General features: G+C 44.2%; 3 protein-coding genes and 1 non-coding gene across 9 annotated transcripts in view; 3 read left to right on the top strand and 1 right to left on the bottom strand.

Annotated features, from left to right (window-relative positions):
* The window catches only part of ITK (IL2 inducible T cell kinase), a 58,071-nt gene extending 1,841 nt beyond the window's left edge, over nt 1-56,230 (top strand). The window contains exons 2-17 of the mRNA XM_049647902.1: nt 18,105-18,209; nt 19,810-19,891; nt 21,683-21,811; nt 25,080-25,120; nt 27,426-27,577; nt 32,034-32,099; nt 36,608-36,662; nt 43,924-44,006; nt 44,843-44,976; nt 45,386-45,460; nt 47,559-47,730; nt 48,111-48,327; nt 49,241-49,305; nt 49,396-49,514; nt 52,741-52,898; nt 55,446-56,230. Of these exons, the coding sequence (XP_049503859.1) occupies nt 18,105-18,209; nt 19,810-19,891; nt 21,683-21,811; nt 25,080-25,120; nt 27,426-27,577; nt 32,034-32,099; nt 36,608-36,662; nt 43,924-44,006; nt 44,843-44,976; nt 45,386-45,460; nt 47,559-47,730; nt 48,111-48,327; nt 49,241-49,305; nt 49,396-49,514; nt 52,741-52,898; nt 55,446-55,517 (1,725 nt within the window). The 3' untranslated portion in view covers nt 55,518-56,230. The remainder of the gene's footprint in view (nt 1-18,104; nt 18,210-19,809; nt 19,892-21,682; nt 21,812-25,079; nt 25,121-27,425; nt 27,578-32,033; nt 32,100-36,607; nt 36,663-43,923; nt 44,007-44,842; nt 44,977-45,385; nt 45,461-47,558; nt 47,731-48,110; nt 48,328-49,240; nt 49,306-49,395; nt 49,515-52,740; nt 52,899-55,445) is intronic.
* Nucleotides 56,231-66,206: 9,976 nt separating this feature from the next.
* Nucleotides 66,207-195,137, top strand: CYFIP2 (cytoplasmic FMR1 interacting protein 2). Of its 6 annotated transcripts, none has more exons than XM_049647895.1 (31): nt 66,207-66,310; nt 87,069-87,208; nt 88,714-88,803; nt 94,301-94,378; nt 96,069-96,170; nt 99,786-99,967; nt 101,772-101,868; nt 103,183-103,311; nt 105,786-105,890; nt 108,055-108,146; nt 109,963-110,080; nt 112,395-112,514; nt 113,057-113,182; nt 116,821-116,987; nt 117,660-117,807; nt 120,975-121,128; nt 122,091-122,247; nt 122,783-122,879; nt 126,749-126,825; nt 130,120-130,228; nt 132,430-132,549; nt 138,451-138,650; nt 140,464-140,551; nt 155,523-155,666; nt 157,134-157,224; nt 158,583-158,713; nt 180,901-180,973; nt 181,438-181,532; nt 187,204-187,442; nt 188,984-189,131; nt 192,219-195,137. In XM_049647895.1, the coding sequence occupies exons 2-31, from the start codon at nt 87,092-87,094 to the stop codon at nt 192,384-192,386; spliced, it is 3,762 nt and encodes a 1,253-aa protein (XP_049503852.1). In that variant the 5' UTR covers nt 66,207-66,310; nt 87,069-87,091; the 3' UTR covers nt 192,387-195,137. The 6 variants fall into 6 exon arrangements, with proteins under 6 accessions (XP_049503852.1, XP_049503853.1, XP_049503851.1 ...); XM_049647896.1 differs by having other exon boundaries at nt 66,210-66,310; nt 87,074-87,208; XM_049647894.1 differs by lacking the exon at nt 66,207-66,310 and adding an exon at nt 76,217-78,111.
* Nucleotides 114,133-114,234, top strand: LOC125935877 (U6 spliceosomal RNA). The gene has a single exon (XR_007461856.1). It is a non-coding gene; the product is annotated as a U6 spliceosomal RNA (small nuclear RNA).
* Nucleotides 141,796-143,311, bottom strand: FNDC9 (fibronectin type III domain containing 9). The gene has a single exon (XM_049647901.1). The coding sequence runs from the start codon at nt 143,276-143,278 to the stop codon at nt 142,565-142,567; it is 714 nt and encodes a 237-aa protein (XP_049503858.1). The 5' UTR covers nt 143,279-143,311; the 3' UTR covers nt 141,796-142,564.
* Nucleotides 195,138-220,399: the final 25,262 nt, after the last annotated feature.

Genomic DNA, 220,399 nt, shown 5'->3' with positions numbered 1-220,399 from the left:
TCTCTCTCTCTCTCTCTCTCTCTCTCTCTCTCTCTCTCTCTCTCACTGTTTTTCAAAAATAAATAAATAAATATTAAAAAAATTAAAGCCTCAGTCTTACCATCTGTAAAGCGGGTATGTTAACAGTACCCATGTCATGAGAACGTGGTAAAGACTAACAGAGAGAATGTATTTAGACTGAACTATTTGAAATTACCACTCAGTGGATCAAGACAGGCCAGACAGTGGCGATTTCAAATAGTTCAACTTAATACGTAAAGTACTTAGCATAAGTTCTGTCACCTAGTAAACGCCTAGTAAAAATTAGCCTTTTTTTTGTATCATCATCACGTCTCGGAAGGAGCTAGCAGGGTGGCATAACATATTCATTTTCAAATGAAGGAAAATGTTCAAAGTCAAGCTAACATCAGGTTCCTGGATTCCTTCTCTTCTGTGACTAAATACAAGCCTGTGGAGAGAGACATACATTCATGCATTACGAAATGTGTGATGCTGAGGCAACCATTGCCCCTCTCGAGGTCACAGCTTCTTTTTCTCTTTTCTCATTTGGAAAATTATGTTTCTTGCCCTGTCTTAAAATACTGTGGACTTATGACATCATACAGAAAGTAATCCTTCTACCTACTCAGAAAAACATTCCATAATTTTGCAAATTAAGTATGTTTTTTTTTCTAACTTTAAAATATCCATTTTATAATTTTAAATATCCATGTCTAAATATCCATCCTGATTGAGCCTGTTATTTTGACACCGATTTCGCTCTGGTGTCTAGTGTTGAAATGTGTGAGTGTTTTCAAGGGAGCCGGGAAGCGCCTCAGCCTGCCGGAGCAGTGGCCCAGAAAGAAGCATAATGTTGGCAGGTGGTGGGTCGCTGGCAGGCATGCTTTCAGACACCACCCTGTGCCTGCCAAATTCGTTGCAAAGTGGTCCCTGATGCCTGGCATTCATTAACAGAGGACAATGAGATTAGGGCCCCCAGTGTGCTGATAAATGTTGAACTAGCCTACAGTGGTAGTGGCAGTGGAGAGCATCAGGCAGCTCTAATCCATAGTGTTTGCTGATTTCTCTGGTGTAAATACTCCCATCATGGCCAATTTCAAACTACTGGTGTGATGTCTACTGGCTCACAAAATTCCTCCAGATTTAGCAGTCAGCCCTCATGGCCCACAGCAAGCCAACTCCAACATACCAATGACAGCTTTGAATACAAATAGTCTCCGGAGAGGGAGTCACCAACCAAGCCACATGCTTAGTTTGCACATGACTGAAATTAGATTATTTCCAGGGGCAAAAGAGAAATGGAGGGAGGGCCTTGGGTAGTTCAAGTGAGCATGGCATGGAAGGGACAGCACAGACGGACACAAGCATCACTGATTGGTGAGGCCAGTATAGCTAGGTAGAGCTGGATTCAACTTCTGGCTTTATTACTTTCTGGATGTGGGGTCTCAGGAAAGGTCTTTGAACCTTTTTAAGCCTCTGTTTGCTATTTGTAAAGTGAGGGCCCCAATGCCTCCAGGCGATGTTGAGTATTTCATAAGGAAGGCATGTCATAAGCTCGGTACTAATGATCTTCTGAAGGACCCTCAGGAGAACTGGAAAGGTTTCCTGGTTTTAATGTCTCTGCACCTTAGGGATCAAGCGTGTTCTTTTCACCATAGTGTGGGAGCCATTACCTGTATGTGGGACAGTCAAGACCACCATTCTACTCAGGGTCTGGTTATGGGTCTCCACTTCACATGGGCTCTCCCCATTAGCCTGCAGTCGAATCTAGCAGCAGAAACATCTCTTGGAGCATGCATCCTTCTTGAATTAAAGATGACAGGTCAGGAGATGGTCCCTCTTTCCTTGCTTTTCCTTGCACAGCAATCAAAAACACAGCGTCTGGTGTCAGACACATCTGGGTCAAAGACCAGCTCCTCACTTAAAAGCTATGTAGCTTTGTGTAAGTTGCTTAAGGCTGTGTGACTCTACATTTTTTGTAATGATTAAACATTCCTGGGGCACTTGGGTGGCTCAGTCAGTGAAGCATCTGACTTCGGCTCAGATCATGATCTCGCGGTTTGTGAGTTCGAGCCCCGCGTCAGGCTCTGCGCTGACAGCTCAGAGCCCGGGGCCTGCTTCAGATTCTGCGTCTCTCCATCTCTGGGCCCCTCCCCTGCTCATGCTCTGCGTCTCTCTGTCTCTCAATAATAAAGAAACATTAAAAAAATTTTTTTTTGTAAAAATGATTAAACATTCCTTCTTGATCCTGCTTCCTTTTAATGAGAGGGAGGTTACCATTATTCTAATAATAATAGGAACTAATACTGCTGTCTACTTCTCCCCATTTTCTATGGTCACTTTCCTCGGGAAAGCCACCAGCAGCTCTCACCTGGGACTGCTACCACCTCCTAATGGTCTCCCTGCACCCACTCTGCCCCAGTCGCCCCCCAACCTATTCCCTACACAGCAGCCAGCGTGACACATGGTGACTGTGATTGCTTCCTGACGATCCGGACATGTCCCTGCAGAGGTTCTCCCCTTAGATCTAGAGAGGACACCAGAGTCTGTCACATGCCGTCTTCCCTCTCAGTTCGTGTCCCTTTTTCTCCCATCTCTCTGGGATCCAGCTACATAAGATTTGCTGTGACTTTAAGTCCCTCATTTTGAATGTCGCTTGCCCCGGGAAGCCTTCCTTGATTTCTCCAGACTAGGCCATCTACTCCTGTTATGCTCTGCCTTAGCAATGCCTACCCTCTCTTTGGAGCACATCCCAGACTCGTAATTACCCACTTGTTAACGTGATTGCTGTGCTAATGTCACTCCCCCAGCCCACCCTCCATTAGATTATAAGCTTTATGAGAGCCAGCACCCAATTTGGTAAAGATGGCAGCGTCAGTGTTTATAACAGCGCCTAGCACATACTACTCACTCATGCATTATTTGTGGAAGGAAGAAAAGGAGGGAAAGAGCAAGGACATGAGGGATAGACATACCTTTGGAGAGGTTAGAGTTTCACAAATGAACTCCTGATAGAACAAGGCTCAATTCCAAGAGTAGAGAACAAAGCAATTTATATAGGACTTCAAAAGGAAGAGTTCTGGCTGTAAGAGTCAGCAAATAAGACTCCCCGGAGTTAGAAATTCATGTCCCAGCCTTAAAAGAGGAAGAGGAGGATTCAGGAGGTTGGAATTTTAAGAGGTGGGTCAGAGAGGCACATGCAAGAACCAGCAGGTGGGCCAGCCCTCCACCCAGACCCCACTACTCTGTTCTCTTTTTTCTTCCTTCTTTCCTTCTTTCCTTCCTTCTTTCCTTCCTTCTTTCCTTCCTTCTTTCCTTTCTTTCATGAACTTTTAAAATGATCTTACAATAAATGATAAATCAGATCTTACTCTCTACTTTTAAGCCTTCCATGGCTGCTTAGAGTATTTAAGGAAATTCTCAGCTATGGCCTACAAGACTCTTCATCCGGGGGTCCTTATCTGCATTTCCTATTTCATTTCACACCACATTTCCGTTACTCACCAGGCTTCTACCACATCTGCCTTCTTCCTGAACCTTGAGCACTCCAAGCTCATGCTCACTCTAGGGACTTTGGACAGGCCAGGACTAGGGGGAGGCAACTGAGGGATACACTTAGGGGGTGCTTGCTCTCAGAGCCTGCAAATGCAGGGTCTTTGCATTAGCTGTTCCCACTGCCAGGAACACCTCAGGTGTTTGCAGGACTGATTCTTTATTGTTTCCATCTCTTTAAATATTTTCCCAGGATCCTGTTTCTTTCCTTTTCTTCTTCTTTCTTTTCATTTCTTTAGCACACAGATACTTCAATATATCAGTATCTGCATGTACCTATTGGGTTTACTGATGTGCTTCCCTGTTTGTTTTCTATCTGTGCAGCCCCTGGGATGAGAGCAGGAGGACCTTGCTCATCACTGCATCACCAATACCTAGAACAGTGCAGGGTGCATAGTACGTGGTCGATAAATACCCAATAAATGAACAAAGATCACAAAACTCAAATTGAATTCCAAAGAGCATCTGGGAGCTAAAAATGTGGGCCTTGTCTAGCTAGGCAAAGAGAAGTAAGGATCTGAGGCAAAGTATTTTGCAATTCAGGCCACTCAAGGCCAAAAACATGCGGTTTCAATGTCTACCTTAATAGATTTTCTTTGTGAACTGATTTTTGCCTTTATGATGTGATGTTGATGTTTTATGGAGAAAGCTAGTGGATGGAGAGTTTCTATTTTGGAGGCAAATACTCCCACATTAAAATTAAATTTGATTCCGACTGCTCAGGGGCTGGTGCATCCATCAACCAGCATTTCAGTAAAAATAGGCCACGGAGCAACACTATAAATGTAAGGGCTCGGTTTTTGACTCAGTCTGGGAGAAAGGTTTAATTGTAAAACACAAGAGCTCGGTTTCTTGAACTACGAGGTCTATGTAAAACAAGACATCTTCATAACAAACTCAGAAATGGGCCCCACAGAAAACTGTTTTAAAGCTCTTCTCAAGTTTTCATAGGTCAAATAGGTAAATCCTTATCTCTCCATTTTCTTACCCAACTAGTAATAAGTTATTCCACTTCATAAGTTATTAGGCCTACTGAAGAAAATAAATCTTCCAGGACCCAATTTTCATCCAGAGGTCCGTCTGGGTTTGACTTCATGACACTATGGGGCTTCACTTAAAGTGATCCAGGGACGGAAACAGAAGCTCTGAAATGGCTTTCCATGTATCTAAAATTCCCTTTTTAGATCCGATGTCTGCTCAGTTCCTTGAAATTTCAGTAAATTTGTCAGGATTTTAATTAAATAAGAACCTGATCGAAAGTCTCGTTTGTCATATAATTCCCATTAATGTTAAGGTATTCATAAGCAAGCTCTTTGCTACATATTCCTATTTTAATATTTACAAAGTCATAGAAATTACACTTACTTGTTATAAAAATTGAAATATAGGACTTTCCCCCCCCCAACTACATATATTTGTGCTAAAGTTTTATTATTATCATCATCATCATCATTATTTTACCATAACAGAAATTCTAATTAAAAAAAATAGTAACAATAAGTAGAAAATATACACACAAATAGTAGTCTCAAGGCAGTGGCAGTATGGAGAATCAAATCACAGAGCACATCTTTCCACTAATACTGTGGTGCTAGATATAGTTGTTTGATAATCAAAGAAACAACATTAGAGAAGCCACTCTCAGCAGCATCCCATTATTTTAAACCTAACACTGTATCAAGGAAATGTTTCTTTTTTGGTATGTAAAGTTTCATTCATTTGTTCAGCAAGCATGTCTTGACATCTACTATGTGCCATGCTTCAGGCTACATGCCAAGAATATGGTGATAAATAACAGAGGAAAGGTGTCTGCCCTCACAAGCTTAGCTAGTAGAGAAGGCAGACAACCACAAGTACATAAATATATGGGGCAGATACAGACGGTGGTAGGTTCTGTGGAAAGACTAAGCAGGAGCTGGCGCTGAGTTGGGAAGAAGGGTAGCCAGAGAAGGAATTTATAGCCAGGCTAGGGCCTGGAGGATGAGAAAGATCTAGTGACCTGAAGAAATGAAGAAAAGCATTTCAGGCACAGGGCACGGCCAGTGTGAAGCTTGTGAAGTAGGAAAAGGCTTGGCCTGTGTACAGAACAGAGAAGTGAACATACTGAGTTCAAGAGAGGGGTTCTTGCTGACATCCTATAACCTCCCTCTTCTGGGGATACTTTGTCTGGAATCCTCCTCCTGCATGTCTTGGTGGAAAGGTGCTCAGGGCCAACCTGGAGCTCAGCCAGCCATTAGCAAGCAGCAAAGACGAAAAACCAATTAGAATCAGGTTGAACCCACTTTGATTAATCACAAGAGACAGAGCAGCAAATGTTCATATACTCACACTATTTTAAAAAATTAATGAAATAGTTATGCAGAAGTATTCTCTGTAACTCTTTTGTCTACAGGCATCAATTTACAGTCTCTGTGAGAATGACCTGTGCTCTTACGTACACATAAATTTCATGTAGTTCTAATCATAATGCATGATAATTTTATATTCTACTTTTTTCATTTGTTCTTTTATAGATACATTTCTACTTATCTACATGGTCCCAAAGTAATCATTTTTTCATACATATGATTTTTTTCATGATTGAACTAGTTCACTTCAGAGAGATACTTATCTGTTCTACATACTTGAAAAAAATGATAACTTGTCATCAATTCTTTGTCATCTATTCTTTGACATTCAGGTTGTTTCTGGGTATGAACATGTTTCAGTCAGAACACTGAAAAATGCTAATATACCTAACATAAACCTGTCTCCTTTTAAAAATCATGTCCTTAGGATAGAATACTACATTTGTCATAAAATAAGATTATTTTATGGCCTCTATCATTTGCTGCTACATCATCTTACAGAGATTGAAGCAATGCATGCAGCCACCAGAAGTGACCAGAACCATTAGGGAAGACTGTGTTTCTAAGAAGGAACTTAGGAAAACCAAAGAATCCCATTGTTGTGGTGATTTTTCAAGTGCACTATTTTTATAGACTTTGAATGTTACGGTGAGAAAGGGGGAAGATACATAATTTTTTATACTATACATGGATCAAATGATTTGATATAAAGTCAGTCATATATATGTACATGAACCCACCATACATGTAGTAGGATTTAACAAGTGCCAAAAAGCTTCCTACTTTGCAAAAGATCCCCATTTTGTTGATGAGAAAGGAGAGGCTTAGAGTAGCTAAGTGTCTTTTCCTAGGCCACACATCTGGGACAAACATTAAAAGTTAGATTAAATGTATTTTCAGATCTAAGCTTGTTTGGGTTCGAGGAGTCTTAGCAGCCATGGTGGCTGAGAAGAGAGAGTTGGGCCAAGGGTTCATTGGTGAGTTTCAATGAACAACACTGTATAATAGAGGTCTGGAGCAGGGCCCCCCAAGTTTACCTGAATGACAGCACAACAATATCATTGACAACAATAACTAGCATCACTGCAAGAAGACTGAACACATTCCTATGAATTTTCTCATGTAACCCTCACAGTTCTCTGCAGAAGCTAAAAGTAATATTCTGTTTTAGAGAGGAAGCAATTGAGACATGGAGAAGTTCAGAAATTTGCCCAGGGTCACAGTAGTGGTAGTACATGTTAAAAACAGCATCTTTCCTTGGGCTTTGGTAATTCCCTATACGTTGATCCCACTAACATATGCTTTTCTTTTTTTTTTTTTTAATTTTTTTTTAATGTTTATTTATTTTTGAGACATAGAGAGACAGAGCATGAACGGGGGAGGGGCAGAGAGAGAGGGAGACACAGAATCGGAAGCAGGCTCCAGGCTCTGAACCATCAGCCCAGAGCCCAACGCGGGGCTCGAACTCACGGACCGCGAGATCGTGACCCGGGCTGAAGTCGGACGCTTAACCGACTGAGCCACCCAGGCGCCCCTAACATATGCTTTTCTGATATCATTTTGGTTTCCCTAGTAGTATCTCCAAGAATTCTCTGCAAAACTGATACAAGCATCTTGGCCAGTCTGTTTCTCACTGCAAGGTTGCGAATTCGCCAGTCACTTGTGATTTTGCAGAGTGTGTTCCTGTCCACCGGACTCTGTGAGCTGACAAAAATGAGTTCCTGACCTTATAAACCTGAGGCTCTGCTCCTGGGGTGACCTTTGCCAAGGAAAGATGCTGTATGAACCTCAGCTCTGTTTAGTTTACTGGACTAGCCATTCATAAGTACCCCTCATTGGGCACTTTCTGAGAATAACATCCTGGGAATGTTATACCCAGAGTGATAATACAGGAAAAAGACCACCAAACAGGGCTATAAGCCAGGACCAAGGGCCCAAAAAGTGAGATCGAGGGCACTAATACCAAATGTAGCCACTTTCGCAGTCCATGCTATGGCCAATTTCATGTATAGTGACCCAATTAAGTGTTTCCCAAAGTGGGGTACCACTAGGTGCACTCTAGATGGTACATGGACAGATCTGGTTCTGACATTTTTTAATTTAATACTTATATATGTATGTTTATTATAATTTACTTCAGAAAAAAAGTATTTTTAAACATATGGTAGTGATTTAAAACTTCCCTTTAGAGTAAATTTGTTGAGGTGAAAAATCAATCCATTTAAATAATAACATTAAGTCCATGGTACCAGTTGGTGGAACTACACAATGGTGGAGAGCGCGCGGGTGGGTTGCAAATGGAAGATTGGAAACACAGAATCCATGGAATAGCAACATGAATCACCATTCATGATTCTTTGCTTTAAAATAGCAGACACTTAGTCTGTTCAGAGAGTGAAATGTAATAATCCCCCTGGACATTTAGAGGCACAGGTGCATCCACAAAGACCAGAGCACTTGGAAAGGTGAACATAGAAGAGACAGGCAAAAGAGATCCTCTCAGACCCCCTGCTCTACCTAGAAAGCTGTGAGTCAGGGGCAAGTGAGCCTGCAATCACAAGCTGTCTGACCTCCAAATTTCTCTGAACTCCAGAGAAAGTTATTCTAATTCTTTATAAATCTCAATGACATTAGGTTAGTGCTGTTCACTTTGCTCTCATCTGTGTTGCAAATTAATATTAATGCACAAAACAGAACTGCTGGTGGAATGAACTCTTGCCCCCTTGCCTGTGTGCCTGTTGGACTTCAGGTCTCTTTATTAGTAGCCACTTTTTCAGGTCATCTTCTGCAAAATATAGACTAACTTTTAAAAAAAATTCATGAATAGATAATACATTCACATACATTTTTTAAAAAAAACAGTTACAAAATGTTATGAAATGGCCATCTCCCACCTTTATCCTAAGCCACAGCGCTTCAGTGCCTGAAAGCAACCAATATAATCAATTTCCTATCAGTTCTTCCAATGATACTTTATGCATACATATGTAAACACAAATCAGTATTCTTCTTGTCCTCCTTTTTATGCAACAGTAGCATACTCTATGTGACATACTTCTTAGCTTTTCTTTTGGTTGGTTAGCAATACTTCTTGAAGATCAAACCATACCTATATGCAAAGAGCTTCTTCATTCTTTTTTGTGGATGCATAATATTTCACTGAATGGATAAAAAGTTACCTTAATGATGGACATTCAGTCTGTTTCCAATTTTTTTTTTTTGTCATTGCAAATGACAAGGAATGAATAACCTCATCTTTATGTCACTTTCAGTATGTCTGTAACAGGTGATTTTGCCCATCTTTGGCAATGCCTGGAAATTTTTTCATTTTCATAACTAAGGAGGGGAGTGCTACTGACATTTTTGGGTAGAGTCCAGCATGCTGCTAAGCCTTCTACAAGGCACAGGACAAACTCACAACAAAGGATTATCCAGCCTATGTTGTTAATAGTGCCAAGGTTGGGAAACCTTGGTCTATAGATAACATTTCCAGAAGTAGAATTGCTATGTCAAAGGATATTTGCATCTGTTATCTCATTGAACATGACCAAATTATTCTCCGTAGAGGTTGTGCCAATGAACATTCTCCAGGGCCACATGTGAGATGCTTGCTTTATCAAAACCTCACCAACACCATTACCATACGTTTTGATCTTTGCAAGTCTGACAGGTTTAAGAAATGGTATCTCGGTATCAATTATTTGCATTTCTGTTTTCATAGTAAGTTTGAGCCTTTTTTCCTATATTTAAGAACAATTTATATTCCTTTTCCCATTTCTTCATAATGTTGTTAATATTTTCCTTAATAATTTGTAGGAGCTCTTTATTAGCTCAGCCCTTTGTGCAGACTGGTTTTGACCTATCTTTTCATTGTCAAGAGATTTGCATCCACCTGCCAATCATTCTGGAAATCTTATTCAAATCAATCCTATCAAGAGTTTTGTCATAGGGTTCACACACAACACTTTCTGCTGCACACTTAGTCTAACCTGCTGTTCCTTCAATCAACCAATTAACAAATATTCGTTGATCATCACCTCTGTGCTAGGGTTATTTTCTGAAACGTAGTGAGGTTGTTATTAATTTATATGCTTTGGCTACTGACTCTCCAATGTTTGAAAGGCATATAAAAAAATATAGTTTCAAATTCATTAGAAATCTCAAATGGCCTATTCTGGAAAGAAGGAGGGTTTTGAAAAAGCATTCACAGAACAGAGACAAAATGTGCAGAGAACCTTGAAGATTTACTTCAGCACCCACTTCTTGCTCTTGGTTTCTATATAAGTCCTTTTCTCTGCTCACTTTTGAAAACAAATTTAAACAAAAATGCTTTTGAAAGACTAGGACCATTATATATTTATCTAACATAAACGAGACCTAGAAATTATTCCTGAAGTATTGCTTTACTTCTAAAATAAATATACCCACATAAAAGCATATGGAATCTATGAAGAAAATGGTTATCACCCAAGAAGAAGATGAGAGGGGCGCCTGGGTGGCTTAGTCAGTTGGGCGGCCGACTTCGGCTCAGGTCATGATCTCGCGGTCCGTGAGTTCGAGCCCTGCGTCGGGCTCTGTGCTGGCAGCTCAGAGCCTGGAGCCTGTTTCAGATTCTGTGTCTCCCTCTCTCTGACCCTCCCCCGTTCATGCTTTGTCTCTCTCTGTCTCAAAAATAAACAAACGTTAAAAAAAAATTAAAAAAAAAAAAAGAAGAAGATAAGAGGACCCGTCGTGAACTTGAACCTCCATGGGTAAAGAAGAAAGAAGAGCAGGTGACAGGGGCTGCCTGGCTGCCACTGACTGCTAATGGGGTCAGGAGGCTACAAGGGCAAAAAGCTGCATCATTTTGCACACCCAGCATTCGATGTGTACCCCTCAGCCCTCTCCCACAGAAATCTGCAAAGTTGTAGTACAGGGTGGTGTTTTTAAATTTCTGACTGCTTTAAAATATTATTTTCACTTTTCTGCTTAGTAAATTTACATGCTCCCTGCAACAACTTCAAATATTACCGAAACATCACACTTACCCTGTCAAAGTCGGCTACAGTGCCACCCACGAGGGAGAGCCAGTGTTAGCAGGGTTCCTTCTTGTATTATTTGAGTTTTGCATTTACTATTATGCATTTTATTATTTCTCTTTCCAAAAATGCAGTGAGGCTCCATCTTTTGCTCTGCACCTGCTTTTTTCAGTTAATGTATACATTTTTGTTCCTCCATGTAGACCTCTTTGTTAACGGCTACAGAATGGATGAACCATAACTAATTTAACCATTTGTCTATGGATGAATATTTAAGGTTCTCTAGGTTTTTTTTATTGAAATAAATAAGGCCGTTATGAATTCCTTCTCCCTACACCTTGATATATTTTGAACAAATGTTCCTATTGGATAAATCCTATAAGGAAAACACATTTGTTTATATTTCAATTAACTGTTTTTAAATATTATAAATACAAGTTCATGGTACAAAAGTGAAAGAGTATAGAAAGATATGAGGTTGAAAGAAAGCTCTCTTCCTACTGCCAAACACCAGAACTGTTCCCACAAGTATTTGCTCTTAACAGTCTCTTGTGAGAAAGTCCACTCATACTTTTAAGAAAGATCCCAAATTTCCCTCTGGAAATTGTACAAGAGTATAGTCCATTTTCTTTCTTTCTTTCTCTTTCTTTCTTTCTTTCTTTCTTTCTTTCTTTCTTCTCTCTTCTTGCTTTTTCTTCCCTTTTAGGGTAAAAGCCTCACTTTTGTTTTTCTCTTGGAGAGTCAGGGTGATATACTACGAACAAGATGGACGACTTTAAAGGTAGCTAGAGTGTTTTCCCCACAGCACAACCAGCCTCATTAAAAACCACACTGTGAAAAGCTGAGGTGAGGAAAGCCAGTTGACTCTGGTTTAGCTATGACTAAAAGGTGTTACAGAAAAGAGGAAAGGAAAGAAGGCTGGTGTGGGATGGATCAGAGTTTCCTAACTTTAAGTCAGCCCAGGAGCCTCAAAATATGCTCCCTTAATTTCAGATTCTCCCAGAATTGCAAAGATTCATGGAGGTAGGTCCAGATGAAGACAGGTTGGGATGGGGGTGGGGAGGGGAGCGGAGCCAGCAACAGCGAATCACAAATTGCACTAGTGTTTTAGAAGAAACTGGTGTTTTCCATTGAGATACTAATGATCACATCTTTATTGGGTATTAGGCAACGTGCTGGGTACCTTTCCACAGCTCAGGTCACAGTAACCCTGAGAGGCAGCTGTCAACAATCTCATTACACCTTAAGAACTAAAAGAACTAAGCCCAAAGAACTAAGCCAAGTTTGCCCTATGTTACTTGTCACCGCAGAGATTTCAAACCGTGGCGTTTGTGAGTTCTGAATCTCTGCTCTTCTCCCCTGCAGAGACAAGGTACCCTTTGTCATAAAAGACAGAAAGCTGAGCTGGGAAACTGGGAGCAAATTCAGGGGTTACCTTGAGCATGTGTTGCAGAGAGGATGAAACTAAAACTCAGGAAGACCCCTCAAGTCAAGTTTAGAACTGGCATTCTGCTGTGGGGGAGGCACAGGGGAATAACCCTCAAATCAGTGACTTAAGTTTCATCTCACATGACACAATTTTAATTTCAATGATGTCATTGCGCCATTTCACATTTGTACAATATACTACACTCTGGAAGAGGCATTGAGCAAAATATTTGAAATGCCTTGTTCAAATCATCACCAGTAAGACTTTCTAATCATAAAGAAACTCTGATAAAGGCAGTATGTGGCTACTTTTACAGTGTGATCCGGGAAAGTCTTAGATGTCTCACTCCCCCCTTTGAAAAATATTCTCTCCCCTAATGCCCAAAATTCAATTATCAAAGCTCCTTCCTGGCCTCAGTTTCTAATATCTGTCCTAATCCAAACTCCTCTGAAACAAGCCAACCTTTAATCTATCAGTGAGTTAAACCTTTGGAGAATGACCATTTGAGGAAGGTTTTGACAGGCGAGTTTGAAGAAAAGCAGAAAGCAAAAGCCCTGGAAGAGGAAATGCAACACGGTCGGGAGACCAGGAAACAGGCCCCTTTTCATTTTGCAAGTAATTTGATTTTACAGATAATTTGCAAAGTAAATGACTCCAAAATGTCAAAATCACCAGTGTCGTCAGTTAAAAATTAATGTTGCCCTTCCAAAATGGTGGCTCCTGGTTCCATATTTGCCCAAAAGAAAATCACTCCCAAAATGTAGACACAAGAGAACAAGGTCTTATTTTGGGGGGAAGCAAAGGAAAGGAAAGCGGGTAACTTAACTTGAGTGATTGGTTTGTTATGTGAATGAAGTTTATTTTGCTAGTAGGTTTATATGGCTTTTTTATAAGTCCTCTAAGTTAGCTCAATGATTCAGGGACGATTATTATTCTCACTTTAAAAACAACAAGGCAATTGAGAAGTTGAGATACTTGCCTCAGATTGCACAGCTGGTCAGGCAGATGCAGGTCTACCGGACCTGAAAGTTCCAGTCGTCGCCCATTCTGCCTCTCCAAAGCAGAAAGCTGAAGTTCTGCTGTTTTTCAGATACCTTTCTTAGGTATCAGACACATCGCATCTCACAGTCGTACCTGCTGGACTAGCCAAACAGCCAAGGAGCCACTGTTATAGGAGTGAAGTGGAGGGAATTATTCTGAGGAAGCAGAGAATGTGTTCTCCCTCTCAAATCCAGCATAAGCATTGCACAACCAAATAGGGCACAGACAAATGTCTGCTGGGTCACAGCTTGGTGCATCGATCGTGCAATTGATTGTTCCCTGTGGGGAGTTTGGAGAATGAAAATCTCCTGTGGGAAGTTGGGGGAAGAGCAAGAGCCATGAAACACATTAGTTAAGCACTCAGGCTCTGGGGTCCTAGGCTTGGGCTTGTATCCTGCCCTCCTGCTTAGTAAGAGACTTGGCCTCTCTGAACCTCAATTTCCTCACATGCAAGGTGGGGCAATGATACTTTGCAGGATCATGGGATTAAATTGGCTCTGGCCCGTTGAGTGCCCGAGGTATAAGAAGTGCTCAAAAATGTTAATTGACCTTTCTTTTGGTTTTGTTCCCTGCCTCTCTCTTTGAAACTCACAATCTAAAATTCTATTTTATACAATATATTAACATAAAAAGAAAGGGGATATAAAAGCTGCTGGCACAAGCTTGCCTTTGTGCAAATATGTGGGCACCAGCATCTTGTTGGATTCTGTTTGACACACGTCAGGTGTCCAGGGAGAAGCTTTGGAATATGAGGACACTGTAGCTTTGAACATGGCTGAGAAAAAAGACCAAGCCAAGTGAGGTCCTGCGACTTTCACCCCAAGTGATATAGATGGAATGACAAGAATGAGGGCAGGTTTTACTTGGTGTCTTTCTTTTCCTGATGGCTCTTATGTGGTTTCCTTGGAAGGGTTACCCTGGAATTTTTTCAGAAATAGCACAGTTGTTTGGGATGATTACAGGCAATCACCATTTCTCAGAGATGAAACTGTGTTTAGCTCATGGACCAGCTACTCCCCAGGACCCAGCTGGGGGGGATGCACAGCCGGTCTCTTGTTTTTCACATATCCGATCTTGAGAGATTTGAGGACAACTGACCTCAGGGCAGCCATTTAGGATGAAGAGTGAGTTTTGATGGTGAAATGTGAAATCCATTCCTACTGAAGAATAAACCTAACCTGACGGTCAGCTTACCTGACAGGCTGTTAAAACACAATGCGTCTTAAAATCCTTGTTTAAAGTCAATGAATATTAAGAGATCAAAGGATATAATGTAAGGTTAGAGGAGAACACTTTCTTGGGTATCTTGAAGCTGCACTGTCCGATAATGGGGCCAGAGCTGTGTGTGGCCACTGAGCACTTGAAATGTGGCGAGTCCAAATTGAGATGTCTTGTATAATACACGATTTCAAGGACTTAGCAAAAAAGTAATGTAGCTCATTAATTTTTTTTATGTTGATTACACATCGAACGAATATTTTAGATATAATGAGGCAAAAAAAATATGTTCTTAAAATTAATTTCATGGTTTCTTTTTTTGCTTTCTTTTAATGTGCTACTAGAAAACTTTAAGTTACACGTATGGTTCACATTCTGCTATTATTAGGCAACACTGCTTTAGTACTCGCACACAGAACTTTTATCCCTACTCACAACTCTGGTTAATACTTACCTCCACTTTATACCCCGGTTATGATGATCCCAGGCTAGCAACAACCCTTACATATCCAAAACTTTGCTACCCTGGGACTTTTGCTCTTGTTGTGAACTTTACAAAGGGTACTTACCACCACCCTCCCCACCAGACTTCATGTCTGGATCCTTTTTCAACTGTTTGATCTTTTCTCAAATGTCCTCTCTCCAGACAGGCCTCCCCTGTCCACAAGTTGGTCACCTCAACCTGTTCCATTCTCTTTATAGCACTTGTTTCATTGCCTGCCTTCTCAACAAGACTGGGAGCTCCTTTACATAGTCTACCAAGTTCATCTATTTCCTGCTCTCAGAACAGCACCTAGTTTGTAGCTGGCTCCCCCGTAAATATTTCCTGAGTAGATAAATGCATTAGCCTTATACCTGACTGAGATTGTTTAAATTGTGTTTCAAAGTGGTGCCCTTTGTTCGTATCATTCTGACTGAGCATCTGTTGTAGGCTTGTCGCTATGCCTTAAAGATTCGGTGATAGATGTCCTGGTTTCTCTCAGGGAGCACAGGACTTAGTGGGTTCCAAGGACAAACATGTCTGCAAACAGAGTTGTCATATTACTGCCATGAGCTTTTTGTTGCATTTTATTATATATACTACTAAGGAAACAATGCAATAAAGGTCAAAAAACAAGATAACCTCAAAACTGAGCCTCCCTGTTTACCCATAGCAACAGAAGGTTGTTGAAAAGGTAACTCCCTTGTGCTCTTCTGTTTTTGAAAAACAGATTAACCATCGCCAACAACTATGATTATGGGCAGGACCAAGGCATGTATTTCTGGCTGTGGAAGACTCTAAATGAGAAGATATTTTGAGCCCAAAGGACACATGTTTTCAGAGGTTTTTAAGGGAAAACTGAACTTTTAATACATCCTTAGGTTACAAAAGCAAGCTGTAGACCACTATGTGAATCAGATGCTTGTTTTTGTTTGTATATATCCTATAAATGTGTGTGGGAAAGACAAATGCATTCCAAATGGTTAAACTTGGGTACCTCAAGGTTGTGGAGAAGAGTGGAATAATATGAGACTATAAATACTTTCTTAACATACTTCCATACTATTTTACACAGATAAGTTTTATACTTGAAGAATTAAGTATTTTTTAGAAAGAAAATTTAAAAAGAAGCACCACAAAGCCTCCTTGTATTTGATAAAGGATACTTTTCACCTCTTGACTTTTTTTTTAATCTCACTTCTGTGCCTTAGCTGCTAAAGCAAAGGCCAGCAAACAGGCTGGGTATCAAAAATTAGGAAGTACAGACTGAGCTCTCTTCTGGAGAATTTTACGATGTCATGACTCTCTTACCATAGTTACGATTTCCTTAACCTCTTTAGTTGGGAGAGTACCCTTTATCGAGGGCACCTATTATAAGCCAAACAATTTGTTTACATACACCCATTTTATTCCCCAAATAATCTTTACAAGGTAGGCATTACTATCCTCACTTAGTAGATGTAAAAATTGAAGTACAGGAAGGTGAGATGTGTTGTCCAAGGTCACATTGCTAGTTAGAGGCTGAGCCAACTTTGCAGAGAAGGACTACAAAAACAACTAGAAAACAAGTAACAAGATGGCAATAAGTACATACCTATCAATAATAACTTAAATATAAATGGTCTAAATGCTCCAATCAAGACATAGGGGGACAGAATGGATAAAAAAATAAAACTCATCTGTACGCTGCCTACAACACTCACTTCAAAACCAAAGACACATAAAGACTGAAGGTGAAGGAATGAAAAAAGATATTCTATGCAAATGGACATGCACATACACAAAATTCCGGGGTAGCAATACTTACATTAGTCAAAATAAGACTTTAAAACAAAAATGGTAACAAGAGACAAAGCAGGACATTACACAATGATAAAGGAACCAACAATGAGTGAATATAACAACTGTAAATATCTATGTATTCAACATTGGAGCACCTAAATACATAAAGCAGTTGTTAATAGACATAAAGAGAGAAATTGACAGTAATACAATAATAGTTGGGGACCTTAGCATCCGACTTACATCAATGGATAGATCATCCAGACAGAAAATAAAGAAGAAAACAGAACTTAACTTTGAACCTAGCCCTTTCCAACTTTTGCCCAATTCACCATCATTTTTTACCTTTTTCTAAAAGATAAGGTATAACAAAGTATTTTGCAACAGTTCCATATCTGAATTAAATTCTATTCTCAATGGAAGCCTAATTCCAGGCACTTGAGAAAAGCTTCTGCTCCACAAAAACTTTTCCCTAACTAGCCTTCCTTGGAGCCTGATAGTTCACAATAGAATCTCTCCCATTGGGTAACATCCCCTGGAAACCACTTTCCAAGTACAAGGACCCTTATAATTGAGTAACATGTTTATAGCATCATTATAAGTCATGACTGTCGCATGACCATAATGTAAATTAATTACCAAGGAAAGAAATCTAGCAAACTTCCAAGGAAATGAGACATGGGACCAGATGATGGGGCTGTGAAGAAGAGGTAGTTATAGAGCAGAGTCAGAAATGTCCTACAGAAATGTCATTGTGGGATTGTGAATAAATAAAAGGGACCTGGAGAATCCATACATAGAAAAGAAAGGTGCCACTGAAAGTATACATCACCATGCAGGACATGCCTGAATTCAACTACTGTGCTAATAAGGCACAAAACAGAGAAAACAGGCACATGTATAGTTGGTTTCCTATACTGCACTACCCACCCCAGCTACAAGTTCTACAAATGCCGCTGTTTGTCACAAGGTCACTGAGATATAAGGTGCCTTTGCTAAATGAGTTAAAATCAGTGACCCCACTAGAGACAATTAACAGGGCAGTTTCTCCCAGGAGTTGGCTCAGAGTGTCTCTCTTAGGCACTAAGGGCCAAGAAGTAACTTCTGGATACATGGGGGATTAGTTTACAAAGCTAACGGATCTTATCTATAGAGTAGTGGATTTCTACAACCAACCTGGACAAAAATATGGTCTTCTCTCTTCTTTAAATGGAATGTGCTTTTTTTCCCCACAGAAAAAGCGCACATTGAAGGGCTCCATTGAACTCTCCCGAATCAAATGTGTTGAGATTGTGAAAAGTGACATTAGTATCCCATGCCACTATAAATATCCATTTCAGGTAAGTCCACTATGCCTGAGATTGCTAGTTTCCCATTCCTTGCATGATGGTTGAAAGTCTCAGTCATTGTAATAGAAGGTAGACCAGGGATGACTCTGATCTATAGTTAGGTCTTAGACTAAACCAGAAGAAAGCTACTGTGTTCCTTCAATTATTGATTCACTCATTCCTCAAATCACAAAATTTTGAAAATGTGTAATTCCTCATTTCTCTTTCTCTCATGTCTTCCCTGCCTCAACAAAAGTCCCAATTCTCTGCCCCTAGAGCAAAGAAAAAAATATCAAAGGCCCCAAGCCTAATACTCTTAAGCCTAATACCATTTACTTACAGTAGCCACTAGCTACAGGTGTATGTTTAATATTTAGATGTAAATTAAATTAACCAATATTGAAAATTCAGTTCCTGAGTCACACTAAGCCCACTGAATGGATGAACATTTCACATGTTCAATAGCTATGTGCTGGATAGCACAGATTATAGAATGTTTTCATCATTGCAAGCAGTTCTACTGGACAGAGTTGGTAAAGGTTATCTCTGGTCTTTAGGTCATGACATTGTCCAAATTTGGCATCACTCTTGGCATCTATGACTCTGAAGGAGTGGATATCTCTTTGTACATTCTAGGGTACGGTTCCTCTTTGCCAATTTGAGGGGTAAATATCGCATTTTTAATGTGATATAGAAAAGGATTCTTTTCCTACTAGAAAGTTGACCTCTGTGAATTGAAATATTTAGTAATTAAAGTGAATAACATGTATTTTCCTGTCATTAAAATTCCAATTAAAAATGAGTTCATGAGAAAAAGCTGGTGAATTTCAAAGAAGATCTATAGTTTAGTTAATCATTTTGGACCAATGTCAACTTCCTGGTTTGGAAACTGCGCTATGGTTCTATAATCATTAGGGAGAGGTGGGTGAAAAGAACACAGGGATCCTGTACTATTTTTGGAACTTCTTGGGTGTCTTATATTATTTCAAAATAAGAAGCTTTTAAAGTCTCAATTGTAATTTTTTTCATCTAATATCTTACTCTTTCATATGACAGAAAGATTTTGTTAATCACTTAAAAATTAATATGAGAGGGGCTCCTGGGTGGCTGAGTGGGTTAAGCATCTGACATTGACTCAGATCATGATCTCACAGTTTGTGGTTTCCAGTCCTGTGTTGGGCTCTGAACTGACAGCTTGGAGCCTGGGGCCTGCTTCAGACTCTGTGTCTCCTTCTCGTTCTCTGTCTCTGCCTGTCCCCTTCTTGTGTTCTCTCTCTTTCTCAAAAATAAATAAATAAACATTTTTTTAAAAATTAGTATGATAAATAAATATGCTGTCACATGGAGAGCTTTTTCTCCAGCTATTTTAATTTAGCAATTGCTTACCGGCAACATGGAATCTCAGACAAGTAGTCTGAGCTGTGGAGATTCACCCTGTGTGAATTCAAATATTTGGATAAAAAGGACACCAGTCCCCTAATTGCCCAGATGTTTGCCTTTATGATGACAAACACCTGAGGGCCCGCTCTTGACCCAGTAAGCTAGATGGGCCTGCTATCAATCATCCTGCTCTCTGGGCACACTGCTCATCTTGGACTCTGTGTACCTCCAGGTTGTGCATGACAATTACCTCCTGTATGTGTTTGCTCCAGACCGTGAGAGCCGGCAACGCTGGGTTCTGGCCCTTAAAGAAGGTAATAACTCCCCTATGCAAATCGGTCCCTGAGATCCCTTGATCCTCTAGCAGGCTTGGACTCCGTAGTAAGATCAAGGACAGCTGACGGTCAAATATTTCTCACTTTTGGTGTTGGTGTTGGATCCCAACTTTTCACCCTGGGCCCAAGAGGCAACAATCAGTACCATGTAGGGTCGAACAAATCCAGTCTACCACCTGTTTTTATAAAGCTCCAAGCTAAAGAAGTTTTTTGTATTTTTAAATGGTCGTATGTTAAAGGATTATAGAAGTACCTCCATAATATATCGATTTTGCCTGCTGCTGAACAAAACCTAAAATATTGACCATCTGGCCCTTTAAGAAAAAGTTTGCCAACTCCTGGTCTAGTGGGAATAATAAGAGGATGGGCCCTTGAGTTAGATGACCTGAGTTTGAATCCTGGCTCTGCCACTTACTAGCCATGTGTGCGTAGGCAACTGCCTCAGCTGCTCTGTGCTTCAGTTTCCCCATCTATAAAAAAGGAAAGGAGGAGGGAATGATAATAATAGTACCTGCCTCCAGAACTGCTGTGAGTAAAGCCCTCGGAACTAGCCTGGCCCATCGCTGGCACCCCATAAATGTTAGCTAACTTTAAAAGCTTTCAGATCATCAGGAAAGGTATTTCTTAAGGCTCACCTTGCTGGCAGCATAATTAGAACCAGCACAGCGTTTGGGTATACGTGACATGTGCAGCCAGTCTGCTAAGGTGAAAATCCCAGCTCTGCCAATTATTAGTATGTGACCTTGGGCAAGTTCCCCGACCTTCCAGTGTCTTCATTTCTACATCTACAAATTCTGACTTGTAATAATCAGACACAGGGTTATTGTAAGAAATAAATGAGTTAAGGCATGGCAGCACTTAGAATGAAACGCAAAGAAAGAACTCAATTAGTAGTCCTGTTACTTAGCCTGAAGCCCTGGGTTTGCAGGAGAAGTGGGTTCAGATATTAATCTGTCTCTAAGTAGCTATTAGGACTAAGAATAAGCAAGCCATTTGGAATCTTGAGAGCCGTGATGCCTCTATCTGAAAATGAGAATAAAAATACAATTCTTATCTTCTTCCAAGTTTGTTGTCTCAAATAGGATATGAACAGACAAGCGCTGCGTAAGCTGGAGAATATTCTCAAGTCATGAGGCTCAGAATAAACACTGAGTAAAAAGTTATCAAAAGGACCCCAACTATGTTCATTGGCCATTCTCCCTCTGCGTAGGGGTTTACTCACAGGATATTAAAGCTGGAAGGAGCATTTGAGATGGTCTATCGAGTTCTCCACTTTTTATATTTCTTTTTTCTTTCAGCAGGAGAACCTCTTTTTTTTTTTTAATCTTGCCAAAATCTAACTTTAAAGCCACAAATCTAGAAGGGATAAAAGCAAAATTCCTGTGGTTGAAGGGGGGAGAGATGAAGGGGCAGGAATCCCTCCCGCTCAGTCTTCCCATTGCCCCTTGGGCACTTCTGTGGGGCCCACTGATCCAGTCTAAGAATCTCATTGCACCGTGGGGAAAATGAGGCTCAGATGAGGGTGTTGCCCAATCTAGGGACACACAATTAACCCCAGGTCAGACAAGAACCCAGACGTGATGATGACCACATCCAACACATACTCTTCCATAAATGTACATGCTTGGGCAAAAGGCTATTTTTGTGACTATTCCAGGTACTATTCACTCAGGCTCACACAGCAGGGTCCAGTCTCAAGGAGTTGAGAAGTTGGTTGTCCTTGATAGAATAACCTGAAATAACTCTTCTGCTGGTGCCAATCTCTTTCAGAAACAAGGAACAATAACAGTTTGGTACCCATGTATCATCCTAACTTCTGGATGGATGGGAGGTGGAGGTGCTGTGCTCAGCTGGAGAAGCTCGCAGTGGGCTGTGCCCAGTACGATCCAACCAAGAATGGTAAGAGACTGGGAATTCCCTTTCTTCTTGTAAAATGACCGACCTCTCTAGTAGGAGGAAGTAAAAGCTCTCAGCTTCCCATCATCACGGGTGTCGAGGATTGAATACAAAATTCTGCATCTTCAGAACTGTTGGAGGGAAATCATCCGCCTCTAACACTAGTCTGTTGATCTGTTTCCACTTCAAACCTTATGTCTTTATAGCTCCTTGCTACTAAAAGTGTGGTCCTTGGACCAGTAGTGTCAACATCATCTGGAAGCTAGTTAGAAATGTAAATTCTCTGGCCCCATCCCAGGTGCCAGATCAAAATTTGTGTTTTAACAAGATACCCTGGAGATTTGTGTGCAAAGTAAGTTTAGGAAGCACTACTATATAACCCGCAAGTTAGAAAATGTGAATGGCGTGGTCTACTTAAATCTCAAGTTGTAGAGAAAGCCTCAAACGTATAGAATATTATTTATTTGTTACAGTAGCACCACATCACAGACATGCTTAATTATACCAGCTCAACTTTATACACTTGGAGGGGAAGAAAGTAAAATCAAAAGCTGTCTATTGTACTCTGTGGCTTTTCACTGCATCCCCTTCAAATTTGCCGTTTATCTCCATAACCTCAGAGAAAAGGAGGCCACGGCCTAAATACAAAATGAAAACAAAAGACATTGTTTCTGGTCCTTGGAGGTCCAAGGCTCTGGAACTCACGGTTGGTGTGTAACTCGGTTTTCTCTTCTGTGATGGCTCTGGGACCTGACCTTTCAATGAAGTGCAACTTCACTTGCAAGCACTTTTACACATGATGTGCTCGCATTCCTCACAGTCATCTGGGGTAGATGTGTGAGGTCACAGAAACAGAACGCCTTGAGCAGTTTGGAATGCTCAAGGTCACACAGGGAGAAGTGCTCTGTAAAGGCGTTGTTGAATAGGAATGATGGATTGTGTGAATTGTTTTGCTTCCATTCCCCCCTCTTCTCAACCTCTCTTACCCTAGCCACCTTTTCTCATCTGTCAGTTTCTTTTTTGCACTAAAACCTACTACCTCGGATTGACAACCCAAGGCGGATGTGCTAAATGTAACCCATGGCTGGGTTTTCCGTGGCTTCCTGAGTCACAGCCCCTCTTAGTACCACTTTAAAAACCACCACCTCTCACCCTCCACCTTGGGAGAGAAAGTTTAAAGTTACCAATCCCATGGCCCCAAGGAACAATATATACCTAGTTTTAGAAGTCAGTGATCTTTGGCATTACCCTATGGTCTGTACTCTTAAAGAGTATTTCATAAAAAAGAAACAGAAGGGTTTATATGGGTGGAATCCATCATAATAACAAGATGGCATGGGCTTTCCCCAGTGAGTGAAAGCCATTTCGAGAGCCAGAGATCTGGTCTCCAGATTCCTGCCAGCACTTTGCTGTGGGCTGTTGGATCAGTCACTCAGCCCCCAAGGGCCCTAATGTCCTCATCTCTCAAATGTTAGGGGAAGCTTTAGGGCTCCTAAGATGAAATAATCTCTAAGTCCCTTGTTAATTCTGAAATTCTTTGAATCTGTGTTTCCATTTTTCCATCTTCACCGTGCATTTTGCAGCTGTCCCTCTTCAGGGTACACAGCACTCCCCTCCACTGAGTGGTAGACATATGATTGAGGTGTGAGGAACATCTGAATGATGCACCAAGATGACAGTTGGAGAGAGCTGGTCATGCTGAACTCCTCCCACATGAACTCAGGCCTAACTGCCATACAGTCACTCTGCTAGTGGTCCTGCATTTGTGTTGCAACAATGGGGTCGTGGAAAGCTCTTAGCACATTTGCTGGCACTTTCTTATCTCTCAATAAATGGCAATTGCACCTACTCATCTTTTTTATTTGTGGACAGAAGAATATGAAGCTGAAATATAGCAGCATGTATGTGTACGTCTGGAAAACAGCAGAGGTGGTTGGGTAAAAAAATGGACCCTGCTATACCCCATTCATTTCTGCAACCAGAACTGGCCCTGATGTCACTACATACCAACTTCACACAGAGGAAGAGGAAAGAAGGGGAGAGCAAGGCTGGAGGAAGAGATACCCTTGCAGAATGTTCAGGGCTGGAAGGAGACCAAGGCCACACAGCTCCTTCCCAGTGGAGCTACGGTTAGAACATCAGTCTCTCGGTGCCCTGAGTTGAGTGTTGAATAGGAACCATGCTTCCTGTTACGCTTGTTTTCTTCTTCTCAGTTAATCACAAAGCCAAGTCAATACCCCACCCTGCCCGTGCTTAAAGTGTTAGCACAGGGGGTGGGTTCCCATGTCACTGTGTGGGTCTCCTCTACTCGCAATCCTGACAGTTACTGTCCAACTCAGGCAGGGATCAACTTCATGCAATGAGTCAATCTCATGCAGAGATGAGGATCTCACCACCTACTTATGGAGCCTATTCCTGTCTTATCTGTAATTATTAAATAATCCTTGAACTGAGCACAAGCCTATGTGCTGCCTCCCATGCCACACATACTCCCAGATATTTGACCTTGGTCTATTGATTCTAGGCCTGACCTTTTCAGTGCCTCAAAGGAAAAATACTGAAGGACAGAGAGGAAGAGATGAAAGGAAGGCGAGAAGAAAAGAGAGATAAAGAAGATAGGACAAAGGAGAAAAGAAGGCATAGAGGAGAGGTAAAGCGACGGAGACATGGAGACACAAACAGAGAGAGAGAGAGAGAGAGGTGCTGAGTGTGTGTTGTTTGGAGAAGGCAGCAAGAACACATGCTCAGAAGTGTAAATGTAACTAAAAGTAGATTCCAGCCCTCCCAAAAAATAACTCAATGACCCCTCACCTCACCCACCCTCTCCCCAAGCCCACGGCTGCCTCAAGAAGCCAGTGACTCACTGTTACCCTGAGTCACCAATTCCCACTCCGGGGTTTAGCAGGTGGTAGGTGCCTTTGTGGAGGTCTCCTGGCCCACAGAGAAGGACACAAGCCTAATGCCTCTGTAGCAACCTTTGGATTAGGCTTTTCCTGGGAATACTAAATATGAACTTCTAGAAGTTTCTGGAATCTTCTAGAAAATGAAATGGGGAACCAAGAGGCCAAAAAGAGATTAAAAAAAAAAAAAAACTGGCTCTATAAGGCCGGTTTTCGTTTCTCTGTGTCTTATCATCTCCTTCTTTCTTGGCTCTTTTCTTCTGTTGTTCTCCTAAGGGCTGCTTTTCTCTGAAAAGCCCCCTGACTTTTCACCTCCGGTTGGGCACATTCGGTTTCATACTCATTTTCTTTTTATGTTTTTCTCATTTCAGCTTCAAAGAAGCCTCTTCCTCCTACTCCTGAAGACAACAGGGTGAGTGAGGATTCAAGCTCTGGGCATGATGGGCGCCCAGTGCTGCAACTGCCTGAATGCCATGTCCCCTTTGCATTTCCCCCCACCCCCAGATTTCTCATATCCTGGGCAAATACAGCAGGTTGTAGTAATTCAGCCGAAATGAACACCCTGGGTTTCTTGGACCTGTCTCATGGGTCAGTTTATGCAAAAGGACCACTCAGTTACTAAATCCTGAGTTCACTTTATTCACTCAACAAAAATTTATTGTACCAAACTGTGCATCCCCCCACCTGACCACTTTGGGGTACAATAACAGCTATCTATGAAAAATGATGTGTTCACTCCATACCTTAATTTTGATAATACTTTATATTTTTCTAAGTACTTCCATACTTTTACTATCTATTTCAAAGATATATATCTATATCTATATCTTTATGTGTGTGTGTGAGTGTACTTATATATACAGAGAAGGCCTCCTTCCCTCACTCTCCATTCTAGCCACTTCAGAGGGTTATAGTTTTATTCTCATTTTAAACCTTGGGACATCAAGTCCCAAGGGAGGTTTTGAGGCTTTTCCAAGGCCATTCAGCAACTTAATAGGTAAGTTACTAGGCAGCAGAGCTTCTGAGATGGTGGGCTTTAACTCACATGGTGGTTCTCAAAGTGTGGTCCCTGGACCAGCAGAATCAGCCTCACCTGGGAGCTTATTAGAAATGCACTGTAGATTCTCAGGCCCCACCCCACACCTACTATATTTATAACTCTGGGAGAGGGGCCCAGCCACCTGCAATTTAATAAACCTCCAGGTGATTCTGTGGCACACTGAAGTGGGAGAAACACTCCTCTAATCTACTGATTTACAAGACTTAGGTGATACCAAGCCCACTCTAGGGAAGCCAGCTCTGGTTTGCAGATGGTTTCGCCCATAGTCCCACCTATGGGGTGGAGGTAGGATCTAGGCTCAGAGTACTATTGTCCATTATTATTATAAGCAGGTTTCTTACCACATGAATGTCTAACGGGACATTCAAAAGTTTTACAGTATATGGGATACTGCAGAGATTTTTGCATTCTTGGCCCTCTGCCACTAAATGTTAGCAGCACTCCTAAACCTTTGTGACATTCAAATCGCCCCCAAAGCTGTCCAAGATGCCTCCTATAGAAACGTACCTCCATGGTTTTTGAACCCTGCTCTGACCTTTCTTTTCATAGTGATTGATCAATCATTTGGTCCTATAATGGGATGAATACCGTGTCATATCCCTCCTTTATCTTCAGGTGCCCTTCAATTTAACTCCTTCCTCCATTAGCTTTTCAGGTGAAAGCCTCAGTCCCAATGATTCTTATCTTCAGTACTGCAATACACCACCTCGTGAGCTCCACAGATATTGAGATTTCAAATCCTAATCTGGGCTCAGCTGGGGTGACATACAACATCACCATGACAAGCTTTTCTTTCCAAATCTCCAGGATTTTTATACCATCAAAGGCTTCGATATGAAAATAGAAACTTTGGCTTCCCAACGCCAAATCTCATCCTAGCCAGTAACCTCAATCTCTTCCATATTTACTGTCTCCCAAGACCTGCCAACCTGTAGCAAGTGTGCCCATCCTGAACTCTCACAACTGTTTGCTTTATAGTCTCTTCTTCACATCTTCACTATGTCGTCTTTAAAAAGGTACTGAGAAGTAGAGACTTAGGCAAGAGAGCCCCTAAATGGAAGAAGGGAGCCCATGTGCTATAGTAGAGAGAGCCTTAAGGCTAATTCATGTGGTAACCTGGCCATATCCATTTCTTCATGTGGGCTTCAGTTTCTGCATTCTTAACAAAAGAATGGATTGAGTGATCTCTCAGAGGCATTTCAGCTCTGATAGTCTATGATCCTCCGGATCTGGACAAACCCACAAATCAAATCAGAAAGGCATGGACTGAATAACCTAGTGTTCACTGCATCACTTTCACCAAGAATATGATGCTTCCGGCAGAGAGTCTGCAACGTGCAACCAGCAGACTTGTGTGAAAAGCATGTGACTGCTTGGAATTCACTGTGGTCAGAATTCACCACACAGAATGAGAGGGCAATGAATTCCAGGTACTGAGTGTCTTTGTGTCACATTCAGCACCATAACCCTAACTCATAAAAGAAAGCCAACTAGAGAAGGCAGGTGGTTTCAGCGAATACCCAGTGGATTATAGGAATTCATGTGTTGACCTGGCCTAGATCCAGGAGCAAGTTACCATTTCAGGACTTATTGACCTGGTTCCACAATTGACCTCCTTTCTATGTCATCACTCAATTTTGTTTTCTCCTACCTTCAGCGATCACTCCAGGAACCTGAAGAAACCCTTGTCATTGCCTTGTATGACTACCAAACGAACGACCCACAGGAACTTACGTTACAACGCAATGAGGAATACTACCTGCTGGACAGTTCCGAGATTCACTGGTGGAGAGTGCAGGACAGGAATGGGTAAGGCATCTTTGTGGTTGTTGTCCCAGTGCTTGGGGTGAGGTGGGGATACAGAAAACACTGGGACAATTTGTCCTGCTTCTGTCAGCAGGCCTGCTGCACTGAGTTAGGAGAGGAAAGCAGAGGTAGAAGGAAGGGGAAGGAAGAAGTGGTTGAGAGAGGTTTTTCTACTTCTCAGAAGTGCCAGAGACAGTCACTTGCTATGCTCCCTTATTAAGCACCCCCAGCCCCCAAGCCCATCTAAAAATTCCCCGGGTTTTTTCACTGACATCCACAAAGTAGGAGATTGGCAGCTTGTTCCACATGGAAGCACTATTGTTCTTGAGTGTTCAGATGAGACTGAAGGTACATCCCATTGTGAAGTGTCTGTTTTCGGTGAAAAGAAAAGGCGTGTAGAGATGGTACAGATTGGTGGTTATATTAAAAGGCATCAGGGGGCGCCTGGGTGGGGCAGTCGGTTGGGCGTCCGACTTCAGCCAGGTCACGATCTCGCGGTCCGTGGGTTCGAGCCCCGCGTCGGGCTCTGGGCTGATGGCTCGGAGCCTGGAGCCTGTTTCCGATTCTGTGTCTCCCTCTCTCTCTGCCCCTCCCCCGTTCATGCTCTGTCTCTCTCTGTCCCAAAAATAAATAAAAAACGTTGGGAAAAAAAAAAAAGGCATCAGGAAGAAGATACTAAAGAGTTAGCTACACCAACTGTCTCAACTAGCCATATAAATGATCCATGGAGAAAGTTAAGTTGTGCAAAGACCAAATGCCCACTATGAGACTTTTGAAGGGAAAAAAAACTTATGAGCCCTTCTCTGATCCGAAATACAACAAAATTGCTGTTTTAACCTTCAGAATGCTCTGAGATGTACATGACTTAGATACTAGTGCTTAGTTTTAAGGCATCAGATCCATGCTGCTTTATGAAGGCTTTAGGTTTTCCTTTTAATATGTCAGAGGTACTTACCCAAGCCCTGGAATATTCTCCAGAATATGATTTCAATGATTGCACAAATCCAATACAAAAGTGTACCATAATTTAGCAAATTCCCTTGTTAGGCACTCAGATTGTTTCCAATATTTTGCAAATATTAACTACCCTGCAATGAACATCCTTGCATATTAATATCAGGGGTTTATATATTTTTAAAGTATGAGGTTATTACTGACAAAAAATATAGAAAAAGAAAAAGAAAACACTCCATCACTGCAATATTTGGATGGCCTAAATTTATGTTTTATTTTTTTAAATAAAAGTAGAGAGAAATATAGATGAAAAATAAGCCACCCCTCCATTTGTCCCCATGTCAATTCCAAAAGTAACACTATCAACAGTTTCTTGTATATCCCAGACAAAAAAGTTATACATACACAAATGCATCCTTTTTTCATTTGCACTAAGGTGATTGATTCTGCTCTTCACCTTGCTTTTAACCTTCAGTAATATATCTTGGAGATCGTTTCATTTCAGCAGATAGAAATCTACCCTATTTTTAAAATAATCGCATGGTTTTGGAAGGTATGCTTATATGGTAAGTACTTGAATAATCTGTAATGGTGGGACATCTAGTTTCTGGGTATTTGTTTTCTTTGTTATATTTTTTTAAGTTTATTTATTTTTGAGAGAGAGAGAGAGAGAAACAAAGAAAGAGAGAGGGAGAGAAAGAGAGAATCAGAAGCAGGCTCCATGCTGACAGCGCGGAGCCTGATGTGGGACTCGATCCCACCACTGTGAGATCATGACCTGAGCCAAAACCAAGAGTTGGATGCTCAACCGACTGAGCCACCCAGGTGCCCATCTTTGTTTGTTATCTTAAACAAGTCCTCAGTGAAGAACTCGTATTGCTCATACTCATGTTTCTGGGCAATATTTTGAAAAAAAAATGCAAATATATGTATTTTTTGAAAATATATTTTTCTTTTGAAAAAATATGTATTTCATATTTCTAATTATGGAACTGTTGACTCAGAGTAGGTATCAATTTTGATAGATAATTCCCTCAGAAGGTTGCCACACTTACATTGCCACTACCCACCAATAGGGTGTGGGAGTGTCAACACTAGGTATCGCTAACCTTAAAAAAAAAAAAAAAAGCTAATCTGATGAGTTCAAAAAGAGGCACACAAATATCTTTAGGGTTAAGGCTTTACTGTTTACATGCACCAAAACTTTCTTTGTCAAAGCACCTTCTCTTTAAGTATCCTTTTTGATGCCACTGCAGGGGGAGTGAGGAAGGGGTGTCAAATATAGTTAGCTCAAGAACTGCGATGTGCCCTGGGAGACAGTGTTGCTTGCTAGCTGGGAAGAGACCCCAAAGCACTTCATGTGGAACCTCCCTCTCTAGCTGACTTGTGTAGGCAAGTGAGGCCCGGCCACAACACCTTCTCTTTGCCTATTATAAGGAGGCTCATATCAGAAACAGGTTTAAGACAGTCCGTTTCTACAGACATTAGAGGAATTTACTCAGAAATTCACTCCCTCAATCAACTGGCATTTATTTAGCACACCTGATGTGCCAGGAAATTTCTTCTCCTAGGTTGCATTTCCCCAAATGACAGCTTACCCTTTGCTCAGTGGCCTTTGGAAATGCTCAGCTCTGCACTTCAAAGACCATCAAAGAGGACACCCTAGAGTCTAACTGGTGTTTTGGGAATTTCCCCAGTGTGCTTTGTAATAGTGCAGTATAGTGGAAAGTACACAAGATCGGGAGACAGAAGACTTGGACCTCAGCATCAGCTGGTCTTGCTGTATGTCTTTGGAAAAGGCGCTTAACCTCTGTGGATCCATTTCCTTCTGTGTAAAATGCAGACGATAATGTCAGCTCTGTCTATCTCACATTGTTGAGGAAATTAATGAGATGATAAACGCGAAAGGTGCTTTGCAAATTCTACATCCACATCCACGTGAAGAGAATTATCATTTGGGATACTATTAGCACATAATATTATGTGGCTGGCATATTAGAACACAGTTATTCTATTTCAAAGCAAAAATGGTATTTGACCTATTCATATAATTGTAAACATATGGTGTGGCAAAACCAGACATAATTAAGAGGGATTTGAAAAGATAGATAGAAGAGAAATAGCGAATTTTAGAATGACTTGACTTCCATCAATTGGCCCAGACTGCCTTGAGCACCACATTAAGGATGATTCTGAAGCTGGATGTTCAATTCTCCGAAGGAAGCATGCCACGATTGACTAGCAGTGTCAGCCATGGGCACAAGATATGAGATAATCATCCCATATTTGACATCCCTGTTCTTGATATCTTCACTCCCCAAAACGATTCTGTGAAATAGATTACACATTCCCCAGTAAACATAATCACTAAATTGAAAAATGCCTTTGTTATACAAAAATTAAAATACTTTGTGAAGTAAAGAGCAAGAAACTCTTAGGCATCTTTTTATAGACTGTCAGACTCTAGAGGAATTTTATGTGCAATCTAGGTCCCTCATTGTACACTTAGAGAGCCAGAGGCCCAGAGAGTGGAAGAAACATTGTTTTCACCTTGTAGCATTAAATGCAATAATATATGTGAAATTATTTTGAAAAATACAAAGTTATGCACAAACGTAAAGTATTTTGAGGTGCCGATTGGTCTCTTTATCCACCATGTCTTTGTTTATGCACAAATATGTATTCCTGCTCAAAAGAAAGTCCCACCTCCAAATCCAGCGTGACTTTATTCTTTTTTCTCGTGTTTTACCATTTGTGTCTGAAGGAGTTGAATTAACAAAAAAACATTAGGGAGTCCTTGAATTAAAGGCTTATGATGCTGAGTGGCAGTATCTTTTGGGACCTGTGGTTGGAAAATGATTTTTTATATTTTAATTATTTTGGTTTCCTGACTATATAAAATTGAAGCACTAAAGTGGAAAAAATACTATCACACCCCCCCCCAAAAAAAAAAACTGTTTCCTTAGAGAAAATAGAGACCTTTTTCCATCAGAGGAAATTTCACAATGAGGAGAGCAACAAACATTTTTTTAAGTAAAATAGCCACTTTTTATTTACTATTGTTCAGGGGAGCCTGTGTGGCTCAGTCCATGAAGCATCTGACTTTGGCTTAGGTCATGATTTTGAGGTTTGTGAGTTCGAGTCCCACATCAGTCTCTGTGCTGACAGCTCAGAGCCTGGAGCTTGCTTCGTATTCTGTGTCTCCCTCTCTCTCTCTGCCTCTCTCCTGCTCATGCTCTCTCTCTCTCCTTCAAAAATAAACATAAAAAAATTTTTATTTATTATGATTCATATTTTAATGGTGAAATTTATTGCCTTTAACAGATAGCAAATTGTTGGGTTTTTTAGCCATTCTTTTATTCTAAAACTTTAAATTGTCTTATGAATGCCAAATAATGCAAGAATCCCCTACCTTAAAAGACTTTTAGTGGATTGAATAACCTATAAAACGGAGAAGTGAAAATTAGTCCTATAATGGTCTAAACACTAATTTCCCTCTTAACAGGCATGAAGGATATGTACCAAGCAGTTATCTGGTGGAAAAGTCTCCAAATAGCCTGGAAACCTATGAGTAAGATATTTTATTTGTTTTCTAAAAACATGGTACTAAAGTCCTCCTTAGATTAGGAGTAAATTACTAGTTGATTGTAAAAGTACCAGGATTTTTTTCCTTCTTGTACTTTGATCCCTAAATACACAGTAGAGGAACACTCTAAATAGGAGAAGGGGAAGATATATGCACTCACCTCCCCTTTTATCAAAAAGATGATTCTAAGATACCTATGAAGATTGTGGTGAAAGGAAAAGATTCTTCCAGGAATCTTGGTCTTACTTAAGGAGAAAAAAAATACTATGAAGACTGGATCAAATACAAACTTACTTAAAACATGCTCTAAGACAATACTTCCAATACCAAAATAACAGACAAATGGGTATTAAATATCTGCTTAGCTTGTATTGTTTATTTCAAGCCGTTGTTTATAGAAGGGTTCACATGGATATAATTTTAACAGAACTACTTGACATTTAATAAAACCCAATTGTAGTGGATACCACATATGTATATTCCCTTGCTCAGCTGCTGAAAGGCCCAGAAGCAACAGCACTACAGCAACATTGTGTTCACAGATCCTCCTTTCTAAATAACACTGCCCACTAAAATGGAGTTCTTGGAAAAATGGCTGGGGATTCAGAGTTGATGCAGGGAAAGAACAGGATGAACTTGGAACACCTTGCACCCAAAAGTAAAGAATTATTGCCCCCCCAAATATTTTAATCGTGTGGATGTGTCAAGTGGGCACAGAAGTCAGCTTAAAATTGTTCCTTCTGCACAAATCTGAGACAATTTGAGTATCAAAATAAATAATGACAGTAATAGATTATAATCCATCGATAAAATAAGAATCAACAGATAGCTTGATAGGTAAATAAATAAACAAATAAATAAATAGAATGCCAGCTAATGAATGTTCAAGGTAAGATCACGTTTAAAAATCACCATTTGTAACTCAAAGTATCAACTAATTCAGGCAAGAATCATCAATGAATATCACAACTAGGGAGGCGAAAGTTTGATATTTACATAGTTTCAAAGTATGTTCTCACAAATCACTCATCAGCAATAAAGTGGGAATAGCTGGTAGGCCCTCATTTTAACCAAGTGATCAAAGTTCACATCAACAACAGGGCAAACAGACATCCCGGGTCTCCTGATGTGACGCACTGAGAAGGACACAACATCACTTCTGTGATATTCCCACCCAAACATGCCTAATTTGAATTTCATCATGAAGAAATAAGAGACAACTCCAAATTGCAAGATATTCTACAAAATAACTGGCCTGTGCTTTTCAAAAATGTTAATATCATAAAAGACACAAAAGGCTGAGAAATTGGTTCATATTGAAGGAGCCTAAGGAGATGAGTACTGACTAATGCACTAGTAATCCTGGATTGGATCTTGAGTAATTAAAAAAAAAAATGATAGAGACAAAATGTATCATTGGAACATCCAGTGAGATTTGAATAGAGTCTGAAATGAGGTAACAGTAGTGTGCCAATGTTAAATTTCCTGATTTAGGCAATTGTACTATGTTCATATACGCATATATTCCACATCTTAGAAATAAATACATACTGAAGTCTTTGTAAAGTTTATTCTCAAGTGGCTCAGAAAAAAATATATATCTATTCACAGGGAATGGTAAAGCAAATATGGAAAATGTCAATATTAGTTCATCTGGGTCAAATGTATAGGGAGTTCTTTTATAGTATTTTTATAGCTTTTCTATACATTTGAAATCATGTAAAAATAAAAAAAAAAATGGTGAAGTCCTCACTAAATGTATGATACCAGGGTTGAAGAACATTAGCTAATGAAGACTTCTATTAACACATTTGGGCTCTTATTAGTTCATATGTGGTCAAGTTATGTGTTGCTCAAATTCTAATAGACTCTGCAATGAAGAGCGATCATTTTCTGAAGAGTCTCTCAACCTGAGACTGGTTTTGATCAAGTATGTGTTAGTAGCCCCTCTCTCAGCCAACAGAAGAGTCATCAGTTCCAAGAACACTTGAGCTGCAATGAAGCATATATGAAATATGCCTAAATAAAATTCTTTCAATTTTTTTATAGTCAATGCCTTTCGGACAAAATAGGTATTCATTTCAAATGATCACTGGGCTGGGAAGTTTTGTTTGTTTTTTGCTTTTAATCAGAATCTCATCCTTTATGATAGAGGGGGCAAACTCAAAATTCCAACAGAGTATAAAGCCTTAGGGAATGGTGGAACCCAGGGGAAATAAAAAGGTGTATTCCCCCTCCTGAAGGTATTTTAAGTCATTAAAAAAAAAAAAAAAAAAAAAACACTATACTATACAAACAAAACAGTCTGTGAGCCCTATTTATTCTACATACTATCAGTTTGCATTTTCAGATTATGGAATTACAGCTAGGGAATAAAATGACTCCCAAACATCCAGTCATTTAGAAGTATATATCTGTGTATATTTAAAATACCCAGTATGAGGGTGTTGTATGGAAACTAATTTGACAATAAATTTCATATTAGAAAATAAATAAATAAATAAATAAATATTCTGTCTTCCTGAAAAAAAAAGTTCAAATGATCTCAAAAAAATAAAAATAAAATACCCAGTATGATAATTTTTTATCCTTGCACTTAATATTGTCTACTTTCAGGGGATATCTGCGTAAGAACTCAAAAATGTACCATCTGGGAACATAATCATGGGCTGTGAAATCCATTGATTGGCTTCAGGTTTCCTGCCCTGACTTGAGGGCATGACCTTGGGCAAGTTTCCCCACCAGGCTGGATCTCAGATCCCTTTTTCTTAAAATGAAGGGTCAGACAGATGAAGGAGGCACTCTTGCTGCCCTTCCCTCCCGGTGCCTGAACTCAGGGTAGAAATCCCTTTTAGATAGTGACGCACTTACCTACTGAGCTCAGGTGCACATCTTTAGGCAGCTGTGATGAACTGATCAGAGCTTGCACATGAGATGAAGCCTATTTGCCATCCCTCAACTAGTTAAGTTACAAGAGCTGATGTATAAAATCAGCTGATGTATAAAATACCATTCTGTTGTATGATATTCAAAAGCTCAAGTAGGGGACCCTGGGTGTCTCAGTGGGTTAAGCATCCCACTCTTCATTTCAGCTCAGGTCATGATCTCACAGTCATGAGATGGAACCTTGTGTCAAGCCCCACATCAAGCCCCACATCCATGCTGGGCATGGACCCTGCTCAAGATTCTCTCTCTCCCTCTTCCTCTGCCCCTCCCCCGTTTGCTCACATGCACATGTGCACACATGTGCTCTCTCTCACTTACTGTATTTTATTTTATTTTTTTTAAACTTTTTTTTTTTAACGTTTATTTATGAGACCGAGAGAGACAGAGCATGAACAGGGGAGGGTCAGAGAGAGGGAGACACAGAATCTGAAACAGGCTCCAGGCTCTGAGCTGTCAGCACAGAGCCCGACGCGGGGCTCGAACTCACGGACCACGAGATCATGACCTGAGCCGAAGTTGGCCGCTTAACCAACTGAGCCACCCAGGCGCCCCTCACTTACTGTATTTTTTTTAAAAAAAGGCTCAGATGGGTCCACTAATTCCCATATTCTGACTACTTTTTATGTTTTAAATTTTTTAAATGTTTATTTATTTATTTTGAGAGAGAGAGAGAGAGCAGAGGAGGAGGGGAGAGAGAGGGAGAGAGAAAATCCCAAGCAGGCTCCATGCTATCGGCACAGAGTCCAATGTAGGGTTAGATCTCACAAATGGTGAGATCATGACCTGAGCTGAAATCACCAACTGAGCCACTCAGGTGCCCCTGTGGCTACTTTCTAGTAGACAAGAAGTTTGGTGAGTAGTGTTCCTTCCCATCTAAAAGTTCTCTCCTCTGAAATTTATACTATTCAAAATTGATTGTTAACTGATGACCATTCTATTTCCTCTTATCTCATAAATGGCCAGAGAGGCCAGGATGTGGCTCAAGTATTAACAGCAAAATACAAAAACTTCATCCCTAAAAATCATTCATATTCTTTTTACCACTTTTCAGTTTTTTTCACCAGACTCCAAAATTATACAAGTAATTACTTTGCAGAAGATTTTGAAAATAGGTCTAAAAGAGGAAAATATTACAATTATTTTACAAGGCTAAACTTTCAAATTTGTACTCAATTGTTATAGTTGTCCTAGTATCATCCTACTTATAACCATCCACTAACTTATGAAATAGAGAAGATAAAGTTTTTATAAAACTTTCTTATGGAAAATTTCCAACATGCATAAAAATAGAATAATATAATGGACCTCCATTATACCCAAAACCCAGCTTCAAAAATTATCTCTATTTTACCAATTCTAATTCATTTGTTCCCTTCCAGTTAAACATTTTATTACCCAGATATGGTGCATACCTTTGTTTTTAAGTTTGAATGCAGTAGTACAAATAGAAAATGACCAAATCATTTTCTAGAATTAATTATCTTTTACAAGCAAATAATTTTTAAACATTTAAGTGTCATTGACATATGACTTTTTCCTGCTTTCAGGTGGTACAATAAGAGTATCAGCCGAGACAAAGCTGAAAAACTTCTTTTGGACACAGTAAGTCTCCTTGACCTGCCTTTGACTTAAAATAAAATGAATTGTGCTTTTTTTTTCAGCCATACTATAGTTTATGCCAATGTAGTAAGTTGATATATTAGATTAACAGTGATTTTCATGTTCAGTGAAAATATTCTGGGGATTTATAGAAACTAGCATACAACAGGATAAGAAACCTATGGAGGGTCTCATGTCTTGGTATTGACATGCAACTGTCATGACAAATATAGTGGCCTTTCTGTCTGTGATGGGGAGCCATGGGGCTAGTTTTCCTTGCCTGCTTCTCTGGCTAGGTCAGGGGTGGCAGTGACTTACATGCTACTTGGTTGGGCTGTAGCCCAGGAGAAATACATCACTTCTTTTAATTTATTTTTATGCATCAGTTCTTAAGAGCCATGCAGTGTGGATAGCAGGACTGATCTTGCCCAAGGATGTCAGGAGCAAGGGAGCAAGAGATGAGAAGAGAGAAAGCATGGTGTGGTGGGAAAAGTAAATGTCCTAATCGCTGTTCTGTCACCAACACAGTCTATGGCTTTGGGAATGTTTCTTCCTCCTGGGTCTTAGTTTCTCAATGAGTACAAGACAAGAGTTGGACTAAATCAGCAATGACTTAGCCAGGATTCATACTGTCACCCTTTGCTCCTGATCTTATGTGACACTGTTGATCACAGTCCATGGCTTTGAGATCCTTCTCAACACAGTGCTCTAGGCAGCTGCCATCAGTTGATTGGCACTCAAGGTGAACCCTCTCTTCCTGGACCAGGAGGTCATTTGTTACTCTGTGCCAGTGCCTCTCAAATACCTGTGTTGATGGATCACTTTTTGCGGTTGTTTTTCAATTTCCAATTTGTCACAGGCTTACATTGTGTAAAATAAATAAAAATGAACTACTAGAAAAAAATAAAGAAGCAAGGACACAAAACCTGCAAGTTTAATTTTTTATTAGTCTTTGATTTATTAGACACAAAATTAGTCTGAGTGCTGTAAAAAATGTCTAACCGCTTTCTCTCAATTTCCCTTTCTGTCTGGTGGTGGGGCAGCAAAAATCTGCCAACTGGCACCCAACTGCAGACCACACTTTGAGTAGCACTTAAAACTGCACATTTATAGCTCTTTCAGAGAAACCAAATGTATGGAAGTATTGAGAAAAAAAGTCTTCCACAGAGCAATCAATTAATTTACCAGCATATATGCCTAAAGCAGTGGTTCTTGGGCCTGTCTGCACATTAGAATCACGTGGGAAACATTTTTTTAAAATACCAATGCCCAAGCCCCACACCAGATGGATTAAATCAGAATATCTAGTTGGTAGGATCTAAGCATTAATAATTCAGAGAAAAATCTCTCCAGAAGAGTCTAATATTCAGACATTAATGACCCGTGCCCAACACTAGTCTTACCGATGAGACCAGTAAACTGTAGGTATGTGTTGTTGGAAGCACTAGTCTCCCTGTGCCAAAATGTCAACCCTATCCCTGCCATTGCACCTTATTTTCTAGTTTGTGTTTGAAGGTTTTCCTATCTGTAAGAAATTTAAATTAAACTGCAAATCTTTCCTGCATGGGATGAAGGTGGGGTGACCAACTCATCCTGGTTGGTCCTGGGACTGTCCCAGTTTTAAAAATGAGAGTCCTGTGCCCAGAAATCCCAGCCTGCCCTCAGTCCTGGACAAATTGGGACAGCTGGTTACCCAAACTGGCAGCCACTATTTGCCCAGTTAGTGATGAGACTTAGAGAAGGAGACCTGGGAAGGTGCCAGGAAGGGAATGAAAGTCTGTGATGGGAAGGCGGAGGGTTAATAAATATTGTTAAAGATTAGTTTAAAGGCATGCAGTTTATTATTGGCATGCAATTTACTTTTGTAGAAGGGGAAACTGGTGACAGATTGATTCATTCCATCAAAGGCAAAAATAGAATTTCTGTAAGAGGAAAAGGGGCGGGGAGAAGGAAAAACCCATCGTCATACTGGGGAGCAGTGAACTTCATCTTCTTCGGGTAAGTTGCCGATTAGCAAGCTGCTAGCAAAGAGGACAAGGTGAGATGTTCTGCCCTTGGGCAGCTTGCTCTCATCAAAGAGAGCAAGTTCAGTTGTTTACGGATTTCTCAAAAGACTCTGTGTGCTTACCAGTGAGGGACACAACAGACAGCCTGCACTATGTCATCTGTCTCCGTTAGCAGCCCTCTCAGCTTCGGCGTGTGTGCACCATTTCCTTCATTAGGATATCTGGCTATAAACTCAAGTACCTTACCATTTTGCTGAGCACAGGACTAAGCACTTAGGGGTGTTTGAGATAGGATCTTTGACCTCGACAAGCTTTAGGCTGTACTGAAAAAGAAGACAAACTGAAGAGTCAGAGGACAAACCAAGATAAACTATGAGCATGAGGCAGGCTGGCAGTGGCCTCAGAGTTCAGAGACGACTCTGAAGAGTCAGATCTCATGGGGGGAAAGAGGAATCGATCTGAGTCATTACTGGACCCTGCTTTCTCCTTGGTTCCACATCAACTCTGCACTTCATGATTTCCTGTGGTCCCCAGTAGACCACGCATTAGAACCACTGGGAAACTTAAAAATCCAGAATCCCAGGCCCCCACCCAGACCTACAGAATCAGAATCACCAGAGTCAGTTCCTGGGAATCCATATTGTTTTCTAGCCAAACTTATGATGCGTATGCAGCGGGCTCAGCTCCTACTTCAGCCAAGCTATGTTATTGGATAACATAGCAAAACCTGACCGATAAGAACTAATTGAAAGGATTGCAAAATTAATTAAAAACCTGAATTATATGGAGTTTAAACAAGTGCAGTTTTGTTATTTTCAATCACACATTGGTTAATGAAGTGTTACCCATGGAGCCCTTGAAACAGCCCACATTTAATGACAAGCTGAAGAGGTTTCCTGCTCGACAGCAGTTCCTTGGAGACACTTAAATACATTTTGCTTTCTGGGGCAGTTGAAACATTCCTGCGTGCTAATATTCTGAACTACTTTACCAAATCCTCTTTGCCTTCTTAGGTAATATAAGGGCAAACATCAGTGGGTCCCTGTATTGTCGGCTGCTTGAAACAATAGCAGAATTGTTTCGTGGGTGTGTTTAGTATCTCTGTTATCTGAACAAGTGTAGGACACTTAAGAGATGGATTGATAGATTTTTATCAGCTAGAGCTCCTAATGTACTGCCCCATCCACAGTTATCCACTAGAATAGAAAGGCTTTATCTTGTTCCCGCTGCACCTAGAAACCCAAACTGTATTTATGACAAAGTAGTTACTCAACAAATATGTGTTGAATAAATAAATACATTAAATGCTTAAAAAATGTTTTTAAATTAACAACTATGCTTAAAGAGAAACTGGCTGATCAAGAGCATCACTGGGGGTTCTTTATAGAAATACAGATTCCAAACTCTAGGTCTCACCAACCAGAACCTCCGGAGGTGGCACCCAGGTGATTCTGGAAGTTACCCAAGTTTAGGAACTACAGAAAAGCATTTCCTACACCGTCCTATCCATTCATCAGATAACACCTCCTCTAAGAAGCTTCTCATGCTTTCCATCTCCCTGGCCATGGAACATGGTTGTCTGTCCTTTGAACCTTTCTGGTGCAATATCATTACTTCTCCAGTGGCACTGTTCTTACTCTCTCTTGGGCCTCAGCAGTTTATCTTCTGTCTTAACCCATTTAGTTAGAGAGTAAATTCCTCACAAGCAGGGATTTCATGGCTTACAGCATCACACACGTGTGTTGGAGGAATTAATACCTCCAACAGACAGAATACCATAGCATATGACAACAATGGCTAATGATAGCCCTAATAGTCATTGTTCTGGTATATTCCACGAACAGCTCTATACACTTTAATTCTTTCAACAACCTTACAAAGGGAATCTTACAGATGAGGAAACTGAAGCTCATACATATAAACAGGAAACAGCTGGAATTCACAGAATTATAGACTGGTAGAGTAAGAATTCCCTTTGAAGAACATCTGTGTTACAAAAGAGTAAACTGAGGCCACGTTCAGAGTGTGAATCAGTGGCATAGTTCTGGACTAGAGGAGGGGTGCGTCTTCACACATATACATGCACACACACACACACACACAGTTAACAAGAGAATATATGAGCTAAGTTCTATTCTCCCATCCCATAATTCCCATCCATATATTTCACCATCTCCATGGCTTTTTCCCCTATTGTTGCCTCTTTGAAAATTAGTAAAAGGTAAACTGAAACCTTAAAAATGTCCCAAGGGAACAAGGGCCCCTCTTCTGGCTAAACTGTACAAGTCAGTGCCCCCTTTGCATGATGGTGATATGAACAAAGACCCTTTACAGTGTTCTTAGTGGTTGTGACTTCCTCTGAGCCCTTTGCAGGAAGTAAGTGGTAAGGCACATGCTGGATGCCTCATTTTCCTCAGAACTCTAGACTGCCTCAGCCCCAGATGAGAGTTTCCTGTCGCCCTCACTGAATGCCACCTAGAGCAAGTATGATGGGGGAAGAGCTCTGAACCTCCCCTGCTTAGCCGAGCTGCCTGCAAACATTACCTCCCCTTTTTCTCACGTCTGTGGATTACTCTTGTTCACAGCTGGACCCCACTCTGATTACAGTTTTGTTTTGTTTTAAAAAAATAATGGCTTCTTTGGGAAAATAAGAACAACAACAAAACATTACTAATTAAGTAGAAGAGACGTTCACGTTCCCCTCTTCACAGACATTTGATAAACGTCTGGGGGTTTTTTGGTCTGTTTCTTCCCCTTTTAGAATAAGATATGCAGATAAAATCTTCCTCTGCTGAAGTTTTGTTCCTTCCTGCCTTGAGTTTAACCCATCCCATTCTAATGAGGCAAGAGCGAAAGCTTCATTATTTGATAAAGGGGGAAATCTCTGAAGATAAGCTATGCTACATGTAATGCGTGGACGAATATCACAAACGTGATATTGATCAAAAGAAGCCAGACACGGGTGCACCATTCACAGTAGCCGTAAGGTGGACACAGCCCAAATGTCCATCCATTGATGAACAGGTAAACAAAATGTGATACATCCGTACGATGGAATATTATTCAGCCATAAAAAGGAATGGAGGACTGATACATGCTACAACTTGGATAAATCTTGGAAAACAATATGCTACCTGTAAGGAGCCAGGCACAAAAGACCACATATTATATTATTTTATTTACATGAAAGGCCTAGAGCAGGCAAATCTATGGAAACAGAAAGCATATTAGTGTGGCCAGGGTGCAAATAGAAGTATATTTTGAGAGTAATGAAAATGTTCTAAAATTGGATTGTAGTGATGGTGACACAACTCTGTAAATTTACTAAATATCATTGGATTGTACACTTGAAACGGGAGAATGTCATGGTATGTAAATTATGCCTCAAAAGCTAGTTTTATTTATTTATTTATTTATTTATTTATAAAAGATCTTTTATTTATTTTATCTTATTTTTTATTTTAGAGAGAGAGAGAGAGCAGGAGAGAGAGGCTGAGGGAAAGAGAGAGAATCTTAAGCAGGCTCCACACTCAGTTTTACTACTGTTTAAAGATAGAGACTACTCATCAGGATATTACAAATAGGAGCTACATGTTCAGCTAAGTCAGTGGAGCCCAAACCTGCAAGTCGGTAAGAATTGCACAGCAGGGGCCTTTGGGTGGCTCAGTCATGTAAATGTCTGACTCTTGATTTTAGCTCAAGTCATGATCTCCTGGTTCATGGGATCGATCCCTGCATCAGGCTTGGTGCTGACAGTGTGGAGCCTGCCTGGGATTCTCTCACTCCCTCTCTCTGCCCTTCCCACCCTCCTTCAAAATAAATAAACCTTTTTTTTTTTTTTTTTTTTTTTTTTTTTTAAGAAACACAAGGCAAACTTCTAAAAAGTTCACAAACCAGGTTGCCAGTCCTGGTGATTCAAAGATCATATGCATGGGGTGAAGCACGGTTAGGTGTTTGTTGTTTTGTTTTGTCTTGTTCTGTGCTTCAGATTCTTCAGGTGATTGTGATAATCGACAAAGTTTGGGACACAGGAGTATAGGGAGTGAGGCCAGATCAGTAGTTCTCAACCGGGGTGATTTTGTCCCCCAGGGACAACTTGGCAGTGTCTGACATCCAGTTGATAGAAGCCAGGGATGCTGCTAAACATCCTACAATGCTGAGATTCTAGGGTTCAAACAGTTAGCATGGCCATCTGTGTGTATTGCTTTCACGGTGTGTAGACAATCCACTTTGGGGATGGAGGGGATTTGGGGATGGAGGGGCTTGCATCATTCTAAATCGTACATACTGTGCTCCATATGCTACCAGTCTATGTGGCTCACACATGAGGCTCATGTGTTTCTCTGGCCTTCACTTGTGGCCCTCCCTATGTTGAAGTTAAGTAACTCATAGTAATAGCTTTTGCAAATATTACCAGCACGCATTTACAGCTGGGCAGGAACACAGCATTAGACGTGATGTACTCAAAACAGAGTTCAGATTGTAATGTTTCCACCAGGAACGAATAAATTGGCATATCCATTTGCTTGTGCTTGATTCATTAGCACCGGCAAAACTGTCAAGGGGAGTGAAGAGCACAGTCTTGGGGCTTTTCCTTCTCTCTACTTCCCTCATGCAACCAGGAACTTCATGTTTTTTTCTCCTTTGCCCTGCAGCAAAATCAGCACTCTAGAAAGGGCCTGATAAATACGTTCCCATGAAGAAACTGACAAAGCTTCCAGGTCAGAAAGCTTTGTGCCCTTGGAGGGGAATGGAGAAGTGGTTTCTAACATTTGTTGCGCAGAGGTACCCTGGAGCAGCAGAATGAGCATGGCCTTTGCTCACATGCCATGTGCAAGGTTCAAATCCCAGGTCTACCGCGTACTAGTTGCGTATGGTGGGAAAGTCACGGAAGCTCTGTGGCACTCAGTGTCCTCGTCAGTAAATTGAGGATGTGACGTCTAGACTGCAGTGTTGTGGTGAGGGTTGGACAATATCTGTAATGAGCCTGGTACATGGTGAGCTCCAAAAGGGCAGCCTTGCATTTATCTGTCTTCATGCACTGCTTATGTCATCACCAGAAGTCTCTGATCCATGGTAGGACCTTAAGAAACACCTGTTGCTTGAGCAGGTGAAATGCTAGCCATTATTGCTGAAATTCTGCTCTGTGCAAAGCTGTCCTATAGTATTTTCTCCTTTCACAGACAAGAAAGTAGAGCTGGACGCAGGAGCCGGGTTTCCTGGGATCACTAACCTTCTGTATTTTCTAACCATTCCAGGCCAAAGAAGGAGCCTTCATGGTACGAGATTCCAGGACTCCAGGAACTTACACCGTGTCTGTTTTCACTAAAGCCGCTGTAAGGTACGGTGCTAACTCAGCTCAGCAAAGTGGGGAGAGATAGTCCTGAGGTGGGTGAGCAATAGGCCACACACAGCACCGTCAGACAGGGCAAGAGCTAGAGGGGTGGCTCGAAACAGTGTGCTTTTGCTGATCCCTCTGAGAAAATCAAGGCCAGGGAGATTAAGGACATCGCTGAAGTCATTTTCCTGGAGAGTGACAGAGCTGGGTCCAGACGCCACTGTCTCTCCTAAATTAACATCCCTGCGTGCAGAGCTCTAAAGAAATAAAATACTTGACTCTGCATTTGATGCGTTTATCATTTAACCCACAGCTAACAAAGAAGATACTTTCAGCCAAAAGCGAGAAGATACGTATTTAGTTCTGGCTCTGCTAACAAAGCTACCTACCATTTACTGAGTCCTTACCATGTGTCTGAACCCTACAGACTGTTTCTGATCCTAATCAGCTCTGAAGGCAGGTATTACTTTGCTCCTTTCCATCGAAGAAACCGAGGCTCAGACAGCTGATGGTGCCTCTCTGAGACAATGGAGCTCAAGTGGCCATGTTCCAGCCGGCTGACTGCAAGACCCTCATGCTGTCTGTCCTGCTCCATACCTCTGTTTCCTCCTCTGTAAAAAAATATCTAAGAGCCAATCCAGGTCTCAAATTCTATTGTAATTAAAAAATAAGTAACAACAAAGCAGTTTGGCAATAAGCAAAGTCCAGTAAGAATTAATGTCTGCCATCCTTCTGAGAGGGTAAAAAACAAAGCTCATACGAAGCTGATACCAGTAGACATTTTTGTGTCTACACATTGCTTCTTAATAATCACTGCATTTATGCTTCTTTTGTTTAAGTGAGAACAACCCCTGTATCAAGCATTATCACATCAAGGAAACTAATGATAACCCCAAGCGATATTATGTGGCTGAAAAGTATGTGTTTGATTCCATCCCTCTCCTCATCAATTACCACCAGCACAATGGAGGAGGTAAGTTCTAAAGGACAAGGCCGGGGCGGGGGCGGTGGGGGGGGGGGCACTCACTGGGGAACTTGGGGAAAAAAATGACAAATTCCCAGCCGGGTTTCTTCATCGCAGGCAAACTGACCGTAAATAATAACTAAATCTACAAATAGAAAAGAATGCCGAATATTTGATCATATTGCATGTTTTCCACTAGCAAATTCTGTGGTTAGACTCATGGGATTTCACCACCTGCCCATCTGTTTTTATGACTCTTGTTGGAGGGAGTGTGATATCAGTGATTGGGCGTTGGGATTTGTTTTCCAGAATAAAAATAGCTTTTGCACTGGGTTATTTTTTTTTTCCTGGTGGTTTAATTTGAACAGTTGCTATAGTAAAGCTCTAACTGCCACCTTTCACTTTTTAATCAACCCAGGTCTGGTCACTCGACTCCGGTATCCAGTTTGTTCCTGGAGGCAGAAAGCCCCAGTCACAGCAGGACTGAGATATGGTGAGCAGTGCATTCAGAACGGTCATATCACATCCCTAAAGGTCTGGGGCAAATTCTGAATGGGCTTTCCATGTACGTAATTCTTCCCCAGACTTAAAAATGACCATTTGGGGCGCCTGGGTGGCTCAGACAGTTGAGCGGCCAACTTTGGCTCACGTCATGATCTCACAGTTTGTGAGTTCAAGCCCTGCAGAGGGCTCTCTGCTGACAGCTCAGAGCCTAGAGCCTGCTTCAGATTCTGTGTCTCCTTCTCCTCTCTCTGCTCCTCCCCTGCTCATGCTCTCTGTCCCTCTCTCTTGAAAACAAATAAAACATTTTTTAAAAATGACCATTAAAACAGGTATACCATATATCTGGAGACAGTGTACACAAAGGAATATTTGCAAAATGTGTAAGAGAGATGTATATATGAGCACATTTATCCAGGCCAAATCAATGTCCATTGGTTTTGCTGAAGAGTTCATCATTAAAGTGTTTATTAAGCATCTACTTTGTACAGAGAACTCTACTATTAGAGTGCTATTAGAAAAAAATAATAGGAAATAATGCCTTAGGACCACGTTCCCACCTGTCTTCTAGAACTTCTGTATCATCTAGTTTGCTGGGTACGGTCCATTGCAAGGGCTAGAAGATGGAAGCATTCAGAAGTGTTTGTCTTCATAACATGGTAATAATTTTTTTCGATGCCATTAGGAAAGGCTTGCATCTCCAGTGCCATAAGCCCTATTATTCCTTCTTGCCCTTTGGAACTGCTTCTGTCCCTTTTGATTATCTACCTGGAATCTAAAGGTATTTGAGTTTGCATCCCCTGGTCTAAACTGGCTGGTCAAGGAGAAGGCTGGAGTGATTTTTATTTTGTATCTCTTAGATGGGAGGTTCTCAAACTTCAGTATGCATCTAAGCCACCTGGGATGCTTATTAAGAATGTTGGCTCCTGGACCCTACCCAACACTTACCAAAACACAATCTCTGATAATGGAGTCCTGGAGTCTGCATTTTAAACAAATGCTCTAGTTGATTTTGACACACGTGGTTAGAGGGTAATACTTTGAGAAACACTGCCGTGGACTCTTCATTCCTAACTAGCACCATATCTGGCACACAGAAGGAACTCAGTACTATTTTCCACTGAGTCTCTGCCTCAAAGAGGTAGAAATTGAGCTGTTAATGGTACTAGACCAAGTGCCAGGAAAGGGTAATGCCTCTTTAGCCTCCTTATGAAAATAAGGTCATTCTAATAACTGTAGAATCCTAATGTGGTCCATGCTGGATGGGATCTCAGAGATTATTTTATGGACCCGCTCATTTTGTCAGTGTGAAAATTGAGAATCAGATTCCTTTCATTCATTTACTGAACATTTCTTGAGAGCCTACCATGTGCCAGACTGTGCTGGCTGGTACCTCTGTACCAGACCTCTTAGAATCCACCTCCTTACTCCTAAGCCCGGCTAAGGTTGAGCAGAGTGTATAGTGGAAGCTTTGATGGATGAATGACTGAATGAATGATCATCTCAAATGAAATTTGTTCTATGTGAAAAATGACAATAAAACATATTTTTTAATGGTTATTTTTGAGAGAGAGAGAGAGAGAGCAAGCACACTAGTGGGGGAGGGGACAGACAAGGAGGGAGATGCAGGACCAAGAGGGCTCTGCACTGAGAGCTCAATATGGGGCTTAAATTCAGGAGCCATGAGATCATGACCTGAGGCGAAGTCGGACGCTTAACCAACTGAGCCACTCAGGTGCCCCAACAGTAAAACATTTTCAATCAGGTAGAGAAAAATAGTTGAGGCGTTGCAAGAACCCTTTCATTTACTTTCTTTGAGATCTTGATTAATGCCATTTTCCTTCCTCTTTCCATGTAATCTCTCCCCACAAACATTTGTCATGGTTTTAAATGCATATCCTATGTTATTATTAGCGGGGTGGAAATAACTTTAAGATCTAAGTTCTAAGTCTAAAGCTTATACTATTTGCCATCTTTAGGTTATATTATCAAGAAGATAACATTCTATCTAGGGCTATTAGTCTCCTTGTAGCCCTATACTTCATATCTACTCCTTGCCGACCCTGGAAAACTCTCTTTCTCTCTTCTAGGGAAATGGGTGATTGATCCCTCAGAGCTCACTTTTGTACAGGAAATTGGCAGTGGGCAGTTTGGGTTGGTGCATCTCGGCTACTGGCTCAACAAGGACAAGGTGGCCATCAAAACCATTCAAGAAGGGGCTATGTCGGAAGAGGACTTCATAGAGGAGGCTGAAGTCATGATGTGAGTGGCCAAAACAAGAGTACACAAAGATGTCTTCGGGATGATGTTCTGTGCTGTGTTCTTTAAATACCATTTTGCCGCCATGTTATGCCATTTTGCTGCTCAAATCTAGCAATGGTTTCCAATGGCATGGAGACTAAAATCAAACTCTTCACCATGGTCTATATGGCCTGTCATGGTCTTCCTCTGTCCACTGCCCAGTCTCATCTCCTACCCATCTCTCCTCTGGTCCATGATGTGCCAGCCACACTGACCACCATTTGTCCTCACACACACCATTTGACTGCTCACCATCCTTCAGGTCATTTTTGTTTAGGGGACAGAGTGTGTTTGGGGGAGACTGACTTTAGACCATCTCACCCCTTGCCTTTTTCCTCCAGGAAACTCTCTCACCCCAAACTGGTGCAGCTGTATGGGGTATGCCTAGAGCAGGCCCCCATCTGCCTGGTGTTTGAGTTCATGGAGCACGGCTGCCTGTCGGATTACCTGCGCAACCAGCGAGGACTCTTTGCTGCAGAAACCCTGCTGGGCATGTGCCTGGACGTGTGTGAGGGCATGGCCTACCTGGAAGAGGCATGTGTCATCCACAGAGACCTGGTAAGAGGATGCGGGGCAAACAACTATAGGTTCAGGATGAAGGGGTGTGTCCCCCTGAAATGTACAGCTACCCAGACTGGGAATAAATTGATAAATAACAAGTCACAGACCATCTTCCTTCCCCTCTCAATTTCTACCCACTTGGGGATGCCCTAGTAGGACTCAGATCTAGGCTCTAATCCCAGCCCTGCTTCTAACTTGTACCCTGAGTCTGAGTTTACATTCTTCCAAAATGAAACATATAGCCTCTCCTTCGTAACCTCTCTGTGCCTCAGTTTCCTCTCGGTAAAATTCTCAAACTATTATCTAAGGATCTACCACAATCACATTGGGGTGATGCTGAAACCATCCTCAGAATCTCTGGGGGTTGGAGCTCAGAAATACTCATTTTAACATATCCCCCTTGGGATTTGTAGGCACATTTAAAATTTGAAAAAAAGAAAAATAATAAAATAAAATTTGTAAAGAGAATGGAGTCTTTTATCACTAAGTGCACAATTCTGTGATACTAATTAGAGACTAGGTGCTCTCCTTATTGAGGAATAGTTTAAAGAGGATTAGCAACCTCAAAACATTCTTATTTTAGTCAAATGGGTGACAGTTTCTTCATTACCGTCCCTAATGTTAACATTTCCTATTGCATCAGGTTGCATTAGAACACATAATAAAACCAACACATATCGTTGGTTAAACACCACCATGGGTTTCTCTTCTAATTAGAATCCCAGGAATAAAACTAAAAGACCAAACTTACTCATCCTGATAAGGGATCTTACACATTTAACTTTTTAGCTAACTCCTGTCAGGTGCTAGTGAAGCTTAATTAGCATCTGTAAAGCTCCTGAGTGCCCTTGTATACTGCTTATCCACCAACCGTTTTCCTTTCTCTTTTGTTTGCCTGTCTCCATTCCAGGCTGCCAGAAATTGTTTAGTGGGAGAAAACCAAGTCATCAAGGTGTCCGACTTTGGGATGACAAGGTAATATGGGGACGTGGTGCCAGCAAAGTCTCAGGAACGAGACCCAGGCCCCCAGAACATTCAGACATTCTTTCTCCACTCTCTACCCAGGTTCGTTCTTGATGACCAATACACCAGTTCCACAGGCACCAAGTTCCCAGTGAAGTGGGCATCCCCGGAAGTCTTCTCCTTCAGTCGCTATAGCAGCAAGTCAGATGTGTGGTCATTTGGTGAGTGTCACTCTGTCCCCACACCCACAGGATCCAGGACTGCCAGCCAGCTGTTTTACTTGTCAGATCCAGGCAACTGTACTTGCCCAGGACTCTGGGTGATGAGGGCATCCCACTGATAGTCTGTGTGTGATAACAGCTCTGAAAAGTATGAAGGAGCCTCATTATTGCCTTTGGTCTTAGAGATCTTTGAAATGGGGGGTAAAATGAGAACGGAAATGTGAGTTCCGGTGACAGCTTCTGTGAGATCAAAAGCTGGAGGAGTGAGGAGACTAGAATATGAGTTCTTTGAAGACCAGGACCATATTTTGTTCAAAATTATATTTTCACACTTAACCCTCAATAAATATTTTACTCATTTATTCAACAACAATTTATTGAACATCTACTATAAGCCGGGGCTAATCTAGGTACTCACGATGCAGTGGTGCCTGTATACGAAAGGCTCCTATTCTCTTGGAGGTAAATTTTAGAGAGAGACAGATAACAATCATGTAAACAAGCTAATAGTTATGTATGTAAGACAAAGTCACATAGTAATAAATGCTATGAATAAAACAAAACAGTAATGGGATAGAAACTGACTAGGATGGAGGGTCTGTTTTAAACTTTTTTTTAATGTTTACTTATTTTTGAGAGAGAAAGCACAAGCAGGAGAGGGGCAGAGAGAGAGGAAGACAGAATCCCAAGCAGGCTCTGCACTGTCAGCACAAAGCCCAACATGGGGCTCAAACCCATGAACTGCGAGATTATGAGCCGAGCCAAAGTCGGATGCTCACCCTCCTGAGCCACCCAGGCAAGAGGGTGGGTTTAAATACCATAGTCTGGGAAGGCCTCTCCAAGGAAGTGACCCTTGAGCACAGATCTGAATGTTGAGAGAGAACCATCTCCATTTGGAGATCCAGGGATCTTCATTGCTTTACAAAAAAACAGCAATTATAGAAATGTGGTGTGTCCAAAGGAAAGAGAGGTGCTGTCTTACTGAGAGAAGAGTAGACAATGAACTTGGCAGTCCATGATAAGGGATCAGAATTCCTGGTAAGTGTAAATGGGCATGAATGAAAGGCCAGAATGAATGATGTCGGTATGGCAGAAAGTACTAAATATTCTTGCTGGTTTTGTCATATCCTAAGCCATAGTTTATGTGTACTAAACTATGCACAACTGTACACAAACTATACACAAACTACTAAACTATACGCAAAAACATACCAGACAATCTCTTTGATTTGGATTATAAGGGTTATAGTTTGGAAAGAAATGAGTTGGAGTTTGATTTTGCCATTGTGCATGAAGGGAATGTTTGCCAAGTGTATTGACCTAGAGTACCAGGGAGAAACTGACTAATTAAATCTCTTAAGAGAACTAGTTTTGAAGTCTTCCCAGCATTTTAGAATATCCAGTTCCAACAATCAAGTGGTTTGTTAATTTTTGGTTCTTCTGTTCCTTAAAACAGCTTCCCTGTTCAACAGCCTAGCTAAGACTTTGTTATTCAAATTTAAGTTATAGAATGAACTTGGAAGAAATAAAACTGCACCAGAGCCATCGCAGAAGATTCTTTTTTCCCCAAGTACCTCTACAATGGGGAAAGGTATGGCCGATGTGTAGCCACTATGAGGGATGCAGCTGGTCACGCCGCACCGAGCCACACGTTTGTAGCCATGGCCGCTTTGTCACATCCACCAGCCAACTCTGCATGAGGCCTTTTCTGCCATAGGTTGTCAGTTGTGAATTTTCTGTTGCATCTTATAACTAGAAGGTTGCGCTTCAGTCCATGCCTGCCTGAGATGTGCCCCCTTAGTGTCCAAAACTGAGCCTGCTTGATAGAAGCAGGGTGGAGAGGGTAGATCACAGGAGCAGCAAGCCTGAGAGACAGAAACCTGGGTGGACTGAGAACTTGATGCCTGCCTCAAGACCATTGAGATTTGTTATGCGTTTTAATGCTTTTGCCCTAATTAGCTGTGCTATTTTAAGCAAGTCAAGTAAGCTCTTTGGGCCTTCCTCAGTTTCCAATCAACGCATTGCAAGGTTGGCATGAAAGCAATTGTTTTCAAATGAGCTTCCAGCAGCAGGCCTCAATTTTCCAAAGAAATCTCACTAGAAATTCTGGTATCTTAAGGAGCTACACAGTCTTATTCACAGTCAGGTTCCAAATTTCCAGAACCCCTGAGATGCCTCTTTAGACCCCTTAGAAATCCTGATCCAGAGGTCTGGGCTGGGGGCCGAGGATCTGCCATTTGAACAAACTTCTGAGGTGATTTTTATTCAGACGTCTTGGGAATCATACTTGGGAAAACTCTGCCCTAAGAATCTCTGAAATATGCTCTGAAAACCAAGGAAAGTGGTTATCTGCAAGCTCTCTTCCCACTCTGACATCCTATGAATATATTGGTACATAATAAAACTGGGTGGGACATTTCTTCTGAAGACAGAAGAGGAAAGGGTTTAAATCAGAGGTCAAAAATGGACAACTTGGAGATATTTTTTGTTCTGTCTACACAGTATTTTACTTTTTTTTTTTTTTTTTTTTTTGGTGTTTATTTTGCGAGAGAAAGAGAGAGCATGAGCAGGGGAGGAGCAGAGACAGACAGGGAGAGAGAGAGAATCCCAAGAAGGCTACATGCTGTCAGTGCATGCCCTGATGTGGGGCTTGACCCCACAAACTGTGAGATCATGACCTGAGCCTAAATCAAGAGTTGGATGCTTAACCGTCTAAGTAACCAGGCACCCTCACAGTATTTTAAAAAATCAAATTGTGTTTCTATTTTAAAACTCTCAATTTATGAGTTCTTTTTAAAAAGACAGAAAATGCTGCAATACTGAACCCTCATCCCCATGTGCCCTATGTTGACTGGAGCTAAAGCACAACTGTCCTCTGAAGACAGAATTTGACCCTCAGTTCTCTACAGTCTGTCCTAGTCCCCATTCCAGCACATCTCACCCACTCCATTCATTTACATGATGTGTAACATTTCAGTTTGCATCCCCTGCAACTTTTAGTAGTAACATTTGAGTTAGCTATAACAAAGGGCTGAGCTTGAAAGTTCTTCATCACTAGAAAGACCGGGAAATCTCCGTTGTTTAGAAATACAGCTCAGGTGGCTTGCTATTATACTTCCTGAAGGTAGGGACTTGAACCTTAATGTCAAGGAAATTGCAATTTCTAGATGTACATTTGGTTGCTGTTTGTGAACTGTAGCTGTACTGCACTCCCCGTTTCTTGTAGGTGTGCTGATGTGGGAAGTCTTCAGTGAAGGCAAAATCCCGTATGAAAACAGAAGCAACTCAGAGGTGGTGGAAGATATCTCTACTGGATTTCGCTTATACAAGCCCCGGCTGGCCTCCTCAAATATCTACCAGATCATGAATCATTGCTGGAAAGAGGTCAGTAAAGGAAGCGGTTTCCCCCTGCCTCACCATCAACAACGTTAGGGTCTGTCACATTCTCTAGAGAAAGGGAGCCTCTTAGAGGATAAGAAGCAGGTAAAGCTGAAGTAGAGTAGCAAGAAAGTGGGTTGGAGTGTCTACTAACTAAAGAGGTTGCCCATCCCTCAAAGAGCTGGCAGTGACCTGAAATATTATTTGATCTGCAGTATAATTTCACAAGCCAAAACACTGTTAGAGAGGAAGAGGGGGTCAGACCTGTGCCAATATGCCAATTTTCCGAGAAAAGACGTCCATGACATCATAAAACCATCAAGTACACATGAAGTTAGCTCGTAAATTGGTGAGCAGAAGTTCACATGTGCTGTGCAAATATTAAAATGACTTAATTAGGGGGCCCCTGGGTGACTCAGTTGGTTGAGTGTCCGACTTCAACTCAGGTTATGATCTCGTGGTCCATGAGTTCAAGCCCCACGTGGGCTCGTTGCTGTCAGCACAGACCCCACTTCAGGTCCTCTGCCCCCCTCTCTCTACCCCTCCCCCACTTGTGCTCTCTCTCTCCCTCTCTCAAAAATAAATAAAACATGTAAAATAAAATAAAATAAAGTGACTTAATTCAAGTTCATTTTATTTGTTCAACAATTTAGACTGAAAAACCAATTACTCTGCACCCTCCCAGATGCCTCAGTTATCCCATGCTTGGGTTGCAGGCTATATCTTAAGCCACATCAGCATGAGTCTTAGATGTCCTTTGGATGAGTTAGAAAGTTTTAAAGTTCAATGACAATTAAAAGCTGCTGAACAAAGAATTAACACAAATTCAGATTGTTGAAGGGTAATAAGGTGGAATTAAGAAAGACAAACAATGAAGACATAAAGAAAGGCGCAAAACAAATTCAGTCCAACTTCACGAGAATTAAATGCTGTCATAATTATGATAGCTGAAATTTACTTAGCACTTCTTTCTTTTTTTTAACTCTTTTATTGATTTTTAAGCTAATAGACTTTATTGTTTAGAAGTTTTCGATTTACAGGAAAAAATGAGCAAATAGTACAGAGAGTTCCCATATACCTCCCCCCTCCATTAGTAACATTTTGCATTAGTGTGGTACATTTGTTACGATGAATCAACCACTATTTATACATTAACTAAAGATCATGGTTTGCATTAAGATTCATTCTTTGTGCTGTACAGTTCTAGGAGTTTTGACAAATATACAATATTATATATCTACCATTATAGTATCATACAGAATAGTTTCACTGCCTTCAAATCCACTGGCCTTTCATCTATTTATCCATTCCTTTCTTCTGTCCAAACCCTTGGCAACTATTGATCTTACTGACCAAGTTTCACCTTTCCCAGAATGTCATATAGTTGAAGTCATATAATGTGTAGCCTTTTCAGACTGGTTTCATTCACTTAGCAATATGCATTTGTTGATTATTCCATGTCTTTTCTTGGCTTGATAGCTCACTTCCTTTTGTCACTGAATAATATTCCATTGGATGGATGTACCACAGTTTGGCTATCCATTCACCTATTGAAGGATATCTTGATTGCTTGCAGTTTGGGCAATTGTGAATAAAGCTACTATAAATATCTGTGTGCAGGTTTTTGTATGAACATAAATTTTCAGCTCCATTGGGTAACTATCTAGGAGTATAATCGCTGGATCATATGATACCACTACATTTAGCCTTGTAAGAAACTGCCAGACTCTCTTCCAAAGTGGTTGTACCATTGTGAAATCCCACCAGCAATGAGAATTCCTTTTGTTCCATATCCTCACCAGGATTTAATATTATCAGGTGTTTTTGATTTTAACCATTCTAATAGCTATATAGTGGTATATCATTGTTTCGGTTTGCAGTTTCCTGATGATATACGATGTTGAGCATCTTTTCACATGCTTCTTTGCCATCTGTATCTCTTCTTTAATGAGATGTCTGTTGACATCTTTTGTCCATTTTTAAAATTTTTTTAATGTTTATTAATTTTTGAGAGACAGAGCATGAGCAGGGGAGGAGCAGAGAGAGAGGGAGACACAGAATGTGAAGCAGGCTCCAGGCTCTGAGCTGTCAGCACAGAGCCCAATGCGGGGCTCGAACTCACAAGCTGTGAGATCATGAGAGTGGAAGTCGGACGTTTAACTGACTAAGACACCCAGGTGCCCCAATGGTGCATTTTTAATACATGATTTTATTTAATTCTCACAACAGTCTTAAGAGATAGATACTATTATTATCCCCCTTTTACAGACAACAAAACTGAAGTTCAAACAAATTAAGTAACTTGCTCAATGTCACACAGCTAATGAAAGGAACAGTTTAGATTCAAAAGCAGGCCATATGATTCCTGAATACCTGCTGTTAACAACTGAGACACGATAGCTTCAAATACAATAAATATGGAAACACATTTGAAAATCAGCACATTTTCAAATTCACATTTGAATTCTGGTTTGCTTTGGAATTAACTATGACACACAAGTACAATTAACTATGACACACAACTCACAGAGTTCTTTTTTTTTCCCCTTCTAGAAACCAGAAGACCGGCCACCTTTCTGCAGACTCTTGAGTCAACTGGCTGAAATTGCAGAATCAGGACTTTAGCAGAGACTCAGCGCCAGGCCACGGGCTGCAGATCCTGAATGGGGGAAGCAGATTCTCCATTCATAGAGCATTAAAAGCTGCCACCAGCCCAGGACTCCCCAGAGGCAGCCGGCCTGTGGCGCCAGTCACTGAGCTGCCGCGGAGGCAGCACCCTGGCAGGGGCTGGCACCCAGCCGCAGGCAGGAGGCTCAGCCGCTGAACTGGGAGTGAAGCCAGAGCAGCCGCGATGTCTCTACCCTCCTTCCAGCCTCTTGTGTGTGGTGCACGAACCTCAATCTGACAGCTTTCAGGCAACGTTTCTTGCACTTCTTAGAGAAAAGGAGAGATGGGGTAGGACTGTGGATTATTATTTTTGTTATTATTTCAAACATGAAATATAAAGTTTATGGTCAAGGGTTTATGAGATCTAAAGCTTATGGTCAAGGGATTTTTACTTGACCTGACAACACAGAATCCCAGGATACGGGGCAAGATAAATGAGGAATAGGACTCTTTTTCAAGGAGAACCGGCGAACTAATTAAGGTCAGGAGGTGTAAACTCAGCCGCTGTGATGTCGTCAGCCGCAGCTTCCTGCCGTAGAGGGTGATGGAACTAATGCTCACATCTGAGGCCGGATAATCTAGAAGCAGCTTAATGCATGTTACTCATCCAGCACAGTGCCACTTTCCTCCTTGAAGGGACACAATGGACTGGGGTGAACGATTTCTATCTCATGGCTGGGGCTGGCATCTGGACAGAAAGAGGGCATCAAACGATGGAGAACCAAATGGTACAGAGAAAGGCCTTGGGCTGTTAGTACTCCAACACCCACCTTTAGTACCAAGCTGGGCAGGTCACTGTGCCTTCCCTTCTGCACAGAATGCTTCTGCAGGCATCTTGGGAGAAGATATTTCTTCTGAACCCTGACTCCCACTGAGGACTCCACCACCAATTTTTCTGGCCTCTAGGATTAGTCCCCTCTGCACTGTTCCACCCTCATCAGCAGAGGGCAGCATTGTGTCGGGCAGTGTGGTCTTGCAGAGAAATCCAAGCTTGTTTAGGCCCTAGAGGTTTGCAACTTCAAGGTTGAGGCTTCACGCCTCCTGAAAGTCTCTGAGAGGAACGAGGGGGTCTATTCTTGCTCAAACCATCTGGATAGAAACAGGCACTGAGTAGGGTGCTTTCAAGGCGCACAAGGCAGCCTACTGTTGATTGAGCACTGAAATCTGCACAGTGAACATGTACTGAGCTACAAGCCTTATCTGCAGAATTTCATTTCATCCTGAGTTCACACCAACCCCATGAGAAACTATTCTTATTCCCATTTTACAGATAATCGAACTGAGGCTTTAAAAAGCCAATACACCTCCCCAAAGTGACAGAGCTAGGAAGTGTAGAGGCTACATCTGTCTGACACCAGTGCAGTTTCTTTATTTCTATTCAGCACTGTCTCCTACTGATGATGAAAGGGGTTGCAGAGAAGGAGATAAATATAGCTGGGGGAAAGACCTAGAAAGCCATTAAAGAAGTCAACACAGAATGATGTTTCTCCCACGTAGACCACTATGGTTGGCCATGTAAACCTCCAAGTTGGAATAGGATCTTCTTTTTCCTCATCTGTAGCTTCACCTTTGTTAGAATTAATGACTTTGGAGTTGCTCAATTAATTAACCCTTTGATTCACCCACCCCTCCAGAGTCATGTTGCAGGAAGCCATTTATAGATGAGCTTCAAAACAGCTTTGAAAGATCCTCCTGCGGGTATATAAATGCTTCCTTTAATCATCATCTCAACTTTGAGTCAGCTGCACTCTTCTTGGACATTTTGTGTTCACTGATGTAAGAGAGAGTTCGTTTTCCTACAGCATTCAGATGAAACTTGTAGAGAGATTATTGGGTAGTGTAGTCATTCACTCTTCTGTGTGATATTTTGACCAGCTAGAGATGCAGATGCATAGCTTTTAACTGTAACTATTGGTTTTTTTTTTAATTTTTTTATGTTTATTTTTGAGAGAGAGACAGAGTGTGAGCAGGGAAGGGGCAGAAAGAGAAGGAGATGCAGAATCTGAAGCAGGCTTCAGGCTCTGAGCTGTCAGCACAGAGCCCGATGTGGGGCTCGAACTCATGGACTGTGAGATCGTGACCTGAGCCAAAGTCGGACACTCAACCGACTGAGCCACCCAGGCGCCCCTCAACTATAATTATTGTGAAACTGGTTGCCTCAAGATAAAACTCTATCATTCAGAAGATGACCTTACTCAACATATCCAAAATCATCTCTGTTTACTTTTTGGCCTTTTGTACATTCTCTTGTGGAACCCTTAATTAGAGATGATTTCTGGAACATCCAGCCTAGAAGGAAAACATCAAAATTGACTGATTTCTGTGGTCTGGTTTCAAAAATTACCCCTTGCATGGTATTATCTTGTTCACGCTCAGATTTGCTGGGGCCTTAACTGAACATTTGTCAATAGTTCACTCCCCAGTGTCCTATCCTGCAAAAGGGGCTTCCTGTCTGTTTCTCTTTTCCCCTCTCACAGGTTGAAAATTGTACCATGTGTTCACAAAAAATTCCCTTATACAAGGTTTTGGTTCTAGACGCATTTTATAGATTTTGCATTTTGTACCTTTTGAGACTATTTATATTTAGATGTATTGAATATTTATTAGTGTACAGTCCCTGCTAGTATCCATGATAAAAATGTTACAAATATCTCTAACCATTTATAAAGCACACATAGTTGAAGGTTGGGTCTAGCAAATAAAGCTATATGTTTTAATAAATACAGTATATATGGCCTGGGTTCCATTTGCCCAAATGTCAAACAACCACAAATTTTCCTCAAATAAAAACGATTACATGGCTGTATGTTCCACAAGCAAGTAAAGACTATATATCATTCAACATTTGATATAAATATCAAAGGCTTCTTGTGTTCCTATCATATACTCTACCGAGAGCTACAGAAACAAAGATGACAAAGGCAGTCTTTGGTTTTCAGAAACTTCAGGTACAGTTAAGAAGGCAGACATATAAACAAGTAAAATCATCCAGCAATTAGAGCAACAACAGAAATATGGTCTAAGAGGAGAGGAGAGGAGAAAAAAAGTTATGGAATCTATCAGGGGAAGGGTGACCTCAGGAAAACTTCCTGGAACCTTGCTACTCAAAGTGTGGTCCCTAGACCAGCAATAGCAGCAAGACCAACTGGTGACAAGTGTGAATTCTCTGGCTTCACCCCGAAACTCACTGAACGAGAATCTGCATTTTCACAAAATCCACAGGTGCTCCTAAGCACATTAAAGTTTGAGACATACCGTCATAGAGGATGTAATGTCCGACTCAGTTTGGAGGATGAATTATGTTTTTTTCTAGCAAGCAAGTGGGCAGAAGCAAGAGAGATAGTTAACAGGTAGAACAATAAAGGAAATAGAATGTATGAGGAAGCTATTATCAGCTTATCCTTGCTGGAGTGGAAGCTGTGGGTATGGCCACGAGGTGTTGGCAAGGGTGAGGATGATTAAGGGGGGAGGCAAATTGAAACTGAATCTGTAAATCTAGATAAGGACCATATTTGAAAAGACAAGAAATGTTGGAACTCTACCTATAGATAGAAAAGATGTCAGCGTGCAAAGAGAGAAGGTCAAATTTCTGTTTAAAAATATATTCTGGCAGCAACACAGTGAGTTTATTTGAGAGAGGTAAAGCCGATAGAAGAGAAGCCAATATGAAGATGAATTTCGCCGTGTTCCAAGAACCAGATTATTGTTCATACCCATTCGCTGTCATCTGCTGTGTGGGTGACACGGAGAAATTGTAATTCGGAGTTCTTCAGTCACAGTTGGACAGCAATGAATAGCTTAGCTATTCCCCTGCCTCTTAAAGTCCCAGCGAAAAACAGGCTGGCTTATGTTTTTGGTGTGTTGAGCTCCCCTGTTGACCAAATGCCCATGTCCACTGCAGGAGCTGGTTCACACACCAGAGGACCACTGGGCACAAGTGAAAAAGCCTGCAACTTCTACTCAGACCTTTGTGGGACTCACCTTTGGGCTTGACTCCCACCAGGAAATGACCCAGATAGCAAACTCCTAAAGCGACTGGATGAACAGATCTGCTTCTCAGCGTATTTATCCTGTAGACCCTATTCTCCCTGGAGTCTCCCACCACAAAAGTCCACTGCCTTGAGGAAGAGGCAGAACGTAACCCATTCAGCAAGATGGGCTGTGTGTATTTGTGTGTGTGTCTTCAATGACTGTGAGATTCTCTACAAGTCATGACGTGTAGTAGGCTTATGGGATCACAGAATCACACAGTGACTATTAGAAGGAGTTTTAGAGATCATTTACTTACTTTATAAATAATAGTTCCCATTCACCTGACATTGCTTGGCACTGTGTCAGGTGTATAAGATGAATATGATATCTTATCGGTTAGAGACCAAACACTTCACACTCAAATTAAGATAATTCAAGGAGGACTTATTTACAAAAGGATTATGTAGAACAGTGTGGGTCAAGTTTAGGAGAACCACAGGGTAGTACAGAGGAAAATAACAGCCAAGGAGCAGTTATCACCTTAAGGCCTGAAGAGACAGGAGGGAGAGTAGTCATTTGAATGTGACAGCAGAGAGTCACTTGGAGAAGGTTGCCTTGAGAGGAGAGGACCTTTAGTAAGGAAGCCCGAGGCAACATCACAAGGAGAAAACAGGGGAATAAATACAATGGCCCTACTCTCCTCCCTTACCCCATCAACTGCTGGGGTTACTTGTTGGCCAAACCCAACTGAAAGACAGAGGAGGAGGAAAGTGTAGCAGGGTCATCCGTAGAGGTAAGTCCCCAAGGGAAAGAGCAGGGTGCAAAGAGTGGAGTGGATTTGGAGAAGGAGAAGATATCTAGTATGGACACCAGCCTTCCTATAAGAAGCCCTTCGGCTACTAAAAAAGTCCAACACGTAAACAAACACAGTTGATGTTTATTACTTGCAGATTCTATACTTGCAAATTTGCCTACTCACTGAAATTTATTTGTAACTCCCAAACCAGTCCTTCCATAGCCGTCCATGGCATGCCCATGCCAGAGCATCAAAAAATGTGAGTTGCCCTCTGTGCATATTCCCAGCCCAGGTCAAACAAGGTAGTGCTCTGCCTTCTCATTTCAGCTCTCACACAGTAAACAAGTATCCTTTTCAAGGCTTAGTGCCATGTTTGCACTTGTGTACTTTTTGTTGGTCATTTTGCTGGTTAAAATGGCCCTCGAGCAAAGAGCTGAAATGTTTGTAGTGTTCCTAAGAGCAAGAAGGCTGTGACATCCCTTTCAAAGAAAATACGTGTGTTGGATAAGTTTCATTCAGTCATGAGTTTTAATGCTGTTGACTGTGACTTTAACGTTAATGAATCCACAAAGTATATTAAATAAGGTGCTTTCTAACAAACATGCATAACGTGAGGTTATGTATAGATCAGTTGATGAAAATATTGTGACCAGAAGCTCACAAGAACCTAACCCCATTATTCCTCTAGGAGCCATGGTTCAGTATTCATTCATTCGGTGCCCACAGCAACTTTATGAAACATAAGTACCAAATAATGAGCATCAACTCTGATTGCAAAGGGTTGTTGTGGGCTAACCAATGGAGCAGTGGTCACAATACAGTGAAAACCCTTCAGGGATCAAGGAGGGCTTCACAGAGGAGGTGATATTTGAGCTGTCTTGAAGGGTAAATAGGAGCTCCTAAGGGAGAGGATCTGGAAGAACATTTCAGGAAGAAAAGCCCGAATAAAACAAAAAAATATATCTTATTCCACCTTCTTCCCTTGCATTACTTTTAAATTAGGACTGGGAACCTTGAGGACAAGGTTAGTAGGTGCTAGCCACGGTCAGAGGAGAATCAGTTGAAAAGGTTGAGTGGATTGTGATTTTCTCACCATCCAGGATCACCTCTACCCATACTATCTACATGCATCTACAGCTATGAAGACATTTCTGGCCCCTTTCCATTTTCTCAGATTGATTTTGAGGACAAGTGTCTGTAAGCTGAGACAAACTATGCAAACATTCATTTGTGTTTCTCTTTTGTATATTTCACAGCAGTTTCCCATCTAAGATAATGTTTGCTCTCTCAGCAGCTTTGGGATAGAAGCAGGAGTACAAGGGTCTTACCAGACAGAAAAGGAAAGTGATACCCAGAGAGCATGCCTGAGGTTGTAGACTTACTTAACAAAGGTGAGGTTAGAACACAGATCTTATTCCAAGTCCTACATTCTTCCTAGAGATCACACCAAAATTCAAACCACATTAATAATCATGATAATAATATAAGCTTCCATTCTTGACCACTTATGATGACTATGCTTAGCATGTTACATTTATTATTTCATTTAATCTTCTAAGAACCCAAGGGATAGGTACAATGACGATTGTTTCAATTTTACAGATGAGAACAAGGCTTAGTAAATTAGGGAAGCCATTCACGGTCACACAATTAGTGAGTGACAGAATGGGGGCTTGAAGCCAGACCTGTCTGTCCCCAAATTCCATGTTCCCAACCATTCTGTGGGGCTGATTATAGGGCCACCTATGCTAACTTCTGAGAACACAGCAGCACTGACCCCATTGTGCCTTTGGCTATACTGCTGCATTTCAAATCCTGTTCAGTGTATGCTCAGCCCCTCCTTATCAGCTCTTATCTAAAATTATTATAAACAGAATTTGTGTAAGTAAAAATGAAATGTTCTTTGCTATGAAGTTATGTGTGAAAGATCTGACCTTCAAGGGAACCAGTTCCATAGAAGTTGTGAGAAATGAGCAAAGTAAGAGAAAGACAGCGTGATGAGGGGACATGTGTTTCCAAATGGACCAAGATGGAGTCACAATCTTTCAGCAACAAAACAGTCCTCAATATTTCGTTTATAAAGTAACAGGGCTACTTCTTAGGATTTCATGAGGATGAAATTAGCCCATCCATATATAGTACTTAGCACAGAGGCTGGCCCCAAATAAACATTTAACAAATGTTAGTTTAAAACATATCTTTAAAATATAAGATAACAGAGAGGGAAGCAAACCATAAGAGATTCTGAAATATAGAGAACAAACTGAGGGTTGCTGGAGGGGTGTTGGGTGGGAGGATAGACTAGATGGGCGATGGGCATTAAGGAGGACACTTGTTGGGATGAGCACTGGGTATTATATGTAAGTGATAGATCACTAAATTCTACTCCTGAAATAATTATTACATTATATGTTAACTAACTTGGATTTAAATTTAAAAAATATTTAAAAAATAAGCATAAAACATCTATTTTAACAAACTATTCCAGATTCAAAGAAGGAAATAGGCAACCCAGTGTCCTGTGGAAAGACCTGAGTCTGGGTCCAGCTGACCTTGGGCAACCCTTCCCCTTTCTGGGCCCCAGTTCTTTCATCTGTAAAATGAGGCAATTTTGAGCAAGTGCTCAGGTTTTATCTAATGGACAACATAAACTGCATAATTGACCATTAAGTTTTTCTTTTCCTGCTAACTACCCAAATGTTAACTACAAGCACCAAGTGGGTGAGCCTACTCTGTGTAGCAGTCCCATGGCAGTTAAAGACTTTTTTTTTTGTATTATTCACAGTTTCTCTCCACCTCATATTCCTTTCCTACATAAAATAGTATTTCTGTTTTCTGTCTCCAGAACCAATTCTTATGCCCATTCCAAATACCCCACTATTGGTTTCTGTGAAGCAATTTTAAATGGAGACCTAGATGTCCTAAGTGACCTGAGACTTTTCTAAAAACAAGGCAAGGTTGCCACACTTGGAACCACATTGTGTGGGCCCCAGCTTGCAGGTGGCAATGCAATTCTCATCTGATAGCTTCAACCCACTCATTGCTGATGGTGCAGCCAGGGATTGAACGTGAGGCATATCTGAAGGTAGTAGACAGAAGGCTATGCATGTCACTGGCAACATATGAGCTATGAGTTCACTTTTGATTATTCATTCAACTCATTTTTATTGAACTCCTATTAAGGACGAATCTCTGAGAATGTGATGAGAGGCAAGAAAGACACATCCCTTCTCTTAGATTTTATGCTCTAATAATGCTAGGCAACGACGTCAGCAATCACAACACAGCACGACAAGGGGTGTGATAGAGGAAGCCAAGGGGGCTCTGGGAGCATAGATGACTAACCCTAGCCTAACCCAGACACGGAGGGAGCTAGAAGAAACAGACAGGTAAGTGGACACCAGAGGGATGCACAGAAGTTAGGCAGCAAACTAGGGGAAAGTGCGGAAGCGGGAGGGAAAGGAGGGTAGTAAGCAAAGGATCATTCTAAGCAAAAAGCCCAACTTGCACAAAGGCCAAACTCAAGAGAGAATACAGCAGATTAGGGAAACTAAAAGATTGCTTTTGGCTAAAACCAAAGAGAGCTTGCTCACAGCAGAGGAGACTGGAGAGGCAGACGCCAGATGGAATACCCTTTGTGGGCCTTGCTAAGGAGTTTGGGCTCCATGCTGAGGACAATGAGAAGCTAGTGAGGTGCTGTAAGCATGGCAGGGGCATGTCCTTTGTTTTAACTCATGTAATTTTCTACATGTAGAAGGCTCTTGGAATGAATCCACCTTACCTCACTGTCTGGAGGGGGAAACAAGTGCAGTGACTTGTCTAGGATCATTTACTTGCAAAGCTGGGACCAAAAGACAAGCCTCTAGATTGCCAACACAATGCTTTCAACAAGACCATATTGCTTCCCCTTATAAGCAAATGAAATTCAGGGGGCCAGGGAATTATTTTTGCCTAGGATCCAACCAAATATATATCTAATAGTCTTTTTGTTTCTTTTAAACAACTTGATCTTAGAAGGTGAAAAGACAAGGAAGGAACAACAGGGAGAAATACATCTTCCAGAAATCTACGACATCCAACAAAACATGCCCTTTAGAGTGAAAATTAAATCTCTCTTGTTTTTTTAATTCTTTTTTTAAATGTTTATTTATTTTTGAGAGAGAGAGAGAGAGAGAGAGAGAGAACGAGCAGGGGAGAGGCAGAAAAAGAGGGAGACAGAATCCGAAGCAGGCTCCAGGCTCTGAGCTGTCAGCACAGAGTCTGATGCAGGGCTAGAACTCCCCAACCACGAGATCATGCCCTGAGCCAAAGTCAGCCACTTAACCAACTGAGCCACCCAGATGCCCCCAATTTCTCTTGTTAAGTATTTGTAATCACTGACACTCAAAATCCTAAGGATCACAGTGGAAGATGAAAAATTACAGAAAAAAGAAGGGAAGAAAGAAAGAAACAAAGAAAAAGAAAGAAAGGGAAAGAAAGAAAGAGAAAGAAAGAAAGAAAGAAAGAAAGAAAGAAAGAGAAAGAAAGAAAGAAAGAAAGAGAAAGAAAGAAAGAAACTTTGGTGTTTAAAGCCATCCTCCACAAACACCTCCACAAGCTTTCTCACAGGGACAGAAATGTATGTGTGTACATATATATAAGTCATCCTTTCTGAAATAGCAATTTAAATTCGAATGAGTGATGTAACATCAAACCATAAAGGATCATGAATTCTGAGTGCTTGGGAAATAAGAAATGGTGTGAGATCAGTGAGGGTGTAGATCCCCAAGTTCTTTGCCAGAGACTCTGTGGCTCCTCTATAAATAGCCCCTAATAGGAATAGCTGAGTAATTAAGTATACATTTGTGGGCCATAGACAAACTTTTGAGAAAGCTTCCCTTGTGACAAGTACTTTATCCTTTACATTTTAAAATGTTTCAAATGCTTTCAAGTGTTTACCTTGTGAGGTAGGAAGGGCAATTATTATCCCTCACATTATAGATATGGTGGCTTCTCAAGAACAGAGTGTTGAAGTGACTTGAGTAGGGGGTCTCCAGGTTGGATCTGAAGCCCCACCAGACTGCTGCTAGGGTGAGGACCATTTCTTTGGGCAGCCTTAAATGGCAGATAAGCCTTGAAGAGAAAGGTGCCCGTCCTCTCAGGTCCTTCCTGGCAAAGCCAGGTGACTTCCTGTCACCATGTATTTTCCTTTTTGTCCATTAGGCAATTCTTCTTCAATGAAGTTGAGGCAGGTCCCTGCTTAAGAGATGGCAGCTTCAGGGATTGGCTCCAAGCGACTGAGAAGATACTCCTGAGCAGAGGAGCACTGGTGACCAGACTCAACTGGTGGAAGTTCCCTCTCCCCAAACCCCTGGTTTATCTTCCATCACTTCGCCCTGTTTCTTTCCTTCACAGAACTTCTTCTAGCTGTAACTGGACGTTAGCTAGGTTAATTTATGCCCTATCTATCCAGGTAGATAACAAGCTCCAAAAGGGTAGTACACCAGTGCGTACTCAGCTCCTGGCACGAGGCTCGGAACAAAATAGGTGCTCAATAAATATTAGGTAGATAAATGAGCACTTAGAAATAACGTGAGATCGATGAGATCGCAATGGATCCCAAAGCTTCCGTCCTCCCACTGCTGCAGGTGTGGCTCTCCGGCACGCGGGATCTGGGGGCAAGTCCTCCCTTCCTTCTCCATCCTGAGGGCAAGGCGGCTGGCTGTCCTGGGGCCGGCGCCGGGGTGCAGGTCTGGGATGCGCCCGCCGCGTTGAGGGGCGCACCGAGCGCCCCTCGCCGCAGCCATTTCCTGCTCTTTGTGTGACAGCGGCGGCGGCGAAGGGGCTGGCACCCCGGGCGGGGGAGGAGCCGCGAAGGGCGCGGGGGCGGGGCCGAGGGCGGGGCCGAGCGCGGCGGCCCTCCAGCGGAGCTAAGCGGGGCAGAGCATCCTGCGCCCCGGCGCGGGGCCCCGCGGTAGCTCCCCCGAACCTGCCGCAGACCCAGGTAAGCAGCGTTCGCAGGCCTTGGGGCCGGCGTGGGGACCGGGATGCTGCGGGGGGACGTCGATGCGGCCGTGAGGATGCGCGAGGCGCCGGCGCCCCTTCTCCCCGCCCGAGGGGGGCGCTCGGCCCGGCGCCCCGGCTAGCGCGGCCTGGGGGCCTCCGAAGCCCCTGCACGCCGGGTTCCAGGCCCCGCGCGGCCCCCTTCCCCCTCCGGCCCACCCTGGGCCTCGTTGCGCCGACCCCCCTGCGGGAAAGCGCCGGCACACAACGCAGCTCGGGCGCGGCGGCGGCAGCAGCAGCAGGTGCGCGGCCTGGGCCGGAGCCGCGGGCGGGTGAAGGAGCGGCGCTAACCCCGAGAACCGGAGACACCTGCAGCGGCGACATCCCCGAGCCCAGGTATTGCAGAGCGCCGGCCGCCGCCTCTGCCGCCTCGGCCACCATCACCTCCTCCGGGGCAAGCGAGAGCCGCGTGGGCCCGCCTGGCAGCCGCCTGGGGCACCCGACGCCCTGCAGTGAACGTGAGATGGGTGGGGCGAGGGGCGAAGCGCCAGTGTTTGAAGGTGGGGGTTTTAACGAGGGAGGAGGCAAGTCTGACCCGCTTTGAAGCCTTCTGGCCTACACTAGCATCACTCTCCCTCCTGGCTGCCAGGCAGCGGGGGAGGACATGGGGGAAGGGGGATGAGTGGGCTGACTCCTGGGGAGGAGGTTGGATTTTCTTGAGCTCCGAAGAATTGGGAAGAGTGCCTACCTGTCTGTTGTGGTTTCTGCTTTTCAGGACACCCTCCCCCTCGATGGATGGGTGAAAAGGAAGAGAAGGGGTTGCTCTGTGTTTAGGGGTGGGGGTGGGGGCAGGAAACGTGATCGGACAGGAGTGTGGTTCTCTGTACTAAGGAGAACCTGGAAGGAAAGGACGCTGGGACTGCCCAGGCCCTCCCCAGCTCAGGGAATCTGACTTTGACCTCTGGTTGCCTAGTTTCTCCAGCACGGCGATGGAGCATTGTGGGCTGATGGGCCATGGGCTTCTCTACCAGTCAGGACAAGAAGGTAGCAAGGATCTTTTCCTGCTAGCTCTCAGGTGCCTTCCTGGCATGGGCGAGGAGACTGGGGCAGTCCTGCGGGCATGAGGGGCAACTCAGGAGAGTGCTGGCTCTCATACTCTTGTTTTCTACCTCGTACCTGTGTCCCGTTTAGGGCAGTGGGTCTCACCTTACTTATTCTTGGACACAGGCCCCGTTGGAAGCAGTGCTGGTAACCTTGGAGATCACAGATATTGGGAGGCAAAATTCTAGGTCCATATCCCTGGGCAGGATTGCAAAGGCCTTGAAGGTGGTTTTCTGCACAGTTAGGCACCTCCTCTGTGACTCTCCCTGAGGCCTCCCACCTCCACCTCCGTGCAGTGCTCTGTGCTTCCCCCATTCTCCTATGTCAAAAATTATTTTCAAGATAGGAGCCAGTGAACATGTTTATCCTTAAGAGCTAAATACAAAAGAATTTCCCATTCAGTGCAGAGCAGGTCCTTTAGAAGTCATTTGACTGGAAAGGAAACGGGCCGAAAGGCATTTTAATGGAAAACAAATCTTTAAGTCAACATATTTGATATCACTAAAGGTGGCATTTCAGGCACTGAGCTGGAAGTGGGAACAGGGAACTAGGTAGCAGTTTTGGGGAACAGCTCACTGAAATGACAGTGTCTAGCAGTTGTCAGCTCTGTTTGCTTCAAGAGCAGAAATAATGGAGTAGTGTGTGTGTGTGTGTGTGTGTGTGTGTGTGTGTGTGTGTGTAACTGGTCAGGGGTTGGTTACTGTCACTGGAAGGTATTTGTTGAGCACTCAGTATCCACTTGGGGGAGGTGAAACTTTCCTATAGAGAGTTACTCATTGCCCCTGGATGCCATCTGCCCAGGCAGTTAGTAGGCCACAAGAAGAGCGTGTTGTTGCTTACAAAGCCAGTGCTTCTGCCTGTTTCTGTATGCTGAGCCTCTGACTGGGGGCATTAGCTCTCTGCTCACTAAGCTTCTTTATTATATTTCCTGGCCAGTTCTGACCAGTTCTGTAGCCACCCAAGCCTGCCTTGTTCAGTCCCTGCTGAAGGAAAAACTTGCTTTAGGCATTAGGCCAAGAATGGGGTATCCAATCCAGTAGGGTTGGTGAGTTTTTCTTAAATCAAATCAGAGGCTGGCCCAGAGAAGGAAGTAAACATGAATTTAAAATCTGGAAGAGGACCCCAGGAGAACACTACCTGTCCCCTCTGATAAATTGTTCCCTGTTGGGCGTTCAGTGGGCCTCCGCTGCTGTCATTGACCAGCAAGCTGAATTAGGTGATGAATAGGCAACAAGCTAATTAGCATTAGAAACGACACTCCTGGAAAACAGTACAGGGCTCGGGTCCCCACATTTGAGGATTGGCCTACACTCTCAAAGAGGTTTCTTTTGGCCGCTGTTGGCCCCAGGGTTCTACCAAGAGCTTCACAAAATGGGCTTTTGTAGCCTCCATGTGGCCACCATAACAATGAGTCTATTTCTTTAGTGGCAAGTATTAATTATTATTCACTTGTAGTTGACGAAACCAGACATCAGTCACCTCATTGGAGTCTTTGTAAAAGGCCTTTGGTCTTGTCATTTGGGGGAGCAAAACCATGTCTAGGGTCTAAAGGATGGACCCTGCTGTGGTAGCAGAAGTGGGGGAGGACGGTGGGGCATGCCGCCGGGCAGTGACTGGGGGGCCAGCGTTGGTGGGGAAGGAGCTGGTTCTTCATGGGATGCTCTTATTAAGTGAGGGATGCATGAAAGTGCCAAGTACAGCGACTGGCACACATAGTTAAGTGCTATTATATCTATGTATTTATTGTTTTAATGTATTAGTTACATAATCAATAAGAATGTAGCTCACGTGTGTAGTCAACCCATGGCTGCCCCCAGACCCTCCCTGGATTTTGCTCTTCCCAGGAGAGTTGGCTCTGTGACCAAGAAACCTAGCCCCAGGTTTACCTGCAAAAGGTAGCCTGTGTTAAGACAGGGCATCAGTAAGGCTTCAGGTAAGAAGTGCTCTTGAGTAGCTCACTGAAGGTAGGTATAACGAGTAGGCAGAAAGGAGAGGGAGTACACTGAGCAGAAACCTGGAGGTAATTCTCACATTTCAACACACAAACAGAGGCCAGGAAGGAACTTTCCCTCTGTGTGCATTTAGCATTTTGCAATCAACCAAAAATGTTAAGGGCATGCTTCACTTCCTGGGCAGACAGAGCAGTGCAGTGGTCTTAGGACACAGGATTTATCCTTGACTTGCTGTGTGCCTTTAAATTCACCACCACCTCTCCAACTTTAACAATTGGGCAAAGGAAAGCAGCTTGCCCAGCTCGTTACCTACCTGTTGCCACAGGAACCTGCAGATGAGATAATGTCTGTACATCCCAGTCTTAGAAGAAAAGGCCATGGAAACAGAGAAGAGAATGAGGTTTCTGAATGTGTGGCTCTTTTGGACAGCTGCCCTTCATTCCTAAAGGAACAATTTATTAATTATATATTGTGTTTCAATTTAAGAAGACAAATCTGTGGCCTCTCTGTAACATTGAGCCAAAGGGAAACTGAAAGGCACTTTGTAATTCACAGATTCTGTCAAGGCCCCTGGATGGCCTTGTCTGTACAAAGACACTTCAGATTTCAGTCAGTGGGTGTGGGACGCCTCCCAGGATGCAGGGTTTGGATATTGGCTTCCTAGCCATGGCCATTATGCCAAGGGCTGTGTGCGATGTGCCTCAAAGGATGACCATTCAAGCCATACTTCTTGGGCCCTGGCAGCAGAGGAGGAAACCATTTGAGTGCAAATTCTTGAAGGAAATTGTTTTGAGAAGGCAGAGCTTGGGTTCAGGCAGAATTCCTTGCAGGGACCATTCTGGCTGAATGGCATTTTAATAGACATGCAGCAACTCAGAAATTAGTGCAAGGAGAGAGGAAAGCAAACATGACCTTCTGGAGAGATACCCAAGAAGGACCCAGTGATGACTTCATCAATAGGCCTTTTGATTGTGCATTTGCATCATTGTTAGGTCACCTTGAAGCAGTGGTTCTCCGACTTGAATCACTTCGTGGGACAGAGGGATGTTTAGTATGTCCATGTTGTATGGTCTCTGTCTTCTAAATAAGGCAGGAGACAAGGTCCTCTGCAGAAAGTAAAGGTGGTGGACTGGTTAGGAAAGTTCAGGAGACTTCTGGAGGTTTGGAACAGCTGCCTCTGTGGGTGGAATAAGAAATCAACTGGGGGATGAAAGAGAGGATTGTCTGACTTTACTGATGGCCCAGCTGAGACCAAAGAATCTGCAGGGCTGGCCCTCAATAACTCAGTGTTAAGGGAAGGGATACCTGAGAAAGGTATTCAGTTTGTGATTTTATATTGTGATGCCTTAAGACTGCTTTTGACAAGGTATGAATGGTGAGAAGAGAAATCAGAACTAGGGGTGAGCCATCAACCTCCAAGTATGTTACACCTTTGTGGGAAAGAGAAATAAAGACCTGCCTCTTATGAGTTGAGGTGGAAGCTGTGACAGGATTTTCTTCAAAAGTCTCCTCAAATCCTTATGGTAATAAGGCTGACTTATGTGGTGCCTCGGATCAGAATGTTTTAAATGAAAAAAAATTTTTTTTACCAGATAACGTGCATTTGGGCCATTGGCTTGTGCCTTCAACAAGTTGTTCATGAAGTGCTAATTAGGTAAATAATGCCTAGCATGTGCCCACATCTGTACTAGGGCTATGGATCAAGCTAAAAAAAGATGATTATTCCTGTCATTTCTGGGTGATCCAAAGAATTAGTGAAATATAAAGCAATTTATAATGCAGAAGGAAACTGTGGACTCTTAGACTGTGAGCACTGTCAGAATCCAGAGAAATGAAGGTTTGGTGGAGTTTGGCTGGTCAGACCTTCGTGGAGGAGGCCTATCTTGACTTGGGGCTTGCCAGTGGTCAAGGGTGGGTGGGATTGGAGAAGAGAAGAGGACAGTCTGCTGGGAAGTGCAGAGAGTTGGAGCAAAGGCAAGAATGTCCATGGGCAGGGTAATGGCACCCCATACATCCTGGCCAGAGTGGGTTTGCTTGTTAAGGAATGGTGGTCTTCAAGGAAGCCCTTTGCACGGTGTGTCCGTCTGCTGTCAGTGTCGTTTTCTTTCAAGTTGGAAGGGCCCTGAGAGAGTCCAGTGATTCTTAACTGCTTGTTTTTGGTTTTGCTCTTTTTTTTTTTTTTTTGTACATATTATGGACAATATTGACGTGCTCAACACACCACACCCACAGCCAGTCCCCTCCCCACTCTACCCCTGTTTTCTCCCTCTCAGGGGAGAAGATGTATAGGCAAGCAGTGATAGCATGGGAGCGCTTGGAACCTTCCCAAACACATAATAAAAATACCTTGTTTGCAAACCTCACTACTTACGCCATTACTGGTAAAAGTTGCCCACAAGAACCTTCACAACCATGTGACATCATGGTTGAGAACCACTGCCTGGCCAGCCTCCATATTTTATAGACTGGGAAATGGCCTTTTTAGAGTGAGTGGAAATGTGACTCCAGGGCCTAAGTGAGTCTTCAGACCCAGCCACATTCGAGTTGTAACGTCACATTGATGGTCTGCGTGCTCTGATCTGGTGGCCGAACCTGAAGTCTCGCTCTTTGTTTCCACAGCATATGCGGTGTGGCTGGCTTCTCTTTCTCAGTTTTAGCAGGTGCTTCTGAGAGCTGGCTCCTGTCCCCGGATATAGGTCACATTGGTGCCCCTCACATGGTGACTTGTCACAGGCTGCAGTGGGAACAAATCCGGAAGTCGCCCTTGGTGGCAGGACTCCCCCACCCCCCACAAGAGGATGGGCTCTGCCTGGTTGGGTTATCAACGGAAAGGTCCCCTCAACCCTGACAACACAGGAAGCAGCTGAGTAAAACGGCAGGCGGGCACCGTGGCCAGGTTTCTAACCCTGCCAGGATCTTTTTCTTTGCTGTAAACAAAGAGGAGGGTAGGCCTTCTCCGGAGGCCCAGGTCATGGACTTCTGTGCTCTGACCTCACGTCCCTTGTGTGGAGAGAAGCTGCTGGTCTGGGGCCTCTCATCCCAGAAGACCCACAGTGAGGGACTTGGGTAGGGAAGACTGCCTGAAGACGGTGCTGGGGACGGGTCAGATGTCGGAAATCCTAGGAAGGAGGCCTTGGGTTGTTTCTTTTTTTTTTTTTTTTAATAATTTTTTTAATGTTTATTTATTTTTGTGAGAGGGAGAGAGAGACAGTGTGAGCAGGGGAGGGACAGAGAGAAAAGGAGACACAGAATCTTCTGCAGGCTCCAGGCTCCGAGCTGTCAGCACAAAGCCCAACACGGGGCTCCAACCCACGAACTGTGAGATCATGACCTGAGCCAAAGTCAGATGCTTAACTGACTGAGCCATCCAGGTGCCCCTGGCTTGTTGTTTCTTAAAGTAAGTTTAAAAATTTCGATCAAAGCAGTACATGCTTTAAAAAAGATCAAATAGTATTGAAAGACTCGTAGTGAAAACAACCATCCAGTGCCCACCTCCCCATAGAAGCTGTCACCTCTAACTGACTGTTTCTTCCAGCACTTGCCTCCAGATCTCTAAACGATATGCTTACACTGCTGTTTCTTGATTTATCTGTTCTATGCATTATCTATTTACTTCCTGCTGTGATGGATGAAGATTTCACTTTCTTGCACCATCCACCTCCCTCCCCTGCCCCCATCTCCCAATATAGTGACAGCTCTGCTTTAACCTATGTTTAAATTTTTTTTTAAGTTTAATTTTTTAGAGAGAAGGAGAGCAAGCAAGCAGGGGGTGGGGAGGAACAGAGAGAGAGAGAGAGACAGAGAGAGAGAATCTTAAGCAGGCTCCACACTCAGCGCAAAGCCCTATGCAGGGCTTGATCCCACAACCCTGGGATCATGACCTGAGCCAAAATCAAAAGTTGGACACTCAACCAGCTGAGCCACCCAGGCTCCCCTAACGTAAGTCATGTTTAAAGCATCTACATCATTATTTTTAAATGTTTACTTATTTATTTTCAGAGAGCACAAGCGGAGGAGGGGCAGAGAGAATCTCAAGTAGGATCCCCTGTCAGCACAGAACCCAACCCAGGGCTTGATCTCACAAACCCTGTGCTGAAATCAAGAGTCAGAAACTTAACCAGCTGAAACACCCAGGTGCCTCAAAAGCATCTATGCTATTAAAATCTGTAAATGTGAAATGTGTGTAAATCACAAGAGAGCTAAGTAATGTCCTTTCATTTATCTCCTTTCTTATATGGCTTTTTGTTTTATTGCAAAATTAGAATTTTCTCCCTTCCTTCCTTTCTATTTAATATTCCTCCTTTTTAATTTTTTTTTTTTTAACAGCTCTATCGTATCTATTACTGTATTAGATCCTCTTGTCTGCCCAGGAAGTTACAGAGTTAGCCCCAGCTCTATCCCTAACTAGCCAAGTGACCTTGTATAGGTCCATCTTGTCTCTCAGCCTCAGTGTCCTCAGGGAGGAGAACTACAAACCTGGCTTGTTCTCATTCTAAACCTCAAAGCCCATCCCCCCAGCTCAGAGGTGGTTCCTGTCTGAGCAGTCTCTCCTCCGGGGTGTGGCAGCCAGGACCTGACAGATATCTGGCAGTGTAACAGAAACAGGGTTGGGGTGGAAGGCTTGGGAGCAGGTGCTGGTTTGGGTGGTCCAGCTCATCCTGCGGTCTAGGGGCTGCTCCGTGGGGTACTGTGGCTGTGTCCATTGCTTTCTGTTTCTCTCCCACCTCTTCTGGTGATTTCTATTCAACACAGTCTCTGCTTGTCAGGCGCACCATAGTTCCCAGACTCCCCAAGCTCCTACCCCGCCTCCCTCTCTCTTTGTACCACTCCTGCTTATGTTACAGCCAATGTTTCCCCAAGCACTCATGCAAATACTAACACTTTTTTTGTAACGGCTTGAATTATTCACATGTTCTGCAGTTCACCCATGTGAAACATACAGTTCAGTAATTTTTAGTATATTCACAGAGTTATGCAACCATCATCCTGATCAATTTTATAACATTTTCATCACCCCAGAAAGAAGAGACCTCATGGCCATCAGCAGCACCACCTACTTCCTCCAGTCTCCACCCTAAGCCCAGGCAACCGCTAATTACTTAGTGTCTCTGTTGATTTGCCTACCCTGGACATTTCCTTAAAAAGCATATTATGCTTCTTTCACTTAGCAGATTTTCAAAATCCATCCATGTTGTAGCCCATGCCTTTAGACCCCATTCCTTTTTGCAGCTGAATAATATTCCATAGGGTGGATATACCATATTTTATTTATCTACTCATCGGTTGATGGACATCTGAGTTTTTTCCACTCTGGGGCTGTTACAAATAATGGTGCAGTGAACATTCATATACAGGTTTTTGTGTGGATGTATGTTTTCAATTCTTGGGCTTATACCTAGGCATGGGATTGCTTAATCTTATGGTAACTCTATATTTATAACTTGTAGGGACTGCCAGACTATTTCCCAAAGTTACTGCACTATTTTATATTCCTAGCAGCAAAATAGGGGGGTTCCAATTTCACATCCTCAGCAATATTTGTTATTATCTGTCTTCTTGATTGTAGCTATTCCAGTGGATGTGAAGTGATAATTCACTGTGATTATGATTTGAATTTCCTCAATGGCTAAAGATATTAATAAATTTTTATGTGCTTTTTGTCCATTTGTATGTCTTTTTTCGAGTCTATCCTTTGCCCATTTGGGTTGCTTTTCTATTATTGAATTTTAAAAGTTCTTTATATCCTCTACACATATAACAGGTATATGACTTCCAGATAGTCTCTCCCATCCTGTGGGTTGTCTTTTACTTTCTTGATGCTGTTTTTTGAAGTAACAAAAGTTTTACATTTAATTTTGATAGTGTCTATTAATAGCTAATAAAATCAAATATATGTTTATCTATTTTTTCTTTCACTGCTTGTCCTTTTGATGTCATTATGTATTCCAAAGTCACAAAGATTTACTCTTGTGTTTTCTTCTAAGAGTTTTATTGTTGTAGCTGTTGCATTTAGGTCTTTGGTCCATTTTGAGTTAATTTGTTGTGTGGTATGAGGTCAAAGTCTACCTTCGTTCTTTTGCATGTGGATACCCAGTTGTCCAGCACCATTTGTTGGAAAGCGTATCCTTTCCCCCTTGAATTGTCTTGGTGCCCTTATCAAAAATCAATTGACCGGGGCGCCTGGGTAGCTCAGTCGGTTAAGCGTCCAACTTCAGCTCAGGTCATGATCTCACGGTCCATGAGTTCGAGCCCCGAGTCGGGCTCTGTGCTGACAGCTCAGAGCCTGGAGCCCGTTTCAGATTCTGTGTCTCCCTCCCTCTCTGCCCCTCCCCTGTTCATGCTGTGTCTCTCTCTGTGTCACAAATAAATAAACGTTAAAAAAAAATTTAAAAAAATCAATTGACCATAAATGTGAGTTTATTTTTAGATTTTCAATTCTGTTCCATATCTTGATACCACTACCATACTGTTTTAATTATTACTGTAGCTTTGTAGTAAGTTTTGAAATTGGGAGATGTGTGTCCCTGGTTTTGTTCTTTTTTAGGGATGTTTTGAATTTCTGTATGAATTTTAGAATCAGCTTGTCAGTTTCTTCCCAGACACCAGCTGGGATTTTGATCGGGATTACATTAGATCTGTATCAATTCAGGGAAGATTGCCATCTTAACAATATTAAGTCTTTCAATCTGTGAAGATGAGAGATCTTTCCATTTATTTGGGTCTTTAATTTTTGTGACAATGTTTTACAGTTTTTGGAGTATACATTTTACACTTCTATTTTGCTAAAGTTATTCCTAAATATTATATTATTTTTGATGCTGTTGTAAATAGAATTATTTTTTATTTCATTTTTTTGATTGTGCATTGCTAATGTATAGAGATATAATTGATGTTTGTGTGTTGATCCTATATCTCGCAACCTTGCTGAACATGTTTATTCATTGTAATCGTTTTTTAGTGGATTTTGTATGTAGAATTTGCCAAATTACCCTGGCTAGGACCTCTAGTACAATGTTGAATAGAAATGGAGAGAGTAGACATCCTTGTCTTCTTCCTAATTTTCGGGGGGAAAGTATTCAGTCTTTTACCATTAAGTCTGATATTAGCCATGGGATTTTTTGAGCTGTCCATTATCTCGTTGAGGAAGTTCCCTTCTGTTCCTAGTCTGTTGAATGTTTTTGTTGTGAAAGAGTATGAGATTTTTGTCAAATGCTTTTTCTGCATGTACTGAGGTGATCCTGTGGGACTTGTCCTTTATTCCATGATATGGCTTATCACATTAATTTATTTTTTAAATGTTTATTCATTTTTGAGAGAGAGTGACACACACACACACAGCGTGAGCGGGGGAGGGGCAGAGAGAGACACAGAATCTGAAGCAGGTTCCAGGTTTTGAGCTGACAGCACAGAGCCCAATGGAGGGCTGGAACCCACGGACTGTGAGATCATGACCTGAGCCGAAGTCCGACATTTAACCGACGGAGCCACCCAGGTGCCCCACATTAATTGATTTGGGGATGTTGGTGTTAAACCAGTCTTCCATTCCTGGGATAAGTCTCACTTTGTCATGATACATAATCTTTTTTCTATGTTGCTGGATTTGGTTTTGTTGGGAAACTTTTATTGAGTACTCTCTACCTTACCAAGCTGTTTACATGGATTATTGTGCTTTTGTTTTTCAAAGTCTATGAGGTAGGAACTGTTATTATTCCTCGTATCAGAGGTGAAGAAGATGAGGCTCAGAAATGTGCTGTCATCTTCCCAAAATCACACAGCCAATAGTGGCAGACAGGATTCTAACCAGTTCACCATCCCACTCTCACGTGATAAACCACCTCTCACGAACGTTATCGATGCTGGACATGAGATGATTTCCAGATGACATCCGTTGTTTTCATTGTTTTTAGTTTCCCTCTGTTTATGGCAAGTGATACTGGTTCTCTATTAGTGGTTGTAATATGAGCTTCCTTCTAATATATAGAGTAAAAGTGAAAAGTCTTTTTAAAAAAATATTAAGTAAATAATTGTACAGGCTTATATAGGGCATGACTGCATATTCCATTTAAATTATCTGTGTTATCAGTAGGGAAGGAGAAGGAATGGGAAAACTAGAAATGAAGATATGGCCAATTCAGGTCATGTCATTTTGCCAATGTTGTCAGGGGATTCAGGTATGCTCATGCATTCTCTCATCCCATAATTCCTCAGTGCTTAATCTGTCTTCAGCACTCTGCTAAGGTCTCTGAGGTTTTCAGAGATGGGTGAGAAATGGTCTCTAACCTCATGAAGCTTACACATGCATGCATCATTCCACCCTAGGGAGGGCATATATGTTTTCTCTCATGGGTGAACACAGATTGGTTGCTACTGGCCCCCTGGAGTTCTGTATTTCATGAGAAGGATTCTGAGGCTGCCTGTGAACTCTGAGAAATAAAGACATTATCAATTAGTAACAGTTGCCCTGACATGGGAAGAGGAAGTATCTGTACTCGTGACCCTTCTCAGGCAGAAAGCATCACAAGGGAGGTACTGCTGATGTACCTAGGAGTGGAATTGTTGGGTCACATGGCTACTCTAGGTTTTAAAATTTGAGGAACTGCCACACTCTTTCCCAAGTGCTGCACTAGTTTATATTCCTACCAGCAATGTATGAGGGTTCGGATTTCACCGCCTCACCAACGCTTAAGAAGTCCTGGGAGTTCCAGGGAAGGAAGGAACAATCATGTGGTAGAGGGAGAGACCTTGAAGGGTGAGTGAAATCAAGGTCATATGGTGATAGAAGGAAGAGAGTTAATTTCATAGATAAGTGTTTACAAAATATTGAAGCTTTTCACTTTAAGTGCTCAAATGTTAAATATTTGAACCATCAAAATGGAGTTCTTTCTAAAATATAAACAGGTTTTTTTTTCCTATTTATATTCCTTTTTCTGCTCCCCCACTTTTAAAATCCTGGTATCTTGGACATAGCAATGCAATTCTTGATGTTTTGGGCTCAATGGCCAATCTACTCATTGAATAAATCTTTATGTAGCTGCAAGGGTGTGCTTCATACTGTACTGGGAAGCTGGGTGTGAGTTAGACACAGCTCCTGCCCTCGGGGAATTTTTCATTTAGGGCAAGGAGAGAAAATGTGATAAAATGTGTAATAAAGCATTATGGATGCCCTGAAAGTAGGGACACGCTGGGTTTAATGAGGGCCAAAGGAGAAAGTGAATTCCGATAGGGGGTAGGAGAGTCAGAAAGGCCCCTTAAGGAGGTAACCATTCCTTTCAGTCTCCTCCAGCACTAGGATCATTCTGGCAGTGTATGAGGTATTTGGTGACTTCTGTGTACTGTGATATTGATGATGCTTCTATAGGCTATTGAAATATATAGAGTTCTGGGGCGCCTGGGTGACTCAGTCGGTTCAGTGACCAACTTCCGCTCAGGTCATGATCTCACAGCTCGTGAGTTCCAGCCCCGCATCAGGCTCTGTGCTGACAGCTCAGAGCTTGGAGCCTGCTTTGGATTCTGTCTGTCTCTCTCTCTCTCTCTCTCTCTCTCTGCCCCTAACCCACTTGCATTCTGTCTCTGTCTCTGTCAAAAATAAACATTTAAAAAAATTTAAAAAGTATATAGAGAGAGTTTTGCTTCTGTATGTGGCCCAGATTCCCACACCTGTGTGGTCCCTCCTCATCCTGCATAGCTCTGCCTCTCCCTTCCCTCTACCACTGTGAGGCTTCTTGCTCTCAGCATTGTGGCCTCGCTCATGGCTTTATTTTATCCACAGGCAATACACTAAAAGTGCTGTGATGGGGGTTGGAGCCACAAGGTTTGACCACTGGATAAGTGCAGTGTTCTTCTAAAACTCTTCCCTTCCAGCCTCTTCAGGATAAGCCACACAGTCCATTTTGGTGCCATCTATGGAAATCCTGTAAAGTGTGCACAGGTGATTGTGTCCCTGCTTGGCCCCCACACCTGTGAAGAAGCTGACTCTGGCCTGTGAAAGGGTCTCAGCCGCAGGGGAAATACTGACCTGTGGAGCCACATCCTGTCACAGCAAACTTGGGTGCCCCACACAGTCCCCAACACACTTAGCATACACTCATGATGGAAGAGCAGGCTACACTCCAGATTCCTTCTTTGAATTTTCCTTGCTCCGTGAAATGCTGCTCAAGAATATATTTTTTAAGGGGGACAGTCTAAGCCTCCTTTTTATATTTTTATATTTATTTACATATTTACTTATATAATATCTAAATATAAATATACATATATTTATAATTCTTTGAAATTATGTATTGTTTGCTTTCTTTTTTTAAAAATTTTTTTAATGTTTATTTATTTTTGAGAGAGGGAGAGAGACAGAGCGTGAGTGGGGGAAGGGCAGAGAGAGAGGGAGACACAGAATCCAGAGCAGGCTCCAGGCTCTGAGCTGTCAGTGCAGAGCCCGATGTGGGGCTGGAACTCACAGACTGCGAGATCATGACCTGAGCTGAAGTCGGACACTCAACTGACTGAGCCACCCAGGCACCCCTGTGTTGTTTGCTTTCTAACTGGATAGATTTTCAGGGAAAATATTTCCTGGCCTTTTGATATTTATGAGACCCAAAGGTGACAGTTCCCTAATCTTTCTGGGTTGGCAGAATCTTGTTCTTCTTGAGCAGAGAAAAAGCAGCCAAACTGCAGCCAAAGGAAAGTCCTTGGTATGCCTTTTATAAAGGCACAAAAGTAGGTGTGGTCTAGAAGAAAGGGCACAGAACTGGGAGTCAAGATATCCCCTTTCTGCTCTAGCTCAGCCACCAGCTGACCACATGACCTTGAAAGACCGTTTTCACTTCTCAGTAACACCGGGCCCTCCTTAGAAAAACAGCAAAAGCAACACCTGTCCTCTCGAAACTGCAGGGTAGTTGTGACTGAGGAAATCAGTATGAAAGACCTATAGAGTTGCGATGTTGGGAGTGGAGATAATAATAATGCCCTCTTTTCTTACAGAATTGTTGCAAAATTTGATCCATCCATTCACTCTGTTTAAAAAGAGGCCACCCACCTGCTGACATTTACTCTGTGCCTGCTTTGGGCAGCATTCCACATCCTGTAATGTTATATAACCCTCAGAGTAAGTCACTGAGGGCAGGGACTGTTGTTAAGTATCACCCTTTTACAGGTAAGGAAACCGAGGCTTGAGAGGTTAAGTAATATGCTTATGGTCATATAGCTAGTAAATGGCAGATGATGGATTTGAACCCGCAGCTCAAGCGCAACTGCTATACTTAGCCTGGTATTCCGCTTCAGTAAAAATATCTTCCTATGTTTTCCTTTCCCTTCCAGAAAGTCAAATAGAAAATGACAGTGCAACTCTTTCGCTTACAGAGTAGCAGGGTTTAGGGTGTGGTTAGTCAGAACCTGCATTCCCAAAGCCAGGTTCTCCTGGCACCCACTCGGCCTTCGCCCACCCCTCCTGCCCGGCGTCCATCGGTCATCCCAGCCCTGGTGCCCCCAAAGCCCTTCTCAGAAGCAGATGGCCCGTGAGACCAGTGTTCTTACTTCTCGGTGAAACCAGGCCACTGTGTTTGAGCTTGTTAGAAAGATGCTGAGTTTAAATCTGCCATGAATACCTCACCCTGGGAGGTGGTAGCTGTGTGTGGTAAGTGATGCTCCCAGAACGCAGTTAATTTTTAAGTATTTTTATTAATTTCTCTTCCAAAGTAGCAAAAGAGTCACATGTTCATTGACTGACTATGAAGAATTATTCTCACTTAGAAGATTGCATAATAGGACACTTGAGCCAGAAAACAAGTACTTATTTTCACGTATACATGTTAAAATTTCCAGAATGTTTCCTCTTTCTTTTTTTTTTTTTTAATGTTTATTTATTTTTGAGAGAAAGAGTCAGGGCATGAGCCGGGGAGGGGAAGAGAGAGAGAGAGAGAGGGAGACACAGAATCTGAAGCAAGCTTAAGCTCCTGGCTGTCAGCACAGACCCTGACATGGAGCTCAAACTCACAAACTTTGGGATCATGACCTGAGCTGAAGTTGGATGTTCCACCGACTGAGCCACCCAGGCACCTCAAGAATGTTTTTTTCTTTCTGACTGATGTGGATGGAGTTGGCAGTGACTTATAGCGGTTGAGTTAAAAATGTCTGATTTCCGGGGTGCCTGGCTGGTTCAGTGGGTTGAGCGTCCAACTTCAGGTCAGGTCATGATCTCACGGTTCATGGGTTCAAGCCCCACATCGGGCTGTGTGTTGACAGCTCAGAGCCTGAAACCTGCTTCAGAATCTGTCTCCCTCTCTCTCTGTCCCTCCCAGACTCGTGCTCACTCTCTTTCTCTCAAAAATAATAAACATTTAAAAGAAAATGTCTGATTTCCTCCTCCCTTGGGCAGTGAATGATCTGCAAACAAACCCAGGAATCCAGTAGAGAAGTTTCATTTAGAAGGAGAAAAGAAAGGTTGCATTAACTGAAATAAAGACTCCTAATTCACTGGCTTGTAGGCTGGTCATTTGCTGATTCTCTTCAAGGGAAGTGCAGGCATCTTACTGTGTTAAAGGGAAAGCCTTAGGGATTATTCTAGTAGGTGAGTTATTGTGAAGCCTGTGAAAAGTCCAGAAGAAATGCAGGTTGCATGAGAAAGATGAAGGGAAAGACCATGGCAAGTAGGAGTCAGGGAAGGTGAAAGAAGAGACGATGGATGAGAGCTGGTAGTGTATATACACTGAGCCTGAAGTTTCCGTGAAAAATTACAAACTTCTGTAAAATTGGATACAAAAATATAATAAATCCCTGTGTAAGCATCACATAGCATTACCAATTATTCACTCACGGCCAGTTTTGTTTCTTCTGTTGTTACTCACGTCCTCCTCCTCTAGTATTATTTGGAAGCAAACCCCTGTATCATTTTATCCGTATTTTAGTAGGCATTTCTAGGCGATAACTCTTTTCAAATACAACCTTGATGTTATATCTCAAAAATAATAACACTATTTCCTTAATGTTATCAGATGCCCAGTTACTAGTAAATTTTCTAATTCCCTCAGAAATGGTTTTCTTATGGTGGATTGTTTGAAAGAGGATCCAAATAAGGTGACAGACACACTGCGATAGTCTGATAATGGGCTATAGCTTCCCTTCCATGTCTTTTTTTCCCCCCATGGAATTTATTTGCTGAAGACACTGAGTCATTTGTCCTGCAGAGTTTCCCATAGATTGTATTTTACTATTTATATCACTGTGGTGATATATCAATGTAGTGATATTCTAAGATGTTTTTCTGTCCTATACATTTCTTGTGAATGAGTGTCAAAGGCTTGATTAGACTCCAGCGTTTCACTTTGGGTCCAGCGTTTTTCATAAGATGATGGTATGGTTTTCCGTCAGGAGGCACCTAATGTCTCATTGTCTTTTAATTTAGTGATGTTAGCAGTTGATGATCAATCAGTGCCTCTCTCCATTTTAGGGGCTGCAATTTGGTTATCCAGTGGTCGGTTTGTATAGGAAAAGCACATTAAATACTTGCCTTTTTCCTTTTATTTACCTACTTTCAACACAAAGTTTGGTTCACTGGCATCTTCCAACAATAACAAAGTAATAAAAACCAAGATGTTATTAGGTATCTTTAGGATCTCATGGATTTAGACATATTTGACACTGCTTCAGGTGCATTGAGTTATGCTAACTGATGCACAGTGTCCCATCCTCGGCCAGCAGAAGCTGCCTCAGGTTGGCTCCTGGGTCCCTCAGACATAGGCATAGATAGAGAGCTGCTTCCTTGCTTTCTGCTGCGACAACTTGTTCTAAGCCTTTCTTACACATTTCCTGTCCCAGACCTGGACTGAGCTGTTTCTCCAAGGAGCATTGATGTTTTTAGCAGGAAATGGTATTTGCAGACCACAGCCTGGCACTCAAGTTGCTCATTGCTCATGGGTTGGTCATTGTGTCTTTGTCTTTTTGGGGCACAGAACTAGGAAATAAACACACATACACATACATACAGACAGACATATGTATGTCTATTTAAAGTTAAAACACGTGATGACTTCTTATTGATAACCTCGAATTCATATTCAGGACTATTTGGTTTACGTGGTCTTATATCTCTTTCTCTCACATCAGGAATGCCAGTTCTCAACACCACCAGGGATGATAGAGCATTCCATAATTACTAATTTATTTTACCTCACACTGCATTCGGACATTCTCACTGCAACAGCACACCAGTATAATTAGTGGAAAAAAGCTCGAGATATTTTTTACAACACTTCATTGTTTTTAGAGTATCTCCTACCAGAAATGTAGGCTCAAATTTCTGAATTTTTAAAATCACTTGGAATAGGTCCTTTCTGTATAGTTATGGCAACAACTAATATAAATATACCTTCATTTGTTTTATTTTACTTTGGCGCGGGGTGACAGTTGCTTTTTAAATTTAAATTTTATTTTAAATTATATAAAATATATGGTTTCACAGTCAAATCTACAAAACAAGGTATATTCAAAGAATTCTAGCCTCTATCCCCAACTTCTTAACCATGTTCCTGCTTATCGCTCTTCCCCATAGGTAGCCACTTTTTAAAATCAGATGGTTTATCCTTCCATTGTTTGTTTGTTTAATATTTGTGTGTGTATATGCATCACTGATTTCTTATATAAATGACAGTATACTGTATACACCATATCCTGGAGATGACCCCACAGTTGTGGGTAAGATAGATTCCTCATTCCTTTTACTGTTGCCTAGTACCTTACTGTGTGACTGTATCATAGTCTGTTCAGACAGTCTTCTGTTGAGGGACATTTTCATTTTCCAGTCTTTTGCTATTACAGGCAGTTTTGCAGTGAATAGCCTTGTGCATATGCCTTTTTGCGCTTTTATCAAAGTGTCTTTGGGATAGTTTCCTAGAAGTGGGATTGCTGGTCAAAGAATAAAATGCTCATATAAGTTTGTTAGATATTGCCAGATTTCCTTCCTTGTGCCATTTTACAGAAGTACATGTCAACAAGTATATGTCGTCAGACTTACGGGGTTTTGCCAAATCTGTCAGTGAGATACGGTATCTCCATGTAGTCTGGACTTCTCTTACTATAAGATAGGGCTATTTTTTTTTAATACCATCTTTCAGGTCCTAGGAATGGAGCCCAGGCATTTTATTATTAAGAAGCTGTTCCTTCGGTTCTTTGGCACAAGCAGAATCCAGAACCATCGAGGCATAGTGTTTGAAAAGATCGAGCACAGAGGCTGGTGTGAGATCGATCTTCATCAGGATGAGTAGCCTTGCAATGTTAAGTCTGAGCGCTTGGAAGGCAGCACAAAATCTGGAGCTGGAGAAACCTGGGTTCCAACCCCAGCTCCACACTCACCAGCACTTGACCTTGTGAAATTACTTAAATTCTGAGCTTCTTTTGACTCTTCTGTAAAATGGGAATAATCATAGCACCTACTTTTATAGGGTTGATGCAAGATTCAAATAGTGGAGTGCTTGGCAGAGTGTAAGGGCTAAAGAAATATTATTATTATTATTATTTGAGTGAAGAGAATTATTAGGGCTTTGGAACTTGTAGATCATTATGCTCTATAAAGTTACTAATCCCTCCTATAAAATGAACTTAATACTAATGTAAGAGGGGCACCTGGGTGGCTTAGTCGGTTAAGCGTCTGACTCTAGATTTCAGCTCAGGCCTTGATCTCATGGTTCGTGAGCTTGAGCCCCATGCTGGACTCTCTACTCTATAGTCTGCTTGGGATTTCTCTCTCTCTCCTTCTCTCCCTGCGTCTCCCCTGCTCGTGCTCTCGTGGGCACACATGCTCTCTCTCTCTCAAAATAAATAAACTAAAAAAAAAATACTAATGTAAGAAAGAAGACAATTTTTTGCATGTGGATTGGCAAGTGGTTTGCTGTGGATGCCACACTTAGAATTCAGGGGAGAGAATAGGAAGAAGCGTAAGTATGGAGAGGACCTGAAACCAACCTCATGAGGCCAAGCGCCTCCAGAGGACAGAGGGGAAGTCACATCTGAGCTCCCTGTGCCCTCACTGGATGTGGCCTTCGCTGTTGCCAGGCTGCACGGCAGGGCGGTGTGTTAGAAAACTCAGTGAAATGGAAGCTTGTGTAGCTGCTCAGCCCTGACCTGCTCCCCCAGCTGTGGGCCTGAAGGAGACGCCAGTGTGGGGCAGCACGCCCTTGGTTACACTCTGCAGCTGGTCAGCATCTCACAGCCCCTGGACCGCCCCCCCTGTCATGTGGGTGGTCCTTTCCGCCCTGGTCTCGGACAGTTCATTTCCTAATGAACTTCCAGCCACTAAGCCCCACTCACACTTGTCTGGGACTGGGGAGGGAAAGGGAGGGCTGCAGGCCTATCAACACAGTGGGCTTTCTCTTTGTTTTCCCTTTCAAGTGTGCTAAAGGGTCAGCTCATTATTAATATCAATCTTCTTAGTAAACTCAGTCTTTAGACTTTTATTCATATGGTCTACTCAGTTTTGGTTTGCTCTGTACTTTGCTTCTTTTATTTCTGCTTTTGTAATGAGCGGTCCCGGCATTCTCATTTCTTTGGGTTGATTTTTATTCTTTCTTTAGATTTTGGAGTGAAAATTAGGTTCTTTTAGTTTCACTGTTTTATTTTCTACTAAATGCATTTAAGGCATTTATTTATGCTCAATTCTAAATGTTGTATGGTTCTATTTGAATTCCTTTTTAGGTATGAGTAGCCTGGAAGTATGTTTTTATAAATTATCATAGGTATGGGAGGTTTTTTGGCTATGATTTGCATTATCGATTTCTAATTGTATTGCACTCTACTTAGTGAATGTGACGTCTAAGACATCATGTTTGGGGAAACTCATGAGAACCTATTTTATGGCCTAAGTCATGATCTTTTTTTTATCAGTGTTTTACGTATGCTTTTAAAAAATGAGTATTCTGTTTGCTGGGTGCTGAGTTCTTAAAATAGTAGTTAGCTCGAGTTGGGTAACTGTTGTTCAGATCCCCATCAGCTGCACTGCCTTGTGAAGCTCTCATCAAAGCCAGTGAGCTCTGCCAGGGCCCAAGACACGGAAATGTCCGTTTAGGGCTTTTTGTTTGGAGTGCCTCACAAAACATCCCCAGGCCAAGGAAGACCATGGCTCTTTGTGTTTGCAAGTAAGGTTAAATTTGCTGGAGTCTGAATCCTTGTAGTCCCAGCTTAATGAGCTTGTAAAACCTAGGCCCTGGTTTCAGGTTGATAATCGTGGCTGTTTCCCTCATGGGTATTTGTGCTGTGTGGTTATTTAGGAGTGAAACGGATACAAATCCTCCCGAAGACCAGAGCTGGGGGCTGGCCAAGGCCCACGTCTAGCATCAGGCACTATGTGAGGCCCTTTGCCCTTAGCGTGGTTGTGTGGGTGCTACATATAGTTGCTCTGAGTCTTGTTTCTTCATCAGTCACGCAGCTGCCTTACCACCTGCCATGTTGACCACAGAGGGTTGTGGTGAGGCTTAGTCCAGACAATAGACATAAAAAAGTACCCTGTAAACTGTAAAGAGATCCTCAAATATCAGGCACGGGTTGCAGGCACCTTGTGAAGAGGTAGCAAGTGAAAGTGGTCTCAATGCATGTAAATAAACCCCCTTTGTTCTTTGGAAGGAGGCTGAACCGGGTGAGACTGTTCTCACCTCTGACACCCCTGACACCCCTGCACCCCTGACATTCCTGACATTCTCCACCCTATCTTCTCTCCCTTTCCTTCAGTGCAGAATACACAAACTGCAGCCATGACCACCCACGTCACCCTGGAAGATGCCCTGTCCAACGTGGACCTGCTGGAAGAGCTGCCCCTCCCCGACCAGCAGCCATGCATCGAGCCGCCACCTTCCTCCATCATGTACCAGGTCAGTCTCCCAGAGCACCGGGGAGTTCAGAACTCCGGATCCCCTCGGTGGGTGTGCCCTGAAGGCATAGGGAAGGCGGAGGTCTGCATCTGGAAGGTGAAAGGTCCTGAGCTGATGGAGTCCCTTGTGCCCTGGTGGAGCTGAGTATGAGGAATAGATTAGCTAGTAAACGAATACCAGGACTATTTCAACTCCCCAGGGAAGGCTTGTTGATCTGCTCTGACCCCAAATACCTTCCCGGCTGTTCTTGCTGCAGCATCAACCAAGGTTTCGGCAGCTCTGATCTCATGAATTAAATATTACAATTTAGAAACCTCTAGAGCCTGCCTGGGTAATTACTTTTCCTTCATGTATGTGAGAAGAGCTCTTCAGCTCCCCACAGCAGCTAATGGCTCAGGGAAGTCGCTCACCATTGTTTGCTTTTGCCTGAGAGAGGGGAGCTTGAGATAAACTATATCAGATTGTTCAAAACCGTAACCCCCCAGGGTGTGACTGGAAGGGCATCAGGGGAGCCAGAGTGAGCCTTGCAAATAGCCCCTTGTCTGGGCATGTTGGGCGAGTATGCCACGTTAGGAAAGAACAAGTTAATATAAAATTTTTAGCTGTGTTTGACCTTTTCTAGTTCTGGGGCTGCTAAATGAGACTAAATATGAATGCATAATATATTTGTAATTTCATTCAGTAGTTAGATTTTATCAAGCACATTCCTAAAGGTTCAAGTTACAAACTTGGCTCGTTCACGTCTTCTAACCCAGGTTAAATTTTTAATTATGTGCATATCTTTTTATTACAAGCAATACAGAAAAGTATAACAAATAAAAATTTCCCTCTATGACTATACACACACACAGCCCTTTTTACTATACTTATAAGTATGTATTATGTATAGATCTAGATGTTTTTAACCAAAAGGGAACCATACGGTAGATAATTGCTCTGTGGTTTGGCTTTTTGAACTTGAAATCTATTATGGATACTTTTCCATAACAGTACTACAATGCTATCATTTTGTTTTTAACCACCACATAGTACTTATAAGTGCATCGTATAGATATACTATTATTGATTTAGCCTTTTGCTGTTAATGGATGTTGGGATGGTTTCCAGTTTTTTCTATCAGAAAAAAAAAATGTTGCAGTTATTATCCTTGTACATACGTATCTGCAGCCTCAGGTAAGTATGTTGGCAACTGCTGGGTGAAAACGATGCGCATCTTAACTTTTCACAGCTCTTTAGGATTATGTAGTTTAAGCATTTGCTTCCAAGCCTCAGCTGGGTGAATCTGGTTAACTACCAATGGGAAGAAGCAGATCCGGGCCCTGTTTAGCCAGCTCCTGCCCAGTGTGAGTCAGAGTTGGATTTTCTCAGGGGAAGATCAAAGCATGATGTAGAGATAGGTTTCCACAGAGTCTGGTGGCATTTTTTGGCGGTGGGGTTCCCTGGACACCCAGCCGCCTTGGACTTGTTTTCCAACCAACAAATGTTTCTTCCTCTAATTCCTACAGGCTAACTTTGACACAAACTTTGAGGACAGGAATGCATTTGTCACAGGAATTGCAAGGTACATTGAGCAGGCTACGGTCCATTCCAGCATGGTAAGTCGCTGTGACCCTGCCAGCACAGGAGGGGCAAGTGCTCAGCTATTCCTCGAGCTGCCTGCCTCAGTCAGACCCTTCTCCAGAAGCCTGTTCCCCTGCGCTTCCCCACCCCCTCCCAGTGCCTGGGGCACAATGTTCCCCTGTCTTCTAACCCTGCAAATCCTACTCACAGGAGGGCCCAATTTGATCCCACTCCATCCCTGAACTTCTGTAGCTTTTTGAATCAGCATATCATTAGATCTTGCCTTACCTTATACTTTATAGATTACTGGCTGTGTGGCAGTTTGTCTCTTGACCAAAGCAAAAGTTTTCTCAAAAGAGAGAGAGAGAGAGAGAGAGAGAGAGAGAGAGAGAGAGAGATGGTGTCTGTAGAATAACATATTATTGACTCAAGGAAGGTGGTGGCCTAAATCATTCACAAGCGGCATCAATGGTCTGATGGGTCCATATGTGACCCATCTGTGAGGGATCACTCACTTCCCTCTTGGGCTTTCATTGATTTTATTCTAACACAGCACCAGAATTTGAAGAATTCCAGAATCCTCATGCAGCTCAGTGGACCTCTCTCACTGTATCAGTTATATGCTAAAAGTCTTGCCTGACCATACCCAGCCCCATTCGTGCAACAAATATTGTGCACCTGGTACCTGCAGAGACTGTGCTAAATGAGGGGATATGCAAGGTCAGAGAGGGGCCAGTCTTGATTCTCAATGAGGCAAGTGGGATATAGACAAGTTTACCATTTATTGAACACTTTCTGTGCAGATATTTTATTTACATTTTTTTACATTCCAGTGTAGATAACATACGGTGTTATATTAGTTTCAAGTGTACAATGTAGTGATTCAGCAGTTCCGCATATTACCCAGCATTCCTCATACGTGTGCTTTTAATCTCCTTCTCCTATTTCACCCCCCCCCCCCCCCCCCCCCCTTGGCATCTCCTCTCTGCTAACTATCAGTTTGCTCTCTATAGTTACGAGTCTCTTTTTTGGCTTCTCTCTTTTTTTTCCTTTGTTCATTTGTTTTATTTCTTAAATTCCACAAATAAATGAAATCATACGGTATTTGTTTTTCTCTGACTTATTTTACTTAGTAGTATTCTCCCTAGATCCATCCATGGCAAGATTACAAATGGCAAGATTTTGTTCTTTTTTTTTTTAAAGATTTATTTTGTTTTTAGAGAGAGAGAGAGGGAGGGAGAGCGAGCATGAGTCGGGGGAGGGACAGAGCAGGGAGAGAGAGAGAGAATCTGAAACTGAGCATGGAGCCTGACACGGGGCTCAATCCCATGACCCTGGAATCATGACCTGAGCCAAAATCAAGAGTGGGATGCTCAACCGACTGAGCCACCCAAGTGCCCCTTTTTGTTTTTTATGGCTGAATAATATTCCTTGTCACTGTGTGTTTGTGTGTGTGTGTACACATGCCACATTTTTATCCATTCATCTATCAATGGACACTTAAGTTGCTTCCATATTTTGGCTATTGTAAATAATGCTGCAATAAATTTATAGAGGTGTATATATCCTTTGGAATTATTGTCCTCATATTCTTTGGGAAAATACCCAGCAGTGTGATTACTGGATCATATAGTATTTCTTTTTTTGATTTTGTCTTCCACAGTGGCTGCACCAGTTTGCATTCCCACCAACAGTCCATGAGGGTTCCTTTTTCTTCACATCTTCACCAACACTTGTCGTTTCTTGTGTTTTTGATTTTAGCCATTCTGACAGGTGTGAGGTGATATCTCATTGTGGTTTTAATTTGCATTTCCTTGATGATCCGTGAGGTTGAGCATCTTTTCATGTGTCTGTTGGCCATCTGTATGTCTTCTTTGGAGAAATGTCTGTTCATGTCTTCTCTGTGCAGATATTTTAAATGCACTGTTTGAATTAGTTCTCACCCCACTCTGTGAGACAAGTTTTATTACAATATCCATTTTACAAACAGGAAAAGCTAAAATTCAGAAAAGTTAAGTAACTTACTCAAGGTCCTGCCACTAACAAGTGACATTGCCAAATGCATGTCTGTCTGTCTACCAAACCTGTGCTCTAGATTAGTCTGTGTAGACAAATAGAAATGCACAAAGTTAAAGGTAAATGATACGGTAGAAGTTCCAACCTCTCTGTTTTTGAAGGGTCCTTGAGAGGGTCAGAGAAAGCTTGATGAACGAAGGGGCTTTTGAGTAGGCCTTGTATACTCTATGCACACACACACACACACACACACACACACACACAAAGTGCACACACACATATGTTAACCATACACGTGATTTAAAATGTATAAGATATTCTCGCGGGGTGCCTGGGTGGCGCAGTCGGTTAAGCGTCCGACTTCAGCCAGGTCACGATCTCGCATGGGTTCGAGCCCCACGTCAGGCTCTGGGCTGATGGCTCGGAGCCTGGAGCCTGTTTCCGATTCTGTGTCTCCCTCTCTCTCTGCCCCTCCCCCGTTCATGCTCTGTCTCTCTCTGTCCCAAAAATAAATAAAAAACGTTGAAAAAAATAAAAAAAAATAAAAAATAAATAAAATGTATAAGATATTCTCATACATAGTATCACTGGAGCCTTATAACAGTCTATGACTTGCAAAGGGAGCATTTATATTCACTTTTGAGATGAAAAAAACAGACCTAGGGAAGTTAACAAGCTCATGATCCTGCAACTAGTAAATCACAGGATTGAAACTGGAATTCAAGACTTAGGATTCCCAGTCTGATCTCCTTCCATGCAACTCTGCTGTCCCACATAGTTAGAGGTTTCTCTGTGAGAGATGAGATAGGGAGGGCACACTAGGTTATGGAACCAGCATGAGCAAAGGCACAGAGACAAAAATGTTCAGAGATTTCCTGGGTTAGGGTTTCTCTTTGTGTGCACATGCATGCTATCTCTTTCTGTATCCTAATTTCCTTTTCTGGACTACACACTGGAATTGCCTCGAGAGCATTAAAAAAAATACCAGTGCCTGGGCCCCTACCCTGGAAATAATGATGTAGTTCTGGTGGAGCATGACCTGGGAATCAGGATTTCAAAGTTCTCCAGGTGACTAATTGCAGCCAGGTGATTTAGGCCAACCCTTTACCTGTAAATGAGAGATCGGTGCCATTTTCAAGGCAAAAGGTGAGCCCAAGCAGAGCCAGGACCAGAACTTAAGTCTCCTGAGGCCCCACTTAGGGCTCTTTCTACCACAGCATCCTGACCTCTGTACTCAGGCATACAAGTCTGGTTGATGGTCACCTGAACTATTCATAGGGAGCCTTGTTTGCTGCCCTGTTCCCAGCACATAGCACAGAGCCTGGGACCTGCAGGTGCTCAGTAAAGCACTCAGTGAGTGAAAGTTGGAATCCTCACCCTGCTGGTGGGCAATTTGGTTCTAATAAGTAAATACATGTTCCCTGTGTTACTGTCATTTCCCTTTTTTGACATCTGTTCTGAAGCAAGAGAGTAGCAGACCCGCAGGCTTGATCTTGGTTTTCTTCGGTCTCAAGGACAACGTGTTATTGATTTTTAAAGTTCTCCAAATTAAGAATTGAAAGTATGACTCGTCAGTGACATTTGCTGTTGAAAACAAAACTACAGTAAGTAATAAACTCCAAATTAAATCTGATCTTGCGCTAGGGAGATGTTATGAAATAGATGCGATACATGGAATAAAAAAATCAGTAAAGGTTCATTTTCATATCAGTGTGAACATTTACAAGAGAGCTGGTCTAGTAATACTTCTTTATTTCTTTTGTGAACGTCATATAGCGTAAAATTCACAATGTCATATAACTGTCACCACCATTTAATTTCTGCAGCACTAAAAGAAACCCCAGGCCCATTAGCAGTCTCTCCCAATTCCTGTCTCTCCCCAGCCCCTGGCAAACACCACTCTACTTTCTCTTGCTACGGATTTGTCTGTTCTGAGCATTTCATCTAAACGGGTCATGACACATGTGGCCTTCTATGGCCGGCATGATGTTTTCAGAGTTGATCCGTGCTGTGGCACGGATAGGCTCTTCACTCCTGTTTATAGACAAACACTGTTCCCTTGTGTGGCTGTACCACATTTCCATGTTTTATTTATCCAGGCATCGGTGAATGGACATTTGGGTTGTTGCGCCTTCTTGATGGTTAGGACAATGCTGCCACGAACAAGTGTGCAAGTTTCTGTGTAGATATGGGAGCACCTGGGTGGCTCAGTCGGTTGAGTGTCTGACTCTTGATTTCTGCTCAGGTCATGATCTCATGGTCGTGGGACCTAGCCCCACATCAAGCTTTTTGCTGATAGTGAGGAGCCTACTTGGGATTCTCTCTCTCCCTCTCTCTGCACTCCTCCCCTGTTGGCATGTTCTCTCTCTCTCTCTCTCTCTCACACACACACACACACACACACACACAATAAATAAACTGTAAAAAAATAAAAAGTTTCTGTGTGGACCTATGTTTTCATTTGTCTTGACTGTGTGTACCTAGGAATAGAATTGCAGTCATATTGTAACTCTGTATTTAACTCTTTGAGAAACTGCCAGACTTTTTCCTAGTAATACTCTCACCTCCCTTTACAGATCACCGAGAGAGAGAGAGAGAGAGTTCCGCTGAATTCTCATAAAATTCTCAGAGGTCATTTTTGTCATTGTCATTAAACAGATACTAAATGGAGAATTTTAGGTTAAGTGATTTCTTGAAGATCAAAGGGAAGGGCTAACAAGTGAGGAAGCTGAGATTTGAGCCCAGATATTTGGACCCTGAGTTTAGGACTCTTAGCACTTGCTAGGTGAGGTGAGTCATCGCTGTATTTTTCAGATTCGTTTTCCATGCTGTTATTGGTTTTGCCATCTGCCGTACATTATTTTTAAAAGTTTATCTTACTCATTTTCTTGCTTCTGAAATAGTAGCAAGCGTTCTTATAAAAGGGCAAAGAGTACTCTATAATACGAAAAGTGAAAGGCCCCGTTGATCCAGCCCCACAGACAGCTTGCTATTCCCGGCTTGGGGCGTATTGCACCCAAATATTTGTCAGTACACAACAATATATTTTCATAATTATTGCTCTTTGTTTGGTTTTTGAACCTATCTGCCGTCCACACTGTTTTGCTACTTGCTTGTTTTCTGGCTAACAGTATGCCTGATACAACTTTTGCTGTTGGCACAAACAGACCTGCCTTCTTCTTTCTCAGGTGGCCATCTGTCTTGGAAAGATGTGGCCTGCTGCTAGAGCCCTTGGATGTCTGAGGAGGATAATTTAGGCCAGGGCTTCTCAAGCTCAGTTGCGCACCTTGGGAGTAGGAGTCACCTGGGAGTTTGGTTGAAATGCAGATTCTAATTCCATAGGCCCAGCCGGGGACCCAAGACTCTCTGCATTCCTACTAAGCTTCCCAGGTCGTGCTGTGTGGATGCTGCTGGTCCCCAGACCACTGTGAGTCGTGAGGATCTGGGGCGCCGTGAAGGAGCCTGCTGGCTCCGGTGCGTGTGGTTTCTCCCTGCCAAGTGTGTTTTGCTTTTCAGAATGAAATGCTGGAGGAAGGACATGAGTATGCAGTCATGCTGTATACCTGGCGCAGCTGTTCCCGGGCCATCCCCCAGGTGAGACCGTCCTTGCCGGGCGCCCTCCCGGCCCTCCACCTCACCCCCTCCCAGACAGCTGAGCCTCTCCAGATGGCAGGGAAGGAAGCAGGGCCTCTTACCCAAAGGTGTTTGCTCACGACATCTGGAGCGCTTCCCACAAGACTGAAGACAACTTAAAAAATATCAGTTCAGGGCACCTGGGTGGCTCAGTCGGTTAAGCGTCCGACTTTGGCCCAGGTCATGACCTCGCGCTCACGGATGGAGCCCCACCCCAGGCTCCGTGCTGACAGCGTAGCACGGGATTCTGTCTCTCCCTCTTTCTCTGCCTCTCCTCTTCTCATTCTGTCTCTCTCAAAATAAATAAATAAACCTAAAAAATTGTCCATTACTTCAAAAGCAGTATGTGCTACCTGTATGACACCCAGACCATTGCAGAAAGAGATAAAGTAAAAAGCAAGATGTCCCCACCTCCTGAACCCCACTACCTGGACCCACCTCCCACCAAAGCATAGTCACCATGCATACCTTGCTGCATGGATCTTTTCCCTCGAATATCATAAATGTCCCTATGAATATTATTTTGGAAATTATCATTTATAAAAGTGTGTTTTGTATTTGTATTGTCCTGCCACTTGCTTTTTCCACCTAATTCTTTATTACTTTTTCATGTTGACTCATACAGATATTACATTTACTATAATTACCATCATCCTATAATTCATGGGCCCCATTATTATAACAAGGTTAACAAACCACAGGTGTGTAAAGTAAACAGAAACTATTCCTCTCTCTTCCCCTTAATCGTAGCCCCCAGAGTTAACTGCTTATTAACAGTTTGCTTTGAACTCTTAGATTCCCTATGCCTGTATTATATATGGACACACAAACACACACGCAGTTTTGTTTGACAAAAAATGGGATTGAATTACACTCCGTGTCCTGCAAGTTTTTTCACCCATCAGTTTATGGTAGTAATCTTTCCATGTCAGTTCCCGTAGATCTATCTGATTCCTTCTAGCAGCTTTATAATGATACTGTATGAATGCATCGTATTGTATCCATTTAATCATTGACTGGTAGATATTTAACTTATTGCTACCATTTTAAGAATCTCTAAGCAACAATGTGAAGAATGTCCTCGTGCTTATCTTTTGCTCACTCTTGTTTCAGTTGACCAGTTAGCAGTCTCGGGTGTGCATGCTGTGAAAACATCTGCCATGTGATACTGATGTGTTGAAAACCACTGGGCAAAGAAAAGGGGTTTCTTGATGGAGCCAAGTTTGGCCAGGGGGCCTCACCCCGGGTGCATCTGGAACAGTGGCTGGAACATTTTTCTCTGCTTAGAACCTGGTGGGGCCCCACTGGGGTAGGAGTGGGGAAAGACTGAAGAAAGGAGACCGTGCAGATCGATGTAGGCGTGTGTACAGCTCGAGGCCAGGGCACTGAACAGATTGAAGGGAAGGAGGGTTCCGTTCTCAGGACCAGCTGGTTTCTTGCCTGCAGCCGGTGTCTGGCAGGCAGTTCTGTTCCTCCAAGCCATACCCACAGTCAGGGCTACCCCGGCCTCTGCTCACTAGGGTGACCACCGCATTTATCATCCTAAACGAGATGCCTATGAGAGTGCAGACGGGCCCTGATAATAAGACAACAGACGTGAACCAGAGCTGCCTTGGCAAGGCAGGATATGTGATCTCCTCTCTCCCCACAGGTGAAATGCAATGAGCAGCCCAACCGGGTTGAGATCTATGAGAAGACAGTGGAGGTGCTGGAGCCAGAGGTCACCAAGCTCATGAAGTTCATGTACTTTCAGGTGAGGGGTAAGGGTGGGTCTGAATCAGGGGACCTGAGAGGGCCTCACTCTGCCAGATGCTGGGGTCTGGATTTTTGAGCCATGGTATTCATTCCTTGAGCAAATACTTCTGGAGCACCCCTGACGTGCCCCTTGGTGAGCAAGGCAGACAAGCCTCCCTCTCTCCCTGTGATTTACATCCTAGTGAGCACACGAGTGTGTTTCAGGTAGCAGAGACTGACAGTAAACAATATTCAGTCCTTTTCAGGGTGTAGTAAGTGCTGTGAGTAAATAAAACTGAAACAGAATAACTCTGGGGTGCAGGGTGTCTGTGACATAGTGCAGCTTTAGGGATGGGCTGTCAGGAGTGGCATTTGAACACGTGTATCGTGAGAAAGAAGCTGGCGGGTGATGATTGGAGGGAGAGGGTTTCACGTGGAAGGAACAGCAAAGGTAAAGGTCCTGGGGCCTGTAGGAGCACAGCATGTTTAACAAATACAATGAAACCAGGGAAACTGCAGATTGAGAAGGGACGGGTGACAAAGGTGATGGGGGGAGGTAGACAGGCCCTTACAGGGTACTGTGGGCCAGGAAGTAGGACATAAAAAGAATATGTGGATTTTACTCGAGCACCATGGAAGCCACTGGGGGTGTCTTGTGACATGTTCTGATTTGAGGTTTTACAGCAGCATTCTGGCTGCTGTGTGGAAAAGGGAGGGGGGGGGGGGGGGGGGGGGGGGGAGAGAAGAGTGACAGCAGGGAGACCAGCTGGGAAGCCAGGAAGAACTATCATTTAAGGAAGAAAAGAGAAAAGAGAGCCAAGGGCCTCCACGAATGGAAGGTAAGAGGGCAAGCTGCTTAAACAGAAGTGGCAAAGGGAAAATCCTGCAGGCAGGTTGATTATCATGGTTGTGTCAGGAATGCAGGATGAACGCTTCAAGACCAGTCTGTACCCTGGGGCGGGAGTCCCACCACACACTCCATGCATACGCATGCTCCGCTGTAGAGCTGAGCTTCGCAAATAGACTTGCAAGCACTGGCCGCACGTCTGCCCTGTGCCCAGCTCTGCCCAGGCCAGGATGGGAGACGGGAATGTCTGGGGAAGGTGCAGGTGCATGCCGTCCGCCAGGAGGGCCGGCTTCCCAGGCAGAGAAACCCAAGGTTCTACTCTCCTGTCCTTATGTGCCTGTGAGTTATTTAACATCTGGCACCTTCAGTTCTCTCACCTTGGAAATCATGCCGAATCTCAGGTTTGCGGTGAGGATAAATGAGGTCTGTTTGTAAAGAGCCAAGTAGATCTCTGGTTACAGAGCCAGTTTATCAAATGGCAGCTGCTGTTACTGGCACCCTGGACCTGCCCCTAGGAGCCTAATCTCTTTGAGAAGGCAGGTCCAAGAGAGAAAAAAACTACCCAGAGACTGATTAAGTGCTTAACTAAGGGTTAAGGGTCAACTAAGGGTCTTCTGATGAGATATTTAGAAGGGAGGATCTGCAGTAATTTAGAACTATGCTGTTCAACACAGGAGCCTTTAGCCATATGGACTCTCTACGTTAAAACTCAATAAAATTTAAAATTCCGTTCCCCCATTGCACCAGCCATTCCATGCTCAGTAGCGTGTGAGTGACTCCTGTGTTGGACAGTGCAGATATGGGACATTCCCATCATGACAAAAAGTTTTATTGGACCTAGACCCTGGAAGGAGCAAGTGTGGCTTGGTCTGGACTTTGGAGGAAAGGAATGATTGGCGGGTAGCGTGTACCAAATCTGTGGAATGAAGCTCACAGTAATTTCCCCCTTCCCTCTCCTCCCCCTCCTCTCCTTCCTCCACCTCCTCCTCTCTCTGTCTCTGTCTGAATTGCTGCGTTAGCCGTTTTTTGTTATTGATCAGCTGCCTTTTTTGGTAACAGATTTTTTTAGGTACAATTTACCTACCATACAATATATCCACTTAAATTGGACAATTCAACAACTTTTTAAAAAAAATTTTTTTAACGTTTATTTATTTTTGAGACAGAGAGAGACAGAGCATGAACGGGGGAGGGGCAGAGAGAGAGGGAGACACAGATCGGAAGCAGGCTCCAGGCTCTGAGCCATCAGCCCAGAGCCCAACGCAGGGCTCGAACTCACAGACCGTGAGATCGTGACCTGAGCTGAAGTCGGACGCTTAACCGACTGAGCCACCCAGGCGCCCCGACAACTTTTGTTAGTATATTCACAGAGTTGTGTATCCACCACCACAATCAACTTGAGAACATTCTCACTTCAAAAAGAAATCCCATAACCCTTTCACCACCACCCATGACACCCTCCATGTCCCCCCCACCTCCAGCTCTAGGTAACCACTAATCTATCTTGTGTCCCTATGGATTTGCCTGTTCTGGACATCACATATAAATGGAATTATACGATATGTGACCTTTTGTGACAGACTTCTTTCACTTAGCACGTTGTCTTCAAGATCCATCCATGTTGTAGCACATACCAAAATGTATGATCAAATACTGTTCTGTATGGATCTACCACATTTTATTTATGTATTTATTAGTTATAGACATTTAGGTTATATCCACTTTGGGGCTGTTACAAACAATGCTGCTGTAAATATCCATGCATACATTTTTGAGAGGACATATTTTCATTTCTCTGTTTCTCTATATCTATTCTCCCTGCTTCTACCTTTGCCCCCTACAGTGTATTCTCACTGCAACAGCTACCGTTTTAAAATACAATTCATACCATGTTATCCTGTTTCAGAACCCTCCCACTTCTCCTTGACTCCTTCAATGTGGAAATCCTACCCCTCACAAAGGCCTGCAAGAGCCAGTGGCCCTGGTCCCTCTCCATCTCCAGTTTCTTCCTTCTGCTCACTCCACTTCAACCACTGGCTTTCTCATCCTTCAAACATGCCAGGCACACGCCTGCCTCAGGGCCTTTGCACTGGCCGTCCAGAATGCACTTCTGTCAGTTATCCCTGCCCTTCTCCTTTTCTTCTTTCAAACTTTTTTCTAAAAGTCACATCTTGGTTATTTCTTCTCTGATCTTCCTACTAAAGTGTACAGCTCTCTCTGCCCTCCCTTTTCCCCTTTATTTTTCTCCATAATGTGTATCACATTCTAATATGGAGTATTTGTTTTGTTCTCTGCCTTCCCTAGCATATAAGCCCCTTAGGGTAGAAAGTTGTTTTTGGTTTTTTTTTTTCTGTTTTGTTCCCTACTTTACTCCAGTACCCAGAATGGCTCCTGGCACATAGTAGATGTTCAATTGGATGCCTTAGCATCTCTCTCTGAATGTCTGTCTCACTCTTGGTCCCTAACCTTCTACCATCTGGTGCCTGACACTGTCCTAGGTGCTAGATACAAAACTGAGTAAGACATCATGCTTCTCGGAGAAGGCATGGTGAATGAATTGATTGGTTTGACTCACTTGGCCGCAGGTTCCAGGCTGCTCTCTAGAAACGAGCTCTGGATTTAAGGACTCCCCTGAGAAAGACCTCCCAGCAGATATGACTCCCTCTACATGTCCAGGCACTGACTAGAGCCCCCGGGGAACAAGCCTTGGTCCTGCTCCACACAGAAAGCACAGTGAGCCAACCCCCCTGGGCTGCCCGTCCTCACCTGCTGCCCCTCTGCCTGCAGCGTAAGGCCATCGAGCGGTTCTGCAGTGAGGTGAAGCGCCTTTGCCATGCCGAGAGGAGGAAGGACTTTGTCTCCGAGGCCTACCTCCTGACCCTGGGCAAATTCATCAACATGTTCGCCGTCTTGGATGAGCTGAAGAATATGAAGTGCAGTGTCAAGAACGACCACTCTGCCTACAAGAGGTCAGGGCACCCTCCCTCCCCCTCCCCTCTGCCTGGGTAGCCAGCTTAGGGGAGGCAGAGGATAGAGCCCTTCTGCTAGGCTCCTTCTCCAGAACCAAACTGGCCATTCTCCAACACGGCAGGGTTGGGCCTCTATCGGTTTTTGCAGTTTGGGGACTAGGGTGCAGAGCTGAGTCCTTGGAGAACTGGCTCTTTGTCAGCGTTCTGTCTCAAGATGGCATCAAATCCTCATTATGCCCTACCTGTGGAGCAGTAGCGGTTTCTGTGGTCCTATGCAGTGTGGAACCAGGAAAATAATCAGAAAATGGTCACATCTGTCGTTTCCTGCAAGATTCAGACAGCCAGTTCAAACTGCTTGTGTAAAAGAAGGAACTGGATTGGCTCCCAGAACTGAAAAGTTTCACTGGATCTGGATCTGGATACTCAGATGATGTTGGTCTGATGCCCTCTACCTCTCTCTTGGGCTCGACTTTCCTTGATAGCAGCTTCTTGCTCAGGCAGTCCTGTGCCCGGTGGTGGCCAGCAGCAGCTGTAAGCTTCCCTCTGACCAGCGTAGCTGCCCCAGTTTCAAAGGAAAGAAGGGGAGCCTCTTTCATATATGTTTGCCAAAGTCCCATGGAGGATGGTCATTGCCCCAGTTTGGATAGTGCGTGCACCCCTCCATCAGTTACTGGTGGGAGTGGGGGCTGCAGCTCAGGGGCTTGTCCTCAGAGTCAGTCAGGGGCCAGTGTCAGCCTGCAAGAAAGAAGGACAGGGTGGGTGAGAGGTTGTCACTCTCCAGAAATTAGGATCCAGCCACCCTGAAGCAACAGGTATCTTTCCTGTATGTTGTGGGGGTTCAGATGAGCCCTGCAGTGTCTGGACACTGCTTGGGAAGGATTTTCTGTGTCACTGATGAAGAGAGTCCCTCCTCCTTGAGTCACCTCCTCCCAGGGCCCCGGAGCAACTGGAGAATGCAGACAACAGACCTGCTTCTCATGATTTTATCCTCCTGAGCAAACTATGAAACCTAGGGATGCCCGCAGGCAGAGCCCCATCTCCAGCCTGGCTCAGAAATGGCAGCTTTCACAAAGATTCGTAGACAACTCATAGTATAATGTCTCCCACACCCCCACCCCCATTCTTCCCAGTTTTGGTCACAAGTGACATGCTCTGTAGAGCAGCTAGGGTCGTGAGCAAGGCAGGTGTCCTGTCCGTGCCCTCCCAGGCTGCCATAACACAGGCCACACCGACACCAGGTCAGGCTGGAAAAGTCCAGGGTGCCATGGTGTTCCCCCTTCGAGTCCTGTGTGTATTCTCTGTACCCATCATCCCTTCCCCTGTAATCCTGTTAGGTGAAACAGACTTCTGTGTTCCATGCAGTGCTTTGCTTTAGAAACTTGGAGGTTTTCTATAAATAACATAATCCACTCAAAACCACTCAGTGCACCCTGCCTGGGGTTCTTCTCCATGACCGCTGTGCAGCTTCACAGCAGGTCACGGCACAGCGCGAGGTGCTCGTTTCACCCTGCCTTGCCACCTCGGGCTGGTTGATAGGATGCCGGTTGCCCTTAAACTTGCTGACTTTGACGTTCAGTGTAATCTTGCCTCTTAATTTGAGGTACCTTTATCACAAGGGTGTACATGGCCCCAGACGAAATGACCCCAGAACACACTCTCCTTTGATGTTAGAGTCCCCTGTGATATTCAGAGCTCCTTCACCTCAGGGGGCAGTGAAATTCTGGGTTAGGTAGGAGCAAGAGCCCGTGAGGCCCGGCTTCAGCTGGTTACACTTGAGCATCTTTCTCTGCAACACCGTGTACAGGGCGGCACAGTTCCTGAGGAAGATGGCAGACCCCCAGTCCATCCAGGAGTCGCAGAACCTTTCCATGTTCCTGGCCAACCACAACAGGATCACCCAGGTGGTAGCAAATTCCTTGTTCATCTTGGCCTGGTGTCCCAGGACACAGGCAGGGGCCTGAAGTGTGGGTGGACCATGAGCAGGGGAACTCAGTCCAGATCTAACATCTCCACTTCCTATTCATGAATTAGCAGACTTAAGTCTCGTCTCCCAGCCACAGATGACCCTTTTACCCTCTGCACATTTTGTTCTCTGAAAGCCTTCTCGCCTGTGTTCTGCCCCCACGTGAGTGAGGATTGAGAGCATGGGTTCTAGAGTTTGACGGCCTTGTTTTCTAATCCTGGACCCTCCACCGACCCATTGTGAGACCTTGAGCAAGGTCTAAGCTTCAGTTTCCTCATCTGTAAGACGGGGCTGTTCTTTGAGAATATGAGACTCCATCTCCTAGGACTGTTGTGAGCCATAAATGAGACCCCGTATTAAACGCCCTTAGTAGGCAGAGTGTGACAAATGGTAAGAGCATGAGCTGCTGCAGCTCTGCTTACTGCCACCACTTTGCCAGGCACTCCCCTCGGCTGCGACTCTCAAGCTCTGCCCGACTTAATGTAACCCGTCTTGCTCACCTGTCAGGTCAGCCTAAACGGGCACCAGCAAGAGTGTGAGCAGGACCCTGGCTGAGAGGGGCCGTCCATCTTGGAAGCGTTTTCAGGCTCACATCTGTCTCAGGGATGCTACTGGCTTCACTGGGCCCTTCCTGCTCCCGGTTGACTGCAGAAGGCTGTCAGGGTTGAGGCTCCATGTTTCTTTCCCGAGACTCAACCCCACGTCTCAGCCCCAGGTTGTCTGGGAGGGGCACCAGCAGTGCTGTCCACGGCATCCCCACAGGGGGGCCAGGTTGCGTCTTTGGAGACAAAGAGCCTGAGACAAAGACCTCAGACTCTTGTGGGAAATGCTTCTGTACTGCTGTGTCCTGCCGGGAGGGGCACACCTGCTGGTCCCCCTCTCCTCCCCTGGGCTGGGTCTTTCTGTCATCGGCTGAGATGTCATGACTAAGTCCACACCCTCAAAACTAAGCCTGGATCACCGCAGGCCTGTTGCTGGAAAGCTGAACTGCTTTTCAGCTCAGCTCAAGAAAGTACTTTCTAACTGTCACAACTGCCAGGAAATACAATGGAGGACCCAGGGCAGGGGCAAGTTCCTTGCCATGGGAGATTCACATGGGAGCTCTGACCTGTCACGGGCGGGGCGCATGATGGGGGGCATAAGCGGGGATTTGCAGAAGATGCAGGCTCCCTCCACCTGGGATGGTCAGGGGGGTGGTGTGGGTGGGAGGAAGCAGGAGAGGGGCTAACCAGAGGGGGGCGCTGCTGTTCAGTGTCTCCATCAGCAACTGGAAGTGATCCCAGGCTACGAGGAGCTGCTGGCAGACATTGTCAACATCTGCGTGGATTACTACGAGAACAAGATGTATCTGACCCCCAGTGAGAAGCACATGCTCCTCAAGGTACAGCTGCGGTCACCCCACCCCCACCCCCAGGGCCGGGGCTTGCCCCTTCACTTCCTTCTTACTTAAAATCATTTTTTAAAAAACATTTATTCTTTTTTCTTAATTAAATGCTGATACAGATCTTACTGTACATAATTTTTCGTACCCTGCCTTATTTCCTTTAATATGTCACATACATCTTTCCAGATGTGGTTATGGATATTTCTGCAGTGTAATTTTTAATGGCTGTTGCGTGTCCCATGGTAGGTGGACATTGTTATTAAACAAATCCCCTGTCATTAGATATTTGTTTGCTAAACGGCACGGAACACTCTTACAGCACAGCTTTTGTGTACGTACTCTTGCCAAGTCAGACGTCCTGGAGGAGAAATTGCCTACTCAAAAGGAAAGCAAAATCTTCAAGCTTGTGTTGTATTTCGCCAAAATGATCACATTTGTTCCGTCAGTTTGCAAGTTTCGTTTTTAATTTATCAAGTACTATCTATTGTAGAAAATCTGGAATGTATAGAAAAGCACAAAAAAATGCTAATCTCTCACAGTCTTTCCATCCAGAGGTACTACTTTTAGCGTTTTGATGTATTTCCTTCTAATTTTTTCTATGCTCAACATGTTTTCAACATCTGCAATATGCATAAGTTATGTGCGCGTATAGTTTGCGTCCCATTTCATTGAATGTATCTGGAATATTGCGCAGCCGCTAAATAATGTGCTCTGGATGTGCTTGCATTTCTTTAGCCATCAGTCCACCTTTGGCTGCTTGGGTTGTTCCTGATCTCTCTCGGCAGAGATAGCACTGAGATGAGCCACCTTCCCCATGTTCCTATACACGCCGCATGGTCTTTTTGATTCTGTCTTCCCCAGAGTCTCCCCTTCATTGTTCTCCTGCTGGCTTTATTTTTCCTCCTCTCCTCCAGGCCACCCTCGCTATTCTAATGCCAGTCCTGTGGGGGTTCCCTTCTCTCCATCCCCATGGCACCTCAATGAGGTTTGCAGGACAGTATGGCTCAGTGACTTGTTCACTCTGGCTTCCTCTGCATAATCCGAGGTCCAGCAACTCACCCAGAGCCTAGTGGCCTCTCACCCCCATAGCTCTTCCCCAAATAGCTGCTGCCATACCCTGGGGCACTGAATTCCAGTCTCCCCCCACCCCCACACTGCTCCCCCCAAGCCCTCCTAGATGCTGCCATCAGATTCTCAGGCCCTTGTTTTCTCTCGTTGGCTTTTTTTTTTTCAATGTTTATTTTATTTATTTATTTTGGGGGAGAGAGAGGGAGAGAGAGGGAGAGAGAATCCCAAGCAGGCTCCATGCTGTCAGCACAGAGCCCGATGAAGGGCTCTAACTCATAGATCATGAGATCCTGACCTGAGCTGAAATCAAGAGCCACTTAACCAACTGAGCCACCCAGGCACCCCCATCACTGACTGACTTTTAATCAGTTTTAGTTCCTCCACACCTCTGCTTCCCAGCCTTCTTGCCCTCAGCTCTCTACCTTTTTCCCAGCTCTGCAGTTTGTGGTAGTGAACTCAGATGCCACCAGGGGTGCCACTCCCCTGACAGGGAAAAGTCTGGCGCACACCCTGCAGAGCATGGGGACAGGATAGGACTAAGGGGGATGCGACCTTAATGGTCCTCCAGTCCAGTCCCTTACGTGTCAGATGTGACTTCCCCACAGAAGCTGCTTTCAGCCTCTTCGTTCAGGACCCCTTCAGCCTCGCTGTGCGTTTGACAAAAGGAGCAGAACATGTCAGCGTTCGAGAGCTATTAGATGGACAGGCATATCCAGAGTCAACCTGCCAACCTGCTCATAGAGCACTGTCAGGCAGGGAAGTCGCCAGTGGCTCCCTGGCAATCTGTGCGTTGTTTTAGCTTCTTTGAGGAGAGAAGTGAATAGCTGAATGTTCATTCAACACTGAGGAGGTATTCACAAGTACCTGTGATGTGCCAGACCCCAGGGATGCAGGAGCAGACTGGCTCAGCTCTTTCCTTCAGGAAGGATCTGAATGTGTAAATGTCAGATCTGGGTTCAGACCCTGTCTCTGCGACTTATTAGCTATGTGACCTCAGCAAGCTGGCTAACCTCTCTGTGTCTCCAACGCCTCATCTGTAGAATAAGGTTATTGTGTAAACTTGATTCATGATTGTTGTCAGAATTGAGGAGAATACCTGGTGAAGCCCTATGCACAGACTCTGGCCCACGGTAAGGACTCAACAAGTGGCCACCGTAATGAGATACTAAAGGGCAGTCTGAATTTCTTCGTAGAAATAAAATCTGGGGTTGAAATTAGATTTATGTCTCCTTTCTTTATGTGAAGACACGTGGGTTTTGAGATAGAACGTGTCACTACATAATGTACATATGTGCACACCTCCTTTTTTTTTTTTTTTTTTTTTTTTTTTTTTTTTTTTTTTTTTTTTTTAACTTTTCCAATGGTTGTGATGGGCTTCTGTGCTCTGCCCCTTCTCACTCTAGGTAATGGGTTTTGGTCTCTACCTGATGGATGGAAATGTCAGTAACATTTACAAACTGGATGCCAAGAAGAGAATCAACCTCAGCAAAATTGATAAGTTCTTTAAGGTCAGAACCTAAGGCTGGGGCTGGACTGAAGGGTGGTCTTTCTGGGGAAAAGAATGAAATCGGCCAGCAAGCAGTGGGGCTTGTTGCTTGAGACACAAGCTCTACAGACCCCAAGAGGAGGAGGAGGAGGAGGAGGATAGAGTGATCAGGCCTCCAGCTGCCCCGGAGAAGGCACTCACTATGGAAGCCTGGCCAGTTAAAGTCAGACATGCTCCTAGTCTCAGGATTTGGCTGGGGTTCGCCTGGGGGGCCTTACAGTTCTTTCTGCATGTGGCTTTTTCTCTTTCCTGAAATCCCTTGCTATCTCAACAAAGAGGTGTATCCCAGAAGATAGTGCCTGCTTTCATTTTCTGTATATATTAGAGCTCACAGAAGCAGGAGGATTAAAGACTGGATTTTAAATTGATCCACATTTGCAAAATCACAGCCTTTTCTGGCCCCAGGGGCTCCTTCTGCTTGCCCCTGCCTCTGGGCATAGTGCCTCATCATCGGCCATTATACACTCAGACCTTTGCAATGCCTCCAGGGTTTGATCTTCTGGCCCCAGTTTTTTTTTTTTTTTTTTTTTTTTTTTTTTTAAATAAAACCTTGGGGTTAAATTAAGCCTTTGGGGTTTTCATGAAGGGATTTCCTGCTTTGGGATTGAATTCCACAGTGTTGGTTCTTTCTAGCATTGGGCACTTCAGGCGTGCAGTGGAGCCTCAGGGGTCAGACATGGAAAATCCTGGTTTACATTAAAAGCAGAACCCCTCAAAAGTGTGGCATGGGAGACACTAGCCTGGATCCCACTGACTCTTCTAAGTTAAGGGGGAAATAAACCACCAATAGGCATCCTGTGGCTTTGCTTCTTTTCAAGGCTGGAACTTTCACTTTGCTCTGGAGCTGCACCAAATGAAGACAGGGCTCATCACGGAGACCATGCAGAACCCACCTCTGCCCTGAGTCAGCGTGAATGAGATAGGGGTGGGGTTGAGGCATACAGCTTTGCCATAGTCAGGCCTGGGTTTTAGTCTGGCCCTGCCACCTGATAGCTGGATGATTCTGAGAAAGTCACTAAGCCTTTCTGAAATGGAGTTCATCAGCCTGGAAAATATGAATGCCCAGGGTATCTACTTTCTAGGGTTCCCCTTGGGATTTGGTGGGAATTACTTAGGTGAGTCACAGCCCTGGATTATAATCTTGGCTCCTTGACTTCAAGTTGGTTTGACTTTGTGTGAAAATCACCTCAGCTGTCTAAACCTCAGTTTTGTTGTCTGTGACCTGGGAATGATAATAGTACTGACCTCACAAAGTATTTGTGTGGATTGAGATACTGTTTTGTTGTTGTTGTTGTTTTGTTTAATTGACTAGGTTTTAGAGCAATTTGGGCTCACAGCAAGATTGAGCAGAAAGTGCAGAGTTTTCCTGTTTACCCCCTGACCCCCGCCATGTACAGCCTCCCAGTATCACAATCCCCACCAAAGATACATACTTTTACAGTCAATGAACGTACCCTGACACATCATTATCACCAAAGTCCTTAGTTTACATTATGAATCACTCATGTGGTTGTACATTCTGTGTGTTTTGACAAATGCAGCATGACACGTATCTACCACTGTCCTAAAGATCTTCTGGTCTTGAAGTGCTTGACTGCATAGAAGCTAACAGTAAATACCAGCCTCCTCTCCATTTGTCTTGGTCTCTAGTTAGGACTTGTCTGCCCTTTAGTGTTCGGTGTTATGGTTTCAGTTGCTTCACATTGTAGAGTTTCTCAGGAAGGCCACACCTAGCCAGTGGCATCCGGGTATCCACTCCTGGCCCAGAGTTTACAGCAGCAAGAATCCACTAACCACTAACCCAGAGAAATTAGAGCAGAACGAACCCTGCCCTGGGAGGCAGGCCTTCTGGTCCTCATCCTTTGTCCATTCTTCTTGCTGTGTGACCTTGGACAAATCACTTTGCTTCTCTGGGCACACTTGCTGGAACACAGGTTGGTTGGAGGCAGGGGAGGACTTGAACGCAGTCTGGGACTCTTTCTGGTTCTGAGGTTACACAGTAGCATTCTCAGAAGCAGAAACTAGGGGTCAGCCCAGAGGTGCACGGAAGCCTGCTTTCCCCTGTGGAGGGCGGCCACCCGGCTCTGCCCTCAGCATCTCACGCCTTGTGTTTGCTTCCTTTGCAGCAGCTGCAGGTGGTGCCCCTTTTCGGCGACATGCAGATAGAGCTGGCCAGATACATTAAGACCAGTGCTCACTATGAAGAGAACAAGTCCAAGTGAGTGCCTGCCATAATGTCTCTTGGCTCCCGCGAGGACGCCCAGCCCGGGCAGGGGGCCGAGGGGCCACTTCAGCCCCTCCTCCCTCCCCAGAGCCCTGGGCAGGTGGATTCCATCGGAACACTGGCACCCAGCCGGCCGGAAGGGAACAGCGGAGGGTGCTCTGAGCCCTTTTGTATCTGACCTTTGCTGCCAGGGTTCAAAAGTGCTCAGAGCACAGCCACGCCCCTTCTCTGTCCCAGCCTCTCAGAGTGGGAAAGCAGGAGCCTTCCTTCCCTTGAGAAGGGGGTACTGGCTGGCCCTCAGTGGTCGGGTGGAGCAAGATGGTGGTCTTTTTCATCACCTTGGTTCTCTCCTCAGATTTGAGTTCATGCAGTAAGTATGTCATTGAGTATATGGTTTGGATAGTTCCCCCTACGAAATGGGTTGACAGCCTCACCTTAGATTGTTTTATAAACCACCATTCTAGGTAACCTGTGCTGGGATCTGGGGTGTCAATGACTCCTGGAAGGTGGGGGACATCCAGCTACAGCCTTGGGCACTCTGGGGCTGTTAAGAAGGTTTCTTCTATCTGCATCTTTCCCAAAGCTGAATGAATATGACCATTCATACAGAGAGGAGCTGACTGTCCTTTAGTCAGAAGTGAGGGCTTGTGTCTGAAAATATATAAATGGAGTATCCCTGAACCCCACCAGCCTTGAGCCACTGTGAAGGAGTCTTATCAAGGAAGCCGATTAGTCTCTTCATAACCTGCTGGCTGCTAGTATGTGAGGAGGTTTTCTAGGAAAATCATGGAATTGAGAAGGCTGCATTCATTTCCTCATGTTTCCTACATGGATTCTCGACCACCTGAAGTTGGCCGGGAGTGGTGATGTGGCCACAGTGGGGTGTCGGAGGTTTGAGAGGTCGAGTCCCCATCCCTGTACAAATAACCCAAAATATGAGTCATGTCGAAGTGTAAATGTGGGGAAATCTGTCACCAGTCAAGTATTCTTATCAGGGCCACTTCAGAGATCCTTTTGAGATATTACATTTTTCCCAAAATGTTTATCTGCCTCATTTGGTGCCTGTGCTTAGTCTGCCTCCTGGGTCACCCAGCACCAGATGACAGAACAGGGTGGAGGGGGCTGTCTTTTTTCTCTTGGAGAAGGAGAGTGAAGACTTCCATTCATTGGTTTCCTCTCCATTTTAGGATGGTTTTCCCAATGGTATCTTTCCAAAGAGTTGAGGAGAAAGAAGAGAGGCAAGGAGAACAAGAAGAGGGGGGGGAGAGAGAGAGAGAGAGAGGGGAGTGAGGGGGAGGGGCAGAGCATGTCAGCAATACCCCTCTCAGAGTGATCATGTTGTCCCTTTCGTGGAGTCCTTCCGTGTTGCCAGGTCACTGCCGAAAAAGAAGGCAGTCCCTTTAGGTTTCCCCAGGCCCACCCCCAGTGGCCCTTCCACACAGCTTCAACCCCAAGATGTCAGTGCTGACAGTCAGTAGGCAGGTTTGGGGACACCCCCCACCTTGCCTTTTCTTTGCTCAGTTTCCAGTTCTATGTAACCCTAGAGAGGCTCCTCACTCATATAACTGGTAAGTACCATGGACACCAGGTATCTGGAAAAGCCTGTGATTGGGTCTTAGAGGAGGAAGAAGACTATTCCACTCAGCCTATGGCAGGCTCTCTTGCTGGTGGCTGGGAGGCCTTTTGGGTCCACCCAGGGAGGCCAGACACATTTGGCTGAACACCAGGTGTAACCAGTCAGTGGAAGGAGCCTGTCCCACTGAGGCACCTAAGGCCAGAACCTGCTCCAACCCTGTGATTTTCTGCCCAGGTGGACATGTACCCAGAGCAGCATCAGCCCCCAGTACAACATCTGCGAGCAGATGGTTCAGATCCGGGATGACCACATCCGCTTCATCTCCGAACTCGCTCGCTACAGCAACAGTGAGGTGAGCTCACTCTGGCTGCTGGGATGGAGGCCTGTGGGGGCTCAGGGTGTGAAGGAGTAAGGACCAGCCAGGAAGGGAGTGATCACAGGGATGATGGAGAGCAGGGGTGAGGGGATACATTTCGGAGGCAAAAGGGCACAGTGGCCAAGAACATGGAGTTTAGAGCCAGGTAGAACTGGACTTGATTCTGGTTCTGCTACTGACCTTAGCAAGTTATGCACAATCTCTATGCCTCAGTTTCCTCATCTGTAAAATGGGGGTTGTGGTATCTGGGAAGGTTCGTTGAGAGGATTAAACAGTATATTGCATGGAAAACACATCATGCCCAGCAGATAACAGTGGCCCAGTAATGGTTCATCTGCACATGATCCAAACCATCTCCCCCCTGGATGGCAAGAGAACACTCATGCTCAAAGCTCTATCTAAATATTTTTAAACTATACAATAATAAATTATCATTGTAACACCAGAAAATGCAATTAAGGACAGAAGAAGAGTATAAAAATCTCTTATAATCCCACCAATTACATGTTCACTGGTGTTAAATTTTCTTTTCTTTTTTTTTAAATATGGAAATACAGTCAATGCACATACCTCAGAAAAAATACAGATATGCGAAAGAGGAAAAATCCATCACGTAAAATTCTACCAACCATAACCAACTATGGTTAATATTGGGGTTTATATATTCTCCTGGACTCTTCCTATATATACCCTTATAATAGACTTATATGTTGGTTTGAGAAACACAGGTCTTCTGATTTGAACCTGGATGACTCTGCACTATCCCACATTTGCTCACTGGTTCCATCATGTGGTTGGCAGCCAAAGTGCACATGCTTTCCAAACCCAAACCCTGAAAATGTCTTTGATCAGAGGACAACATATTTGAAATGAGGGCAGCCAGACAAGTGCCCACAATGTGATCATTAGACAGCTGGCCCATATTCTTCTGAGGGCCCCAGGAAGACAGGGACCAAGGTCAAGCCCAAATCTTTGGCTTTCTTAACCGTATGTGCCAATCATCTGAACTTAAGCTCTGGGAATAATTTCAGTCCTGGGGCCTCCTTCATCCTTGTCAAGTTTTGGTGTGATCTAAGAGTGAATCTGGCTTCAAGTTATTTTTTAAGCTATGTTTTATACATGTGTATATACCGACAATTGTTGTCATTCACAGTAGTTATATTCTGTAAAGTGGGCACAAACACTGGATCCGCAAAATACTGAATGAAGCATTGCTCCTAGACAAAGTACAGAGTTAAGTTCCTGTGAAACTCTGGTCACCACATTTTCATAGACTGATCAACATGTATAACCTTGTTTTCGATATGTGTCTATTTAAAGACACCTTATGTAATTAATATATATTGTTGATTCATTAACAGTAACTCATATCCAACAGCACTATAACTCATGTCCCAACAAAACTTATCTAAAACATGTGTTTTTTCCATAAAGCACATCATAGCCTTCTTACAGTTAGAATCACTAGGCAGAACATTAGCATTAAATTTGGAGGCATTTTTAATAGTGAAATCATCAGCAGAAATGCAAAAATGTGGAAAACATGGCCTTAAATAAACCATGAGAAGGACACTTGTATATGGTATGATTACTGAAATAAGAAGGCAGAGAGTGGCCATTTTTGACCTCAGCTGGGAACACGACTTTCCGATTTTTCACCACTGGGCACATATCTGCAAATGACCGTTAAAGGTACTGCAAGTATTGACTTGGAGATTACAAATAAATTTTAGTGAGTAGGCAAACACAAATACAGAATCCACAAATAATGAGGACTGGCTATGTATATATGTATATGAACATAGATACCTGTATCCACGTATATCTATGCATATACATGGGCATACATCCATGTGTCACTATGGAATATGTCACACTCAAATAGATGTTTGTCTTCAGTGCTTTTCAATTGGCGAGTCATGTCTAATGAGTTGTGAAATTAATTTAGTGGTTTATGATTAGCATTTTTGTGTGAAATAGGATAGAAAGAGAAATTCTCATGTGTTCAGGGTAAAATTGCTTCCTGCAGAGTTGTTGCTTCATATATATGGTTAAGATCTCCTTGCAGGTACGTGTCCCTGAGTTGCTATGTGGTGACTCTGGCATCACACAACCTGAGGTTAAAGCCTCAACCATTTACAAGCCACATGGCCTTCAACAAAGAACTTGTCTGAAAATGAAGGGGGTATAATAATAGCACCTCCCTTGTGTTATTCTTGGGGGAATCAGTGAAATCATGTATAAAAGTGCCAGCACATACATGGTGAGGGTGACGGCCCGTGTTCCCCAGGTGGTGACAGGCTCCGGGCTGGACAGCCAGAAGTCAGACGAGGAATACCGTGAGCTCTTCGACCTGGCCTTGCGGGGCCTGCAGCTTTTATCCAAGTGGAGCGCCCACGTCATGGAGGTGGTAGGTGTCCCTGAGGGCAGACGGCTTGCCCTCCCCTGTCCCCTGCAGACTGACCTCTGTTCACATGGACTCCTGGCTGCCTCTGCCTCTCCCTGAGCACTCTTTTTTTTAACAGCCTTACTGAAATGGAATTTGCATACAATACAGTTCACTCATTTAAAATGTAAAATTCATTGGTTTTTAGTATATTCACAGAAATGTGCAGCCATAGTCATTTTCAGAACATTTTTATCAGTTCCAAAAGAAACCCTGTGCAATCCCCTCCCCCATTCCTTATCCATACAGCCCCAAGCAATCTGTCTTCTGTTTCTGTAGATTTCGCTATTCTGGATGTTTCCCATAAGTAGAATCATATACTCTGTGGTTATTTGTGTCTGGCTTCTCTTACTTCACATCTTCAAGAACCACGACCCATGTTATAGCATGAGTCAGAACTTCATTCCTCTTATGACTGAATTACATTCCCCTCTGCATGCTCACACCACATCTGACTTTTCCATTCACCTGCTGATGGACGTTTGGGTTTTTCCTCTCCCCACCAGTACTCTTGGAAGCTGGTTCACCCCACAGACAAGTTCTGCAACAAGGACTGCCCAGGCACAGCAGAGGAGTACGAGAGAGCCACGCGCTACAACTACACCAGCGAGGAGAAGTTTGCCTTTGTCGAGGTGGGTGCTGACTCCGCACGCATCCCGCCCTCGGTCCTCCCCACCCCCCGCAAGGCTGCTGCTTGGTGTCGACCCTGGTAGCCATGGCAGCCTCCTTGTGTGCATTTGCTTCCCTGACCCCCTCCTCCTGCCCGAATCCATCTCTGGCATAAGCCACCATTCAAAAATGATTAGAAACTCATTCTCCGGGAACTTGGGTGGCTCAGTCGGTTGAGCATTTGACTCTTGATTTTGGCTCAGGTCATGATCTCAGGGTCATAAGATTGAGCCCCGCGACAAGCTCTATGCTGAGACTGGAGCCTGCTTGAGAGATTCTCTCTCTGTCTCTCCCTTTGCCCCTTTCCCCTGCTCATGCTCTCTCTCTCAAATAAAAAATAAAATAAAATAAAATAAATGAAAAAAGAAGGAACTTTTTCTGTTCCTAACGATCCAAAGGAAGGCATTCACTCCACTAGAAAAATGGGCTAAAGGAAGCCAACAGAAGAGACAGGGACAAGTGGCCAAAAGAGATAAGAAAAATGCCCAGACTGATGAGTGATCAAAGAACTATAGGTAGAAACTGAGATACAATGAAATGGCAGATGTTGGACCCCCAGGATTTAGTGTCTGATTTTATCTTTTCTTTCTTACTGTACATCATCTATTTTTGTTCTGCTTTGTGGGCTATTTCCTTAAGATCAGCTTTGTCCTGTGTATTTTTTATCATGCCTGTTACATTTTTAATGTCCGAAAGCTCCATCTTGTTCTCTGAATGTTCCTTTTATAAACGTCCCTGTTCTTGTGTCAGAGTATACAGTACCTTCATGAGGACAGTATAGCTCTTTTTATCATCTTTATTGAGGCATAATTTATATGCAGTAAACTGGATCTATTTAAAGTATATAACTCAAAGACTTTTGACAGTTGTATACACACCTCTGAACCACAAAGATAAGATACAGAACATTTCTGTCCTGGCTTCGACAGCACCCGTACTAGAATTAGAACAGTACAGAGAAGGTTAGCATGGCCCCTGCACAAGCACAACACACAAATTCTCCCCTTAAAGACTTGGTGCCATTTGCAGTCTATCCTCCCGCCATCCTTGTGCCCAGTCACTTTTTTTTTGTCACCACAGATTTGTATTTTCTATCATTTTTCATAGTTTGTAATTTTTTGTGTTTGGGTCTGTTACTCACCATCATAATTTTGAGTTTTATCCACATCGTGTTGTGTATCAGTAGTAGTTTGTTCCTTTTTATTGTTGAGTGTTATTCCATTGTGTGGTTATACTAGGATTTGTTTGCCCGTTCAACTGTTGATAAACGTTGGGCCATTTCCAGCCTTTTGGCCAATATGAAAAAAGTTGCTTTAAAGATTTGAATATAGGGGCACCTGGGTAACTCAGTCGGTTGAGCGTCCGACTTTGACTCAGGTCATGATCTCGCGGTCCGTGAGTTCGAGCCCCGCGTCGGGCTCTGTGCTGACAGCTCAGCACAGCCTGAGCCTGCTTCAGATTCCGTGTCTCCCTCTCCCTCTCTGCCCCTCCCCTGCTCATGCTCTGTCTCTCTCTCTCAAAAATGAATAAACTTAAAAAAAAAAAAGATTTGAGTATAAGGTGTGTAGATATAGGTTTTTATTTCTCTTGGATTGGCCGTATTGTAGGTTTATGCTTAACGTTTTAAGGAATTGCCACACGGTTTTCCAAAGTGGAAGTGCCATTCCATATCGCCACCAACAGTACGTGAGAGTTCTGATACTCCACACCCTCACAGTCCTTGATGTTGTCAATTTGATTTATTTTAGTCATTCTAATGGCTGGTTAGTTGAAATCTCATTGAGGTTTTAGTTTGTATTTCCCTGAAGACTGATGATAATGAGCATCTTTTCACGTGTTTATTGGCCATTCTTATATCCTCCTTTGTGAAATGTTGTCTTCTGAAATTTTTTGCCCATTTTTTAAACTGGGTTTCTGTCTTCTTCTTGAATTGTGGGAATTCTTTATATGTTTGGGACTACAAGTCCCTAGTCTTATATATGTTGTAAATATTTTTTTCTCATTGTGGACTTTGCCTTTTCACTGTTTTAGGGATACCTTTTGAAGAGCACCTCTTTTTACATTTTGATAAAGTGTAACTTATCAATTATGTTATGGTTTGTGATTTTTGTGTTCTAGCTAAGAAATCTCTGCCTAGCCCGAAGTTGCAAATATTTTCTCTTAAGTCGAAAAGATCTGCAATCTCGTCTGTGTTTGGAATTATTCTGAAATATCTTTACTCTCTATCCCTTCTTTTGCCTCACTATTTTAATCCTAATTACATCTCTAGCCGAGAGCCCAGATTTTTTTATGGCATCATGTTCCTTTAAGGCTTCAGTCCCATTGTTTCTCTACACCAAAGCTTCTTTGCAGCAAAACCATCATACGTATTGATTCTAATGAAAATCCTCACCTCCTAAACTTTGTTCTCACCATTTCCCCTAACCTCAAATGTTCTATTTATTCCTTTGAGGTTTAGAGGAAGGAAAAAGATCTTAGCTTCTTAGCTCATTCATTACTTTATTCACTCCTTTTCAACAAAACTTTTCTGGCAGCCCACCTCAGGCCCAGGCAGTGGGCACAGGGTGTGGATAGCACTGCTGGGCCCTGTTCCTGCAGCACTTACAGCCTGGTGCAGAGGGAGGAGGTCTAACACATCATGAGTGTTAGACTCATCACAGGTGTGATAAGTGCAGTGGTTGGTAAGAGGCTGATTTGGCATGTGCTATCCCCTCCCCTCCCCTCAATCTAGGTATTAGCGCTTGTGGCTGATAGGGGCCAAAAGATCAGGTTTGTTGCTGGGGAAGCTGGACTAGGGATGTGACTTCCAACCAATGCCACCCGAGACTTCTTGTTCCTCCTCCGTGCCATTTAACTTACCCACTGGGAAACAGACAGAGCAACTGTAGAAATACATGCGTCTCTTCCTTGGGATGGGGAGGGAATGGTTATTGCCAGGAGAAGACAGGAACCCAGGTAGACAGATCTCAGAAGAGATCTCCAAGGCAGGCCAGCATACACTCATCACAAAACCCGCCCCCACCCCTGCAGATAGATAAGTGAGTTAAAGGTCTAGGGAGGAGGTAAATAGAAGGGCAGAGGCTTTCCCTCACCTGAGACTTCTACAGAGATATTGTGTCCTGAAGGAAGTCCTATGGACTCCACAGCAACCGGCCAAGTTCTTTCGAAAGCAAAGATTGTAAAAATTCTATAGAAAATTTTATGGTCAGAAGAGTTCTACTTGACACAGTCTGTGGCTGCATGGTATGTAGAGGGGCCTCTAGAAGTCAGAGTGGTCCCCAAAATGTGGTCTGTGAATAAGCTGCCATTTGTCACCAGTCAGCAGGAAGATAAGGACCTGGTGCCAGAATGAAAATCAGCTACATCGTGAAGCACACTGTTCCATTTAGCTGACATCTTTGCTGTGTAGCAGGACTTTGTTGATGAAGAAAGCAGAGCACTGATTTCCCATGCAGCACACGTTTCTGACCTAGTTGTGAACGGGCACTTTGAGTAGCACTAGCCCCTTGCTTCCGGACCCTCCCTGCAATGTGGTGAAGGGTACTGGACAGATAAGTGAGCTGAAGCACAGTGAGCCTGATCTTGATCTGTGCCTGGCCAGGTGATTGCCATGATCAAAGGCCTGCAGGTACTCATGGGCAGGATGGAGAGCGTCTTCAACCAGGCCATCAGGAACACCATCTACGCGGCCCTGCAAGACTTTGCCCAGGTGACACTGCGTGAGCCCCTGAGGCAGGCGGTGCGGAAGAAGAAGAATGTCCTTATCAGGTGGGTCTTCAGATGGCCCTTTTCAAGAGCACATCTAAAATCAGGGGGTGCTAGGTGTAGACCACAGAGGATGTTCCTGTCTCAGTCAGCTTCCAGAGCAGCCTCTGAACACACACAGAGCTTACTAGCAAGTTCCAGCAAATTCTAGGAGGCCTTCTTAGGAGTTGGACGTTTGAAATGAAGCCTCAGTCTCTGGGTTTGTAGCCCATATCCACCATTAGCTGTGTGCACTCAATCAAATAACCTACTTTCTCTGAACCTCAATTTTCCTTGTTTGTAAAATGTGGACGATAACTTACTTCATTGGCTGTTGATAGAGTGAAATAATCAGTGTGTAGACCTAAGCACACAGCAGCATGGAGTAAGTATGCAACAAATATAAGCTATCGTTAAACTTTTGAACATGCAGAGATGTAACTGGACTAGTGAAACGCCCCTGTAATGAGAAAAAAAAAAATTAGGCAGTGGCCCTCAGAGTCACCTGGGTGCTTGTTAAAGTGCAGACTTCTGGACTGTAGCTTAAGCCTGAGAAGCCAGCCCTTCACCCTGGGGTGGTTAGACACAGGAATTCTAAGACAAGTGCTTCTGGGCCGTCTCATACTCTAGAAACAGGCTTGCAGGGCTTCCTCCCACCAGTAAAACCTACTCTGAATATTCGTTCTTCCTTCCCAGTGTCCTCCAGGCAATTCGAAAAACCATCTGTGACTGGGAAGGGGGCCGAGAGCCGCCTAATGACCCGTGCTTGAGAGGGGAGAAGGACCCCAAAGGTGGATTTGACATCAAGGTGCCCCGGCGTGCTGTGGGGCCCTCCAGCACACAGGTAAGTGGCTCTGGGCACAGGCCAGCTCTGTTGACTCAGAGGCCAGCCAGGCCATGGTAGGTCATCCTGGCTGGACTGTGGGGTGGTGGGGCTGGGTGGTCCTCAGGCAGGAGGGGCAGGGTCCAGCAGCTGTTCTAGTCTTATTCTGCCATCTTGTTTTAATATAGGAGGGAGGACTACCAGCTTAAGATTCAGGAGACCTGGATTCTAGTCCCAGATACCTGTGTGACCTCGGGCATGTTACACAGTCTCCTTGTGCCTCAGTTGTCTAATCTGGCAAATGGAGGTAATACCAGGACTGGCTATCTCCTAGCCCTGTGAAGTTTAGGTTCCAAAGTGTAGGAGGAGTTTAAAGTAGAATCTATATGCATCTATCCTGTCCCTCTGTAGTGAACCCTGGCCCCTTCCCCTGAAGTGACATCCTAGCTTGGGAATTTATAAGTTCTGCCTCTGACTTGCTGTGTGATCTTAGGCAAGCACCTTGACCTGTCTGTACTCTAATTATCTTCTCTATTAAATGAAAATTTTGAATGAGATCATGTTACTGACAAGTATTATCCCCTCAAATGCACTAGTATCAAAAGCCCTTGACCCCTTAGAGAGAGTCTAGTAATCAGAGATATTCAGAGTTGTTAACCAAAGCTTCTGAACAAGAGGTCACCTGGGATTTATCCAAAGTAGTCATATAGTTGTTAAAAACAAAACAAACAAACAAAAAAAAAAAGTAAAGAATCTGGGCATCTTGGTCAAATCATTGCCACTTACTTAAGGATAAGCAATTCCTGGTAGGCTTTTTGAGGAATTGGAAAAAAGCATAAGGGTCCATTGAACTTTCAGGGGTCTTACAGGAACTCCCACTTCACATGACCATTCAGCCTCTCTCAGCTCTGAAACCCTGAATCTGAATCATCTGAGATGAGCCATGTGAGGCCCACCGCCTCCCCTTCTATGTGTGTGTGTCTGTGTCTGGGCAGGGGCCGGGGACAAAGGATGGGCCAAGATGGGTTCTCAGCCATGTCACTGTAACTTCCTTGGCTTCACAGCCCACGGGCCAATTTGCACTAATCTTGCTGGTTGTGGAAATCCCAGGGAAGCTTCTACAAATACTTCTATGTAATGTCAAGGACCACAGACCTTTCCAGCCTAGGACACACCTCATGGGTGTTTCCATAAGTCCCAGGACATGAGTGAGGGAGACCCGGACAAGGCCAAAGAGAAACTGGAAAGGAGGAAGAGGGCCACACAGCAGGGAGGGAGGGACAGAGAGGAGGAATATTTATGTAGGTGGTCTGAGAGGGGAGTGTGACCATGAGTTAACCCCCAGCACCACCAAATCATACGAGGCGGCATAGATGCATTTTCAGTAGACTCCCGAAGTCAGAGCTGGAAGAGCCCTTAGAGACAAGCTAGTCCCAGTGCCCTCCCTATTTTACAGATGGGGAAACTGAGGTCCGGAGAGGGGAAGTGACTTGTCTAAGTCACAAGATGAGTCACAGGCGGAGGTGGGACGAGAACCCAGGTCTCCTGACTCCCGCCCCGGGGCTCTGTTAGGGCCTTCAGAGCACAGGAGACAGGGGCATCTAGCAGAGCTGGGCTGCTGACTGATCTGATGAGATAAATAGAAGCAGGTGGGAAGAGTCCCCCCTCTTTTATCGATGAAGTGGATTTTCAAATAGAATTTGATGTAGATCAGTCAATTCCACATGGATGGTACTTGATGAATCCTTTCCTTGATGACTCCAAAGGCCATCATTAGAATAGTGCTTCTCGGTTCTTAGGGATGGTCAGGCCTGCCCAGCAATGGGGTTGCAGAGGGTGGACTGTCCAGTAAACTGGCCACCACGGGGAGCTCTTGCACCACCAAGGGAAGTGCTGTGGCAGGGGCGTGTGCCCCTCCTCTCCGAGGCTGCGTGCCCGGCCCAATGCCAGGGGCATGGTGGGTACGGTCTTAGAGGAGATCCAGAGGCAGCCAGCACAGACATGGTGGCAGAGGGAGGTTGGAGCTTCTGAGAGGTGGTCGGCAAGTGGCCCCTATAGCAGTCGCGGCGGCTTTCCCACCGTATACAATACCTCTTGCTTTTCTCTCTCTCTCTCTCTCTCTTCTCTCTCTCCCTCTTCCCTGTCTCTCCTGCCCTCCCACCCCCTCCTCCTTTCTCCTATCTATGTCTTAGGCCTGCCAGTGGTCCCCGCGGGCTTTGTTTCACCCCACTGGTGGCACACAGGGCCGAAGAGGCTGCCGATCCCTGGTATTACACCGCCTGGCTGGGTTGGTTGGGGTATACTTCTCCAGGAGGCAGCAGGAATGGACTAGCCTGGCTCCTCAAGGCCCCTTCCAGCCCTAACATTCAAAGGCATATGATGTGGAAAGATCTAGGTTAGCACTTGCACCCTTTGCACTTAAGGCCCTCTGTAAGCGGGAGTTGATTGTCTAGTAGACCTCCTGTGTAAGTACCAATCTTCACCCGCTTTCCTCCCAGGATTTTGGTAGGCTGTGCAATGCAGCTGGCACCACCAGAGGGCGCCATCGCTCAGTCATGGATTCAGAGTGCTAAGGGTCAGAAGCTTGAGGTGGTTGGGTGGGAGGCTTGTTCTGATCATATTCTATTTCGCAGTTCCTCAAAATGTTAGAGCTGAAAGGGACTGATTTGAGAAAGCATCTGGTGCAACCCCTTCGTGTTAGCAGATAAGAAAACTGAGGCCCAGAGCGGGACTTCGCTGCCCAAGGTCACACAGCAAGACAGTAGCAGTGCCTGGCCTTAGACCCAAGTCCACGGCTCCACCCATGGCACCACCATAGCCAACCAGTAAAGCAGAGAGTGACTCCAGAGTGACGTGAACTGAAGTTCTCCTCTGATGCCCATGCCCTTGGCCGAGCAGAGCAGGCAAAAACCTGGGCCTTGAATGACTTGGTATTACCGGGTCTACCTACCCAGGGATGCCGCAGACCCCAGGCAGGACTTCCTCCCGGGCTGGGCAGTCTCCCTCTTGCAGGTTTATATGTTCCAAATTCACTTCTCCGACCCTAAACTGGTGCTTCCTTAAGACAGTGCTTTTTAAGAGCAGACATCTGCAGAAAAAAAAGAAAAATATAAATACAGCACAAAGAAACCTTTACCCCAGGGTGGAGAGCCAGCCCTTGACCTTCTCATCTTTCTTTCTCTTTCAAGCTGTACATGGTGCGGACCATGCTTGAATCACTCATTGCAGACAAAAGTGGCTCCAAGAAGACCCTGAGAAGCAGCCTTGATGGACCCATCGTCCTCGCCATAGAGGACTTCCATAAACAATCCTTCTTCTTCACGCACCTGCTCAACATCAGTGGTGAGTCGCCGTGGGGAGAGGATGGGGGTCCCAGGTCCCAGACCAACTAAGGCCTTCAGACCAAAAGTCGCAAAGAAACATGATCATTGACCAAAAGGGACACATTTTGCCACTGAAGAAGAAAATGCAAACTTTTCTGGTGGGCTTGGAAAGGCCAGGCCAGTCCAGCTATTCTGACTCAGCTAAATTTGTCTGGTAGACATTTGCAGTTTATTTGTCATGAAGTTCTTAGAAGAAGGATTAAAACCGGCAACGTACCTGCAGACGTGGCCAGGCACTTGACTATCTTGTTGCTCCTAACAAAGGAAGCTTTCAGGCTGTACCACAACCCTGTGTCCCACAACCCTGTTCTCCTGTCAGCAGGATGCCTATGCAGGTGGGACAGGGCAGGGTGGAAGGAGAGCAGCATCCAGGGACATGGGAGTGGTAATGCGTATGTTGGTGCTGAGAAGAGTGATCTTAACCAACAATCCAAGCTTCTCCATTAGAGCACAGCCTAGGAGCCTTCAAGGCTTCTCAGTATATGGAAGTTAGAATTACCATGTATAAGGATGCAAGGAGCAATTAAAAGTAGGCACCTGGGGACCTGGCTTGACACCGTGTTTGTATAGCAAGCATGCTTTTCACACTCGGATCGTGGCTTTTCAGGACGGCTTTGCAGGGGATGATGGAAACTGGGGGGGCATCTAAAGCTCTAAAACATTGCTGCTCTCTTCCCCCCAAGGGCTGCTACTGAGAAGCTTAACAAATGGTGTTTTCTAAATAGATGTTAGACTGGCTTTCGGGTATAAGAGAGCAGGATCTACAGACCAAGTCATGTTTTATGGGTACCTGCTGCATGCTAGTACAGTGGCAAGAATAGCAATGAAAGCAATAAGAACTAAGTTAATAAAAACGGCAAGAAGAAAGATCTTTTGGTGCTTCCTGTGTAGAACCCATGACTCTTTCTGCTATGCTTTCAGAAGCCCTGCAGCAGTGTTGTGATCTGTCTCAGCTCTGGTTCCGAGAATTCTTCCTGGAGTTAACCATGGGCCGGCGAATCCAGTTTCCAATTGAGATGTCCATGCCCTGGATTCTAACAGACCATATCCTGGAAACCAAAGAACCTTCCATGATGGAGTAAGAGGCAGGATTGGGTCAGCAAGGAGGTTCCCCGGGTTCAGATGGTAGTTTGCTAGTGAGCTATGTTCTTTCCACAACTTTCCAGATTAGGCAGTGTGCCCCACCAGGGAGAATGCTTATGCCAAGGATCACGTGACACCAGATTTCACTCAGCCTTGCAGATAGGTTCAGGGTTCTACCAGCCCAGCTGTCCTTCCTGTGCTTTGTCAGTCTCAAACAGCCATGCTTGGAAGGTAGTCATCTCTGGGGATCAGGAAGCTAATATCCTTAACTACCATTTGATTTCTTTTGGTCCCAGACTAATTTTTTCAGACCTTGGATTTATTAACCTCATGGTGTTTTGATTTCTGTGGGAAGACTGTAAAGTAAGTCATCCCTAAAGCAGGCTGGAAACGTCAGAATGCTGGAAGGCTCTCTTCTAACCCAGAGCCTGTTCATCTTTTCACCCAACCCTTCAGATGTCCCAAGCCGCATCAGTCAGACTGCCTTGAGAGAGACTAGTAAGCTGCTGGCCTCTGTTCTTCTCCCTCAGGTACGTCCTCTATCCTTTGGACCTGTACAATGACAGCGCCTACTATGCTCTGACCAAGTTTAAAAAGCAGTTCCTGTATGATGAGATTGAAGCTGAGGCAAGTGACATGCTTCCCCTTTCGTTCCTATAATCTTATTCCAAGCGTCTGGACTTTTTAAATCTGGAGCTGTTGGCACAAAGTGGGCTGTCTTCATCTGTTCAGGCTTCTGTACCAAAATACCACAGACTGAGTGGCTTATCAACAACAGACATGTATTTCTCACTGTTGTGGAGGCAGGAAGTCCAGATCAGGGGTCCAGTACCACCCAGTGGGGGCGCCCTCCTGGGTCACAGACTTCTCGTGGTATCCTTGCTAGTGGAAAGGGTGAGCGAGCTCTGTGGGGTCTCTTTTATAAGAGCACTAATCCCATTTCTGAGGGCTCCACCCTCATGACCTAATCACCTCCCAAAGTGAGGTGATTCCTAATACCATCACCTTTGGGGGTTAGGGTCACAACATAAGAATTTGGGGGGAGCATACGCTTTCAGACCATAGCAGTAGGGGATCAATGACTTGTTCTGGAGAGTGATCTCTTTTTATGACTTTTTTTTTTAATTTTTTTTTTTAACATTTTTTTTTTTTTTTTTGAGACAGAGAGAGACAGAGCATGAACGGGGGAGGGTCAGAGAGAGGGAGACACAGAATCTGAAACAGGCTCCAGGATCTGAGCAGTCAGCACAGAGCCCGACGCGGGGCTCAAACTCACAGACAGTGAGATGGTGACCTGAGCCGAAGTCGGCCGCTCAACCGACTGAGCCACCCAGGTGCCCCATGACTTTTTTTTTTTTAATTGCAGGACAGTTGACACCCAATGTGACATTAGTTTCAGGTGTACAACACAGTGATTCTAAAACTTGACATGTATGTTATGTTTACCACAAGCATAGCTACCGTCTGTCACTATGCAACACTATTATAATCTCATTCACTGTATGGAGATTGATCTTTACAAACATCATGACCATCGAAAAGGACCCAGACCAGGATGATGGTCTTTCTTTTTCAAATATATTAAGGGATGGCAGATGATAGTAATGCATGGGTAAAATCAATTTTCTGTTGGGTCTGGTCTGGTTGGGTTATTTGGCTAATAATAATAACAACAGCAATACCACCTATCAATTATTATATATCTGCCTTTTGCCAAGGGCAGGGATAAGCACTGTAGAGAGAGACTTATCAAATAAACTTTGTAGCAGTTTAAAGAAGTGTGTGCTACTATCTATTTTACAAATAATAAATCTTAGACTTACAGTGGTCAGTTATTACATCAAGGTCACACAGCTTACAGAGTCACTTTCTAGTACTAGTAGGACTGAAGTAACCATCCTCTCAACCATTAAAGCTGTTTATTAGAGAGTCATTCGATAGCTTTATTTCTGTACTGGTCAGGATAAGCTAGGTTATGCTCCAGTAACAAATAATCACAAATTCTTAGTACCTTGAAACCAAAGGTTTATTTCTCCATTATGGATTGATTGGGGGCTCTGCTCCATGTGGTCTTCAAGCTGGGACCCACCTGGAACATTCACTAATTGCCATGCCAGGGGGAAGTGTTACTGGTACTCAAAGCTTCCACCAGGAAGTGACACATGTCATTGGTCAAAGCAAGTCACATGACTGCACCTCCTTTTCAAAGAGCAGCGAGGAGGTACAGTCCTGCCCCGTGCAAGGACCAGGAGCCTGAGGGCAATGGCAGTGATGGTTACTGAAATGTAGTTTTGCCTTCTGGAAATGGGAATGATAGTCTGCGCTGTGCTTAACTGCATGGGGCTGTATAAACACAGAATGGGCCAACTAGGGAAAAATGTCATAGAAACATAAGACATTCTTCTTTATAAAGGAAGGACATGACTGTTTTAGGATTAGCATCACCACTAACTTAGTTTGAAAGTTTACGTATTTCAGAGAAAATCTAGTAGAGATGCTTCTTGCTTTCTCAACCCTCCAATGTCTATGGGAGTTGAAAACCTTAATGGACCCCAACACAGATCTGTTCTCCTGAGTACGAACTTGGGAAGAAAGATTCCTGGAGACAAGTTAACTGGTTGTACCTTGGCTTTGACAACTCCATCTTCTGACAGATCTTATATACTAGTGTTCTCCAACAGGTTGAAAACAGAACAAACCTAGAGTGTCATGTGGCCAAGTGAGGTTTTTATTATTTATTTATTTATTTATTTATTTATTTATTTATTTATTTAGAGAGAGCATGCACTCACGAGCAGAGGAGGGGCAGAGAAAGAGGGAGAGAGAGAATCCAAAGCAGACTCTACACTGTCAGCACAGAGGCAGACGCAGGGTTCAATCCCATGAACCATGAGGTAGTGACCTGAGCAGAAATCAAGAGTCGGATGCTTAACTGACTGAGCCACCCAGGCGCCTCAGAGATTTTTCAAATAAATGTAAAAAAAAAGCACACAGCCAGGCCCTGGGTAACATTTGAGGGCCTAGGGCCAAAGTACAAATTGAGACCCCAGCTTGTAGCCTGCCACCTTTCTGTTCCCATCCCCAAGCTCTGTTCTGCCCTATACAGGGCCTTATGTGCATGTGTACGGATATCCAAGCTTTGTCTGCCATCGCTGCCCTCAAACTGCAGCCCTCTTGGCTAACCCACGGCCCTAGGGGTGCACACACCCGAGGTGCGGTCCACCCTCAGGGATGATACCAGAGAAAACATCAAACAGGCCTGAAAGGGGCTTGGGCTTTGGGAGCAAAGGTACTCAAGGCTGGTTCTAGAAGGGGAGCATAGGGTATGAGTGGGGGACACCTTGACCCTGTAGGTTCTTCAGCTGTTGGAACATCCCCCGGAGACCTTTGAAGTGCAAAGTCTGGGGCAGAGGCCTTGGTTACCTGTAAATGAGGACAGAGCTGCACCCAACTCTGTGGTTTATGTTCAGAATAGCATCTGGGGTGTAAGATAAAACCTGAAAGCTCTTCGGATAAAGAATTAACTGTAAGGAGCTGAGAATTTGGGGAGAGAAGAATGGATGAGAAGTCACGTAAATACGCTCTGTTCCCTTTGAAGTCACATGGCGCTCTGCCCCCACCACAGCTCCAGCTCAGTAAAGTCCCACCTGTGGCTGTTTCTGGCCATCACTGGAGGGTTTGGTTTTGATCCCATGTCTGACATGAACGCCTCACCTGAGCATCACAGTCTGCCACTTATGTGACAAGACACTGAAATGGCAAGATGACCCCATAAGCATTAAGATCCAAAGGTTTTTTTTTTTTTAACTTTTTTTTTTTTTAACATTTATTTATTTTTGAGACAGATAGAGACAGAGCATGAGCAGGGGAGGGGCAGAGAGAGAGGGAGACACAGAATCTGAAGTAGGCTCCAGGCTCCGAGCTGTCAGCCCAGAGCCCGATGCGGGGCTCAAACTCACGGACCTCAAGATCATGACCTGAGCCGAAGTTGGATGTCCAACCGAGTGAGCCACCCAGGCGCCCCAAGATCCAAAGGTTTTTAAGCAAAGTTTGCAAAAAAAAAAAAAAAAAATAGATTTTTCAGTTTCCAGTGACCATCAACTTCTTCATTTGTCAAGCAAGGTAAAATAAAGTGAAAGGAAAAGACAAGAAAGTCTACCAGGAAAGAGGATGGGTTGGCTGATACGAGTAATTGCAGGGGATATGAAAATCTGTCTTGCATTGCCTCTGGGCAGGCCACCTCCAAACAGCAAGGAGGGGACCAGAGGCAGGGGCAGTTCCTCCAGAGCTTTTTGGACTTTGCCTTCTCTGTGCCTGGCTAAAAACCTTGAGAGGAAGGGCCAAACTTCTTAACTGAATCACAAAATCTTCTTTTGTTGCTGTTCAAAGTCTCTTGCTCCACAACATGCACTGCCACCCAAGCACCCCCTTTCGGTCATCTAAGCTTCTGTGATAAAGCCAGACATCACTGACATTTCCTGCTTCCCTTTCACCAGGTGAACCTGTGCTTTGATCAGTTTGTCTACAAGCTGGCGGACCAGATCTTTGCTTACTACAAAGCCATGGCTGGCAGGTACGAGAGTCCCAGGGCCGTGAGCAACAAGCTTTCTTAGACTGCCACCTGTGAGACATAGTTTCCTGTTGTAAAAAACCTCTCTTCTTCTTTAGCACCTAAGGAAATTGGAGCGATCCTGTGGGCCTGGACTGGATGCTAAAATACGGAGAAAGGAAAATAGGCAGATTTGGTGCTGCACCTCATGGAGCTTACAGTCTAGTGGGGGGTAACAGACATTAATAAAAACTGATGAAAGCACAGTGACAAGGGAGGTTACATGCTCCCTGTGAAGGAAAAGTTCATGGGAATTTACGGATCTGTGACAGTTAAACCTGAACTAGTCTTTGGGGTGAGGAACTGGAAAAGCTATCCTGAGAAAGTAACATTTGAGTTCTTATCTGAAATTGGTAGGCATTAATTAAAAGTGAAGGATGGGACAGGAAATTGCAGGCAAAGGAACTGTTTGTGCAAAGTCCCTGTGGCAGAAATATATTGACAGCACACTTACTCCATAGGGCAGTTGAGACAATTAATGTGAATTAGTACATGTAAAGGCCTCGTTCACAGACCACAAGAAGAGGCAGGCTGCATGATGAAACTGAAGAGGTAGGCAGGGCTCAGGTGATGGGGCTTGTAGGCATTTACCTAGGAGGAATAGAATATCACGGGATGGTTTCAAAAGTATGACAGAGACTTCAGTTTTTACTTTTAAAAATTTGCCCTATTAAAAACATAAAAATGTGGAGAATGGATTGGTGGTGAGCAAGTAATGGGTATATAAATATAGGTCAGATAGGAGACCAGTGAGGAAGTTGTGGTAAGATACATGTCAAGTGTTCAAGGCTTGTTGGTGTTAATTGGCAGTGTGTGTTGATTTAGACGCCTGTGAATTCCTGGGTTGCAGGAACCCGTAACAGAACTGGTCAAGGAAATCTCAAAATAGGTGTCTCTCTTCTTATTGGAAATCCAAGTCTATAAACCAGTAATATCAAGAATAGTTACTTAACCAACAGAAATTATTTTTCTTTCTATGCAAGGAATTTGCGTCATTTTGCTTTTGACGGCTAGAGTTGCTCTGACATATTTCAAAGAGAAGCTGATGTACAGAGCACACAAGTTCCTGTTAACAGAGAATGCACATCCAATGAAGTGAGCTGCTCTTAATGATGGAAAATACTTTCTGGGAAAACACACCAAACACATAGTCTTTCACAAAGTAATCACTTAGCACGTGTCTGGGTTGAATGAGAAGTGGTTAGAACAGTGAGTAGGGCTTCCAGTGTCTCTAAAATAATTCTCATTTCAAATATGCTGTGTACACAAACCCAGACTTGTCAAACCCTGATCCTCTGTATATTTAGTTTATAAAACATTCTTATCTAAAATACTGCCCTTAACCTATACTACTTACTCCCTACAAGGTGAATGTTTTCCAAAAATATGGGTGGCTGGGGGAGACTGAGAGAGGTTAGGAGAGTCCAAGAAAGCACGGGAAGGAAAGAATGATCTAAATCAGTGCTGTCCATTAGAAATATAGTGCAACCACAAATGTGAGCCGCACATGTAATTTTAAATTTTTTAGTAGCCATATTTTAAAAAGGAAAAATAAACAGGTGAAATTAATTTAAAAAGTGTTTTTAATGTTTATTTATTTTTGAGAGACAGAGACAGAGCACGAGCAGGGGAGGGGCAGAGAGGCAGACACAGAATCCGAAGAAGGTTCCAGGCTCTGAGCTGTCAGCACAGAGCCCGATGCAGGCCTTGAACCCACAAACCGTGATCATGACCTGAGCCCTTGACCTGAGTCAAGGCTTAACCGACAGAGCCATCCAGGCACTCCTAATTTTAATAATATATTTTCTATCATCCAATATATCTAAAATACAATTTCAACATGAAATCAATATAAAAACATTTTTTAATGTTTTTTATGTATGTTTGGGAGAGAAAGAGAGCAAGCGCATGGTGTGGGGGGTGGAGCAGGGGGCGATAGAGGATCTGAAGTGGGCTCTGTGCTGACAGCAGAGCCCGATGCAAGGCTTGAACTCACAAACCGAGATTTCGTGACCTGAGCCGGAGTTGGACGCTTAACTGACTGAATCGCCCAGGCACCCCGATACAAAAATTGTTAAAGAGATAGTTTTCATTGTTTTTTTTCCTAAGCCTTCAAAGTCTAGTGTGTGTTTTACACTTCCAGCACATCTCACCATGTTGCAGGTGGTCTGTGGGCTCCTGTAGCTGGTGGCTGCTCTCCATGCTGGACAGTGTACATTTAAATTATGTCACTTTCCTACCTAAAGCCTTTCAATGGCTGCCACTGACATCTAGAAAATACCTAGCTTTTTTACTGCAGCTGATGTAGTCCCACGTGATCTGGCCCCTAGATTAACTTTGTAAATTCCTTTTTTGCCCATTGGTCTCCAGCATGCCTGCCCTTTATCCATACAGACCAGCTTTTTTTTTTTTTTTTTTTAAATCCCAAAAACACCCCCCCCCCAGATCTTTCCATTTTTAGCATTTAGGTGTCCATCCAGCAAAATTGCTTTAGAGTCGCTGTCTTTGACCTCCGAATACCAAATGATCCTGTGTTGTTATTTTCAGAGCACGATTACTCTGCATTCTGTACCTCAGTGTGAAAGATAATAATAGCACATCTAACTCATAAGGTTGTCGTGAAATTTAAAATGCCTGTGTACATGCATGTGTGTGCCTGAGAAGTAGTAAATACTATGCAGTATTTTCTCTTGCATGAAATTATTTATCTTCTCCGTTTATTTATTTAGTTGTCAGTGTCTTTACCAGAAGTAAGCTCCGTGAGGACAGGAACCTTGTATCCCCAGTACGAGAATGTTCCCTGGGATATGGCAAGCATGCACTCAGTTGCTTTTTTGGTAAATGAATAAAAGAGGGAGGTGACTCAACTTCTGTGTTGCTTGTCTTTAACCTGGAAGTTCTGCTTTATGTTGAGCTTTTGTGGCTAAAAAGAAATCCGAACTTTGCTCTAAAGCAGAAAATAGTTTTATTTGAAATACATAAAATAACGCTTCATGAGTAGATCCTATGGTCTGAAACAGATGTGGCTGGGTGATTGGAAATCACTCACCATCATGTTTACTGGCCTTATTCAACTTTTATCCCTTCAGTGTCCTGTTGGATAAATGTTTTATGCTCTAAAGCAGAAAATAGTTTTATTTGAAATACATAAAATAACGTTTCATGAGTAGATCCTACAGTCTGAAACAGATGTGGCTGGGTGATTGGAAATCACTCACCATCATGTTTACTGGCCTTATTCAACTTTTATCCCTTCAGTGTCCTGTTGGATAAACGTTTTAGGGCCGAGTGTAAGAATTATGGAGTCATCATTCCATACCCGCCGTCCAACCGCTACGAAACGCTGCTGAAACAGAGACATGTCCAGGTATGGTGTAGAAAGCCGGAGCAGAGGTGGGACAGGTTAGAGAGTAGCTATGAAGTTAGTGGGGAGATCAGATATCAGGACTAAACACTCTCCACCCTGCGTACTGCCCATGTGGGTTTCTGACCGTGGTGGGCATAGCACAGCCACAGAATCATACAAATAACGAAGAGGCATTGGCATCGCGTGGTTCAAGTTCTAGGCTTCTCATTCTGCCCCTAGGACACTTCTGTGGCGTAGTAGCCAGCAGAGTCTTAGTCTTCTTGTCATAAGCTGTGGCTCACTTCTTTCCATCAGGACTGCCGCTCAGAAATGGGCAAATGCTGGTCTAAGGGAAGGCAGGCTACTTCATGCTTGAAATAAATTGTGTCAGCCAAACCCATGCTAGAAATCACAGTTTGGTCTTGTGAGGTTGGTTTCTGTTAACATTTGACTGCAAATGTAGAGGAAATGCTGCCAAGAGCTCAGAAACATCTCCCTGCTTTAAAATGTTAACATGAGCCAGGCAGGCAAAATACAAGATGCTCCAGCCACCCAACTCCTAAGCCCTGCTGTCAGCCAAGCAGTGGTGAAACGGCCTCTAGGCCATGACCTTTGTGTGCTTGGTACACAAGCACACTTGTGGGCCACGGTGTTTGTGGAGTAGACCCAGGTGAAGGGCCATGGCTGAGAAGTACCCCTGGTGGGGAGGAAAGGGTTACCCTGGAAACCCTGGACATTTTCACTGCTCTGAGAAATCAAAGCAAAACAGAATTATGAGAGAAAAAAGAACGAGCTTCACTTCTGTCAACAGCAGGAGCTCAATGCTTTTCCTTCAACCTCTCAGGAAATTACAGCTATTAGTTACTGATGCAGTCAGAATTAGCCACAGGACATTAAATACTGAGGGCTTTTATGTGCACATGATGGCTGTAAGGGGTCTTAGTTGGTAGAAAATTTCCCAAAAGGGAAATCGAAAAAAATAAAATAGTTAAGAATTAAATTTTAAAAAGTTAAGAATAATCCTTGGGCACCTAGTAAAGTGCAGTGCACACAGCAGGCACTCAGTAATTGTTTATTGCTGTTCGCATAGCATCTGCAATAATCCCCGTGTGTGTGCCCTGATGGAAATTATCCTAAGTTCTGTTTTCCATGCTGTAATCAGCCCTTCATTCTCGTGCTTCTACACTCATCCCCATAAGGGCACACAGGACAGATGCAGGAAGAACCTCAGGGCTAAATGTAGGAGGCCAGCGTCGCATGGGATGCCAGAGCCTGTCCTGAGCCTTTTCCTACAGTCTGAATGAATCACATTTTCGCTCCACTGTTTATATTTCAAATTGACAGGAAAGTTGAAAGAATAACACCATGAACATATATATACTCTGCAGACAGATCCATGATTATTAATGTTGTACCACATTTGCTTCACTTTCTCTTATATACTTATTTTTTCTCTCTCACAAATACAGTAAAAGAAATAAAATGGTTAAGAATAATTATTAGGCACCTACCAAAGTGAAATATATGAATATATGTGTTTGTGTATATACATATGTATATATGAGCCACCATGTATAAATATATGTGTTTGCACAAACACATATATTCATATATTTCACTTTGGTAGGTGCCTAAGGTGCCTATATATGTGTGTGCATGCACATGCACACACATACATACAGATATAAAAAGTGCAGATAAATAGTATATAAATATGTGAGTAGTGTGATATGTATACTATAAATACGGTGTATATATAGTAAGTAGTATATAAATAGTAAATAAATATATAATCTATAAATAGGAAATAAGTATATATAATATATAAATATATAGTATATATAATTTATAAAAATATATTTATATATAACATTAATATATATATGTTTAAATATACATGACCATTCAGCAAAACTGCTTTAGAGAGGCTTTCTCTGACTTCCTTTAAATATATGTACTCTTCTTAGCCATTCGAGAGAGTGATGACACTTCACTCATGAATACTTCAGCATGTATCTCCAAAGAATGAAGACATTGTCTCATAATCAAAATAGAATTATCATACTCAGGAAATTTGACAATACTCTTTTTGCATAGAGTCCCCATTTGTCCTAGTAATGTCCTTTATGCTTTCAATCCAATTTTCTATCAGTGCATTGCATTTAGTGGTCATGTGCCTGTGAGAACCTTAAGTAACTTTTCTCTCTGTCTCTTCCATGCAGTTGTTGGGTAGATCAATTGACTTAAACAGACTCATTACCCAGCGTATCTCTGCTGCCATGTATAAATCCTTGGACCAGGCCATCAGCCGTTTTGAGAGTGAGGACCTGACTTCCATCGTGGTAAGGGACAGGGGGCCCATGGGAGTTCTGGTCTGGGATTCCTTAGACTTGAAGCCTAGCTACAAGTGTTGTTAACCTAGTACTGAGCTAGTTAAAGAGAAGCAGTGAGTCTCTTTCCCAAATGAATACAGCAAGAAATGAATGAGAGTCACCTTACCCTCCTGATTGCCTTGAGATCTCTGAGATGACCAACGCGGGGGCACAGCTGCTTTTCCTTTGGGCTTCTACAGAATCAAGAAAGTAGGGGGGTGGTTCTGAGAGCTAGGGAAGGTTGCACAACAGTGAGGGTGTCATGGGTGTGCAGTAGTATAGGTCCCAGAAGGGCTCTGTGCTTGGTTTTTTAATGCTCTGCTGTTGCCATCTTAATTCTTAATAATTTTTTTAACAAGGGTCCCACTTTTCCATTTTGCACTGGGACCTGCATACTATGTAGTTGGTCCTGATGCACAAGCATGGGACAGGCCTACTTTCTTCTATTAAACAGTAATTTGAGCTACTCTCTGCTGACTCTTCTTCTCCAGGAATTAGAATAAACTTGATTGACCAGTCCTGAAGTGAATCAAAGGAGGACTTTAATGCTTTCAAAAGCAGATGAGTGGAAGGAATGAGAGAAATAAAAAATCACCATTAAAGCACCATGGTGACAATTGTTGTGAGCAAAATCCAGCAAAGAATGCTGAAATTAGTAGGCAGAGCTTTGAGAAGAATATTTTATGATTCCTCTTATTATGAGGTCCCTAGAGTAGTAAAATTCATAGAGACAGAAAGTGGGATTTTTATTACTGGGAACTAGGAAATTGGTGTTTAATGGGTACAGAGTTTTGGTTGAGGAAAATTAGTTCTGGAGACAGCTGGTGGTGATGGTTGCAAAATAATGTGAGTGTACTTAATGCCACAGAGCTATACACTTAAAAACGTTAAAGTGGGGGCACCTGGGTGGCTCAGTCCATTTGGCATCTGACTCTTAGTCTCTGCCCAGGTTATAATCTCACAGGTTCATGAGTTCAAGCCCTGTGTCAGGCTCTACACTGGCAGTGTGGAACCTGCTTGGGATTCTGTCTCTCCCTCTGCCCCTCCACCTGCGTTCTATCTCTCAAAATAAGTAAATAAACATTTTTTAAAAATGCTTAAGATGGTAAGTTTTATGTTATATGTTTTACTATAATTCTAAAAATTACTTGAAAATTAAAAAAACGAAGAAGCAGGATTCTTGCACACATTATCTTCTTCAAGATATTTATTAACTCCAAAGGGAAAAATAATAACTGTACACTGGGGAATCTTGGCAGATACCATCTTAACCAAGCATCAAAGATTAACATCACCAGTATTAACAGATATTCATGTATTCCCCGTTATGTATTCTTCTGTGGCATTCTTGCCAAAATGCATGTTCTCAACCTAATCATGAGAAAATATCAGATAAATTCCAGTCAAATAGCATTTAAAAAAAAAAGCCAACAATACTTTTCAAAAGCATCCAGATCATACAAGACTGAGATGAGAAAATGTGAGTGATTGAAAAAGACTAAGGAGATATGACAATTAAATGCAATGTGAGATTCTGAATTGAATCCTAGAACAAACAAAAGGACGCTCGTGAAGAATCTGATGAAATCTGAATAAGGGGTGTCATTTAGTTAATAGAATTGGACCAATGTTTATTTCCTACTTTTGATAATTATATTATGATTAGGTAAGATGTTAACATGAGGAAATTGGGTCAAGGATACACAGGAGCTCTGCTTTTTCACAACTTTCCTGAAAGTCTAAAATTATTTCAAAATAAAAAAGTTTGCTTTCTTAGGTGGACAAAGTGGTAAAAAAAAAAAAAAAACATTAACAACAACAACAAAAAAAAAACAGTGACTAGGAATGAGGGTCTAGAGTCAAAAAGACCTAGCTAGGGTCCCAGTCCTGGCCCTGCCACATACTAGCTGGGCAGTCTTGGCGAGTTACTTCACTTCTACCAGCCTGTTTCCCCATCTCATGATGGAGGAATATTAGAATTCACAGTATAGCATTTTTATAAGGATGACTCTTTACAGCCTGGAAGAGCTTTGCATAGTACTTTGCACTTAATAAATTATAACTTCTATAAAAAAAAAAAAAAGAAGAAGAGAGGAGCATAGAAATTTGGGGCTAACAATGAAACATTCTCAGAGTGAATTTTCAGTAGCATTTCTTAAGAGGACTTGCCCCTTAAATGCTCACCTAAGTCCTGGGTCAGTTACTTTAAGAGATCATAATATAGCATATGTTCTTCTGGGAGGTCTATCTTAAGAAATGGATTTTACGAAAGAAAGAAAGAAAGAAAGAAAGAAAGAAAGAAAGGGAGAGAGAGAGAGAGGGAGAGAGAGAAGGAAGGAAGGAAGGAAAAGAAAAAAGAAAAGAAAAGAAAAGGGAGGGAGGGAGGAAGAGAAAGGGAAGGAAGGAAGGAAGGAAGGAAGGAAGGAAGGAAGGAAGGAAGGAAGAAGGAAGGAGGAGATTATTCTTTGTTTATGCCAAAATGTTAGCAGTGATTATCTCCAAGTGGTGGGATTTTTGTTTTCATCTTTGTTGTTTATCTGTATCTTCTTGTTGTCCAGTAATGAATGAGCCTATCTCATGGAAAATCTGTTTTGGGGTGTCGGTGGGTGTCCATGGCCCTTCCCACTCCTTGAAAGGCACTGAATGTTCTTTTTTAGCTGGGAACAATATCAAAACAAGCAGTGAAAGCTGGTGTTTATCAGGTGAGGGCAGCCCCCAGGAGAGTAGCCACTTCCTGTGAAGCCCAGGAAGAAGAGACCCCAGGGATGCTCTCTCCTGTGGGGTCGGGAGACCCTCATTGGCCTTGGCTCAGAAGCTTCTGCCTCTTCTGAGAAACAAACTGAGGAATGTGCTCCCTTCAGCCCTTCCCTCCACCTTAGAAACTCCACTCTGAGATGAGAAGGCGGCTTGATGCCAAGCTGGGAGGGTGGCAGGGATTTCTCAAGCCAGTTGTCCTCATCCTACACAGCTGAGCAAATAGATTCTCGGAGAGTTCTGATGCTGAATTGGAGGGCTGGCAGCTTGCAGGCTGTGTTTTGTTTAGGCTATAGAGCACATTTGAAATTTTGAGCTAACATTTAACATTTGGAAGAATTTGAATAAAACTGCAGAAGCTCTGGCAACATCACACCAGCCTTTCCAGATGGCAACAATTGTCTGGAAATGACTAGACGATCCCATCAGGCGGGTTGTGCTCTCTTTAGCTTGCCCCGAGCCCCACTGGTGCACTTCATTCCTGTATATGACCTTCCATGCCTTGCTGCACCTGACTTTGAGACCCCTGTTCTTCTCGCCTACCTGGGGCCACAGAGCAGGTCAGTGGTCCAATATGGCTGACACTCAGTCTTTCTGGTTCCCACCAAAGAGCTCTTTCTACTCTTTCACAGAAGTTGTCCCATGATGTGTTTTATTTCTTCAGTTCTGCTGCTCTGCGTTGCTCTCAGTAAACTGGCTTAACTATAGAAAATTCAGACCTTCTCAGAAGGCACCTGAGCCACCCACATGGCCTTGTAAACCTCCTGTGCCTTGATGCACTGGGTTCTGCATCCCAGAGGCAGGTGCCCTCCTATGATTTAAAGGCCAGAAGAACATGGCTGATGCCAAAACACTTTGAACTATATAACAAAAACCTCGGTGCGGTTGCATGATGGAAGAAGTAGATCTACATTTCTAGGAGCCCCCCCATCAGCAGAGCTAAGAACTCCCTCCGTTGGTCTCCCTTGTAAACACTGATACACATTTGTGAGGCTCTTGAAATCACAGAGCATTAGAACAGAAATTGTTCCCTGGTTTTTTAGGCAACTAGGCAGTTGTCTGCCTAGTAACACAGTACCTCAGTGTACCAAGGGACTCAGTGAGCTCGGAAATAAAATCATTAGCATTTACTCCTTTTATTTTATTTTATTTTATTTTATTTTATTTTACCCATTCTAAGTGAATGAGAACAAAAATAACAGTCCAGCTGGCTAGGCCCTAACAGAAGCAGAGAGGTGATTTTCTCTTTCTTCCCTTCATTTGCTTCACGGTGCACAGTGACTGGAAACATATTCTTCCAGTTGCCATTCCAGAACTAAAATCCAGATTTTGCCCTTCTTTTGAAAGACCCTGGGATCTGTCATCACTGAGCCCATTCTGAAGAGGTAATACCGGTATGGAGTTAAGTGGCAGTTTCACCCTTATCTGGACAGATGTTTTGCCACAGAGACCCAGCCCCAGGAATCCCCCCTGCTCCTGCCTGTCTCTCTTGCCTGAGCTGTCTGGCCTCTATAGCCATTTAGGTTTGCAAGCTTTGATGCAGTTCTATACCCCCAATTTAGAGCCATAGAATCTGAGTTTCAGAAAGGCAAATCTCTCAGACTCTAAGCATAGTCTGGGGCCTCTACCTGACCACACTCTGAACCCCAACCAGCATTAGGGAGGTCTTGTGGCTGATGAAAATAAAATTGATTCCCTGATATGGGGCTGCAGCCTGTGACCATAGACACCTGAACTCCACATCCCAACCAGTAAGGCTGGCCCTCTGGCTGTCCCACTTCTTGGCCACACTCTGGTGAACTGCCCTTGCCAGTGTTCATTGAATTTTTATATTGTAAAACATCTTTACTTTAACCATTGTTACTTTTCAAAGGGCTTTCTTGGCAAACTGCTTCTTTACTCCAGGCAGCTACGTCATAGGGGCCCAAACATGTGATTTGACGTCAGAAGACCTGGGATCACCTACTAAACCATGTTCTATATTCCCTGTGTGACCCCGGGCAAATTACTTCACCCTCTGAGCCTCATTTGTCCCCTCTATGAAACAGGAGCATCTCAAAAAAGCACTTCACCACAGCAATATGGGAGTGTCCTAGAGCATCAAAAAGAAGGATGCCTTCTCTCTGCATAAGACTGTGCTTTGATTCTTTTTGACAGCAGCACAAGGGACCAAGCCAACCCAAAGGGGCCCACTCTCCTTTTACTTGCCAACAAATGCAGTGACCTGTTGTATCTGCATAGTGTCCACTTTGCTCCCATTCTCTGCTTGAAGGTAGGGTTCCAAGCAATCACATGGGCCCTTGGTTCATGGCTTTCAGCTGTACCTTCACCAACATGAAACCAACCCTGTGACTGAGAGACACCAGAGGAACCCAAAGGAGGGGGCATTCTGCCCCCAGCTATTTTTTTAAATTTCTATCGTATACAGTGGTTAAGAATACGGACTTTGGAGCCCAACTTCCTGGATTTGGAGTCAAGCTATTTAACTTCTGAAAACCTTAGTTTCTCTGTGCATAAAGAAAACCATAATGGTAACCATACAGGGTTTTTTGAGCATTAAATGAGTCAGCACACATAAAGTGCTTAGGATACTGTTTGGCATATATTAAACTGAACCATATGAAACTACTAATACTCAACAGTATTTAATAAAAGACCAGTAGCTTCACATGGTCTGACCTAATTGTAAGTACTTAGCGAGTGGTAACTCATGATTGCTTTCTACAGGGCAGAGATAGATTCTCTGGTGACAGCCAGTCAGACCTTTCCTTTTGTTGACTTGCAACACTGAGAGGCGAACTTTTCCCTCACTGATATGGGAACTGGAAAGCAAGCAGGCATGCTTTCCACCCAAGGGACGTACAGACAGGGGACTTGAACCTGGTCTGTGGTCCCCTTCCCAGAGCAGGCATGCAGCTTTCCTCAGCACAGTCTGGCAGTCCCTCCTCCAAAGAAGAGCGTGTTGTCCCATGTCACTGTGGGAGCCTAGTCTCCACGTCAGCAGCTGGGAGGTTGTCTGAGAGGCTCTCCCCCGCTTGAAAGGAATCCATAAGATAAAGTGGTGCAAGTGTAGAGGATACGTGTATGTCCTCAGCAGACATGGGCTCTCTCTGGCAGGAGCTGGAGTGGCTGCTGGAGATCAACCGGCTCACACACCGGCTGCTGTGTAAGCACATGACCCTGGACAGCTTTGACGCCATGTTCCGGGAGGCTAATCACAACGTGTCTGCCCCCTATGGCCGCATCACCCTGCACGTCTTCTGGGAGCTGAACTTTGACTTCCTCCCCAACTACTGCTACAATGGGTCCACCAACCGGTAAGGGACTCCCTGGGCCAAGGGGGCTGGGGTGGGCTGAGGGTGGGGGAAACAGTTCCTTCCTGCAACAGGCATCTTTTGGAGTCCCTCTTGTGCTGGAGGTGGGGATGCCATGGTGACCAAGCAGACACCTTCCTGCCTCTGAGAGCCTCCAGGCTAGAGGAGGATGCAGGTGATCCAACAATCACACAATAGATGTACTGTTAGAAACAATAAACTTGGAGATGGAAAAGAAGCCCCCAGTCATGAGAGAGAAAATAGCACCACCTAATCCAGTCTGGGAAGTGATGGGAACCTCAAGAGAGGCTTCCTCCTCTGAGGAAGTAATGCTTGAGAAGAGATGTGAAGGATGAGTAGGAATAAATAAGATGAAAAGACAGGAGAAGAATATTTCAGACAAAGTCTCCAAGGAACCTAGAGAGCCTGGTGAGGGTGGAACAGATGGGATGGGGAATGGTGCCTTGAAAGATAGTGCAGGACCCAGGAAGAAGCAGGAACCAGGCCGTGCACTACTCCATAGGCCAACATAGGATCCCGCATGGTGCTTTATGATCAGATGGTACCTTTATGAGGACATCCACATGCATGAACACATTCGTGCAAAACAGGCATACATGTGCATGACGAAGTGCCACGTGTCTCCTGCAAGGTGCACACAGCCCTGGGCCAGGCACCGAGGTGAGGGCATAGACCTAATCCCTTATCTCCACAGAGGTTCAAAACCTGACAGAAGAGGTGAGATGTATTCACGCACAATGCAAGTACGTGAGGGGCACCTGGGTGGCTTAGTCAGTTAAGCGTCTGACTCTTGATTTCGGCTCAGGTCATGATCTCATAGTCATGAGAAGAAGCCCCGCATTTGGCTCCACATTGGGCATGGAGCCTGCTTGGGATTCTCTCTCCCCCTCTCCTTTTGCCCCACCCGCACTGACACGTACACACACACACTCTCTTTCTTAAGAAAACACAAGGCCATGAGGATACACAAATATGCATGTGTTTACAGGTCTTCTCAGTACTCTCAGGGCCTGGCTCAGAGCCAGTATTAAATTAGTGTGTGTTGAATGAATAGAAGGGTCTAGGAGGAAACCACAGATGAGCCTAAATCCACACACTTAGCAAGACAGACTTCCAATTCTGTAAAGATTTGGGACTTTTAATCCTCTTGAGCAGAGATCTGCAGACTATCGCCCACAAACCACATCTTGTTGCCAACTGTTTCTGTACAACCCATGAGCAAAGAATACTATTGACATTTTTGTACGGTTGGGGAAAAAATCCAAAGAAGAATTCTAATTTGATGACAAGTGAAAATTATTTGAAATTCATAAAGTTTTACTGGAACTCAGCCGTGCTCATTCATCTACAATTGTTTTTGGGTGCTTTCACACTACCAGCAGAGTTGAGTAATGGTGACAGAGACCATCTGGCTTGTAAAGCTGAGAATGTTTCCTATCTGGGCCTTCACAGAGTTTGTGGAACCCTGCTCTTAAGAAGCCAAAGTGGGTGGATAGGGAAGGATCAGAGCCCCAAAGAAGGCCGTTTTCAGGCCCAGCCAATTGTCACTTCTTGCCTATGTCCTTGTAAGTGAGCCATAAGCCCAGAGTCTAGCCTGGGAATCTGGACTGCAGTTTTCCCATCTATAGAAAGGAGACAGTAGGGGAATGAATGGGAGCATGTCAGAAGAGTTGTGTCTTTACCTAAGAAACAGTGTAGTTGCACCTGGTCAGGAGGGGCTCTGGCGAGGCTGTGTCCCGTGAAGAATACTCTTTGGGCCTGGTTAACGCCCTTCCCCTCTCTTTTCTCCTGCTAGTTTTGTTCGAACTGCCATTCCTTTTACTCAAGAACCGCAAAGAGATAAACCCGCCAACGTCCAGCCTTATTACCTGTATGGATCCAAGGTGAGTAGTCTTGCCTGTGTCCTACTTCGAAGAGGGCTAGTGAGCAAAAGCAAACAGAAAAGTGTTTCCTGAATCAGAAAAGTAAGAAGATGTAGAGATAAAGAGGCAGTAATGAGAAACAAGTGCAAGCAGATTCATCTTTATTTGTGCACAACTAGCAAGTGCGGGGGTGAACGCAGACCCGGCGGGGCTGGATCCTGGGCGGGAATTGTTTGGGGAGCACGTCACAGAGGCGAGCAGGGAAGTAGGTGTGTGGGGCTTCTTGTCTTCACCCCATCTCCTCCTGTTTCTCAGTCGATTCATTGCCATACCATCCTGCAATTCTGGGCTTTTTTGTGTTCCACAAAGACAAGAGATTTGCACACAGGAAGCAATGGGGAAGGTGGAGTTTGAAGGAAATCCCAGATGGCTCGAGCTAGAGCTGAGAGACAGGTCTTCTCCCATCTCTTTACTGCTTTGTTCACAATGCACATCCTGACCCTAACTAGACCTCCCAAATGGCGCCCTGTTCTAGACCCTCAGTCCTTTGCCATTCATTAAATAAACGTTTATTAAGCACCCACTATAGGCCAGACACTGGGCTAGATTCTGCATGCTGGGAATATATCAGAGATTAAAACAGATGTCATTTCTGCCCTTCTTGAATTTCCACACCTGTGGTAGGGACAGGGGGCAGTGTTCACAAAGTCTCACAACACTGTGGTATGTGTAGGAGATCCATTTCTTACCCTGCGGGTGTGAAGGGGAGAATGACACCGACAGGGTGAAATGTGTCAACCAACAGCAACAAAGGCAACATTTTTCTTCGTGATGGAATAGAAATGGCCACCTTTGACCCCATTTTTTAAAAAGTAAGCACAGATGGACTCAAAAGAAGAACTTGACTGAATATATATGAGAAAAGGTACTCCTCTAAGGTCGGGGACCCCTAGATCAGGAAGTGTGGCAAACCAATGAGCTCCCACCACTTGGGCCTACAGGTGGGTGGGCTTAGAGGCTCTTGGGATGATGCTGGGACAGTGCAGGTGTCCTCTCCAAGATGGCCAGTCTGATCAAAGCAACTTTCTCAAATCAAGGGACATTATAGGCAGCATTTTGGGTAGCTCACAGACATGTCATGAAAAACGCTGAATTACAAAGTAAGAACAACACCTCCCACTTCAAATCTCTTTCAAACCTTGTAATTATAACAAGGAGAAAGACTTCTGTTGATGCTAGTATGTCTTAATACCTTCTGCTCTCCGATCTCCCTTTTTATCAAAGCTAAGAGAGCAGACCTTAAGCTCAGAGGCTTTAATAGGCAATAGGATCTAAGTCAAACTTATTATGTTGTTTTCATTATGTTTATTCTTATATCTCTTCTGTTTATAGAAGGAGGGTGCTGGCTTTTCATTTATGGAGTCATAGAAGTCTATCTTTTAAAATAAGTTTAAGTTTGAAAAGTGAGTCAAAAGAAAAATATTGTTAATAACAGTAGAGATAATCTGTGGTTTAAACAAAATGAAGGTGGGGTACGAGGTGTTATGTGATAGCCTGAAAGCTGGAAAACACTGTAGGGCAAGGCTCCTCAGCCTTTCCAAAATAATCCCCCCAACAGCAGTGGACACTGGACATCTGCCTCAGCTGACTGGAAGCATAACCCAGAGAGCCCACCATCAACTCGAAAGTTTCCTCAGAGTATTGTGTTTTATTTAAGCCATGCAAAGTTTGCTTTCTCTACCATAATATATTCATGTTTGTTTTAATATTAAGATAACATTTTAAATTCCTAACTGGGTTCCCCTAAATGGACGCTCCTAAGAGACGCCATATTTCTCCTTTGACATACCGTGGGGGTGTATGCTTTCCAGCTTGAGAAGCTTTGTCATGGGGCATCCATCCAACCCAGGTGATCCACAAGAGCACTGACATTTGAGGGGAGACAAATGGGCAGCCTAGAGACGCATTTTTACAAAAGAACTACTGTATAGAGGGCTTTAAGCTACATGATGCAGGCTGCCTCCTCCCTACCTCTCACTCCCCAAAACGAGGCAGTATGGCGGGATGATCACCACCCCCTCCCAGTAAGGCACCCTCATCAGGGGCATCCTCATTGTCGGCATCCTGGTCAGCTGCTGCATCCTGGTTGTCTTCAGCTTCGGCTTCTGGTTCTGCATCAGCTCCGGAGTTCTTGCGTGGCATTTCTACCAGGGGGAGCCCCTGCAGGTCTTCCTCTCTCTGACCAAGAGCTGGGGCCTCCTCCGGCCATCTCACCAAGCCATTGGCTTCCTCCATGTGGCCGGCTCTGTAAGACCATCGAGGCTCATGGCAACGGATACACCAGAACTGGAGGCAGATAAAAGCTAAGACGGCTGTGAAGCAGGCCAGCAGAATGGCCATCAACACCCAAAGGGAAATTTGGGGGTCCACCAGGGAGCTCCCAGCAGCCAGTGGACTCTTATCCAGGGTATGGAACATGGTGCAGTAGTGCCTATAAGGGAAGGCAGCCTTCTTGCAGCTGATGCACAGGAAGTAGAGAGTGGAAGGGGCGAGGTGTTCCAGCACCACAGAACTGATCGTTCGAGGCACTTTCTCCTCGTGGTGAAAGCTGTAGCGAAGATAGCCGGAGAAGATGCTGTTCCAGTTGGGCCTATACATAATATGGTAATAGTCCTCCAGACAGGGCTCCGAGGACGACCAGGAAATGATGGCTCCTGTATAAGAAACGTTCCCAACCTCGATGTTCATCCTGATTCTAGAACCAGAATCAAAGTGAAAAGTGACATCCCCTTGCTTAAGTATTTATGATCATCATACCAGCATATATTACACATTCAAGATGGAGACTAATAATTGTCCCTATTATACAAAGAAATGGAGGACAAGAGGTTACGTTACTCAGCTAAGGTATAGCTAAGAAATGACAGAACAAAATCAGGGCTGTCTCATGTCAAAGCCTGAGGCCTTCAGGCCTGAAAAAGATACACTCACATCCCCCTAGCCTCATCCTGCCCTGGCTGAGATCTTTTAGGTACAACATTGTTTCCAACCCTTTAAAATAAGAAGAGAGGCAATAAAAGAAATCAGACCACCCAATTAATGTCCCTACATTAGTCACCACACGTTTGCGACCTCCAAGTCAGATAATTATATCACCTACAATATCCCTTCTGGAACTTCTGCTTTTGCTGCAAGTGCTGTGAGCTCAGTCATCTAGAACATTCTGCCCACTGCGATTTTAGCCTCCCAGCTCTGTTGCCCGTGAGAGAGGAGATTTGCGTCATCACTCCTTGGCAGCTGATTTCTCCCCAGTGCCTCTGCTCCTGTTTTATTTCTTTGTTTGTTTGTCCAAAGGCAAACATACCCAGGAAATTAGTTGTGTAGGTCAAGGCAATCAGCTCCTAATACCAGCATAATTGCTACTGCTCAGTATCTCTGGTACTGTGAATATCGATGATGATACTAACCACCAGCAGTTAGTGAGTGGTTGCTGTGTCACATCTAGTATGTGTCATGCTGCATGCTCACAGGCCATAATAAATGTCACACCCTCTGAGCTAGGTCCCCATTGTATAGATGAGCAATCTGAGGTCACTCAGCTGATAAGTAGACTCAAAGCCCCGTAATTGCTGGATTTCCAAATGCAAGGCTGCTGGGTTTAGTTACAGGACGTTACCGCAAAATGAGGTGTTGGTACGCAGACCTGGTTGCTGTTTTTCCACAAATCAAATGAGCCCTCTTCAGATTCCCAGCCTTACGGCTTTGGTAAGAGAACACCATCTTCAAGATTTGGGGGTTTCTCTTAAATTCTGTCTGTTTGAGACATAGCGTTTCCCCTCCACTGAATTTCCCCTGATCTACGATTCAGGGACAGCCGTATTCATTCAACCTGTGTATGTTCATGTACAGGTCTTACCCAGCCCTATTCTCTGCCCCTTCTGTCTCACGTGAAATACAGAAGCCTTCGTTTTAGATATTAATGACCTAGTAAAAACCCGTCAACCAGATTTTAACCTGAATTGGCTATGAAGCCAAACTGATTTCTATCACAAGCTGCTTTCTGTCTTCCCTGCCTCCCTCCGACCCTCTATTTTCATGCCCACTCTCCTAGAGGAGGTGGGCAGAGAGATGCAGAGCATTGGGTGATTTTTCAGTCCTTGTTTTCTCTAAGGATGACAGTGAACTAAAATGCTCAGGAAGGGGAATAGTTCCCTTCTGTTTGGTTGGAAATTTCATCCCAGAAACACAGGCAATGAAAGGGACAAGACAGGTGTGCTCAGATCCCTCCCGGGAAGGTCATTGCCAAGGAGACTATTTGAGCTCCCTTCATCAGTCTCCTTTCTCATAAGCTCCCCCATTCACTCCACCCCACACATCCCTATAAACACACTTCTGACCACAATGAAAAGAGCTTAATTCATTACTTATAATACAGAGGCTATGGCCTTTGTAAAACCCTTCCATCAGGGGTGATCAGGAATCGCATTTTTTTGCCATGACTCTTCTCTCTTGTTTGCCTCACATCTGCTGCTGGCTGTCTTTGCAGACTGAGTTCTCTACAGCAGACATTTTTAAGAGCTTTCTGGCAAGACACTATAGCAGCATCCTCAGCTTTGGGGACCAAATCAGTCTCCCTTATTTGTTTTTCTTTCTCTGCTTCTGTTTCTAAATTCCCCCTATTTTTAGCTATTCATATTACCATTGCCTGGCCCTCCTCCAAGCAGAGTGTGAAAGGAGAAGCCATTTCCATTTCCAAGAAGAGTCATTTATGTCCCTTACCTGATGCTCGCGGTGGATCTGGTTAGAACGCAGCCTGCAGAGGCAGAGACAGAGTGGACCAAAGCTGAAGGAATGGAGCCTTCTCCCCTCCTCTGCTCTGGGCTCTCCTTGATGTCTCTCTCGCCACTGTCTGAGTAATCCCACTGTCGCCCCCAACGCTCACATTATTCATTTCTTCAGATCAGCATCATTCACCATGGCAACCAGCAGGCATCTGTACGCATGATGCTTTCAGGGACCAGTCTGGAAAGGCTTTTGCCCACTGAGAGGAGCTCTCATTCCTTTGGCCAAAAAAAGGCAGTCTCCTGCAAACTGATCCTCAGAATGGTACTGATTCTTCCAAGGCTGCCAGATTTTCTCTGTAATTGGCTGGCGATCATTTTTTGCCCCATCTAGACCCTCTTTGGACAATGGTCAAATACAATTATCAGTTATCCCACAATTTCAACAGCAATTTTATCCCTTGCCCTCCCACCCCCACCCCACCTCCTACCATCTTCTTTCTTTATTCTTGTCTCCTGTGGCAGTCTCCAGATACATGACACTGGTCAAGACTCTTATTCTCTGGGCCTCAGTTCCATCATCTGTAAAGCAGTAGCCTTGGGCTAGATGGGGATGGCAGATAGAAAGCAGGATTCTACCCCCTGCCCAGTCCTGAACCCATGTCAGCCTTTCTAAACCATCACAGCATATGTACTGGGTTGATTTGAGTCTACCCAGAACCTCAGGGTGTGACCTTATTTGGAAATAGGGTCTTTGTAAATTTAAATTAGTTGAGGATCTTGAAATAATACTGTCCTAGGTTTAGGGGGAACACTGAATCCAATGACTGGTGTCTTTATAAGAGAAAGGAGAGGGAGATTTACACAGAGGGGCACAAGGGGTAGGAGCCATGTGAAGACAGAGGCCAAGGTTGCAGTGATGTCACCAGAACCAGAGAGTGCCAGGCACTGCCAGGGCCTGGAAGATGCAAGGATGGAATCTTCAGTGGGCACGTGGCCCTGCCAGCACCTTGATTTCAGGTACCTGGCCTCCAGAACTATAGGATGTTACAGTGTTGAGGCTCCACGTTTGGGATCATTTGTCACAATGCCATTAGGAAACTAATACAACACTGCTTCCATTTGGACTCAGAAACACAGGCATCCCAAGAAGCTGCTTCCCAGTCCATCAGTTGGAGCTGAGACCAGAAATGGAAACCCTTTACTATTCCTGGATTGGATGATCCCCAAAGTTCCTTCTCTTTGAAGAACCCTGACTACTTCCATTTCCCACAAAACTCTATCTGCCTCCGCAATTCTACCCCTTCCTGGTCTCCTCAACCTCAAAAGAATTTGCTGCCAGCACTCTATTGGGGCGAGCACAGAGCACATCTGATATATGAAGAGAATCAAGTTCTGTCATCCTAAGCTACCAAGTTTGTGGAAATTTGTGATAGCAGCCCCGGCTTAGGCAGATTTAGACCTGAATTATTTTACACAAATTATGTGCTTTTAAAAGTCAGGGTTTCTTTCTCTTCTTGGTTCTCGGCCAAAGTATCCAAGTGAACCCATGAAAGTCTCCTTGTGATCCACATGAGTGATAATCAAAAAGTTCTGAAGAGTTTCCCGGTGAGTCACAGACCCTCCCCTGGCCAAGGGTCTCTGTGAGCCTTGGAGTCCCGGGATGTCCCTTGATTAGACACTTGCTCTGTGTCTTTCCCATGGCATTAGGTCTTCCCAGGGGCCTGTCTAAACTCTGCCGTAATGTGTGCTAATGGTGACTCCCTGCAGAACATGAAAGTGTCCTCTCCACAGAAAGGCCACCATGGTAGTTTGCAGGTGCCTTTTGAAAAGGTTATTTTGAGGGAAATAAAAATACCAGACTTGGGAGGCCTGTGGAGTGACGAGATAGAACTCAAGCCTTTGCCACAGAAAATGGGAATTTATTTTTAATGCTCCTGGATGCCATTTTTAATGGTGAGCTTCTTATTTGAGAAGTTGAGACACTTAGAGAATGGGAGGGAGGCCTAGAAGCCTTCCTGTTTCACAGATCCCAAGGGAAGGGAGGGCATCCTCAAACCATACGACTGACTAGAGGCAGAGCCAGCAGTGAAAAGCAGGCCCCCGACCCTGAGTCCTGGGTGCGTCCTGCCCCTTTGGCCATCACCATCCACCAGCAGCACCCGGAGGAGCCAACGCAGCCCTCGGTGCTTGAGATAAATCTTCTGGAGGCACTGGCCTCAGGAGATCACATCCCAGGAAGGCTTACTCTTTCTCCACCTTCAGGGAGGCCAGGACGGCCCTGATTGGTTTACACCATTAGTAAATGACTGCTAGAGGAAACCAGCCAGAGTGGGGGTCCCTGTGCCCTTCCTGAAGGTGGCAACAAAGGGGTGATGTGAGGTTATCCCCAGTCCCAAAGCTGGCTGGCACCCAGCACAAGGTCGTTGTTCAGGGTACAGACCTTAAAATCCCAAGGCTGGGTTTGAATCCTGCCTCTGTGGCCTTGACGGATTCCCTCATTTTTCTATACCTTGTTAACGTTAACTCTTCTATTGATGCAAATATCAAGAATACCTGTCTTACAGTGTTGGAGCAGTGTAATGAACCCATCTCTGTGAGTGCCGGGCTTAGGAACAGTAGTTACTATTCAGAAGAAAAGTCAGTGGTCAGAGCCATTGCCTGAGTTGACTGTAGCTTCTTCATCCAGAGGCTGATATGGACAAGGTTTGCACCCTACATGATCCTTCCTTCCTTCCTTCTAAAAAAGTTTTATTTTAAATATATATATGTGTGTGTGTATGCGCATTGTACATAAATTAAAGAATACAGAAAGACTCAAAGACAACAGTCAAATCCATACAACTCAGAAATAACAAAATGCATTTTGTTGCATTTTACATGTGCTTTATCACTTTACCCAGGTGACGACTCTTTGAAGTAGGACTCTTATCACCATTGTACACAGGGGGAAACTGAGGCTCAGAGGGGTTAATTAACTTGACCATCAACACAAAGTGAGGTTTGGCAGAGCCGAGCCGTCTCCCGGTCTGGATCCCTAGAGCCGGCGCTCCTGGCCAGCCTCCCTGATGCTCCACTCTTGTGCCTGCCTTATTCTTCAGTCAACAGTAATCAACAGGAATGCTTACCTTTGCTTAGCTTCTCTTGAGCAGTAGAGACAGGACTTCACAGTTTAGTGGATTCCAGAATGATGGGAGCAGACGAGGAATTAAAAGACCTCAGAGAGAACATCCAGCCACCTGAATGTAGCCACAGAAGCAGGGAAACCATTAAATACATCTGGAGAGATGCACTCAGCGAGTGTTTTTCCTCTTCTGAGGTCCCCTGCTGTGGAATCTGGAGTCCACGTACCCCTGACCAAGAGCTCTGTCACTTAGGGTGAGGGGTGATACTAAGTGTAAAAGATGTTTAACAGCCCGGCCAATAATTGAAATTAGTATATGGCCTAAATTTTAAATGTACTAAGTCAAGTAAATTATATAGAGTCTATCATAAAACTGCCTTCCAAGTGACATAGATTGTCATACAAATCAGCCCTTAAAGTATATCAGTAATTTCCCAATAATTTCAGTCTGTAGAAATTGTCGGTATGACCTTGTGTTTGGTGTGGTTGTCACTAGCTGAATGACGCCCCTGTCCGAGCCATGATTTGACCTCAAGGAAATCCATCATTCTCTTGCGACGCTTTTTCCATTAAGTCATATCCTTGAGATGTAGGACCCAGTGCATTGCTACATCCAGCTGAGACATCTCAGCTGGGCCCATCCCTTGGTGCCAGCGTCCGGCCTGGCCTGCCCAGCGGAGTCTGCATCAGCCCCACTGACGGCCCCACCAGCAGTGCTACTGGCTTTGCTGTGGCTGCCCCCGCTCCCGTGGCTGCCCCCGCTCCCGTGGCTGCCCCCGCTCCCGTGGCTGCCTCCGCTCTCGTGGCTGCATGGCACCGCACCCCAGCTACACAACATTATTGACCCACTAGTCCAGAAGAATTTTTTGTTATTTTGCCAATTGGTACACACAGTAGAATATCATCTTGTATTTCACTTCCCTTAGGTTCCTCCTCTGCTGAATGGGGGTGATTGTACCTGCCTTACATGGTGTAGGAGGCTGATCATGGCCCCCAAAGATGTCAGGTCCTAATCCTGCCACCTGGAAATATCACTGTATTTGAAAAAAGGGCTTTGTGGATGTGATTAAATGAAGGACCATGAGATGGGAGATTATCCTAGAGTATTAGGATGGGTCTGAAATGCTATCACAAGTGTCCTTATAAGAGGGAGGCAGAGGGAGGTTACACACAAATGGAGGAGGAGCCCACACCTCAAGAGACAACGGAGGAGGCCACAACCCTTGGAATGCTGGAAGGCACCAAAAGCTGGAAGAGGCAAGGGATGGGTCCTCCCCCAGCCTCTGGAGGCGGTGTGGCCCTGCCGACACCTTGATCTTAGCTCCATCATTCTGATTTTGGATTATGGCTTTCAGAACTGTTAAGATAATTTATTTCTCTTTTTTACCAGATTTGTGGTAATTTGTTATAGCTGCCACAGAAAGCTAACATACCTGGGTATATTTTATATATGAAGGAATTATTCATAAGCTGAGGAACATTACACACTTAGGTGTCATCACATTGGTATAGGTTATTTAAAAAGCGATGACTTTGGCTTCTTCCAAAAATCTTAGCATCTCTAACTGTACATAGCGTTGGTATGGTATCGCCAGAGAGTTCCATTCCTGTTCTCCCTCTTGCCTTCTCCTCTTGCCTTTATTCACGAGACAAGAAAGGGAGGAGCACTGATTCCTGAGGGAGGCCTCTACAGCAACCATCTTGGATTTTTCAACCTCTGAGCTAAGAAGCCCAGGAAAGAAGCCAGACACTGGAGACCCAGCCTGCCTGCGGCTCACGACACATCAGGAAGAGACAGAAATGTCAGCCCTTCCTACCGATGGACTTGAACCTTTAACTCAGGACTCTATCAGTCCTTTAACACATCTTAGCCTGTGGGCTCTCAAGGAGGCTCTCAACCAGGAGGGCGTTGCTGTTATCTCCCCAGTCTTCCTTGCCCTGCGGGGATTTCAGAGAGTTGAGCTGAGCTCTCCACCTGAATTAGGAAGTCATGTTTGTGTCCCTGGACTGATGGGATTCAGATTGGTCAAGGAACATTAGAGAAATTGTAACTAAAACGGGAAAATTAGAAACGGTTTTAACTCCTCTTGGGATCTCCGAAAACAGTGATTGTGATTCCAGAAAGCAGAGATGCAGATTGCTTGCAAATTCAGTTTGCCAAATAACTAGTCCTCAGTAATTGGAGTGGCTGGCCATGTTTACTGTCCGTGAGAGGTAGTCGCCTTATACAACACTTAAAAATGGTGAAAGTGGTAGCTTTTAGGTTATGTATACATCTTACAGGGTTTTTTTTTTAAAGCCCATATTAATAATATTACAGGGCCCCAGCATCTGCCAGATCAAACTCACCTTATTTTCTGTCTTCCTTAAAATACTGTCTTGCCTTCAAAAAAAAAAAATGCACGTCTGTGTTACGTATTAAAAATATGGTTCTAATTTCTGAATCAGGATTGTTTACTTCTTGAGATCTCATAAAGTTAGCTATTTTGTGCAGTATGCATTTAAACCAGTGAGGCATCCTAAATAGGATACATAATTAGTTTCTAAGGCAGGCAGCCTGGTAGTTACCTGAGTCAGCAGGATTGGTTCCGTGTAAGAGGTATGTAGCAAGTTTCCAATGTCTCAGGTTATGTTGCCTTCCTGTTTTTCTTTGCTAAACCTCAGAAAATGGCCAGGCTCCCATATTCCCACATTTTCTCAATAGGGCCCAGCCTCCTATTGAGCCAGCAGGTCAGATGGGTGCCCTCTGGGGGTGTGTGTGTGCATGTACTTTGCAGCATGCATGTGTGCGTGTGTGTGTATTTCCTCCTGCATGGGTGTGGTGTATTTTGGGGGTGGGGGGGGAGTGAGGGGAGCTGACTCACTTATTCACTTAAGAGGACTTGAATTCTGTTCATTTCATGCTGATCCTTCCTGAGCTTGGGCCATCAACCGAGGCCTAAATTTGTGGTCTAGACCAGAATCCAAGACTGGTGTGGGAAGGTCAACAAGAGGCCTCTTGTGTGCACTGAGTGGGTCTGTAAGGGAGTTCTTTACACCCCTGTGTGTGGTAGAAACAATTCCAGAATTATTCTTCTTCTCCACCTAGAACTGGAGAGGCTGCTGAACAGTTTCTATCCCTGAATGTTTTTATTTGCACTTGCTATGAGTGCTAAGGGCATTTGGTGCTTGGGTGGGAGGGAGGGTCGCGAATGCTAAGGAGGAATGCCCAGGAAGACAGCACTGCAGCTAGGAGCTCAGAAGAAGCGCCCCTGTCCACCCCTGGCTCAGGCAGGGCTCCCTTCTAGCCACACTGTGTTTCGCAGCCTCCCCAGGACACTTGGAGCCATGAGGGCCTCTACCCAGCACGGTCTGTTGCTGGACAGCTCCTGTTTTTATAGTGTTGTAAATATTGAGCAAAATCTGCATGTTTGATGTGTTCCGTTGGCTAGTCCCAGCTATGACCTCATGTGGGATATACAGTGTGTCGTGTAAAATCTCACCCCGTTGGGTGCACTCCCCTCTCCACGTTCCGAGAATCATGACTGCAACCAAGGCTGCTGGGGGACATTTGGCCAAGAAGTTGTATTTTCTTAGTCTTTACCTACCAGATTCTCAAACAAAGCAATATTAATGGTGGTTATCATGGTGAGTGCTTCCAACGTGCCAAGCACTATGCATCGCGCCTTATATATGTTGCCTCATTTAAACTTCCAACAACCCTATTGGAGTTCTTGGCCTAGAGAGTATAAGTCATTTGCTCAGAATCATCTAGCTAGTAAATTTGTGGACCTAGGATTTAAACTCAGGCACCACACCACCCCCTACACACACCCCCTCCCCCAAAAAGTCCATCCTCTAGAATCAGACAAAACAGGAAGAAAAAGTCAGAGAATCAGACAGGAAAAAAAAAAAAAAAAGTTGATTGCTTTTGTACCCGTCAGGGATATCCATTTGAAAGCTCCCTGCTGCTCAGAAATTCCTTTCATGAGATATTTGTAAAAGGGATGAAGGTGAGCTTCACTGGGTTCAGAGGAGAAGTCCTGAGTGCCTGGTGTGGATGGGGACATGAGAAGGTGGTTCTAGAAGTCAGTAAGCTCTGTCACATGCCCCCAGCACAGCCAGGTCATCATTCCCTTGTTCCTGTGCAGTCTTGAGCTGCAGCCCTTTTCAGGAGAAAATTCAACTCATGGTTTTGTTTTTTAATCTTTGAAAACAAATGTTGGCAAGTAAATCAGCCCAGTGGGTTTTTTAAATTTACATTTATATTGAGTTATAACCATATTGAGTTAAGATGCAGTCTTAATCAGTTCAGGCTGCTACAACAATACCATAGACTGGTTGGTGTACACACTTATTTATTGCCTAGAGCCTGGGAAGTCTGAGACCATGGTATTGGCAGATCAGTTGTCTAGCACAGACCCACTTGCTGGTTTGCAAATAGACTCCTCCTCACTGTATTCCACATGATGGAGAAGGAAGGAAGGAAGGAAGGAAGGAAGGAAGGAAGGAAGGAAGGAAAAGAAAGAAAGAAAAGAAAAGAAAGAAAGAAAAAAGAAAGAGGAGGAGGGATGGAGGGGGAAGGGAAGAAAGAAAGAAAGAAAGAAAGAAAGAAAGAAAGAAAGAAAGAAAAGGAAGAAAGAAAGAGGAAGAGAGAGAGGGTGGGAGGAAGGGAGGAAGAGAGAGAAAGGAAGAAAAGAAAAGAAAACAAGCTCTCTCATTTGTCTTTTTACAAGAGCATTAATCCCATTCATGAGGATTCCACCCTCATGACTTTAATTACCTCCCAAAGGTCCCACCATCACAACAGGAGGTAGGATTTCATATGAATTTTGAGGGGATACAACCATTCAGTCCATAACATCCACAGACCATAAGTGTACATACAGTTTCATGAGTTTTCACAAATGTATACATCTGTATAGTCAGCAACCCAAGCAGCATGTAGGGCATTTCCATCACCTAGATGATTCTCTCCTGCCCCTTTCTCATCAATCTCCCTCCTCAATAGAGGTCAGCCATGGTTTGTTTGGTGTTTGCTGGATACTCCTCATCCCTAGGCTGGAAACAAGAGAATACAGAATAGGACTTTGATAACAGGGCCAGAGCTAAGATGCACTCACTCAGGAGAATGAATGCCTCCCTCACCTCACCCTGTCCCAACCCTGTTGTACAGGGTGGCCTGTTACAGAGTCACTAAAATAGTTTTTACTTTCATACACAGAAAATTATATGGCCCAACCTGGTTCTGTGGTGGACTGATTCAAACTCAACTCTCAACCATTCATATGAATACTTCCAGTGTTTATTGATCATTGACTTTGGTGAACATCATGCTTTCCAATCAATTATATTTCCCTCCCTACATAAACCATTCCTGCCTCATAACATTTAGAAATCTCTAGTAACTACATAAAAGATCCCTCCCCCAGGTTCCAGTAGAATTTGTGACAGCACATCCATGCTGGGTACAGAGTGCTGCTCCTTCTCACGTTCCAAGCCTCACCGTATGTCAGCATTACCTTACCGAACGAGCTGTTGTATTATTCATCCTGCTGGATGCGGGGGTGTTCTGATTCCTCACGAATTCTTATTATCAGTGGGTACTCTAATGGTGTTCTTCATGTATCTTTGTTATTAGAGAGTACTGTAATTGTGATGCTTGTTGTGTGAAGTTTGGAATTCATTTATGGTAGAACATACTTACTGCAGAGCCTGGGCTGAACATAATTAAATCTTCCTTCAGTGGCTCCAAAGGGAGTTGAGAATCTCGCAGCCCTCCAGAAGCATCACTACAGTTCCTATTTAATTCATGTAGAATTTCTAATTAGCTAACTAATGTTGAATTTCCGCTAATAAAATATCAGATGTGGTCTTTACATAATTGCATGTTCCATGGGTATTAGATTTTTACAATTCCAGGTAGGAGACTACACTCAGAACTAAGCTTTGAAGTGATGTCTTTTCTAAAAAACTGGGTATGGTTTCTAATAGAACTCAGCCTCCAAAGTCCATGATTATATATAGAGGTGAAGGACATGGGCTTTGGAATCAGATCTATCTGGATTCGGGTCACAGCTCAGTTACCTCAGGACCGTGTGACCTTGAGCAAGCTCCTTACCCCCTTGAACCTCAGTCCCGTCATCTGTGAAACAGGGCTACGAACTGTATGTTTGTTGTGAAGGTTAATCAAGAATGCACATGGAGGGCTTCACAAAGCCTGGCATGAGGCATACCACAGGTTGTGGCATTTCAAGAACAAAGTCAACAATAACTCTGCAGTCTCACCAACCGAGTGAGACCAATTGGAAGCCCTATATATATTTGGTCACATATTCCCAGACAGAAAGAGATCTTAAACAAATTGCACTAATTCAGTGAAGGTGTCTCTTGGAGTCCAGAGGGCGGAGGCAGCCAGTCAGTGGCTAGGACTCTGGGCCCCCCACCCAGCAGCCAAACAGAGCGACTCTGTGTTGGTCTGTTTCACACACTGGCCCCCGTGACACTTTTCATTTGGACTGCCACTTGAAAAGTTATGAAACCACTGATTTAATCCAACGCTCTAATTTTGTAGATGAAGAAACTGAGGTTCCAAAAAGGGTAGGTGATCCCCATGCATTCAACACAGGTGTCCTGACCCCAGGATTGTCTGTTCCCAAGACCCCACCCCACTATAAATGGAGACAACAAAGAGTAGAAAACAACGGGAAGATGCTACTGAGTTTCCACACAGTTCTTCCAGCCAGTTTCAAGGACCAGAAATATCCCTAGAAAAACAAAACCATCTGTTGTATCCCCACCCCATGGCTGTTTGTCAGAGTCCTTCCTGGTTTGTGAGTGGCAGGAGCGTCTGTAAAAAAAGGTTCTCGCCTGAAAGCCCTTTCTCCACTTCTGCTGGGGAACCACTGCTCACCTAGTGGCCTTCATGCCACCCTGTGGTCTCTCCGTGACCATCTTCTTGCAGACATATTCACAGGGGTCCCCAGTGAGAGATCACAGATGATGTCAGGTCTTCATCCCTTTCAGCAGCAAAACATCTCTCTCCAGGACTCATGCCAGCATCTTTTATTTCCCAGCCTCTTACTCTGCCACATCCTCTGTTTTCCAGCCTCTCAACATTGCCTACAGCCACATCTACAGCTCCTACAGGAACTTCGTTGGGCCCCCCCATTTCAAGACCATCTGTAGACTCCTGGGTTACCAGGGCATTGCTGTGGTCATGGAGGAACTGCTGAAGATCGTCAAGAGTTTGGTAAGGAGGGGCCTCCATGAGTCCTGGTACATGCCTTCAGCTCTGTCTGTAGGAATAACCCCGGGGAATCCTGTGCCCTTATCCCTGGGTTCCTCTTACGTAGCACTCTGTAACATTTCTGTGTACCTTCTGACGCCATGGCTTTCCCTCTCACTTTCTGACCCAGAGCTTACTCACTGTACTTGATAAATGAACTCAGCAATCCTGATGTTGACCTTTAGGGCCTACTAATTACTGCTCACACACTCCGCCTATGCAGTGTTTTTGAACCTGAGCGTGAAAACTCCATGGCACATGTGCTGCCATTTTCCCCTCCTGTGCTCACGGCACATATCTCTAATCAATCACCACGCTTCTTCCCCTTGGGATTTCTTGCTAAACACTTGCAACACTGCGCTAGCCTCAAGGGAATTCTGTATCCCATTTCAAGTGTGATCATCCAAAGCTCCATTTACTTCCCCATGACACGCCGAAGTAAAGCTGAAACACTTAAACAAGATTTTCCTGAAATTTTGAGATGACAAGAGAGAAGTAGCTAAAGTAATAAGTAGCCACACCAGAAATAGGAAGCAGGATTCGCCTGCTCACCGCTCCTCTGCTAACAGCTGTGTAGAGCCACGAGTTGTTACAGATTGTGACGCTAAATCCAGAGTTAAACAGGAAAATGTAATGGGTTAAAGATGTCTGCCTTGGACATAGGAGGGATAAATGTGCAATGTATTTTCTGTGTTTAAATTAGCTAATGTGTCTGTCTCTACAGCTCCTTGGCCCATAACATTTTAGCTCTTAATCTGGATCTCATATAAGCACCTCAATCCCAGGAAAGGCTCATACCTTGAAATTGCCCTCCTGGAAGTGTATATTCCCAAGGGACTAATGAGACAGCTCCCTTTTCTGTCTCATAAAGGCCTATTTTTTGTTATTAAAGAGAATAGGGCTGTGCCCCCACATTTAGGAGAGAACCTACTCCCTCCTCTCAGGGAGCAGTGCCTTACTGGCCTAGGCAGCTCCAACTGCTATAACAAAATAACACAGACCAGGTGGCTTAAACAACAAATGTTGATTTTTCACAGTTCTGGAGGCTGGAAGTCCAAGGTCAGGGTGCCAGCATGGGCGGGTTCTAGCAAGGACCCTCCTCCTAGTGTTCAGATGCCTGCCTTCTCATTGTGTCCCTACATGACAGAGAGCAAGCTCACCTGTCTCTTGTCTCTTCTTATAAGGGCACTAATCCCATCATGAAGCTCCACTCCCAAGACTTCATTACCTCCCAAAGGCCCCAACACCACACGCCATCACACTGGGGGATGGAGTTTCAATATATGAACTTTGGGGAGACACATTCAGTCCATAGCACTTACCCACAGGCCGCAACAGAACCCTGTACACCCCCAGAGCCCAGCATTTAGTCCAGAGTTACACATAGACAGCAGTGATGGATTATTCACTCATTTTGCCCTCTTTTGTCAGCTCCAAGGAACCATTCTCCAGTACGTGAAGACACTGATCGAGGTGATGCCTAAGATATGCCGCTTGCCCCGACACGAGTATGGCTCCCCAGGTTGGTGATGGGGAGCCAGGGGCAGGGGGTAGTGATAGGAGAGTAATCCAGGCCCACCCTGTGGTGGTCAGGAGCCCTGACCATCTACCTGGAAAGGTTTGCTTCTCTAACAGGCCCACAAGCTGGCCCAGCACTGGGTTAGCATCCTACCTCCTCCATTAGCTAGATAGCCTTGAAGCATCTATAATCCCTCTGAGCAGTAGCATCATCTTCCCCAGTGAAGGTAAAGGATGCCTATTGGGCCTGCCTCCACAGGACTGCTGGGGAGCTAGGGAGGACAGCAGCTGTAGAGCATTTACAGCCTTCTTGTAAAGGTCTTTTCTAACTCAGCACCTCCAGGATCCCTTCCTCCATTTGCCCATTGGAGGACGCAGGTGCTGCAGGTGGTGATACAAGTGACATTTCTAAGGTGAGTCAGGAAACAGGAGTTTTGCCAGTCTGCCTCTGAGCAGAGAAATCATTCTTTCCTTCCCTAATAGTGAATGGCACAGGGACTGAATCTGGGGAATGGGAATTGGGAAAGGTGGAGACTGTGAGTTTGGCACCTGGTGTTTTTTCCTAAAAACCAAGCTGTCAGGTGCTGAGTGTGTGTGATTCAGAGTAGAAAAGGGCTTGGGGACACCTAGGTGGCTCAGTCGGTTAAGCGTCTGATTCTTGATTTCGGCTCAGGTCATGATCTCATGGTTCTTGAGTTCGAGCCCCGCGTTGGGCTCTGCTCTGACAGTGTAGAATCAGCTTGAGATTTCCTCTCTCTCTCTCTCTCAAAAAATAAATAAACCTAAAAGAAAGAAAGAAAGAAAGAAAGAAAGAAAGAAAGAAAGAAAGAAAAGAAAGAAAAGAAAGAAAGAAAAGAAAGAAAGAAAGAGAGAAAAGGGCTTGCCCTTGGAAGCTCTGGTTTTCAATCATAGGTGCCCCACTTACTAGCTGTGTGACTATGGGCCTGCCACTTACCCTCTCTGACCATAATCTAAAAATAAAAGTAATAGTGCCCTTCATGGTATTGTTGTATTAAATGAGATGTTGTAGATAAAGTGCTTAGCATAATACCTAGCCCTTATAAATAAGTGTTAATTCCTGTTATTAAGAATTCATACAACTTTTTGGAGGGACTGGGAGAGATTCAGGGATGCTGTATTTGCGTATGTTTGTTTTGTTCCAAAAAAGATTTGAGCCAGCCTCCTGAGTTTTCTTTAGTACTGAGCCCTGAAAGAAGTCTCACCCCTGGCCCACATGTAGAGAGGTAGGGGTTTGGTTTTTCGCCATCCCACTCAGGTCTGGGCTGTTGCTCTGTTGGCCCTTCCCATCATCCTGCCTGAGCAGGGTCAGTTTCCCACTAACTGTCTGCCTTCATTCCCCAGGGATCCTGGAGTTCTTCCACCACCAGCTGAAGGACATCATTGAGTATGCAGAGCTCAAAACAGATGTGTTCCAGAGCCTGAGGGAGGTGGGCAATGCCATCCTGTTCTGCCTGCTCATAGAGCAAGCTCTGGTGAGTCCTGAGCCCAAAGAAATTGGAGCGTCTCCAGGCTGGAAGGGACCCCCAGCCCAGCCAGAGACCTGAGGCCCCCCAGGGTATCCTGCTCAGCAGGCCCTGCAGCATAGACTTGTGTTGTCCCGTGCGGGGTATGTGCTACAGATCTGTTCTGCTCTCAGGCAGCTCTGACCATTTGAACCCTGGGAGGAACACAGGCTCTGGCGTTAGACAGACCTGGGTTCCTGTCCCAGCCCCACCTTCACTAGCCACAGGATCCCAGCAATTCATCCGAGGCTTAGTTTTCCATCTACTCATTAAACAAATAACAACTGCTTGGCTGCCACAGGCCGGTCACTGCACTGGGGGGTGGAGTCATCGTCAGCCCCTGCCCTGTGTCCTGCACAGTGGCGGGGAGACTCACACTGAGCCATGTATTCACACAGAAATGCTGTGCGTACATTACAGCAATGCTCGGAGGGAGGAGTGCAGGGTTTTGTGGGAACACAAAACAGAACCTGGTGTGGTCTTGGTGAGAAAGGGAGGACTTCCCTCAGGGGGTGACCAGGAGAAGCGTCAGGAATTGGCCTGCTGAAGAACCAGGAATCGTGGTCCAGGCTGAGGGGAGAGCACATAGTGCTCTCTTCCTTTGGTGTGATGGGAGACGGCCACGCTAACCCTCAGGGTAGTTTAGAGGCTGAAAGGAGACAAAACGTGCAAAGTGCACACAGTAAGAACTAAATAACTGGTGGTAGTTAGCAGGATGAGCACAGGCTCGCCTCCCCATACTCCCACTTCCCAGGACCACACAGACCCAGGGCACCTTTTAGTTGCCTGACCATTCGGCAGTCCCCACCGTCCCTTGTGGCTTGGTCACAGAGGCTGCCTGCCTCCTTCCCATTCTCACCAGCACTCCATGCTACCTGCTCCTCTGTGTGTGGGGTCCACAGCCCTCCAGCCACGGGGCCATGTATGCAGTGGAGTAGTGGAAGGAAAGGGAGAGGGGTGTCGCTCTGAGGGTGCATCATCTCAGCCTGGGAAGATCTCTCAGCCTCTGTGCACTCATACAGCACAGGGGTATGGAGAGCCCGTTCATTGCTGACTGCAGTTCTAGGTTGTGTGTGAATAGCCTTCATTAAGAGAGACAGATTATGACCATCCAAACATCGTGAAGGCAGAGGGTGGTACATGCTGTGAGGGCATAAAAGGGAAACCGGGATAGAGCGTGATGGTGGTCGGGAGGGATATGCTGATTTCAGAGAGGGTAGAGCTTGATATTTGTAAGAAAGAAAAAAACCTGGAATGAGCTGGAATAGAGGGGCACAGGGGACAAGATAGGAGCAGAGGAGGGAGGAACAGGTGGCAGTCCTGGGTAGGAATTCGTTGGAGTGTTGTGAAATGGAGAGTGAGGCAGAGGGTCTGATTTACTCTTGGGAAAGGCCCTTTGGGCCTTGGGAGAAGAACCAGCCATAAACACGCTGCGGCTGTTTGCAGCTGCCCAGCTCAGGGTTTGTCCTGGAGGCAGAAGCACATGGAGAGGGGAGGGAAAGGAAGGCACTAGGGAGGAGACGTAACAGGGGTAGAGTGAGATGAAAAGCTCGGAATAAGAACCCTAGTGATCCCTGCCTCTAACAGTCCCGTGTGACCCAGAGCGAGCCAGTTCACTCCACGTCTGAGGTCCCCACCTCTACAATGAGGATGTGTCCTATCTGTTCTCTCAGACCCTTCCCCGTGGAGAGGCTCAGAAATGCACACGGTTTTGCTCTCCCTCCATGAGGAGTAATTGCCTCTCTGTTCCCCTTTAAATAGACTCTTGAGACAGCTAAGTGTTCCTCTTTATGGTAACAGGTTTTGAACACGGTTCAGTGGCCTGTGTTGCCATGGCAACTTAGCCTTCAGAAGTCACAGGGATGAGTAGGAAACACAGTTCTGTTCAAGGCTTCAGAAAGATGAGGAGAGGCTCCAGGGGCACCAGGAGGGGTGGAGGTGGGGGAGGGCTGGCCCCTGAAGCCTCAGGCCTACGTGTCTCCTGTTAGCACCTTCTTTCATGAGGAGTTGTGACCCGAGAGCACCAATTAAGTTTCCCCTAAGAAGCAGACTATTGATGGGACTATAAGGACAGGGAAAATTTTTCTCAGGCAGCCATGCCAAGGTGGTCACTTGCATATATCACTGAAGACAAGAGGATACTCAGGATAAAAGACCTTCAGAGCTGAGAGAGACCTTAACAGTATATGTCCCCACCCCTCTATTCATGAGGGAGGAAGTGGGGAACCAGAGAGGGGAGCTGGTCTCCTGAGGTCTCATGGCACATCAGCAGCAGAGGTGGAAGAAGGAAAGCACAGGTTTCCAGCACTGACTCCAGTCCTGGCGGAGGCCAACAGAGCAAGAATCAGGGCCCCCACAAAGCTCTGTGCTATGCTTTCTACTTAGACAACTGGGGGAATCCCCAGGCCAACATAGTACTTTCTGAGATTAGAATGAGGCATGAGCTTTCTGGAGCCTTTGTGTTTACAGAACTGAAATAAAATAAATATTTAAATGACATATCAATTGTTCTAATTAAAGAACAATTAGCAAAAAAAGAAAGGGAGGGAAGGTGGAAGGGAGGGCCCTTAATGGCCATCCACAGAGGACCTTCTCCTGGAGGACTCTGAAGAGTTACAAAGAATAAGGTGTATGTACCCACATAGAAAATGTTGAAAGACACAATGCTGAGTGAGAAAAAGCAAGTCCCAGCACAAGACACATATTATGATGCCATATATATAAAATAAGCAAAAAAGAGGGTGGTGCCTGGGTGGCTCAGTCAGTTAAGCTTCTGCCTCTTGACTCAGCTCAGGTCTGGATTTCAGGGTTGTAAGTTCAAGCCCTGCATTGGCTTAAAAAAAATTAAAATAAACAAAAAAATAAAACCCACAAAATATACTGCATTGAAAAAAAAAATCTAGGGAAAAAAAGCATATCAGATAGTTCAGCTATTTTCTCCATGTATCAGGGAGTAAACTAGGATTAGGGGTCAACAGGGACTTTAATTTTATCTGGAATGTCTAATGTTTTGCAAGGAAAGTATTTTCAAGTATTACTATTGAACTAAAAATTAATTTAAAGAATACAAATAGTACCTAATAGTTGTAGGTTAATAATAACAGAAAAACTGGAAGAATATTGAAAAATACAAAGTAGGAAGTCTTTTGCTTGTTAATCTTGTGTTGTCTTTTTCTGATAGATTTGCAGTTTCTGGCTGTGGGTTCCATGTTGAAATATATGCTGCAAATACCTTCTTTCATTCTGTGGCTTGTGTTTTTGTTTCTAACAGGTTATTAATATATCATTAATGTGTAGGAAGAGAGGATATAAATTGAAAAGATTAATTACTTGTCTAAAGGTATACCTTTTCTCTTTAAATTAGGTGCTTATAAATATTTCTTCAAATTCAGGGTGCAATATTAGTATAGAAACCCCTACACCTATGGAGCAGGTTGCTTGCTTGGTGTTTTTAATTAAGGTCTAACATACATGGAGTAACATACAGAATATGCAGAATTCTCACCATATAGACAAAGTGAATTATCCATGTTACTGTGGGTGGGCATTTGGGTTGTTTACAGCATGATGCTGTAACAAATGAAGATACCATGAACGTTCTTGCACATTTCTGTTGGTGGATCTGTGTTCTCATTTTTATTAGGTAAATTTACTAGTAGTAGAGTAGCTAGGTCAACGTGTAGATCAATGTTTAGTTTCAGGAGCTACTGCCAAACTGTTTTACAAAGTGGTTGTGAGAGTTTATTCACTCATTCAGCAGTGTAGGAGAGTTTTAATTTCTTGACATCCTCAGGAACATTTGGAGTTGTCTTTTCAATGAAAGCCGTTCCATCATGGTATCTCATTATGGTTTTGATCTCCCTGCTGAACACTGATGCTGGGCCTCTTTCCATAAGGTAGAGCCATTTGGACAGCCTCTTTTGCAAAAGGCGGTTCAATATTTTTGCCTGTTTTTAAATTAAGCCCTCTTTTCCATATTTATTTGTACTTATTATTGATATATTGTGGATCCATAAATGGCAAATACATTTCTTTGGCTTGTCTTTTGGTAAACAGAAGTTCTTAAGGCTTGGTGTATTTATCATTTCTTCCCCCATGTGGTTGGTGCTTTTGTGACTTGTCTTAAAAAATCTTTCCTACTCTACAGTCATGAAGATGTATTATCTTCTAAAAGTTTAGAGTTTTAGCCTTTTGAGGCTTAACAGACCATTAAGTCTGTTGTTCACTTGGAGTTGATGTGTGTGTTTAGTGGGAGGTAGAAATCCATTTTCATTTCTTCCCGATTATCCCAGCAGCAGTGACTGAAAAGACCTTCTTCTCCCTGCTCTGCAATGGCAATGCCACATGCGTCATTGATCAAGTGCCCACAAAGGGTCTAGTGGTGGCAGGCTCTTAAATATTTGTTGAGTCTACCCTGAAATGAATCGGCATTCATTAGGCATCTATTTATAAGTCCTGTTATGTTTTTTTTTTTTTTCATTTTTTTAATGTTTATTTATTTTTGTGAGACAGAGAAAGACAGAATGCGAGCAGGGGAGGGGCAGGGAGAGAGGGAGACACAGACTCCAAAGCAGACTACAGGCTCTGAGCTGTCAGCACAGAGCCTGATGCAGGGCTCGAACTGACAAACCGTGAGATCATGACCTGAGCTGAAGTCAGACGCTCACCTGACTGATCCACCCAGGCACCCCAGTCCTGTTATGTTTTTAAAGGAAATTCTGTTAGTATCTCCTACCTAGTATCTAGTAACTAGTGTCACCTACCCTGGGAAATCAGAAGATTGTCATTAAGGAAATATTCCATAGTCACCAAGTTTTTTCTCAAATTTTGTATTGTGTTTGAGCCATCAGCCCATTGTTCATTATGCTGACACACACCAGAAGAGGGCCCTGTTTGTTCATGTGAAAGAGGGAAAGCCCGGTCCCTGGGAAGAAGACAGCCTGTCTGTCTGCCTCTCTGCCTTTTATGGCAGGACCTCCCATCGTCTGGGACTTAAGAGTATTCCCTGCCTTGAGCTCTGTTTATTTCTTCTTTCCTCCTTATAGTCAGAGTGGACCACAGTCAGAGTCTGGGCAGTCATTGCTCCTCTTACAGGAGGCCTTGGGCCCAAACTCATAGAACTGGGTGCCATGCAGGGTGAGTTTCACAATCTCAGCACCACTGGGATTACCCTTTGTTGTAGGGGCCCGTCCTATGCATTGTGGGGTGTTGAGCAGCACCTCTGGGCTCTAGCCTGTCTCTAGATGCTAGTAACACCCTTCCCAGTTGTGACAACCAAAAAGGTCTCCAGATACTGCCTCATATTCCTTGAGAGGACAAAACCTCCCCCTATTGAGAAACACTGATCTAGTGCAATCCCACATTTTGCAGATAGGAAGCCAAGGCCCCAAGAGGGAGATGACTTTCCCAGGGTTAAACTAGTGCAGGAGCTGGGGTGAGAACCCAGGATCCTTACAGTTAGCACACTCAGGGACAGAGGACCGCTCTACAAAGCCTCACAGGTGATGCTGTTGGCTTTGGTTTGGGTTTTAGTTCCAGCTCCACGTCTGATCCCTCTGTCTCCTGCTTCCACTTTATAGTCCTTTCTCTTTAATTTTGTTTTTCTTATTGCATAACTTAAATAAATTCATTGCCAGAAAACCCAGGGAAGCAGAAAGAAGAAAACAAAAACCACATTGCTGCACGAAGAGAGCCACTGTTCATGTTCTGAAGGACATCCTTGCAGATGTTTGTATGTTCCAGCATATCAATATTAAATTTTTTCATTGTTTTTTTTTACTTTGTTTAGTTATAAAAGTCATGCTCACCAAGCTGAGAAGAGTGGTGATCCACATGGAGTGTGGTGGGGGCAGGCGATCTTCCACTTTTTACTTTACGTTCTAAATTATTGTACAAATTTAGTGCACTAAACACTTTTTGCTTTTTTTCCCCCCCTGGAGAGGAGGTCCTCACACACTTAGCAGATGTACACAATCCTGATACATGAGAAGTAAAAAAGCAAATGCCTGCCCTTCACTGTCCATCTTAGACCTTGGCTCCATATCCCCACCTGTTCTTGATCCAGAGTTCTTTTTGCCATCACCCTGACTAACGACCCCTCCGGCTACTCAGGAGTCACGATCTGTCCCTACATCCAGGCACCGCTGAGCAGCACTCCTTGGCCTTTCTGCAAGCAGCATGTCCTCCAACCCAGACCCAGAACCCAGTGGTGTTCCAGATTAAAAATGAGTCAAGCTTTGTGGAAAGAGGGCACCTCGACTCCCAGTAATACCTCTACATGCTTTCTGGTTTTTAAGTATTTTTACATCCTTTCAGACACATCCCAGTCTGGAAACCAAACCTGCTACCCTCATCAATATATGAGGTACGGAGCAAACGTGTTCTGACTGCTGAGAGTCAGGGAGTCTGCAGACCTGACTGAGAGCCCCCCATGGGCCAGGCGGTCAGTGTGTGGGACTCCAAGATCATTGGACACAATCCCTTCCCTGATGACACTGTTCACAATCAATACCCTCAGTCTGCAGCAGAGGAGTGTTAGCCCTCCAGGGGGTAGGCAGAATGATCTCATAGCTTTTAACTATTTACTTACTCAAAAAATGAGAAAGGAACTAAGCCCTCCTGTTTATTAACACAGTGTTCCAGAGTTGATCACATAAATACATGTCAGTGGAGATGTTTGCTCAAAATTATACAAATGGAAGCTTATGGTCCAAAAGGTTTGGAGACCACCAGCCGAGATCCACGACAACAAAGTGAAAAGGGGTATAAAATAATGGAATCAGAGAGGAGGGGATGACAGGACAGATTGCCTGGTTGAGGGTCATTTTTGTATCCTCAGCACATCAGTACAGGCTTATCACCTATGTCCTATATGATGAGGGGAGGGACATATCAGCTCAGTTCTAGGTGAGGATTAGAAACATACCTGTTTATTCTCTAAAATCTTCCAAGATGATGCCATTCCATTTGAGCAAGAGGCTGCCAGTCACCTTAATCCAAAGCCACCTCAGTCCTGGAAACTTGTGGCACTTGTATCATCAGCCTGGGCCAGTAATTGCCCAGAAACCAGAGCCTTGGCTTTTCAGTTCTGCACTGATGACTCTCCCAAGAGGAGACCCCAGTGGACAGAAGGCCTAGATGCTGAGGGTTTGGGAGTCAAAATGCAGTTTGCTCTCCTGGGTGTTATTGGAGGGCAGACACCTGCAGACATCCGGGAGGTGGTGTAGTGGTCCCAGCCGCAGCCGCTCATTGCAGTCGCTCAGAAAACTCCTGAAACATCCATGCTGGTACTTCACCTGGCCCCAAGGTGGCCCTGGCTAAAATACCAGGCCAAAAGCTCCACCCCTGATTCCAGTGTGCCGCCAGGGTGGAGAGCCCCTGATCTAGAAGGAGTCTTCTTAACTAGTGCTTCCAGAGGCTAGTCACTGATGTGTTGTCATATTTCTTGCTGTATCTACAGACCACTGGTTGTATTGTTTACAAAATAATTTTAATTAACTTACTTTTTAACTTAAATTTATTTTTAAAGTGGGGCACCTGGGTGGCGCAGCCGGTTAAGCATCTGACTTTGGCTCAGGTCAGGATCTCATGGTTTGTGGGTTCAAGTCCCGCATCAGGCTCTATGCTGAAAGCTCAGAGCCTGGAGCCTGCTTCAGATTCTGTGTCTCCCTCTCTCTCTGTTCCTCCCCCACTCATGCTCTGTCTTTCTCTCCTTCAAAAATAAATAAACATTAAAAAAAAGTTTTAATTATTTTAAAAGGAAACTGTATATCACTTCCATTAAACAAAATCATTATCTCTTGCCATCATTGGAAAGCAACCAGAGGGACACCTGGGTGGCTCAATCGGTTAAGCGTCAGACATTTGATTTCAGCTCAGAGAGTGATCTTGCAGTTTGCGAGTTCAAGCCCCACATCAGGCTCCGTGCTAACAGCTTGGGATTCTCTCCCTCTCTCTGCTCCTCACCCGCTCATGCACATGCTCTCTCTCTCAATCTCTCTCTCTCTCTCTTTCAAAATAAATAAACTTAAAGAAAAAAAAAAAGCAACCAGAATAATAAATTCAACCAAAATACAACAAAGTAATGTAATCCCAGCTGCTGTCTGCCCAGACATCTGAGCCCGGGGCCTGCCGTGTTAAAAATGGAGTTTAGCAAATGTTAGACAGGTTTGAGATATGCTGGATCTAAATGAGAGGCTTTCTTACAAAGTTGTCAAAAAGACTGCTAGGGAACTAAGAGGAAAGTAAGTTTCCCTCCGTGACCCACTATTGTTAAATATCACTTCCCTGCCTCTACAATTCCCACCTTTTAGGAAATGCCTGCCTTGGGAAACGTTGATGTGCACTTGAGGGTAAGGGAAAACTACTTTTTAAGCTAGTTTCTTGGCTGTAGATCTTTCCCAGCTGACCAGACATGGTTCTGGTCCGGAACAATGATCATTTTTCCCCCTGACAATTCAGGGGGCAGGGGAAAGAGTTGAGGTGAGACAGGGTGATATATAGCATTGTTCAAGTGAGGCTCAGATTGGTGGGGAAGGACCACACACACGTGCAGACCCAGACACGCAGAATCAGATAAGATTACGGATTTATTTAGGCAGGTTTACAAAGAACTCCTGGAAGTGAGGGCCCCACGGCACAAGAGCAGTTGGAATATGTCACAGTTGAACTTTCCACTGTTCACTGGAATCCCAGACGAGAGGCTGGAAGGCTGCTGCTCGTACTTTCTGCACAAAGCTGGGTGTGGGAAGCCTAACCTGCTCCACAGGCCCTGTATCTTTGGGGCTTAACATCAGTATGCAGGAAACACTTCACTAATGGGCTACGTGTGTCCATATAAGGAAATGTTTAGAATGCTGCACTCTCTGGTTAGGCCCTGTAACCACCCTCCCTCCGGCACCCTCCCACCAGAACATCAGAGTGGGGGTTCCTGGGGGTCCTCAGCCTCCAGTTCCCAGCTCATTCTCCACGCTCACTTGACAAAGACAAAAACATAAAATACTAGTGTTAGTGCTACTGCCTTTTGGTCGCCTCAGAACTTCGAATGTTAAGAAAATATTGTTTTCAGATTGGTTTGATGGTTCCCTTCAGGAGATCAGCTAAAACTGGTACGTAGTTTTTCATCCAGAGATGGAGCCTAAAGGTAGCATCTAATGCTGTTGTATGTGGATCCGACGTGTGTGTATCACATGACCCTAGTTTTTTTAAATATGTATCCTGAGTCTGTATGGTATCCTTTATTTTTGTGTGGGTGCTTTAAAAATTTTTTTTCAATGTGTATTTATTTTTGAGAGACAGTTGAGTAGAGAAGGGGCAGAGAGGGAGGGAGACACAAAATCCAAAGCAGGCTACAGGCTTTGAGCTTTCAGCACAGAGCCTGACACGGGACTCGAACCCACGAGCTATGAGGTCATGACCTGAGACAAAGTCAGACACTTAACCGACTGAACCACCCAGGCGCCCCAAGAATGTTTTTTTTTTTAATTTTTTTTTAACGTTTATGTATTTTTGAAACAGAGAGAGACAGAGCATGAATGGGGGAGGGGCAGAGAGAGAGGGAGACACAGAATCGGAAGCAGACTCCAGGCTCTGAGCCATCAGCCCAGAGCCCGACGCGGGGCTCGAACTCACGGACCGTGAGATCGTGACCTGAGCCTAAGTCGGACACTTAACCGACTGAGCCACCCAGGTGCCCCCCAAGAACGTTTTTTAATGTAGATGCTTACAATACTGAGGTTACACAGGAGGATAATCTTGGTTTTAGGAGTTGCATGCTGAGGTATTTAAGGCTGAGTAATGCAATGACTTCAACTTGTTTTCAGTGATTCAGTAAAACATATAGAGTCACAACAGAAATAGTAAAAGAAAAGGTCATTGTGATTCTACGTCAGGAGTATAAGGATGTGCATTGTTCTTTCAAATATTTTATATGTTCAGTATTTTTCATAACACAAGTTTGAAGAGGGGAAAAGGAAACTTCATTATGGAATCCAGAAAGTTAAGAAGAAAAAGGGTCACTAAGCAGACAAGGTCACAGTGTATAAGGAGGAAGACAAGTTATGAGGGTTTTGTTTTTTCCAGCTACTTCTTTCTGTTAGTTGGTGAGATTTATTTTTGGTAACATATGCTTAGGAGCCACTTCTGACCTCATTTTTTAATTTATAGAGGCATCTTCTAGTGCTGAACACAGCCACGACTCTCATGCTGTCCATCTATTTGATTTCTAAGCAGGAAATATCAGTGTAGAATCATGGAAAGGCAGATGAAGCCAGGAAAGCTGTCCAGTCCAAACTAGAAAAAGACCCCACGGGACTTGTCAGTGGCCCTGAGAGAACTCCCAGAATGCTTCTTTCGACTGCCCTCTTCCTGTGGGCCATGGTGGGGAGATTTTCCCCGTGCTTCAGGGTCTTCAGGAAAGAAAACAAGAATGCCTTTTCCCTGTGTGCAATTTAAGAGAAATTGTCTCAAACCCAGCTTCTTTGAGGGTCACTGCCTATCCATTCTTGTTAAAGGTGAAATTTACTGGTAGGTAAAGCATTGGGGGGTAAAATGACAGCTGATTTTCTACGTAACAGCAGAGGACCTTCATACAGTTATAAATCAGATCATGCTACTCCCCTGCTTAAAACTGACAGGTGGCTTCTCATTGTACTTCAAGTTCTAGCTCCCAGCTGTGACCCACGAGGCCCCAGAAAATTCAGCCATGCCTATTCCTCTAGAGTCATTCATCTTTTATTACACTCTTTGCCTGGGTGCACAGTCCAGCCACACAGCAGACTTTGAAGGTCAGAGTACAGCTGAATCCTACCATCCTTGGCTTCTACCCAAATGCTTGTTGACATTTAGCCCCTTTGTGTTATAGTCAAGGGGCACCAAGAGGACTTCCCCCGACCCAAACAAAAGCATCTCTTCCCATCAGTGTCTGAAGTTCTCCTATTAGGGACTTTTCTTGATTTGAAATGTTACCTAATGTTTAAAAGCCCCAGGGGCACCTGGGTGGCTCAGTTGGTTAAGCATCCAACTTTGGCTCAGGTCATAATCTCACAGTTTGTGAGTTTGAGCCCCTCTGTGCTGACAGTTCCAGAGCCTGGAGACTGCTCTGGATTCTGTGTCTCCCTCTCTCTCTCTCTGCCCCTCTCCTGCCTGTGCTCTGTCTCTCTTTGTCTCTCAAAAATAAGTAAATGTTAAAAAAAAATTTAAGCCCCAGTAAAATACAAAGCCTGCTGAGATGGGTTTAGAGATAGATAGAGCCAGTACTTTAGTAGGTAATCATTTATCAAATAATTTTGAGAAGTAAGATGGTCACCCGGAAAAGGGTGCAGGGAAACCAAAAGATTCCTCCAGGCCAAAACAAAGACAAAGACAAACATTAAAAGAGAAACTCTGTTCTGTACATAGGAAGATGTGGATAGTGTATGCTAAGTGATTAAAAATAGATTACAAAAGAGTAGATATTTTATGTCCCATCATTTAAAAACATATACTTAAATGTTATATGTATAGAAGAACCAGGCAGGATAAACCTCCACAAGAGTATCTGTGATGACCCCTGGGTGGTAGGATTATAAATTTCTTCCCTTTAAAAAAAAATGCATCTGCATTTTCTCTTTTTTTTTTTTTTCAAAAATGAGCATAAATACTTAAACAACAAAAAGAAAGGGGCTAGAGTAGCAGCTTTAAAAACCCACCTGCTGTGATGAAACATACAGCCTGGTGTCTAGAGTTAACAGTGCTATGTTGTCTGCTTGAAAACTACCAAGAGTAGATCTTAAATGATCTCCCCACAAAAAATGGTAATTGTATGAGGTGAAAAAAGTATTAACTGGTAATCATTTCACAGTCGTCAAATCGGCAGTGTGTCCAGCCATCACACTGTACATCTTAAACCAACACAGTGTTATAGGTCAGTTGTATCCAGGTAAAGCCAAGGGGAAAATCTGCCAAATTAATCATTGTTCACGGGACAACCCTTGCCTGAATTAAGTATTGGGTGAACTTCCAGGAGAAAATGACAAATAGCAGGTCAGCTAACACTTAATATAAGGTAACTAAAATGTTGGTGGTGGTGGTTTTTGGAGATCAAGGATAACAAATGTGTACCTTAAGTGCCTTTGCCCCTCTTCTAACCCAAGGCACACATTGATAATCGATCCTGCTGAGCCTGAATCTGTTGTCGAAATTGCCTCCAAAAGCAGCCACTGCCTCAGTCATGAATGGTGACCCCAGTGCCACTGCTGGCACATGTGTTGCCCACACTCAAATCATGAAAAGATAGCCTTCCTCAAGATGTTTCATTCCTTTCTTTTGAACTATGATCATAATACGTCGATTTTTAAACAACAAAGTGTATCTGCTAGGAAAGGATCCTCGTAAACAGTCGATCTCCTGGCAGCCCTTAGGATGGAATGCTCTTGGACAAAATACTGTCTTCAGAAACCATTTATAGCAGACCTGGGTTTTTGTCAACTCTGCTGGAAATCGTTAACCTCCTCCCAAAAAATAAACACAGACCCTGACAAGATGGCATTATCTCCCAATAAAAGCAAAGTGGTCGGAGACCCCTGGCAACTCGTCCTGACATTCTAGGCACTGGACTGCCCTACTTTGGTATCGAGGAGGCAACTGAAATGCCCACTTCCTGTTGGTCAGATGTATGGTCCGTATAGCAAGGTAGTATGGCAAGGCATTGGACACTAACTGGGTATCCTTAACCAGTCAGCTGTTTCTGTTTCAAGGCAGCATGATTCAGGGAGGACTGTGGGTCTATGTTCCAATTAAAACTCAGACTTAATTCCATTTTTTCCATGAATTTGCTGACTTCTCATTCCAGTGATTTGCAATGAACATCATTCCCTGGGGCCTTTGCTGTTGCATTGGCCGCATTACAAGGCCAGCCCCTCCCTCCCAACACCCAGGGCTTTGGGTGTGCAGTCCAGTGGTTGGGAAGGAGATGTGTTCTGGTGGGCAGGGTCCACGGGACCTAATGATGAGTAAGGGAAACTCAGTGAGGAGATTTGGCACCTAGTAGGTTCTAACAGGCCACTTGCAGTTTAAAAACCGGCATTCCCATTTGGAGACTTGCCACAGGCACTTGCCCCTCCTGAGAAGCTAGAGGCCTTTTCCTCTCCCTTTGATGCATTTCTGGTCTTATACTGTGCAATGGTCTCCAGACTTAGTGACACTGCCTCTTTAATTGTAAGGTGCTGTATATTCCTCTGGGTATAGACAGAGTATAAGCGAAAGAGCAGAGATCTCTCAGAATTCTCTTGCTGACCTTGGCCTGGCCACTGGGCCACCTTCCTAAACCAGCCATGCCCTGTTCTTTCATTCTGCTCCACTGCTGAGTTACACAGCCTTGAATGAGACAGGAATCTTTCTGCAGAGGAACAAAGGCAGGATGTGGCCAATGCTTGACTCCCGGGTGTTCTCCTCGAAAGGGCCTATCAGAGAGCCTGGGTTCAAGTTTTGCCCCTGTACTTAATAGCTATGAGACTCCAGGAAAGTGATTAAAATCCTCTGAGCCTTAGTTTCCACACCCCAAAAATACTGGGGCTAAGTGTAAGTCTCCCCTGCTTTTTCCAAGTTTGCGTTCTGCCTTGCTTTCCCAGAAGACCTTACAACAGTACCTGTTTTCACTAACCACAAGAAATCCAAGGAGGATTTTGCTTTCAGGAAAAGAGGTGAAAAGCAAAAATAGCATTCACCCTTTGTTTTGCAGCAAGTGGCTCCAGAGCCATCATGAGTGGCCCCGCCAGACTCCTTCCCAGCAGCTACACTCAGCATCTCAGCACCAAGCTGCCAGAGCTTTGGACTGTGCTTCATCTGTGATTTATCTCAACTTATTTGGCATGCCCCTTAGAAAGATGCGTCCTGAGGTGTCAACGAAGCCAAAGAGAGGTTGTTTTTGGGGGTCTGGGAATGTTCAAAACATTTTCCATATAAATTCATGGTAATTGCTTCTTTGCTTTATGCCATTTGGCCTTAGGAAAGGTTTCGTTAGGAGCGCTCTGCCTTCAGATAGTGGGGGAAACCTATTCCCAGTCCCCAGTCTTTGTGTTGAGTGAAGTGAGGAATGTAAAGTCACCGGAGCTTCATAAGCAGGCCCTCAGCTACCATGAGTCCCTTCTCTCCTCTTCCCAGAGCTTCCCAGAGGCTTTGACTCAGCCTCGGTCCCCCAACTGAGAGCCTGGCTCCAGCCTGCCTGCAGCCCTGTCAGCTCACCCCTCCCTCTCAAGCCCCAGCAAATGGTTTCCTGCTCTCTTCACACTGATCTTCATCTTGTCTCCCCTCTGTCTGCAGTTGCACTTTTCCTGCCAATTCAAAAACTGGCACATTCTCCCCAGCCACCTTGAAGCCATCACCGTTTCCCGTCTCCTGTCTTGTCTCGTTCCTCCCAGTTCTATCCAGCCTGGGGGGATAGAACTTATCCAATGCCTGTTCTCTGAAGGAACTTTGTGTCGTTTCTCCCTCCTCCCAGTCTTCAGAGCCTTTTGTTTTATTTTCCCGAGCACAGGTGTCCTGGACTGTCTTCCCCCACTACATCGTAAACTTCGTTTAAATCTAGTTTTTCCAGTCTTACCTGTCATCGTATTTCCTGCAGCATCCAGACCCCTCTTCACCCTGTGCCCTTGGGGTGTGTGTCAGATCACAGAGCAAGCACTCAGTGGATGTTCAGTGAAGGAAAGGAAGGAAGGGAGAGAAGGGAGGAAGGAAAGAAGGAAGGGGCAGCACCAAGTGTAGAAGAGTAGCTGTCTTCCCCGTTAGGTGGTTTGTCGGTAGACAAGGAAGTACCCAGAATTTATCAGTGTCTCCTTGATCTCAGGTGCCACTGTGCACCTTCTCTTTCTTTGGTCTCATAGAGTCAGAGGAACTGAAGTGTGTGGAAGGGTCTGGTCACCTTGAGAAACGCCCACCCTTGCCTACCCTTGCATTCATGTCATTCCCTCTCCTGGAGTCCATTTGTATCCTCATGCTGATGATTCCTAAGTTTGGATCCACTCCCCAGATTCTGGGGCCCCATAGCTTACCTCTAGTTGCCTGTTAGACATCTTCTCTTGGACATCCACAGACATCAGATAATCCACCTTACCCAGATCTGATCTCAGCTTCCCTGCCGCCCGCAAACCCACTGTGTCCTTGGACCCTGTGAACAGGTGGTGCGTGTCATTTCCCTGTCTGCACCTGTATCCCAATCTGTCACCAGGTGTCCGATGTCTGCTCCCTCCTCTCCATCTCCAGGCCCTAATCTGTCTTGATCCCAACACCTCTTTGTCCCCCACTGCCCCAATCTCTTCTCTCTCTTGCAGCCACAAAGTGAAACTGCAGATTTCCCTGATGGAAACCATCAAGGTGGCATTAAGATGCCTGAGCGAGGCTTACAAGATCCTTCCCCAGCACTGAAAGCTTCAGTCTAATTCAGCTGACAGCCCCTTACCAGCTGTGGTCCCTCTTGGTCTTGGGCCTTTGCAGGAGATGTTCTCCCTCACCTGTCCAGTACTTACCCCCGTTCAGGTCTCAGCTTAGCATTCATTTTTGTGGAAAGCCTTCCCTGTCATCTTCCCCGAAAGCCTGGGTTGGTTGCCCCTCTTAATGTATTACCATAGCCCCATGCACACCCCCACTGCAGCACTTCCCACAATTTTCCATTTACTTATTTTCCTCATCATTTTGAGAAACGCCATGCATCAGGTCTGCCTCACTTAATGTTGTGTCTCCAGCACCTTGCAGTGAAACTTGTGTATAATCAATGCCTATTATTTGTCGAATGACTGAATGAATGACTTCTTTTCTGCTCAGGCTATATCTGAGTCAGAATGAAAGTGTCCATATCTTGCTTGATCTCTAGACAATAGTATGCCCATGTTCTGTATATGCTTCTTGTTGGCCTCTCCTGTCTGATCAAACGTGGGTCTTCAGTATAACTGGTCCTTCCAAGAAGACTCTCTCAGTCAGTATTTGCATGGGATATGAAACACTGCTCGGATTCTCCATCAGGACCCACAGACTTGAGGACCCTGGACTGGGGCTAGATTAGACAGCTCAACCCACAGACAGCTTGGTGGGGGTCCTGAATGAAGAAGAACTCTGATAAGTTTTTAAAAAGAAAACCCCTATAGACTGGAGGGTTTTGGAAGACTCCTAGGAGGTGAAGCTTGAATGGGGCTCCGAGGGATGGATAAGGATGAGGGAGGTTTGGGAGGGTGGGGAAAGAAAGAATTTATAGGTGTAAATTGACCAAATGAGTGGTCGGTCCAGTTTTTTACCTTAGTATCAAACCAGCAGATCTTTAAAAACTAGTGGCCTGCAAAGAAATTATTTACACAAATCCAGGATAGAGGTTACCTCTGGGGTTGGAGGAAGAGAAGTTTCAATAATTTCCTGTTTCTTCAGCCGGAAGCTGGCTCTTGACTCTTCATTTTTCAAGCTGCCTGTATATGTCACAATTCTTTCAGTTTAAAGAATGTCCGTAGCTATGACTAAAAACCCAGTAAATAAAGCAACAAATGATGTGATCCTATCAGATATGAGTGAGGCTAAAAAGTTTCTCACGTGGTGAGATTTTAAGTAATCTTCTCCTGTTTCTATGTTTGATCATTTTACTTTTTTTTTTTTTTCCCCATCCTGTATATGCATCGTGAGGGGGAGAACGTTCCACACTTCCTCAGGCTTTGGCCACCTGCACTACCATGGAGAAACAATGGTGTCAAAGTGAATTGGCCCTGGGTCTTAACCCTGTCAGCCCTACTGCTTCTTTATTGCCGTGGGCCTAGCTAGGAAATGTCACCTCCCTGAGAATCTCAACGTCCTGGCATGTAGGATGGAGATCGAAAGAGCCACCTCATAGGATATCCTGAAGTGCAAAGCGGATGATGGGTACAGAGCACCTGGCACATAGTTAGTGTTCAGTAAATGCTCACTGATTCTCCTTCCCTGAAGAACAAAGCCATTATGTTGGCATAGATTCTCAGTTCTAGGGAGAAACCCTTAGAGACCATTTAACCCAACCTCTTCATTTTGTTCCATTTAAATTATTCTTAATTGCACATGATGAATCAAATAATACAGATGAGCTTATGATGAAAAACATCATTCTTGGCTCTGCTGCACCTCGCCCCACCTGTACCCCAGTCCCCAAGGCAACTTGTTTTAATCATTTCTATTTCTAGTTGTTCTCACTGTTCTCTCCATAATGCTTAATTATATGAGGATAGCTTCTATTTCTTAATTGGCACCTTTAGACAATACCTACTGACTCCCTAGTTGGATAGATGAGATTTTAGCTCATTTACATCTCTCCTCTCTGTTCTTTAATATTTGATTATGTCACTTGTTGCTTCTGTTGCTTCCCTTATAATCAGAGATAATACACTCACACCACCATTGCTTCTCTTCCTAACATTATTTAATATCTTGACTCCTTTCTGTGAAAGATGAGGAAATTAACACCCCCAACTTGCACTTCTAACACTTCTGCCTCCTACCCCCTGTCAGCTACTTTTGCTTTTATATGATCAAAGCTGTATTTTTGTAACACTTGTATTTTCTTCTGCAACTTGTCCTTAAGTGTAGCCTAAACAAAACAAAATCATATACTAGTTACATTGTTAAATCTGCACAGATGTTTTTCCTTGCTAGACCAGGTGGCATGCTAGGATTTCGTTTCCTTCCCTCTAATTCCAGCTCAAATCCCCCAAAGCTCTTTATTTTAAAGTTAAAAAAATTACTTTCAGAGTTTTGTTTCAGATCAGTTTTTTAAAATGATATATGTACAATATAGAAAATTCAGGAAGTGCATACAAGTCGGGAAAAAAAACAGGGAGAAAGAAAGGGATAGAAAATTAAGAACACCTGAAAATCTCATCACATGGAGTACTTCTTAAAAATGTGTCATGTAATTCATACAGAGTAATCAGTAAAATTGAAGAGAAAATACTTTCCTTAGTAATAAGGGGAAACATCCAGGCCCATATAAGAAAACCCAAAACAGGAGAGATTCTGTCCCAAGTCTCAATTCCCTTTTATGCCACAGACATTCAACTTTTATTGCACATACTTACTGAGCATTTATTATCTATCGGACACTCACTGTGCTCCCTATTGGGAATAAAATACAGTTAAAAATGGACATTGTGCCTACCTTCATGAAGATGACATCCCAGTGGGGGAAGGTAGACATTAACCAGACATATAATCAGGCAAGTATAAATTCTAAAACAGGTTGCGCTCAGATGTTGAAAAGGATGTGATTCTTTGAGGGCACATAACAAGGGAACCTGCCCAAGGCGGGGAGGTATTGAGGGGGGTCAAGAAAGTCTCCCCTGAGGGAGTGATGGTTGAATTGAGATCTGAAAGAAGAGTGGCAGTTGACTAAGCAAAGGGAGTATGGGCAAGAGAGGGGCAGGGAACGTTTCAGAGAGAAGGCAAAAATTCAGTGATGAGCACACAGATGGTGCATTCAAATAACAAACGCTGCTGTGGCTGGAGCAGAAGGAGCGCAGGCCGAGTGGGTAAGAAACCTACTACTCTCAAGGCACTTCACAAGCCAGGGGCTGGGGGGTTCCTGGACAGAGTGGAAGGCCGAGTGTGGATCCTTCAAGATAGAGATTAGATAAGGAGGAGATCGACCGTTAGCATGGGCGCCCACAGTGGAGGCTGGTTTGGCTCCCTGACACAAGCCTTTGTGTGCTCGGCACTGGACGTTTTTATCCGTCGCAATGGCCTCAGCTAAGGAATGCCAGACAAATGCCTTGTGAAAGGTGTTGTGAGGTATGTAGCCGCCTCATTATGCAAATGGCCATGTAGCTCATCCTCTGGGACTTTGCAGGCAAATGCTTTCCCACCTCTATTAGGAAACCACATCCTTCTGTCTTTCCTCACCTTCATTAACAGATTGCATGAGGAGGTAGAAAACACACAGGAAGCATGCCAGCAGGAGGTTCCCCTTGCCCTAGAGAACCCCTGACACTGCAGTTGTGGATGGAGGTGGGGGGGGGGGAGGGGGGGAGTATGCAGAGGGGGACGGAACACTCCTGTCCCCCAAGGAAATCTGAAGTGGAAGCTCATTATGTGAAAGTAATAAAGCAGCAACATTGCTCTTGTTGTAGAGGATCCAGAACCTTCTTCCTCTTCCTCTCTCCCCTAAGGTGGCACCCAAGGTCAATTTTACCCACCTAAATTTAATAAAATAGAAAGCTAACGGTTCATGCAATGGTCAGCTTTTCTAGTAAGAAGACGTACCTAGGAGCCACTGAATTTTTTGGAAGAAAAGAAAACAAGAAAGATAGGAAAACTTGGCAGTGGAGCTATTGTAACCAACCATCTGCTTAGAATACTGCCATAGTTCCTCATAGCACTTAAGATAATATCCAGACTTCATACCATGCCTATGAACCCCTACATGATCTGGTCCCTCCCTACCATCAGGGCCTCAGTGTGTACTGTGATTCCCAGCATGGCATCACTAGGCTCCAGCTTACCTTCTGCCCCAGGGCCTTTGCACTGGAATGCTCTTACTTCATATCTGTATGGCTGGCTCCCTCACTTCATTCCATCTTCTCTTCACATGTCTCTCTCTCAAAAAGGTTTTCCCTAACCACCCACCCTTCCTCAAGTAGACCCTTCCCCACTCCCAGTCACTCTCTAGCCTATTACCCTATTTTGTTTTATCACCATCTGAAATTTTCTGATTTGTTTGTTTTTATCTGTCTCTATCAACTAGAACATAAATTCCATGAGGGCAGAGATCTAGTCTAACTCGTTCAATGTCTTATCTGCAAAGCCTAGAACAGTACCAGGCACTCCACCAATATTTGTTGGGTGAATGGATGTAATGGTATTCTCATGCTTGGAGGTTAAGTCATGTGGATAAATACATTTATGTATTCATCTAAGACAAATATGAGATAACAAATATGCATTCGTTTATCAATAGTTATTGAGAAACCATTACGTCCTAGGCACTGGGGAGAAGATACAGAACTAGAGACCACACCCCCACCCGTAAGGACCTCAGAGTGTTGTGGTGGCCAACGGGAAGAAATGTGGAAAGAAGCAAGAGACATGAGGATGTGGGGTGCCTGCATGCCTCAGTTGGTTAAGTGTCTGAATCTTGATTTTGGCTCAGGTCATGACCTCACAGTTCGTGAGACCCAGCCCTATGTTGGGCTCTGTGCTGACAGTGCAAAGCCTGCTTAGGATTCTCTCTCTCCCTCTCTCTCTGCCCCTCCCCTACTTGTGCGCTCGCTAGCCCTCTCTCTCTCTCTCTTTCAAAATAAATAAATGTTTAAAAAAAGAGAGAGAGACATGAGGATTTAATGATCATGGGAAGTGAAGAGAAGGAAAACGAGCCCCAGGTTTTGGGCTTGGGCACATGAGGAGATGAATGTGACATTCGGTGAGCAAAGGGGGGAGGAAGGGGAAAGTCAGCCTTAGAAATGTGGAGGTGTGGAATATCCAAGCAGTGATATTTAGCAAGGAGCTGGACGTCCAAGTGGGGAGCCTGGGAGAGGTGAAAGGAGCCGCCATGGCCTTGACACATACAAACCCCCAAAACACATGCAAGGAAAACATTGGTAACCTGAATAGTCAGTCCTATGTCTATTAAGAAAATTTTATTTCTAATTAAAAAAAAAAAACTTGCAACAAAGAAAACTCCACATGCAGATGGTTTCACTTGTGAATTCTACCAAGCGTCTCAGGAAGAAATAATACCAATTCTGCTCAGTTGCTTCCAGAATACAGAAAAGAGGAGAACTCGTCCCAAATCATCTTACAAGGTCAGCATTATCCTAATACCAAAACCAAAGACATTTAAAAAAGAAAACAGCAAATCAGTGCTCCTCATTAAAAAAGTGTAAGAATCCTCGATAAAATATTGGCAAATAATATCCAGCAGTACATAAAAAGGATCATGCATCACATCCAATTGAGGTTTATGCCCAGAATGCAAGGCTCGTTCATCACTGAAAAAAATCAATGTAATTCACCATATTAATAAATTGTAGCCTGAATGATCAATAAGCCAAGTTTTAGATTGATACGATGAAGCCGAGGACCTAAGTTTACAAATAGCAATCAAGACTAGGTGATTTGATCTAGTGGTTATGGGAGAAAATAGCTTAATTAAGAAAGAGGGAAATTTTCCCCTTTGGCTAAGACACTGAGATCAGAGTCCTTTTGAAGGATTCACTTGTCTTTCCTCTGCTAGCTCGCTTCAAGGACTGACCTATAGTGAGAAAGGAGTTTGGGGGTTCCCCTCTTGAGCAGCCAGCCTTCCAGATTTCCAAGACGGCATATTCCACCCATGCTTGGGTAAGGAAAGCCAAGGGCACTCATACTCCTCATTTTCTCAGATGTTCAGGATCCAAGAGTGCCAGAGTTGAATGAAGCCTGGGTCTTACCCAGTCCAAATCCCCACAGTTTAAAGAAGAGCCGTGGGGGGCGTGGCTTCTCTCGGTCCTCTTATGCCATCCTCTGTTCTGAGATCCAATGATTGTAAACTGGTCCCGGGATAGCAAGCTCATTAGACCCTGTCCTCCAGGCCTGTCCTCCGCCGACTCTTCCCTCTTTTTAAGCCTTTCTAAAGCTCACGTTTATGCATAATAAGTCACCATCACAACGGATCTGTCCTAGATTCTAGTTTCTCTGATCTCACTGTTTGGTGTCTGGTGTGGAGAAAACCAAACAGACACAGGCCTTTGCATAGAATCATACGTGTCGGTGGGTGGGCAGATTGGCCAAGCCACCTGCTTTGAGCTTGCAAGCCTCATAACCAATCAGACAGACACAGGCTCTGGGGCCCATCATCTCTGTTTGATTCCTCTGTCACTCGTTTGAAATCCTCAACAAATTTCTTATAAGATTATAATGAAAAATGTATTGCACACTCATTATGTGCCCAGGACTATCCTATAAGGTTATGCTTTCTCTCAGTCCTTACAAAAACTCATTAAATAGTAGTATTCTGGTCCTCATTTTATAGGTAAATAAATAGGCTCAAAGAGATTAAGCAACTTGCCTAAGATGCCACAGCTAGTCAGTAGAAGAGCCAAAATTTAACCCTGGCTGCCTGTGGTGCTCAAGTTTTTAGAAATGAAAATTCTTCGTGGTTTAAAATGAATGTTATTTTCCCTTTTCTTTCCTTCCATCTCTGTTTGCAGTCTCAGGAGGAAGTCTGTGATTTGCTCCATGCTGCACCCTTCCAAAACATCTTGCCTAGAGTCTACATCAAAGGTAAGAAATCACTAACAGCCGCTAAATAGCCAACTTGCATTTGAACTTCATGCCCACTTAATCGCAATAAACTCAGATCTGCAGTCAGAAAAGATAAATAAAGCTTTGGGCCGCTATTTGATATTCATAGAATCACAGAATTAGAAGTGACACTCCAGGCCCTGTTCCTTGGTCCTTCTAGATCATCCCCAATGTGTTCCTGTCTAGCCTTCTTTTAATTTGTTCGAATGATGGGGAACTCACCGCCGCACAGGGCAGATAATTCTATTGTTGGACAGAGATAATAGAACGTTTTCCTTGTAGTGAGTCCCGATCACACTTTCCAGAACGAAGGAGAGCAATTCGACACAGTCCGTCCAAGTTTTGGAACACAGATACGTCACCGGTCCTCTGGGAGTTTTTTGTTCCTCAGGTCCCCCAGGGTGCCCTGAGTCTCATTTCCTGCTCTGCTGCTCCTTTTGCAGAAGGGGAGCGTCTGGAGGTCCGGATGAAACGCCTGGAGGCCAAGTATGCCCCTCTTCACCTGGTCCCTCTGATAGAGCGGCTGGGGACCCCTCAGGTACGATCCTTCTTTTTTTTTTTAAGATTTATTTTTATTTATTTTGAGAGAGATAGCAAGCAGGGGAGGAACAGAGAAAGAGAGGGAGACAGAATCCCAAGCAGACTCCACGCCATCAGCGCAGAGCCTGACATGGGGGTCGAACCCACAGACTGTGAGATGATGACCTGAGCTGAAATCAAGAATCGGACGCCTAACCAACTGAACCACCCAGGTGCCCCAGGTACCATACTTGTATCGTGGACTCTGAGAACCAAAAGGAACTTTAGAAGGAGAGCCTTTGGTCTAACCCCCTCATTTGACAGGCAGAGAGACTGAGGCACAGAGAGAGGAATGTCTACAAAGCCTGTTAGTGGCAGGGCCAGGTCTGGAATGAGATTTGCTATTTCTCAGGCCTGAGTTCTTTCTTCTACACCGTGTATCAGCTATTCCACCCAGAAAGAAGGAAGTCAGACAAGTATCTATTGTGCTTCTATTAGCATCAGGAATTCTGTTAGTACAGGAGTAAGTTGCCTCTCAGAATTCAACCTCCACACACCCTGAGAACCAGTGATTCACTTCTGGATATCTTTGCTGGAAAAACACAGGAACACGGATGTTGACTGTAGCATTGTTTGTTAAAGCAAAAACTAGAAACAACCAACAGAGGGTTGACTAAATAAAATGTGGTAAAGTTCATTGAATGCTCAATACTTTCTATATAATAATGAAAATGAAAAACGAGATCTAGGTGCATCAATGTGTATCGATCATAAGAGCACAGTTAGGTGAAGAATGAATACAACAAAACCATATCACTGAAGCTTTTCCTGAAAGATGGTATACTCGTAGTTCATAAGAGCGGCACCCTCTGAAGAGAGGTGAAAGAGACAGAGACGGGGCAGTGATCACAGGACACGTCAGCTTTATCTGTAATGCTCTAATCTTTTCAAAAGTGAATAAGCTCATGTGTTAATGCTGTAATTAAAATCAGTTTTTGCAGGGGCGCCTGGCTGGCTCAGCCAATAGAGCATGCGACTCTTGATCTCGGGGTTGTGAGTTTGAGCCCCACTTCGGGTGTAGAGATTACTTAAAAATAAAATCTTTGAAACAAAAATTAATTTTTACACACCAGTGCCAGTTGTTCTGCACATGAGGATGAGTGAGGCAGGACCCCTGCCTTAGAGAACTCAAGACAGTGGCAGGAATCAGGAAGAGAAAAGGGGAGGGACACAACAAGGATCTCGTGCTGTCTCCTTCCAAGTTGATTTGAGTGATCTGCACATTTTCAGGAGGCCAGGGGAGGAATTCCGCAGGTAGAGGAATGGGGCGCCCTGGTGAGACGAGCCAGGGTGGGTGTGTGTTGTTCGCCTTTGCCAACTGTTCAAAAGGTTTGGGGTTCCAGTGTGCACTCAGACTTGCATTCAATGGGTCCTCTCTGCTCGTACCACCAAAGCTGATGAGTCTGAAGGACTCACATCCTCAGCGAGGGGGCAGAAGGCAGCCTCTTCTCTCAAAAATCAGGGCAAGTATTTGGAGCACACGGCAGGACCCAATCTGCTCCGTCCTCAGGCTCCTGAGCAGCCATCACCAGACCACCTGTGTGCCACCCACCTCCTACTGAAAACCGTGACTCAGTGTTCAGTGGCATCTGGGTCCTTGGAGTCACCACGGGGAGAATTCAGATCCTGTGGAGTATGCACGCTTTTTTTTTTTTTTTTTTTTTTTTTTGGCCTTCAGAGGCTGAGCAGAGGAGTCCTCTAAAGATTTCCTTTTAGGGAGAAATCCCCCAAGCCGGCGACATAGAAATGTGTCTGCTCCACTGTTAGTGTCATCCTACAAGAATCTGGCCTCTCACATCCAGGGTTTGGCATGTGTTTCCACTTAGAAGACTGTAGATTCCTTCCCTGTTCTGGCAAACACCATTTCCTTGGGACTGTTAGAAATCTCAATTTGTCAAATGCTGAGTATTTGACCAACAAAAGCCTAGACATTCTGGAGGCTGGAGAGGAAGTGCCAGTTTTCTGTCTCCCAGCCCTCAAGGAATAGTCCAAAACTTAGTCGTCCCATAGACCAAAGAAAAGTTAACAAAATATGACCTTCCAGGCTAGCTAGGGTTCAGGGGACTCACATAATATCTAAGTGAGCAACAAGGGAGATCCTGCCACATGTTTAAAGTCAAGAGGTTTTGATGGTGTCATACTGTTTGCATTGATTTCTGGGACATAGTCAGGTGACCTGATTTGATCTCCGGTGCTACCATGGAAAGCACACTAGCCAGGGGTCCTTGTTCCAGCTTCACGCCTGAATTGATGCATAATCTACTGCTAGACATTGAATATCTCAGTCTTTGTTTCCCCGCCTGTGAAATGGGCTAATGGGTGTTTGGCTGCCATAGTTGAGCCGTCTTTCACGATTGTTGTGATGAACACAAATAAGTTAAAAGACTTTCAAAAAACCCAAAGGATGATACCAAGGATATCGAGATACCATTCTCCTCCAAAGGGCACTAAACGTAATCAAAGTGTTCCATGAAGAAATTTATTTCCACATTTATTTTCACAGATGCTTTTTCTGTTCCCTTGTTAACTCAGAAAAGAACGGCAGGAAGAGAGAGAAAAATCCACCCCCCCCCCCACGTTGAGTTAGGATAGAAAAGAACTGGATGAAATGTATATGAAACACATCCCATATATATGTACATAAAACCAAGTCACAAATTGAGGGCCTTTGCTGCAAACAATCATTAGTGCACTTTTTTCAAAGCAAAAAGGAAAAAGGACATGAAAGAAAACTCACACCCTGAAAAGTATAAATGCCAACAAAGAGTGAAAGTGTTCAACCTTACCTGTAATCACTGAAATGGAAATTAAAAGACTAGGGTACAATTTTTCATCTCTCAAGTTGGCAAAGAACTTTGCTTACTGGGAACAGAGTGCTAATGAGGGTAAAAGGTGCGGACTTCACGCAGAGGGTACAGAGTGCTTCTGCCTGTCTGCAGACCAGTGTGCTGCTAGGTAGCAAAAGCCTTTTAAAATATGTACACACTTCAACTGCATCGTCCTACTCCTCCTTCTAGGATTATATCCTAAGAAAGTGATCAGAGATAAGCTTAAAAAGTATTACATAGGAGGACAGTTGCTTAAGAATTGTCTGCAATAATGAAAATTTGTAAACACTTTAAAATAATCAGAGTAGAAGACTCAAGGGGCGCCTGGGTGGCTCAGTCGGTTAAGTGTTCCGACTTTGGCTCAGGTCATGATCTCACAGTTCGTGAGTTCAAGCCCCGTGTCAGGCTCTGTGCTGACAGCTCCGAGCCTGGAGCTTGCTTCCGATTCTGTGTCTCCCTCTCTCTGCCCGTCCCTTGATCATGCTCGCGCTCTCTCTCTCTCTCTCTCTCTCTCTCTCTCTCTCTCAAAAATAAATAAGCATAAAAAATATAAAAATAAAAAAAGTGTAGAAGACTCGATAAATGATGATGTATCAATGGCCATTTTATGTAACCATTAAAAATTAGAGTACTGAAAATATTGAAGGAAATAGTTTTCTTAGATTGCTGCTATCTGAAGAGAAAAAAAGCAAGATAAACAAATTCTGTTAAATATCGATGCATACACACACTCACATACATAAACACAAATCATATATCCATGCTCTAGGAAACCTCATTTCTTAGACGTGACGTGTTACACATTTCTAGGTAATGGGGTTCATGGGAGATTTTTATTTTCTTATAATGTTTTGAAAATGTTTTTCCGTATTTATCCAAGTGACTGTGTGTTACTTTTACAGCTCCCTCCCAGGAGAAACTGTAAGGGTAAATGCTTCTCCAAGGCAAAGGGACAAAGCCCCTAAACCATTTCAGTCTCGGGCCCTTTGGTTGGTTGTAGCGGGGAGGTCACCAGAGTTCAAAGTCTGTCTACAGACTTATAAACCCATTGCTGATTTTTCCCCAACACGATTGTCGGGCCCTGGGGATTGATTCAGACTACCTAGATGCCCAGGAGATTAATTAGTGAACCAGAATTCTCTGTGTTAACTGATGAAGAGGAATATCCATGACTTGAGAACAAATATGGGTCCTTTATTTATTTACTGAGCACCTTCCCTGTACCAGGCCCTCTATTTCTGAGTGGAGAGCCCTTTCAGGGTCCAAATACCAGTCTAGAGCGTTGCCTGGTAAGAACAGAATGAAACACCAGGTTCAGGATTCTTTTGAAGACACTTCTAGCCAACTGTGACAAATTAAATGGTCTCTTCTCTGCTCAGGAGCTTTCTCTGCCTATAGAATCAATATGAGTCAGCCTGAATCAGGGCTCCCTCTCCTTCATGTTTGAAACACAAATTTGTCTTCCCCAATTTACGTTTTTTTTTTTGTGCTAGACTTCTTTCAGTTTATAGTTGTCATGACAACTAAGCCCATAGCCCATTTTCCTAATGGGCTCCAGCATTGTGTTTCCTGATTTATTTCCTTCTGTGGATTAATTTAGAGATTGCTCTCCTTCTAGGGGCTCCAGCGTGATAGCTTAAAGGGAGAAGTCAGGTAGGCCCCTTCCAGGCACTCTGTCACATGAGCTCTCTGGGGAGACTTCCTTCTGGAGAGCTGACCCCGTGAGTGCCATGTGGACCTCTCCATCTCAGAGACCAGTACTCTTTAGCCTTGTCCCAAGATTTGGAGACCTTACTTTGACCTTAAATGTTAATGTCTATCTACCATTTGCAGATGGTTTTGAGATCTCTACCCCTAGACATTTTTACTCATAATGCAGACAGTAATGTGTTTTGATGTGCTTGTCTAGCCGGCTGATTATTAGAGATGCAGTAACGAGGACCTACATGTGAAGCCAGTTTAAATTATTAATAGAGATAGTTTACAATGGTTAGAGGATTTCTAATAGGAGATGATCCTGTAAAATCAGTGGCAAATGTTTAAAGAGTAACATATGCTTTTTGTAGAACATTCAACTGTACAGAAGTATTTAAAGTAAAAAGTGAAAATCCTGTGTGCTTCGCCAAGCCTATCTGCTCCCACAGTTGACATTTCCTTCTAAACTATTTTATACACACACACACACACACACACACACCCCACATATAGTTTTGTTTGTCTATGGGATTGTATGTTGTTGATGTGTTTAATAGGATTATAGTATACATCCTTTTTTGAAACTTGCTGTGTATTCACGTAATAATTTAAGCCATAGATCTAGACTAGGGTTCAAATCCAAGCTTCTACCGCTCACTGGCTGCCTCTCTGAACATCAGTTTCTTCATCTGTACAACGGGGATAACAGTGTCAGTGTTTCATGGGATTGTTCCCTCTTTCATGGGGTTGATGTGAGGTATAAGTAGCTTAGAACAGGCCTGACGTGTTACACACACACTCAGTGAGTGTGAACTGGTAGTAGTTTCATCTCAGTCTTTGCAGTGGATGCATGACATTCCATGATGTGATAGACCTGGATTTTTTTAATGGACTCTTCCTCTTTGATGGCTCCTAGATTTTACTTACCACAAGTAAGTCTTGCCACAAGACCCCCTACTATTGCACTAAGGTTTACAAAGTTAGTGCCCTGCTGTGGGTAAATGAATCCCAGGTACAGCCAGCTGTAGGATTTGGGAATCCCCCATGAGAGGTGGAAGACAGGGTCCGAGGTAAGGCTAGAAGGTTTATGCACTCTTCTGTTCCCAGCAAATCGCCATCGCCCGGGAGGGCGACCTGCTGACCAAGGAGCGGTTGTGCTGCGGCCTGTCCATGTTTGAGGTCATCCTGACGCGCATCCGGAGCTACCTACAGGACCCCATCTGGCGGGGCCCACCGCCCACCAATGGCGTCATGCACGTTGATGAGTGTGTAGAGTTCCACCGGCTCTGGAGTGCCATGCAGTTCGTCTACTGCATCCCTGTGGGGACCAACGAGTTCACAGCCGAGTGAGTACCCTCCGGGAAGGCTGGGTCACCGCCCGACGTGTGTGTCTCCCCCGACCAAGAGTCACCAGGCTACCAGAGCTCACCCAGAAAGGTGGGCAGGGGCAGATTGTCCAATAGCTGCTCGCTGAATACATAGATGTGCCAGGTGCTGGACAGACACCAGTACTGAGCAAAAGTAGCTGGTTCCTGGCCTCATGGGGTTTACAGGGCTGAGCAGAGACAACATGCATAGACATAAGGCACATTGAATGAGGTTGCTTGGCAGGAAGGGCAGGAAGGGTGACAGGTGCCTGAGAAGAGAGCGGAGTGAGTTTTTGGAATGTAAATCACACAGTAGATCTGAGCCTTGAACATTGCCTGGGATTCAAACCTTAGAGGGGAGGAGAGGACATTCCAGGAAGAGCAACAAGTGGTTGGAGGCAGAGGAGTGTGTGCGTGAGCATGTGCCCTGGGGTCGAGGACCCCTCAGGGCCTGGTTTTTCCAAGACCGGAAGCTGCCCTGATCATGTGGGCAGGAGGGAGCCCTGCTGAGGCTTTGTCACTGAGAAGTCCAGTGTCCACCTCACCCCTCACAAAATTCCAGGATTCATAGAAAAGAGAGCAAGGCCTCCCCAGCTGAGGTTCATGCCCTAACTTGCTCACACAGTCCTGCCTCATGAGGCCTACACTCCTGAAAACCAGGAAGCCTTCTAGAGTAATCCAGTCCTACCCCCAGAGAAGACAGAAGCAGATTCCAGTTCTTCCTTCCCTCACCCAGCTACACACACCAAGAACAGAGTGGTGAAGAAGACAAGTCCTGTCCTCCTGGAGAACAAGCAAGTGAAAGGCAGAGAATCCTGGAGGCAGTGGTGCTGGGAGTGGGCCGGGAAAGCTGTTTTCAGAGCAGCTGCTGGGCCTTCCCTTTAGCCATGGTGATGGAGAAGAAACCTGCCCATCAGGCTGCAGCTGCTGCTTGAGGACAAGAAAACAGCAGAGAGACGACCCCACGGCCTCCAAAATCGCCCAAGATGCTGCTGCGTGCAGGAGGCATGCAGGCTGAGCCTCACCAGCCCAGGAGGACTCACAGCTCCCCCCCGCCCCACACCAATAGTGTCTGCTCGTCCGCACACCGTGCCCCATCCCTGCCCTCTGAGCCTGCGTGGGCCACTTGGTCCCCTGGTTTGAGATGGTCCTTCGCCTCACAAGCATTCCTGTAGCTCCTTTACAGAGAGGTCAGACACATTCTCATCTGAATTCTAATCAGCCACGTAAATCTCAAGGACTGGTTGAATTTTTTTCCCTGCAAATTTGTTTTCCGCAAAGGTGATTTTTCCATCAGTGGCTAATAGGCTGACACCTCTTTGTGGTTAGGAGGATTTATAACGTAACCACGGTCCCTGGAACAAGTGAACGTATGCTCACATCTTTCCTTGTACCCACTTTACAGATGAAGAGGATTGACCCAGGGACGGGCTTGCTCACTGTCTGTACTCCTGGCCCCAGAGCCCTCCCCCTGCCCTTCCCTGCCCCTCACTCTAGCTGCTTCCTCTCCCCACTCCCAGGCAGTGTTTTGGTGACGGTCTGAACTGGGCCGGCTGCTCCATCATCGTCCTGCTGGGCCAGCAGCGTCGCTTTGACCTGTTTGACTTCTGTTACCACCTGCTAAAAGTACAGAGGCAGGACGGGAAGGATGAGGTCATTAAGAATGTGGTAAGCAGCTCATGGTTGGGGCCAGGGAGGCGGGGCTGGGCCTGACAGGCAGGCTTTCATCTGAAAAGGAGGGTGAGCTGCTTGTGGAGGCCAAGTCCCCACACCACAGGTAGGTACAAAGATGCTCAGTGGCCGGGGACCTTCTTATAGGAAGCCATGAGTCACTTGCTCATAACCTGCTGGGATGAATCAGGTCACCCCGCAGGGCTGGGCCGGGCTCCAGACCTGAATTACCCCTTCCCTGTGCCAGTCAGACTGCTGATACCGGTGCCTCATCCACACAAACTCTCACTGAACACAGAAGTCGTACAGGCACAGGGATGGGAGAAACGCGGCCGTGGAGTAAGCAGGGCCGCTGGGGCGCACTGACAAGGGCTGTCTAAATTGGGCTGAGGGGACAGGTGGGGAGGGGTGGCCAGAGAAGGCGTCTCATGGAGACAGCACTTGAGCTGAGTCCAGAATGACCAGCAGCCAATAACCAGGCAAAAAATGGGGTGCAGCGTGGGGAGGATGTTCCAGGCAGAGGGAACAGCCATAGCAAATGCACAGAGACATGAAGATGTGTGGCTGGAACAGAGCGTGGGTCTCTAGGACTAGCTGAAAGGAGAAGGAAGCAGGAGCTACCTCATAAAGGGTGTTTGTTTTATTTGTGTTTGTTTTTTGCCACTGTGGTAGAACATACATAAAACATCAAAGTTGCCATCTTAACGTTCTCTAAATGTGTGGTGCTGTGGCATTAGGTACGCTCACTCTGTCACGCAGCCGTTACCACCTTCCATCTCCAGAACTTTTTCAGCTTCCCAAACTGAAGCACTGTTCCCATTGAACTCTAACTCCCTAGTCTCTCCTCCCCCAAGACTCTGGTAACCACCTTTCCACCTTCTGTCTCTAGGATCTGACTACGCCAGGGACTCACATAGGAGGAATCATACAGTATTTGTCCTTTTGTGACTGGATTATTGCATGTGCTCCCGGTTTACCACGTTGTAGCTTGTATCAGAATTTTCTTCATTTTTAAGGCTGAATAATATTCTAGTGTATGCATATACCACATTTTGTTTATCCATTCATCACTGATGAACCCTTGAGTTGCTTCCACTTTTTGGCTATTGTGAACATGCTGCTGTGGTCATGAGTGCACAGATATCTGTTCAGGTTCCTGCTTTCATTTCTTTTGTATATACCTAGGAAGTGGAATTGCTGGGTCATATGCTAACTCCATTTTTTTTTTAAGTTTATTTATTTTGAGAGAGAGAGAGAGAGAGCATGGGCCGGAGCTTGGGGGCAGAGAGAGAGGGAAAGAGAGAATCCCAATCAGGCTCCACACTGTCAGCACAGAGCCCAGTGTGGGGCTCAGTCCCACGAACTGTGAGCTCATGACCTGAGCCAAAATCAAAAGTTGGACACTTGACCAACTGAGCCACCCAGGCATCCCGCTAATTCTATTTTTAATGTTTGAGGAACTGCCATACCATTTTCAGTAGTGGCTGCACCATTTTACATTCCCACCAGCAATGCACAAGTTCCAGTTTTCCCCCATCCTTCCTAGCCTTTGTTATTCTCTGGGGTTTTTGGTAATAGCCATCATAATGGATGTGGAGGGGTATCTCATTCTGGTTTTGATTCCCATTTCCTAATGACTGGTAATGTTGAGAATCTTTTCATGTGCTTATCAGCTGTTTGTTTATCCTCTTTGGAGAAATGGCTATTCAAGTCCTTTGCTCACTTTTTTTTTTAAGATGTATTTTATTTTTACAGAGAGAGCATGCATGCAAGTGGGGGAGAGTGGCAGAGAGAGGGGGAGAAAGAGAGAGAGAGAGAGAGAGAGAGAGAGAGAGAGAGAGAGAATCTTAAACAGACTCCATGCTCAACATAGAGCCCAACACAGGGGCTCGATCCCATGACCCTGGGATCACGACCTGAGCCAAAATCAAGAGTCAGACGCTCAACTGACTGAGCCACCCAGGTGCCCCTTTGGCTCACTTTTTAATTGGATTGTTTTTTGTTGTGTATATATATACATTTATATTTATATATTCTGGATATTATGTATATTTATATGTTCTGGATATATATTCTGGATATGTTTATATATTCTGGATATATTTATATATTCTGAATATTAGTCCCTTATCAGATACTGAGTTGCAGATACTTTCTCCCATTCCATGGGTTGCCTGTTCACTCTGCTAACAGTGTCCTTTGATGCAAACAAGTTTTTAATTTTGATGTAGTTCAGTTTATGTTTTCTTTTTTTTTTAATTTTTTTTAATGTTTATTTATTTTTGAGACAGAGAGAGACAGAGCATGAATGGGGGAGGGTCAGAGAGAGAGGGAGACACAGAATCTGAAGCAGGCTCCAGACTCTGAGGTATCAGCACAGAGCCCAACGTGGGGCTCGAACTCACGGACCGTGAGATCATGACCTGAGCCGAAGTCGGACGCTTAACCAACTGAGCCACCCAAGCACCCCTATGTTTTCTTTTATTACTTGTGCTTTTGGTGTCACATTGAAGAAATAATTGCCAAACTCAGTTTCATGAAGCTTTTCCTCCATGTTTTCTTCTGAGTTTTATAGTTTCAGCTCCTATGTTTAGGTCTTTAAACCATTTCAACGTTTGTTTTTGGTTTTTGTTTTTATGTTGTGTAAGGTAAGGATCCAGCTTCATTCTTTACATGTGAATATCCAATTTTCCCAGCACCATTTATTGAAAACACCATACTGTCTCCATTGAATGTTTTTTTGCACCCTTGTTAAAAATCCTTTGACCATATATGGAGGAGTTTATTTCTTGGCTGTCTATTCCATTGATCTGTGTATCTGTCTTCATTCCAGTGCCGTACTATTTTGATGACTCTAGCTTTGTAGTAAGTTTCAAAACTCACAAAGGGTTTTATGGCCAAGTTAAGATTTGATTGCTAAGTTCTGGAAACCCATACAAGGCCCTTAAGCAAGAGAGTGACGTGATCATTGAAGCATCAAGACCCTGAAGCCCAACTTCACTGAACTCTTCTCTTGCTCTTCCTTTTTTTTCCCCTCTGTCCCTTCCTCCTGCCCCTAACCTGCACATCCCTGTCCTTCTGCAGCCACTGAAGAAGATGGCAGACAGAATTAGGAAGTACCAGATCTTGAACAATGAGGTTTTTGCCATCCTGAACAAGTACATGAAGTCCGTGGAGACGGACAGCTCCACCGTAGAGCACGTACGTTGCTTCCAGCCACCCATCCACCAGTCCTTGGCCACCACCTGCTAGGCGGAAGGTCCTGCAGACCCTCGACCTGGAGGAGAAGAAGCAGGAGAGAGAAAGCCATGGCCAGCCTGCAACAGGGTCCTCCTGGACAGCATATGGGATAGGCCTGGACACAAACAAGAACCTCCCCAAACACATCTACACCTCCCAAGGGCTGGGCCTGTGCATGCTCTCCCATGACATCTCCATGGTGGTTTCTCCATAGCGTAAATGAAAAAAAAAAAAATCAAAAGAAACAGGGCAGTATGTGCTTTTTCTTTTCTTTTTTCCCCTCAGCTGTATTAAGAGCCCTAGTCTCACCCCTTCTCCATCTCACAGCCCCACCCCACATCCATGGTTGCTTCTCAAGACCTCCTCCCAAATGGTGACCTCCTACCCAGTGCCCACACGTGACCTCAGAAGTGAAGTCTCAGAGCTGGAGAAAAGAGCATGGCCGTACCCCGAGATACCAGTCTGAGCTGACAGGAGTATGTCCACGTACCGACTCCCTCTCCTCCTCTGGCTCCCTCCCCGCATTTTCCAAGGTGACATCTCCACCTGCTCTGGGTGCCAAGGATTCTAGCACCCACAGCAGTCATGGACCAGACACTGAGAGCCATGAGAAACAGAAGACGAGGTTCCTGGTACTGACACCATGATAGATGGTGGTGGCCCTGGATGTCCCTGGACTCCCCAAACCCCACTCCCCTCTCAGGGTGCTCCTAGAGAGAACTCAGAAGTGCATTCATAATCGTATCTTACTTAGTGAAGTTATGGTAGGAAGATGGTCAGGCTTGTTGTGCAGAAACAGTATTTATTAACACAGCCAGGAATTCTATAGCCCCAAACAGAAAGCCATTAGACCATCTCAGCTTGGTGAGGAGGCGGTTCCTTTATTCATCAAGCAAATACTGTGAGCACCAAGCTGCACAGGGCAGTGGACACTGGGGATGCAGCATGGAACAAGTCAGTCATGCACTGCCCACCGCATTAGCCAGTGACCAAATTAGGGACAGCTTCTCTGCACAGACTCTTTCATCAAGCAACACTCCCACGAGAAAGAAAATATTAAGGGGTTATTTCAACAGAAGCCCAAAACATATTGGAGTCAGGGAGGTGAGGAATATAAATAACACTTGCCAATGAGCTTTTAATACCAGGATGCACTCCCAGAAAAGGAGTCCTGTTCTACTGAATCAGTACTTCCATTGTCCTAGAAGCTGAAAGATTCCTAGGACATTTTATCTTTTACTCTCAACATCCTTAGTTCTCTTTAACTTAGATTTTGAGGCCTGGGGCATATCGCACAGGGGCATATCTATGTGCATTTCTCAGACTCAACCAAAAGTCTGCAGAATCTCCCAGTGAGCATAGGGAGACTGGTTAGAAGGATGGAAGGCTTTCAGAATGAATGTCTCATTACAGAGCACCTCTTGCTCAAAGAAGCCTGGGACCCTGAGCTTGTAAGAAAATAAAAGTGAGACATTTGATATCTCATCCCCAACCCAGGGAGGAAAAGAAAAGTGAGAAAAATAGAACAATAATGATCCCCTCCCTTAGGGTGGATGAATGGAAATGGTTACCATTAACAGATGGCCCATTTTAACCCCATGGAAAGAGCAAAACAGTACATAGCAAGAGGTTGTGTGATACACTGTGCCCACCAGGGAAGAAAGAAGGGCTCATCAAATGTGGTCCAAAGGCCTATATCAACATGTCCTGAGATTAGCACATTGGATGCAGATTCCTGGGCCGTACCTCAAACCAATTAACCAGAGTAAGGGAAATCTGCACTATCCACAAGCCCTCTTTGTTGTACTGTTGCACAAGGAAACCTGAGGACCAATGCTGTAGAGGGTCTTTCCACCACTAACTTGGGCTTTGAGCTCCTTCTGAGCCATGAAAGAAAATATCTGTAGGGTAGGAAAGTGATTCAGGGTGGACCGGCAGATCCTCTCATCCTTAGATGCGACTTCCTATTCTGATTTTTTAATTTTTTTCTTCTTGGTGACCATAGATGCGCCAAAGGCAAAAGGGAGAGGCTACACACACCACATGATAGAACTACATGGGGAACACACCTTCAAAACGCACCAAAAAAAATCTCTAAGCTGCAGAGAATCTTCAGTCCTGTCCGGGGACAGTGGCTCTTTCAGATAGGTGGCTGGCTATTAAGTCCTAGAGATTATTCCAAATCCATGATCATTGCCTTTGTGGAGATTTGGGTCATCCATTTGAGGAGACTGCTATTTCAATAACCTGTCCTTCCAATTCTGCATCTGTAACCCTGAATTTGACCCCTTGGGTAGAATCCTATTATCCTCAAGAGACTTGATCCTGGTAAATTGAGGTCTTCACCTAAATGAAAGACATTTCATTTCCCTGGCTCGCCAGCAACATTTATTTATGAATACCAAACAGCTTTAACATTCTTTCCTCCCTGGTATTACTGCCTCCTTTTGATTTGATTTTTTTGTGTGTCTAAGAAGCAGGAAAAAAAAATCTTAGGTTTTAAAAAGTTTAAAAAAAATTGTTTCAAAAACTGTCAAATGTACCATATTTGTATTAAGAGTTGTTGGGAATTTTTGTACAATGAATTTACATTTATTTATGGTGACTTATATTTACGCTTGTGATCAAATCATGATGTTAAATTCTTAAATCATATTTGCTATGCAGCTGAAGATGATATTTTGCTTTGTATTTTGGGGTACCTGTGTTGAGTTGATAAACATTTCCATCTCTACATCTCCATTAAAACTGCTTCCAAACCAGCATCTTGGTCTTGATTCCTGGTCCTGTTCCAGGGCTCCTTGATCTGTGGAAGGCCACATGAACACCGATGACTGAGGAAACAGTCTGAAAGAGAATGGAAGGTGATAAAGGTATAGCTGGTCATTGTGCCCTAAACTAATGGCTGGCTTTGCTTTCTCGCTGGAGGCATTACCTTTACAAATTGGTTTATGCTAGATAAGATACTGGCAATAGTTGCTGCTCTTCAGAATTCCATGCTCTCACTGAGTGATCTCTATTTTAAGAGGAAGGATGGGAACTAATGTGTGCAGGCAGCATGCTAAGTCCTATTCTTCCATTCCTTTGAATCAGCCACAGTCACTTTATGTGCTGTATCCCACCTTGGACAGACAGGCTGTGCAGTGTGTTCACTTTCACACCGTTGCTAAGTGACCACTCTGATTTGAACCCAGCTTCAAAGCCTGAGCTTTTGCTGTCATGCTAATGGACTGGTCAACCAGTCCCGACCCCAAAACTAGACTTCAGGCCACTGGACTTTTCAGGGCTTTGGGTGAGGGAGATTGAGCAGAGCCTGGGATCAGGAGGAGGCCCGGCATGGTGGCAAGGGAGTTACCAGGCTGAAGGTACCTCTCACACTCCTCAGAAAGGATGACACCAGAAGAACACTACAAAGTTGTGTGTGAAAACTGACACCAGTGTGTGGAGTCTCATGTTTTTCACAGCAGCAGCTTTCCCAAAGGCCACTCACAAAGACGAGTCCTAGGTCATTGGTGACTCCCCCTCGCCTGTGGCCTGGGGTAACCCTCTAATCTCTCAGGGCCTCCATTTCCTTATCTTCAAATTGGACAAAATGATCTGAGGTCCTTTCCAGGTCTAATATCCTGATTTCAGGTAATGTCCCAGTGGCCTACATTGAGGGGCCTACTTCACAAACTTGAAGACTTTCTCAGCCATGTGTTGCCACTTCCAAGGATTCTCATCATTAGAGGTTGTACATTTGAGCTGGTGTAGTTGGGGCACGGTTGGTATTAGTCCTGAAAGATGCTCAGTGGTAAGAGGGTTCTGTGGTCACATGGACGTGGGGAACAGCTCATGCTGTTTCCCTTCTCGAAGATCTGCAATGCTCTGAGTCCTGCAGCCTAATCAGCCTGGAATAACACCACATCACGCAGTGACCATGACTTCGGAAACCCCTTTCTCTGCAACACGAATGATCCTCTCATGGAACATACCTTGAAAACTACTGGGCTAAGAACATGGAAGTCTGTGTTAGATGCAAACAAAACAACAAGCGCCAAAAACTCCCACAGGAGGGGTGCGTGGGTGACTCAGGCGACAGACTCTTGGTCTCAGCTCAGGTCATGATCTCACAGTTTGTGAGTTCGAGTCCCACATCGGGCTCTGTGCTGATAGTGCTGAGCTTGCTTGGGATTCTCTTTCTCCCTCTTTCTCTATGCCCCTACCCTATTTGCACTCTCTCTGTCAATAAATAAATAAACTCAAAAAACAAAAGACTCCCACAAGAGAAGGACCACTGACTTCACAATTTGTGAAGCAGGGACCTGCCAAAGTACTGAAGGGTTTCAGATGGAAAGGGGAAGCATTTTCACGATGGGAGAGAATAGGGCAGAGGAGTGTATTCATTTGCTAGGGCCGCCATAACAAAACACCACAGACCACGTGGCTTAAACAACAGAGATTTACTTTCTCACAGTTCTGGAGGCTAGAAATCCATGAGCAAGGTAACATCAGAGTCGGTTTCTTCTTTTTTTAATTTTTTTTTTTAAAGTTTATTTATCTTTGGGGGGAAGGGGCAGAGAGAGAGGGAGAGAGAATCGCAAGCAGTTTCTGCACCATCAGCACAGAGCAGGGCTGGTTTCTTCTAAGCCTCTCTCCTTGGCTTTTAGATGCCAACTTCTCCCTTGGTCTTCACATGGTCTTCCCTCCGGGTGTGTTTGGGTCCTGATTTCCTCTTCTTAGCAGGACGCCAGGCATATTGCATTAGGATGCATTCATGTGACCTCATTTTACCTAAACGACCTTGTTAAATAAAGGCTCTGTTGTCAAGTACAGTCCCATTCCGAGGTACTGGGGGTTAGGATTTTAACATAGGAATTTGGGAGTAGGGGACACAATTTGGTTTATAACACCAGAGAAGAGGAAGGCTAGATCTGAAAAAGCCGTTGCCTCTGGGGACCCTGAACTTGTTCGAAGGCTGGGATGCCATTGCTTTGAGAAACACATCTTGAATACTATTTGCAAAACTATATAATCAATTATGGCCACAGACCTAAAGGAACTTCTGGAGTTGTAGAAAGGATTTTTAAAAATGCACATAGTGAACAAGAATGTAAAGGAGAATATGTTGATTCTAATAATCACTAGATTATTTATTTATTGAGTTTTCTCATGCCAGGCATCAGAAAAAGTGCTCTTAGGGGTGCCTGGGTGGCTCAGTCAGTTAAGGATCTGACTCTCGATTTTGGCTCTGGTCACGATCTCACGATTCATGGTTCAAGCCCCCATCAGGCTTCGTGCTGGCAGTGTGGAGCCTGCTTGGGATTCATTCTCTCTCTCTCTCTCTCTCTCTCTCTCCCTTTATCTGTCTCTCTCTCTCTCTCTCTCAAAGTACATAAACATTAAAAAACACAAAAAATAAGTTTTTATTCACTTAAATATCACAACTTATAGGAGGTAGGCACTATTATTTGCACCCACTTTACAGATACAGATACTGAGGCACAGATCTCAAAGAGGGTAAGGGAGGGAGCTCTAGAATTCAAAGTCCAGTAAGTCTGGATCCAGGTCCAAGGTCTTAACCCCTAACCATATAACAATATACTTCACAGCACTTCTATCCTAAGGGATCTCGAGAGACAGGCACACCAAATATTTCTCAAGATCAGAGGAAAGAGAGTGTTTTTCCAGCTGGGGCTAAGATGGAAAGGGTAAGGGCAATATCAAGGAGGACTTCATGGAAGAGGTTCCATATCTTCCTAAACTTGAAAAATGAGAATCTGAACACAAGGAGATGCACCAAGAGATTGAAGGGAAAGAATCTACCCACATCAAATATTGGCCAAGAAAAGGCCCTGACCCTTAATGGCTTAAATTAGGCTAAACACGCCACTGTCCCTAGCTCTACACTTGACCAGGCCCTGAATGTCAAAGTCCTACAAAACGATGCATTTATTGAGTAGATTCATGCATCATGCGTCTGTGTCACTGGCAATCTGATACTCAGTGCTGCTTCAGCACTGGTAGCCCTAAACATCCACTCTGTGCCCAATGCCTTTCAGGCCTCAGAAGAACCTTTCCCTGATTGCTTGCCCATGTCCTAAAATGCAGAAGCCTACAAGTGTAATAAAGTTTTGTGCATTGTGCTGCCACTGATACCAGGGATGCATCCTGCTTGGAAAGTGGGGAAGCTTGAGGCCCCTAGGTGAGGAAAGAGGGCAAGCCAATGAGAATGGCAATTTTAACCGAAAATCCAGGAGCATTTTTGTGCCACATATATGAGCACACACAGCTTGAATTTTTTACTAGAGAACATGGCTACAACTGTGCCTCTGATGATGTCCCCTTTTTTGAAACAAAAAAGATTATGTACACTAGTTTATGGAGCTGTTGTTCAAAGCTAGAATATTTGACGAAACACATATCAGATTTCACATTATAAACCACTCGCAGACACTCAATGGAACTGCTGACAAAATGCTATTAAAGTAATTGGATTTTTTTTTTAATTTTTTTTTAACGTTTATTTTTTGAGACAGAGAGAGACAGAGCATGAACAGGGGAGGGTCAGAGAGAGGGAGACACAGAATCTGAAACAGGCTCCAGGCTCTGAGCTGTCAGCACAGAGCCCGACGCGGGGCTCGAACTCACGGACCGCGAGATCATGACCTGAGCCGAAGTCGGCCACTTAACCGACTGAGCCACCCAGGCTCCCCAAAGTAATTGGATTTAGTTTAGACAAAGGTAAAAGATGCACTAAAACTTTACATAAAGGCCCAGAAGATCCTCAAAGAGTGAGTTGTGTTCTTAAGGGAAAATAAAATTCATTGTGAATTTACGTATCTATAGTTATTTGGTCTGAACAATTGCTTACTATTGTTAACATTACAAAAAAAAAGGCATCTAGGTTTGCTGAATTTGCTTCAAGGGGACTAAAATATATTTTTATAAATTTTAGAGAAATTGGCTTTCCTAAATGAAAATGCATGTGAAGAATGCAACAAAAAATGCCATTCCAATGAAATATAAAGAAATCAAAACAGTGAAACAAAAAATATTTTGCATGATTAAGAAGATTCACATGCAAATAATGTCAAACTAACTTGTTTACAAACTATTTTTTGGCCATTATAGGTCAGAGTATAGTCCTGAGGAAGATCAGAACAAACTGAGCCACATACTGCTTTTAGGGAGGTTTCCTTATAATATCCCAGAACTGAAAAACTTGAAATAACAGAAATACTATATGCTCCAGAAGTTGCTTTAAGAGACAGTGAAAATCATTTCATAAGGAACGCTTATATAATAAAATTTATATAATAAAATGAAAATGTTTTGCAATATTTTCTGTTACAATAATTATACGTGACCCCCTATTTACAGTAGTTGAATGTAATATGTAAAATACCTGGCCTAATTTTTCATCTAAGTATTGCTTTAAAAATCCTACTGATGGGGGCACCTGGATGGTGCCCCTGATCAGTCAGTTAAGGTTCCAACTTCGCTTGGCTCAGGTCACAATCCCAGGTCTGTGGGTTTGAGCCCTGCATCAGGCTCTCCACTGGCTGTGTGGAGCCTGCTTGGGATTCCCTCTCTCCCTGTGCCCCTCTTCCTGTGTGCTCTCTCTCTCTCTCTCTCTGTCTCTCTCTCTCTCGCTCTCAAATAAATAAATAAACTTAAAAAAAATAAAAGAAGCCACACCCTAAAAAAATCCCATTGATGATTTCAGGTGCCACCCCTTATCAGAGCAGAATTTCTTCAAATTGAAATTAATAAAAAAACAAAGAGTTATAGTGACTTAAGAAAGGTGGTCTAATTTGAAAATCTTGATCATAGTGTTCTCACCACACCAAAATGGAAAGGTAACTATGTGAGGTGATGAATGAGTCAATTAACTTGGCTGTGACAATTATTTCACAGTGTACACATATATCCACACATCACATCGTACACCTTAAATATATACAATTTTTATTTGTCAATTATATCTCAAGAAAGCCAGGTGGTGGGGATCTTGATCATAATATATAATGTTGCTAAAATGAAGGCAAGAAAGATAAAATTTCTAGCATAAATGCATATTGACTTATGGATGACCTATTTGTTTTATCCGTTCACACATCATTGGCCCAACAACAAAACACCCAGGAATATGAAAATGATAATTCAGTCATCTTAGATAGTTGTGCCAGCTTCCAGTCGTATAAAACCCACGATGTGACATATAACTTCTTTTGTGTTATAAAAGTATATTTCATTGTTAGAAAGAGCATATTTTCTAATAGTTCAATAGTGTGATTTAGAACTTTTAATTATTTAGAGACATATGATATTTGGCACTTTTGACCCAGACCCTGCAGATGGTTGGAGGCAGTCAGTTCTGACTCTCCCTTCAGTTCGCCTAATGTGAATAAAGACGGAGGGAGAAAGGGACAAAGACCCATTTGCTTCCCTCTAGGCAAGGAGGAGAATAACCAGCCCCCCAAACCAGTCCCCACATCCCCATCTGGTTTGATTTACCCTGATTTCCTCGGTCCACTCCCCTCTCAGCCCACCCCCTCGCTCCCAGATGTGGCACTGTCTCACTTGAGCTTCCGGCAGAATGGGGAGAGTGGAGGGTTTCCCTGGGAAAATATGCTGTGAGATGCTATCAGAGCTAAAAATATGCAGGCCTTAAGCTCCGCCTTCATTAGTCAGAATAAAACCCAGGGATTTCTGCCTTCTGGAGTTTCAGACCAACGAAAAAGGGGGAAATCAAAGAGCCTCCTCATTGGGGCTTGGGGCTTTTCTCAAACACTTTCTACCAAGGAGCCAGACCCTGAGCTGGACCCGTAGGTGGCTGCCCTGGGCAAGGGGCTGGCTCTCAGCAGGACGGCCTAGGGTGCACCCATCCCTGGCTACCACATACTCTCATTTAATCGGCATTCCCATTTTATACGTGAGGACTCAGACTCAGAAAACAATAGAAGTTAACCACACCACTGGCCTTTTTCAGTTCATCCTGGACTCAGGCTCTCCCTTGTCCTCCCGATGCTCACACTGCCCCTGCCTGCCAGGAATGCTTGCCCCTTCCCCACCCCGCCTCCCTGTCTTCCCAGACTAAGGCTCTCTGTCATCCTTCAAGTCAGGCTTCACATGCCCTTCCTCTTGGAAACCCAAGTCCCAGGTGCTCTGTTAGATACTCTCTGTGCATTCTGTACTTGATCTTCTTGCCATTTATCAAAATTGTGATTCAATGTGAACTGCGTGACCATTTAATGAATACGGTCCATGAGTGGGGGGATTGAGTCAGTCTTGCTCACCCTCATGATGCCTGTGCTTTTCACAGCAGGCGACAGACACATTGAACGTGTGGCATCTTTGTCTGATGAATGACTCAATTCCCCTGCCCCCTCAGAAAAGCTTGCCATGTAATCGGTGTCAACAGGTTAGCCCGCCTTAAGACAGCAACTATGGTAAAATGGAAGAGAATAAAGCACTAATTGTCTGGTGTGGGCGGTAAGCATTATAGTTGTCCTATACAGGGTCGTAGCGTCGACTGTGGAGGTGGACTAGAAGCAGGGCGGACAGGGACAAACACAAGAAAGAAACAGAGTAGTGGATGGGCATGAGGCGTAGGGCATAGCCTGCAGGCAGAACCTGCTGGTGGTTATTTTCTCCCTCTTTCTCCCTTCTCAGCCAAGAATGAGGATGAAAGAGACTAGTTAAATTTTGGTTGTTGAGGGGTGCCTGGGCGGCTCAGTCGGTTAAGTGTCTGACTTTTGATTTCGGCTCAGGTCATGATCTCACAGTTCATGAGTTCGAACCCCACATCAGTCTCTGCGCTGACAGAGCACAGCCTGCTTGGGATTTTCTGTCTCCTTCTCTTTTCTCTGTCCTTTCCTCATTCACTCTCTCTCTGTCTCTCAAAAATCATATAAACATTAAAAAAAAAAAAAAGCTCAGTGGTTGAAAACCCAGCTCTGCCAGGAACTAGCAGATTCTTAATCTCTCTAAATATTAGTTTCCCTATGGATTAAGAATAGTAACAATGGTAATACCTACTTCTGTGGTTGTTGCAAGGATAGAATAATATTACAGCATTTTCCCCTTATCTGCCATTTTGTTTTCCATGGTTTCAGCTACCTGTGGTCAACTATGGTCTGGAAGCAAATGAGTGTCAGGAAGTCAATAGGAGCCTAACACTACCCCACAGTGCCTACGTCATTCACCCCACTTCATCTCATCACATAGGCACGTTATCATCTCACATCATCACAAGAAGAAGGGTATGTACAATACAAGAAGGTATTTTGAGAGAGATCACATCCATATTTATTATAGTATATTGTTATAATTGTTACATTTAATTATCGTTACTCTCTTACTGTTTGATTTATAAATTAAACATTATCATAGGTATGTACTAGGAGAAAACATAGTGTATATATATAGATACTGGGTTCAGTACTACCGGTGGTTTCAGGCATCCACTGGGGGTCTTGAAACATGTCCCCTGTGGTTAGTGGGGGACTGCTGTATGCACAAATCAACTAGCACAGCTCCTGGCACATTGTCAGTGCTCAGAGACTGGCACTGATTCGGAAAAGAGGGCTCAGCCAGCCAGGGTCATTCATTTTTTCCTCTGTAGCCAGGGCCCTATTTCCCTCTCTCCAACCTGGGTTTCCACTCAGGACTCCCCAGGGAAGGTCAAAGCATATCTTGGAAGATCTCATTACCCCTTCTCCTCACTCAGTCCAACGTTATTTTCCAACAGATTCAAGAACGAAAAACCTAGAGGAGGGAGAAAAAAATCAGTTGGAGGATACTATCCCAGAAATCATGAAGCCAGGAAATCGGACTGGGTTATTCCTAAAAACCAAAGGAGAGAAGGCAGGACCTATTTTCCCATCCCAGCCCTTTTTTTGAAAGGCCCATTCACTTAAAGAAACCCAGAATTAATTCATAGGACCTGGAGCCTGTGGCCAGGGGTCCCTGAATTGACCATTTCCCACCCCAACAGAGGGGAAGGCCAGCCTTTGGGAGGCCTTTACTGTCTGCGGTTGATTAGTTAACTGTCGTCACCTGCAACTTGAAGTGTTCCCAACACCCCAGCTAAGCCCAGGAATGCTTCCCATACTTCCTCCTCCCTTGCTGACAAAGAATATGCAGACCAAAGAGTACATAGGACCAGGTATCATGAGACCTGGGTCTGGTCTTAGTTTTTCTACCTCGGGCCTCATTTTCTCCATCTTTAAAATGAGTATGATACCCCAGATGACCTCTAAGGACTCCTCCTGCCCCAACAATCTGATGTTTTCCAAACTGAGACCACAGATGGGAATCTCCGCCTGCCTTGGGGGAACTGGCAAGGGAAGAGGATGCCGAGGTTCTATAAGGACTGCTCTAACCTCAGGAAGCTCAGGGACAAGCTTTGGGGGTTCATGGTTGCCCTGAAATAGTAGACACACATCTAGGTGCATTTTATTTTCCTTCTCAGAGAGAGTGGTTCATAGATAGTCTCAAACTCTCAAAGGAATCTAAACAGGTTAACAACTTCTGGCCTAAGAGGATGCAGCCCTGTATTAGTCTCATATTGCTGCTTTAGCAGATTACCACCAATTTAATGGCTTAAAGCAATATAAATGTGTTATCTTACAATTACAGACCTCAGAAGACCAACGTCTTCCAGCATGGTCACTAGGCTCAAGTCAAGATGTCAGCAGAGCCAGTTCCACCTGGAGACCGCAGAGAACAATCCTTGCCTCTTGCAGCTTCTAGAGGCTGCAGCTCATAGCCACATCACTTCTGTCTCTGCTTCCCTCCTCACATGCCCTTCTCCTCTGACTCTACCCCCCTGCACCCTCTTAAAAGGACTCTAGTAATTACATCGGGCCTACTCGGATAATCCAGTATAATCTGCCCACCTCAAGATTCTTAAATTAATCACATCTGTAAAGTCCCTTTTATGATGTAAGGTAACAAATTCACAGATTCCAGAGATTAGATGTGGCTATGGGAGGAGGGGTAAATTAATACTCAGCCTAGCACAAACCCTTTGGGAGGAAACATTTTATTTTATTTAAATTTTTTAAACACTTTTATTATTTATTTTTGAGACAGAGAGAGAGCATGAGCAGGGGAGGGGCAGAGAGAGAGGGAGACACAGAATCTGAAGCAGGCTCCAGGCTCTGATTTGTTAGCATAGAGCCCGACACGGGGCTCAAACTCACGAACTCCGAGATCATGACCTGAGCCGAAGTCCGATGCTTAACCGACTGAACCACCCAGGCGCCCCAGGAGGAAACATTTTAAATAATCAAACCCTTTGCCCCAGCAATTTCACTTCCAGAATTTCTCCTACAGGTGTAACTGTCACATGTGTAAAACCCCATGTTCAAGAAAGTCTATTATAGCAGAGTTTATAATACTGAAACCTGAAAGCAACCTGTCCTACTGATAATCAGTAAAAATGTAACTAAATAAGTTATGAAATATTCATATATTAGGATATTCTAAAAAACCACATTTTAAAAATAATAAAGTATATTCATATATACTAATAAGGAAAAGTCTGCCAGATACATTGTAAGGTGAAAACAGAAACTTGAAATCCAATCTGTATAATGTGATCCCCTTTTAAAAAAAGGGTTTGTGAGTATGTGCGTGTCATTTCTGGATAGATGCTGAAGAATCTGTTAGTGGTGGTGACTGACTCTTGACTACAGAACAGCCAGAGGGGGGCACCTGGGTGGCTCAGTCTGTTAAGTGTGGGACTTTGGTTCAGATCATGTGCTCATGGCTTGTGAGTTCGAGCCCCGCGTCAGGCGTTGTGCTGACAGCTCAGAGCCTGGATCCTGAATCGGACTCTGTGTCTCCCTCTTTCTCTGCCCTCCCCTCCCCATGTTCTGTCTCTCTCTCTTTCTCAAAAATAAATAAACATTTTTTTAAAAATTTGTAAAGAAAGAAAAAAGAATAGCCAATGGACTTTTATCCTTTATTTTATACCCTTCTGAACTGCAATTTTTTTAAATTAAAAGTTATTATGAGTTGTACAATTTAAAACTATACATTTAGGGGTGGGGTGCCTGGCTGGCTCAGTCAGTAGAACATGCAACTCTTGACCTCAGGGTTGTAAGTTCAAGCCCCACATTGGGTGTAGAGAGTACTTTTAAAAATAAAATCTTTCAAGAAAAAAAAAAAAAACGACATACATGTCAATTGAAACTCAGCACTTTGAGCAAAAAAAAAGGGGGTAGGAGCAGGGTCACAGCTCTGAGGTCATCCTTAGGAAGTTAGGATCAGGATGCATAAGAGAGAGCACTAATCAATGTCCCCTTCCTGTAACTTCGACTCCCATCCCCCTCTTGCCCCTACCCTCTCCTGCTACTGGAGCTAAAAGGAAAGTTAGTATACAATGGTGGAGCCTTGGTGTCACACAGGCCCAGGGTTGCATTCCAGTGCCTCCACTGACCAACTTTGTGGTCTTGGTCTTAGCCTAAGTAAACCTCTGTGTCCAATGTTAGTACCAATAACCTCATAGAGCTGATGTGAGAGGTTAAGTTAGGTCTTTAAGTGCAGCACAGGGATTAGCACTCAAAGACTTGAAGCTGTGATTATTAGTAAGACTGACTTAATCAGAGAAGGCAGTAAGAGCCAGAGAAAGGACTTCAATTTATCTTTTGACTTTTTTTTTTTTTAAGAGAGAGAGAGCGAGCAGGGGAGAGGGTCAGAGGGAAAGAGAAAGAAAACCTTGAGCAGGCTCCATGCTAGCATAGAGCCTGACACCGGGCACAATCCCACCACCGCAAGATCATGACTTCAACCAAAATCAGGAGTCGGAGGCTTAACCAACGGATATACCCAGGAGCCCTGGGACGTCAGTTTAGTTCAGCGTGCCCATCTTGCGTGTCTTGGTGCCTCATGTCATCAGCATTGGGGGTGCCAGAATTAATAAAACAAGACTGTTTCCAAGTTGCCTGCGTGTGGTATGAGAGATGGCCACCTAAACAAATAGCTCCCATACAAAGCAATAGGTGTGACCACATTGTGTGTCTGCAATGGTGGTAACATTGAGAGCAGTTATCTCTGCCTTGGTTAGGAAAGGTATTGTGAAGAACTCCAGAGAGTCTTGGCAAAATTTCCCTGGGTCATTGTGAAGGCTGGAAACGTTCTATGTGGTATCTGGATGACAGCTTCAAGGTTGTACGCACATGTAAAAATCCATTGATCTTCACACAACATTTTAGCATTTGCTCACTATTCTTTATGAAGGGCAGCCTCAATAAAAGTGTACAATTAAAAAAAATAGGATTTTTCCCCCTTTAGCCAAAAGCTAAGGGTTATTAACCTGAGTCCCCGTGAAATTCAGTGAAGAGTATGTATAGATAGGTGGGGGCATCTTTCTGAGGCAAGTGTTCACAATTTTTGTCAGATTCTTAAAGGGATGTGGGGGCCTTTAAAAAGTTAAAAATCACCAGTCAGAACCTTCCCTAAAATGAGGACCACTCACTGGTGGTTCTGCTAGGGTGTGTGACTAAAGGTCTGACCACTCTGTACAGACCAGGTTTTCTGGGAACGCAGGACATGAGATGGAGAGGCACATATTTATTGGACTGATCGCAAAACAAACATCTACATATTTCTTTGTGGAACTAAATGCAGGTAATTATCACCAGTAGATCTTTAGCTCAACTGGGAAAAAAAAAAAAAGGCGTGGCTTTTTATTGGCCCAGCGCGTTGGTCTGCAGCCAATCCAGAGGCGAGTGGCTCTGCCCACGCCCCAACCCCCAGCCCCATCCCCATCCCTATCCCCATCCCCATGGGGCAGAGGTCCTCTGGTGGAGGGGTAACTTAGCCTCCAACCCCCGACCCCTTACAAGCAGTGAAGAAACCTTAACCCACGCTCTGGATTCCTTTAGGGCTCTTCATCCAGTCCCGGCTCACAAACCAGAATTTCCAGTGTGACTATGTTGGCAGAAAGTTAACATGCAGCCGAGGCAGAGGCCTGGGTGCTCACTGCGATGGATCTGCCCACGGGGACAGGCCAAGTCTCCTGGTCATTGGTCTTTCTCTTGGAAGGAGACAGATGGGAGAGGTGCGGCTCAGTAAGTGGAGGCCAGCGATGAGAGCCCTGGAGTGGCAAGAATTTGGAAACTGAAACCTCAGCCCCTAAATATATTCATCAGTTGCCTATATTGAGTGCTTATAGGATGTTACCAGGCCTTAGGCTATGCAAAAGCTTTACATAAAAGACTGGGATCTGAACCAGAAAGATGAGGTGTGAGTAGCAGGTTGGCCATGTTGTAGCTGTGTTGCCCTGGGCCAGTTGTGTACTCTTTCAGGATGTGTTAAGACCCTCCTCTGTAATAATGGGCTTAACAGCAGTACCAACCCTAAACTCAAGTGTAGCTTCAAGCTAGCCCCTATCCAGACTTCTGATTTTTTAGAAAATTGAGATACAATCCATTTACCATAAAATTCATCCTTTACAAGTATACAATTTAGCAGTTTTTCTTATACTCACAAAGTTGTGTGACAATCATCATCTAATTCTAGAACATTTTCATCACACCAAAAAGAAACCCCATATCCATTAACAATCACTCAACATTTCTGTCTCCCCACCCGCCCCCACTCAGTCCCCACCACTCCAGCCTCTGGAAGCCATTAATATACTTTTTGCTTCTATAGATTTACCCATTCTGGATCTTTCATATCTTATGTGGCCTTTTATGTCTGACCTGTTTGAGCATAACGTTTTCAAAGTTAATGTATGTTGTGGCATGATTAATGACCTTATTCCTCTGTATGGCCAAATAATACTCCATTGAATGAATGTGCCAAACTGTGTCTATTTATCAGTTGGTGGACATATAGGGTGTTTCCACTTTGGGGACATTGTGAACAATGCTGCTATGAACATCTGTGTACAAGTTTTTGTGGGGCAAGTTTTGTGGGACAAGTTTTTGTGTTTTCACTTCTCTTGGGTATATACCAGGAGTGGATGATTTCATCTTGTATCACTCCCCCCTCCTCATCAAAAGGGCTTTCCTTCTGTCCCTCAAACAAGCCAAGCTTGCTTGCACCTCGGGGCCTTTGCACTAGCTGTTACCCCTCTCTGGAAGGCTCTTCCCCCAGATTTTTTAATGGTTCACTCTTTGTCAATTGGATCTCAGTTTAAATATCACCACCTCAGTAAAGCCTTCCCCAACCATTTTATCAATCATTCTCAGCCCCTTACTCTATTTTCTTTATATTGATTATCATACTCTGATTCGTTATTTATTTGTTTGCTTGTTTGTAGCAAGTCTAGCCCTTCTGGAATGGAGGCTCCACGAGAGCAGGACCTTGTCTATTATGACATTAGTTATCCCAGGCTGTGAGAACAATGCCTGATATGTAGTAAGCACCTGTCAAACATTAGTTATTACTACTTGCTACCTCACAGCAGAGTCAGAAAGTAGGCACCCTTATTATCTCCATGTTACAAATGAAGAAATGCAGTCTGAGAGGAGTTAAGTGGCTAAAATCAGGAAAGTAGAAAGGGTCAGAGCCTGACTCAAAAGGATCGTCTGGCTCAAAAGCCGGTGTCCATTGCACGAAGCTTGCTGCTTACCCCAGCTTTTCTTCCTGGACCTGTCTTAGCTTTCCAAAGTGACAATTCCAGCAAGGATTCCTCTGAGCTTAGACATGAGACAGGGAGAGAAGGCAGACATGTGGAGACTGTTGGGTCGGGCAGCACTAAGAGGACTGTCCTCAGGGGAAGGTGGGTAGGAGCACCCCCCCACCCCAACTCACACCTTCTGGGAACTTCAGTTGGAGAAAGGGCTCCCAAGAGCTGCAACCCCTGGCCTCCCTCCTGCAAGGCCCTGGTCAGTCCTGGCAGCCAGAAACAGTCTCTCTAAAGTAGCAGACCCCACCTGCAGTGCAATGAATACCCGGGTGAACTCAATTTATGCAAATTCTAGTAGGAACAGTGGTAATTAACTACCTGCTTTATGCCAGATGCTTTTCTTATATTAACCCACTGAATCCCCCAGTTTGCCTGATGAGGTATATGCCATGTTGTCCCCATATACTGATGAGGAAATTGAGGCCCAGGGAGGTTAAGTAACCTGCTCAAGGACACTTGACTAGGGAATGGTAGAGGCAGGAAATAAGCCCAGTCTGCCCAACTCCAGGTTCTGCTTTTAACCACTCTACCTTGCCTGTGTCTCAGTGGGGAGTTTGAGAATAAGGCTTCTACCCTTACAGCTGTATGATTTTGCATAATCCACATAAGGTCTCTGGTCTTCAGTTACCTTATCTGCACAAATGGAAAAGAATCAGCTTCCTTCCCAAGTGTGTTCTTTAGAACTAGATGTTAACAGGTGTTATGTGGGGTGGGGCATGGGAATTCTATGATCAGTGGGATTTGGAACACTATGGGTTAAACTAAATTGAGCAGGATTCTTTACAGCAGGACTTCTCAGTGCCTTTAACATGTCAATATGTTATGAGTATATGAGCAATGAGTATCTCCAAGAGGAGGGTTGAGAATGTGGCATTTCCCAAAGTTTATTGAACACGAGACAATGTGGAGTGGTGTTTCATGGACCACAGTTTGGGAAACACTGATTAAAGAAGATTTTTTCAGGAGAAAAGTAATTTTTCCTGAAAGGTAGAATTCTCTTTCCTTTCCCTACTTGTACTAGGTGGGAAGAAAGCGACTTATAGACAGACACTCACCAACTCCTTCAGGCTGGTAGAGAAGCTTTGGGGCATTTAGCAGGAGATGAACCCATTTACTGAGCACCTACAACACGTCAGCTCTGGGATTATGACTTAGGTTGTCTCTTGTGATTCTCAAAACAGACCTTCGAGGTAAGTTTAATTTAAGAAGGCAAGGGCATCTGGGTGGCTCAGTCAGCTAAGTATCTGACTTTGGCTCAGGTCACCATCTTGTAGTTCATGAGTTCGAGCCCCACATCGGGCTCTCTGCTGTCAACATAGAGCCCACTTCAGATTTTCTGTCCCCCTCCTCTCTCTGCCTCTTCTCCACTTGTTCTTGCTGTCCCTCTCAAGATAAATAATTTTGTTTTAAAGGCAGTATAATGTTGCAAGTGAAAATGTTGGCTTTGGGCTTGGATAAACAAGAGTTTGTGTCTTAGCTCTGCCATTTGATAGCTGGAGCTGTGCAAACTTGTGCAAGCCACCTAACTTTTCTGTGCCTCACTTTCTGTAGCTGTAAAACGGATAATACAGCACCTACATCATATGGTAATGTGAAGATCTGCTGTTATAGCATACAGAAGCACTTACATAGTATCTGCACATAGCAAGTATTCAGTAGGAGGTAATTTTATTATCATTGTCATCATCATTATCCCTGTTTCACAAATAAGACAGATGAGGCCCAGGAAAGGTAAGTAACTTGCCTAAGGCCACACAACCATTGTGTGTGGGGAAGCTGAGACCCATATACAGCCCAAATCTGCTTTTCCTCCCCAGAAGCACTGAAAGAGGCTGAGCTAGTCACAGACTTGCAAATAAAACACTCTCCCGTCAGCCATCTCACGTGGAGTGCCACTCGGGAGTGTGTGGGAGTTTCCCCCTTGGACACAGATGGTATCACCATGCAGGAGTATTCAGACCCACTTGCAACAGTGTGACTGTGCCTCAGGACCCTTACAAAGGAGCCTGGAGAACTAGGGTCCTGAGCCCACAGGCGTCCCTTCAACAGCCTCCCCATACAAGAGCCTCTTCTGGCCTTTCTTCTGAACCCCAAACCAGTTCTGTGGGAGCATCCGTGAGAAGAATGACTGATGTGAACATTGTGTGCTCAAGAGGCCACACAGCCACCCCTTCCCCCCCACCCCCATCAACCTGGGATCTTCCAAGTCCTATCGTGGGTGGAGGATGTCTCAGTGGCTGCTACAGGGAAGGGGGCAGCAGGGAGACAACACGGAGGCCAAGGTGACAAGTTTCCAGGCTCCTGCCCTGAATCAATGAAAGAAACACCTCTTGAGAGACATTTTTATATTGTCCTTCCATGTAACTTTCTGTTGGGGAAAAAAGTTTGGTACCCACCCCATCTCATTTAAAAAAAATAAGCTTTTAAATAAAAGCTTTACATTTTTTTTATTTTTTTAAGTTTATTTATTTATTTTGGGAGAGAGAGCGCAAGCACAAGTGGGGAAGGGACAGAGAGAGAGGGAGACACAGAATCCAAAGCAGGCTCCAGGCTCTGAGCTGTCAGCACAGAGCCTGATGCAGGGCTCAGACTCAGATCATGACCTGAGCCAAACTTGGACACTTAACCGACTGAACCACCCAGGCACCCCTAAATGAAAGCTTTAAAAACCACTGATCTGGTCCATCATTTTCATTGCACTTATTGGGGAAACGGAGACCCAGATTGGAAGGACCTGCCTCTGGTCCCAGTGTATTCATGGCAGAATGGGATCTAGAACTCACATCACCTGACCCTTTAATCCTAACCTCTCAGATATCAAAGTCTGAGATGGGTTAATTTGTTAAAACTCAAAAGGAAAAACAGAGGCTATCTGTCCTTCCTTTTCAAGTTGGCTCTTCCCACTTTAAAAACAGTTTTCCCTCTGTGCCCTTGTCCTCCCTGTTCCCTCATACCGAATGCTGCGGGTCCAAACAGGCACAGGAGAGGAGCATCACTACAGTCCCCCTGCCCCCATCCCCTACCTTGAGTTGCTGGCCTGAGCAGTGACTCAGAGGATCAAAAGGCAGAGAATGAGGAAGAGACTGAAGTAGAGCTTTAAGGACCTGCTCAAATCCCAGCCTAGCCACTTATTATCTGCATGACCTTGAGCAAGTCACCAAACCTCCCAGTGTCTCACTGTCATCAGGTGCAAAACTACAATAGCTCCATTGCCTCGTGGGGCTGCCATGAGGATTAGACTTAATTTGTACAACAGATGTTGGTGAGGATGTGGAGACGTGGGAACCCTCTTGCACTGTTGGTGGGAATGCAAACTGGTGCAGCCACTCTGCAAACAGTGTGGAGGTTCCTCAAAAAATTAAAAATAGATCTACCCTACAACCCAGCAATTGCATTACTAGGAATTTACCCAAGGGATACAGGAGTGCTGATGCATAGGGGCACTTGTACCCCAATGTTTATAGCAGCACTATCAACAATAGCCAAATTATGGAAAGAGCCCAAATGTCCATCAACAGATGAATGTATAAAGAAGATGTGCTTTATATGTACAATGGAATTCTACTTGGCAATGAGAAAGAATGAAATTCTGCCATTTGCAACAATGTGGATGGCACTGGAGGGTATTATGCTAAATGAAATAAGTCAGTCAGAGAAAGACAGACACCATATGTTTTCACTCATATGTGGAACTTGAGAAACTTAACAGAAGACCATGGGGGAAGGGAAGGGGAAAAAATAGTTTCAAACAAAGAGGGAGGCAAACCATAAGAGACTCTTAAATACAAAGAACAAACTGAGGGTTGATGGGGAATGAGGGAAAGGGGAAAATGGGTGATGGGCATTGAGGAGGGCACTTGTTGGGACGAGCACTGGGTGTTGCAGGTAAGCAATGAATCACAGGAATCTACCCCTGAAACCAAGAGCACACTGTAAACACTGTATGTTGGCTAACTTGACAATAAATTACATTATAAATAAACAAACAAACAAATAAATAAAAATAAACTCAAGGCGTAACATTAAAAAAATACGTGAAAAGAACCTGCAACATAGAAGTTGTGCAGCAAGTAATAGTTCATTTCAGTATTATTATGTTAACTATATTTTGATAAGATCTGCAGTTCTTTGCCATGAATTAAGTGCAGTAGGCTCTCTGCGCACCCACACCAAGGCCAAGCAATGCTGCACTCCGACATATATTCTTCATGGGGAGCTCTGCCCTATATAGGAATTTGAAACCTCTTCCACCTGTAGGCATACGCTGAGAGGGGATCCCATAAACACAGTGTGACCAGCCTTGACTGAGAAGAGCAGTCAAGAAATGGCTCTAGATCAGCATGCTGGGTTTTATCTTGGCCCCACTGTTTAACTGCAGACAACTTGGCCTTTCTGAGCCTCCATTTTCTCATCTCTAAAACAGGAATCATAGCAGCACCTGACTCATAGGCTTATTGAGAGGAGCAAATGGGACAATGTATATGAAATCCTGGCTCGTCCTTAAAAAGTGGCCAAAAAATAATAGCTCGTATTATATTCCCTAGGCTTAGCCTTTTCTGCTCATGAAGAAAGTGTTGTAGGAGATAAAAGTGGTGGATCCGGGTTTGAGTGACTATTGGTAAAGTTCTGATTCTGCCACAAGTTAGCACCTTTCCCCTCTTCAGGCCTCAGTTTCCCCACCTGCAGACTAAGAGGGTTGGATTAGTTCAGCTCTAACTCCGAAGGAGAGCTGATGAGAAGGTGGCATGGCTGTCCATGTGGTTTCTGGATGGTCTCAGTCTTCCAAGATACCCATATGGAGAAGGACCAAGAAGACTACCGGAAAGAATGCTCTGTCCTTCCCAAACCAGGGCCTTGGTTATGAGAGCTGCCCTGGGGACACACAAGCCCAGCTTGAAGTTCTGTCCTTACCATTGTGTGTGACCTTGGTAAAGTCACTTCAGTCTCTGAGCCTTAGTTCCTTCATCTGTAAAATGGGACCTGAAATGGTACCCAGAGTAAGGGACTGCAATGACCATGTGAGCCAAAGCCTACAAAGTGCTTGGCACACAAGAAGTCAGTAATGGTGTGTTGTTTAATAATCATTATTGATGCCAGTTGCATCAATTGGACTCATCCCTGGGCATGGCGCTCTTCTTAGAGCCAGTCTGAGTGCACCTGTGTCCATTCCAAGTATTATTTCTAGTGGCATTAAATCTTTTTATGAGAATAGAAGCCATCCTGGGGACCCACCTAAAGAAGAGGAGTTGGCCGGTTTCTGCATGACGACAGTTGAGATTCCCGTGATTCCAGGTCAGCCTGAAGGAAGCGACAGCCATCAGTCCTTCCCCACCCTGCCAAGAAGACCAGCTCTGCAGGGTTGGAAAGGACCACAAGCTACATCTTGCCCAACCCTTCTACCTGGGGTAAGATGCCAGGAGGGGAAGTGACCTACCCAAGTGTCATGGCATGTTACTAAACCTAAGGCACTTAGTATATGCAGTATTGGAAAGCGTATCTGTGTTTGATTCTTGGCTTCTTGACTTACAGGCTCAGTGACCTCACTGAACTTCATTCCTCATCTGGAAAATGGGGATAATAATAAAACCTGTTTCCCAGAATTGCTGCAAAGATTAAACGAGCATGCATATACATATATGCATATAGGTAACTAACATGCATATAACATATAGCAAGCCCTCTATAAATCACAATGTCCAGCAGAAATATAATGTGAGCCACTACGTTTTAAATCGTTTTGTAGCCACCTTTACAAAAAGCAAAAAGAAGTAGAGAAAATTAATTTTGATAACGTATTTTATTTAACCCAATGTATCCAAGATATTATCATTTCAACATGTAACTAATAACAAAAGTTATTAATAGTTTACATTTTTTTCTTACTGAGTCTTTGAAATCTGGATGGGGTGCAACCTGGGGAGATTTTGGCAACCGGTTGTCACAACTAGGGGAGCCCGGAGATGGGCAGCAGTGTATACAACTGGCATGAGACCAAGGATACTACCGAAAATCCTACAGTGCGTAGGACGGCCTCCCCTGCCAAACAATTATGTGTCCCGAAATGTTAACAGTGTCTGTTTTACGTGTCTACTTCATGACTACTTCACATTAGCCCCTTTCCACATTCTCAATAGTCACATGGAGCTGGGGCCTACCATACTGGACAGTGCAGCTCTGTAACAGAACATTTGGACATGCACTGAGAAGGTCCAAATTTTTAGGGATTTGGGTTTTCGTAAATTAGTCTTCCTGTTCATCCTGGAATAACTGGCCAAATGAGATGTGACTGGTTCACTAGTGCCTGGCTGGCTAAGGACAGAGCCCATCTGTCTCTGGCTGGTCAGACCCTTCCAAAGTCACCACCCTTCCCTGGTAGACGAGCCTGGGACAGACAGTGAGCCCTGTTGTTCTTTTCTGGGGAGACAATGCTACAGGCCCTGCTACCTGCCTGACAGTGCTATTGTGGCTCAGGGAGAAAAGGGCTTTGTCAGGACAGCAGGCGGGGAGACTGCGGTTCAATGGGGCTCATTATATCTGCACTCCCGGGATGCTGATGCCAGCCCTGGGGAAGCCACGCCTCCTTCTAGAACAAATGGGGAGCCTGAGGCCCTGACAGGGTTTAGAAGAACCATCAGTAGATCCCAGCTCCCTCCACCTCAGCCCACTGCCCTAAGACATGAAACTCACCTAACTCTGAAAAGCCTTGTCTCAAAGCACAGGGTGAACACAGGGCAAGGGAGCCCCTGCCCTGGACCACAAAATTTAGCAGCTCCACAAATCACAAACATATCCAAAAATATATGTATTAGGGAACATATGTGTGTACCTACCTCTCAAGATCTGGGTTCAGCTCTGGCACAATGAGACCATAACTGAAATATCCTCTCTTGTGATTAAAAAAGCCCAGGTCAGAAAGAAAGACCACAAATCTCTTGTTCCATGTCCTTGGAACAAATGCAATCAGGGTTTGAAGGCAGTGAGAGTTTGAGGGTCATATTTATACCAGCCTCAGAAATGGGCACTGTTTAGTAGCACACGTTAAATTTAAGCAGCAGAAATGCTTAGCTAAGAGAAAAGACCAGTTAAATTTTCTTGTCCAATCCTCCCTCTCAGGTAGTGTAGATGTTGCTATAATGAACTATCATTTCCTAGTAGGACCAATCATCCAGTTTCCAGCTTCTCTGTGTTCCAATTTATACTCGACTTGGAGGTACTCACCTCCATTTGAACTCTGATGCCGCATCCCTCCAAGGTGAGGGGTAGGTCTGGGTGCATTACCTTGAACTCGGATGTGTAATGTTACCAATACCTGTGATTTCCCACTCCCTTCTACACTCTACCTTAACCACCTTGCCCCCAACCCCATGAAGATACAGACACACACACACACACACACACACACAGAAAGCTGGAAGGACTGTCTTATTTGACAGATGAGGAAACCATTTCTCCTCAAGAGTAAGTGATTTGTTTAAAATCACCTGAAAGTTAGGGGAAGCCACATGCTGGGAGAACCCATCCCTTGGGGCCCAGCTAGAAGGTCACGTGTAGAATATAGAAAATGATGTTGGAGAGGACAGGCTGGGGGGCAGCTCTGTTTACTCCTGGTGCCTTCACTAGTTGTGGGACCTTGGGGGCAAGTTTCTCACAGTATTTAAAATATGGCTTCTTCTATTCCTATACAAAATATTAACATTAAGGGAAGCTGGTGACAGGTATATGGGAACTTTCTGGACTATTTTTGTAATTCTTCTGTAAATCTAAAATTATCTTATAACCAAAAAAAAAATTTTAAGTACAGTTTTCTCTCATCTGTACCATGGAGATAGTAATGATACCTACCTCACAAGAGGCTCAAATAAGATAATATCTGGATAGGGATTAGCCCCGAGGTCTGTCCCATAGCGAAGACTCCATAACTATTTTTAAAAGCTACCTCCTCCAGGAGGCCAGTGACCAACATTGCCAGAACTGACCACCTGCTTTCTTGGAGGTCCCACGTCTTCAGTTCTCAGGAGCCAGAGTGTATTTGAGTCTAAAATGCCAAGCATGTCCGTGCGGCCACTGGGAGCATGTATTTGATCTGGGCTCTTCCACTTTCTAGCTGGGAACCCCAGCAAGTTCCTTGATCACTCTGTGCTTCAGTTTCCTTTCTGAAAGTGATAAAAGTATGTCCTGTATATGGCTGTCATGAGGACTGAATGAATGGGAGTTTTTCAGCATTAACATTGCCTGCCCTGCGGCAAACACTGCACAAGTGTTCTTATGGTTCAAATCAGTGTTTCTCTAATTTATGTTTACTATTACCCATGGATGACAAGCATACTTTCCATAACCACAGTTTTTTGAGGTTTTTTTTTTTTTAAGCTTATTTATTTATTCCGAGGGGGAGAGAATTCCAGGCAGGCTCTGCACTGCCAGCACAGAGCCCAGCTTGGAGCCCCAACTCAGGAGCAGGGAGATCATGACTTGAGCAAAATCGAGAGCCAGACACTCAACCGAATAAGCTACCCCAGGCACCCCATCCAGTTTGTTTTTTTTAAATGCTGATTTGGAAGACACCAGTTTCTAGGTAGTAGTAAGTCCCGTTTTGTTTCTCTCATTAATACATACGGTTCTCCAGGGACAGAGAATATGTCTGCCTCCTTTTGGTCCCCAGTCACTTGGAGGAAGAGATATACTTCTTTCATTGAATTTACCAAGCTTCTATCATCCATTCATTCCACAGACAAGTATGGGTCATTTATCGGGCACCTACTTATTGTGTGACTGTTGTGTGCTAGTGCCCAGCACAGATCAGACCTATGTTGAATGAATGAACCAGGCAGGGAGGCAGGGAAGGAGGAAGCCAAGAAGGCAGACAGGAAGGGAGAAACCCAGGGTCTTGGACCCCCTCCCGACCCGGGAGGACTCCATCTGGCAGCCGTGCCTCTTCCAACCACCACTTTCCCCACTTCTTCCTCCGCCCGAAAAATTTCCCCCTCTCCCACCGTCTGAGGATCCATCATCTCTCTGACACTGGGGACACCACCGGGTGCAGTCCCGGCGTCGCAGAGGGGCGGCGCCCGGGGACCCGCCCCCCTTGCCTCCCGCCGGGGGCGCGACGCGGTGACTCCCTCTCCGGGAGCGCTGCAGCCTCCGCACCCCGGGAGGGCGTGCGCCCCTCTGCCGGCTGCTCGAGCGCTGGGCCCCCGGCCCAACGAGTTGCCCAAGACTCTGGGTGACTCCTCCCCGAGGACCGTCCCCCTCTGGGGCGCGTCATTCTCTCCACCCCTGGGGCCGACCCCGGCAGCCTCTGGCAGGCCGGCCAAGCGGGGGACGAGTCTTGGCCACCTGCTCCGGCACCGGGGAACCCGGGGCGCCAGCAGCCCGCGCGTCGGTCCGTGCGCGCAGGGCCCATGGAGCTGCGGGCCAGCAACACCAGCTGCCAGAACGGTGCGTGCGGGCCGCGCTTCGCGCCTTCCCTTCGCCGCCGCTCCTTTCCTTCGCGTCCTCTCTGGCCGGGGCCCAAACCGAGGAAGGGTGGATCGCGCTCTGGCCAGTCTTGGGGAGAAGCGGGGTTCCGGCCGACTTCCCCGTCTTCGGAGCTGGTAGCTGAGAGGGGGGTTGGGAGGAAAGGGGACGCGTGGGGACGGAGGCGGGAGGCGGGCAGCACTGATTGCAACTGGTCAACCAGAGGGGGAGGGGGGGCTCGTGGTTGTTTCTCATATACAGTTGCTTCAGATTCTACTACCTGCCCGGGTCTGCCTGTCTCCCTGGGGCAAGGGAGAGGGGCGCAGAGACTCTTCACCCCCAAACCCACACACACCTTTTAGGGAAAGGAGGGAAAGAGCTACCCAGGAAGGGATAGGAAAGACCTTTAGCTTTATGTTAAGTTCTTGCTGGGAACTGGGTGGTAGACTAGGCCCTTTACCTGCATTACTTCATTTATCCTTAACTCTAGAGGGCAGGTAGATATGATCACCTCGCCGTCTCCTTTCTGGAGAGAAAGAAACTGAAGTTCTGAAAAGCCTGATGATTTGCTCAAACTAATCCGCTGGGGGAAGTGGAATATAAAGCTAGAGCCCTTGGATCCTACAACCTGTACTCAGACTACTGTGCTCTCTTCCTGCTATGTCTCCATTTTCCTACTGCCTCTTGCAATTGTAACTTGTCCGATAGCCCTGTTTCTCTAATTTCTCTTCTCCAGTGAGTGTTCAAAGCCAGCTCTTTGGGTGTTGGCTGGCTTTGGTCTCCTGACCAACAATGCAGTCCATTTTCAGCCTCACCTTCCCCTGGGGAAGAATATGTTCCCCAGTCCTAGCATATTCTGGAAAAGAACCCAGAATCACCGGGCCCAGCACCCGCTTGTCTAATGAGCATCCTTCTCAGAACTGGATGTCCTTTGGCCTTCAGCCTCTTTCATTTTCTTTTCGTCCCCCTGGGAAAACTTCATTCAGCAGAGGGTGCTTCCCAGAACAGGCAAGCTCACCCCGTGGCTCCACCTCCTGGAGATGCACCTTCAGGAGGGCAGGTGAAGGGCGTGGGGATGGGCTTGGCCTTCCTCTTGGGAGTCACCTTCCTTGGCCCATGTCCTCCCAGGCTCTGGCTCATTTCCTGAGTTCAGGGAACTCTCCAGACTAGACTGTCTGAGCTGAGGAACAGGAGCAAGAGGTCAGACCAAATTTCATTAAGGATGGAAATGGCTTCATGTCTCATCTTCTCTTGATTGCGACACAGGTGTCAGGAAGAGAGATCTCCCACTGTGAAAGACACATGGATGTCCCCTGGTGGGTTCCAGGCCCAGCTCTGCCACTAGGTTTTTGTGAGACTCAAGCAAGTCCTTCCCCTTCTCTAGGCCCCAGTTTTCCCAGCTGCAAGTAAGAGGGTTAGACAGGCCATTCTGTGCCATGGAAGAAAGATCAGCATTGCCCTTATTTTATTCCACCAAGATGCTGCTCTATCCTCCAGATACACCAAAGCCAGAGCTGCATGACCTTGGGCTTTGGGGCCCATCTAGTGGCTCGCCTGTAGTTCTAATTGGTATGAGAAGAACCCGGCCCAGGCTTACATCCTTGGCACAGCAGCCTGGAGCTTTGTGACCCACGGTTTGAAAAAGACCTTTGACCACCAGAGGTCACAAACTCAGATGCCTACAGGGGCTGAGCACATAACCAGAATGACTGAAGGGAGCCAGGTATGGACTCTGAGGAATTGCAAGGTGCATTTCCTAAGGGGGAACCACTCTCAACTGCAGCCAGTTGTCGGTTGGGAAGGTGTACTCAACAAGGTAAACACAGGCAGCTCAAAAGCTGAATTTTCTTGGGAAATCAGATTTTTATTAAAGTTTTTTAATGTTTATTTACTTTTGAGAAACAGAGAAAGTGAGAGAGAAAAAGCAGGCAGGAGAGGG

The sequence above is a fragment of the Panthera uncia genome, assembly GCF_023721935.1.
Source record: "Panthera uncia isolate 11264 chromosome A1 unlocalized genomic scaffold, Puncia_PCG_1.0 HiC_scaffold_17, whole genome shotgun sequence".
Taxonomy (NCBI): domain Eukaryota; kingdom Metazoa; phylum Chordata; class Mammalia; order Carnivora; family Felidae; genus Panthera; species Panthera uncia.
Note: the sequence above shows the minus strand (reverse complement) of the source record. Positions and strands in the feature narration are given on the sequence as shown.

Coding starts and splice junctions, on each gene's coding strand:
- FNDC9 (XM_049647901.1), bottom strand. CDS start 143,278: ATGAACATCGAGGTTGGGAACGTTTCTTATACAGGAGCCATCATTTCC.
- CYFIP2 (XM_049647894.1), top strand. CDS start 78,012: ATGAGGGTTCGGATTTCACCGCCTCACCAACGCTTAAGAAGTCCTGGG. Junction 113,183..116,820: donor AGAAGTTTGCCTTTGTCGAG/GTGGGTGCTGAC, acceptor GTGCCTGGCCAG/GTGATTGCCATGATCAAAGG. Junction 180,974..181,437: donor GCCTAGAGTCTACATCAAAG/GTAAGAAATCAC, acceptor CTCCTTTTGCAG/AAGGGGAGCGTCTGGAGGTC.